Source organism: Pristis pectinata, chromosome 30, assembly GCF_009764475.1.
Source record: "Pristis pectinata isolate sPriPec2 chromosome 30, sPriPec2.1.pri, whole genome shotgun sequence".
Taxonomy (NCBI): Eukaryota; Metazoa; Chordata; class Chondrichthyes; order Rhinopristiformes; family Pristidae; genus Pristis; species Pristis pectinata.
The window spans coordinates 8,872,091-9,140,651 of record NC_067434.1 but is presented as its reverse complement, the minus strand read 5'-3'; the positions used below and the strand labels follow the sequence as shown (position 1 = coordinate 9,140,651).

At 40.2% G+C, this 268,561-nt stretch overlaps 5 protein-coding genes across 8 annotated transcripts; all 5 read left to right on the top strand.

Annotated features, from left to right (window-relative positions):
* The first annotated feature begins 6,243 nt into the window (after positions 1–6,243).
* LOC127584738 (annexin A5-like) lies at positions 6,244–28,876 on the top strand. 3 transcript variants are annotated; one of them, XM_052041654.1, is made up of 13 exons: positions 6,244–6,345; positions 6,467–6,501; positions 12,074–12,161; positions 13,120–13,214; positions 15,819–15,932; positions 17,346–17,436; positions 19,234–19,313; positions 20,940–20,993; positions 23,382–23,475; positions 23,762–23,857; positions 25,602–25,660; positions 26,479–26,601; positions 27,433–28,876. In XM_052041654.1, exons 2-13 carry the CDS (start codon positions 6,484–6,486, stop codon positions 27,490–27,492), a joined length of 972 nt encoding a protein of 323 aa, XP_051897614.1. In that variant the 5' UTR covers positions 6,244–6,345; positions 6,467–6,483; the 3' UTR covers positions 27,493–28,876. The 3 variants fall into 3 exon arrangements, with proteins under 3 accessions (XP_051897614.1, XP_051897613.1, XP_051897612.1); XM_052041653.1 differs by having other exon boundaries at positions 6,244–6,349; XM_052041652.1 differs by lacking the exons at positions 6,244–6,345; positions 6,467–6,501 and adding an exon at positions 9,354–9,397.
* An 11,216-nt stretch (positions 28,877–40,092) lies between these two features.
* On the top strand, positions 40,093–63,517 carry LOC127584568 (pyroglutamylated RF-amide peptide receptor-like). Its single transcript, XM_052041341.1, has 6 exons — positions 40,093–40,447; positions 48,389–48,541; positions 55,429–55,490; positions 59,104–59,336; positions 61,690–61,787; positions 63,207–63,517. The coding sequence occupies exons 1-6, from the start codon at positions 40,093–40,095 to the stop codon at positions 63,515–63,517; spliced, it is 1,212 nt and encodes a 403-aa protein (XP_051897301.1).
* A 22,078-nt stretch (positions 63,518–85,595) lies between these two features.
* On the top strand, positions 85,596–137,481 carry LOC127584666 (protein TBATA-like). Of its 2 annotated transcripts, XR_007958417.1 has the most exons (12): positions 85,596–85,681; positions 91,307–91,451; positions 92,976–93,032; positions 97,936–98,183; positions 101,931–102,110; positions 110,213–110,301; positions 114,129–114,275; positions 115,514–115,595; positions 117,017–117,182; positions 126,197–126,243; positions 130,283–130,365; positions 132,128–132,239. XR_007958417.1 is itself a non-coding variant. In XM_052041524.1 (11 exons), the coding sequence occupies exons 3-11, from the start codon at positions 92,986–92,988 to the stop codon at positions 132,238–132,240; spliced, it is 1,119 nt and encodes a 372-aa protein (XP_051897484.1). In that variant the 5' UTR covers positions 85,596–85,681; positions 91,307–91,451; positions 92,976–92,985; the 3' UTR covers positions 132,241–137,481. The 2 variants fall into 2 exon arrangements, 1 of the variants encoding a protein (XP_051897484.1); XM_052041524.1 differs by lacking the exon at positions 130,283–130,365 and having other exon boundaries at positions 132,128–137,481.
* Positions 137,482–159,922: 22,441 nt separating this feature from the next.
* LOC127584729 (microsomal triglyceride transfer protein-like) lies at positions 159,923–241,899 on the top strand. The gene is made up of 18 exons (XM_052041636.1): positions 159,923–160,420; positions 162,638–162,822; positions 167,443–167,586; positions 168,205–168,312; positions 176,796–176,912; positions 188,956–189,095; positions 194,251–194,398; positions 212,678–212,835; positions 215,120–215,288; positions 220,058–220,165; positions 224,261–224,473; positions 226,193–226,407; positions 227,636–227,733; positions 227,863–227,984; positions 232,730–232,951; positions 234,853–234,977; positions 237,093–237,263; positions 238,825–241,899. Exons 1-18 carry the CDS (start codon positions 160,351–160,353, stop codon positions 238,958–238,960), a joined length of 2,649 nt encoding a protein of 882 aa, XP_051897596.1. The 5' UTR covers positions 159,923–160,350; the 3' UTR covers positions 238,961–241,899.
* Positions 241,900–263,849: 21,950 nt separating this feature from the next.
* LOC127584567 (steroidogenic acute regulatory protein-like) lies at positions 263,850–267,453 on the top strand. Its single transcript, XM_052041340.1, has 7 exons — positions 263,850–263,913; positions 264,104–264,217; positions 264,834–264,979; positions 265,594–265,752; positions 265,859–266,043; positions 266,140–266,233; positions 267,329–267,453. The coding sequence occupies exons 1-7, from the start codon at positions 263,850–263,852 to the stop codon at positions 267,443–267,445; spliced, it is 879 nt and encodes a 292-aa protein (XP_051897300.1). The 3' UTR covers positions 267,446–267,453.
* The last annotated feature ends 1,108 nt before the right edge of the window (positions 267,454–268,561 follow it).

Sequence of the window (268,561 nt, the reverse complement as noted above, 5' to 3'; positions counted from 1 at the left end):
TATTATGACAGACCTGACATTATAAGAACTAGTGAATCTTTGTTACACACCTTCTATGCCAATTATATTTTTTTATAAAGTAAAGAGTAAAGTGCTCCAGATAAAGACTGAGCCAGGCCAGCAATATTGTAGTAAGGCATCTTTACTCCTGTGCTCAAAACCTCGAGTAAGTAAAGCCAATATACCATTTACCTTCCTAATTGCCTGCACATTAGCTTTCAGTGACTTGGGTACAAGGATATCAAGGTCTCTTTGAATATCAACACTTCCCCATCTCATCATTTACAAAATACTCAGCATTTCTGTTTTTTCTACCAAAGTGAATAACCTCACACCTTCACCCCTGCCCCTCCTCGTCACCCCACCCCAGCCAAGCTGTTGCCCACTCACTCAGCTCTTTGCATCCTCATCTCTACTCATGTTCTCACTTCATTTCATGTCAGCAGTAAAAATTAAAACGTTACATTTGGTCTCCTCACTAAACCATTGATGGTGATTATGAAAAGTTGAGGGCCTGAGAACCAGTCTCTGCTGTGCACCACTGGTTGCAAGCTGCTAACCTGAGATCAGCCCATTTATTCCCACAGAATGTCTTCTATCTGTTAACCAACTCTCAATCCACACTCGTATATTACCCATTTCCATATACTCTAACTTTGTTCAGCAGCTTCTTACAAGGACCTTTTTGAAAACCTTCTGAAAATCCACGTACACCACATCCACTAGTTCCCTGTCATCTACTCCGCTAGATGCATCCTCAAAGGGCTCTAATAGATTAGTCAAACATGATTCCCCTTTCATAAATTCACACTGATTCTTCTCAATCACATTATCATTTTAAGTCCTTTATTAGAGATTCCAGCAGTTTCCCAACTACTGATGCCAGGTCACAGGTCAGTACCTCCAGTTCTCTCTCTTTTTCCTTTCCAGAATCTCTAGAATTTTGTAAGATGATAATCAAAGCAACCACTGTCCCCCACCACCTCCTTCAAAATTCTGGAATGTGGGTCCTTGGAATTTATCCGTTTACATATGCATTAACTTCTCTCATAGTATTTCTTTTATACCAATTCTAACCCAGCGCAGCATCTGAGAGCTCATTTCTCCATGCTAAACATTGGGAACTTCGATAAGATTGAATTTTGGTCAGAAATATCGGCATTAACCAGCAAGATTTGGCTGACTGTATTTAGATCTTAATCTTACCCAATACCTCTTGATTAAGAATATAATATTTCTTAATACCCATTGCCAATTTTGTAAGAGCAAAGTAAATGGGAGGCTGGTTTTCCCCTCAGTATTTTTTTCCACCTGCACATTAAAAGCATTTTTGAAAAAGATTTAGGTTGATTTTGATTCTGTTAGTTCTGCTGCAGATATAAAAATCCATCTTTACTCAGAGAAATCATTGCTTTGAGGAGCCATGCCACAAAATTCAAACTTTGGTTTGTTGAATTAAGTTCACACTGATTGATTTAAATATAAAAGGAGTTGTTTTAAAAAGAACACGGACGCAATAGAAAATACTTTGGAAATATTTATTATTCTGAAAGGTTCAAATCAATGTTGCCTTCATGGACCGTCTAAATGAAACATCCAAGAAGTACTGATTGAGGTGGAAAATACATACAGTTCATGAGAAATATAATGGGTTTTAAGGCTGGAGGAAGTTCAGATATGGAGATGGTTTTGGAGGCATTGGGGACCTTTTAAATGAAGATGGGAATTTAAACATTAAAGATGTAGGGAAATAAACATCATTTGTGAAATTCTCATTGTTTTCACATCTTCCGAGGCCTGGAGAACATTACACTGCTACACTTATGGTCTCCTGACTTTCGCTACATCAACAGCTACTATATTCAAACCTATCACTGAGCAGGCTATTTGTCATCGCCTCCTGTGTTTTCCTGAGTGACTTGGTATTACTGTTTATTTGATACTGCTTTTGTGAAGTGTCTTTGGAAAAATTAGAACATTAAAAGCAAAATGTAAATTCAAACTATTATTGTTGTAAATGCCACATTTAACAGAATACATTGAAACTAACTTGACCACAAATAATTCTTCCGTTGTTTACACTTAGTTAAAGATGATGAATTTCCTCAGGAATTCCCCACTTTGGCATTCTAGCTTTGACAGAAAACTTGTGTACTCATGCAAAAGGGGTTTCTTCTGATCTTCTGCTGAAGGAAATGAAGTGGAATGGGAGAAGCCCTGGTGAATTCTGCCTGCTAGTATTCTGGAATTAAGAGGCAGATACTTGCTGCAGTTTGGCACAGAATCAAACATTATGTCAGTCTTCTGTGAAAAGTAAAACCTGGACTGTATTTTCTCTTCAGTCCGCTGGACTTCTTTCCCTGTCCTTGGATCTTCCGAATTATATTACAAGTCATTTCACAAGAATGTTAATTTATCATTCCATAACACACTAAATGCACTACGGTCAGTTTGTAAGCATCACTCTGCCTTTCTTCATTTTGAAATATAAAGTGCATTTAGTTAATGAAGATAACATCATTGTTCCATCTAAGCAATCACTAGAGAATGGATGAAAAATACATTGAGTACGTAGTGAGGCATACAGTTTTGCAGTTTCTGAAAAATGGAATTGTGTTGGTGTAATCAAAAATGTCATGCAAAATTAGGCAGAAAAGTAACTTGCTGTTGTATTAATTTCTCAGTTATTGTCGAGCAAGCTACAAATACTGAAAGAAATCTCATGCTGTAAAGTAACCAAACTACACTTGAGTGGAGCCTCAGGATATTTATCATGCGTGGTTCGAAACTGTAATTATGTTTCTCTTTGAGGTTATTATTAGAGCGGTCTTTTTTGTTACAGGACCTACCTAGTACACTGCTTTAGGGATATTTTGTGATCAAACGCTCTAACACCTGTTTAAAAGGGCTTTTGGTGCTACTGATTTACGTAACTCGAAGAACCAGCTTTGAACAAGATTTATTTACAGTTCTCACACTTTTATTGGATTCGGGATGTTTCATCTATATATAGAACACAAAGATTGTTATTTCTTCAGCCCCTTTCAAGGGTTTATCCCGGAATCAGGATCTTCTCCAATACTTCAACCAAATAAATAGCCTTCCTTTGACAATGAGTGCTAACCCTGAAGGTCATGATGCCAGATCATTGATCCCTTTGATGTCAGATATTTTCTGTACTCTCCATCCCTAGAGATGCACTCTAATTTGCTGTAGCTTGGCTGGCTGGGGTTGGCTATCTCAGCACAGATCAGGGCAAGCTCTGCACAATTTAATGTTGTAGCATGTAATTCACTTGCACTTTACAGAATACTAGTGAGGCTCAGCATACATTTGGCAGTTTCATTAATAGATTTATCCAACTCCTGTGTTTTATACTGGAAGGAGAAAGCTGCCCAGCCATTGTTTCTGATTTGATATGCTCACATCTGCTGGGATAGTATTGACCTGAGCAATCATCTTTTAGAGGGAGCACTTTGTTGAAGAATCCATGTGGGAACTCTGCTTCATGTGTATCAAATAGAAATTCTGTTCACTCAAGCAGTATGCTTCTGCCTTTCATCTTTTTCTTTCATCAGCATCTCGTTATAGAATGACAAACCGCTGGTGTTGCTCCATTCAAACTAATGCAGTTGTAATGGTGTCTGTCCCTTCCTGTTTTGGCTCTTCCTTTGAGCACTTCAGTTTGTTCCACCCCTCTTGTCAAGTACAGTGAACATTTTCTGAATGAGATATTGTCATTTCCTTAGCTTCTACAGTAAGTGGCTTCTCAGCTTCAATTTCAACACCCCCATCTCAATTCACCATGTCCTCACACTTCAGTGTGAATTCTCCCTCAGTGTAAATTCAACAACCAATACTCACCACCAGTCCGCTGACCGTACCAACAGGCAAGAATACAAGCTTCTTTTCCCTCCTTCTTGGTTCTGATGACAGATCTTCAACTGGAAATGTTAACCCTGTTTCTCTTCCCATAGATGTAGCCTGACCTGTTAAGTATTTCCAGGATTTTTTGTTTTTATTTTAGATTTTCAGCACCTGCATTTTTTTTTATTTTCAGTGCTGTCAGGTAGTTGAGGATTAAGTGGATGAGGAGGCAGGGTGGTGTTAATTGCCAGAGATGAGGGAAGCCACGATCTTATTGAAATGCAGAACAGGTGTGAGGGGCTTTTGTGCTTTTATCTCACATGACCTCATTACTTCCATTGTCTCAATCACAGATAGGGCAATCTCCGATCACTTCTTTGTATCATTCCCATCACATTCCCCAATTTCCTTCCCAAAGCAACTTCCTTGAATGTGCATTCCTAGGAAATGTCTTTTTCCGTGACTTTCACCATTGCAGTCTCCTCTACATCGGTGAGACCTGACATAGATTGGTGGATCGCTTCATCTGCCGCAACAGCCGGGATCTCCCGGTGGCCAGCCATTTTAATTCCGCTTCCATTCCCACACTGACATGTCTCCCCATGGCCTCCTCTACTGCCAAATTGAGGCTAGATGCAGATTAGAGGAACAACACTTCATATTCCATTTTGGTAGTCTCTAACCTTTCGTCATCAACATCGATTTCTCTAACTTCCGATAACTACTCCCCTCTGTTCCCCTCCCCCTTTGTGTTCCTTTTCCGTCTACCCCATTACCCCCTCTCTTTCCCCTTCCCCACCCTCATGACCTGCCCATCACCCACACCTTCCTCCTGGTTCCCCACCTCCTTCCCTTTATTCCATGGTCTACTGAACTCTCCTATCAGATTCCATCTTCTTTAGCCCTTTGCCTCTTCCACCAATCACCTCCCAGCTTCTCACATCATTCCCACTTTGCCCCCTCCCCCACCTACCTACCTTCTCACTCTCATCTGGATTCACCTATTACCTGCCAGTTCGTGTCCCCCCCCACCCTTTTATTCTGGCTTCTGCCCTCTTTCTTTCCTGTCTTGATGAAGGGTCTAGGCCCAAAACGTCAACTGTTTATTTCCCTCCATAGATGCTGCCTGACCTGCTGAGTTCCTCCAGCATTTTGTGTGTGTTGCTCACAGATCAGAAGATTTCCAGCATTTGCAGTCTCTCTTGTGTTTACATTGTCTTTGGCTTTCCTTTTATTCTGACACATTGCAGCTGCCAATCTACACAACCACATCCATGCCTCCAGTTGGGATGTCCTAGTCCCCACGGAAGCCATTACTCTCTCTCTCTCTCAGCATAGCTGCTACCACACTGTCAACGTTAACCCTCCTCCTTTAAGTCTCGGAGATGCACATACAATGGAAACCTAGTTGTTGTTTGACTAGTCCATGAGGATCCTCAGGGAACTTTCCTAAAAAAACTGGGCAAGGTTTACACTTGTCATATCCAAATCCATTGCTTTAGTTGATACTGAGTTTATTCCAACCAATGTTATTCTATACTTCATGGGAAGTAATTTGGTATAACTAATTGCTTGCTAGGCCATTTTGGAGGGCAGTTAAGAACTAACCACTCTGTTGTGGGCCTTATGTTCCATATAAACCAGATCGGACACAATGGTAGCATATTTCCTTCCTTTAGGACATTAACAAACAAGATAGGTTTTGGAAAGATCTGGTAATTTCATGATCACCATTACTCATCCATAGCTGCTATTGTGGTATTTGAACTCAGATCGTTAGTACAGGCAGTTTGAATGACTAGGCTTGTAACATCACTGCTCTATTTTTATTCCCAATCTGGGAACTGAACTAAGGGAAGCAAAGTCACATTACGAGGGGGAAAGTAATAGGAAACGATGATGGAGTTTGTGCATATTTAAACACTGGTACGGATCTGTTGAACTGAATGATCTGATTCTGTGCTGTGAATATGGGGTGAGTTTATATATTTCCTTCAAAGAAGAATATATCATGGCTAAATGAAAAACATTAAATAAAAGGTCATATGATGATTTTAGGCTTTAGTTTATCTCAGAGGCTGATAACATATTGTGGGATGTGTGAGGTCAATCAAAGGAAGGATAATATTTCGCTTTTCCTCTCTCTATTGTAGAGCTGCAAACGTTTCAGGTCTGGCACATCGTGTTTTTAGTCTCTGTCTCAGAGATGGTGGTTGCTGGGGAAACTGTTCCACCTTTAGTCCCCTGAATTATTCGATAACTATAGCATAGTTCGGTGCTGGTTTTACCTGCACCCACGAAGTTTTTGGATTAGTAGCTTCTCATAGGCTAACTCTTTTCTATGACTAAATTATTTAAATGTGTTTCCAATCTCTCCACCAATCCATAAGCAGCTTCCAGAGTCTTTCCTCGGAGAAAAGGCCGGCCTTCCCTCTCGAGTTTCTGTGAGCAGAAGACTGTATTGAGAATATTTCTGTAGTAGGTTTGTCTGAGCATTATTTAATGTCTTATTTGGTTATATCATGTTAAAGTGTTATTGAAGTATTTCAAGAAACTTGGCGGAGCTACAGTAAATTATCTTTTTTTTGTTTTAAAACAGATTTCTTTTACTGAACTATGGCAGCCAAAGGCGTGGTAAGTTTAATCAGAATTTAGTCGTCAGAAATAGCAGCCTGGGTAGTGCTGGTCTGTAGTGATTCATCAGCTGTTGGTAGGCGTAGTGTTGCTACACGTTGCTCTTTTACTACGTTCAACTGTTTCACCTAATTCCCAGAAAAAAATTACTATAATATTACAGACAAATGCAGCCGCTATTGACGTTCCTAATTGAAAGCAACCATTACTACTTCCACTTGAGTGGAAGATGCTAATAGAGTGTCATCATTTTTATATTATTAAGTTAAGCTTGCAAAGCAAGGTTCTTTTAAAAATGTTATAGAAAACGACTTGCATGATGTCAAGATGCAGTGATAAGAGTCATCTGGTTATTTCCCTTTCAACGGAATAATTATGCTAACACAATAAAAACGTGTTGAGTATAACCTTAATTGTTTGTTGCGTATGGGCAGGATCTGTATTTGATTTTGTTTTAACTAAATCTTGTAGAAACTAAGTGACACAGGCTCCATAATTAGCCTTTCACCCCACACCACTGTTGCTGCCAAACTAGTTTATTCTCCTTGCACTCTGTCCTAGCAGTATGTTTGCTGACGAATTGGGGGCAAAGTATTAGCAGGGCTTTGTATAAAGAAACCTTTAGCAAATGGCCTGGTATAAAACAGTGGGAAGCCTGTGGTTGGGCCACTGCCCAAAATACTTCAGAATAAAATATCTAAGGATATTTTCCCACTGTTGTCTCCCCCAACATTGGGGGAGGGAAAACTGGTGATTTTATTGAAAATTCAGTTTAGGTGTTAAGGTTTTTTTTGGTCAATGACCTTCCACTCTTTAAGTTTTCAATAATACTGTCAGTGGCAGGATATGCCTAACTGTTTCTGCTTTTGCCTTTCAGTATAAGGGCAGTAAATGGTGCAGTCAGATGAATTAGGATAAGATCAAGAATGTATTCATGCCTCTATCTTTACCCACACCATGGATTTTCTTTGCTTCAGATGTTTACATAGTAACTGAGATCTAGCTTAATCAAAATGCTGAGGTCTGAAATAGAAGTAGGAAATGCTCGATGTGTCATGAAACGCGTGGAATTGCTGCATTTTTAGCAAATGACTTGAAAGCAACAATTAATGTTTCCCCAAATGCTATTTAACTTAATAGCTCCAGCACACTTCCCAGGCAGTTTGCAACTAGAGAGCTGTGGATTTTGTTCATATTGCTTTTAATCAAAGCTGCCTGATAACTGTAAACCCAAATGTGGATTGAATTATTTAATTGCAAGCTGGTAAAAATACATTTTTCTATAAAATGTGGAGAAAGCCTGATTTATGGTGCTAATATTTTTAGACTTTAGAAATGTTTATGGACAATGAGCTACAAATCCACTAATTCCAGCACTCCTAACTGGGAGTAATCATCAAATATCAAGAACAATCTTTTATTTTCCAAAGTGTGAAGCTGAACCTCTAGAATTGTTGCTTGTTGTGTGAATTCTCTGGAGTCTGCCATTTAACTACACAATGTCCAAGGTTCTTGGGTCAGTGAGCTTGCTTGATGATTTCTGCTGCTGGGAGAATAGTAATCAAAAAAACTTTGTTTAATGAATGTACTCAGGCCAGAGTAATGCAGACACTTTAAGAGTAGCAAGTAGTTGTGATCTGGACTGTATGTCAAAACTTCAGGCAGATTCAATAATGACTTTCAAAAAGAAATTGGGAGATTTACTTGTATACATTCAATCTACAGGAGCAAGAAATAGTTGGTTATCTCTGTCATAGGGTAGACTTGGGGATGGTGTACCAAGGTCCTAACATCTGTCAAACTGGAGACGGGCTATGCAGTGTATTGTGTACAAGCTGATTGCCTGAAATATTTTTTATCTTTGAGGGTGGTGACTTTAGAAGCTCAAGTGGTTGGTAAGTAGTCTGTCATATTTGGATTGTTGAGTTATATTGGCACTATTTGTCCTATGGGATCTTGTAGCAATTATCTCTTCAGAATAACAAGAGAAAGCAAGCTGGGGATCTGCTTGATTTGTCCCCAGAGTGTGGATGGCTCCAGGATGACTTGTGTACTGAGGAGAGAAGTGTTCAGTCTTGTTTAGTGATCTGTGTGTGCACAAAGTCTGACTTGAATCATAGTGGGTTTTGCAGCTAATGAAGTACTAGTACATGGGAGCTTGTCATAACCTGCCAGAGGCATGGTCTCCAGGGGCTCTGCTCTGGATACCAGCAGCCCTGGTGTCCACATCTCAACCTGAACCTCTGGCTGCAGCCTCCAATTAGTGTGGAATCCCTGCTCTCACTTTAGAGCCCAAATTGACATGCACAGCAAGGTCCTACAAAAATGGGCAGAAGGGTTGCATAACTGAGTGAGGGTTGGGTCACTTTAGCTGTCTTCCTGGAAAGATGTGACTGCTTGATTTTAAAGAGTAAATGTGCTTCATGAGTGCAAGGTTGAATGGATGAGGTGGTATGAGTTAGTGTAATGGGCAAGTATTAAATGACTAACTTCTGTAAGGTATGGTCTAATCTACAATGGACCAAACCGTGGTTTGATCCAATATAGGAGCATAGTATGGAGACAAATGACTGCAGATGCTGGAATTGGGAGCAAAAGTAACTGCTGGAAGAGCTCTGGCTCCATCCTGCTCATCATTCTTGCACCCACCTATTGCCTACCAACCAATCTCCCTCTTCCCTCTCACTACCTCTGTCTATTGGCTATCTTCCCTCAACATTGTCCTGCTACAGGGTCTTGACCTGAAAGGTAAAACATCCCTTTGCCTCCACAAATGCCACTCAGCTCAGAGTTCTTCCAGCAGTTTTGTTTTTTTTTGCTCTAGGAGCACTGTCTTTGTTGGTGAGCTGCTGTGCTGATGAAGATCATGGAGTCTGAATTCATCTTGATTGAGAAGGTATCAAGTTTGAACAGTTTTGGCCGTATGATCCGGGATGGAGGTGATGGCTAGAAAACAGTTTGTAGCCAAAATGATGGTCTTAGTTTTCACAACATTGGGGATTTTATTTTACTTGAAGCAGTAACATCAATAGATTACTTAGGAAAGGGTTGACTTGATTTTTTTTAAGTGCCTTTTGCAGCTAACGAAGTACTAGTACCTGGGAGCTTGTCATAACCTGCCAGAGGCACAGTCTCCGGGCGTTCTGCTCTGGATACCTTCAGCCCTTGGCGTCCACATCTCAACCCGAACCTCTGGCTGCAGCCTCCAATTAGTGCGGAATCCCTGCTCTCAATTCGGAGCCCAAATTGACAGCCCAAGGTCCCACAAAATGCACAAAACAAAACTTTTAAACGGGTCTGTTCGGTGCAGCAATGGGATTAAAGTGGTAAAAGTACAACTTTTAATCGGTATATTGTTTGACTGTAGTAAATGGGCGCGGGGCTTGAGCTGCTGCCTTGTGACTGGGAGCAGGAACTGCTGCATTGGACTGAATCACATGCACAAGGCAGCGGAGAGTCTGTCCGCTCGCCGCATGGGCGTGGCGGAAGTCGGCAGTGACAGCGTTGATCCTACGGCGACTCTCGCCGGTCTGCAGGGTGGGGAGGGCTTGTGTTATCCCGGCCTCCTGCACCGTGCCCTGCCCGTTCCCCGTGCCCTGCCGTCAGTGGCTTCGGTGCAAGTGTCTACTGAAACTCCAAAACGAACCTCTTTAATGGCCAGGCGCGCCCCCGTTGACTGCGCGCTCACCATCGTCTGTCTCTCCGCCCTGCTGCTCGACTGCAGCGGCATCGGGACCTGCCATGGGTGCTGAAGCTCAGGCAGAACAAGTCGTGAGCGACCCCCACGACGGAGTCTTCACTCCGGCCACGGACCGTCAGTGACCTCCAGCTCCAATATTCGGAGTGGTACAGCACGTTAACGGGCCCTTTGGCCCAACTCATCCATGCTGATTAACGTGCCTGTCTGAGCTAGTTCTGTTTGCTTGCATTTGGCCCGTATCCCTGTAAACATTTCCTAACCACGTACCAGTCTAAACGTTGTATTTGTACCTGGCAGCTCATTCCATAAACCCACCACCCTTGCATTCACATACTGACCTCTGCCTGGATAGCAGCTGCCGACTAGTAAACATGTTTCAATGCAATCAGCTCCCCAGACTGGGACTCGCATGATTTCACTTTGACACTTGGATAATTAATTAGTACCTGAAAGTTGTTGGATGGAATGCTTCATAGACTCTGCTGAACACTCTTGGGTCTGGATGTTGCAGATGGCACACTGCACAAACATTAGAAAACGCTACCCATTCACAATAACAAGTTAATGCACATCACAGTGTCCAAAATGGGGAGATGAAGCACTTGGTACACTTTACCAACCAACATGTGTTTAATATTTGCATGCACCCTTCAATTATAGTACAGGGGCTGTTATCAGAAATAAATGGGTGTGTGTGATTCCTGTTAATGTTTTGGATCAATCACCCTTCCTTGGAATTCTTGAAGGGTCATTGACCCAAAACATTAATTGGTTTCTCTTTCCACAGATGCTGCTTAATCAACTGAGCTCTTGCAGCATCTGCAGTTTTATTTTCCCATTTGTTTTTGTTATTCCTGCTTGGTTAAGCCAGTGACCTCAAATAGGACTTTAGAACTTTTGGCGTCAATTTAAAGATGCTTCTCAGGCAGCACAGCAGTTCTTCCACATAGTGGAAGAGTTTGAATGTGGGTTCTAAGGTGCTGTATCCATAAGCCTGGGATCTTTGATCCTGTGATTTACCCTATGATGCAACCTTCTAACATCTGTGACTGCCTTCATCTATGACAGCTGACAGGTCCATAGGGACACTGTATGTAGTGTAACATTGACTTGATTTTTAATGCCATGTTGAAATATTTTAGACCTGTTTGCTTTATTACCACTATGAAGGCTGTACTCTGGGTGTGGAGTAATTCCAAATACACATTGTGCACATGAACCCCAGAATTATTAATCAGCCCCCTCTTCTTTCCTTTCTCTCCCCCCCCCAAACTTTTGCTGTGATGTCTTTGAGATAGAACTTGTTTTGATTCTCCACTAATGAGTGTCTTTGACTTGAAACATTGACTCTATTTCTCTTCCCACAGATGCAGCCTGACCTGTGTAGTTCCAGCATTTTGTATTTTTGTAAAACCCTTGAGTTAATAAATGTCTTTAGGACTAAGTTTTGAGCTGGAGTAAAATTTAAAACAAAACAAAGGCTTGCCATTTGGAGTCTTGCCCAAATGTCTGTTATTCGGGTAGGTTCACAAGTGTAACAGGCTGTTTTGATGTTGGTTGCTGATTGGAAAGGAGTAGGGCCAGCTTGTGTTCTATCTTCACTAATATCCAAACATAGGGTACTGGATAGAGAAGCTGATTTTGTAACCATCAATGTTATACTTACCCTTGCATCACCTTTTGGGAGCAGTAAATATCTTGCATGTTAAGGATTACATCTGGGAACTTTGTGCGGTATTACGCCTCGGGTTACCGAATAGACAAAGTGCTGAGGTGGTATTGGAGACTTTGTGCTTTGACCTGTGTTGTGGTGTTCTTTTCAGAATCACTTTACTTTAAGATGCAACATTTTAATAGTTGGTCTGTTTTTAGGGAAGGACCAGAGGCACAATCCATGATTTTCCAGATTTTGATGCCAATCAAGATGCTGAGACACTTCACAAGGCCATGAAGGGATTTGGTAAAGAAACAATGTGTTATTTATGATGCTTTATTTGTGTACAGTGAACTAGTGTCATGAGATGTTGTTTGGCTCAGAGCCTGTGTTTAAGCTCCACACGCTGCATCTTGCCCTGTTGATAAGATCTATTCTGTGTTATCCCACTTGTTAATTTGCCCATCAGTGCACCTTCTATATTTATAGAAATATACTGAGCCTTGAACTTGCTAATCTCTGGGTAATAATTCCCCTCCTGAATTCCTTATTTTTATTATGTTGTTCAAAACCATAGATTAAAATGCAAGAACTTTCTAACTGAATAGTTTGGTTTTGAGGGGAAGGTAGAGCAGTTTTTTAAAAAAATTGCCCAAGTTGCATTTAGTATGTAATGAGCCTTCAGCTTTGTTTGAATGGCTAAGACCAATTGGATCTTCTGCTAATCTGTTCAGAGTTAGATATTATACCAATATCTTTCCTGTTTAGCTTGATGTCTCATTAAACAGCTATGGGTAGACACTTTCACAAATGGATTCCAGGTGGAAATTGCCCAATAAATATTACATCCAAGAGTGGAATAGGAAAGCTCTTTTGCATCTTTAGCAATTGCTTCAGGGACACTCATCTAATACTTTCAACGTTAAAGGTGGGTGTTCAAGTGCCTCAAAGGAAACCTGTTGACTTGCATACTATGGAACATTTGCACTCCAAGCGAGAGTTGGTATTGGAAAATGAAACAAGCCAGCATCTATTGACAACAGAGCATAGGTGTAGTCAAGCCAGGTGCTAGTTAAAGCTCCTCTGCTCAAGTCTGAATAACACCTCCACAATAAGGTTACACTTTCTTTATAACAGTAATTCTTGAGTGGCTCAAAAGGCACTCATTGTATGTAAATGCACATAAAGTTTGGGCAATTAATTCTAGAGTGATTGTTCAGTACAAATTGCAAGTGCATCTTAAAACACTTGTACTTGTTGGCAGGAACTGATGAAGATGTCATATTGGACCTACTGACACAGAGAAGTAATGCCCAGCGGCAGCAAATTATTCGTGGCTATAAAACTGTGGTTGGGAAGGTAAACTATAATCAACCACTGTTTCATAACTCTCTGTATGTACTGACACTAACTTGTAATCCTTGGTGCAGAGGAAATTCCATGGAGGTGAACATTACAACAGATACAACTGGTCAGCTGTTTAATGAAATGGTTGCATGCAAACATTTTAATTTTTGGATGGCTGACTATAGATTTTTAATTTGGTACTGTAACTATTTTAAAGCCTGACTAATAAACTCAAGTGCATTGACATTGTCGAATCTTAATTCAGCAGAAGAATTTACCATGGGCAATGCATCAAAGGAATGTAAATTAGAGGTACAGTAGGAATACAAATGGGTAAACGACCTGATTAATCAGCAAATTTTATTTTTAAAAGTGTGTATTTCTTAAAGGAAAGAATTAAGCCTGAGATGACAATGATCAGAAAAATCAAATTGCAGATGCTGAGCGAGTTTGAAATGCAAACATAGCTGGAAATGCTTGGGTAGCATCTGTGGATGGAAATAGTTAACATTTCTGGTCTGAGACTCCTCTTCAGAACTGGGAAATAGCAAAAAAAAATTCAGTGGCAAAGAAAGTAAGGAGGTATGGATGGAATGGTGGGAATGAGGGGTAACTGGAATAGCAGTTGAAAGCATATTATGCTGCTGTCTGTGATTCATTAATGGCAATGCAGTGGGACATGTATAATCTGCTCTGCTGTACACTTTTTAAAAAAAAAAAAGTGAGCACAAAGACAGTTCTGATAGTGCTACCTGAAGTTAGAATCTCATTTTAGTCCTTAAGACTGCAGTGTGCCTAGATAGATGACATGTTTAGCAAGCTTGCATTGGACTTTGTTACAGTACAGGTGGTCAGTGAGATGGAGAATTAAAAGGCAACTCTAAATTTGGGTGTCACTCCAACAAATCTGAACGTGGGTGCTCGACAAAGTAATCGCACAATTTGCATTTGGTTTCTCCATTGTTGATAACCACATTGTGACCACTGAATTCAGTACATTAGATTTGGGAGAAATGCGAATGAATCACTGCTATACCTAGAAGTCATTCCATCCCTGGATAATGGCAAGAGAAGAGCTGTTGCATCTCCTGTGATTTATGTAGGAGAGTGCTATGAGATGGGGTGGTATGTGGGGACAGAGTGGACTGGAGAGTCGTGAAGGGAGCAATTATTCTTTCAAAGTACTGAAGGGGAATGCATGTCTGGTGATGGAATCTTGTTGGAGCTGGCAGAAATTGCAAAAGGGAATCCATTGAAAGTGGAGACTGGTGAGATGGAAGGCAAGGACCTGTGGAACAATGATTAAACCATTGTACCATGTGCATTTTGGATTGTCATTTTCTAAGGATTATGGAGGCACTGGAGTTTATGCATGTTCACAATTGTTGGAAAAGCTGAATGGGATGGGTTTAGAAAGGAGAGGTGACTTTTTTGATGCTTCAATTTAAAATGTCTTTGAATGGCAGAACCAGGCACTGTTGATCTAAAGGGAATTCTGCAGAAACTTCTCAGAAGTGTGAATATAAATGCCATCACAGAATGGTTGAGGTAACGAATTATAGATTTTTTGAGGACGATCAATACATGGCGTTGGAGGCTTGCATTGTGCTTGGGTGAAGGACTGGCCTGTCTCCTTTGTAGACAAGGCAGTTGACATTTCAGTAAATGACAGCTGCAGCCTAGCATGTCACCTGAAAGAATGGAATAAAAGTTTGTGAAGCTGGTTCTGAAATGAGTGAACATGTGCTGCTTTAAAGAATGTTCTCTCTTCCCCATAGTTTTGAAAGAATACAGCTGAATGTAATTGAGTTCTTTACAAGACTTTACAAAGGCATACAAGGCACAATATTTGCAGTTTAAAATTTTCCAAACATTAGTGGAAGTAAAACTTGCAGGGTTGTAAGTAGAATTAGAACTTTATCTTTGTACAGTTGTGTTTTTGTTCTAAAGCATTGGCTTGGATCTTTCAAAGTGCCCTGAATACAAGACTTGAAGTAAGAAGTTTGGTATTTCTAGTAAGCCCCATCCTAACTTCTATCCCCACGTCCATCCTGCCAAACTATCACCACTGCAGCTGAGGCCCAGGATGCAACCAAGTTGGAAATGCACCTTTTTTTTTAAGTTTAAATGCACACCACCTTGGGTGAGGACAATGGAATCCTAGGGGACTAATGCACTGGGTGATGGGATGGTAAGGTGGCCCACTGGAGGTAGGGAAAATTGAGGCTACCAGCACTGTGCTCCAAGTTCCCCTTCAGTTCTCAGATTGAAGTATTGCACCTGGAATGATCTCATCCTCCAACTCTGACATAAACTGCATCATGCACTGATTGCTTGCAGAAGTCCCTTGCAAAATTTTCAGTGACATGAAATCTCGTGGAAATAGTGGTTGTCGTGCTTAGCTGGGGGAGGTGGAAATTCAGTTAATGCTTTTGTAGTTCAGTAGAAGAGAAGGAGCACCAAAAGTACTACATTTTTACAACCTTCTGAAGGTAAAATGGAATATAACTGGATGAGAAAATCTGAATTGGATTGTTTGCAGTGTTTTATGTCATTAGGTCAGAGGTATTACGGTTGTCATTACCACAGTACTAATCTATCCTATTTACTCTATAGGACCTGGTTGATGATCTGAAGTCTGAACTATCAGGGAAGTTTGAGTCACTGATTGTTGCTCTCATGCTCCCTCCCGATCACTATGATGCCAAGGAATTGCATGATGCCTTGAAGGTAATTGGAATTTTACTTCTGTTTTCAATTAGCCAAGTACGTCCTGTTCACACAAACTGGAACCCACCCAATGCAGCTAATCTTCTGACTTCTGTTCTCCATCAACAACAAGTGATGGAAGGTGGTGTTGACTTTGCTGTCAAGTGCCACTTGCCCAGCAAAACCCAGTTTTGGTTTTGCCAGGATCACTCTGCACCACACCTAATCACAGCCTTGGTCTGAACTCTAAAAGCTGAATTGGTGAGGTGAGAATGACTGCCCTCAACATCAGGCCAGTGTCTGACCAAGTGTGGCAGTGAGGAGCACTGGTGAAACTGAAGCTTGTGGGCATCCAGGGGCAAACACTCCCAACAGGTAGTGTTGCCTTGCAGAGGTTGTGTTTGGTGGATTTCTATCATCCCAACCCCAGGACAAGAATTCCTTGGGGCAATACTCTAGGCCCAAACACCTTCATTTGCTTCAACGACCTTTCTTCAGTCCCCAGATCAGAAGAGGATGTTTTATGAAGTCTTGATGGGCTAGATGCAGGGAGTATGCTCCCTTCAGGTTGAGAATTCTAGAAATGGGGACAGTTTTGGAATAAGGGTGGGTCATTGAAGAGGGATTTAATAAGATCTTTTACTGTTCTGAAAGTTTGGTGAGGAAATATGGAGAAGTGCCAATGGTTGCGATAAAGTCATTGCACAGAAATGGGCCCTTCAGCCCACTGTTCCATTCACACTAATCCCATCTACCAGCCCAGTCTGTAGTTTTCCATGCCTTGATAATTCAGGTGCTCATCTAGATACTAAAATGTGGTGGTACCTGTCTTGACTACCTCAGGCATTGTGTTCCAGAATGCAACCATTCTATGTTTTGGGTGGGGGGGGGGGGGGGGGGGGGGGGGGGGGGTGGAATTCCTCTGCCTATTGTAGCCAACCTATCTAGACCCCTCAACTTTGACCAGGATTTTGCCTGGGATGGAACTATACAGTATCCTCTGTAGCCCCTCCAGACTGAGATTAATTGAGCCCTTGTCAAAAGCTGACACATGCATTGACCCACTTTCTCATTTTTAACCCCTACCCCATATGTAAGAGGGTGGCGATGTCTGCAGACTATTGGCATTAACAGGATTTTCAAAATAGGGCAATGCAAGAGCTGAGGTTTCAAACCTCCAAGGCAGATAGTAACCATGGGTAATGGAAACCAAGCAGTACCCCAGTGAGGTTTATGCCTTTAACATCTGGTCTGAAATACAATCCCAATTTGTGTATTGATGCTAACAATGTGGAGAATGGGTATTTGGGAGTGTCCCAATTTGTATTTCCAGTGTAAAACTATGTACATTTGTGTGGGGTGAATGCATGATTTGCTATATTTTGTCTCAGACTAGAGTATAACTTCTTAATTGAATTTTGCTTTCCTCAACAGGGTGCTGGGACATCTGAGGATGTCCTGATTGAAATCTTAGCATCTCGCAGAAATGCACAAATTCGGCAGATTGTGGCAGCTTATAAAGAAGGTATGCTAATACTTATTGTCCAAACACTATGGGTACTGGAAGCTATAAATGAAATCTAATCAACTGTGAAAATGTATCTATCATCTAAAAAGCAACATCTTTCATCAAAGATTCCCACCATCCAGGCCAAGTTATCTTATTGCAGCTGCCGTCAGGCAGGAGGTACAGAAGCCTGAAGTCCCACACCACCAGGTTCAAGAACGGCTACTTCCCTTCAACCATTCAGTTCTTGAACCAACTGGCAAAACCCTAACTACTACAGTTTAGCAACACTATGATCACTTTGCACTAAAATAGACTTTTGTTCTAATTGTGTTCTTTCTTGCTAAAATTGTGTATAATTTTTTTCTTGTGAATGCTGCTATATGATGCTTTGTGCCTGTGATGCTGCTGGCAGTAAGCTTTTTTCATTGCACCTGTGTATATGTGTATTTTTTTATTCCACCTGTGCATATGACAATATTTTGACTTTAATCTTCTGGTACTCTTTTGGTTAAGAGAAGATGTGAGTACAGGAGAAGTGACTAAATGTCTGAAGTAATACTGAGATGCGTGTTTTTTTTTTTGCATTCAGAATGAATGCCAATATTTTGCATCATAAATCTTGTAGCAAAATCCCAGGTTTGATTCCTGCTTCTGCCATAAGCTGGTTGATCATGGCCTTTGATATACCAGTCTCAGCACTCCTACCTGAAAACTCCTACTTTGAATCCTGGATGACTGACTGCTACAGTCTTGTCATGAATCATGATGTAACATGACAAGGTACAGAAGTTTGTTTTTGTTTTTGGCACTAGAATAACTACTATTCTCTTGGGTTCTGCAAAATAATTACCTTGTGTCTGTTGCCCCTCAAGGTGACTGACTGACTTGCCCTTGAGTATTTGAGCTGTAGTGACTTTGTACCCAGAAGTTGTACTGGAATAAGGACTGCAAATTTCCTTGACAGTAGTTATTGGCTTGAGCTGTCTCTTGTTATAGCTTTTTACTCCCACCTTCCTTCTCCCAGCCCATTCCAAGCAGAAATGCTTGCTGGTTGATGTTAAACTTGCCCATTTAATTAGTTTCAATTTCTCTCTTCCTATTTAATTTTAATTCGTTTGAATATTTACTCCACAACTTTCATGTTCCTATCTTCCCATCGGAGCAAGAGGCCAGTTTCTGATAGTCTATCTCATTGTTTACTTTGAGATTTTTATTAGTTACATGTACATCAAAACACAGTGAAATGCATCTTTTGCATAATGTTCTGGGGGGCAGCCTGCAAGTGTTGCCACACTTCTGGCGCCAACATAGCGTGCCCACAATGTCCTAACATGTATGTCTTTGGAATGTGGGAGGAAACCGGACCACCCATAGGAAACCCATGCAGACACGGGGAGAACGTACAAACTCCTTACAGACAGTGGCCAGAATTGAACCCAGGTTGCTGGTGCTGTAATAGCATTGCACTAACCACTACACCAGGCTGCCTTCCACCTGATTTCACTTTACTACATCCATGCACTACTCTTTCCCCTTGTGAATTTCCATCCAATGATAACTTTAACTTTTAACACTCAGAATCTGCTTCTAGTAAATTCCAGCCTCTGTCATTTTTTGGACAAATACCTAATTTGCTTTCATTTAAGCCAACAGCCTACCTAGAATACATGTCAGTAATCGCCTTGCATGCAAAACAAAAAACCTGGGTGCTGTGCTTAATAAAACAGCAGTAAAAACCCACATTTGAGATAATTACTTGTCAGTTTGGTAACTTTTGAGGATTTTCATAACTTTATCTTTTTTTTCCTCTAGACTTTGAATCAGATTTGGAGGAGGATATCACCTCTGACACATCAGGCTACTTTCAACGAGTTCTGGTTTCCCTAGTTCAGGTATTAACTTTTTTTAGTTCATGTTGAATCCCTGAGTAGTTAATCTTCCTACAGTTTTTGTAAGGAGTTGCTATATCTTCTGCACAGTTAACAGCATCAAGTTTAACTATTAAGAAAATGTGTTTAATTTAATCCAAGTGGCAAATTTGACCTTGACATCACAAAGGTCCATTCACTTTGTATATGAAAAGCTGTAAATGCTCAAGAGATCAGTAAAGAAGCAGTTAACATTTTGGGTCAGAGACAAAGGCTTCCAACAAGGGCCTTCAACATGAAAGATTAACATCTGTGGAAGGAGTTACTGACCTGGGTATAAACAGCATCTGCAGAACCTTTGATTTGGCATTAATTTTATGTTTCTAGGAGGTGCCTTGGAGCACCTTGAACTTCAAAACCTTCAAGTATTTGCAAGGTATCATTTCACGAGTTGTATATTCTTTAGCTGGAATGGTTTTGATGTGAGTAAAGCTTTAATTTTCCCTTTACTCATTTATGACAGTGGAAAGATGCTGCTTTAAGACCTCTGCTTTGCCTTGGATTGAGGGTTCTACAGAAAGCCAGTTTATGCTGAGATTCTAGCATCTGTAGTCTCCAGTTTGTGCTGATCCTGTCAAGTCTGAGTCAGGGGCACTATAGTTGTGCTGGTGTAGTGAACTACAGTTGTGGTGCAGAACCATTGCAAAGGTAGATGGTTTGGTCTGCCTTGTGCTCATCATTCCCTAGTCCTTGGCCCTCCTGGATCTGCAAGCCCATCTGTTTGTACTTTGCTGGGCCCAAATACAGATCCAGGTCCATATCCTAGCTCTGTACTGATGGAGCATGGGCCTGATTAGGTGGGGTGGGGGCAGTGGTCAGTGAATGAAGGAGCAAGAAATGAGTCTAACTACATGGATTTACCACTTAAACGTTGCTCATGATCCTGCAGAATTGATCTGGATTGTGAGTCTGGCTATCGCTGCAAAAATTGTGTACCACAGAAGTAAAGATCAACTTGTGTTAGTCTAGGAAATTCTTGTTAAGTGCTCTTTGGGTTCTCTACCTATAGGATCATCTGCATAGTTTGGATCTTTTGTGCAAAAGTGAGCTTGGTAATGTCTGTCTGAGCTATTCTTCTCTCCCACCACTATACTGTCCATCTCTCCCAGCCCCCACTCCTGCCAGTAGTTGAGGTCCAGTTTGGAAGTTAGTATTGTTTGGGTGCTCTATCCTTGCAGAGATTATACAGCCTAAGAGTTGACAGTGACTGCATCCTGATTATCTTCTTCCACCCCCATTGCAATAATCATGTCCTTTCACTCACCTAGTGTGGAAGGTTACCAAAACATTATTTTTGCATCGTAAAGATATGCAAGTCTTATTAAATATCTCCCTCAGTTTAGAGGTCTTTACCATGAAGCATCAGTGCTGCCTATGGAATGGGAGCTGTTATGTGTAACACTGGACCCTAAGAGAAAGTTACTTACCTGTATCTTGGTCGTCTTGCCCAGTAATCCTAGAATCAATGGGTCATCGGCTAAATCCATTTTCTGCCCTTTTAGTTTCTAGTTGTCATTAATGCCACTAATTCCTATTTTAAATAAGCAAAGCAAGAGGGTTAAATATATGCTTTTTGTTTTAAAACTTTAGGGTAACAGAGATGACGCTGAAGCTGATCGATCTCAAGCAGAAGAGGATGCAAAGGTGAGGAGTGACAATTGCAGAGACCCAGCTTGCTTCCTATTGCAGTCTCCTGTCTTTAACAGTACAACACGAGCTTTTGCCTAAAAATCCTAGCAGGTCTGGGCAGGAACATGTAGACAGTGTGGTCCTTGAAGAGACAACAGTAACTGTTTTTTGTGTGGGTATGTGGTGCATTGAAAAGGGCAGTTCTCATGGGGATTTGTTAAATTGTAGTCAGTTAGATAATACTTTAAAATACCAGTTAGTCTTTAATTTGTGTTGAGCAGGATTTCTTAGTGATAAAGCAACTTAACTATTCTGTAAAATTGAAGAAATAATTTTCATAAAAATTGAATTATTCTACTTGCTCAAACCTGCTAGATTTGTGGAGTTTAATTATTTTGGGCCCTGGGCATCACATGAGAAGGCTAGAATTTATTGCTCATCCTTGATTACCCTTAAAATCTTCTAGAATGGCTGCTGTTTTTTTTTGCTATTCAGTAGTGAGTTCCAGGATTTGCATTAGTGATGATGGAATGGCAGTATATTTTCAAGCTATGCTGTTGCATGTCTTGAGAGAAAAACCTGCAGGTGGTGTTATCCCTAAGCATCTGCTGCCCCTTTTTCTCTTGGTGATGGAGGCCATTGGTTTGGGAGGTACTGTCAGAGTAGTTTGAGTAACTGCAGTACATTTTGTAGATACATGTACTGCAGTTGCTGTGTTCCAGTGGTGTGGATGATAAATGTGTTAGGAACTGAGTCATAGAAAGCATCTTTTTTTGGATGCATCATGGCTTGGTATGGCAACTGCTCTGCCTGAGACTGCAAGAAACTCAGCGCATGGAAACCAGCCTCCCCAACATGGACTCTTATGCTGGCCGCTTTACTGAGGCAGCATGAAGTGTAGACAAGGACCCCACCCACCATGGACGTTCTCTTCCTCTCCCATTGGGCAGAAGATACAAAAGCCTGAAAGCACATACCACCAGGCTCAAGAACAGCTTCTATCCCACTGTCACAAGACTCTTGAATGGTTCCCAAATATGATAAGATGAACTCTTGACCTCACGATCTACCTTGTTATGACCTTGCACCTCATTGTCTACCTGCACTGCACTTTCTCTGTAGCCGTGACACTTTATTCTGCATTGTTATTGTTTTATCTTGTACTACCTTAATGCACTGTGTAATAAATTGATCTGTATGAACAGTATGCAAGACAAGCTTTTCATTGTACCTCGGTATATGTGACAATATTCCAATTTGCTGTAGGATACCAATCCTTTGACCTGCTCTTGTAGCTGTTTGTAGCTGGTCCAGTTGTTTTTGGTCATGGTGACACACCATCCAGAAGGTTACTGATGGTGGGGTCTTGGCATTGGAAATGTCATTGCATGTCAAGAAAAGGGGTGGGAAGTCATTGGTTGGCACTTGAGGCACAAATTTCTGGCCACTTGTCAGCATTCGGGCATGGGTTGATTGGGTCTTGCTTTATGCAAGCATGGGCTGCTTTATTTACTGAGGAGCTGTAAATAGAATTGGATATCACACTGTCATCAATGAACATTCCTGCTTCTGACCTTGTGGTGGAAGATTATTGATCAAGTGGAAGGTGCTTGTAGGACTTGCTCCTGATGAACATCTGCAGTGATGTTCTGGGAATGGGATGATTAATCTCTGCCCATCTTCCTTTGAAGTGAAAGTTCAACCATTGAACTTTCTTCTTGTTGCCCATTGACTTCATTTGTTCAGCTACTGCCTTCATGTCAAGGGATTAATGGTCTGGATCTGAACATTAGATAAATGGAACAGCAGGAAGAGTTTTCCAGAGATGGCCTCCCCATCCAGACTAAATGGCAGCTTGGATGTTAACACTTAATCACCCAAACTAAACCTGCAAGCCATATTTCTAGACACCCCCTGGCTGTGAAAATGCCCCAGATAAAGTGCATTTGGTGTGTTTTTTAAAGAACCTCTGTGGGCTTGGATGGTACATCCCTTTGTCCCCCAAATCCCTAGCATGTAGGGCAATAAGTCACCCCAAACTAAGCTACTGAGAGCACAACCTTTTCTTTCAAAAGGATGTGCTCTTGGCTAATGTTTAGAGAACTTGGGCACAGATTTTAATGTACCATATCAATGTATCTGCCCATCCCTAATGTTTTACATGTATATTTCACCATATTTGAAATGGTTAACTCAATGACATATTGGTGACATTTTAGTCCTTTCAATTGTATTGACCTGAAGCTGGGAGGGATGCTACATTCATGGGAAAATGTTAAAACTAAAATTGTCACAGACACCTGAAATGTAAGAGCTTTGAGCGGTTTCTCACTTGTATGAGAGCAGTAATTGTCTTGCTGGGTGATTCATTACTTGAGATGAAACTGTTCTTTTCTTTTTAAGGCTCTTTATGAAGCTGGCGAAAATGCCTGGGGTACAGATGAAGAAAAGTTCATTGCCATTCTCTGTTCCAGGAGCATCCCTCATTTGTTAGCAGGTAACATTAACCAATATTTCTTGCAAAGATTGAATCTGTTCCCTATTGTAAATCGGATATTTCGGAGGGCAGATGCTTGTTGTTCTGTCATTTTTGCATCCTATCTGCAAATGCAGTTGCAACTTGAGTAACACTAACTTTAAAATGAATAATTTGGATGAAATTCACTACTTACAGTTAAAGTGATTTTACAACTTATTGAACTTTTGAAGAATGCTAATCTCTAGTTTTAAAATCTAGCCTACATTTAAACTTTCTGCTCTTTTATTTAATTCCTTCCATATAGTATTTGATGAGTACCGGAAGATAAATGACATTGATCTTGAAGACAGCATTGCAAGTGAATGTTCAGGAAATCTCCAAAGTGTTATGTTGGCCATTGGTAAGGCTTCCACTGTTTCTGTCTGAAGGATGTAGAGAGAGACAAGGAAGGTGAATAGTCTACTAGTTGCAGTTTTGGTGGTCTATTTGCAATCAGCAGTGAAGCAATTGTTCTTACCACCAAACTAGTTTTCCACTACTGACCTTGAGAGCTCTCATGGGAATCTAGTGATCTGCAGCAGGGCTGTGATTTTACCAGTGCCTTTTGTCAGTATCGGTTCTAGGGATCCATGGAATCTACTAATTCTCACTAAGGTGACCTGAGTAGCAATTGGACTTCTTGGCAAAAGCACAATTTGTAATTATTGGTGACAGGCTCATGATTAATATAGAAGCTAAAATATTACATTGTTTTTAAAACAAATTATCGTTTGTATGTGTCTGGAAAGTGGATTGTCATGGCAGTTGTAAGCTACACAATTGCCAGGAAAAATAAAATAACAAATTATGTTGTGCTGTTCATATTTTCCACTGAATGTTCCTGCAAGTGTGCTTTCACTGCACAAGTAGTATCTGTTTCTAAGACTTGGAGGAACCTTCCTGAGCAAGACACAGGCCAGGATGGAGTTCCTGATTTGAGCAAGGTATTTTTACTTGTTCTTCAACCCCAAAGCACCCACTTTTAAGAGTTTAATTCCCCTCGCCACAGCCAGTGATTTGCCTTTGGCAAGCACATTAAGGAATGTCCTAGCAATTGTTCCACATGCCAGCTGTGGATGCTGAGGAAATACTTGGTTACAGGCTTTCTAAAATCTGAAATTGCTAAGCAATTAATGACTTGGCACTTAAACTTTTTGCAGCATAGGTTCTTCATGATATTGATGGCTTTATTCATTTGGAGAAACACATTATGTATCAATTTGAGATTCAATTGACATTATTTCAGACCAGGGAATTCCCTACCCCCTTTGCCAAGCCCCAGTGTTTGTCATTTAAAGGCTCTGTAGCTCCTGATCATTATGCTGGTTGATGCTTTAAACCACAACCAGGCAAGAGCTAGTGTGGGTAGCTGTGGGATGAGCTGTTCTGCAGGCCTGCAATACTCAACCCTTCCACAAGGCTGAGCAGGCCGAGTGGCAACTAGGCATGGCACTGCCTTGCCCTGGCAATCTGCTGTTAAAGTTACTTCCATTGTCTCTCTGACTATCAAACATAAAATATTCTGTATCTTAGTGGCATTGAATCTGTTTAATGCATTTTTAAAACAACATATAAATTAACCTGAACTTTAAAATGAACATTGGCAAGCCCATGGCTGGTGAAAAGCTAGGGCAACTGGCCACATTGCTCAGTACACTTTTGAAATGGCTGTGTTCAGTGAGATTGACTGTGACGGCATCTGACCTAGAGCGGTTTTTTCTTCCACTATTGCTGTGCAGATGTGGGTCAAGAACTTACTGAGCATTGAGCACCAGTTCCATAGGGAACTATTGCCTACATTGGAGCTTGATTTGCCCCAATACTTTATTGTAATTTGCAGAAACCTTGTGTAATAATTGAATGTAGTTGCTTCCCCCACCCCACTACAACAGTGACTAACAAATTGATTGCATGAGATCTTGGCCTGGGGTTGTGAACATGTGGATGTACTTTCAATCCAGTTTTATTTTCTCTACTTTTATTCCACACTAAATTCTGCAAATACCTGCATTGTTAGCAATAATCTCAATGTTTTGACACCAATTACTTTGTTTTGCTGTCACTTTGCAATAGAGGTTTTATTTCATAAATCACTTTTTCCTTAGTCAAATGCGTGAAGAACATACCAGCCTATTTTGCAGAGAAACTTTACAATGCTATGAAGGTATGGTATATTTGTTATATCCACCCCTTTGCTAAGTGGCATCCTGCTCTGAAGCTTGCCTTCCTGTTAGGCATCCTTTCAACTCCTTTTCACACTGCAAATGTTTCTCTGGGCTTTCTGTCATGACTCGCTCCTAGCTGCTTAAACAGTGCTCAAAGCATTCTAGAAGTATGGGTCTGCAACTGCCTAAGGAGTGCAACGCCACCAAATTTCAACACGCTTGGTGGCTGAGGTCCCACTGTGTAAAATATCCCAACTTGCATCTTTCACCAGCTCTGAACTATATTAGCTTTTGCTTCAATAACACTTGTCCCTTGCCATGCTTCAGCACCCATTACCCTCTGAATTTTGATACTCCAATTTTCCTTCTGTGTAAACTCTGGAATTTATAATGTTTTACTGTTTTACAAGATCTGTATAAATGCTGATGTAGTCACTATTTGCAAGATAAATCTGTTTTTGTATTTTCCTTTTGTTTTCCTCATTGTACTTATCACTTGAGCTGTCTTCAGAAGTTTAAATAAAGTCATCTTTGGAGTTAAGGTTCTGGTCAGAACAGTGCCAGAAATCCCAACCTATTGACAGCAGTGTAAAGGTGTGGAGGCTTTGATCTTACTTATCAGGTATCAATAATGTAGGCATTCTTAATTGAGCATGTACCTGGTCAGATGCTTTATAGGTGGGATCACATTTGGCAGGATGGCTCCTTTTGACTACATGATGTCCCTTGGTGTAGGTTTTGGGGTGGGGTGGTGGAGTGATTAAGTGAGTTATTCCAAATATTAGCCTCCGAGGATGTGATTTTTGTCTTTCAACAGGGGGCTGGCACAGATGACAATACCTTGATGAGAATTATGGTGTCTCGCTCTGAAATTGATCTGGTGGATATCAAAGCTGCTTACAAAGCCAACTATAATGAGTCTCTCCACTCTACAATTGTGGTATGTTACTGATATTTCCTTTTGAGGCTTGACAGGAAAATTTAATGAAATTTCACTTCCTGTCCAATTTTGGATGGATATGCTCTTCAGCACTCTTGCACTTGAAATCAAATGTAATTCCATTGATCTGGTGTAACTTGTGCAGTACACTAGCTTAACCTCCTTGGACAGCATCATTTTTAAAAAAAAATGTATCAGTGTGAACTTGCATAAAGGCATTACAATTAATTGAATAAGTGTAACTAAATTGGTTGTCTGCGATGTCAATGTAAAGGTTGTTTAATACCTCAGACAATTTCATGGCTAAGTGTGCAGATGTTCATTTGGGATGTGTGTGAAGGGGAGGGAATGCAGAAAGATAGATTTCATATGGTTTTTACACAAAGCACAAACCTTGAAGGTAGAAGTAACTTAAAAGATTGAACAACTTTTACTTAAGATTCCAGGTTAAGTTGGGAAATAAAGATTAGCTTCATTATTTGAACTTACTAGGGTAGGTATGAGGCATCACTGAGAGATCTTCATACCTGCCAGAAACCTGTCTGCACTATGCCAGCACACTGGAATTATTTTGCATTTCAAATTGTGCATGACTACCAGCTTTTGTACAGGAACTTATTTAATGATATATGTGCACACTTTAAAGACCTGGCTTCTGGAAATGTGAAGACTGTTGGATTAAACAATGATGTATCTCATGACTTGCTAGTGAATGTGAAGACTAACAAAAGCACAGATGTGAAGTAATCCATTGTGTGCACCATACTCAGCAGAAGCAAGGTAATGGAGCAGGAAATTAATAAACTACAATTATTATTTTTACCTCCACAGGGAGATACAAGTGGAGACTATAAAGATGCTCTTGTGAAGATCTGTGCTGGAGATGACTGAAGATTTCCTTGCAGCTAGAGAATGGACCACACATTTTGACTATCGAATGTTTGGTGGTCATATCTTTCTATATAGCTTAAGCAACAATCTTGCTTTGCATAACTACAATATTAGATATTTCCAGTAAACAAGACCAGGCTCTCAATTACAATACTGAGGATGGTTTTGCATGCATTTGTAAAATCTTAAAGCACATATTTAAATTGTTCACAAAGATTCAGATAATGTTTCCACCCCCACTAATTCATTTTGATAGAATTGTTTTGTGTAACTTGTATTTTCCACAACCAGTACCAGCTTTACAAAACATACCTTGAAACCATGCTTGTTCAGATAATAAATTTAAATTATGAATTGATGCATCTCCAAATGAAATTTGATTTTATTACAAATGCTACTGACCATATTAAGTGGATTATGTTCATAGATGCCATTTGGTTTGGCAATGATTCATGAGGCAACCTTGGCTTCATATATTCTCTTCTACACTACCCTTGTCCTACATCGGTGATTTACAGAATATAATCAATAACACTACAATGCATCTAACATGAAATGGCTTCAATCCTCACTGCATTTTGCTCAACATAGACTTCAGCAGAAGACATTGTCAATACAGAATTGATAGCAATGTGGGCCTCTGCTTGCTAAACCTCAAGCCACTCATGGAGATGTAATGACAATTGAGTCTGCCAATTTTCTAAAATCCAAACTGGTGGTAAAATGATTCCAGTGTAGATTTCTTGCTCTGCCAAAGGAGACTGCACATGGGGAGCAATTTTTATTACCAAGAATATCAAGGAATTCCATATAGCTGAGCTGTCCCCCAGCTTTTTGGGGCTGGAAGCCAGTTTGAACCCAACAATTGGAACCCATCTGGTTTAATTCTCCACTGAAGTAATGAGCAAGATTTTAATTTAAAACATTCCACCTTTTCTTGCAGAGTGAGTTTAAAATTACTCTTTCCATTCCTTGAACATTTCTAGGGCAAAATATTAAAAGTAGATTGGTATTTAAAACATAGTATTTATTATATAAGAGGCTTGTACATTTTCATGTCCACTGAGCCCTAGTCACTGCTACAATGCAGAACATCCTGATGGAATAATTTGACTCCTGGTTATGGGTTTAATTAATGGTAATGGAGAAACTGGAAGTAACATACTAAAGATTAAGGTAACAATTTTGAGAATACTTCTGTGGCAATTGGTGGTTTCATTTTTGTATGTTGCTTTTAATTTCTCCCAGATGGTTAAGTGTGATTTGGTTGTATTGCACATTGTCAGAAAGTAGTTATTCTGTGACTCTAAAATATGCTAATCAATCCCTTTTTAATGTTACTATCAAAGAAAAATAAAGAATTCCACCCTGGAGTTAACACTCATTCTCTGCTTCATGTTATTTTTCTGTCCTGTGGGTTTCACCCAGTTATTTTAGCATGTTGTGATCAAATCCTTTCAATTTTTAAACCAAGAGATGTCAAGGTTGTGTGTACAGCATTCCATTGGTAGGTTTTGTCTTCAGTCTGCTGTGCATCTTGAATGTAGACGAAGTGTAATAGGTTGGTTACCCCAAGCTTCTGTCTGGGAAAGGTGTGGCTGAGGAATGTGGGGAACCAAGGTCTGAAGCTGAAATGCAGTGAGGGACATTGGGGAGGTGTCAAACTTGCCTCTTGTCTAAAAGAAAGATAATGGAGCACCAAAATACCAAGAAGCCTGAGTAGCAGAAAATTGGGTCTATTTATTCTGACAATATTTGGGAAAGGAATGGACTGAGATTTATGAACATAAGCAATGGGATCAAAAGTGAGCTATTTGGTCCTTGGATCCAGCTCTGCAGTTTATCAGATCACCTCTGAGCTACCTCAACATTTTCCTGTATGCTTTCCCTACATCTGTTCCTATCCAGAAATTTTTAACAAATAAAGATCAGCTTATGAATGAGCTTCTACAGCCATACAGGGTTGAGATTTAGCACCTTGCATAAAGAAAAGTTGCTATCGCAGTCATAAATGGTCTATATCCTATTCTGAGATGGTGATCCCTGTTTCTAGACTCAACTAGGGCAAATATCCTTTCTGCTTTGGTTTGTTTAGCCCTGTTTTATTAAATTGGAAGTTTCAGTAAGACCTCTTATTCATTCTTCTAAACTACAGAGAATTCAGGCCTTCCTATTCACTCTTCAGGCAAACCTGGTATGCCCGGAAATAAGTCTAGTGCGTCTTCACTGCACTCCCTATATGGCAAGGGCACACAAACTATACTTGGAATGGTACATAATGCGTTCTCAACAAGGCCCTGTATACTGTACTATGCCTTCCTTAATTCTGTGTTTGTGTCCTCTTTAACACAGCAATTTTTTCCTATGTTATTCTGCATCTGCCATATTGCCCACTCTACTTGCTATATTCCCTTGAAACCCCTTCATCCTTTGCTCTTAATTCCACCTGGATTTGCATCATCAGCAAACTTGGAATCTTGACATAAACAGAAACTGCTATACTAACTCAGCCAGTCTAGGAATCATGATGTCGATCTTCTCATCCGGGTAGTTTTGCCTTCCTAGGTCTAGGGAATGAGGGTTTCTTTAGTGATTTGTATTTAATTAAATGAAATGGTTTAATTTGCTAACCAATGGTTAGGATGCCCTCTGGCTGCAGTGTTTTTATTACCAAGAATCCAGACAAGTGCAGAAACACAGCAATAATTAGGTCCACAAGTACCAATGAGTGTTCTCAACAATCTCATAATTCAGCACCCAATTGTTAAGAGTTAATTAACAACTATTCAACTATGGGTACCTATAAATTTGCCATATGTTGGGATATGGAGTGAGTTAGCTTGAAGGCCCAGAGAGCGATGAGTGTTCAGTTGCTAAGTACATTCAAAGCCGAGACTCAGAGTTTTGGAGACCAGTGAAAGATGGGAACAAGCAGGAAAGAAATCTTATCAAATCGCAGAGAAGGTTTCATTTTTCCCAGTATTTGGTTAAATAGCTGTCCTTGACTTTGGAAAATTAAACTAAAATGCTGGGTACTTTTTTAGGCCATTTCTGTTTTGGGCAGTTTGTGATGCAGTTCCTATAAGGATGGAAATATTGACATAATTGATACAATGATTGGAATATTCACCGTACTTGACTGACTCGAGCTTTGGTGCATTTTCACTTCCTGAAAGCATAGCTATATCCTTGTAGGCTAACTACATGGTTGCCCTTTATCCTAATGAGTGGTACTTGTAAAAGCTATTTTCTCCTGCTGGGTTACAGAGTAAAGAATCCCAAGGAGCCTGGGGGTGGGGTGGTGGTGGTGGTGGAGAACAAGTGCAAAGCTTAACACTTTTTCCAGTGTTCTGAGGGGGTGAAATTTCCCCTGTTTGTTTCTTACCTGCTATTGATTGCCAGTTTGATCTGCAGACCTTAGATTGATCATTCCTGACCAAAGTGCTTTGGTATCTTAATTCTAAGAAGTAAAAGCAAAGGCCCCTTTGCTGCCCCTCAAGCCTGCTTCACCCTTCATTAAGGTTGTGACTGGTCCTATGCCTCCTTTTTCTGTTGTGGTTTTCCCATATCCTGACTCTTTGCATCCCAAAACCTATCGGTGTCAGCCAGAAATCTAGTCAAAGCATTCACTACTCTCTGAAGTGGAGAATTCCAAAAACTTACCTCTCCTGGATGAATATTTTTTTCTCATTTCCATTTAAAATGGACAACTCTCTTATCCTGAGACCATTATATCCAGTTCCAGACTCTGTAGCCAGAAGAAATAGCAGGTACGTTGCCCATTAGAATCCTGTATGTTGCAATAAGGTTATTTCATTCCAAATTCTATGAGTATAGGCCATTCTTACTTAACCTCTCTTCACAGGACAACCCCTCATTCTAGTAATTATTCTACTGAATCTGCCAAGAGGCAACAAGATGAATTGTGTATAGTATCAACCACGAACTGGAAACAGGAATTTTTGCCTCATTTCTTTCACCAGCCTGGAAATGGGCCAGAAGTGCAAAATTGATAGTTTCTGTGACCATAACAGGCCCTGATATCCTGGCTTTGGCCCTTTTCTGCAGCTGCAGTAGTGGCTGTAATACATGAAATATTCATTCTTGGACTTCTTTATTGAGGGATAATCACCTCATGCATTGTTCCCCGTTGGGATACATAGGACAATTACTCCCTCTCTGGATTTGATCTCTTGCCAAGGGACTTTCTCCTATTTTTTCGCCTATTTAGCAGATCTTCTTACTGGGCACCCACTCTCCGTTCACTCATAATGCACTCCCAGGTGAATGATAACCAAAGCAGGGTGTCTCAGTGCAATAGGTTTTTGAGGAAGGATTGAAATGAAGATATGCAATGCTTCCATCTGTCAAATCACTTCCTGTAGATTTAAAAGAACTACAATAAGGTCTGGAAACAGTGGACGGCACATTGGCCCATCGGTTGGATGCCAAGAGAAAGGATGGTTTCTTCTCTGCTGTTTGAACACGAGTACTGAAAAAGTGCAATGACTTCACAAGTGAGGTCAAGGAATGTGAATGTACCTTGCAATGCCATTTTCCACCAACTGTACCAATGGTGTCAGGCATTGGCCATCACTCACCTGTCAATCTCTGTCAATCACTATACCAAAGCTCATAGCTACGTCTCACAGGTCGCACATACTTAAAACATAAGAAATAGTAGATTTGGCCCTTGAAGCCTGCTCCACTATTCAATAATATGCTGGAGGGAGTGCAGAGGAGATTCATCCGGATGCTTCCTGGATTGGAGGACTTTAGTTATGGGGAGAGATTGGATAGATTGTTTTCATTTTCCCTGGAGCAAAGGAGGCTGAGGGGTGAACTGATGGAAGTACATAAGATTATGAGAAGCATAGATAAGGTAGATAATCAAAATCTTTTTCTTATGGTAGGAGAATCAAAAACAAGAGGGCATAATTTCAAGGTGAGAGATAGGAGTTTTGAAGGGGATCTGAGGGGTAGGTTTATTACACAGAGAATGGTTGATATCTGGAATACGCTGCCAGAGGAGGCAGTGGAATCTGATACAATCACTATATTTCAGAGGCATTTAGACAGACACATAATTAGACAAGGCATAGATGTACACTGTCCTAATCTGGGCAAATGGACCTAGTGTAGATGGGCAAAAAAGGTCAGCATAGACATGGTGGGCCAAAGGGCCTGTTTCTATGCTGTACAACTGTATGTCTATGAATATCATGCCTGATCTACCTAAACACTGTTTTCCTGCCATTTTCCAATATTCCTTGAATCCGCTGATATCTCAAAATCTATTGATGTCAGTTTTGAATGAAATTAATAACTGAGCCTCCACAGCTCCTTGTAGTAGAAAATCCCAAAGATTCACTTCATCCCTTATTCTCCAAACTCTAGAGAATATAGGCCTAACTTTTTTGATGGCTATTCATATAACAGACCAGCTGTCCTGTGTGGTGAAACTTCACTGCACTCCCTCCAGTGTACATATATTCTTATTTAGGTGAGGGGACCAAAATTGCACACACTATTCCAGGTGTGGTTTCCCCAAGTCCCTATATAACTATAGTAAGCTAATTGGTCAGTCATAATAAAGGCAACGTCCAAACACATTGCACAACACTCTGACAGCTTTGTCTTTCTCTTGCAGAAGTAGGTGGTGCAGCATCAGAAGAAGCAGCAATAAACCAGTGGGAGAAATGAGGCTACACCAACCCATGGTGCAGAGAGTGCTCGCCACAATTAATATTGCCATGAGAGTCTGCAACCAGAGGTGGATACCAAACCATCAAAGCTGTTGCCATGCTTGTAATACTTCTTCCCACATCCCAGTTCTCTCTCTCTCCCTACAAACTCTCTAATTTACAAGCTGCAGATGGTGTGAGCTTGCAGTTCCCTTCCTTCCATCACCAAAATCCTAGCTTGTTCCTTTCTTCTTTCAGATTGCCAAGAAATCGAACCTGGCCAGGATATGAGTGAAGATGAAGACACATCATCACTTGATCTATAGTCACAGTCCCAAAGACAGACACTTTTCATGCTACGTGGGATTGGCTCACAGTGAGTCATTGGGTAAGAGAAGCACAGCTAACAGCTTTCCAGAGGATAATGTTACACACAGGCTCTGCTTCAGAGGACTGACCTGAGGACTTGAAAAGAGAAAGCTTGATAGCTATTCATGTTAAAATGCTAGCTGCTCAGGCTGGTCTGCCAGAAAGCTTCAAAGCAGTGTCAAAGAGAATGGAAAAGTTGAGAAACAACCTTGCTCAAGACTTCGTGGACTGCTTGAAGCTCAGCCTTGCTGATGATAATGCAGGACCCAGTGGTTAATGGGTCAGCTTCCAATGAAGCACACGCAGAAATGGAAGCCCAAATTCTACCATCAGTGTTTAAAGAAGCTTGCAGCCATCCAATAATGTCCCATCTAACATACTACAAATATACCAAGATGCTGCCTGTGGTGTTTCACTCCCTGGAACACAAATCTGATATCCTCAGTGTGGCAACATTTATGGTCGCACCACTGCTGCTCCACCAAATATTATACACAGAAAGAGGCAATTTAGTCTTCCTGCTCCACATGTGCTCCAAGGGGATCAGTCTCATTAGTCTCACCCCCTTATTTTTCTGTGTCATTGCATCTTCTTCTCTTCCGCACCCACTGAATATCTCCTCTTTGATTCCTTTCTGCTACACCTATAGGTAGCTTTCAGCTGCCTAAAGGCCTGCCAACAATTCTTTGGGATGTGGGAGGATCCAGGCAAATCCTCGTGGCCACGGGGAGAATGTGCAAACTTCAGACAGGCAGTAGCTAAGTTTGGGATTGAATCCAGGTTGCTGGAGCTGCAAGGCAGCGGGACTAACTTCATTGATGCAATCATGAAGAAGGCACATCAGTGGCTCTACTTCATTAGGAGTTTGAGGAGATTTGGTATGTCACCAAGGACTCTTGCAAATTTCTACATATGTACAGTGGAGTGCATTCTGACTGGTTGCATCACTGCCTGGTATGGAGGCTCCAATGCAGAGGATCGAAAGAGGCTGCAGAGGGTTGTAGACTCAGCCAGCTCCATCACGGGTACAACCCTCTCTGCCATTGAGGACATCTTCAAGAGGCAGTGCCTCAAGATGGCGGCATCTATCATTAAGGACCCTCACAATCCGGGACATGTCCTCTTCACGTTACTACCATGAGGGAGGAGGTATAGGAGCCTGAAGACCCACACTCCACATTTCAGGAACAGCTTCTTCCCCTCCACCATCAGATTTCTGAATGGTCCATGAACCCATGCACACTACCTGGTTATTCCTCTTTTGCACTATTTATTTATTTTTGTAACTTACAGTAATTTTTATGTCTTGCACTGTACAGCTGCCGCAAAGCAACAAATTTTACGACATATGTCAGGAATAATAAACCTGATTCTGATTCTAACTGCTGCATCACTGTGCCGACCCAGTACCCTTGCTGGTGTTTGGGTGCAACATGAACCACCTTCAATCCTAGTTTATCTAAACCCATCAGTTTAACTTCCAGTTGTTTTCTCGCTCACCCACTTTGCCAGTTTCCCCTTAAATATGTTTAGGCTAAATTAAATATTCTCAAATCACAAAAGCAGATTTTATTATCGCCAAGGATACATTTCCCCTCCATGCAAGTTGCTGTCTGCCTCAGAACAGCGAACAGGTAGGCACAATAAACATCCAAAATTAAAGCTGGGTTTCAATACGCCGAATACTACAATATATCAATGTTCCATCTTGGCAGCAGAAATCTCACTGACTAATGGAGATAATATGTTTTGAGGCACAGGAAAGAAAAACACTTTTCTTCAGCGCTTTCATAACCTCAGGGAATTCCAAAGGATTTTACACAGAGAGATGTTTGGTCCCTGTGTGACAGTGTAGGAAAAAAATCAATAGGCAAGGACTTCACCTCTTGTTCAAGCAGTGCCCGGAGAAGGATAGGTGGAAATTGAATCAAGGAGTCAGCTGTGACTCTGGGCGACAATACAAAATTGGTGTTAGTCAATCAGATGCCCGTAATCTTAATAGAAATGAAACTTAGGATCAATGAGTTACCAGCAGCTGATCTCATCGCCCGGTTTCAACAGTCACCCAGTTAGCCAGGGTTTCACGGAAGGGGCCATCCACTGGAAAGTGGATGGGGATGGCAAAGACAGGTTTGTTTTGCAAGTGGAAATAAGGAAAGATAAAGAGGTGAATACGGAGGGCTGGTGAAACAGAAAGTGAGAATCAGAGAGTCATGTTAAAGATGTATTTAGGAATGGAAGGGTACCAGAGCGTACATAAATTTAACTAAACAGAGTGGTCTTTGTTCTATGAGCTTGCTAGAAGTGAACAAATTAGGTAAATGTATGTCTTTGGAATATCAAGAACTTTGGAACTAATGAGCACTTTCAGAATCTTCAGTATACAGACTTATAGAAGCAAGATTGCCATTATTCTGCGTGTTTTATTTATTTATTAAACTAAAATAGCTTTGTAGCTCAATGCATTAAGTTATATTGATAACACTGGTTGTAAAATTGAAGTAATTCAGAAAAAATACTCAAATTATTTTACTTCCCAGAGAAAAACTAATGATTTTACATTGTTTTGTTTTGTGGAATTACCTTATTAATTGTACAGCTTAATTTTCTTTGAAGAGATTTTGCTGCTTCTCTGGCAATTATCAGTGAAAAATTAACCTTGTGAGTGCTGCTGAGAACATTGAAGCAAAATGTATACTTCAGGCAATATGGAGACAAATTTGAGACGGGAGTGGTGAATGCAGGACTGAAGGTGTTAGATCTGAGTGCACATACTATACGAAAGTTAGATGAGCTTATAGCGCAGTTAGAAATTGGCAGGTACAGAGTCGTGGCTGAAAGAAGATCACAGCTAGGAGCTAAACATCCAAGGATACACGTTCTATCGGAAAGGCAGGCAGGTGGGCAGAGGGGGTGGGGTGCCTCTGTTGGTAGAAAATGAAATCAAATCCTTTGCAACAAGTGACATAGGAACAGAAGATGTAGAATCCTTGTAGGTAGAGTTAAGAAACTGTAAGGGTTAAACGATCTTGATGGGAGTTATATACAGGACTCTGAATAGGATGTGGGGTACAAATTACAACAGGAGATAGAAAAGGCATGTAAGAAAGGCAAAGTTACGCTGGTCATGGGGAACTTCAATATGCAGATAAACTGGGAAAATCAGGTTGGCACTGGATCCCAGGAGAAGGAATTTGTAGAATGCCTATGTGATGGCTTTTTAAAGCAGCTTGTGGTCGAGCTCACTAGGGAAAAGGCAATTCTGGAGTTGGTGTTGTGCTTTGAACCAGATTTGATTAGGGAGCTTAAGTTAAAGGAACCCTTAGGAGGCAGCGATCATAATATGATAGAATTCACGCTGCAGTTTGAGAGAGAGAAGCTAAATTCTGATTGTTGAGGAAAGGTAACTACAGAGGCATGAGAGAGGAACTGGCCGAAGTTGATTGGAAGGGGATCCTAGCAGGAATGGTGGTAGCACAGCAATGGCCGGAATTTCTGGGAGTAATTCGGAAGATGCAGGATCAGTTCATCCCAATGACGAAGAAGCATTCTAAAGGGGGGATGAGGCAACCGTGACTGACAAGGGAAGTCAAAGACAGCATAAAAGCAAAAGGGAAGGCATATAATGTTGCAAACATTAGCAGGAATCTAGAGGATTGGGAAGCTTTTAAAAAATAACAGACGGGAACTAAAAAAGCAACAAGGGGAGAAAAGATGAAATATGAAGGTAAGCTAGCCAATAATACAAAAGAGAATACCAAAAGTTTTTCCAGATATATAAAGAGTAAAAGAGAGGCAAGAGTGGACATCGGACCGCTGGAAAATTACTCTGGAGAGATAGTAATGGGGAACAAAGAAATGGTGGACAAACTGAACAAGTATTTTGCATCAGTCTTCACTGTGGAAGACACCAGCAACAGGCCAGAAACTTGAGAGAATCAGGGGTAGAAGTGAGTGTAGTCGCTATTGCTAAGGAGAAGGTGCTTGGGAAGCTGAAAGGTCAGAAGGTGGATAAGTCACCTGGACTGGATGGACTACACCCCAGGATTCTGAAAGAGGTAGCTGAAGAGATTGTGGAGATATTAGTAGTGATCTTTCAAGAATCACTAGAGTCAGGAATGGTTCCAGAGGACTGGAAAATTGCAAATGTCGCTCCACTCTTTAAGAAGAGAGGGAGGCAAAAGACAGGAACTTATGGGCCAGTTAGACTGACTTCAGAGGTTGGTAAGATGTTAGAGTCTATTATTAAGGATGAAGTTTTGGGGTACTCGGAAGCACATGATAAAATAGACTGTAGTCAGCATGGTTTCCTTAAGGGGAGATCTTGCCTGACAATCTGCTGGAATTGTTTGAGGAAGTAACAGGAAGGGTAGACAAAGGAGATTCAGTGGATGTTGTTTACTTGGATTTTCAGAAGCCCTCTGACAAGGTGCTGCACATGAGCCTGCTGAACAAGATAGGAGGCCATGGTATGACAGGAAAGGTACCAGCATGGATAGAAGATCGGCTGAGCGGCAGAAGGCAAAGAGTGGGAATAAAGGGGGCCTTTTCTGGTTGGCTGCCGCTGACTAGTGTTGAGTCCACCACTTTTCACGTTCTATGTTAATGATCTGGATGATGGAATTGATGGCTTTGTGGCCATGTTTGCAGATGATACAAAGATAAGTGGAGGGGCAGGTAGTGTTAAGGAAGCAGGAAGTCTGCAGAAGGACTTGTAAAGGTTGGGAGAATGGGCAAAGAAGTGGCAGATGGAATACAGCGCAGGGAAGTGTATGGTCATGCACTTTGGTAGAAGGAATAAAGGCATAGACTATGTTCTAAACGGGGAGAGAATTCAGAAATCAGAGGTGCAAAGGGACTTGGGAGTCCTAGAGCAGGATTCCCTAAAGGTTAACTTGCAGGTTAAGTTAGTGGTAAGGAAGCAAATGCAATGTTAGCATTCATTTCGAGAGGACTATAATATAAAAGTAAGGACGTAATGCTGAGGCTTTATAAGGCATTGGTCAGACCAGATTTGGAGTATTGTGAGCAGTTTTGGGCCCCATATCCAAGGAAGGATGTGCTGGCATTGGAAAGGGTCCAGAGAGTTTACAAGAATGATCCCGGCAATGGAAGGGTTAACATATGTGGACCGTTTGGTGTCTCTAGGCCTGTACTCACTGGAGTTTAGAAGGATGAAGAGGGATCTCATTGAAACCTACCGAATACTGAAAGGCCTGGACAGAGTGGACATGGAGAGGATGTTTCCAGTAGTGGGAGAGTCTAGGATCTGAGGGCACAGCCTCAGAATAAAAGGACGTTCCTTTAGAACAGAGATGAGGAGGAATTTCTTTAGCCAGGGGGTGGTGAATCTGTGGAATTCATTGCCACAGAGGGCTGTGGAGGCCAAGTCATTGAATAAATTTAAAGCAGAGGTTGATAGGTTCTTGATTAATAAGGGCATCAAAGGTTATGGGGAGAAGGCAGGGGAGTGGGATTGAGAGGGAAAAATAAATCAGCCATGATTGAATGGCAGAGCAGACTCCATGGGCTGAATAGCCCAATTCTGCTCCTATGTCTTAGGGTCTCTAAATGGGAGGCTCCTCTGAATCACTGTATAGAATGTGGACCTTTCCCAGAATCTAAAATATTGATAAACTAGGGTAGACACCAAACTTTAGAAATGAGAAGGTTCCTGTCAGAAGAGTGTGAACAGGTGCTGGCGAATTATAGCAGCACATAGAACATCGTGGAGGATGCCCACATTCAAATATTGTAGACCCAGAAAATTAAAATGGAAAATATCCGTTGGTTTTATCTCTTCTGCACAAAAGAGTCTCAACTGTTCATCCTTTCCTATGGATGTAATCTTTCAGTTCCAGTATAATTTGAATTTGAAAAGGCATTAGCTGCTGCAGCTCCTCTCGTTAGTACCAGCGTGTGGGAGATAGGTTTATATTTACATCGGAACTTTCAACTCTGGAGAATATCGCAAAACACTTCACGTTTTAACAGCTTGAGGATACACGTTGCTTTAATAATTAGTAACTGATTTTATTTACTTTTTTTGAGACCAGATATTTGTTTCTGGTTGATTCAAGCTGTGAAGTTGAACAATAGGTCAACATTTTTCAGCTCGGTAACGCACTGGTAAACTATTTATACTTTTCCAGACAGCACGGAGGCATCGGCTGGAAATTTAGTCTGAGCAAAATTTGTGAGCAAACCCGTCTTTAATTTCCTCAAAACAATTGCGATCAATCTTCGCGCTATTCAGAGCACAAGAAACGACGGCCACCCATGTAGATAACATCTGAATTACAGGTTTATTCGGTGAAACCCATGCGTGGATTGAAGCATCGGGAAGCACAGGTGACTGCAGATTTACGTCTAGATCCACTGGCTGAAGACACTGGATGGTATAAAAGCGTGCATCCATTTCCTTCCAAGTCGAACTTGTCTGGTTACTGACGAGAACCTGGGCTGTCTTCACTTCTAAAGGAAGCAATCTGTAACAAGAGACCTTCATTACTGACATCGACCAATTGTAGTAAGGAGAGAAAAAAACATGAAAGTCTTGAAAAATTTTCGCTCCTTTAATGTTACCCCCCAAATCCTGAACCAGATCTTGGATTTTTATAACATCTCTCGCGAAAAATTCATTCAGACATACAACCTGCAGCCGCTGATCCGTGTCCCCGAGTTACCGTTCTCCAGTAAGGTAGCTTTCGCTGTGACCTATAGTGTGATCTTCCTACTTGCGCTCTTTGGAAACAGCCTGGTGCTGTGCACAGTGAGACGGGAAAGGTCTCGAACGGTTTACACCATCCTTATCCGTTCACTGGCAGTCAGCGACCTCTTCATCACCTTCTTCTGCATTCCATTCACCCTGCTGCAAAACATCTTCATCAATTGGATTGGGGGTGAGTTTCTCTTTCTCGGTAATCTTTGTACAATACGGATCTAAACAGCGAACATTTACCTACAAAGCAGAGCAGCTAATTATTTCAAATTAAGTATATTGCACCACTTGGTGACTCTTTTACGCATCTTTTGCAATTAAAATGCCATAAAATTCTCAGATACTTAACGAAACCCTAAGGGTTTTTTTTAAAAAACTGCACCTGTGTAGGCCAGGTAATCTCTAAATCTAGATTCTCATACCTTGAAGCGGATTGGCAGGTTATAACGGCAGATGAATAAACCTTGATGATTTCTTTCAACGTACCCATTATTGCGGGGCAGTTTACTTCTTTCGCCTATTGTATTTAGAGTTCATTGGCCCATCCGATTTGTCAAAGAGCAATTCCGTTGGACCCACTCACCCGCTTCTTCCCCTTGTACAGTACCTAAAATCGTAGCAAATTCTAAATTTACTCTTGTATCTATATCTACCACACAATCAGGCAATGCGTGCATAGAATCAGTTGTCCTCAGACCCTCCAGCCCAGCATGTCTGTGCCGACCATGAGGCAACACTGGTTCTTTTGCCTATTAATATCAACTCAGCTATTAGAAATGTTATATCTCAACATTTCATGAAGTTGAACACATCTATCAAATCTCCACTTAGCCTTCACTGCTTTAAGGACAGGAATTGTGTTGTTTTTCCCATTCTATCCTGCTTCTATTCTCACTGGCATGCATGACAGAGTAATCCAGAGATTTCTAATTTTGACATCCTGTGCCTCAATATCTTTACATTCAGCCTGCAGAACTTCATTTCTTTCTCTTAGTCACTGTTGTCAATATGAACCATGACTTCTGGCTGTCCACCCTCTCCCTTCAGAATTTATTGCAGGCCCTTGGTGATTACCCGCTGTTAACTTCTTAATAATAAATTCCAGCATTTTTCCAATGTCAGATGTTAGGCCAATTAGCCTGTAGTTTCCAGATTTCTAACATGCCTCTTTCTCAAAGAGTGGTGTTACATTTGTAGCTTTCCAATTCTCTGGGACTGCTCCAGAATCCAGGAAATTTGGTAGATTACCACAAAGTTTCTTCTTCCTAGGCAGTCGCTGGAAGTTGAGGATGCCTTGCTCCCACTCCAATTTTCGTGTGTTCTAAGGTGCGTAACAATGATTCTGGGATAATTTTAGTGTCTTCCACGATGAAAACTGATCTCAAATAATCATTCAGAACCTTTGTCATTTCTCTATTTTCCATTGTTAATTTCACAGCCTCATCCTCTAAGGTACTTCAGCCAACCTCTTCCCGTTTATACACTCTATAGAAGCTCTGACGCAGTCCTGTTGCTGGGTCTCAGTCCAAAGCATCAACCATCTCTTCACCTCCACAGATGCTGCTTGACCTGCTGAGTTCTTCCAGGAGTTTGTTTTTTGCTCCAGATTCCAGCATCTGCAGTGTCTCCTCTGCAGAAGCACTACTTAATTTTATATTTTCGTTGGTTCATTCTCATTCTCTATTTTCTTACTCTTTATAATTATTTAAATCATCTTTTGCTAGTTTTCAAAAATTTCCCAAACCTGCAGTAGGTCACTAATCTTTGCAACACTGTGCCTGTTTTTTTTTCAGTTTGATGCCATCCTTAACTCCTTGGATAGCCACAGATGGTGCATCCTTTTCATGAGACTTGCTTCTGCTTTTCTTAAATTGCTGACCTAATCTATTCTCCCTGTCCATTTTAGGCAACTCTGCCATCATAACATTATAATTGCCATTAATTAAGCTAATGGTCAATGTTCTGACTCAGGTTTCCTACTCTTAAACTGAATGTGAAATGTGAAAGCTATGACCAATTTCCTAGGTGATCTTTTTCTATGAAATCATTAATTAATCCCATCTCATTACACGATGACAGGTCTCAAAAAGTCTGTTCCCTGGTTGGTTGGTCAATGTGTTGCTCTAAGAAATCATCCCAAATACAACCTATGAATTCAAGATTACACTTGAGAATTTGATGTCCAAACAATATACCGATTAAAATTGCACGATTATTGCAGTGTCTTTTGTAAAAGACCCCTTTATTTGTTGACTTATATCCTGTCCTACTGGTAGGGGGATTATGTACTACTGCCAACAGAAACCTTTTATCCTTATTATTTATCTCTTCCCAAACTGATTCTACATCTTGAGCTTCTGAGTCAATATCATTCTTCACCACTGCAGTGTTCTTCTTTTATTGACAAAGCTATTCTAGCTTTCCTTTCTGCCTATCTTTCTGTAATGTCAAATACCTCTGAATATTCAGTTCCCACCTTAGTTCACTTTGCAATCATGTCTCTATTTGCTATCAGATAATATCCATTTATTTCTATTTGTGCTGTCAACTCACCTATCTTATGCAGGCTGGAAGGGCTGAATGACCGACTCCTGCTGTTAATTCCTGTTTCTGTGTTTCTCCACTCTCCTATTACACCATCCATTGCCAGTGCTTGTATTAAGCTCACTCCCTGCCTCTTTTAATCCAGAAAGAATGCCTTTAAATTTATCTTATCATTTTCCTTCAATCTTGTACTTGCATGCTCTGCTCCTTTATATTCTGAATGTCATTACTCCAGCACTATTTCTTATCCTTGCTCTTTGGCTTCCTAAATACTTGTTCACAAATCTGAGTGGAGCTTTTCTCCATTCTGATTCTTCAATCGCAGAGACATCTGTCTGGTCCCCTAACTCTATTCTTTTCTTAATCTTTACCTCCTTCAAAAGAGCCTCCTGTAGTGTAAGTTCCCATCACCCCTCTCTAGGAGTCTCCATTTAAATTGCCCCTGGTTTGCCACCCTTTCACCAGTCCACTACCTGTTGTGCTCCTTTTAAATTCACCAGTACCGTTAGGCTCTTCTTAAGCTTATGGGGAAATGGTTCCCAGTGCTCCTTTTGGACTCATAGGCTCCTGTCTCCCACGATTTTTTTGAATTCTTCAGACCTCTACAGATGCTGCCTGACCTGCTGAGATCCTCCAGCAGTTTGTTTTTTGCTCCACTTTTCCATGCTCTTCTTACAGTCACTGGGCCTGTGTTTACCACCTGCCCTATAAATATACATGCTGCTTTTTCTTAAGGTTCTATTATACTCATTGGACACATGTCTCCTTTTGAACTCACCTACCTCTGTTTGCCAACGGCCTTTTAAATAAATTTGGCTGCTTTTTCCCTGATTCCTGGGATGACATTGAAACGAATTGAGATGATTTGGCTTAAGTTTGCTTAGAGTCTACAAGAATGAGCGGGAACCTCAATGAAACAAAATCCTGAAGGACTGTTCGGACAAGATGTTGGAAGGATGTTCCCAAAGGTGGGGAAATCCAGAACCAGGGGTCACAATCTAAGGATACAGGTTAAGACAATTGGAACTGAGCCAAAGAGAAATTTGTTCACCAGAAGAGTGATGAAACTGTGGACTTCTTTACAGCAGAAAACACTTATAGCCAAAGCATTAAATGTATTCAAGAATGAATTAGATGTGGTTCTTAGAGTCAATGAGATCGAGGGACATGGGAAGAAGGCAGGGACAGGGCACTGAATCTGGATTGTCAGACATAATCATATTGAAGGAGATGCAGGCTGGAAGTGCTGAACGACCGACTCCTGCTGTTAATTCCTGTTTCTGTGTTTCTCCACTCTCCTATTACACCATCCATTGCCAGTGCTTGTATTACGCTCACTCCCTGCCTCTTTTAAACTCATTGGGCAATGATTTTTGAGTTCCTTTTAGCTATTGCCATGGCAAATTCAATGGTGATGTTCAATACATGTGCAAGACTATAGGGAGAGGTTAGGGAAAATAAGACTAGCTCTTATACAGAACCCACACAGGCTGGTTGAATGGTTGGTCTCCTTCTGTACTGTAATCTTTTGTAATTCCCTGATATGGACATCCTTAACTTGCTCAAAGCTTCTCATAGATCACAAGACTGATGCTGAACTTTTAACTTAGTCAAGCAATGGAATGTGAACATCCATGCTTTCCCAACAGTTATGCAGGGAAATTAGTCTCAGCACTAAATCTGTGACTGGTTAGTCCTGGCACACATACATTGAAACCATTCATTTGACTGCAAATCGTGGGGTGGCACAATAGTGCCGCTGGTAGAGCTGCTACCTCATAGCTCCAGTGACGTGCGTAAGTGGAGCAGTAAATTGCCTCTCATACATGAGTGAGTGGTGGAATCTGGGGTAGTTAATGAGAATATTGGGAGAATAAAATGGGATATGCGAAAATGGGTGACTGATGGTCAGAGTGGACTCATTGGGATAAAGGGCCAGTTTCTGTGCCGTACCACTCAATAAGACAGCTGGTTAAGCTGGGAGGTGTGGATTAATCAGCTGTAAAACTGGGATTTACCATCAGAAGGGCCAGCATTGGGCATAGTCTCACCAATCAGAGTCTGCTCTGGTGAACTCAGTCAAAGTGAAAATGGGACTAGTGAACCTGCAACTGGCAAGCATGAGGTGGCATATTAAGAGGTAGTGCTCCTTAATTAAGAGGTAGCGCTCTTAGTTAAGTATGAGATCAGGGCGATAGAGACATTATAAGGAGCAGAATGTTGAGTCCATCTGGGTCGAGATTAGGAATAGTAAAGGGAACGGATCACTGGTGGGAGTTGTCTATAGGCCACCAAGTAATAACATTACAGTGGCACAGGCAATAAACCAAGAACTATTTGATGCATGTAAGAATGGAACGGCAATTGTCATTGGGGACTTTAACTTCGACATAGATTGGGCGAATCAAGTTTCTTGAGAAGGACTTCATAGAATGCATCGGTGATAGCTTTCTTGAACAGCATTTAGTGAACCTACAAGGGAAAATGCTATCTTAGATCTGGTCCTGTGCAATGAGACAGGTAAAATTAACGATCTTGTAGTTAGGGATCCTCTTGGAAAGAGTGATCATAGTATGATTGAATTTTTCATACAAATGGAGGGTGCAATACAAGGGAGACTACGCAGGATGAGGGAGGAGTTGGCTAGTGTAGACTAGAAACACAGGCTATGTGGTGGGACAGTTGAGGAACAGTGGAAGACGTTCAAAGAGATTTTTCACGGTGCTCAACAGATGTATATTCCAGTTAAGGGTTAAGCACAGTAAGGGTGGGGAGAGCCAGCATTGGATAACTAAGGAAATAAAAGAAGGCATCAATCTAAAAGCTCATGCATAGAACGTCACCAAAAGTAGTGCGAAACTGGAAGATTGGGAAAACTTTAAAAAGCAACTAAGAACCACTAGGCAAGCAATAAGGAAAGGGAAGATACATTATGAAGTAAGCTGGCGCAAAATATAAAAACAGATCATAAAAGATTTTATAATTATATAAAGCAGAAAAGGGTGGCTAAAGTGAACATAGGTCCCTTGGAAGATGAGAAGGGGGAATTAATGTTGAGTAATGCGGAAACTGCCGAAGCTTTGAACAACTATTTTGTGTCGGTCTTCACTGTGGAGGACACGTCCTACATGCCACAGGGAAATGTTATGAATGCAATGGGAGGTGAGGACCTTGATACAATTGCTATCATGAAAGAGGTAGTGCTGAGCAAACTAGTCCGCCTAAAGGTAGACAAGTGCTCTGGTCCTGATGGAATGCATCCCAGGATACTGAAAGAAATGGCGGAAGTTATAGTACAGGCATTATTGATAATTTATTAAAATTCTCTGGACTCTGGACAGGCCCCAGCAGATTGGAAGACAGTGAATTTCACACCACTGTTTAAAAAAGGATGTAGGCAGAAGGCAGGTAACTATAGGCCAGTTAGCTTAACGTCTGCAGTCGGGAAAATGCTTGAAGCTATCATTAAGGAAGAAATAGCGAGACATCTGGATAGAAGTGGTTCCATCAGGCAGATGCGGCATGGATTCAGGAAGGGCAGGCCTTGTTTGACAAACTTATTGGAGTTCTTTGAGGATATAATGAGCGCAATGGATAGAGGGGAACAGGTGGCTGTTGTATACTTGGATTTCCTGAAGATGCTCAATAAGATGCCGCATAAAAGACTTAGCCATAAGATAAGGATGCATGGAGTTGGAGGCAACGTTTTGGCATGGATAGAGGATTGGTTAACTGATAGAAGGCAGGGAGTTGGGATAAATGGGTGTTTCTCTTGTTGGCAATCAGTGATGAGCGGATTTCCACAGGGGTCGGCGCTGGGCCCACAACTGTTCACGATATACATTAACGATTTGGAAGAGGGGACTGAGTGTAGTGTATCTAAGTTTGCTGATGACACTAAACTGAGTGGAAAAGCAAACTGTGCAGAGGATGCGGAGAGTCTGCAGAGAGATATAGATAGGTTAAGTGAGTGGGCAAGGGTCTGGCAGTTGGAGCACAATGTTGGTAAATGCGAGGTCATCCACTTTGGAAGGAAAAATAGAAGATCAGATTATTATTTAAATGGTGAAAGATTGCAGCGTGCTGTTGTGCAGAGGGACTTGGGAGTGCTTGTGCATGAATCGCAAAAGGTTGGTTTGCAGGTGCAACAGGTTATCAAGGCGGCAAATGGAATGTTGCCCTTCATTGCTGGAGGGATTGAATTTAAGAACAGGGAGGTCATGCTGCAACTGTAGGGGGTACTGGTGAGGCTGCACATGGAGTACTGCGTGCAGTTCTGGTCTTCTTACTTGAGGAAAGATATTCTGGCTTTGGAGGCGGTTCAGAGGAGGTTCACCAGGTTGATCCTGGAGATGAGGGGGTTAGCCTATGAGGAGAGATTGAGTCGCCTGCGACTATATTCACTGGAATTTAGAAGAATGAGAGGGGATCTTATAGAACCATATAAAATTATGAAAGAGATAAATAAGATAGAGGTAGGAAGGTTGTTTCCACTTGTCGTTGAGACTAGGACTAGGGAACATGGCCTCAAGATTTGGGGGAGTAGATTTAGGACAGAGATGAGGAGAAACTGCTTTTCCCCAGAGAGGAGTGAATCTGTAGAATTCTCTGCCCAGGGAAACTGTAGAGGCTACAGTTTGAGATACACTTTGAGATACATTTGAGATACACTTAGATAGATTTGTGCACAGTAGTGGAATTAAGAGTTATGGGGAAAAGGCAGGGAGTCTGAGTCCACGGCCAGATCAGCCATGATCTTATTGAATGGCGGAGCAGGCTCGACAGGACAGATGGCCGACTCCTGCTCCTGTTTCTTATGTTCTTATGTGTGTTGTGAGAGATAAGTTATGTTTTGTAGTGACTTTGGTCATGCTGGAGGTTATGGAAATGCAGAACGTGACCAAATGACTGCAGAGATTGTTGGAGCAGAAGGTGATGACAAAGCGAACTTTCTAGTGGAAAAGGGACAGTTGAGGAAAATGGAATACATGTTGCAAGTATTCTTATGGAGGGTAGAATTGTAAAAGCAGAAGTAACAAGCGTGGGACCATGGAATGGAACTATTCGTCATGCTAACTGTATGTCTTAGTGGATTCAGTGACTATTGTGGTTAGTGAGTATCACCAGAAACAGAGGCGGAAGAGTTGTGGAAGGGAAGAGTTGGAATTGACCTGGTGGCACTGAGGCAATAGTGGAAGTTGATAAAATTTCACATTTCAGGGCAAGATCAGGAATTAGTTGGGAAGCAGTCACCAATGTACTGTGAATGTGCCTATGATTTACACTAGCACTTTGCAGAAAATCTGTGTCTGCAGCCATCTGACATTCATTGTCACATAACTTCCATTATGACTTTCTCTTTAGGGGAATACTGTAAATGTGAAGTCTTTGAAGGTGTGGGAATGGGTGGTGGGATGAGTGGAGTACCTATTTTTGCTGGGTGTTGTACATCTTTGCAGGCATTTCAAGTCTCTTCCCTTCACAAAAGAATGGTAATTTTATTTTGCAAAACTAAACCGAATAACCCAAACGGACAATCATTCTGTATATATTTTCCAATCTTATAACTGATTTCCAGGGACTTTTGTCTGCAAGATGGTTCCTTTTGTTCAGACTACAGCTGTTACAAGCTGCATTCTAGCAATGACGTGTATTGCTGTGGAGAGATATGAAGGGATTGTGCATCCACTGAAGAAGCACTATCTGATGACAAGGGGACACATCATGCTTGGTAGGTCTTTAAAGTAATTATTGTTATGCAGACAAAATAAGAACCAACAAAATCCAACAAAAAGACAATATGGTATTAAGTTTTTTTGTTGGAATTGCTGAATATGGAAAGAATGTTGATAAACAATTGTCTGATGTTCTTTGTGGACAATGAGATCCTTATGTTCAAATAGACCATGAGAATAAAGCTAGAGCCTCATTGATTCACCCAAAGGATTGCATCACCAAAGTACTGCTGTGCTACTCCATCTGTGCTGTACTGGAATGCTCATCCAGATTTGGACTTGAATGTTCTGTCACAGAAGCAGTTCAGAGATTCCAACTCAGTCTAGTTGAAACATGGCAGAATCATGCAAATAAATTAGCAGGAATTAATGCATTATGAGGCACTGGATTACCCTGATTAGTTGCTGGCAATTCATTAAAGAAATGGAATGCCTTGGTAGTGCAAATTACATCCCAGTCTGCCGATGGACAGCACTGAGCCCAAAAACAGCTTATGATTGTGCTAAACTGAGGAGCCAAGTGCACTTTGTATCTGGATCTTCAGTTTTACACCAGTTTACTAATACACAATGCGACCCCATTCACTTGATCTCCCTTAAAAAAGTTAAATGAAACTGAGTGTTTTTTTTTAATGTTGGGATAAATATTGTTTTCAATTAATTTATGAGGTAAATGTTTAAAAATAAACTTTATTCATGGAGTGATTGCAAATTATTTAATTATTTGAATGGTGTCTATATACTTCTAATCATTTAATATTTTTAGAAACAATGGAAGAGGCCTTTAATAGTTTGAGCTGTTGGAAGGCCATCAGGTGTTCTAGGGCATGGCCCAAGCCAGTCTGTTATTTGCAGATCACTCGGCTAAAACATGGTAGCCACAGTGGCTGTGCCTCCAGGTCAATGGAGACTGCACAGTCATCGAGTAATGGAGTGGCTACATGGGTCCTTTGGGAGGCAATGTGAAGTGCAGGTAATGTGACGTGCAGGCCAGTTCAAACACAATCCAGCCCAATGAAAATTAAAATGTAAGGGCAAATCTCACACTTGCTCGGTAAACTCCATCAGCCATTTCTCTGCCCATATCTGTAACTGATCTATATCCTGCTGTATCCTCTGACAGCTCCCTATACTGTCCACAGCTCCACCAATCTCTGTGTCATCTGCAAACTTATTAACCCATCCATCTACATTTTTATCCAATCATTTATACATATCACAAACAACAGAGGTCTCAGCACTAGTCCCTGCGGAACACCACTGGTCAAGAAACTCCAGCCAGAATAACACCCTTCCACCACTACCCTCTGTCTCTAATGGGCGTGCCAATTCTGAATCCAAATATATTGAAAATTCAAGGATAATAAATAAGCAGCATAAGAACATAACATGAGGAATAGGAGTAGGAGTAGGCCATCAGGGCCTTCATGTCTGCTCTGTAATTCATCAAGATCATGGTTGATCTTCTGCCTCAGCACCATTTTCCAGCACCGTTCCCATATCCATTAATGCCCAGAAGTCTATTGATTTCTGTTTTAAGTGAACACAACACCTCAGCTTGCAGAGCCCTCTGAATGTCGAAATTTCTCTTCAGCTGAGTCCTAAATGGCCAATCCATTATTCTCAAATTGTGCTCCCAGATCCTAGACTTCTGAGCTCAAACTTTGCCAACCTCCAGTGCAGGACTTATCAAAAAACATTTGGAAATTCAACTACATCACATACATTGCTTCCACCTTATCTGTTCTATTGGTTACATCCGCGAAGAACTCTGGCAGAATAGTCAAATGTGATTTTCCCTTCATAAATCCATGCTAATTCTGTTCAAGCCTGTGACTGAATTTATTAATTCAAGGGATGTGGCCTTCACAGGCTGAGCCAGCATTTATTTACCCATCCCTAGTTGCCCTTGAGAAGTGGTTGTGAACTACCCTCTTAAACTGCTGCAGTCCTTGAGATGTGGGTATACCACAATGTTGTTAGACAGAGTGTTTCTGCTTTTAAGCCTTCATTAGAGGTGGCATAAGAGTTATTAGAACTTAATGCAGATTGCTCCTTCAGACAATATTGGCATCATAGGCCCATATCCCTGGAACAAGTGAATGGTTGCCTTAGTGTGCAAGTCAGGCCAGTAGTACAAACCTGATGCAAAATTCAGGTATAGATGGCTGTAGCTTGCCTCTTTCAGGCTCTATCTAGTTTAAAATAGATCCTGAGAAATCTAATGAGAGTCTATTAGAAGGTCTGCTTAAAAAGATAAAATATTTTATTGTTATATTTCCATGCAAGAAGAAAACTCCAGAATTATGTTGCAATTGAATCCTGTGTATAATATCCCAAATACTGAATAATTAAGGACATGGCAGCAAAATCATAATATTAGCCTAAAATAGCTGACATTACCTTCAATGCAACATTAAATTTAAATGATTGATCAAAAGTAGAAACAGAGCACAAGAAAGGCCTGCCTTTCAATAATATTATGGTTGATTTGCTGTCTGAGGTTCACTTTTCGATTTCCATGACCCTGATTCCACAATTGTTTTTCAATTGCAGTTTTCAATGCACTGAATGACTGAGCAATCACAGACATCTGAGGTAGAAAATTCTAAAGATTCACAATTCCCTAGGCAAAGGTATTTCTCCTCCTCCTAAACATCTGACCCTTAAGCTATGCATCCTAATTCTGGACTTTCCAGACCAAGGAAAAAGCCTCAGCATTTATCCTGTTAATTCCTCTTATAATCATTACACATTCTACTAAACTCCAATAAGTATAAGAAAATCTTCCTCCAATGACACCACCTCCCTCCCTCCTCATCACCTGTTCCTTCATTCCAGGAAGCAATCCAGTGAATCTGCATTGCACTGACTCCAAGTAAGTATTCCTTTCCTTAGAAGAAGTGAAAGCCCTATACAATTGACAAAGCTTCCCTACATTTGTATCCCAACCACCTTTTAAAAGGATGAATATACCATATGAATGAAAAACACTGTGATGCAGGGGGAACTCAGTAGACCAGGCAGCATCCATGGGGAAAAGCAGGCGGTCAACATTTCGGGTCAGAACCCTTCCTCAGGACTGAAGATAGGAAAAGGGGAAGCCCAATGTATAGGAGGGAAAAGCAGAGCAGTGATAGGTGGACAGAAGAGGGGAGGCGGGGTGGGCACAGGGTGGTGATAGGTAGATGCAGGTAAGAGACGGTGTTAGGTAGGTGTGGGGGAGGAGGGGAGATCAGATCCACCAGAGGATGGGTCAAAGGTAAGGAGAGAAAGGAAAGAAAGGTAGAAAAAAGAGACAGGCCAGGAAAGGGAAGAAGAGAAGAAGCATGTTGTGGGGGGGGGGGGGGGTGTTGTGGGGAAGGGGGTGGGGATTACTTAAAGTGGGAGAATTCAATGTTTACACTGTCAGGCTGCAAGGTTCCAAGATGGAAAATGAGGTGCTGTTCCTCCAGTTTGTGCTTGGAATTCTCCTGGCAGTGGAGGAGGCCGAGGACTGACATATCTGTGATGAGTGGGAGGGGGAGTTGAAGTGACCGGCAACGGGGAGATGCAGATCGTGGTTACAGACAAAGCATAGGTGTTCTGCGAAATGGTCACCTCGTCTGCGTTTGGTCTCACCAATGTAGAGGAGGCCATACTTGGAGCACTGAATGCAGTAGATGATATTAAGGGAGGTGCAGGTGAATCTCTGTCTCACCTGAAAGGACTGTTTAGGTCCCTGGGTGGAGGTAATGGAGGTGGTGTAGGGGCAGGTGTTGCACCTATGGCAGGGGCAGTGGAAAGTTCCTGGGGTGGGAGCTGGATGGGTGGGAGGGGGAAGAGTGAACTAGGGTGAACCTCCCTTAATATCATCTACTGCATTATGTGCTGTCTGACATTTAACTCCATCACTGGAGGTTAGTTGTACTGGGCATGTCCAGTATTGTGCAAATCTATAACAGGCAACCAGGCGCTGGATCAGAATGAACATAGAACATAGTACAGCACAGCAACAGAACCTTCGGCCCCTGATGTTGTGCCAAACTAATTAAACTAGTAATTAAAAGCCTAACTAAACTAGTCCCTTCTACCTTCACAAGTCCATACCCCTCCATTCTCTGCATATTCATGTGCCTATCCAAGAGCCTCTTAAACACCTCTATCGTACCTGCCTCTACTGCCACCCCCTGGCAGCACATTCCAGGCACCCACCACTCTCTGCATAAAAAACTTGGCCTGCAACATCTCCTTTGAATTTTCCCCCTCTCACCTTAAATGCATGCCCTCTAGTATTAGACATTTTGATCCCGGGAAAAACATACCGGCTGTCTATCTATGCCTCTCATAATCATATATTAGGTCTCCCCTCAGCCTCTGCTGCTCCAAAGAAAACAACCCAAGTTTGTTCAACCTTTCCTCATAGCACATGCCCTCTAATCCAGGCAGCATCCTGGTAAACCTCTCTGTACCTTCTCCTAAACCTCCACATCCTTCCTATAATGAGGCGACCAGAATTGAATACAGTACTCCAGATGTGACCTAACCAGAGTTTTATAAAGCTGCAACATAAGGTACTGACTTTTGAACTGCATTTTCATTTAACTGGAAATATGGAGGACAATTTTTTAAAGTTGTTTACATTACATATGTTTTAGTTATTTATTAGTGATTTTAATAAATGTTTTTAATTTTTGAAATAATTATTTTTTCATTATTTAAAGCAATTTTAACAATGTCCCTGATTATTGGAAAGCCCCATAGGCTTTGATAAGAGCCAAAGCTCCCATCTCAGCTTTACTTCCCATCAAAGATTATCAGAATACTCTGGGGGACGAGACTTCAGCAGAATGCCATTTGAGGCATAGTTGCTGCTCAAGTTGGAGAGTCAGCTCACTTGGTTCACCATATCTGGTCCAAGTAGCTGTGTACTGATGAGAGCTACTTGCAACAAGTTCAGGCAGGAGGCTGGGGTGCAGGCTGATATAGCTCAATTCAACTAAGTATGGTCTCCCTTTCCCCATTTCTGGGAGTTTATCCAGTGCCTTTTGAAAATACAGGAAATTACATTCACTGATTCCTGAATTCTTTTTCTTTTCAAAAACCATGTGGATTTTCCAAGTTACCTTGTCCTTAACATAAGAATTCCCCCAAAAATTAGCAGTAGTATTCTGCCCTTCGTACCTTGTCTGTCATTCAAAAAGATCATGGCTGATCTCTTACCTCAGCATCTCTTTCCTGGGCCAACCCCATATCCCTTGATTCTCATGATATCAAAACATGTATTGGTCTCTGTCTTGCAAAACGGTCAGTGGCTGAGCCTCCTTAGGCTCACTGGCTAGAGGAATCCAAAAGACTTACCAACTGCTTGGTGAAGAAATTTTTCTCATCTCTGTCCTGATTGGCTGACCCCTTAATTTTGAGATTCTGACTTCTCGCTCTCGACACCCCCTCCCCAACCCCCCACCACCCCCCCGGCAGAGGAAATATCATCCCAGCATCTGCCCTGTCAAGTCCTTGAAAATTTTGTATGTTGCAATGAGATCATCTCTTATTCTTTTAAATTCTGTAAAGTGCAAACCAATCTGCTTAATCTCTCCTCAGTAGATAATCCCCCCATCCCAGGAATCAACCTTGTGAATCTTTGATGCAGTCCCTCTATCACAGCAGTCCCTTATCTAAGGCAGGGGCCACTAGACTTATATACAACATTCCTAGTCTAGTCTCATCAGCACTCTACATCCTTCCATTAAGATGCTTTAATTTTTATATCCAAATTGTCTTGCAATAAATGCCTACATGTTACTTGCCTTCATAATACCTTGCTGTACTTGCATGTTAACTTCAGTGTTTCAAGGACATCTTTTCAGTGTACAAGAATACCCGGGTCCCTCTGAAGACCAATACTTGTCAATTGTCACTGTTTAAAAAATATCCTGCTTTTCTATTTTTTTATATCAAAGTGCATGACTTCACATTTTTCCACATGGTATTCCATTTGCCAAACCCTTGCCTTTTCATTTAACCCAGCTTTATCCACTGAAGCCTTGCTGCTCTTTTACCTGGTATTGTATCATCAGCAAACTTGGATAAATTAAATTTGCCTTCATTATTAATATAGATTGTGAAAAGCTGGGACTCTAAAACAGCCAGGTAACCCAAAATAACCCTTTTATTCTTGTACTCTGTTTTCTGTTCATTGACTAATCATTAATCTATGACAGTATATTACTCCTAATCCCTTTTACTCTAATCTTCTTCAATAACCTCTTGTGTGGCACCTAATCTAGGACCTTCTGAATGTCCAAATACACCAAGTGCTCTGATTTCCTCCTTATCAATCTTGCTAGTTACAATCTACTACTGCTAGTATTAAACATTTCTTACTACCTTAAATCTATCTGATATAAAATATATTTCTCAGAAAAATTCTGTTTGTACCTGTGCAGCTTTGAAAACAAATATAATTTGAAAATAATTTTGAAACCAACAGAATTGATAGAATTTATTAAGATTGACCTGTGTATTGCTAGTTTTGTGAACATGGCCTGACTGAGCCTAATGGAATCTGGAACGTGTCAAAAGATTGTGGGATTTCTGAAAAAAGTGGTTTGTGTTTTTAAAATCACATATTAAAAATTCACTATATTTTTGTCAATTCCCCTGATAGTATAGGGAGAACTCACCCAGTTTCTACATCATTCAGATTCTTTACCTGCTGTTATCTGTGAGCAAACTACCTAGTTGGAATTCTGTTATCGCATTTAACCATGTATCATGCAGACAACAGCACAATTAATTTCCCTATCTGCAGCATCTCCTAGTGTTGCAATATTTCATTGGCCTTACAAGTTGATTGAAATCCACCTAGTACATTATATTAATATGTATTTTTCACTGCCAGGGTTCATATGGACAGTGGCTATAATCGTGGGATCTCCTATGTTGTACGTTCAACAGTTTGAGGCAAGTAATCCCACTTTCTTTATATTGACACTTCACTCAAAATAAAAATTTTTTGATTCGTTAACAACATTTCTTGCAGGCATAATAATTTTCTGGCAATATCACAGTCTTTGCATCAATAGAGCACCTTTACGTAATATTACAGGAGTTCCAACAAACAATTTCTGATACCAGAAGAAGAAAATGATTTGAGATCAAAAGCCAAGTCAAAGAGGCAGATCTTGAGAAGCACTGGATGAGCAAGAGGTAGAAATGTGGGTGTGGGGAGTGGGGCTGGGAGGCTCAGGAAGGAAATACCAGAGTCTAAGATCTAAACAGCTAAAAGCATGGCAGCCAAGGTGCAGCAAGCTTCAAGTTTGAGCAAGATGCCAGAGTGGAGGACTTGGCGGGTTATACAGGAATAGGCCATTTGGCACTTTGTGCCTGATTTGCCATTTAATGTTCATGGCTGATCTTTCACCTCAGTATAATTAATGACTTTATCTTCCCCAGCTATGGGTTTTTTAATGTTAATTACACTTACAGATTGATAGGGACCCACCCATGTATATCACATTAATATGTACTGTTCACTACAGGCTGCATATGGCTTGTGGATGTAATCATTGGATCTCCTATGCTGCATGTTCTTACACTAATCCCATATTTCCTGATTCCCTTAATTTCTAAAAATCTATCACTCTCTTTCCTGAATATACACAGTGGCTAAGCCTCCACAAACCTATTGGGTAGAGAATTCCAAAGATTCACTGCCATCATGGTGAAGAAATTTCTCCTCATCTCTGCCCACTTTTGAGATTCTGACCCCTAGTTCTGGACAAGCCACCCAGAGAAACACAAACTCTGCACCTACCCTCTCAAGGCCATTAGGAATATTTTATGCTTCAATGAAATTACCACGCAGACTGAGTATGGGCTCAATTTGTGCAATCTCTCTCTATAGGACAAAACCACAATCCCAGGAATCAATCTGACGAATCATCACTGCACTAACCTCAGAGAGTTATACAGTATGGTCCTTCAGCCCACCATATTCATGCTGGCCATCAAGTATTTATCTACACTAATCCCATTGATGAGCAGTTAGCCAGTAACTTTTTATGTCTTAGTGATTCGAGCTCTCGTCCAGAAACTTCGTAAATTTTGAGAGAGTCTCTGCCTCCACCACCCACTCAGGTACTGTGTTTCAGATTCTAACCGTATTCTGGGTGAAAAAAATTATTCCTCAGATCCCTTCTAAACCTCTTATACCTTACACTAAATCCATCCCCTCTGGTCACCTCCACTACGCTGAAAGGTTTCCTACTACTTATCGCACTTAGGCCACTCATAATTTAGTATAGCTTCATCAGCACCTCCTCAGTTTGCTCTGCTCCAAGGAAAATCAATCATGGTGTCTTAGCCTTATCAGACCCCCCAAAATGCATACCTTCTCATTTATCAGGATTAAATTCCCTGCCACTGCTCTGCTCAACTTACCAGCTGATCAATATTGTTGTGTAGACTGACAACCTTCCTCACTGTCAACAACACCACTAATTTTTGTTTCATCTGCAAACTTGCTAATCATACATCCTACATTTACACCTAAGTTATTAATGTATATAAGGAACAGTAAGTGCATCAGCACCAATACCTGTAGTACAGCACTGGTCACATGCTTCAAATCACAAAAACAGCCCTGCACTATAACCCTCGGTCTTCTACTATCAAGCCAACTTTGAATCCAATTTGCCAACTTGCCTTGGATCTCATGGGCTGCAATCTTTTGGACCATGCAGGACATCATCAAAGGCCTTAGTAGACCCTCACTACCTCTTGACAACCATGTTTCCTTGAGCTTGTCTTCCGAACCTTTCATCCTTACAGGAACACGTCAGCCCTGAACTCTCACTATTTCACTTTTAAGGCACCCATTTGTTGGATGTAGATTTACCACAAGTAACTGTTCCCATCTACATTTGTCAGGTCCTGGCTTATTACGTTGAAATCAGTCTTTCCCCAGTTCAAGATCTTAATTTCTGAATAACTCTTATCCCTTTCTAGAATTTACCTTGAAACTTAAGAGTTCTGGTCACTATCCCTAAAGTGCTCACTCACAGATACTTCATTCCCTAAGATTAGGACCAGTACTGCCCTTCCTCTGGTAGGACTGTCAATGTACTGGCTCACGAAGGTTTCCTGGATGTGCTTTCAAAATCTCACCCCCTCTCAGCTTTACACACTAAGGTGATCCTAGTTAATATTGGGGAAGTTGAAATTCCCTACTACTATAACCATATTGTTCTTACAGAATTCCTCATTACCTCCTCATTCTGTAGTGATGGTCTCTTTAATCAGTATTGCAATGTCCTTCCTCTTTTACGTCTACCACTAACATGCAAGAAGCTTTTATACCCTGGAACATTGAATTGCTAGTTCTGTCCTTACTTCAACCATTCTTTTTGCAACAATGTATGAACATCCTTCCTTTGGTACAGAGACGAGACCTATACACCATATTTCAGATGAAGTTTCACCAGGGCTCTGAATAATGAAAGCAAGATTCCTCTACATATTTACTCAGATACTCTTTCAATAAAAGCCAACACACTATTTGCCTTCCTTAATGCTTGCTAAACTTGCATATAAGTTTCAATGATTCAAGTACAAGGATACCCAGGTCCCTCTGAACACAAACATCTTTTGGTCTCTCACCATTTCAAAATAAAAATTCTGCTACTGCTATAGAACATTACAGATTTGGGGAGAGATATTCTTTGGAAAAATCAGAACACAAAGGTGAAAATTTTAAATTTGAAGTTTTCCTGGATCAAGAATCAATACAGATCAGCAAGGAGAGGATGAATGAACAAGACCTGGTGCTGGATGCTAAAATTCCTGTTGTATTTGCAAGTCTCACTAGTGCTGAAAAACCTTATCAGAAGTAAAACGTATTGCTAAAATTTTGAAGTATCATTCAAAAGAAGCAACTATTTTAAAAGCAGCAAAAAAAAGAGCTGATGGAGGAACTCAGCAAGTCAGGCAACATCTGTGGAGGGAAATGAACAGTCGTTTTGGGTCAGGACCCTTTATCTGGACTGAAAGAATAGAGGGGAGACGGTCAATATAATGAAGTGAGGGGTAAAGATGAGGCAAGAGCTGGTGAGGGATAGGTGAATCCGGGTTAAGAGGAGGTGTTGATTGGCAGATGGAGTCAGGTGGAGGAGGGAAGGGACAGAGACAGAAACTGGGAAGCGATAAGCAGAGACAACAAAGGGTTGGGGATTATAGAATCTGATAAGAAAGGTGAAGAGTGGAACCAAATAAAGGCGGGATAGTGGGCAGATGGGAACAGTGGGAGAGGGGATTTCACTCTTCACCTTTCTCTCTACTCACCTGGATCCACCTATCGTTTGCCAGTTCTTACCCTGTCCCTCTCCCTCACCGTCTCCTCTCTATTCCTTCAGTCCAGATGCAGGGTCTTGATTTGAAACGTTGACTCTCCATTTCCCTCCACAGATGCTGCCCGACCTGTTGAGTTCCTCCAGCAGCTCATTTTATGCTCCAGATTCCAGCACTTGCAGTCTCTGTGTATCTATTTTAAAAGTAGGATGTATTTTTTCTTTCATAGGTCAAATATGATTTTCTCTATGATATTCACTACTTTTGCTGTCTTGAAAACTGGAACTCGCTTTCACTCCAACATGCCTACACTGTTTTCTACATGGTGGCACTTTTTGTGTTGCCACTCATGATAATGTTGCTGCTTTATACCAGAATTGTCTTTGAGTTGTGGATGAAGAAACATGTTGAAGATTATTCAGTTTTAAATCTGAACCAAAGCAAAGTTTCCAAGACTGCAAGGTGAGTTTTCCCCAAATACTACATGAAATTACAGCATAGAAACAGGCCGTTCACTTAAAATTGTCTATCTCAGAGTTTATCTGCATGTAAACTTCCCCCATATTATCATCATACCTTATCATCTCACCTTTCCTTCTCTTATGTAACAACCTTATGATATTTGACTTAAATGATATTCTCCATGTAGATCTTTGTCTTTCCATCTTGTCCAATTTCCCCTGCTCCACTCTTTTCAGGAGCAATTGAATTCACACTGCAGCACAGTGCCATTGAAATCAAGCAAGTAGCAGTTGGTTATGCGCCTGACTATCCTATCTGATTTTACAGGGAAGAGGAGCTGATTCCTGTCTTCCAGTGGAAGTTGATTGATGGTGATCATGTGATCCTTCCTTAACCTAATAAAACCAAGGGATACTTCTGATCAGGTTCATATCAGCTGAGGTCAAGTTTGCGCCCATTCTGAAAACATCTAAATTAATAGAACATATTTGTCTGGAAATTCAGTTGTGGCACTATTTACTTCAGACTATGAAACAGCAAATGGACTCCTGCCAGAGTGAAATTTCCAGCTCATATCATGCCAAAAATTTGACTAGATACTTCCTAGCATGTGTTGCATTTGCACACCTGAAACATCTGAAAGGTACCAAAACACATCATTCCCTGTGAAATGTTACTTTCGTAGCATTACAAGGGAAATTAGACCACATAGTTCCAAAGAGTGCCTGTCATTGAGTATTCCTAGGGTACCAGCTGTAACCCCACTAACATAATTCTTATTGCATACCCTCCTATTCATCTTCCACTCATGGTACTTCCTTCGCCATCCATTGATTCCCTCCCCCACAACCCCAGCTGATGCCCTCTGTCCTAACCCTCCAATTCTCTCAGCCCCATTCTTCAGGCCCTGACCTCAAGCAGGCCTTCTTCAATGATGAGTGCCCCCAGGTACCAATGCTCCTCCAATGAATGGCCAATCTCCAATTTGAGGTCCTCCAGTCACCTCTGTCCTGGACAGCATATTACAAAGAAAAACATGTTAAGCTCAGAGACAGACCAACTGAAACAAAAAATGACCATATACTGTGCTCCTAATGGCACAGCACAATGTTTAGTTGTCTTGCTTAATAAAGGGGTATGAATTAACTTTTGAGATATCTTTATTCCATGTTTAATATTTGGCATATTTAAAAATAAATTGTTATATCTTTTAGTGCAATGCATTCACAAGATCTGTTGAAAATATTTCAGTTAATAAAATTAAGTCAAAACCTGGTACATTTTGGCAATTATTATAAGGCCATGTTAATTAAACTTTAGGTTTAATTAGACAAGAACAACTAGAATTAGTACAATGCATAACATAGTGGTAAAATACATTGTCTTTTGAATCTGGGATCAGACTAAATGGAGGAGATCAAAGAGCTCTCTTATTCATGGAAGTGCTTGAACCTTTTCAACACTATTGGTAATGAATGCTGCTCATTACCTCAAAATTCCCTAAATATGATATTCTTGATTAAATGGCCTAATGAAGAAGTAAGGTTAAGCCACATAATAGAGCAAATTCAACTTTACCCTGCAGTTTTCTGTGCTATATTTACTTCAGAACAATTTTATGTGCCCAAAATTGAATGCTGTCTTTCTCAACAATTACATCCAATACATGTAGAAAAGCTCTTCAAAGGTTTTTTTTTTAGAGATCATAATTCATTTATAATATTTTCTGGCTTAAAGTTTTTATCATTCTGGTAATAGAGTTATACAGTACAGAAATGAACCTTATGACCCACCATGTCCATGCCAACCATTTAGCCCACCCACACTAATCCCATTGTCTGTACTAGGTCCGTCTTCTTCTATACCTTGACTTTCAAGTGCCGGTCTAAATGTCACTTAAATATAGTGACTGTATCTGATTCCACCACCTCCTTTGGCAATGAGTTCCAGCCATCAACCATTCCCTGTGTAAAATACTTTCCCTACAGGTCCACTTTAAAAGTCGTTCCTCCCACCTTAAGCCTATGCGCTTTTGCTTTTGACATCCCTACCATGGGAAAAAGATTCAGAATATCTACCCTTTTATAATTTTATATATCTCTATCAGGTCACTCCTCCTTCGCTCCAGGGAAAACATGATCGGCCTGTCCAATCTCTACCCATAGCTAAAGTCCTCCAATCCAGGCAACATCCTGGTCAATCTCCTCTGCATTCTTTCCAGTGCAACCACATCCTTCCTATAGTATGGCAATCAGAACAGCAATATATGGTGCACGTACAGGATCACTTATATAAAATAATAGTTTGTTTGATAGCAAATTCTAACCTTAAATATATTTACATCCTTTCTAAGAAAGAAGAAACGAGCTATTGTTATGATGATAACTGTTGTTGTGCTCTTCACCATATGTTGGGCTCCATTCCATGTGGTACATATGCTGATTGAATACAGTAAGTCAAAATTTGATTTTTACCTTTTCAATTAGTTCTATTCATTATTTTCCATTAAATTTTAACATTGGCCATTTCGTAATCTCTAGATTAGCTACTGTTTACTTGATTTAGGAAGATCAGCAATTAAAACAATAATGATCCAGACCGGAGGGGGAGGGGCCTGAGGGAACTGGCCTTGATCAATTCTGATTAAAATGGTAATTAATGCTTATTTACATTATCAGATCCCAACTGTAGCAGATTCAACACGTGTCAGTTGGTCCCTTTCAAAACAGTGGTTGGTGGTATGGTCAGTGTCTTTAGAATGTTAAAACCAATTTTAATGCTAATACTGTCCCAAACGCTGTCAGCTTTTATAAAAACCGATATATCTGGCCAGCAAACTACCAATTCCTTCAGTAAAGCAGAAAGCCAAGTGAGAAAAAATCTAGACTTGTTGAACAACAACTACCATTTGTACAACCTGAGCCTCTGTGCCAACAATCATTCTGGGGTCTGGATCATCTTAGAGTGGTTTAAGCACTGTGATTGGCTCAGGGGTCTCAAGGAATTGACTCAGAAACTCTGGGCTTGGCTGAAGTTGCCCGGGCATTGGATCGGGGAGGTTGGGGTGTAGGTTCAGAGACTGGCTCAGTTCAGGGGGTTGACAGATAGGCTATGAATTGGCCTATGGGCTCAGGGATTAGTTGAGGAGCTTGGGTCTGATTCAAGGCCTTGAGAATAACTTCAATTCTTGGGATTGACCTCAGATTCAGGGTCTGGTTCAGTTTCATGGCCCAAAACGTGTCATAACACCTAACTCAGGACTAATTGAAAGCATAAGGTGCTCTATGAGACTTTACATCAACATACAGGTGGATGCTGAAGGTGTAGTTCAAAAGCAGTAATAAATTTCTGGTTTTCAAGCAGAGTGACCTGGATCTTCCTTCCAACAAACAGGTCATGACCAGCCAGACCTTCCCCATCCCCTGATCCCACTCTGTCTACAGCCCTTTCTCCTAAATCAGGCACATACAAGGCAATGTGCTGGACTTGCACTATGTTGGAGCCTCTGCCTCTGGGTCACAGAGGATAAGAGTCTGTGTTGCGGTTGGAGACCTTAAAGAGCAGATGAGCCATGAAAATGACTGTGGCAAAAGCCAACTAAATATGTTGCCTGGGGCAAGATAGGGCTTAAACTTTCATGATGTTCCTCTTTCCACAGACGCTGGCTGAATATCTGAGCACTTCCATATGTTTTTTTTTTGTTATATTAGAGGTCTCCATTACATGTGGATGTTTATTTATTACTGAGTTCCACAGCAATTGTTATTACTAAATTGCTCCATAATGCTGAATATCAACCATTTGGCTAAGAACGTAGCCACAGATCAATCTCTTCTGCTCTGGATTGTTGACTGAATTCTGTTTTCACAGATAATTTGCAGGATGAAAATGATCATGTCATCAACATCATGATCAGTGCTGTGCAAGCAATCGGATTCTTCAACTCTTTCAACAATCCTGTTGTATACACACTTTTGAATGAAACCTTCAGGAAAGCTTGTTTCTCTTTCGTAGCACGTTATGTTCACAGGGCCCGTCATAATTCCATTGCATGTGCACCAAAGCCAACCATTGCTGCAAGACAAGTTGGTTGGTTGCAAGATCTACACCCAAAGAAAAAAATGAAGTCAGAAAATAATAATCAGCTTGACAATGTTGAGCTTAACTGGTGTGAAAATTAGAAAACAGTGATGGGTGAGCTGGAAGGTTTGTCCTTTCCTGTACGCCAAATTAACTGGGAATTATCATGCACCTCTGGTCACGGTTGAAAATTTCTACTTTTTATCGAGTCTGGTGCTGTTTTACTTCAGTCAGCAACGTTTAAATAGATAATTATGTGCATAGGACTAAAATTTCAATGGAATTGTTTTAAAAGTAAAGTCCATTTTAAAAAAGGACGTGTTTATTTAGCATCTTTCGTGATTTCAGAGTAACCCAATGTGCTTTACAGTCATAATTGAAGTGTAATTGCTGTTGTAATGTTAGAACTAAGGCAGCCAAATTTTTTATAGCAAAATTTTACTTATGGCAGTGATAATGACCAGATAATCTGTAGTTAGGTAGATTTAAGGATAAATATTGTCCAGGACACTAGGAAGAACTCTCTTCCTCTTCTTCAAAATAGGCCATGGGAATTTTTTACATCCTAAGTGCAGACAGCATCCTGGTTTAAAAATCTCTTCCAAAATATGGCTTCTCACTAGACTGTCAGCCTAATCTCTGGAGTGAGATTTTAACCTATAACCTTCAGATTGAAGTGAAAATATCATCAACTTGGCATGCCATCAACTGAGCCACCACTGATATTGACTGTTCCTTTCTCCCTTAAAAGCTTATCCATCCCCTCCTTAGATGCATTTACACAATTAAAAATAACTGATCCATGAAGTATTTTATCTATTTAGTAGCAGATGAATTGAGGTAAAGTGAATGGAAGTAGTTGATCATTGTGTGAGCATATGAGGCTTGAAGCTTATCTTGTGGTTGAATATATAAAATTATCAAGCAATCTGAACCAGGCTAAAATATTGGAGGAAATTAAGTTAATTTCAATGGTAAACATTTTGCAAAAAGGACACTATGTTTAGAATCATGGAATTGTTGAGGCGCAGAAGACCATTCCCCCATCAAGTCTATGTTAACTCTTTACAGAGCAATCCTACCAGTCCTATTCCCCTATTGTGTCTGTAGACATCTGATTATTATTCTGTCTCATGCCAATCCAGTTGCCTTTTAAAGGCTCTGATTCCGTCACCCTTCAGGCAATAAATTTCAAATCATAACTCCTCTCATTATTTTTTTCTTACATCCCTTGTATCTTTTGCCCCAAATTTTTAAGCTATGCCACTGGACCTTGACCTTGACCTATTTGCTACTGGGCATAGTTTCTCTCTTTTCACTCTGTTTAAACCCCTTATTATGTTACTCAACTCAATCAAATCTCCCCTCAACCTTCATTGTTTCAAGAAGATCAGTCTCAGCTTTTCTAATGTAACCTAAGACCAAGACCTGAAATTCCACAGCTGTGAACCAGTCTAGTGAACCTTTTCTGCAATTTCTCTCCAACTTTCACATCCTCCTTACAGGGACCAGAATTGGATGTAGTTCTCCAGATATGGCCTAACTATTATTTTACACAGGCTCCACATTACTTCCTGGCTTCTTCCAGTCTATTATTATCCTTCTCACTACTTACACCACTTTTCAACTTCATGTCATCCTTAAATTTGGAAATTTTGCTTTGCAATCCCATGTCTGAATCATTAAGATACATAGAAAACAATCATATTTAGCTCAGGAAATTGCACCTTATCTGACACTGTAAAAATCTGACAACACAGGTAATGGAAGTGTAAAGAGAGCTAATACTGATGAAAAGCCATCTGTCTTCATTTTACATGTGAACACTGACCCCATGCTGAAAATGATATTCTCCAGTATTGAGATAAAGAAGAGACAAAAGCTATAACTTTAGGACTCTGTGGATATTTGGCATGGGAGGTGGAAGGGGACGCTTTACAGTGATGCTCTGATTAGATATCTCAAGGAGAATCAATTGAGTTAAACAATGGTACATTAAGAGGATGATATTTGAGCTATTACTGTGTTAGATCAAGGATGATTGGAAAGAATTGAACACAGTTATGAGGAAGCTAAGCTTAGATTTGGGAAGCAATCAACACAGTCATCAGTTTTTGAACGAAAAGATGGCTGGGGGCTAGATGATATTTTGCAACAATAGAGGATCCAGGACTTTTTTTTAGAATAGGGTGAAAGAAGAGGGAATGGTTTCTTAGAAAATAGAATCATTTACAACGTCAAGAAGTATGGAAATCTGGAAAGAAAAGCTGAATGGTTGAGAACAGAATCATAAGATTTGAGAGTGATTATCATGGACTGAGTGAGCTTGAGGAAGACATGGAAGACAATTAGGAAGCTGAAGAGTAGATGTCATTTTGGGAACAGGATTTGGGATTGTTAATAGAATACCAAGCAAATATATGAATATATTTAAAGCACACAGGGAAGCCTTCCAACTCACTATGCCTTGCTATCCCAATACTCCTATACACTTTTTTTATGTACTTGCACAAATTCCTTTGAATGTTCATTTTAACTCTGCTCCCACCAGCTTTTTGGGTAGTGGATTCCTGAAAGTAACAACTTGCTGATTTAAAAAAATCTTTCATTTTCCTTCCTGTTTTGGGGGACTGTGTAACTTTACAATGGTTACATATTATTGACAGAGGAAAACAGATCTGTTCTGGGATTACATAGAGAAATAGCTTGGATTTGTGTGGAATTAGAGTTAAAGGTCCTATTGCAATTTCGCACTGAGGTCTTACCAAGGCATTGTCGAAAAGGCGGGAGAGGGGGAGCAATTATTAATGAAAACTTAAAAATGTTAATTTCCCATTTTTTTTTCTGTTAGAAGAGAAGGTATGGTCTCCCTCATACAGGAGTTCTTGTATGTTTTGTGTTGTATTGCGACTATTAGATAGCTTATGATTTTGTTTTGATCAACATATTGCAAGGTAGTTGCTCTCTGATATGTTAGCCTGTATCTTCTAAAGTTTCAATAAGCAATTAAAGCAAAATTAAGATCTCATAGTGATGGATTTTCATTGCATTTTTATGTTTTAATTCACTGAATATAACAATTGCTATTTTCTGCTTCACAGTATCTTTAGAGATGCTATTTGATTATTAAGATGTTGATCTCTATAAGTCTTTATTTGAATTACATAAAAATCTTTTTAAGGATAATAATTAATGACTTTGGTGAAATACAATAGTTGTAATGTCTGTAGATGTGGCAAAATTCTTTTAACAAGTGTCTCACCCACTGAAACACCCAAGTATAAAGAGAGAATGGCATACAAAAAAGTGAGCTAAAAATTAGGGTGAATAGAAGACCTTAATGTGGGATGCGATGGGGGAGACTGATCAGAGGCTGGGATTCTGTGGAAGAGCATGAATTGAAGACCATAAAGTTATGAGCAGTGGAGTGGGTGGTGGGGGTGAAGGTGACCAGAAGGTTGGACTGCTGCCTGGAGATTGGGGAATTTTGGTGGATAGTTTTAATAAGGGAGTGGTAAGGCCAAGCATATACTACCTTGCAGACCTCTCAGGTTATGCTACAGTTTTGAGAACGTGCTGTCCTGGAAATGCAGAAAGATAGGTCTCCCAAGTTCATGTTGGCCTGCATTCGCCTGCTATGTTCCTGAAGGATTTCAAAAGTGAATTTTGGCAGATTGCACTCAGAGGAATTTTCAAAATAATGTGAAATAACCCATAAATGTTAGTAATGAATCAAAGAACTACAGATGCTGAAAATCTGAAATAAAATGTCTGGGCACCTTGTAGCTTCCTAAACTCAATACTGAATTCTGCAACTTCAGGTCATCCATCTGTAAAAGTGGCTCAGTACTTTTCTCTCTTCCTTAGCATCACCTAACCAGCCATAGAGTCAAAGAGTCATACAGCACAGAAACAGGGCCTTCAGCTCAGCCTGTTCATGCTGACTGTCATTTAACAGCACTTGGTATGCAGCCTTCCATGCCTTGGTGATTCAGGAGCTCATCCAGAGAGTACTAACTTCTACCATCTTCCAAGGCAGTGCATTCCAGATTCCAATCACCTGGGTGAAAAAAAATTCTTCAGATGCCTTTGAATCCCCTTACTTCTCACCCCAAACTCATGTCCCCTGGTTTTAGATGTCTCTGTTATGGAGAAGAGTTTATCACTATCCATCCTATCTATGCCTATCATAATTTTGTATTCCTCTATCACATGTATGTGGAAGGCCTTCAAAGGCAAAATTTTGAGGGTGCAGAATTTGCATGTTCCTGCCTGGATTAAAGGCAAAGTTAACAGGCAGGTGAAAGGGGAAAGATTTCGGGGGAACATTGGGGGAACTTCTTCACTCAGAGAGTGATGGGAGTGTGGAACGAGCTGCCATCTGACATGGTAAATGCAAGCTCACTCTTAAGTTTTAAGAATAAATTGGATAGATACATGGATGGGAGAGGTCTGGAGGGTTATGGACTGGGTGCAGGTCAATGGGACTAGTGGAATAAAGTTTCGGCACAGACTAGAAGGGCCAAATGGCCTGTTTTCTGTGCTGTAGTGTTCTATGGTTCTACCCCACAGCATCTTCTGCACCAAGGTAAATAAATCCAGCCTATTCAGTCTCTCCTCATAACTGAAAGATTCCATCTTTCAACATTCTGTTACATCTCCTCTGCACCGTCCAGTGCATTCACGTTCTTTAGCTGCTCTCATTTCAGAGCACTGCTCCTTTGTCTATATTCTCCCTTTCTAACTACACATATTAAACCATGACTTCACCTATAACTTATCCCCACAGCAACATTGATCACAAGAACAGAGGAGCAGGAGTAGGTTGCCTGTCTGCCATTCAATATGGGTCATGGCTGATCAAGTCCAGGCCTCAATTCTTCCTCTGTGCCAGATCCCTAGTGCCCTTAATCCCCTGATCTTTACAAAATATATCTAGCCCCACTTTAAACATTTCTAATGATCTAGCCTTCACAACTCTCTGGGGTAGAAAATTCCAAAGATTCACTACACCTCTGAGATGAAATTTCACATGTACTCCCGTTTTAAGTAACAGGCTCCTTATCTTGAAAGTACATCCCCTCATTTGAAACTCTCCTACTAGTGGAAGTATCTTAAAATTTACCCTGTCATGGCCCCTTAGGATCTTCTGTTCCAACAAGATCACTCCCCATTCTTCTAAACTCCAAAGGATGCAGACCCAGTCTGTTTAGCCTCTTTGATAGGACAATCCTGTCATCCAGGAAATAGCTTAGTTAATCTCCCCTTTCTTAGGTACAGGGACCAAAACTGTGTGTAGTACTCCAGATGTGACCTCACCAACACCATGTTTACTTGTAACAAAACGTCCCTATTTCTAAACTCAACTCCTTTGCAATGAAGGCCAATATGCCATTTGTCTTCTTAGCTAATTGTTGCAGCTGCCTGCTAACTTTTTGTGATATACACACACAAGAAGACTTAGATCCCACATACTTCACTCATTTTTCAATCTCCGTCTAAATAATAATCTGCCTTCTGATTCCTCTTACCAAAGTGCATGGCCTCACACTTTCCCACATTAAACTTCATTTGTCAGCTTTTCTTCCACTCATTCAATCTATCCATATCCTGCCGCAGAGGCACAATCTCCTCATTGCAACTTGTCCTTCTATATAGTTTAATGTCACCAACAAACTTAGATATCTTATATTTGATACACTCCTCCAGGTCATTAATATGCTGTAAATAATTGAGGCCAAAGGACTGATCCCTGGGGTACTCCACTCATTTCATCCTTCCAAACTGATGGACGCATTCATTCCAAATCCATTTCCTATGTGACAACCAGTTTTCAGTTCATGCTAACATTTCCTCCAATACCATGAACTCTTAACTTGGGCACAGCAGTTTATGTGGCACCTTATCAAATGCCATTTGGAAGTACAATTACTCAACATTTACAAGTTCCCCTCTGTCCACTGGTCTCATCCTATTAGAGATATTCCCTTTGTCCTATCCACCCCTCCCCTACTCTCTCTCCAACTTAAAACCAACTTGTTTTTTTACCTTTCCCAGTTCTGGCAAAAGTTTTTGACCCGAAATATGAGCTCTGTTTCTCTTTCACAGATGGTGTCTGACTTGTTGAGTGTTTCCAGCATTTTTTGCTTTTATTTCAAAAGTGTTGATTATTGTGGATATATTAATATATTCAGTAGCAAAATGCTGAAAAATAGTTTTACTCAATTGAATTTTGAGGCAGTTAGATTCAATGTATATAACAGGTTCAAAAATATAGGCAAAAAGAGAATCATACATCCATCTCTAAATCTTGTCCCGCTCTAAGTTCCTCTGTGGCTGGAGGTTATCAATTCTGGGGATGGTGAGGGGAGCACAAAGATGAGGGTGAATAAAAGGCCTTAAAAATATGAAGTTTGTTTGTTTAATGAATTACCAAAATCATTGCACAAATAGGCAGTGTTTAAATGTAAGACCCTCTTCAGCCATTTCCATCTTATACAGACTACTAATCAGCAACAACTAGCAATGTGCGTGCATAATGAGGAAATCTGCCATCATCTGGACTAGCCTATATATGACTCCACACCCACTCCATGTTAAAAACCCTCTGAAGTGGTCTGGCAACCCATTTGTCACACCATTACTGCTGTGTTCAAACAGAGAAGGAATATCACCAGATGGATCACCTAGCATCAACCTAGGCACTGAATTCAAAAATGGCAAACTCGCTTCCAGCCAGTCAATCTTGTAAACTCCTCACAAATATCTGGGCCCTGGAGTTTAAACTGGAAGAGCTTTCTCACAAACTAGTCAAGCAATTGTATTCACAAAATCACACTTTACTGATAATGTGCCAGACTCCTCCATCATAATCCCTGTTACATCTTGTCCCTCTGGCAGGACAGACCCAACCAAGGTGGTGGCACACTGATGCACAGGAAGGAAGGGGTAGCAGAGGCATAGAGCTTACTCTGAAGTCCATTACAAAGAGTACCTCGGTAACACCACCACAGGTTAAATTGGTCATTTCCTGTAGGACATAGTTGCCAGGCTGAACCAGCATGGGATAAATCTACCTGATCTCATCCTCAAGGTGGTAGATGCTTCGGTAGAAGTGACCACTGCACAGTCAAAGTACTGTCCTCCACAATGTTGTGTGGCACCACAAACACTAGGATAAAGAGATCTGGCAGCTCAAAAGTGTACATGCATGAGGCACTCTTTACCATCAGCAGCAACAGAAACAGCACCACAATCTTAACCTCACGGCCACCATAACTGAATGCAATTGAATGAGAAGTGCAGGGGCATGCTGAGAACAACACCAGGCTTAACTAAAAATGAGGCGCTTGCCTAGTGAAACTGCACACAGGACTTGAAGAAACAACATATACTTGACCTTATCCTTACCAATCTACCTGCTGCAGACATGTCTGTTCCTGACACCAGTGGTAGAAGTGACCACCACACACACGGTCTTTGTGTAGACAAAGTCCCATTTTTACATCAACAGCGCCATCCATCATGTTGTCAAGTATGAAAATTGTGCTGTGAGGGAGGGACAGACTCAGAACAGATCTGGCAGCTCAAAATTGGGCATCCGTGAGGCGTTGTGATCATCATCAGCAACAGGTAAGTGAACTACCAAAATTAGATCAATGTTTTTCCATCCTGCCATTTTAAATTTTAATGAACAATTGAACTGCAAATGGGAGGCTCCAAGAACATCCCTATTCTCAATGAAGGTGGTGTAAAGGCAAGAATGAAGCATTCACAACCATGTTCAGCCATGGTTGCTGAGTGTATGATCCATCTTACTTTCCCTCCTGAGATTCCCACCATCACAGAGCCAGTCTTTAGCCAATTTGATCCACTCTATGTGTTATCATGAAATGGCTAAGTGTAGTGGAAACAGCAAAGGACCAGACAAGATCCTGTTCACTACCATTTATGATTTGATGTGGCAGACTGCAGGACAAATTCAATCTAGCAAATTCCTAGCCAATGTGTCTATTCTCAATGATCAACAAAGTAATGGAAGCTGTTAGCTTCAGTCTGTCAGGCAACAGTTATTCACCATTGCCCAGTTTGGGTTTTGCCATGATCACTTAGCTCCAAACTTGAGATGCCCTTGACATCAAGGTTGCACTTAACCAAATGTAACATCAAGGAGAACTGACAAACTTGAAATCAATGGACATCAAGGGGAAACCACTCAAATAGTTGGAATCATAACTCACACAAGGGAAGAAAGTTGTAGCCATTAGAGATCAATTATTTCAGGCCCATGATATCACTGCAGGAGATCCACTGGGCAATGCTCTAAGCCTGTCCATCTTCAACTGCTTTATCAATTACCTTCCTTCAAGTATAGGTTCATAGATGGGGATGTTTGCTAATAATTCCACAACGTTCAATTCCAGTTGCAACTTGCAAGTGAAGCAGTCTGCACCTGCAAGACCTAGACATTATTCAGGCAGAGATTGATAAGCAGCAAGTAACATTTGTGCCACTTCACTGGTGATTAGGTGCTTTATGAAACCCTTAGGAAATGAAGAATGCCACAAAAGTGTGAGTGCTCTTCTGCATTATGTTCATGCTGTTCCTCACCAATATTCATTCAAATTTACCTTGGTTATTGTAAGCTCATCCCTCCCTCTGTCTCCTGCCCCTCTTTCTGAACTTTTGCTTTCTCCAACTGATGTAATTTTGCATTGGATTAACTGAAGAAAACCTCCACTCAGTATCAAATCCTCCACTGCTTGAAAATAATTTTCAGGATGGCTCATTATAAAACATTATCATCAGGAACCTGTTTTTTGGTTAGCTAAGTAGTTGTGGAGGCATCAGGGTAAACAGTTAGAAATTATTTGAGGCCATTTTGTTAACTCAGCTACTGTTATAATTCTTCATTCTTTATGATTAACTGTAAATGGTAAATAAAATGCAAGGGATATTATATACAGCAATCTGATGACCAGTTCTGTTTAATCATGCCCTCTTCAGAACTGAAATGGAGTTGTGTATTTGTAGTTCTCAGTGGACCATAACTTATTTCCATACACCTGTTGTCATGTTGCTGTGGTTTTTCTCAAGCTGTTTTCATTTGTCCTCTTTTAAGTTCCAATTAATTTGAAATTAACTAAAGGTATTCCCTTTTAATGGGATGCAAACAATACATGAGCTAAAAAAAAGAAAATACATTGCTATTCCTATTGAAATATGTTTCTTAACTGAAAATTATGATCAATCAGTTATCAAATTAACAAACAACAGGATAATAAATTCTAATTTTCAGATTAATAAACAATACAAATCTTATCTGATTAAATCTAATTAAGTTCACAGTGTCTACAATGCACCTCATGCAAGACCACAAGTGCATCATTGGAGGCTACATGCTCACTCTCCAGGGTTATCTGAACATATCTACGCTCATGGCAGGCAGTAGGACTTAATTGATGACCAGCTGCCTGGATATAATAATGGCCACCTTGCTCAATCCTGTGGAGCACTCATATGACATCCTCTGACTTGTTCCCTCTCCAGTGGATGCCCAAAATCATAATATAAGGACTAAACTGCTGTCAGACATTGAGGGACCCTTTAGTGGTGGAAGTGGGGCTGCAATCTTGCACATTCTATGTAAGTGTGGAACACAGATTCCTCCAGGACTCAAAACAACTTGGAGTCAGTGAGTCCATTTCAAAATTATTGTATATGAGTGATCTGTGCACCATTGAGACAGTGTCAGACAGCAAATACACTGAAGAGGCCTGTTGAGGCAGGTGCAAGGACGTACAGGAGCATTCCATGCAGAAAATGCTGCAGGGCAGTGCTGCAGGAGTTCTCAGGACAATGTCCTTGTCCTTACACTCTTTAGCTGCTTCATCAATGACCCTCCTTCAATCATAAGACTAGAATTAAGGATATTTATAAACATACAGTTCCATTTGCAATTCCTGCTTTAGTGAAGCAGTCCATGTCCACATCCAGCACAGCTTGGACAACAGCTAGGTTTAGGCTGATAAGTGGCACATGTCTGATCAATCACCATTTTCAACATGAGAGTCTAATCACTTACCCTACATGCAAAAACAGTACCATCTTCAAATCCCAAAATCAACATCCTGGGCATCATTACTGAACAGAAACAACAAGTACATGTATATACTGTTGCTAGAAGAACAGATAAGAACCTAACAATAATCTAGTGGTTGTAGTTTCCATGAACATTCTTTGTACGGACGAGGATTGATGTATTGGCCTACATTGTTTTGCTTAAGTCCAGAATTGCCCACAGTCTCATATGAAGAGAGGAATATTGACGATTGGTGACAAATTATACTTTAATTGTATAAACTTTACTTATTGATCTGAAATGTGTAATTTATTATCCTTTAGTTAATATATATTGCATTACTCTCAAATCAGGAATTAGATTACTACGGCAGCTTCTGCATTGAAAAAGCCAGTGATTAAGAGTTCATGCTGCACACAATACAGAGAGGCAATATAATACTCCATTTGAAGATGTTGAAACTTTAAATAATTGCTCCAACGTCCAAAGATCTATAATAAAGCTAATTGATTGCATCTAATAATTCTTCTGGGTGTGCAGAAGACCTCATGAGGCAGATATTGCTGATAAATTTGTCTCCTTTTTGTGTTTTTCAACTAATGTCCATCTGGACTGCTTACTGGAGAGAATCCTTTCTCAAGTTAGAAAAATAACATGTTCATTTGTGCTTTCTCACTCTTCCACAGTCCCTTGAGGAATGGTTATTCTTTTACTGAAACACGTTCACTTGTCATCTCGGCTTCTTGCAAGCTACTCACAGCTTTTACTGTGGAAATTAGTCATGATTCAAAAAATGGCTATAGCTGAGTTATATTACCATTGAAGCATACAGTTCAACCACACACAAAAACTTTGGCCATAAGACCTTGGGCATTTGTAAAATAGGTAGCACCATTGTCCCAACTTTTATTTCTCTGTCTAGGCAGGGAGCCAGTGGAGTGCAGCCCTCAGGGGAGTGCCTCTCTTTGTTGTTTGCTGCATTCTCTCTCTTTGCACTTCCCATGCCTGCTCCTGCCACACCATCTTCTCTTCATAGATGAGTGCTTTAACCAAACCCCTTCCTGGTTGCAAGGTTGTAAAAGGCATAGCAAATGACTTCAAAGTACCCAGTATTCAAGGGAACACAACAGATTGCTCCCAGAATGGTGCAAGCAGCCATTTATTATGTTGGATTGTGTTGGAGTGGGCCCATTGACTGGAATCGCTGTCCACAGTTCCCCCACACCTTGCATCATAAATAGATGGTGCAAAGGAACCATAAGCTGCAAGTATTCTTGGGATGTTTCATTACGTCAATATGGGACTAAAACTGTTGCACATATTTTTGAAGAGTTTGAATTGTCATAAATGCTCCAAAACTGCACACAGTGCAGCTTAAAATGCATTTTGGAATACAACTTCTTAAATCTTTAGAGCTTTACCAATGTTGATGGTAAATATTGCAATTTTTTCCACAGTAACTATGTCCATGGAGGCAAAATATGATATGTCTCCCAATGATTGCATCAAGTACTTCCATGACTGGAATAGAACACAGGTACTGAATACTTAGCCTCAGAATTCCACATGCCAAAGGAATTTTCCCAATAATAAACTTTGTGGGCTTCTGCTTATAACTTTCCATTAGTAGAAGGGCTTAATTCCATCCCTCTCAACTGCTTAGATCTGTCTTTGAAGGACCAGAAGTGTTTATACTTTCCATTGCCAGGGACCCATCTAATTATCATATTTTCATTAATAAACTAAACTAGTCAAACATTAGTAGATATAATACAGTTGTTTATAAAAACTGGTATGCTGATGCACTTAAACTGGAGTTGTTAAGCTTACTTGTCTAATCTGAGTATTTTCTTACAAAACAAACTATGCTCCAGTTCCTATTCTTGGGTCCAAATATAATTGTACTGATGTTGTGAGGATAATACTATTTGTTAAAACCTAATTCATAATGCAGCTTCTTTGCACTAATAAATGAACACCCCTCTGTCTATAATTTTCAAAATCCACAAACATTCTGTGTAAAGTTGCTGAAAATGGTAAAAAAGAAACTTATGGCAGATGATGGTCAATTTATTTTGCTGCCTGTCCAAACAATCTTTATTTCTACTTTTTCTAAAGAAACCGTAATAATAAGTAGACAGGAAATGATCGCATAGTGCACAAATCCTGAAGCTGGTTTTTGCCTTTGTGGAACAAACAGCCATCAAATATCTATGGCATTGTATTATGCATGTGAGTAGAAGTATGGTAATTCATTTTGAACAAGTGAGTACTTTGTTTCTCAAAAGTACAGAATATAATTCATCCAGTGCTAAATAATCTAGATAGAAAAGCCTCCCTGCAGAGGGATCTTTGAATGTCATTGCAAGTAACATAAATCTAACTAACCTGTAACTATCTAACAGTTAGATAGTTGTAAGTTAATGAGATATGCTTTCAGAATAACAGCTCATAAATAGCTTTCCTTATCCCCTGAACTTGACGTGTAATTAGAATATACTTTTACTTGGTAGCAACGGTGACTAAATTCTCCCGAATGCATTAATCTGATACCAAAAGACCCCAAGTAGAACTTCTGCCAATCTGCGAATTTCAGGTAATCATGTTGGAATTTTGGTCAGAGTCATAGTAGAAATGGCAGTGTGAATTTCATATGAAGTTCCTTTTATCCAGTAAGCACTTGCCTAATCTATGGATTCTGGAAAGACAGAATTAGTCATTGTACTTTCTAGCTAATTACTTGTTTGGTAAGTTTCACACTTAGCCAGCCAAGGAAACAGTGTTTAAAACAAAACTGATGGATTGGGAATTGTCGGAAATAAACCTTTGGTACAACTCTTCTTTTTAATTCCAGGTGATCAAATGGATTTATTGGAAATATATGTCAGTGCTTTGATAGTCGAGCTTTGTTGTCTGAAGGTACAAGTAAACAAGAAATTGGTCTCCTAGCAATGATCTCTGGTTTGATTACAAGTGCATTTGTTGCAATCTGTCTCTGAAGGTGGCAAGTGGCTTATGGACTACTCAATGTGTACAGCTCTTTTAAAATACAGGCGTAAATAAAAATGACACACCAGTTTGTAAGATTAGGGGACATAGAGGTATTATATAAATTTAAGAGATTTAATTTTTAATTAATTGGTTTTGACAAAATGCATGGACTTCATTTTCGGATTAAAACACCTAACTAACTTCCTCTGCCACATACCTTTAAACTTCCTAAGTTTCCCCACTGTCCTACCCCCAAACTTACATCTTTCTCTAGGTTCTATCATTCCTTGATCTTATTTCCACCAAATTGTTAGTCAGCCATCTTCCGTCCCAGGCTCTTATGTTAGCTAACACTGTTGCGGATAATTCCATGTGTGAGTTCCTCCATTCAATTTCCTGCCTGAGCACTGATCTGTTATCTGCAGCCTTTTGTAAAAGACTGACTTCATCCTCCAATGTCTAGCTGCCTAGACTGCACCTTATTCTTGCTTATCCAGCGATGGCCAACAAATCACACTACTGAATCATTACCTCTAAAGTCGCTCACTCTTGATCATCTCCTATTTTTCATCTACATCATGCCGCTTGGCAACGTCATCCAAAAGTGCATCATGTTCCAGGTGTACCCAGCTCTTCCTCACCATCACCACTCTCAGCTGTCTCTAAATTGTTTGATTTCTTGTCTGACATGCAGTACTGCACGAGCAGAAATGTTCTCCAACTAATTATTGGGAAGACTGAAGCCGTTTTCGTTGGTCTCCACCACAAGCTCATTCCTTAGGTACTGACTCCCATCCTTTTTCCTGATGATTATCTGGATTTGAACTTTGATTGTTCACAACCTTGAATTCATATTTGACCTTAAAGTGAACTTCTGATCATATCTGCACCACTCGTAATTCTGTTGTTGATGAAACCTTTTATCTATCCCTTCATTTCCTCTGAACTTGCCTATGCCAACAGTCTTGCCAGGCTTCCTATTTTCCTCCCTCCATACGGTTGTATCCCAAAAACTCTGCGGCTCACAGCCTAATTAGCACCATACCGTCTACCCAACGTTCCTGTACTGTGTTGGCCTTTAGCTGACTGTCATTTTTTTCAAATACAAATCTTTCCATTTTCATGTCCTTACCATCCCAAATATTTTTGCTCATGCTCATGTAAAGGTGCAAAATAACTGCATTGTTCTTGTGTGTAAATTGCTCTTTCCTGCTACTGGTTAATTTTTTCCAATTGGTTGCCTTGCTCCATCACTAGGGGGTGTAGAGTTAATCTAGTGACTACATAGGCAATTCAGAAGACTGCCACTGCTTGATTGAGCAATGTATTAGTGCGGGAGTTGCACCCCATTGTTAAACTTGAGCTTGGTTCCTGTTCAAGTGGGATTCTATCTGAGAATATACAGTAGGCTCACTGCCTTAGCAAATAGATGACCAACCAGCAGTCTGAACTGATCTCCCGATATTAATCTTAGTCATATTTCATCTGCTACAAAAAATCTATAATGAAAACATGCCACCTGATAGGACTTGAAAGAATTATTTGTTGCTCTTTCTTAACTCTAGATTTCATTAAATTGATGGGAAAAAAAACCCAAAAATATTCTGGAATTTCAGTTGATCTTTTCTGCAAATAATATCTACATCTGCTTGATGCTGTATTTTTTTCTTATACTTTAAAACAAAGTATTCCATGCAGTAGTCGTGACAAATTCTTTTTCCATCTCTTGGGATCAAAAATGACTTGATTACATCCAGTTCTTTTGGTTCTGAGGTGGCAGATTAAGCTAATTCTGATGAGGCCGGCTCTGCCATTGATGGTGCAGCAGATGTTGACAGGCTGGACAGTAACTTGAGAGGTGGTGACCTCTTGCCTTTTTTGGTGGGCCTGTGTGTGCGCACAACGGATGGACTTGAGGTTCTAACTGCCTTCCATCTTCCTTAAGGCTTCCAGCACAACTCTACACTTATGGTAATGAAGGTGATTTCAGCCAGTAGAAAATCACCATTCTTTTTCCATTGTGTTATCTTAATTGTTTTAGATAGGACACCTGTTTATGTTGACTAATATCATAGACTAGTAGGCTCAAGTGCCTTATCAATTTCAAATTCTTATTTCTAGGTTCTGCTCCCATTTCAACCCCAAAGACGTTATATATTTTAACATACAATGTCTTTGAGCAACCTTTTAGTTTATATAAAATGCTAATGCATCCTATCACCTGCCGAAGTTTACTTGCATCTGCAGTAAGTTGACACATCAGCACCTCGTTTAGGGCTCGGGGTGCTTTCCCGATGGAGAGCAAGAATGGAATCAGCAGTAAAAGAGATCACTATTACATTGTATTATTATATTCTATTACATTCTATTACAAGAGGGCTGGCTTTAAAGTAATGGGTGGGAAGTTCAAGGGAGATATCAGAGGAAGGTTTTTTACCCAGAGAGTGGCTGGGGCATGGAATGTGCTGCCTGGGGCTGTGGTGGAGGCAGGTACATTGGTCAAATTCAAGAGATTGCTCGGTAAGCATATGGAGGAATTTAAAATAGAGGATTATGTGGGAGGAAGGGGTTAGATAATCTTAGGCGAGGTTTAAAGGTCGGCACAACATGGTGGGCCGAAGGGCCTGTATTGTGCTGTACTGTTCTATGTTCAATATGGAGAAATACGTTACTGATCTTGCTGCTGTGCCAGAAGCTTGGTACAGATCCTACCCCCCTCACTGCTGTGCCAGGAACATGTTTGTGAACTCAGCCCTCCACTGGCGCTCCCATAGAACTGGAAAAGTTAAAGTGATCACATTGCTGCGTGGTTCTATGTGGAGTTAACAACCGAGGTAATTTGTAGTGGCTGTCTGCAAGGACTGGTGTGGGGTGGGGTGGGCTGGGACAAGCAGTGTGGTCACTCACTGCTATGAAGTGGGGATCAGGGCTGCACATTGGGAGCATGCTGAGTGCTGGGGACTGGCAGCACCTGCTCCTTGAATTTGGAGTTCGTTGAATCCTACGGTCTCTCTCATGTCCTCCTCTTGTGTATGATGGAAGCTGCCGTCTCCCCCTCTCTTTACAGCTGCACAAGTGTAGAGCTTGTTACCATAGATGAATCTCTGGGCTGGGGAAAGCCTTGCAACCAACCAAAGAGAAGGGAGAAAGCAGCTTCCATTACACCCATCAGGAGACTATGAGAGAGACCATAGGATCTGGGAGATCTGTCAACACACGGAGCAGCTGCTGCTAGTGCCCAGCAAAGGCCTGCACTCATTATGCCAGCTACGGTGCAGCACCGAGCACTTCATCTCAGCACTGAGCAGCAGCTGCCTGCAGCAGTACACCCAACATCAGCTCTCAAAGGTAGACTCTGCATATTGCTTTGATTGTTCACTATACACCAAGCTCTGTGGTGATGAGAAAACCATTTTATTGCTCTGCGAGTGCCAGTGGAATGCCAGGGAAAACAGTGGGTTCGCCGAGTTCCCGGTCTGACTGGATGTCTTTTTAAAAGTCCGGTGGATAAAAACTAGTGCATGTACAGACTCCAGGACTGAGAGTGTTCCAAGCACCCTGCAGGCTAGCGATAAGCAGAGTAGAGTGCAGCAGAGAAAATCCTGTGTCAGTTTTGTTCTGAAATCTACATCCAATCAGTAGTTTGAAGGGTGTTGCTCCATTGACTGACTCTAATCAACAACTTAATAATAAGCTTCTGATATTTTTGGATTATCAAATTAAGTGGATTTTAAATTGATTTAATTTCCACCGCAAATTCAGCAAATTTGTCTGCTTGTCGTGTTTACAGATTAATACTGATTTGGAAGTCTATTAATCTTGCAAGATAGAAATCTGCAAAATTTTACATTTCAGATACTGAAGACTCTCATTATGATTTTACAGTTATGAAAGATGGTTTCTCCAGTTAACTGCTTATTCTTTGGTCTATTAGAAAATAATACAATGAGAATGAAGTTCGATGTTGCAGTTGCTTATTTGTGGCTTGTATGCGTACCTCATTATCACCATATTTGACACCCTGGGCATTGCTTGTACAACAGATATATTAACAGTCAACTGTGAACTGTATCAGATTTTTTACCTAGATATATGAGCAGTTTGTCCCCTGGAAAAAAGTTCTGAAAGGTGACCATGCATTCAGTAGTACCTTTTTACTATTACTGATCCAATTGCAACTGACATCTAAACTGGACTGAAAAGTAAAGTTCAAGATGAATACTCGCTCATTCTTCTGTTTTCAGTAAATCTTGAAAAATTCCCCCTACCTTTCTAGAAACCCATTTGTAGACATACTCACTCTGAGCATGGAAGGAGTGTTTAGGATATTGGATGGTAGGAAGTGACCTATTGTCTCCTGTGGCTGAAATTCCTGCTATACTCACAAGGAAGATTTTGGAGCCACAATACCAGCTGTCTCCAGGAGTTGGTCCCTGAAGATGCAATGCTAAAGTATCTCCACTGGAGGTGTCCTTTGGACTGCAGTGGGCAGATTGCCTCCACTAGGTCAACTCTGGAGTAATAGCACTCCAAGACTTATGGGTTGTAGTTACAATAACTATTACTACCCTCGGAATCTCTGGACTTGCACCCCAAGATCTGTTCACTCCTCCATATTACTTGGTCTCCTACCATCTTCTAGCACTCAAGGACTTTCCTTGTCAGGAGGTAGACAAACAGTTGTAAGCATCATTTCCCTATCTTCCAGTTTGCCGTGCATCAATCCAGTGGAGAAATGATTGCAATATTGAGCTCTCCTTAAAGCTCAGCCCCGCAATGAACTGGATCCAACCAGTCCAGATGAAAGGTCTCGACCTAAAATGCTGACTGCCCATTTCCCTCCATAGATGCTGCCTGACCCTGACTGGCTGTAGTTCTCTAGCACTTTGTGTGTTGCAATATTTAGCTCTACTTAAAGTTCAGCCACCCCACCCCTGACCACCCCAATGGAATCTCTCATGCATACTAGGTTTACTACAAATGCTTTTTGAAGTGATGGGAAATTCAATTTCTAGGTAATCAATGACTATTTGTAATGCAAAAGAAAACTTTATTCAATTATGCCGAGTAATTTGAGTTGGTTCATGGAAGATTTGCACGTGATTATGCAAATAAGTTTTAGCAGAAACATGATCTAACCTAACCAGTAAAAAAAACTGTGCCTTATTTCCAACTTGTGCCCCAAAGCAGAAAGTTATCCCTGATAGAGGGATACAAAACCAATTTGGTGTCAATAGCTGTTTTCCAGACTATATGAAAGTAGAGTGGGATTCAGTAATGATCAGTGCCAATTTTAATAAATCTCTTGACTGCAACATTCCTCATTGTGCCAAGTTTAGTTGTATTTACACAGTAAAATGTTGTAGATGAGCTGACATTTTCTTGAGGGCATGGGTAGAGTGGCACTGATCATCCAGCAATTTCAAAATTAATGATCACTTCCACTGGTGGACAATTTACATTTTAATTTACTTGACCTCATTATTATTTGCTAGCAAATCCTAGACACTGAATTCTGAAAACATTTGATATTGGTATTGGTATTCGTTTATTATTGTCACTTGTACCCAGGTAAAGTGAAAAGCTTGTCTTACAAACAGATCGTACAGGTTAATTCATTACACAGTGCAGTTACATTGAGTTAGTACAGAGTGCATTGATGTAGTACAGGTAAAAACAATAACAGTACAGAGTAAAGTGTCACAGCTACAGAGAAAGTGCAGTGCAATAAGGTGCATGGTCACAACAAGGTAGATCGTGAGGTCATAGTCCATCTCATTTTATAAGGGGACTGTTCGATAGTCTTATCACAGTGGGGTAAAAGCTGTCTTAAGTCTGGTGGTATGTGCTCTCAGTCTCCTGTATCTTCTACCCGAAGGAAGAGGAGAGAAGAGAGAATGTCCTGGGTGGGTGGGGTCTTTGATTATGCTGGCTGCTTCACCAAAACAATGAGAGGTAAAGACAGAGTCCAAGGAGGGGAGACTGGAGTCCGTGATGCACTGGGCTGCGTCCACAACTCTCTGCAATTTCTTGTGGTCCTGGGCAGACCAGTTGCCGTACCAAGCCGTGATGCATCCAGATAGGATGCTTTCTATGGTGCATCAGTAAAAGTTGGTGAGAGTCAAAGGGGACAAACCAAATTTCTTTAGCCTCCTGATGAAGTAGAGGCGCTGGTGAGCTTTCTTGGCTGTGGCATCTACGTGATTTGACCAGGACAGGCTGTTGGTAATGTTCACTCCTAGGAGCTTGAAGCTCTCAACCCTCTCGACCTCAGCACCATTGATGTAGACAGGTGCATGTACACCACCCCCTTTCCCGAAGTCAATGACCAGCTCTTTTGTATTGTTGACATCGAGGGAAAGGTTGTTGTCATGACACCATTCCACTAAGCTCTCTATCTCCTTTCTGTACTCCGACTCATCGCTGTTTGAGATATGGCCTACAACGGTGGTATCATCTGCAAACTTGTAAATGGAGTTAGAGTAGAATCTGGCCACACAGTCATGAGTTATAGGGAGTAGAGTAGAGGGCTGAGGATGCAGCCTTGTGGGGCACCAGTGTTGAGAATAATCGTGCCGGAGGTATTGCTGCCTATCCTCACTGATTGCAGTTTGTTGGTTAGAAAGTCAAGGATCCAGTTACAGAGGGAGGTGTTAAGTCCTAAGTCTCGGAGTTTGGTGACAAGCTTGCTTGGGATTATTGTATTGAAGGCAGAACTGTAGTCAATAAACAATAGTCTCACGTAGGTGTCTTTACTGTCCAGATACTCCAGAGCTGAGTGTAGGGCCAGGGAGATGACATCTGCTGCAGACCTGTTTCGGCAATAGGCGAATTGCAATGGGTCCAGGTTGTCTGGTAGGCAAGAGTTGATGCGTGCCATGACCAACCTCTCAAAGCACTTCATGATGGTGGATGTCAGAGCCACTGGTCGGTAGTCATTGAGGCATTTTCAGTAGTGAGAATTGATTTAAATTGCAACAGAAATCCATTGAAATATAAATGACTGTTCATTTTAAAATCTGACAAGGACTTGAAGCAGAATTTGACAGGAGACTGTGAAAATACAGCAGGAGAATACACATACAGAATGGGTAGAATATCTGCCTGCTAGATAGCCCAGGAAGTCCAGTGTCAAACAAGGCTGCATGATCGCCCTGATGCCTTTTCCAATCATTCTTGCCACAATGCTGCACCTCACCTTCAACAAATTTCCCACAGGAATGGGTTCAATTTTCAGAACTAATGGGAAACTATTCAACCTATGTCAGTTAAACTTCAAAACCAAGGTCACTTTCCCTCATTAGTTAAGCTTGCATCAACTGCATATAAGCTCATGTGCGCATTTGAAGTCCAAGCTCCAAGGTCTCAGCAAATAATTCACTGAAGCATCCGAGAGAATGGGTCTCACATTCAACATCCACAAGACAAAAGTCCTCTACCAACCTGCCACTACTGTTCAACACTGGACTTTGACAATAAAGACTCATAATGAGATCCCTGAAACTATGGACCAGAACTAAGGTCATCTGAACCTCAGTAGTTGAACTGCAGTATGAAGACAATGCTTATGTTTGTATGCACTATGAGCCTGAGCTCCAAGCCATTGCTGACTTGTTTTACTGAAGCATACAAAAGCAGGGGACTTGCATTCAACATTCACAAGACAAAGGTCCTCTGCCGACCTACCCTGGTGCACCACACTACCCTCCAACAATAAGTATTTATGCTGAGATTCTAGAAAATGTGGTCCACTTTTCCATTTTGAGAGCCACCTCTCAATGAAAGCAAATATAATGATGAAATTCACCATCTCATTCAATGTATCTGCACAGCTTTGAACATTTGAGGAAAAGGGCACTTGAAGATCCAAGACTCCAGACCTGGCATGGAGTTCATGGTCTACTGGCCAGTAGTGATCCCTGCCCTCCGATATGCTTCTGAGATCTGGACTGCTTACAACAGGTGTCTCAAGGCACTGGAAAGTTATCATGAATTTATTCTCTGTATAATCCTCCAAATTTACTTGAAGTATGAGTAAACCAGCATCAGTATCCTCTCCCTGGCCATCACTGAGGCCCTAGTTACATCCAGTCAGCTACGTTGGGTGGGCTACATTGTTCACATGCCCAACATTAGATTCAGAAACAGGCACTCTTACTCTGAGCTCTATCGTGGGAAGTGATTAGCAGGCGGACAGAGGGAAAGGATCTGCTTAAAATCTCATTGAAGAAGTGCAACACACCCATTTGGAATTCCCAGTGGGAATCACTGGCCCACTCAAAGTGGAAGAGAAGCATTTGAGATGGTATTGGGAACTTCAAGTTCATGCATCAGGAGTACACAGAGACTCTGCATAAACAGGAGGAGGAGTGCAGCACCTTACAAACTGCCCACCCACTTGTCCCACTAGGCAGCTTCTGCTCCAGCTGTGAAAGTGTCTGTGGTTCCCACATTAGCATTGTCAACCATTTTAGGATTCACATAACCAGAGGGGAAGCAAGTCATCCTTGATTCCAAGGAACTGCCTGAGGTAAAAGGTATGATATAAAATTTATGATCTGAATTGAGTAGGCGTTTAAAAAAAAATACATACACCCTGTAATTTTCACTTTAACTGCTGTTTCTGGTACACTGGATATGCAGATTGTCATCACGGTTTCTGGGTTATGAATAAATTAAGAAAATTGCAAGGAATATCTATGTTCATGGAATATTTTATAATAACATTCTTTCTATTTTGCTTCTTACGTATTATATTTGACATTTATATGTTTCAGTGCAGCTCTCTATTGCAAAATTTAGTTATTCATTCCAGTTTTTGCTTTGGTTTGAATGATAAAAAAAAGGACACATATTACAAATGAATTGTTCTTCATTTTCAGAAGATTTGCACCTTACTGGAACGACAAATTAATTCAAGGGATTTTAAATGGAATGCTGCACATTCCAATGAGAAACTTAATTCAAAAAGAGGAGAAAATAATAATTATACATCCAGTGGCATCTGGCTGTGTGTTTAATCTTTGTGTCCTATAACTTGATTGCACATGATGTTTTCAGATTAGTGTATCCTAGCAACTACAGCCATATTCAGTCACAAGACAAACAAACCAACAAACTGAACTGAACTAACATCAATGTGCCTGAAGTAGCCCAAAGTTACGGGAAAATGTTGAAACTGTAGTTGTATCTGGTGAGTTATTTCTAGTTGGTGCTATATCTTATGTACAGCACCCTAACATTATTTATCTTGCTTATAATAAAACATTTTTCTGAGAACAGCATGGAAAATACTTCTGACCAAATAGAATATTTTTTAGTGTGTAGCAAAAGATCAATAGCATTAGCCAATATCGTCAAATAATGCGATTGACATGGTACATTTTGAAGTGCTATACTTCTGGTATTTTTTGCTAAGCTTGCAGTCATCTACAATGATAATTTTTCACTAAATTTATATTGTATTAAATGGAGGAAATATATGGACATAGAATGAATTGATATGATGGTGTTTTGCATTTGTGTGGAAAATTGTTCTTATTGGTAGATTTTTCTTTAAATCACTGTAGGAATATTGAAGAAAAGGTTGGAAAGACAAAATAATTTAGAGGAACTGCACGTTAAGAGACAGTGGGACATAGCCCAAGTCAATCCCTTCTTAAGCACTTCAGATGTGATCTGAATATAAATTAATTATAATTATTTTGTGGATAATAAACAAAAATTACTATTATTTTGAAATGATTCTTATTATTCAAGAATGAGTGAATTACGTCAAATCTATAGCATAGAAACAGCCCATTCAGCCCACTTGGTCTGTTCTTATGCTTATACTATTAAGAGCCTCCCTCCACTCTTGTGGTCTCCCACACTGATCAAATCCTTCTATTTCTTTCTCCACTATTATGCATTGTTCCTCCTTACGTGCATCATTGTATCTCTATTGTCTACTCTGTCTGTCAGTTAATTCCACATTCTTATTACCACTGCTTAGAATAAAATGCTCAGAATTTTTTGTATTCGATTGTTTAATAGTTTCCTTTCATTTATGCCCCAGTATTCTGGCTTCGAACATATATTTCACTATTGAAACTTTCCATCATTTTAAAGATCTCTGTCATGCCACCTCCTTTCTGGAGAAAGAACATCAACCTTTCTTAATTTTTTTTTTGCAAGTTACACCTTCTCAATTCTGGTAACAATCCTTACTACAACTTTTCAAGAGTTGCAAAATCCCTTCTTTAGTTTGAAGGTCAACATTATACATAATGTACTGATCACGGTTTACCTAGCTTCTATATACAGTACATATCTAATGTCCTTCCTTGTTTATGAATTACATTCCACTGGAAATGAACCCCATTATTTTGTTTTCATGTGTCACAGACATATCCATCTGTGTTGCTAACATTCAGGTGTTATGTATTTGTAGTGCTTTGTCTCTTTTGCCCATTTGTTTCTCCCCATCCTAGAATTATGTGGCATCTATATTCTAATCAAAATGAACAAACTCATACTTCACTATATTGAATTTTATTTGCTATTTATAGGCAAATGTTTTTACATCTTCCTGTATTTTGGTATTTTGCTGTTGATTCCTTCTAATTTGGTATCATTAACAACTTTTTACATCATTTCTTAGTCCAAATCATTTTCTTGTGGGGAATGACTGCTCCACTTTCTGCCACTCGGAAAAATTTCTGCTACTTTACGCTGCAGCACACACTCTAATCTTTTCCATTCATCTCTGATGAAGCACTTCAGCAAAGGGCTTGTGAAATTTTATTTTATTGTTTCTCTTTTCTTCAAAAATGTCAGTATGCTTGGGGAAACAATTTTCCTTTAGATATTCATAGAAAATATTTGCTATTGTAATCTCTACCTCTCAATGGTTTCTTATCTAATCTTTTAATGAAACTCCAAGCATTTCTTTTATCTTCAACTGTAAACTTATTAGTACATAATCTGGATTTATCTATTTTAAGCATGGAACTGCAGTCCTCTGCTCTATTTCTGTTTCTATTTAAGTTTATATACTAGTCTCTTTCAATGTCCCAGAATGCAAAATAGATCGACAAATCAAAATAGATCAAAATCATCAATTTAGCTATGTTTTCCTGGCATCTCCTTTCTTGGTTGTTCAATATCCCTTTTGACTTCTGCCATTGCTGAAATTTTCCCTTTTTTAGTCTTTTCAGTGAATGTGATGCAAAGTACCTGTTCATTATCACTGCTAATTCAAGAACAACAGTAACAATATGCATTTATTTAGTGCCTTAATATTGTAAACTGCTTCAGAGGAGCTTGATAGTAATCTCCGTTCCACTGGCCAGTGCACAAACACTACCTGACCTAAAATGTATTCCAAGTTTCTGTTACTGTTTAGGTTTCCCACACCTACAGCATATTTCTTTTTTTGTTTACTTTGCCACCCATAACTCATTAAAAGGCACTAATTCAAGTGCTGGCAGGAAGAAAAATCAATTCATTGATAAACTGATATAGATTTCCCATGGACAGGAATTTTCTGCAGAAGTTCTTAGTTTTCTTATGGAAGGACCCAGTCTATGATCGAATGGCAGAGCAGACTCGATGGGCCGAATGGCCTAATTCTGCTCCTGTGTCTTATGGTCTTATGATGGGGTCTACTTTCTTTCTTCTCCTTTTATACAGTTAATTATCATCCAGTCAAAATGATCCTGTGTGTAGTGCCTTGCAGTGTATTAGGTATAAAAATCCTTAATTCTGGTACTCTATGTTCTTTAGTGGCTTCTTTTCATGAACATTTACCTGGAAATTGGATCGTATAACAAGTTTGGGCAATCACAAAACTAGACTAGGCACTTTCTGTTGAGACCAATGGTAGTGTATCTATTTTTTTCCCCAGCTTCAGACATGGATCAAGCAGGGATCATTATTTGCACCATGCCTGTTTCTGCCTGCACCAACATAAATTGAAAATGAAAGCTCCACATCATGATCATTGTGGGACAAGACCACAATCTAAGAGCACATAACCCTAGTTATTGCTTATCTCAATACTTAAAGAGATATGATGCTGACTTCAGGACTCCTAACTGGGCAGCTTCAGAACTGATTGCAAATTGTTCAAAAAAATTTCAAAGTCCACATGGTGTGCTACAATACGATACGATACGATATCTTTATTAGTCACATGTACATTGAAACACACAGTGAAATGCATCTTTTGTGTAGAGTGTTCTGGGGGCAGCCTGCAAGTGTCGCCACACTTCCGGCGCCAACACAGCATGCCCACAACTTCCTAACCTGTACGCTTTTGGAATGTGGGAGGAAACCGGAGCACCCGGAGGAAACCCACGCAGAGACGAGGAGAACGTACAAACTCCTTACAGACAGTGGCCAGAATTGAACCTGGGTTGCTGGCGCTGTAATAGCGTTACACTAACTGCTACACTACAAACAGGAAGCATTCTTTCTCCAACTGAGACACTCATTCTATTGTGATACCACTGTCAGCACTCCACTACTGGAGACATAGGTATAGGAATGGCTTACTACTCAGTGGAACTCTAAAGGAAGTCTACTTCTATAGTGTCTTAAAAAAACATTTTTGCTGGAGCTCTCTGATAAGTAATGAATTTGGAAGCTTAGTATTTCCACGGCTGTCATCACTGAGATATGTGGCCTTCCACAGGAAAACCTTTGGCAACACTCTTGTGCCTGGCTTGCTCTCTCAAAGTCCCATTGACTCTGGTCTTCCTCTCCACACGATCATTCCAAAGAGCCACAGCATGCTTTTCAATCTGCTGCTCACTGCGTCATGAGAAAGATCATTGATGCAGTGTACTTGCAGTGGAATGATTTTACCTATTTTGATTTCAGTGAGGAAGAGATGGCATTGAGTCATATGCCACTGAGTGCTTCCTTGAAGCACATCGACCTTTTCATCAACAGGGTTGGTTCTGATTCCTGAAATGTACAGGTAGATTTGGATCATGAGAAAAATTACTTCTTGTGCAGAACATTTTTCTGGGAACCACATGACTTGATCATCCTGAGATAGTCCACAAAGCCCTGAGGGATGGATCCTGGTGTGATGATCATCTCTGTCGATGACTGTTCATGTCAATGTATTCAATAATTACAGCAGCTGAATATAAATATAATGAGTGCCACCAAAGTATCAGAATGACAGTGGAAAAATCCAAAGGTCTCCTGAAGGTAAGATTTAATTGCTTTCATGACAATAAACTCGACTTTGACACACCAAGTAGACGTGAAGACTTCATTATTATGTATATTACGAGGAGGAATTTCTTCAGCCAGAGGTTGGTGAATCTGTGGAATTCGTTGCCACAGAGGGCTGTGGAGCCGAAGGCATTGGGTGTATTTAGGGCAGAGATCGATAGGTTCTCGATGGTAAGGTGGTTACGGGTTACGGGGAGAAGGTGGGAGAATGGGTTTAAAGAAAAAAATCAGCCATGATTGAATGGTGGAGCAGACTTATGGGCCGAATGGCTAATTCTGCTCCTATATCTTATGGTCTTACGTGCTGTATGCTGCACAACCTTGTTAATTGAAGACAACAGCTGGTGCTGGAGGAAAAGCAGTAAGGAGACCCAGAGTCTGGGAGCTATAAGGCAGATCCTGGAGAGCAGCAAGAGGACTAGCAAGAAGGTGGTGGCTTCCAGGGATGTCCTCGCTCAGCATCCACAATCCTTAGTTGAGCCCATGAAGAAGGTATTGTCCACGTGGGCTCCATGATAGACACCTTTTGCAGGGACCCTGCAAAATAACAGTACCACATGCAAACAATAAACATCTGACATGCCAATCATTACCAAGAACGTGGTACATGGCAAGGGAGATCATATGATGCACAATAATTCCTCAAAACCTGCTTGGCTGATTGTAGTACGTGAATAAATGAATCTCTGATCCAGTTACTTACACTGTTTGCTACAACTTTTTTGCATTTCCTAATGTGTTCTACCTTGCTTGAAGAAATTTGACTTCCATATCCAAGAGGACGAAAATCTTTCCAACTAAAAACAACTTGAGAACTTGAACATTTTTGCAGGTCAATAGATTGTAAATGCATGCAAGGAATATCTTGCAGAGAAACTGACAAACAAAAGAAGAACTAAACATAATGACATAGAGAGGCAGAGTGGGTGGGAGATCTGGAATGCAGAAATTAAGCTGATAAAGCTAAAGTAGAGTGACATTTTGAAAGGTGCAGGAAAAAGAGATTCGTTCAGTACACTGGGTTTTCTAACTAATGGCATATAAACATGGAAACGTAATACATTTGAATTTTCTTCAAATTTCCATACGATTGATTACAAGTTTCTTTTCAGATTTTGTTTTGCCAGAAAATCACTGTTATTGGGCACAGACATAGTCATATGTAATAGAAGAGGATTACACAGTAATGCCAAAAATTTCAAGCAAATTAAGGCTGTTACAGATGTGTATCACATGAGTTTCATCTGTCTTTGTAATGGGATTTTTTTTTAATGCATCAATTCAAAAATTGGATTTGAAGGATTGGAACATAAAGGACTCATATCATTGCTGATTTGAGAATAATACCAATTTAATATCAAAGTGTTAAAAGCAAAAGCTGACAATTAATTAGGCAGTAAATCAACAAATATTTTGAAAGTAAATAGCTGTAAAACAGTTGCATTAAAGGGAATTTGGAATTTTTTCTCTAGCTTGTTAAATTCTTTTGCAAAAGGAAAGCAGTTTAAAGATTATTGGACCAAATCCTCCTGGAGAGATAAGCTTCATAACATGTTTTGTTAATTAAATTTTCTTTTGTACCCTTCAGTTTGAATATACCTTATGGCGTAACTTGTTGGAAATCCAAGCTGATAACAGCAAAGTGAAGATAAAGTGAACAGCAGAACCAGCAGTGTATCTCCTTAACCAAAGAGTCTTAAGGATTGAGAAATAAACAGAAGAACGATAGAAAGGTAGGTATATTAGAATCAAGGCGAGTATATTAAAAACATGAATTTAGAGAAGAAAAACAAAAGGAAGGATGGAAAAATATGATTAAAAGTGTACTTTAATTATTAACTTTGAGACCTAGCTCTCTGAAACACACTTAGTGGGTAAATCCAGCAAGTTCTTAAAAAAATTACTTTGTTTCAATCCTCAAATTGTATTCCAGATTTATTAATTACTATTTCTCACCACAAAATAATTGATATCCATGCATTTCATGTTATTAGGAGTTTGTAGATTCACTACTGAGGCAAATATTTTCTAATATATGGAGTATTTTATCTGTGATACTTCACCAACAATCAAGGAATAGTTCATCAGCACTTCATTTTAAGTAGTAAATTGGAAGTTTTACCATGTATTCCTGTCACCAATCTGTCTACACTTCCCAGTGTGTTGACCCATGTCAATGAAACATTATATTTGAAATGTATGTTGAACAAGAATAAACAGCAATTTAAAGGTTTATCAATTTTCATCCTTATTAAATATTCTTAACACATCAGTTGATCTGCTTACCCAATTCCTGTCACGTTCATATTCTTTTTAATGAACTTAAGTAGTAACCTGATTTGCTTTTAGTTTCTATTCAAGTCCTATTTCCTATCCATTCTATCTTGTTACCTTTCACAGGTTTCCTTCCAATTATTAAAGGCAACAAGCAATGTCCTTACCAAGGCTCTGCTTCTCACTAAGGGAACACCACCTTTATAACAAAAACATTGACAACCTTCCCTTTGTTTACAAGCATGCAGTATGATAATAACTGCATTGACCATCCATATTACATTGAGTTGTACTGTTTTCAGTTATAGCTGAGATGGTGTAGGTGCTCTCTAAATGTTTTAGCCATGCATTTTAACATGGAGGAAAATACCCCATTTGAAATAATTAAGCTATTTCCTTTGTCATACTGGAATGCAGTGTTCCCAAGTGTAATGTTAAGATTTGATATGAAAGTATGTAATTCCTAAATTCTGCCATTAATCTTGTTTGCTTTTATTGGAGCTTATTGATCACTTTAGTTAGAACCTGTCTTGAATATCAGGCAAAACCAGAGCATTAATAAAGGCATTAGAACACTTTCAGCCTTGAAAAGTGCCTGGGGCAATAACATAGAACAACTTGATCTGTAGTTTGAAACACAGGTGAAACATTGTGCTGCAATGTTTGTATGTTTACAACATGAGACTTGCTAAACAAAATTGTTGTCTAAGCCGTCTTCAATCTCTTCAGTTCTAAGTTACTGCCCTCTTTCCTCCCCTTCCTTCTCATAAAGCACCGTAGTAGTAATGACAGGACTGAAATGGTTTCTATTTTCAAAGTCATTGCATTATGAGATCATCAGACATCATTTCATTTTGCAAGAGTGTGTACATGCACAAAAGCCTATTGTCAAATATTTACTGAGTTTAAATTGGTTTGATTAGGGCATACTGTTTTTACTTATTATTATTGTTCTTTCTTTGTACATCTCTTTATGTGTGAAGAATTTACATAATGGCAGCAGCAATGAGTGAAGTACCATCATTGAAATCTGAACAGGAGTAAGTATGGCGTAATATGATTAAGCAACTCAATTTTCTTCTACTTCTGCTGTGCTTTCAATGGAATGTAACTTGGTAAATTGGTATTTCAAACAACTCATCAAGGTCTGATGAATTTAGTCAGAATTGTCAGTCGGGTTGTGGCTGTCCTAAATAAGAGAAGTATTCGTTGTCCAAAGATGCTGATCAAAATGGCAGTTATTTGACTGACTCTAAATGTGCACTTCTCATCTGCGATGTCATACTTTTCATGCCTTTCCTGGTCCAATAAAAGTAAATTATTTATTTCAAATACTTAGATTTAGTTTTGATTGACCCTCACATAAAAACAAAGATCTCTTGTGTATCCCCACTTCAGTTGTTCCACCACTGATACCTGCCCCTCTGGTGGCCTGGGCCAAAAGCTCTTAAATTCACACCAATATATAATTCCATTCCTCCTAATATAAGTTCCTCCTTTGAACCCAACCTCCGATCAAGCTTTTCATCACACTGCCCTACCCTTTCTTTAGTGAGGAGTCAATTTTTGACAGATCAAATTCAACAATGCTCAAGGAAGCTGGACCACAGATAGCTACTTGAAAATGAAATTAATTAATTCACTGTGACTTACATAATCACATCAGCACAAACTTTGCCTGGTTCCATCTCTGTAATGTTGCTTGACTCTGCCCCTATGTAAGCTCATCCTTATTTATACCATTATTACCTGATTATTTTTGCCTGGCCTCTCTCAATCAACTTTATAAAACAGAGGTCATCAAAATTTTGTTGCCTTTGCCCTAACTCACACTGCTGGCTGGCCCGATTTGCTCTTGGTTAAGCTATGACTCTGTTTTAAAAATAACATTCTTGATTGTAAGTCCTTTAACAATTATGCCTGTTCTTTCTCTGTCATATCCAATAGTGCATCCCCGGCTATTTTGTTATGTACCAGCAACAAAAGAAACACACCGAGTCATGTATAGGTGTTAGAAACTATTTTATTAATAACTACTTATGATAATAAGAAAAGTAAAAATGTTAGATATTAAACATTAAACCCAAAACTAAACTCAAAGTGTGTGTGTGTGTGGCAAATTCCCAAACTCCAAGTCCAGGAATCATTCTCAAAGTTCAGTTCAGCAAGTCATAAGGTGAAACGTGAGCAAAGGCTTTTGCAAAACCACCGTTGACTGAAGAGAAAATGTAGAGAGAATAGAGAGAAATTACAAAATCCAAATGTTCCACGATGGAACCCATACGACACCTCAGTCACTGATGATCTCCACTGCTTTGTTCCGAAGTATCTGTTACACCGAAGGCATTCAAGACGTGGCCATCCACAGAAATACCTGTTTCCCTCTACAGGTTAACAACAAAGTGGACTCCACTGGATTACTCCAAAAATCCATATGTGGATTGTAGTGACAGTCACAGTTATTGTTTTTCATCCATCGATACAGAGACCAGCAGGCAGTGTCTCTCTCTTCCTCTCTCTCTTTTCTGACTGAACAATAAACGTCAGCACATTGTTATCTTCTGCTGTTGTAATGATGCCACACACACACACACACACACACACACACACACACACACACACACACACACACACACACACACACACACACACACACACACACACACACTACTGTACTATGTCTTGAAGGGACATTCACCAAATAGCAACCTAATCCGTAACAGTATAGCATTCCAGGATATTTACATTCCTCCAGTAATGATCACTTCATCCTCCTGAGTTTATTCATGCCATCATGCCTTTAGCTCCATTCCTTCCCAGATCTTCCCCTTTCTCTACCTGTCTTTTCTCCTTTAAGAATCTCCTTAAAATCTGCCTGTCCAAACAAGCTTTTGGTTTAGTGCATGAGCTTGTAAAGCTGGCCTAGTGAACATTAGGGAACAAATGTCTAAATTGGAAGAGCTGATATACAGACGAGTAAAGCAAGATTCTGGCATAATGACGTACACAGAATCAAACCTTTCAGCCAACATCACAGACTCTCCATCACAATCTCTCAGCACACCTTGTCTTCACCAGAGGTTGGAACACTATGGTATACATTTAGGATGGAGTAATCCAAAGAGTCTTTCATAGCATCATGTCCAACATGAGCAAGAAAACCTCCTCCTGATTACTACCCACCATCTTCCCTCAGCTGATGAATCAGTACTCCTTCATGCTCAACATTTCTAAAAAACAAGGGCATAGATGGCTGAGGTTCTTCATTGTCCTCCATCAAGAGTGACAATGTAGCAACACCACCTACTGAGCTACTCAAGTCCTGAAAGACATAATTTACAGATTAGGAATATAGCAGGTGATAATTTTAAAAAAGTAAGATTATTTGACATTATTTTCATCAGTCTACCAAACCAGTATTGCAGATTCATCTGTTCATGACAGTATCGGTTGAAGCAATTGCAGCAAAGTCCTTGTGGACACTATGTTCTGTTTTACACAAGATCACATTCCATTGCATTCTGTGAAAGTATGGTGGCTCATACTTGGGCATCCATGCAATGTTGTGGGGTATCAACAGCAGTAGAATTGTATTCCCATACATCCTGCAATCATATGGCCCTCGCTCTACCATTACTATCAACACAGGGCAACTTCTTCATTGAAGATTGCAGAATAACATGCTTGGAGCAGCACAAAGCTGCAACACAGGTACACATGTGTATTAAACAGTATAATCAGCAGGAGAGCAATTCAACAACCAACAGATCAGCTCAAAGCTCTAACCCCATTACTTCTAGTTGTGAATACTGGTGGACAATTAAACAATGTGACGAGGAGATTTCAAGAATATCCCTGATTTCAACATCCTGGGGCCCAGGCAAAGAAAAGAATGAAGTATTTGCAATCATATTCAGTCAGTTGTGGTGAGTGGATGATCCACCTCAGTGTCCTCCTGTGATCCCCTACCATTACAAAGTCAGTCATCAGCCAATTTGATTCATGCCCCATGATATCAGGAAATTACTGAAAGCACTGGGTACAACAGAAGTTATAGGCAACATCCAGGCTCTAGTACTATTCCAGTGAAATTACAATACCTTCAACCAAAACATTGTGGCGAATTATTACCAACTCAGTCAATCTCAATCGTAAGTAAAATGATGGAAGGTGATGCTAGTGCTATCAAGTGTCACATACACCACTGCTCACTATTGCTCAGGTTGAGTTTCTCCAGGGACACACAGCTCCTAATCTCATCATAGCTTCAGCGTATACATGGACAAAAAAGCTGGATTCTGGAGGTCACAGAGACATACAGCACAGAAATAGGCTCTTGGGCCAGAGTCTGTGGTGACCATCAGTCATTCATTTACACTAATCCTATGTTAATCCCCTTTGGAATTCTCCCCATATTCTCATCAATTCCCCCAGATTCTATCATTCACCTACACACCATGGGCAATGTACAACAGCCAATTAACCAATCAACCTGTCAGTTTGGTCACAGGGAAAAAGTGCAAATCCCACACAGACAGCACCCAAGGTCAGGATTGAACCAGGATCTCTGGCACTGTGAGGCAACCACTCCATTAGCCGGGCTACTGTATTGCACTGGTGGCATGGTGAGGTGATAGTAACTACCAATAACATTATTCCCACATTTGGCTGCATGGCAATGAGGATGCTTGGTAAAACTGAAATTAATGGGTGATCCTCATTGAAGTTTTCCCTTTAAAACTCTTCAGTGGCTGGAGTCATACATTACACAAAGGAAGATGCTTATGGTTACCGGATGTCAATCATCCAAGCCCCAAGATATCACTGCAGGAGATCCTCAGTGCAGTGTCCTAGTCACAGATATCTTCAACTGCTTCATCAATAACATGTCTTCGATCATAATGCCAGAAATCAAGATATTTGCTGGTGGTTGCACATTGCTAATTTCCATTCAGAATTCCTCATAAACGAAGTAGCCCAAACCTGCATATGTCAAGACCTGGACCACATTCAGGCATCTGCTAGTAGGTGTAAAGTGACATTTGCACCACACAAGTTCAAGAGAGTCTAACCATCTACCCTTAATGTTCAATGCTTTTGCATCACTGACCTCCCCATCATCAACAACCTAGAGGTCAACATTGACTGGAAAATTAACTGGACTAGCCACATGAATACTGTGGCTATAAGAGTATGTTAGAAGCTAGGTATCCAACAACATTCTGATGACAGGTCATGATTGTTTGAGTGTTACAAGATTCACAACCTTAAATACTTATCACTCACTGTCCTGACATAGAAATATATTACTGTTCCTTATTTTTTCAATATTAATTGTAACATCAACAACACTTTGGGAGTGTGTTTATCAGAAGACTTCTGCAGTTTAAGAATGTGGCTCTCCACTATCTTCTGAAGAGCAGAAAATGCTGCCATTGTCAGCTCATGCATACCCATATTTCATAAATAAATTAAGAAAAATCATCTTTCCGTGTAGCTCAGTGTAAAATTTTCTTTTATATATGTAAAATCTTGTGATGTTTTACTGTTTTAAAGACATTACATAAATATAACTTTTTACTGTTATTGTTATAGGTAATCACAGACATAGGCATTGAGAGGAAATATTAAGGCAGGGAAGTTTAGAGCTTAGGTCCTAGGCAGCTGAAAAAATAGCCACCAATGACTCTCAGTGAAAACTGGGATAATGCAAAGATCACAGAAAGTTGTGGGACTGGAGGAAGATTCGGGGAATGGGATTAACAAAACCATGAAGTGAGTTATAAACAGGAATGAGATTAGTTAAATGCCAAATGATTTTCTTAAAGCAGATTACATATGATTTATTCTTTTCTATAAAACCATTTAAAATATGCCAGTGATTTGATTCTTCTTCAGACATTTCTAAAATAGTATCTTAATGTCTTTATATTCTTCTGAAAGCTTTAGGAAGACATCAGTGAAGGAAACAATGGAAAAATTAGGTCAACCAGTGCTTGATCCATTCAAAAACAAGCAAGAGCTGACATTGACGAAGAAATCAGGCTCAATGCCTCTTAATTCACTACTACGCTTCAGTCTTGGTACCGAAAGGCCACAGTCAAATAGCAGTACACGCTTTGGAATGCTGAGCCATCACTCCTTTTTCTCAAGGCATAATCCTCACCCTCATCGAGTAACACATATCAATGGTAAGACCTTCCAGTAAACATTTATATGCTTTCTTTCACCAGGCAGACATGGTTGAAGAAAGTACTTCATCCCTTGTATTGCATTTATCCAGAAATAATTATCTAGCCATAAACATGTTCTAGATGATTTCAGAATTTTCCTCTACTGACACAGAACTTCATTTCTTGCCACACCGCTTGCCTGAAGAAAAACTTCTTAGCTTTGACTTTCAATTTGTTCATGTGCCCCTTATCCTACTTCGTTTTCAATTCTCATGTAGTATTGAAGACCTTTTCATATTTTTATTACCTGGTTCACACAAATGCTTGTGTAAATCAGGTAATATTACACAATATCTTTGTTAGTGATATAACTTATACCTACCATACATCAAAGAACATAAACTGACAAAAGCTTATTTCTGTCACTCAAGAATCTCAGGATAGATATTCTATTCTGATCTAGTATCATTGTCCATATCTGTAATATCTTTATGATCTGTATTAAATGAAGCATGCCATATCTGCCTAGTATCTGGAGCCAACAGTGAAACCCAGCGATCAAACAGAGAACTTCTACTAATGACCTGTTTATCCAGGAATCTCTACTGGGTCAAAATGTTTCTAGTCCAACAAGAAAAACTATTACATTATTGAGTTTTGGGAAGTTAAATGGAGCAAACCAGTAATATGATTGCAGTATAACAATTGGGAAATGGAAACCATACCAGAATTAGGTTCCAGATATGAAAGGAGGATTGTGGGGCCAAGGATGAGTGTGGTAGTTTGGAGAAGGCAAATTTCAATAAGATAAAAAAGGGGTTGGGTCCAAATGACAGGGCATGAAAATCAACAGCCAGAACAACAGTGGAAAATTTTCATTGTATAATGTACAAAAAAAATGCAGTTCTTAAAAGTCAAAACTGTGTGCATCAAAATAAATTATGTGGGAAACAGGGAGATATTGTGTGGAAAAATTAAGCAGAAACAAAATTAAATAAAGCCAAATGAATAAAGCTAGGGCTAACTGCTGTAGATAAACTGAATATCGAAATGGCAAAAATAAGATCAGAAGAGCGAAATAGATTTATATGACTGACTAGCAAAATTTTCTCAAAATATGAAAAATAAAAGGAGAGTTGAGATAGGGAGTGTCATTTAAAAGGGGAAATCTAATTAAAGAGAATGAAAGTTAGATGCATTAAATTTTACAAAAGTTAGCAGTTAATCTGTATACAGTAATAAAGTGACCAGTTGCTAATTAATATTCTACATGCAAAGGCCAATCTGTTGACAGCAAGCTCCCATCATCAACAATGTGACTATAACCAGATTATCTGATTTGGTGATGTTTGAAGAATAACCATTGGTCATGACACATGGGATTAGTCCCATTGTCTTCTTTAAAACATCCTTCGTAATTACTTACATCCAACCAAGAGAGCAATTAGGCCCTGAAAAACCATAGCTCTGACAATCAACCATTCATGGAGTGTCAGCCCAGGAATTAGTGATCAAGTATATGGAGTGGTACCTGCTATATAGCATTTTGATTGAGAGGCAGGAGTGCTACCAGTTGAGCCACAATGGACTCCAAATGACTGGATAAAGGGAATACAACAAATATAAGATATATCAATTTCCAGATTGTATTTGATAACACACCTCCCAAGGCAAAAGGGGCAGCACAGTGGCACAACTAGTAGAGACATTGCCTCACAGTGCCAGAGTCCTGGATTCATTCCACATCCTAGGTGTTCACTGTATGGAGTTTGCACGTTCTCCCCATGACTGCATGGGTTTCATCCCAGTGTTGCAGTTCCCGCCCACATCCTAAAGACATGTGGGTTGGTAGGTTAATTGGCCACAATAAATTGCCCTTAGAGTATAGGTGAATGGTGGAGCCTTGGGAGAGTTCATGAGAATGTGAGGAGAATAAAAAGTGGATTAACGTAAGATTGGTGTAAATGGGAACTTGATAGTCAATGCAGATTCAGTGGGCAGAAGGGCCCGTTTCAGTGCTGTATCTCTCTATAACAATGGCAATTGTGAGAAAAAAATCAATACAATGGCATTAGAGAAGTATAACAACAAATAGTAAATTAGTGGATTAATAGAAAATAAATGAAAATCAAAACAACTGCAGATTCTGGAGATCTAAAATAAAAAAAAAGAAAATGCTGGGAATACTTGGCAGTCAGGCTGCATCTGTGGGAAGAGAAACAGAGTTAAAGCTTCAGGTCGAAGCCCCTTCATCAGAACTGGGAAAGAGAGAAAAGAAGCTTGTAAAGCCGTAGGGAAGGTGGGGGGGCGGTGAGGAGGGGAGAGGGGAGGGGGGATGTTCGAGATAACAATGGGGATAATCTGTAAACAAGGTTATCTGGTGAGAGCAGTAAAAGAGAGAATATAGACAAAAGAATGTAGGAGCTATGAAATGAAGAGAAGATGTGCCCAGCAGGGGAGAAAAAGAAAAGGAAGCAAGCAAGCCGAGCCAATATCACCCATGGATAACTGATACAGATAGAGAAATCAAGTTAACTGAATTTGTAGAATTCAATATTAAGCCCAGAAGGCTGCAATGTCCTCAGATGGAAGATGAGATGCTTTTCCTCAAGCTTGCATTGGGCATCATTGTAACAATGCAGGAGGCCACAGACTGATAGGTCAGGGTGGGAGTCGGATGGAGAATTACACTGGCAGGCCACAGGAATCACAGGGTCACTCCTGCAGACTGAATGCAGGTGCTCTGCAAAGCAGCCACTCAACTTGTGTTTAGTTTCTCCATTGTAAAGGAGACCATACTGTTACCACTGACTGTAGTACATGAGATTGGAAGAAGTGCAAGTGAATCTCTGCTTCACCTGGAAAGACTGTTTTAGTTCCTGGATGTTGGGAAGGGAAGATGTGAAAAGACAAGTGCTATATTGTCTGTGGCTTCAAGGGAAAGTGCTGTCAGAAGCTGAGTGGTTGGTGGGAGGAGAGGGGAGATGCCCAATGGTGAAATTGCAGAAAATGATCTGTTGGACGAGAAGGCTGATGGTGTAAAAGCTGAGGAACAGAGGTTCTCCTTAGAAAGCGAAATTACATCCAAATAATTTTAAAAAGTAAAAAAAATGAATTCTTTTAAAATCACATTCAATTTATGCAAATGAATTTAAAAAATAACAGTAATTGGAATTTGAAGAAAACAAGTCGTATACCTGTTCCCACCTCTCTGGTGAAGGTAGGCATCCCCATTCTGTGGCTGGGGTAAAGCTGAGAAGCCAGATAAAATACGTATCTGCTTCCCCAGCTCAGCACATTACAGAATCCTCCAGATTCAGTGAAGAGCGAGCACTACTCTACCGAACTGCTGACTGGCAATCAGCATGATCTTGCCCAGTATCTTTAAGGTAGTGAATGAGAGAAGATCAGGTTTGATTCCATTTCTGATGATTACTGAAATTGTCCTTTAGAAGGTATAGTCACTTAGACCTCTGGGACGGAGAGAGACCTTACTAATTATTTCTACTGAAACAGTAAATACATTCTAACTTACTGTATGTTTAAATTCCTAGTCAGTTGCTTGATCCAATTTATCTCTATTAAAAGGGTAGAAAAAAATTTGATCTGGAATTTTAAAATATTGATGTCATAGTTTAGGTACAAAACATTATTGGTCATCATTGTCTCAGGAATTGCATCCCATATCTATGAAACCAACAACAGAAGAAAAATTACTCTTGTGCTCTTTTCATGTGTTCTTTTCCTATCTTTTCTTTTTAATAGGACTCAATGGGATGCCTGTTTGCACAGTAAATGATGATTGGCATGTCAACACTCCGCTTTCACCACATCCATTGATAAAGAGCCAATTTCCAACCACAGTCCTGGGAAGGCTTGGATTGCCTATCAGTATTTTCCAATGTAATGCCTTCGGTGATGGAAGCATCCCAAAGCCTACCATAGGTTTGTATTGTTACTGACATATCAATGCACACTGGGAGACAATAAAGATCCTGCAACGAAAGCTTGACAGCATTGCATATTTGAAATAAAAATAGAAAGCATTTGTATGCCCTTTGTGGAATGGAACTTGCCACAAATGGAAAGAGATCTATGAGAGTTAATGGATTTAGAACACAGAACGTAGAAAAGTACAGCATAGGAACAGGCCCTTAGGTCCTCCATGTCTGCACGGACCATGATGCCACATTAAACTAATCCCAGGAGACACAAGAGACTGCAGATGCTGAAATCTGGAGCAATAAACAATGTGCTGGAGGAACTCATCGGGTCGAGCAACATCTGTGGGAGAAAAGGAATTGTTGACATTTTGGATCGAAACTCTGCATCAGGTCCAGATGCAGGGTTTCAACCAGAAACATTGACAATTCCTTTCCTCCTACAGATGCTGCTCAAACCGCTGAGAGTTCCTCCAGCAGATTGTTTGTTAAACTAATCCCATTTACCTGCACATGGTATGTATTCCCTGTTCATGTGTCTATCTAAATATCTCATAAATGTTGGTATCATATTTGCTTCTACTGCCTTCCCTGCCAGCCCGTTCCAGGTACCTACCACTCTCTTTGCAAAACAAAACATGCCTCACAAATCTCCATGAAATTTCCCCTTCTCACTTAAACCTATGCCCTCTAGTATTTGGCATTTCCACCCTGGGGAAAAAGACTCTGATTATCTACCCCATCTAGGCCTATCATAATCTTATGTACTTTATCAGGTCACCCCTCAGCCTCTGCTCCGGAGAAAATAAACAATTTTCCAAATGCAGCCTAACCAACGTTTTATATAGCTGCAACGTGATTTGCTACCTTTTATATTCAATGCCTCGACCGATGAAGGCAAGCATGGTGTACACAATCTTTACCACCCTATCCACCTGTGTTGCCACTTTAGGGAACCATGGATTTGACCCCAACTAAGACTATGGACTTATTACATATATATCCAAATAGTTTATAGAAAAACATGAGAATATGGATGCTTTGTTAAAAACAAAACACCAAATTGTTAAAAATCAAATTCCAAACATTATGTTGTAAAACTGCGGTATCCTGCCTAGAGTACAGTACTGTAAAAGGTTTTGTTGCTGCAGTATGAAGAGTCATTGAATTCTCAGAGCAGCAGCAAGGAAATTAATGGATTTGAACAGTTTTAGTAAGCTGACTCTTAGCTTAAATAAAGATATTTAAGGTATGATCCACTGAGGCTTTGAAGATTTGTACCCTGTTTAATAGGGTCCAGATAATAAGCCTGAAACAATATTGTGTGAGGGACTCTGAATAGAAGGGCAAGTGTGAGAGTTGTGAAGGACAGAAACAAGAAATTCTTTGTTCATAGGAAAGGTGTTTCAAAAGCTTTAGTGAGTTGCCAGCAAGGTTAATTTCATACTAGGACAATGGACTCATTGAAAAAAGAATAGCTAAATACTACAACAAGGTACCAACAGAGCTGACATTATGGAAGATTAAATTAAATGAGATGGAGGACTCCTCATTCAAAATAAACCAGCTGTCTTGCAATTATGACAAAAGGTAATTTAGTACAATCCCTAAAGCTAAATGCATTTATCAGAGTACGGTTTAACATTGGGCATATTAATCAACATTCAGTCTGCTAGGGTGACCCCGAGTTTCCTGTTACTTGCCATTTAATTCTCATATCTGTCTATAGCCTCTTGCCTTTTTTTATAAAGAAGCCAAATGTAAGCTTGAGGAACAGCACCCCATCTCCTGTTGGGGCACATTGAAACTTTGCAGATACATTATCAAATTCTACAACTGCAGCTAACTTGCCTCCTCTGTTTGTATTAGACCTGGCTATTTCTGCCGTAGGTCATTCAATTGTAATATTGGCTCATTTTCTCTCCATTAGCATTGCTGGGCATTTCCTACAGTTATGCACTTTGCTGCCATTACATTCCATTGTGTTGTCTTCTCTAACTGTCTTCATTATTTCTTGTGTTTCTTTGTTCATGTTCTCTTTCTCTGAGTACCTTTGTTACCTATGAGCTAGATGACTTCATCTAAAACTTTTCTCCATGGCAGTCCTGGCCATGACCTTTCAGAGATATCTCTTTGCCCTATCCATCTGTCCTCTACCCTCTCTGCAACTCAAAGCTGACTTGTTTTCTCTCAGTCCCAGTTGACCTGAAATTTTAACTGTGCTTTGCTTTCCACAGATGCTGCCTGACTTACAGTGTGTTTTCAGCATTTTTAAATTTTATTTCAGATTTCTAGCATCTGAAGTTTCTTGATTTTCAAATATTATTGCAGTGTGGTCACTGGTAACAAAGGTAAATACATCAGCCAACTTGAATACATCAATGAGATGAAATTACTGAATAACATTTTTTTTAATAAATCATATTTATTGAGGGATAAATTTTGGCCAGGATACCCGAGTACTTCTTTATTTCATAGAATCATGGAATCATAGAAAGTACAGCACAATACAGGCCCCTCGGCCCACAATGTTGTGCCGACCTTTAAACCTTTCCTAAAAACTATCTAAACCCGTCCCCCCACATATCCCAATCCTTCCCCCCACATATCCCTTCAATGCCTGGAGATCTTTTTTGCATCTAATTTAGTTGAATGTTTCATCCAAAATGTCTCCAACAATGCAACACTGCCTATATTATGCATGTTGAAATTTCAGCCTAGATTACTCACTGTAATCCAGCATGTCCAAACTTGGAAGGCCGTTTTTAGATCAGAGCAGAAGACTAAAACCCATAATTGTTGCATCAATTTCAATGTTCAAGACGCAGCAAATTGTGAAATCCATTCTTTATGTGCAGTGATTTCAAACAATACACATGTTTGTTTGGTGTCACTTGCACAAAATTCTATCTTGCATGTGAGGCTGACAAGAACACTGAAGAGATACTAATCAAGGGATGCTACTTTACCCGGGCCACTGCAAGAAAGTCCAAGGTCATTATCTTCCTTCTAGTAGGTGCTTACCATCAATACTGCTCACATCCAACAAAACTTCGTTGCTGCTTTCCGTGTCAACGGCATCATTTGCCTGATTCAACCAAATACCATACCCTGTGCACCCTCATAATGTGTGCCTGACTCACCATCATCAATCAGCCTGATCTGGAAAACCAATCCACCTATCCAACCCCATACCCTTCCACTAGAACACGGAACAGTACAGCTTAGGAACAGGCCCTTCAGCCCATGATGTTGTGCCGAACTAATTAAATGCCAAACTAATCCCTTCTGTCTACACAATGTCCATGTTCCTCCATTCTCTGCACATTCATTTGCCTATCTAGGAGCCTCCTAAATGCCTCTATCACATTTGCCTCCACTACCACCCCTTGCAGCACATTCCAGGCGCTTTCTGTGTAAAAAACTTGCGCCACACATCTCCTTTGAACTTATCCCCTCTCACCTTAACTTCATGCCCTCTAGTATTAGACATTTCGACCCTGAGAAAAAGATACTGGCTGTCTACTCTATCTATGCCTCTCATAATCTTATAAACTTCTATCAGGTCTCCCCTAAGCCTCCGCCGCTCCAGAGTAAACAACCAAAGTTTGCCCAATCTCTCCTTATAGCACATGCCCTCTAATCCAGGTAGCATCCTGGTAAACCTCTTCTGAACTGTCTCCAAAGCCTCCATGTCCTTACTACAATGGAGCACCAGAATTGAATGTAATACTCCAGATGTGGCCTAACCAGAGTTTTATAAAGCTGCAACTAACTTCCTGACTCTTGAACTCAGTGCCTCAACTAATAAAGGCAAGCATGCCATATGCCTTCTTTACCACCCTATCAACCTGTGCAGCCACTTTCAGGGAGCTCTATAGACTTGGACCCAAAGATCCCTCTGTACATCAACATTGTTAGGGGTCTTGCCATTAGCAATGTACTATCCCTTTACATTTGATCTCCCTAAGTACAACACCTTGCACCTAGCCAGATTAAACTCTGTCTGCCATTTCTCCACCCATATCTGCAACTAATCTATATCTTGTGTATCCTTTGGCAATCTTCTTCACCATCCACAATGCCACCAATCTCTGTATCGTCTGCGAACTTACTAACCCACCCACCCATATTTTCATCCAAGTCATTCAAATATATCACAAACAGCAAAGGTACCAGTACAGATCCCTACAGAACACCACTAGTCATGAACCTCCAGCCAGAATATGTCCCATCGACCATTGCCTACTGCCTTCTATGGGCAAGTCAACTCTGAATCCAAATAATCAAGTCACCGTGGGTCCCATGCATCTTAATCTTCTGGATGAGCTTACCATGAAGGACCTTGTCAAACACCTTACTAAAATCCAAGTAGACAACATCCACAACTCTACCTTCATCAATTACCTTTGTCACATCCTAAAAAAACTCAATCAAGTTAGTAAGACATGACTTGCCCTGCACAAAGCCATGTTGACTGTCATTAATTAGGCCATAGCTTTCCAAATACTGATAAAAAGGAAAAGGCAACAGTGTAGGACAATAGAAGGGGTAATAATAACCAGAGGGTATTGGAAAGGGGCAGAGTGTACAAGCATAAGGGTACACCATCAGATAGAATCAGAGTAAAGAAAAATGATAAAATGAAAGTAAAGGCAGATTACAAAAAGAAAGCGAATTCAGTTGGTACTAGTTTAGGTCAATGTAAGGATTTTACTGGGGTTAGCAAAAATGGAAATGAAATAACTACCAAATTTGGTTACTATGAATGAATATGGTAAATAAGGTTGGTGAAACACAGGCACAGATAGCCATGTAGGAATATGATGTGCTGATGATAATTGGAATTTGATTTAAAAAATGGTAGGACAGGGTGGGAATTCAAGCTGTGAGGAGGATGCAAAGAGGCTCCAATGTGAATTAGGCAAGTTGGGAGAGTAGGTAGTTGCATACAGATGCAGTTTAATAGGGATAAATATGAGGTATTCAACTTTGGTTCTCAGAACAGAAAATAGATTATTATCTAAATGTTGATGGATTGAGAAATGGGAAGGTGCAATGAGACCTGATTGTCCTTATACAATGGTTATTGAAAGCAAGTCAAGTGTTCAGGTACAGCAAGTTAGAAGAGCAAATGGTATGCTGGCCTTCGTTGCAAAGGATTTTGAGTCTAGGAGTAAGGATGTCTTGCTGCATTTGAACAGGGCCCCAGTGAGACCTTGTTTCGTAAATAGTTTTTGTCTTCTTATCTGAGGAAGGATGTTCTGCCAAGGAGCGAGTACAACAAAGTTTTACAGACTGATTCTTGGGAGAGCAGGACTAACAATATGAGGAGAGGTTGGGTTTGTTGGGCCTGTTTTCACTGAAGTATAGAAGAATGAGAGGGGATGCCACAGAAAGCTATAAAATTCTAACGGGACAAGAAATACTAGATACAAGTAGGGCATTCCCAAAGGCTGGAGAATTCAGAATCAGGGGTCAGAGCCTCATGATTCAGGGTATGTCATTTAGGAAAAAAAGTTGGGAGAAATTTCTTCACTGAGAAGGTGGTGAATCCGTGGAATTCTCCACCCATCGAATCCAGTGAAGAACAAGTCACTGAGTATGTTCAAGATATTCAAGAAAGATATATTTCTAAATGCCAAAGGGATCAAGGGACAGGGGAAGAAGAGAGGAAGTGGATGATCATCTATGATCATGTTGCATGGTGGAGCAGCACTGAAAGGCCAAATATCCCATTTCTACTCCCATTTTCGATGTTGCTCTGTTTCTATGACTGGATACTAAATATTCCAGGATACAATGTGGTCAGGAAGGAAATGGATTGAAAAGGAGTGTATTGATTAAAGAGAATAATACCATATCTAAAAGAGAGGATATTGTAGAGACATCAAAGACAAAGCCTGCTCAGAGCTAAGAAATGGTAGATGAAACATTACACTTCTGGGCATAATCCATAGGTCACCAGTTAGCAGGAGAGAAAAAGAGGAGCAAATAGGCAAGGAAATTACAAGATGTGCAAAAACTACAGGGTAGTTAGAATGGGAGACTTTAAATATCTCAATGTAAACTGGGCTAGTAATAATGTTAGAGGATTAAGAGTTTCTAAAATGTGTCCAGGATATTTTTTTAAGAGCGGTATGATTCTGGTCCAATGAGGAAGGGAGCATTTCTGGATTTGGTTCTGGGGAATTAGGTAGGTCAACTGCATCAAGTTTCGATATAGGAGCATTTAGGAGATATTGATCATAAAATCATGAAACTTTGGTGAGCTACAGCCAAAGTAAAAATAATTAACTAGAGGAAGGCCAGCATTAATGGGATTAGTGTGGATCTGGCAGAGGTAAATTAGAACCAAAGGTTGCTAAGCAAAACTTAACAGAAAATGGGCTGCCTTTAAGGAAGTGTTGGTTCAGCTACACACATTCCCAGTTGGGTGGGGAGGTGTAAAGGAAGAATAACTAAATTCAGAGCACACGGATGACAAAGATATATGAAACAAAAAATAAAGCAAAAAAAGTGCTATACAGTATATGACAAGAGTCAAGTTTGTAAATACCAGCAAAAACAGGTTGATTACAGAAGAATCTGAGTGGGAAGTGAAAATTAAAACACGAGAGACAAAGATAGCGTATGAGAAGTGATTAGTTGCCAAAATAAATGAGAATCTAAAAAAGTATTCTGTCAGCATAGAAATAGCGAATAGGGAATTTGTGGAGGAATGGGGCCCATTAACAACAAAAATGGAAACTTACATGTGGATACCAAGGGCAGTGTTAAAGTACTAACTGAGTACTTTGTATCTGTCTTCATCAGGGAAGTGGGAGCTTCCAAATTAATAGTGGAAGAGGATATAGTTGAGGCAATGAATATATCAACAATAAATGGGATGGAGGTGTTTGAAAAATTAACTGAACTTATAGTAGGTAAGTCACCAGGACAGGATAAGACTCACTTTTTGAGGAAAATACATAAGGAAATCACACAGGGGCACTAACCATAATCAGTTAATAAGGCTTACACAATTCTGGGGTTTATCAATAGAGGCATGGGATATAAAAGCAGTGAGGTTATGCTGAACCTTTAGCAAACACCCGTCCATCCCCAAATGAAGTATTTGGTTCAATTCTGGTTGTCGCACTATATGACGAAGAATGTGAAGGCATTAAGAAAGAGTCTAGAAAAACTTATAGGAATAGTTCCCTGGACAATGAATTATAGTTAGAAGCTTAGAGTAGAGAAGCAGGGGCAGTTTTCTTCAAAGAGAAGCTAACAGGAAATTTGATCGTAGTATATAAAATGATGCGGCTCTGGACAGAGTGGATAGCATAATATTGGTTCCTTTGGTGGAAGGGTCGAGGACAAGACGAGAGAATTAAAAGTGACAGGACATATCACATGGTGTGAAACAGAAATACACTGTCTGCAGATGTGGTAGAAGCAGATATCATTGTAACTTTTGAAAGGGAATTGAACAGGTATCTGGTGAAGAAAAATTTGAAAGACCAGGGAGGAAAGGCCAGTGGGTGGAACTAGAGAGTTGCTTTGGTAGAAAGCTTGTGCAAATGCGATGGGCCTAATGGTCTCCTTCTGTGCTGAAATCATTCTATGATAAGCATCCCTACCCCTCATTATTTGAAAAAGTCCTTAACCTTACCTCTTCTACCAAACTTTTGATCGCTGGGTAAAATTTATCTTTTGAAGCGTTGTGTCAAATTTTGTTTGGTGACATTCTTGAAAAACATTTTGGCATGTGAATGATGCTCTAAATTCAAATTGTCACTGTAGGCCCAAATATCTGCGGGGAAGCTTGTTCTGATTTTGCTTTTCTACACCTGTTTATTATTGGTTTTGATGCTAGACAACTTTCAGACAAGTGTTAAAAAGTATTTGTTGCAATAGTTCACGATTATTCCACAATGTCTGTGATCAGATATTTGGAAGTACTTTGAATACATACTTTGATGACAAAAGTATTCCTTCACTTCATCAGCTTGTACAGATATTTTTGAATGAATCTCAGTTTTGGAAATACCTCAATATTCAGACATGCTGAACAGTACTTATTTGATTGTTTGTTGATCTAATAAGGATGACTTTTTTCAGTACCGTTGTCTGAAGCTTGGCGGGAAGAACTGAGAGAATTTACCTCTAAGGCCTGCTTCCTTACGCCTGAACAGTCTGAACAAAAGAAGGTCAGCACACCTTTCATTAGCAATAGAGCTTTGCAAAATGGTTACATTTTATTGTTCTGCGTTCTTGTGGAGATTACATTAGCATCATATGCTCAAATAAAAAAGGAAGAAAAGTTCCAAGGTGGTAATTTCAACAAAGCTCTTGTATTGCCTTCTTGTCTTCCTCACAGTTAATGAGAAGCACACATGGGTGGTAACCAGATAGTGAATCTTGCTCCTCATCACTTTATTCCCCATCAACTAATTATAAGATATACAGATACTTAGAAAGACAATGAGGAAAAGATTTTGGGCTTTAAGCTGCAATTTTTTTCACCTCATCAAAGGTATTAATTTGACCTGGCAACCATTGGCGCAAACCACTTTATGAAAGAAATCTCTTTGTAATGACAAGTCAAGTCAATACTTAGCAGTCATCTGAATGCATGTACATGATGTTTTGAAAGCCTTTTAAATGTGCTGCACTCAATATCTGTTCAAAGCTTTCAAGCATTGCCTTGCATATTTTAATGTTGTTGCATTCTGAATGAAATGAAGAGATTCAGTTTGACAAACTGACTAAATAGATGGAAATAATTATATTAGATGATGGTCAAATGCAAAGGAAGAAAAACGTTCTAAGATCAGTTCAGACTTGCTACACATGTGTCAATGTGAAAATAGGATAATTTAATTTTCACAGTAATGCTCAGGCATCTATCAATAGTGTGAAGTGATACACTTCAGGAGATCGAATTTGAAGGCAGAATACAAGGTTAATGACAGGACTCTTAGCAGTGTAGAGGAACAGAGGGATCTTGGGGTCCACGTCCATAGATCCCTTAAGGTTGCCACACAGGTTGATAGGGTTGTTAAGAAGGTGTATGGAGCGTTGGCGTTCATTCGTCGGGGTACTGAGTTCAAGAGCCACGAGTTGATGTTGCAGCTCTATAGAACTCTGGTCAGACCACACATGGAGTATTGTGTTCAGTTCTGGTCCCTCATTATAGAAAGGATGTGGAAGCTTTAGAGAGGGTGCAGAGGAGATTTACCAGGATGTTGACTGGATTGCAGAACATGTCTTATGAGGATAGGTTGAGTGAGCTAGGGCTTTTCTCTTTGGAGAGACGGAGGATGAGAGGTGACTTGATAGAGGAGTACAAGATGATAAGAGGCATAGATCGAGTGGACAGTCAGAGACCTTTTCCCAGGGCGACAATGGCTAACATGTGGGGACATAATTTTAAGGTGATTGGAGGAAGGTATAAGGGGGATGTCAGGGATAAGTTTTTTACACAGAGAGTGGTGGGTGCGTGGAATGCACTGCTGGCAGAGGTTGTGGGGGCAGATACATTAGGGACATTTAAGAGACTCTTATATAGACACATGAATGATAGAAAAATAAGGGGCTATGTGGGAGGGAAGGATTAGATAGATCTTAGAGCAGGATAAAATGTTGGCTCAACATTGTGGGCCGAAGGGCCTGTACTGTGCTGTAGTGTTCTATGTTCTATTTTTCTCATCGATTATATATGTTACTAGGCACTCAATATTATCTATTAATCTCCTGAAATCAAGATTAAACTATGTCTTTCTACAAAAAAAAATCCATTGCTTTTTCTTATTTTGCCACAATTACAGAGAAGGGATGGTACTTGTAGCTGGCCTAGAAGGAACCTTCTCACAAAGTCTCAACATGTCCAATATCACAAATTTCTCCTGAACATTAATTGATTTTGGGCGCTAGCTCTACAGGCTGCCCCAGTTACGAGTGACCAATTAATGGATGCCCCTACGAACAAGCTCCCATAATATTATTCAATTCAAAAGTCTGATGTACATATGTTCATTCCTATGGACATCAGAACTACATTCCTCTCTCTCTCCACTTTTACTAATTAGAGTCATAGAGTCGTACAGCACGGAAAAAGGCCCTTTGGCACATATGTATCCATGCCGACCAAGATGTATATTCAAGCTAATCCCATTTCCCAGCATTTGGCCCAGATCCCTCTAAACTCTTGTCATCCATATACCTGTCCACATACTTCTCTAATGTACCTGGCTCAACCACTTCCTCTGGCAGCTGGTTCCATATATCTACCACCCACTGCATAAAAAAGTTGTCCCTCAGGTTCTTATTAAACCTTTCATCTCTAACCTTAAAATTATGTGCTCTAGTTTTCAATTCTCCAACACTGGAAAAAAGACCGACATCCCATTTATGCCCCTCATGATCTTATATACCTTTATGAGATCACCCCTCAGTCTCTTACACTCCAAGGAGTAAAGGCCCAGCCTATCTAACTTCCCCTTATAACTCAGTCCCCCAAGTCCTGGCAACATCTTTGTAAATGTTTTTTTGAATTCCTTCCAATTTAATCACATCCTTCCTACAACAGGATGACTAAAACCAAACACAATACTCAAAGTGTGGCCTCACCAACGTCTTGTACAATCACAACGTAACCTCCCAGCTCCTATATTCAATGCCCTGACTGATGAAGGCCAGCGTGCCAAAAGACTTCTTCATTGCCTTGTCCACGTGTGACTCCACTTTAAGGGAACTATGCACCTGTACTCCAAAGTCCATCTGTTCTACAACAGTACCCAGGGCCCTACCGTTCAATGTAAAAGTCCTACCTTGATTTGTCCTTCCAAAATGTAACACTTCACACTGATCTGAATTAAATTCCATTTGACATTCCTCAGCCCACCTACCCAGCCAATCAAAATCCCGCAGCAGTTCTTGATAAGCCTCTTCACGGTCTACAACACCACCTATTTTCATGTCATCTGCAAACTATTCCTTGTATATTCTCATGCAAGTCATTAATATAGATGACAAATAACAATGGGCCCAACACCAACCCCTGGGGCACACCACTAGTCACAGACCTCCAGTCTGACGAACATCCTTCCACCATTACTCTTTGTTTCCTACCATCCAGCCAATTTTGTATCCAGTTTGCTAGTTCTCCTTGGATGCCATGTGGTCTAACCTTCCAGAGCAGCCTACCATATGGAACCTTATCAAATTCCTTACTGAAATCCATATATACTACATCATCACACCAATCCCCATCCTCTTCCTCGCCCCCTCTCAGCAGATCAGAATTTCTCTTCCAACCCTCAGCCTGCAGGCACCAAGTTGTCATGTTGTCTGTGAGGTTCTGTCTGAGAAAAGCTATCTTCCACATTGATTATGTTGTGGCAGTGCTTCTGTTATTGCTATTGATTCACGGACAAATAGACTTAGATATAGACCAGGTTAGGCAGTGTTCAGTCCAACACTTGATTGGTACCAGTCAAGGCAAAGGTGATCCTTACAGTATCTCACATGGTCAATAATATAATCTAACAGGTGCCAATGTCTGGATTAGGAACCTTGCAGGAGTCTTGCTTGATTCTGTGGAACATAGTGTGTTGTTTATGACAAGAATGTGCTGCAAGCATTTTATGAGGAGAGGACTCCATTGGTGTCAGCATTGTCTACTCCCTCCTGGCCAATATGTCTTTCTATAAGATAATGTCTTTACAAAGTTGGTTCTGAAGTTACCCACTAGAATCAGTTTGTCTGCCTGGAATGCAGACCCAGGGTTAGAGTAGAAATCCTCCTTGGCTCCTTCATAGCTTGCAGGATTGGGGCATATGCTCTGATAACTGCAGTATGCTGGTTCTGTGTCGAAGGGATGCAATTTTACCATAAAATAGAATGGAGGCAAAAGCTGGCAATAACACTTTGATCTTTAAGCATGTTTTAGTTGTGCCTTAGTTTTTGGAAGGTGCAGAGCAAGGTATTCCTTGCAGAAAGAACAATAATGTGATGGTTCCTTTTATTTTGTCAGACAGAAGAAAGGAGAATGACTCAATACTCTGCACAGACTGGTCGGATAATCCCAAACTGTACTCCTGCTCTGAGTCACCGATCCTCCAGAACTGGAGTCCAGGAGAGAAATAAACACAATGGACCCTTCCAGGACCAAGAGTTACTGGTGAGTCCAAACTTTTTAAAGGAACAATATCTAACTATTAATTTATATTTCTTTCAGACAGAGGAAGATCGAACATAATAATTCCAAGAATAAAACAAAATACTGCACAATCAGTATATATGAAATACAAGCATAAAATACTGGAAATACTCAAAGTCAGGCACTGTCTGTGGTGAGAAAATTGGTGTTAATGTAGATCCATGACCTCTTGTTACAATGATTTTGTTTATTTCTAATAGTTCCAGCATTTTGCTTTTTTTTCTCTCATCTGATCTCATTTACCTGCCTCTATTTATTCCTCCTCCAATTAGATCAGCTGCAATTAACAAAGCTTTACCACCATAACTATCTCTGAAATTCAGCCTCTCTTGGTCTCCACACTGTCACGTATATTCTTTTTGTTTTCTTCAGTTCTTCCCCCACCCCAACAACTCAAAACATACTTGTTTTCTAACTTGACTTAGTTCTGATGAAAGTTCGTGAACCTAAAATGTTAGCTTTGTTTCTCTTTGTACAGATGCTGCCTGACCAGCTCAGTATTTTCACAGTTTTTTTTCCTTTGTTATGATTAGGATCACTTTCAGTGGCAATATATCCATTACAGGTAACCAGATATAAACTTATAATGGTAAATTCCTCACACTGTAATTTCAGTCACCAATAGTGGTATTGTAGCACATCACTAATGCACCTGTTACCTCATTATCCCTATTGTTAAACAATACTTTATTCAAGATCTTGTATACATATACTTAAGCCTAGTTTTGGCTCTCATCAGCCATGCTTCACCCAAAGATTATATTTTGGTTTTGACTCATCATTGGCATGTGACAGGAGATGGGCTAGAATGTTGTTGCCTGCTGTTACAAACATATGTGTTGTCACCATGCATGTCTTTGCATCCATGTGTATTTGTGCATGCATACATTGGCATTCCTGTTCCTGTGCCACATGTCGCTATATCTGCATGCATGCATGTACACGCTCATCCTCTTCTATCTGCTTGCCTGTGCTACTTTCACAGCAGAGGGTCTTGGATAAAAAAAGGACAATAAGATCTTCCAGCCTTTCCCCACCTCTTAAGCATTGGTTGCCCATTTATAAAACACAATACATGAGGCTGTGAGTTCACTTTCTAGTTGTGTTTGATCTTGCCAAGGATCGATTCCCAGCATCATCTTTATTTACCATGGTGATATCACTGTCATCCTGACCTGCATATTTGTTTTCCTTCCCAGGTACTGGAATTACTTTGCCAACTTCTACAAACAGACTCATTCTCTGCCATCCAGCAATGGTTGCTTTGTGCAGGGCAAAGAGGTGAGGAAAACTTGGCCTTTGTGAATCATTAACTGGCAGCACAACATTCAAGTGTGTGTGTCACTGGAACACAAGTTTCAATTAACCCTTACTCAATTAACCTTTATACTGTTTTCATTATGTTGCTGACTTCCATTGATCTACGTACAAATTTGTTAAAAGTATTATTTTACTATTGTATCATTGATGCTATTTATTGATGGTTTGGGACACTTGTTATGTAATTTGCTTTTATGATAGAAATTATAAGAAGGATGTGGAAGCTTTAGAGAGGGTGCAGAGGAGATTTACCAGGATGTTGACTGGATTGGAGAGCATGTCCTACGAGGATAGGTTGAGCAAGCTAGGGCTTTTCTCTTTGGAGAGAAGAAGGCTGAGAGGCAACTTGATAGAGGTGTACAAGATGACAAGAGGCATAGATCGAGTGGACAGTCAGAGACTTCTTCCCAGAGCGACAATGGCTAACACAAGGGGACATAATTTTAAGGTGATTGGAGGAAAGTATAAGGGGGATGTCAGGGGTAAGTTTTTTACACAGAGAGTGGTGGGTGTGTGGAATGCACTGCTGGCAGAGGTTGTGGGGGCAGATACATTAGGGACATTTAAGAGACTCTTATATAAACACATGAATGATAGAAAAATAGGGGGCTATGTGGGAGGGAAGGATTAGATAGATCTTAGAGCAGGATAAAATGTTGGCACAACATTGTGGGCTGAAGGGCCTGTACTGTGCTGTAGTGTTCTATGTTCTATGTTCTATGATGTGGACAATACTAACAATGGAGTAATACAATGCCAATCTCATTTTGTTCAGAGGCGTTAAGATTCAATCACATAGCACTGGAGTTATAAATATGCCGTACCAGGTAGAGGTGTTAGATTCCTTTCCTTTAAGTATGTTAGTAAACCCACTGGAAGCATTTTGGTCATTTTCTGGCCAGACTATTCAGTTCAATTTAATTGTTCACTTATCTGTCAAAACTGTGGCAGGATGTAAATTATGTCACAACAGATAATAAATATATAATAAAATAATCCAAGATGGATTACCCTGAGCACATTAAACCTATTAAATTCAGGAGTCTGTGACCGCTCTCAGCTGGTGTATGGCTTGAATGAGTCCATCAAAAAATTCACAAGGAAGCTCAGGAGCTTGCAAACCATGTAAAGGAGTAAGTGGAATATCTGCCCATGGCCCCAAACATTGGAATTTAAAAGGTTTCATCTAAAAGGTCAGAGGTACTTAGAGAAATGGCTCTCACACTATAATCCTGTCTTACTTTCTCTTCCCACTGGACTAAATCAGCTTTACAGCAGCATGACTTTTGGGACCTTAATGCTATGTTTGAGAGAGCAATTATTTTCATTGATATGAGCTTATACATAAAACCAAAGATCCTATGAGGAGTATTTATTTACAGAGAAAGATTTTGTACTGGGAATGGTGCAGTCGGTCATAGGAAGTAGCTACCCTGATTACCAGCAATATGCTGAAAGTACAGAGGATCGACTGAAACCCCAAATGGATCACATTCCTTCAGCCTCGGTTTCAAGAAGGTCAACCTCTACTAGGAAAAGACACAAGAGGTATGAATGAGAAATTATTACATTAATATAAGAACTATAACTAATTTAAAAACTGTTCAACCGCATTCTGTAATATTCAAGAAATATATTTTTTCATTATGAATGTAAATTGCATGTACTAATACTCATCCTGCATTATGCTTGTTTGTTCACTCTCAATATATTTCAGGTTGGTGCTGCATTATGTGACATTTTAAAATGGTAACATGAATTACTTTAACTGAAACACCTTAAAATTGTTCTCTCGGGTAATGAGAAAATTCCATTACAGAGAACAATCTTGCCCGTTGTGAATTGCATTTTCTAGAAATGTATCATTGTCAGTAGCGCTAAAATCATTACATAGTCAACAGAATGAATTTCAGAGGCAGAGTACAACATATTTTCTTACCATATGGCGTGATTGGCTCTACCAACTGGCAATGAATTTCTAGTCGCTTGTGCTTATTTTCTCTTATACTTTTAATTCATTTTTTGGAATACGTTTTCAATTTATCCTCATGTTTTAAGCATTTAGTAGCTGTGAGTTACGAATGGATCAAAATCCTTGAGTGAATTTCCTTACTCAGAGAGTGGAGAAACTCTGGAACAATGTCAGAGTTCTTGAAGTGATTAACATTAATGTATGTAAGAGACAAATGCAAGGGAAGGAGAAGAACAGGTTGCATTGATTGTGTAGAATATAAATCTGATGACTTAATGAGTTTGTCAGTGCCGTAAAAATGATACATAATTCTAAGTTAGAATAATACTTCAAATAAACTCATGTAGTACCACTGGACTCACAGTCAGCTTCTATCCCACTGTTATCAGGTTCTTGAATGCTCTCATATGCTAAGGATGATTTCTTGATCTCCCAATCTACCTCATATTAGTCCTTGCACTTCATTTGTTTTCCTGCACTACATTTTCACTGTAGCTGCAACACCATATTCTGCACTTTGTTTTCTTTGTACTTTTCTTTGTACTACCTCAATGCACTTATGTATGGAATAATCTGCCTGGGTGGCTTGTGACAATAAACCAAAGAAAAAATTAAAAACAGCAATTTCCAAATCCACTCTGTAACTTTGTCTTTTTTGGCTTACCTTTGACATTTTCACTTCCAGTACTAGACATTCTGAATGTGGACTGTGGCCTATTCTTTGCCCAACCAATATTTCATCCTTATCTTCTGGAAGTCTCATCCCAAGCTATATTACTACACTCACTGCTTTTAGCAGCTTCCAAATCTTTTCCCTTGGACGTGCTATTGCTTTTCCAAACTCCCATTATTTCGTTCTGGCATCCATATCTTTACAAACTCCTTTGAGATACCTTCTTTTCTGAAAGAAAAGGAGCACCAAGTAAACTCCAAACCTCCCCAGGGAATTTTAATACATCTGTTAAATATAATTTCATTTCCATAAAAACAGACACATCTTCGCCTAATCATGTTATGATTTTCTAAGTGCTCAGTTATCATTTCCTTATTAACAGATTCCAACAATTTCTCAAAACTGATACTGAGGTTAATTGTCCTGTTTTCCTAGTCTTCCTTTTTCAGATAGTAGTGTTACATTTAGTTTTCTGCTGGGACCATTTGAGAATTTAAGGAGAATTTTTAAAGATGATAACTAATGAATCCACTGTGTCTGCAACTATTTCTTTAGGAAACAAACAATTACGTCCACATGATTTACTAGCCCTTCATTTCATTATTTTTCTTTAATGTTTTTATTTGTTTTAACTTCATTTTCCTTTTCCTCTTTTTAAGGTTTTCTGTTGTGAAGACAAATACAAGATATTTGTTTAACTTCTTTGCCATTTATGAAGTCCCAATTATGAATCCCACCTTACTCAGGATTGAAGGGACCAACACTTATATTTACTACACTCTTCATTTCAGCTAGAACCTCTGACAATCTGTTTTTATATTCCTTCTTAGTTTTATCTCAAATTCTATTTTATCCCACTTCACCATTTTTTGTCATCCTGTTTTGCTTTCTAAAGTTCTCCAAAATTTATAAACTTTCATATCTTCAGATGCCTTTCTGCAATTTATTACCATCCTTAATTTATTTTCTTGTGGAATCTTTCTTTCTCGATGGAACGTATATTTGCTGAGAACTTTGAAATATTTCTTTTAAGTATCCTCTACCACTTTTCTACCTTTTAATCTAATTTCCCAATCATCCCACATCTTTGCAATTGCCTCTTATAAAGTTTAAGAGTTTTGTTTCTTGGGCCAGATCTGCAGATGACCAGCAAGCCACCTAACTTTGCTGGTCATACACCATTGGGAGTAAGTAGTTTCTTCGATTGAAGCCTGGGTATGACCTCCAACAAAAGGGTTGTCCAACAGCTGACTGGCAAGAACCTTCACAGAGCAAAGCCTTTTTGACCATGTCGCAAGTCCCACCCTGAAAAGCCTTGATAGCCAGTGGGCTCTCACTGCTAACCTCACCTGCCATGGTTGAATGATGAATGAAAACACAAGCTCATCCGTGGTGGTGATACTAGCTTAGGGATGGTGATTTTGAATTCATTACAGAGAGATGAGAAAATATTGAGTTTCTTGTGATGATCACATAGAGTTGATATGTCACATAACATAAACAGAATATTCACTTCCCAGCAATGGCACTGATTCCCTCGGCTTTCTTACTTTGTCCCCATAAATGTCAGGAAACTAATTGCAATTAACTTCAGCTCTTCTATCGGTGCCTGTAAGACGTGTCGTATACAAACATTGAATGCTGGCAATGATTAGGACAGGCAGTTCTGTAATTATTCCATGCCATAACTACAAAACTATTTTGCTTAGGTACATTATCTTTGTCAAAAAGCATTTAGGGTTCCAGTGTTTTATCAAACTAGTTACATGTGTATTTTAGGGTGCAGATAACAATCTGAAGAATTTGGAAACAAACAGTTGAAGTCAAATATTTGGAGCCCACTCCAGTTAGAAAGTCAAATATTTAAACCCTCCTGTAACAATTCAGGTGAAAAATAGGACTTTCAATAGTGGTGCAATATTCCCTGACCAAACTTCAGAAGTAAAACTATTTCTAGATGTCCTAAGATCGTGAAAGGTGCCATATAAAAACAACCTTTTTCATTCCATTTATGTTGCATTTAAAAATGTGTTAAATCCTTAAAAATGTGGCATAATGCCCATTATCCTTGAAAAGGTGGAGGTAAGCCACCTTCCAGATGGTTTCTAGATTTAGACCCAGCAACAATGAAGGAAGGTATTCTGCAAGATCACAAGACCACAAGACAAGGGAGCAGAAGGCCATTCGGCCCATCGAGTCTGCTCCAAAGAAAAGAAAGGGAAAAAGAAAAAAGAAATGAGAAATGGGGGAATGTCCATGAGAAGAAGAAAAAAGAAACTATTCCTTTCTAGCCCCAATTTCCAGCCTTATCCCCATATCCCTTGATACCTTGACTAATTAGATATCTATCTATCTCCTCCTTAAACGCCTCCAATGATCGGACCTCCACTGATGTATGTGGCAAAGAATTCCCTAAATTCACTACCCTCTGGCTAAAGAAATTTCTCCTCAACTCTGTCTTAGACCTCTACCCTCTAATTCTAAGATTGTGCCTTCTGGTCCTGGACTCACCCGCCAAGGGAAACAGCTTGGACACATCTACTCTGTCCAGTCCTTTCAACATTCTAAATGTTTCTATGAGGTCCCCTCTCATTCTTCTGTACTCCAGTGAGTACAGTCCAAGAGCTGACAAACGCTCATCATACGTAAGCCCTTTCATTCTGGGAATCATCCTCGTAAATCTCCTCTGAACCCTCTCCAACATCAGCACATCCTTCCTAAGTTATGGGGCCCAAAACTGCACACAGTATTCCAAATGAGGCCTCACTAGTGCCCCGTAGAGCCACATCAACACTTCCTTACTTTTATACACTATACCTCTCGAAATGAATGCCAACATAGCATTTGCTTTCCTTACCACCGATCCAACCTGGTGGTTAACCTTTAGGGTATCCTGCACGAGTACCCCCAAGTCCCTTTGTACTTCTGTACTTTGAATTTTCTCCCCTTCTAGATAATAATCTGCCCATTTATTTCTGTTTCCAAAGTGTACAACTGCACATTTCTCAACATTGAATCTCATCTGCCATTTCCTTGCCCATTCTCCGAAACTATATAGGTCTCTCTGCAACCTTCCTGTATCCTCAATGCTCCCTACTCCTCCACGTACCTTGGTATGGTCTGAAAACTTAGCCACAAAACCATTTACTCCATCATCCAAATCGTTAATGTACAAGATAAAAAGAAGCAGCCCCAACATCAACCCTTGCGGAACACCACTAGTAACTGGTAGCCAACCAGAACAGGATCCTTTTATTCCCACCCTTTGCTTTCTGCCAACCAGTCAATGCTCCACCCATTCTATGTAATTCCATGACCTCCCATCTTATTAATCAGCCTCTTGTGCGGCACCTTGTCAAAGGCCTTTTGAAAGTCTAAATACACAACATCTACAACTTCTCCCTTACCCACCCTACCTGAGATTTCCTCAAAAAACTCCAATAGGTTGGTCAGGCAGGATCATTCCTTCACGAAACCATGCTGGCTTGGACCTACCTTGCCTTGCACCTCCAGGTATTCCATAACCTCATCCTTGAGGATCAATTCTAATAACTTTCCCACCACCGATGTCAGACTAATAGGTCTGTAATTTCCTTTATGCTGCCTCCCACCTTTCTTATACAGTAGAACTACATTTGCGACCCTCCAATCCTCCAGAACCATGCCGGAGTCTATCGATTCCTGGAAAATTGTCACCAGTGCTTCCGCAATCTCTAAAGCCATCTCCTTCAGAACCCGGGGATGCACCTCATCCGGTCCTGGAGACTTATCAGTCTTTAGTCCATTTAGCTTTCCTAGCACTTTCTCTCTAGTAATCTTAACTGAACTCAGTTCCATTCCTTGAGACCCCTGACTCTCCGGTACATTGCTGATGTCCTCCACGGTGAAGACTGATGCAAAATACTCATTTAGTTCCTCTGCCATCTCTTTATCATCCATTGTAATCCCTCCCGCACCGTTATCGATTGGTCCTATATCAACCCGTGTCTCTCTTTTACTTTTCATATATTTAAAAAAACTCTTAGTATCCTTTCGAATGTTATCTGTCAACTTCCTTTCATAGTTCATCTTTTCTTTCCTAATGACCTTCTTAGTTTCTTTCTGCAGGTTTTTAAAAGCTTCCCAGTCTTCTGTTTTCCCACTAATTCTTGCTTCCTTGTATGCCCCCCCCCCCTTTTGCTCTTATTTTAGCCTTAACCTTGCTCGTTATCCACATTTGTGCCTTTTTTCCATTCAAAACCTTTTTTCTTGGAATATATCTATCCTGTATTTTCCTTATTTCTTGTAGAAATTCTATCCATTTCTGCTCTACCGTCCCTCCAGCTAGCTTACTCTTCCAGTCAATTTGGGTCAGCTCCTCTCTCATGCCACTGTAATTTCCTTTGTTCCACTGAAATATCGATACACCAGTTATCAGCTTCTCCTCCTCAAATTTGAAACTGAACTCAATCATATTGTGATCACTAGTTCCTAATGGTTCCTTTACCTTTAGTTCCCTAATCACCTCTAGATCGTTACACAGCACCCAATCCAAAACAGCCGATCCCCTGGTGGGCTCATCAACAAGTTGCTCCAAAAAGCCGTCCCGTAGACATTCTACAAACTCACTCTCCTGAGATCCACTGCCTTGCTGGGTTTTCCAATCCACCTTCATGTTAAAATCCCCCATAATTATCTTAACGTTGTCACTCTGACATGCTTTTTCTATTTCTAACTGCAATTTATAATCCACATCCTGACTGCTATTAGGGGGCCTATATATAACTGCTATTATTGTCCTTTTACCCTTGCTATTTCTTAGCTCCACCCATAAGGATTCCACTTCTTCTGACCCAATGTCCTTCCTTTCTATTGATTTTATATCATTACTAAACATCATAGAATATATAGAAAGTAGAGGCTATACTTTTTTTATTCATAGTCTGCTCTGTGTTTAAGATGGCTGCTGATCTCCTTAAGATGGCCGCTGGGCCTCCTTCTTCTTCAGCTCCAGCGCGGGAAACTCTTAGCGCAGGAAACACATAGCTAATTAAAGAAATAGCTCATTCCTAGGGAGACACTTTTGATTTAGTGTAGCTCATTAAACAGATGGTTATCCCATTCCTAGGAAGATACTGTTGATCTATTGTGTAGCTAATGGTTGTTGTGGCTAGTGCGACTAATGACTTTGTAGCAGTTCTGTAGCTGATAGTTTTCATAACTGATAAGCCAGGTGCAAACGAGTTTTAGAACTCATAAGTAATAGAGACACATTGTAATGTTTTATAACTGTTAGCCTTGTAGTCAATAAGCCTAGTATTGTTTTATAACTGATAGTTCTGTAGACTAGTACCAGTACTCCCAATGCCCATACATAACTGGGGCACTCTGTGATTGAGTCAGGAAATGACTGTGGTGAAAAACAAATGGTTGTGAGCCAGGAGACAACTGTGAAAGGAGGCAAATGGTGAAGGATGAAACTGTGAAGTAAGAGAGAACATGATGGATTGTAACAATGTAATTGAGCTATGAAAAAGGTATAAAAAAAGGCCTGCAAGCTTTGCTCGGGGGGCAGTCAGAGAGAGCAGTAGTCAGAGGGTGACTGGTAACTGACTGTCTGGCTGTCACAACTTTCCTTTGCAAATAAAAGTTTAATTCTTGAGTAATCTTCTGCTTCTCCTGGTCATCTATTTATTGTGGGTAACCACGACACTATCAGGGCCACACCACTCCTTCTGCCTACCTGCTTATCCTTCCTATACACTGTGTACCCATGGACATTTAGTTCCCAATCACATCCGTCATAAAGCCATGGCTCAGTGATTGCCACAATGTTGTATTTATTAATCTGTAGTTGTGCCACCAGGTCATCCACTTTATTCCTAATGCTACGTGCATTTAAATATAGTACATTTAGTGGTGTTGTTCCTATGTATCTTCTGGTCTTATCCTTCTTGGTGGTAGAGGTTGTGAGGTACGGTCAGAGAAGCCTAGATGAGTAACCGCAGTGTATTTTTCAGATGGTTCAGTATGCTGGTGATGGAAGAAATAAATGTTTAATGTGGTGGATGGGATGCTAATCAAACAGACTACTTTGTCTGGATAGGTTGAGGTTTATGAGTTGTTGAAGCATCACTCATTCAGACAGCTAAAGAGTTTCCTATTCTGCACGTGAGTTGTGCCTTGTAGTTGCTCAAAGGACTTTGGAATTTCAGGAGGCAAGTCATTCATTGCAGATACTCAATCTGTGACCGCTTTTGTAGCCACAGTGTTTCGGTTTATGGTCCAATTGGCTTTCTGATCAATGGCTACTCCCAGAATATTGATAGTGAGGGGCTTAGTAATGAAAGGAAATGGTAATTGCTTAGTATTGTTGTTACTCAAAGGTCATTTGGCACCAAAAAGTGTTCAGGTTAGACAATTTATGACTGAAAAGATGAGAAATTACAGAGGGTGGTGATTTTTTGGAATTCTCTGCTCAGTAGGATTGTGGAGGCTTAGTTATTGACCGCATTCTAAACAGAAATTGATTTCTGGATGTTAAAGGAATCCAATAGTATGTGGATAGGACATGAAAATGATGTTGTAGGCCAAATGCCCTAACCCTACTCCTATTTCTTATATTCTTATGGATGTTATTTGCCATCTATAAGCCCATGCCCAAATGTTATCCAAGTCCTGCTGAATGCCAAAATGGACTGCTTCAGTACTAGAGTAGGTAGAATGGAATTGAACATCGTGAAATCATCAGCATCCATCTGCACTCAAGACCTCATGAAGGAAGGAAGGTCACTGCTGAAGCAGTTGAAGAGAGTTGTGCCTATGAAACTGCCCTGGGGAATATTTGCAGTAATGTTTTGAGGCTTGGATGATTACTTTTGATAACCATACCTTCTTCATTTGTGCAACGTACATCTCCAATTACTGTACTCTTTTTCCCCTGATGCCAATTGATTTCAGTTTTACTAGGACTCCTCGATGCCACACTTAGTCAAATGCTGAGCGTCAAGGTCAGTCACTCTCACCCCACCTCTGGAATTCAGCTCCTTGATCCATGTTGGACCAATGTTTTAATGAGGTCTGGAATTGGGTGATCCTGTCGAAACCGAGAGTGGGCAGAGGTGACTGAGTGCCACTTCACAGCACTGGGAACATCACTTTGCTGATAGTCTAGGCTAGGCTGATTGAACAGTAATTTGCCAGACTGGATGTGTCGTAGTATTTGTGAGCAGTAAATACCTGGGCAATTTTGTACATTGCTAGATAATTCAATTGTAGATAGAGACATGCTAGTTCTTGAGCACAATTCTTCAGTCCTACATTCAGAACGTTGACTCTTAAATGCCCTCTGAATGACCGAGCAAGCCACTCAGTTCAAAGGCAATTAGGGATGAGCAATAGAAGGTTTAGTAATTTACAGTCATATCATTCTGTTGAAGTATCTCTTCATTTGATGCTTGGTTTGCTTTAATTTGCTGGTTTCTATTAAAAGTTGATTGGTATATATTACTTATCCTTTGGTTTGCTGCAAGCATTAAATTAAACACACTAGCTTGTACTAACCTCTGAACAGAAATTAAATTCTTACTTCTCCAGGACTAGTATAAGACAGAAAGTATTGGAGGCACTAAGCATTCTCAGTGCCAAATTCCTATACTTGCAAGTTCCTGACTTTGCACTTTACCCAAGTTTCATTGTGTTTAAAATGAATTCTGTGAACCCACTCTGTTGTCAGAGTATCCTGGGAATTCCATCCATGTTTCCCCCCAACTCTAAGCTCCAGTCCCCAGGGGATTAAATTTGATGATGTAAGGAAAATAAACAAGTGACAAGATTTTCAGAGGATTGGATTTCTCCTGCAACAAATACTGAACAACAATGTTATCAAAATGTATACTTTTTTGCTACTTCTAATTGCATCGTTTGTGTTTTGTTCAGGTATTATCTCAAAAAGAAGCCTGAAAATATTGAAGAAGACCAACCAGGTGAGTGAAGCTTCTCCAATTTAACATGGGGGTTTAACAATTTAACAATTAAAAATGCTGAATCTCTTTATGTGTGCACTGAACTATCAACTCCCTGATCTTACAGTAGTGTGGTATATGGTCTGACTGCAGATCATCATGTGCCCTGCATTTAACTGGAAGTTTTAATACTTGGCATTATTTGAGCTTTTACCTCTTTTTGTGTTTGGTCCTAGTAGGCCTTTGTAAAACCTGATTAGTATTCAATTCCACTGTAAAGATTGAGCATTGAGAGCATTCCGAAGGAGCAAGTAGCTCTCCTTTGTACTGACCCATATTTTCAAATCACCATGAGGTACTGAACAACATAAAGGATGCAATCAGCCATAAAATAGGCAGATTTCTTTTCAACGCCGAATTTGGATGAGGAAGAGAAAATACAAAGTACTGCAAGAGTGTGAGAAAAAAATTGATAGTTTGTTCAGTTGATTTGGCATTTTGCCGTGCAGTAAGAGATGTAAGAAGTTACACACCAACGCCAGGTAAGTTTGATGAACAAAAAGCAAAACAATACAAATGCTAGAAATCTGAAATAAAAACAGAGTGCTGGGAAGTGCAGTCCAGGCAGCATCTGTGGTGAAACAGTGTTAATGGTTAAAGTTAATGACCTCTCATCAGAACTAGGAAAAGATAGAAATCAAACATGTTGCAGAATAAGGGAAGGGGTGGAGAGAACAAACTATGAAAGGGCAGAATAGGTAGTTGGAAGAACTAAAGATTCTGAAAGTCCACACCAACAAGCACTCAAGCTACCTACTTCCAGTTTTAATAAATGCAGATGGTAGCGGGGGGTGGTGGGGGGTGTGGAGGAATTCATCACAGTCATCTAAAGAGGCACTGTGCTCCAATTAATCTTTGTTTGAACCTTTTCAATGACCATTTCTAATTCTTGCCTCAATATCTGACCCCAATCTTTCACAATCTTGTCACTTATATCCAAATCTATGATTCCTGCTATTTGCCATTTCTGTTCCCTCCCCAGACTCTACCAAGGTCTCTAATCTAATCCACCCCAATCTCCTAGCCCTCACCTCACTTCCAGTATTTAGGATGTCTGACTCCCCCTCCTATCTTACCACCCCCTCTGCCAACCAATTAAGATAATCTCTAATCTAAAGGGTAGGAAACTATACATAGTTAAAAGATCTTCAAGTAAAAAATATAGAATAATCATTCCGGTTATAAACCACTGCAAGATACTATGCCCAGAAGTAGTAGTAACTTGGAAAATGGGATGAATTCCTATAATGTGTACAAAATTTTATTCTAATCCAGTATGCAAGTAATCATAGATAGGGATTTGATTTTAAAAGGGAGGGTCCACATTAGGCTAAATTTGTATGTTTGATAAGAAAACGTAAAATTGAGGAAAAGATTAGAAATTAAGTAAAATTTGTCAAACAAGAGTAAAGGATTTTTCAAGCCTAATAGATCATCAATTGAGATTACATGGGATACTATATCTGATGTACAAGGCTTTTGTAAAAAGTTAGCAAAATTACTGAAGAAACCAGATAAATAGATTTGATCTAAAAGCCGTTATTAAGGTGTAGTTATATGATATATAAGAATGTCAGAAATAGAACAGGAGTAGGCCATTTTGACCTTCATTAAGATCATGAGTGTTATTTTACATCAACACCACTTTCCTGTACTAAACCTATATTCCTCAAATCCCTTAACAACTAAACCTAGCAATATCTACCTTGAATATACTCAACAATTAGGTATCCGCAGCCCTGTTGGGTAGAGAATTCCAAAGATTCACCACTCTCTGAATGATGAAATTCCTTCCTATCACCATCCTGAATGGCCAACGCTTATGATGAGATAGTGACTCCTGGTTCCAGACAATCAAGCCAAGGGAAATATCATTCCTGTGTCTACTCTGTCAAGTCCCTTAAGAATTCTATACATCTCAATGACTTCACCGTTCATTCTCCTAAACTCAAGGGAGTGCAGATACTCGTCTGCTCAATCTCTCCTCATATGACAAACCCACTATCTCAAGAATCAATCTGGTTCACTCACCCTATCACCAGTATATCATTCCTCAGGTACGGAGACCACACCTGTACACATCAGATCCCAGATTAGTTGGAGCAAGACATCTACATTCTTATACTCAAATCTTCTTTCAATAAAAGCCAACATACTGTTTGCTTTCTTAATTCTTACCGGACCTGAATGTTAACTTTCAATAATTTGTGTACAAGGACTCCAGATCCCATTGCACAATATCTTTGTCTCTAACCATGTAATTCTTTTTTGCTTTGAAAGTGGATGGATTCACATTTTCCACATTTTATTCAATCTTCCATGTCCTTATCCATTCACTGAACAGTTTATAGCCCTCAAAACCTCTCTGCAGCTTTCATGGCCCACACTGTCACAGCTTTGTTTAAGTCATCAAGCTTAAACATTATACTTGGTCCTCTCATCCAATCATTGATGTGGATTGTGAACAGATGAGCCTCAGCACAGAACACTACAACACCCAACTAGTCGCACCCTCTCAATCCAAAAATTACCCATTTACTTCCACTCTGTTTTCTGTCCATTAACCAGTCTTCATTCCACACCATTACAGAATATTTTGCCTTAAAGTATATATTAACCTTGCAAACTAGGTACTGAATTCCTTACATTTTAGTCAATGCTTGTTTATTGTTATACCTTTCAATGTAGTTTTGCAACCCACCAGAGTCAACTCATATCTGTCTTCACTGTTAACTTTATTCAAATTAAACTACATCAGATCAGTTTCTGATAGAACTAAATCATTTCCAGTATGTATATTGTGATCACTGTTCCCTTAATATTCCTTAACTACCAAATGGTCAATTAACCCTTTTTCATGACAAAATACTAGATCTGAAATAGTCTATTCTCTTGTTGGTTTCTCAACATACTGATCTGGAAAATCATTTCTTATGCACTCCATGAATTCACTGTCCACACTCTTCACCTTCATTTGGTTTGCTCAGTCTATCCATAGCTTATAATCACTTATGATTATTGTATGACCTTTGGTACAAGCTCCTCAAATTTCCTGATGTTCTATGCCTGCAATATCACTACTCGTTGGGGCTTACATACAACTCCCATCAATGTTTTCTGTGCAGCCTTCTACACAAACTGATTCTACTTCTTGATTTTCTAAGTTAAGATTCTTTCTCTCTATTGAGTTTATATCATTCTTTATTTTCCTTTTCTATTTTACCTATATTTTCTAAAAGTTAAGTACCCTGGAATATTTAATTCCCAACCTTATGCACTTTTCAACCACAATGTTTATTAGTTCATAATCATTTAATTCCATGTTCCATTAATTCACTTATTTTGTTACAAATGCTATGCACAATAGATAGAGCTTTCAATGTTGTTTCTTTGCCATTTTTCCCTGCTTTGATTCTAATTAGAGGTATACAGGTCCTTCCCAGCTTATGAATGCGCAACTATGTACAGCCCGTACATACAAACAAGCATTTGGGGTTCTAATGGGATGGATTTCCAGTTACTGCAGGCATCTGCTGTTGGGCGGGAACATGGCTTGTGGCTGAATTTCTGACTTGCGGTCTGTTCAGGTTACAAACAGTTCACAGGGATGGAACCCTGCCATAACCTGGGGAAGACCTATACCCTTATGTTGGTCCATATTGTCTCTATCTGAGACTCTAATTACCATGACTCATTTTGTCACATTGTACTAATGTTTATCCTTTCTCTTCAATTTTCTGAATTTCCACTCATCAGGACTCTCCCTCCAACTATTTAGTTTTTAAGCCTCACTTCTTCCCCCATATGCAGGATATTTCTTTTACAGTTCCTCACGTTGCCTTTAATAAAATTTGTAACATTTACGCTAGCTTGATGGTAATTTCCCTGTTTTGCCTTCTGTCTGACAGTTCACCACATTTACTTCCTACTGTTTGTCATTTCAATTTCTAGCTAGATTTGGTTAACTCTGTAATTCTCCATTCTGTATGCACTTCCCTAGAATTAACTCTGTCTTGAGCCATTCCCTCAGACTGGACTGGATTCAAGTCACTCCTGAATTACAAATAATCCAATCTCTAATGAGTAAGTGATTCAACTCTGCAAAACTACAGTCACAAGCTAGAATTAACTCAGCAGGTCAGGCAGCATTGGTGGAGAGAGAATTCATTTCTGATGAAAGGTCTTGGACCTAAATATTAACTGTTTTTCTTTCCACAGATGATGCCTCCCCTACTGAATTTTTCCAGCATTTTCTGTTTTTATTGGTTATCTCTCTGTACAGGTCCACGTGTTATCTTGTTTGGGAGGGATCACTCCTGGCATCTGGCATGCTGTGTAATCTTTCATTAACTAGCATTTCTCACAGTACATGTTAATATCTTCCCATTGATTCTGGAGGATAGACAGTAATTTAAATAAACAAATGTATTTTATTCATAAAATAACTTACATTGTACAAAGCAGAATTTCTTACAATAGTTTCTTCTGAACAGCAAGTTTATATAAGCCTCTTAGATTGAAACACTGTAGAGAAATGCAGAAAGCAGTTGAAATTCACCACTGTCATTAATGTCAGAACTGCCTTTGGCTGAATGACGAAAAGGGTATTTGAAGATCAAGACTAACATAAACTCATGGTCTACCAGGCAGCAGTGATCCTTGCCCTTCTATATGCTTCAGAGACCTTGACTACTTATAGTAGACATCTCAAGGCACAGGAAAAATACTACCAACACAGTCTCTGCGAAATCCACAAATTCACTAGATGGTTAAGCAAACCAACGTAAGTGTCCTCTCCCAGGCCAACATCCCAAATAATGAGCAACTAGTTATGCTCAATTGGCTATATTGACAGCCCATGTAATAATCTGCATGCTGGCACCAGAATCCCAAAAATTGACACACTATTCCAGGCACGGGGAGGGATTACCAAGCAGCCAGAGAAAAAGATTCAAGTTTGTGCTCAAAGCTTCCTTGAAAACGAGCAACATTCCTACCAATTCCCAGGAATCTCTGGCCCATGGCCACTCAAAGTAGAGGAGAAACATTCGGGATGGTTTTGGGGCCACAAATCAGAAACACACAGAAGCCCTCTGTAAGTGGCGGAAGGAGCACAATCTCACAAACTACCCACCTGCTCCATAGCTACCTCCTGGTCCATCTGTGCGAGAGTCTGTATTGGCCTCATTATCCACCTCAGAGTTCACAAAACTGGACTGGAAGCAAGTCATCCTCAATCCTGAGGGATTGCCTAGGAAGAACAATTCTTGATACACATCCAATATTACATAAGCCACATGTAGCAAACATAAGGAGGCACAAGAGACTGCAGATGCTGGAATCTGGAGCAAAAAACAAGCTCGTGGAGGAACTCCCCCTCACCCCTTTATACAGGCTGTCTTCCCTCTATCCTTTCAGATCAGATGAAGGGTCTTGACCTGAAACATTTCCCTCCACAGATGCTGCTTGACCTGCTAAATTACTTCAACAGTTCGGTTTTTTGCTTATAAAAACATAAATTTATTAACTCCTAATTATTGACTACATTTATATGTGTTGCTAATTATTTATGATGGTGTCATAATACACCGAGTATTCTAATGCTGAACTTGGGAAATAACCATGAGAAATAGGAGCAGAAGTGGGCTGTACAACCCTACTCTGCCACCCACTAGGATCAATGGTGATCCTCCTTGACATTAATTCTATTTTTCACAAGTGTGGACTAAAAGTGTCGCAACTATGAAAGTATTTGACATGCATAAATTAAATCTGGATCCATATGGTGGCATGTATTTATTCTCTCAATTATATAATTACTGAGTACTGTTTATCCATTACTTAGATCGCATTGGAAGTGCAGAAGTTCTTCTGATTCATAGAAGCAAGTCTCCAGTGACAAAAAGTAACGAAACACTGGAAGTCTCAGAACAATGCAAGGATCCCGAGTCTAAATGAACCTATCCAGGATGAGTAAAGCATTGATTTGTCTTAATGACTGAAGTCTGAATAGAAACACATTGAAAATGTAATAAGATTTTGATTATATTACTAACATTTTCAAAGAGGCAGGTGAAAGTTTTCAGTTAAATTTAGCAGATTTCATTCCATTAAAGGCTTTCAGGCTATTAATGTTAAAGCACAAATAACCAATTGTCTCCAGTGTTTCAATGACAGGTATTGCAAATCAAACTGCAGTTATGCAAAATATACATTTGGTTACCAGACATTCGAGTTAAGATTAATGGTCATAGACCCTATTTGATTTATACAAGTGTCCAGGAAATTGACCTCCATCAGTGTCTGTGAATTTAAGGCAACCAATATATTCCCCAAAATAAAAATAGATAAGTTGAAATATTGACTTTCATTGAACAAAATCCCACAATTCATTCCTTTTCTGAATTAATTGTTTGCGATACAAGTAACATAAGGATTGATTTGTGTTCAATGACAATTTGACTAGAATTGCTATTTGTCAGACATTAAGAAATTTATATTATTGTTCACAAATTGGATATCACTTTTCCCTTTCATGAAAGTGCAAGTGTTTCAGTAAAGGACTTTAGGATATACTGAGGTTGAGAAGAAAAAAGCAAATATAAATGCATATTTTTTCCTTCATGAAGATTGTCCTTTACCTACTGTATTAAAATGTAATTTTTCTATTCCCTAATTAATGCATTTTGATCATGGTTATATTTGTAATTCTGTAATCAATATGTCAATATGTTCCTAGATGTTAATGAATATTTGTAAAACATTGTATGATTGCATTGTGTGTACTTCAAACAAAATGTTTTGAATTTATGGCTTCTAAAATGATGAAAAAATAGCATTCTAGTAGTGCAAAGGGATTGCACACAGCCTATCACAACAGAGGTTGAATTTGGCACTAGTAGATGAAATGAGCACATTGAGAAAAAGTAAATTTCCTTCCTCCTATAGGGTGAAAGCACATCATTCAAAGCTAACCAAAAGTTAGCAAAATTGGCAGTTTTCCTCAGATGTCTATTGTAGACAATGAAAATGAAACCACATCGATGGCATAAGAATTATTCTTCTTAAGTTGAGACAAGGTGCATTGCTAGGACAGAGAGAATACCATACCTTCTTCTTCAGCAGTCATTTGGGATAAAGGCTAATTTGCTTCAACTCCAGTTTAGTGAGTTCTTAAGTGGTTAAAGAGGCCATTGTTGGAACTCCGAACTCTTTCATAGATTGGGCAAGAGGTAGCTGATGGGGCAGGCAGGTGGGTAAATTGAGAGGTGTGGTGCTCCTTCCACCACTTGTGCATGGCTTCTGTGCTCCCAATGCAAGGCATCAAAGCTGCCAATGCCATCCCAATGTTCCTTTTCCAATTTAAGCATCATGGGCCAAGGATTCCCAGGATTCAATAGGATGTTGTACTTCAAGGAAGTTTTGAGCATATCTTCAATTTTTCCCTCTGTCGCTTTGTAACCTCTTCCCATGATAGAGCTCAGATTGGATTATCTGTTTTGGGAGTCTGGTGTCAGCCAGGCAAGTGACGTGGCCACCCAACTTAGATGACTGAGATTAGAAGGGCCTCAGTGCTGGGGACAATGGCCTTTGAGAGATGTTGACATTATTCACTTACTCTTCCAATGAATTTGGAGGATTTGCAAAGGCAGTATTTTTTAGTAGTATTTTTTCCAGTGCAATGAGATGCCTGCTGTAGATAGTCCCGAACTCAGAGACATAAAAGAGTGCAGAGATCACTGCTGTCCATTAGACCATGAGATGTATGCCAGGTATGATATCTTGATCATCAAATACCATTTTCCTCAATTGACTAAGGTTGTCGGTGCATTAAAGGTATGGTGAGTTTCATCATTGGTGTCTGCCTTTATGGAGGGACGGCTCTTGAGATAAGGGATGCGGTTTGCATTCTCTAGTGTCTCATTGTGAACCTTTATTGTCAATGGGCTGTGTGGTGCAGTGGCGGAAGGTTGATAAAGGACCTTAGTCTTGAGCATAAACTTATCCTCTTGCATGCTTTGGTCGATGATGTCTTGGAGTTTGGTGTCTGAGCATGTGCAAGTGGAGTCATTGTCTGCATACTGCACCTCAACCACTGAGGTTTGGGCAACTTTGATTCTGGAGTGTACTTAACTAAAAGTGGATGAGATGATAGAACTTTAAAAATTTCACCCAACCGATCTTCAACTCTCTCACCTTTTGGTATTTAACAGAAATGGGACATGTTGGTCAATTAAATATTTTGATTTAACTCTAGAGAGCCATATACTAAGTGCCTTAGGAGACCTGGCATCTGAAGGACGATGAGCAGTGATTCAGGCTGAATTTAAGTGATGCACCCTGTTCCACCCTCCAAGCTTCTCAATTCCAAACAAACTCTCTTCCATTTATATCTCTTTCACCAATCAGGAATCAGTCTTGAATCAGAGATTGGAACTCTCCTTCATCCTTCTCCAACCAGGGATCAGTCCCAACTCCCAGTCCTCCTGGCGTCAGTGGCTAAATCCCTTGGGTCTCAGACATTTCCAGGTTTTGAGACAGGGTTTGGGACTATACACTCAGTCTTTAACTCATATCTGCATTGGCACTAACAGCTGCAGGACATTTCCTCTGGCCATGGCTACCTCTATAATTCTTCTTACCTAACTAAAAAACAAGCATATCAAGCCTATGTAGACAGGAGCCCTGGAAAGTAAAACTTCCAATACTGGAAAGTTAAAGCTCGCACTGTACGAGGAAATCCAAGTTTCTAGGTTTGCTGATGGAAACTCTGCCTCCCTTCTTTACCCCAACTCCATCTAGGAAAAGGGGAATTACTTTACAGCTAGGCCATTCAGTGTGGAATTAGATAGCAGGACAATCTTAGGGAGGCAAATAGCCAATTTCATTTACTATGTGCATTACATTTTCAGATCTCAGAATTAACTCTAGGAAGACTACCGTGATGTAAGAGGAAATAATTAATCGTTTACCAGTTTTGCCTCATAGTTCAGCAGGAATAACTATGAATTTGTAGATACTTTATCAGTTGCCCACGTGACACCTGAGCGATGATGGTTATTAAACTATCCTTAGCATTATTAAAATGAATCAGTTATTACTCCAAATAATTTTGTGCGTGGGTGGGTTTTGTTTTATACCTGATGAACCAAATGAGTGAAATTATTAAGCTTGCACATCATGTTCACTCTTTATTTTAACCAAGCTATATGAGGTACGTTTTAAGCAGAATGAACTTCCACAAACTTTTCAAACCTCTCTTAATTTGAGTACTTTTTGAAAGCAACTTATTAATGTCACTAGATTAACAGCACTATAGGTAGCAATTCCCATTGCATTATGGATGTTCTGCATATGTAGTTATTCGTTTATAAATTTTTAACTTGCAAATTTTACTTTTCTTTAAGGTATTGTGATGACTGTATTAAGAAATAGCAGGGGTAATTTTAATCCAACCAATCCTTTGAAAATTAGTGAGATTGAGCGCAATCCCAGTTTTACATTTGGTTGACTTTACACTCCATTAAAGTCAGTGGAGAGTAATATTGTGTGAGGTTTCTAAATACTGTTTCTCCTAGGGTTGCCAACAGTCCTGTGTGTTATAGGATTTCCCATATCTGTAAGGAAAATAGGCCGTCACTTGAATCAGGATGCCAACTTTCCCATTAAACCAACGGAGAACATGGAGGTGAGCTTAGGAATTCTCATGAAAGCCACAATTTCTTGAAAGGAGGAAACGTTGATATCCCAACATGGTTTACCCTGAAGCCCTGGTTAAGGGTAACCAGAAGGAGTGTTATGGAGGCTGTGATTGAAGAATCAAGGTAACTGAGTTTTCCTTGATTGTCTGCTGAGTCTTTTGGGCTGAGGTGCTCAGGGTTCAGCCAAAATTAGGCCCAGGTGTTTGGAACCCAACCAATGTTAAGCCAAGGTCCTTGGGGCTCAGCTGATGGTGGGCCCTGATGACAGCTGATTAGGCCGGTCCACAGGGTCCAGTTGATGTCAGGCCAGAGTCCTTAAGGTTGAGTCAATGTCGGGTTTGGGTCCTCAAGGTCCAGCCTACGTCAGGCCTATATCCTTGGAGTCTACCCGATGCTGAGCCTAGATCTTTGGAGTTTATCCAATGCCAAGCATGGATCCTCAGACCAGCCCAGCTGCCTTTGATCCTAGCTGCTCACTTGGAAGACAGCACTGATGAGCATAGGTCTTTCACTGTATAACACATGTACAGTATGGATGGGCACAGAAATGTGACTGTATAATATGGGACATTACTGCTGTGTACAGGTCTATTGGTGTTTCACAGGTGTACAGTACTGGTGGGTGCAGATTTGTCATTTAGCAACACCAACACGCAGTGCTGGTGGCTATAGGATTGTCACTGTAATACTGGGGAACATCACTAATGGATAGTGGTCCGTGACCCTACAACATTGGGGTACGTGTGGGAGGGTATCGGCCTCTTACTAGTTCTAACTGCAATTTCAAAGTGCTCTTTTTAGAGAACTGGTACAGGCACAACTCACATCCCTGCCCTGATCTCCCTCCCAGATTTCAACCTTGTGCTTATGAACTGCAGGGGATTCCAGAAAGGTCTGATGTTGCATGCACAGTACTGAATCTTTGAGGCAGGTAATATGTTCAGTTACCTGACTGAAGAGAAAAAGGAAATGTTTGCCTTCTGAGAGAAAGGTTGGATGAGCTGACACTTCCTTTAAAAAAAACTTGGCTTTTATATATTTTTACTGAATCGCCTGAAATATTGTATTTACAGCCTCCCTCCAAATGTAATAGCCTGCAGTGTGGGGACTGAAATTATTCCCAGAAATGATCAGTTTTCAGGAATGGGTAACTGACAAATTCTGTTTTAATTTTTCTTTTTCTTTTTTCACTAATTTAACATCATGTCACATAATGTCCAGTTATAGGAGTCAGTGTTACCCAGCAGACTCTGTGCTGATCCAAGACCTCTGTTAGACAGTGGAGCTTATTGTGATCTCATTCACAAGCTCCACATACAATCTGTCCCTTAATGTTGGCAACCCTAGTACCAACTCATCCCCTGTGCTTCTCACCCAATAAGTTAGGTTAAAAATACCCCCAAAAATTGTTTAACATATGTTGTGTATTTGTAGTCTATATATGTTATGTACTTGTAGTGGTTTGTTGTAATTAAGAAATTGTTTTTAACTTGTTAAATTTTATAATGTGACTTGTGACTGTTAATAACATGTCACTTCAAAAATATGAAATTGATAATGATTCTTTTCTAATTAGAATTTCATTTTTAAGCATTTGATGGCAATTATTAATGATAGTCATACATGCAAACAGTATAGACATGACACCTGTGCAGGGGACTTGAAAGAACCATCCAGTTTAGTCCCTTCCCTCTGGTCTTTTCCTTTATGCCCGCCAATTTCTCCTTTTCTGTGTATCCTATTCCCTTCTGAAAGTTATTAGTAAGTCTAATTCTATTACCTTACCAGATACTTCATTTCAGATTCATAATATTTGCTTCGCTAAATTCTCCACATTTCTTCTGAAAATCTTTTGCCTGTTTTATCTTAAATCTGTCCTCCAGCTATCAAACCTTCTGACAATGGAAGTGGTTTCATCACATCTACAAAATATCCAGTTAACTTTCTCTGACGTAAGAAGAACAAAAGCAGGTTCTCGAGTATCTTTCCATGACAGAAGTTGCTCATCACGAGTATCAATTTTGTAAACCAGATCTGCCCCTATTCCAAGTTTTGTCCTATTACGCACTAGATCTGTTATCATGCATCCATGGGGTAGAACCTGCTGGGAAATACCACTTTTTTCATGTAGAATTGCCAGCATTTATCCTTATTTGTTCCAACATTCAGGATTCGCACATGAATTTGGAAGCACTGACCATAATAGCCAATGCCGCCAGTGATTACTTGGTGAGGCTCCACTGCTGGACTCAGCATGGAGAGCAGAAGTGGAGCACAAACTTGGTGAATTCTCCAGCACCTGTGGTGGTGAATCTGCCCACCAAGCTGGTATCAGGTTAGATCTGACACAGGATCTATAAAGGCATTCGTTCAAATAGAGATAGCTACCAGGAAGCAAGTATGAGATAAGTTACATTTTGTAACTTAATTGTTTGTTTTAATATTTCCAGTTAAGTGTTTTAGAAATTTTTAACTTACTTAATTTTTTAAAAAGTATTTAATTTGTTTTTAATTGTTCTTTAATGCTTCTGAATGGAAAAGCATGCAGAAACATTCTTAAAACTTGAGAACTTTCACTGTCAGCCTAGCTGAAGGCAATAATTTTTCACTTGTCACAAGTTTTTTTCGGATATTTCATAGACCTTGCTATCTCTGGCCTATCCATGTGACAACATTCCATCATGCAAAACTCTACCATTGCATAGAGCCTCAAAAGATAAGTCCAACCTTGTCTTTTAGCAAGTTCAGTCTTCCAGATAAAGATCAAGTGAATATGCAACTAGTGCAAGCAATAGCAACAAATATAGCCTGTGATCCACATTGAGCATGTTTCATGCCATTGATTTAAATTAGGATATTCTGATTTGTTAATTTTCTTTTATTGAGAAGCTGGATTCTTCACGACCTACATAGAAAGACTCTGTACACCTTTGAAACAGCAGTGATAGATATGAGCTACAGGAGTATGTGGTCTGGAAAGCAGTTATCAAATAAATTTAAACCAAAATGTGCTGGATTTCTTCAGCAGGTTAAACGGGATCTGTGGTGAGATAAATAGTTAACATTCCAGGTTGATAATCTTTTATAGGACACGATTCTCTGATGGAAGGTCATTGGTATAAAAATTCACTGTTTCTCCACACCTGAAGAGTTGAGCTCTACTGCATTTTGATTTTTATTTCAGATTTTCACCACCCACAGTATTTTATTTTTGGATTATTTGTTATGCAACACCATAAAAAACATACTGAATAGAATACTTATGCCCTTCATTCAGTGATGATGAAATAAATTACAAATGAAAACTTCAGCAACCCATTGAATATTTTCAGCAAATGGAACAAACTAATCATTCTAAGTACATTCTTGTGGTGTGTTTAGATGACATTTTCAAAGCAAACATAATTCCCTCATGACTGGATGATATTTTTTCCTTAATCTTAACTTCCAAGCTACCAAAACAGGTTTAACTAGAGTGCATTATCAAAGGCTTCTTCAGTTATTAATAAGTAGAGAATACCTTGCCAAAATCATGGAGTACAATACCTGGATTAATATACTTGTATTTCACTAACAGTAATTAGTTTCCGTAGTCACGGTTCACTGAATATCTACACAAGTAGATTATATATCCAATCAAAAGGCCACCGGGAAGTCCATCTCATTTTGAAGCACAGTCATTTTCCTACTCTTACATGAAAGGGCAAGGCAGCAATTAATCATTTCTTTCAATCTTTAGAGTTACTAATATATGGTCAAATAAAAGTTTTATTTAAGAGTGAGGAACTGGGCTTTTATTGACCAGTTACTTTGTCAGATATAGAGGAACACAATTTTCACTTCAAGCTAAAGTAAGGGAACATTTAGAAATCCAGGTTACTCAGCAAAGGCCACCACAGACATGTTTGACTGATTATTTTTCAAAGTGATAGCTAACTGAATACTTGAAGGGAATATAATAGATGGTTCACAAGAATTTTTAGTATGTCATCAAAGCTCGCTTAAGAAAAATTCAAGAACATGGTTGAGTCAGTGACAGGAGTCCATTTAAAATTATAGCTAAGAAAGTGAGTCTAGAGCATAGAAGAAATTGCTCGGTGCACAGAAAGCTTTCCACAGGAAGCACTGACTTGCATAAAATAGCATGGACAAAGAAATGGACAAATTAATAAAAACAGAGGCAATCAAAGAATCGGCAGAAAGGATCTGTTGGGAGAGAAGTAGGATGAGATTGGTGTGTAAACACAAGAACGCAAGAAAATAGGAGCAGGAGTAAGTCACCTGGTCCCTCAAACCTGCCCTCATGGCTGATATACCCTAGGCCTCAATTCCTTCTCTGTACTAGATTCCCATAGCCCTCAATTCCCCGATCTTTCAAAAAATTATCTACCTCCACTCTAATAGTTTAATATTGTACTATATTTATACAGCACAGTCACAGGCCTCTCCAGCCCAACGAGCCTACGCCTCCCAATTACACCCACGTTAACCTACTAACCTGTACATCTTTGGAATGTGGGAGGAAACTGGAGCACCTGGAGGAAGCTCACGGGGAGAATGTACAAACTTTTGACAGCAGCGGGAATTGAACCCCGATCGCTGGCGCTATAATAGCGTTACACTAACCATTACATTACCATGCCGCCTACTTATAATAACCTAGCATCCACAACTCTCTGGGTAGAGAATTCCAAAGATTCACTATCCTTTGCAAAAAGAAATTTCCACATAACTTGGTTTTAAATGACTGGTCCCTTATTTTGCAAGTGTGCTCCCTTGTTCGACACTCTCCCATTAGCAAAATGATCTCAACATCTAACCTGTCATGCCCCCTTATGATCTTATATATTTCAATAAGATTACCCATCATTCTTATGAACTCCAAAGAAAACAGACCCAACCCTGTTTAACCTCTGTTGATAGGACAACCCCTTCATTCCCAGAAATCTCCTTTGGACTATCTCCTGACTTCAGGAAAGGAGGCAGTGTACATGCACCTGTCTACATCAATGATGCTGAGGTCGAGAGGGTTGAGAGCTTCAAGTTCCTGGGAGTGAACATCACCAACAGCCTGTCCTGGTCAAATCATGTAGATGCCACAGCCAAGAAAGCTCACCAGCGCCTCTACTTCCTCAGGAGGCTAAAGAAATTTGGTTTGTCCCCTTTGACTCTCACCAACTTTTGCCGATGCACCATAGAAAGCATCCTATCTGGATGTATCACGGCTTGGTACAGCAATTGCTCTGCCCAAGACTGCAAGAAGCTGCAGAGAGTTGTGGACACAGCCCAGGGCATCACGGACACCAGCCTCCCCTCCTTGGACTCTGTCTTTACCTCTTGTTGTCTTGGTGAAGCAACCGGCATAATCAAAGACCCCACCCACCCGAGACATTCTCTCTTCTCTCCTCTTCCATCGGGTAGAAGATACAGGAGCCTGAGGGCACGTACCACCAGACTTAAGGACAGCTTCTACCCCACTGTGATAAGACTATTGAACGGTTCACTTATACAATGAGATGGACTATGACATCACAATCTACCTTGTTGTGACTTTGCACCTTATTGCACTGCACTTTCTCTGTAGCTGTGACACTTTACTCTGTACTGTTATTGTTTTTGCCTGTACTACTTCAATGCACTCTGTACTAACTCAATGTAACTGCACTGTGTAATGAATTGACCTGTATGATCTGTTTGTAAGACAAGCTTTTCACTGTACCTCGGTACAAGTGACAATAATAAACCAATACCAGTACCAATACCAGTGCTGTTCTGGGAGTGATCAACAATTAGCACTCCTTGGACTAACATAGATCAACTTTTCCTGGCAAAAAAGAACATTTCCTGGCAAATGACATGACTTGATGAACTTTTGACAAAGAGATTGTTTCATTCTTGGGAAGTACTCAAGCAAATTTCTGGAAAGATGCAAAATGGCCCAGAAACAAGTGTGATTAAGTTTCACTCTGGAAAATGTCTACTTTCAGTCATGTAGGGCTGAAGTAAATAACACTGGGGTCAAATTTCTAAATGTATGTAAATTCAAGATTTAATACAATTTTTCTCCTTTTTGCCAGAACAGCAAATATCACTGTTTATTAGAATATTCTGAATCAGGTTAATTGGCTACTTCTAATTCCCCCTAGTGTGTGTGGATGGTAGAGATATTGGGTGGGGAGGGTAGAATGATGGGCATTTGGGAGATAATAGGTTATGGGGATACACAAGGGGACATGGGATTGATGGAAATGCTTTGCGAGTTGGCATAGAGTCAATGAACCAATGGCTACTTTCTGCCATAAGAGACCTGAATCCTTCCACTATCAATATCCAGGGTGTTACCAGTGACCAGAACTGGAGTAGCAGGTCAGAATCTAGGAGTCCTGCAGCAAATAACTCATCTCCAAATTTTCCAAAGCCTGTACACCATCTACAAGGCTCTTCAGGAGTGTGATAGAATACTTTCCTGGATGAGTACAGCTTCAACAACACTGAAGGAGCTTGAAACTATACAGGATATAGCAGCCTGCTTGATAGATACTCCATTCCCAACTATTCATTCACTGCACTTCAAACACACAGTAGCAGCAGTTTGTACCATCTACAGGATACATTGCAGCAACTCACCAAGACTCCTTAGACAGCACCTTCTAAACTTAAAACCTCTACCAGCTTAGAAGTTCATGGGAACACCACCATCTGAAAGTCATCCTCTAAACCACACACCATCCTGGCTTGGAAATATATCACCATTCCTTCACCGTTGCTGCGTCAAAATCTCTGCCTAACAGCATTGTGGGTATATCCACACCTCAAGGTCTGCAGTGGTTCAAGAAGGCAGCTGACCACCACCCTCTCATGAGCAATTAGTGATGGGCAATTAAATGTTGACTCAGCCTGTGACGCCCCATATTACTTAAATGAATGAAATAAAAAGGATTATATGGTCTAGAGATGGATGCCTTTACAAAGCCTGTCTTTAATGATAGAAAATAAACTTAAAATCCCCTACATGTTCCTAAGAAAACAACTGACCAGGCTTACAGAAGCAAACCAATGGTCCCTTTTCATTCCTCTCACCTAACAATCAGCATGTTACTAAATCCCAAAGAGCACACTTCCTTAGAAAATATCAGTTAAAACATCAACATTAAACAGATAGCTCTGCGAACTCCTGCGACAATTTCTGAGTTGAAAATAAAGTACTTGAGCAATCTCTGGTCCTACAAAGATATCAGCAGCTAACAATGTCTGTGAAATGTTAAGTTTGATTCAGGAATTGGATAGATATGATGATCTATTTAAGATTCAAGTGTTCCCAACAGTTTTGAAATAAGTGAATGTGATTAGAAATCTCAAATTACAAAATAGCTTTGGTGATTACCTAACTGTCAGATTTCTTTGCTAGTTAACGTACCTCTCAGGCCGTTGGCCTTTAGTATTATATACAATCAATACACTATATCTATGCGATTCTTCTGTAAGAACATAAACCATATTATTGCATTTTAATGTAACTTGGTTTGTATATGTGAAAACAATCCCTTTTGGAACAGTTATGTTATTTTTGATGCATGTAACCCTGGCATTTTGCTACCCAAAAGTAAATTTTCAAGTAACTAACAATTTCCATTAAAAATGAGTGTAGCAGAGGTTATAAACCATTAGTTAGCTGCTGCAGTTAGCAAACATGCTGCCTAATCCTTCAATGCTTTGGAAAACTAGTCCTTGTGAAGTTGAATGCACTGTAGGATTGCTCACATGCTTTATTTGGCTTTTGAGCACTGGGTCGGAATACTCTTGGCAGCTGATAACAAATGGCACATCTTTGTTTTGTACGTTCCAAAACAAGTATTGTGTGTAATCGTTACATTCTTCAAAATTGCATGATAAGCAGTAAGGGTGCTTTCATTCTGTGGCCTAGAGACCATCAATGTTGTTTATAATTAACCAATGAACATAAATGACACTGAAATTTGAATCTTTCAATTCCAGTGCTATAATGTAATACCTGGTTGACAGAAAATATTTTCTTAGTTAATTCTAACCTGCAGCTAAATCATGGATTTTATACCATGATCCAGATACCTTTTCCTCTTGAATAAGATATAAGCTATTACTCATTGACTTCAGGAAGGAGGGTATAAAGCTCCTGTTTATATCAATGGTGCTGAGATCAGGAGGGTTGAAGGCTTCAAGTTCCTAGGAGTGAACGTCACCAAAAGCCAATCCTGGTCCAACCACGTAGACACCACTGCCAAGAAAGTGTACCAGCACCTCTGCTTCCTCAGGAGGCTGAAGAAATTTGGCATGGCCCCTTTGAAACTCACCAATTTTTAATCAATGTACCATAGAAAGCACCTTATCGGGATGCATCACGGCCTAGTATGGCAACTGCTCTGCCCAAGACTGCAAGAAACTGCAGAGAGTTGTGGACACAGCCCAGCACATCATGGAAACCAGCCTCCCTTCCATGGACCTTGTCTACACTTCTCACTGTCTTAGTAAAGCAGCCAACATATTCAAAGACCCCATCCACCCCAGAATTCCCTCATCTCACCCCTCCCATCAAGCAGATGATACAAAAGCCTGAAAGCACGTACCACCAGGCTCAACAACAGCTTCTATACCACTGTTATAAAAATATTGAATGGTCCCTTAACCTCACAATCTACCTCGTTATGGCCTTGCACCTTACTGTCTGTCTGCATCACACTTTCTCTGTAACTGTAACACTTTATTCTATTATTGGTTTCCCTTGTACTACCTCAATGCATTGTTGTAATGAAATGATCTGTATGGATGGCATACAAAACAAAGTTTTTCACTGTACCTCAGTACTTGTCACAATAATAAACCAATTTACCAATTTACAGTGAGTAAGCCACATTTTTCCACTACCGCAGTCCTTATGGTGAAGGTGCTTCTACAGATCTGCTTCCATAAATTGGTTGGGAGGGAGTTTCACAATTTCGACTCAGTGACAATGAATAGTGATATATTTCCATGTCAGGATTGGAGGGGAAAAGGCAGACTTTATGAAAAGGAACATGCTGGTTTTATGAAAGGGAAATTGACAATTTTTTAAGAGTTCTTTGAAGATGTAATGAATAGGGTGGATAAAGGGAGATGAGTAGATGCAGAGCATTTCCTTTTTAAAGTATTTCTAAGAGGCCTTTGATAAAGTGACAAAAAAGATGACTACATAAGGCAAAGGCTTATGACGTTGGAAGTAATATATTAGAACAAACAGATGATCGGCTAACTAATAGAAAACAATCAGGGTAATGGTCATTTCAGCTTAGTAAGCTATACCTGATGGAGCTCCACAGGGATCAGTTCCGCAGTCATAGAATTAGAGAGATACAGCCTAGGAATAGGCCCTCTAAGTCTGCACCAAGTATCATAAACCCAGTTTTGCGCTAATTCTTCCCTAACTCATGTTATTCTCCCAACATTCCCATCAACTCCCTCTTAGATTCTACCACTCACTACCACTTACACAAAGGGGGAATTTACAATGACCAATTAACCTACTAATTCGCATGTCTTTGGCATGTGGGAGGAAATTGGAGTATCTGGAGGAAACCCATGTGTTGGAGGAAAGATGTGCAAACCCCACACAGAACAGTACCAGAGGTCAGGATTCAACCCGGATCACTGGAGCTGGGAAGCAGCAGCTCTGCTAGCTGTGCCACTATGCCACCCAACAACTCAACTACTGATCATCTATATTAATAACTTAGGTGAAGGAACTGAAAAGACAGGTGGACAGTTAATGGAAAGAACACAAAGAGTCTCTAAAGAGATATAGATTAAACAAGTAGGCAAAAACATTTAAATGGTGGTGATGTTGAGAGGTTGAGGAGGGTGAGGTGGGAGGGTCATCATACAACTTGGGTCTGAGCCAGGGGAGGTTTGGCAGTAGGAAGGGTCATGGAGTGAGGAAGGGGGAAAGAAAGGGAGGTGCTGAAGTTCATCCATTGGAAGATCATGGTTGGTAGGAGAAGTTTTGACTTCAGTGACAATGAATAGCGATATATTTCCATGTCAAGATTGGAGAGGAAAAGTCAGACTTTATGAAACAGAACATGCTGGTTTTATGAAAGGGAAATTGTTTGACAAATTTCCGGTCAGAGTGTGATTCTGGTCAGAACCTCAGTTGCAGCCGGGGCCAGGACCAGGACCAGGGATTTAGCTGGCCTGTGATGGCGCATCACTTTGGGGGGGGGGGTGGTTGGTGGGGTGGGAGGTAGGGCACGTGAGGTTCATTACCTTCACTCAAGATATATTGATTGGGGAATCAAGAAATTGGGTTCAATGACGCTTGGCAGGTGGGAGTCATGACGGAGGGGTTCTTTTGGAGGTGGGAGTGGCGTGAGATCAGCGTGAGGGGAAATTTGCACTTTTTTGGGATGGCAGGGTGGGGGACGTGCGCTGAAGAATGTAAGGTAAGTAACAGAACTTACTATATTAGAACGACAGACTGAAATTAAAAATCTAAAATGTTGGGAAGACAAAGCAGGTCAGGCAACATCTGTTTAAAGGGACACAGAGTTCACATTTCTGGTTGAATATTGTTCATCAGAACTGGGAAAGTGAGAAAACAAGTTTATTTTGTTGCAGAGGGTGAGGGATAGATCGATAAGACAAAGGGAATATCGCTGATAGGGTGAGGCCAGATTTGCCCGGGTGATCCTGATGTTTTTACAAAGCCATCTGGTCCCCTCCCAGACCCTCTCTGCAATTATTGGGTTCACCTGAGCAAGACTGGCCACATCCCTGAGCTCTCTGTAGCTTGAAGCTAACTTTCATCTCACTTTCCCATTTCTGATCTTCCATCTTAAATGTTAATTCTATTTCTCTTTTCACAGATGCTGCCTGAGTGTTTATCATGTTTTTTTTTAAATTTCAAATTTCTAGCTTCTGTGGTTGGATTATCAATATTATAACCTAGTTGTTCTGTGGGTGACAACAATCACCATACCTTGGAACAAAAACTAATTTTTCCTGCAAAGTTTCAAAAAGAATGTTGCTTGGCAATAATGTTGCTTGGTGTGCATCTCTCATAGAGATCATTTCACATATTTAAGAGTGAATCATGCTGTGAATTTCTCAGTCAAATTTCTGGAATGAAGCCAAACAACATAGAAATAATTATTATCCTGTTTTCCTCTGGAAAATGCCCATCTTCAGACATATAAGTACTAATGCTAATGGCCTTGTGATTAAGTTTCTAGACATATGTAACTTCAAGATATAGTGTTTTTTTCCCCTCCTTTATTTAATCTGGATTTGGTCTAGCAACAGAATATGTAAAAGCATTGGTCCAATCATTATTTCTGGGAGTTATGCAAGTTATTTGAACAAATTTGTGTAATTTCTGCTCCTTTAAAGGTAATGACAGCTAACATGTTTCTCTCATAAATATATAGGCTAAGATGTTAAATAACTGCCACTTTTATTCAGGGATTAACTAGATACAATAATCCATTCAAGATCCAAGTAACTCCATCAATATTGAGTGAATATGATCATCAGTCTCAAATTACAAATAAAAATAGCTTCAAAGTGTTGAAAATCACTTAATTTCCAGATTCCCTTATTGGTTAACATATCTGTTAATACAGTTTGCCAAGCTTTTGGCTTTTGTATTATGCACATACAATATTCTTTATCTCTGGGACTCCTGTAAGATCGCAAGTTTATCGTTGTCATTGAACCATACAGCACAGAAACAGTCCCTTCAGCCCACTGTGTCCATGATGATCATATTCTATTTTAGAGTAATATGTTTTGTAGAAATGACAATGAACTGCAATTTATTTCTGATCAATGTGACCTTGGCTTCACTCACTCAAGAGAGAGTAAACCTTCTTCACTCAGGAGTTGATTTTCAAGAAACAAACAATTTCTATTAAAAATGAGTGTAGCAGAGATTATAAACTACTAATTAACCACAAATTTAACAAACACGCTGCCTAATCCTTAAATAATTACTATGCTTTAGAAAAGTAATCCTTGCAAAGTTGAATGTAGTGTAGAATTGTTCACAAGCTTTATTTGGCTTTGTGGCATTGGGTCAGAATACTCTTGGCAACTGCTAGTAAACTGCATATCTTTGTTTTATATGTTCCAAATCCAAGTATTGTGCGTTATCGTTACATTCTTCAAAAGTGCATTATAAGCAGAAAAGCTCCGTGGCCTAGAAACCATCAATGTTGTTTATAATTAACCTGTGAAAATAAATGGGACTGAACTTTGAGTCTTTCAACTCCAGACAATAAAAACAAATCAACAATGCTGGCTGCATATTATCTTATTTACAGAAAATATTTTCTTAGTTAATTCTATCCTGCAGCTAAATTATGGATTTTATATCCTTATTTAGATACCTTGGATAACTTCACTGTCTATTTTGTCTATGCAAAACCAACTCTGCAGAATGCACTTCTTAACTCATAATTTTTTTATTGACAGACAAACAGAATGATAGAATTTGATATTCAGTTTGACTGCGATAAATATATGTATGAAATGTGTGTCTTGGACCTAAGTAAAGACCATTTCAAATTTGACTGGGAAAATAGATTAAAAAGATAATGTGGTAGAGAGGCAGTAGCAGACACCTAAGGGGATATTTCCTGGTTCTGTAGAAAGATATATTCTATTGAGAAATAGTATATGAGAAGGATGATTCATCCATGTCTAAGGAAATCAGGTAAGGTATCAAATTGAAAGGACTTAAAATTTGGGAAATATTAATGTAGACCAGAATATTTTGGCAATTTTAGAAAGCAATAAACAATGACTCACAAAAAACAAAATAGGGAAAGATTATGAAGAGGCAGCTTACATAACATATAATAGATGGAAAGAAAGAATATTACATTAAAAGGAAGAGAGAAGCTAAGCCAAAAGATCCTCTAGAGGATGAGACTGGAGAGTTAATGGAAAATATGGAAATATGAAAAACACAGCAAAAGACCTAGAAACACCCCAACGTTAGTTAGAAATCTGTGGGAAAAGGGGGAAACTTAAAACAACCATCACAAGAGAAAACTTAAAAGCCAAACAAATGGGGCAAGAGGCAGATAAATACCCTGGAGCTGATAAGTCATTGGCCTTGATTTTCCAAAGTTCCCTAGATTTTGGAAAGGTCCCAGCTGATTGGGAAACTGAAAATGTAATGCCTCCATATAAAAATTAAGGGAAACAGAAAGCAGGAACATACAGGCTCGTTTAAGAGCTGCCTTTGAGAAAATACTCAAATCTATAACTAAGGAAGTAGCAGGACGTTTAGAAAATTATAATCCAATCAAGAAGAGCTTTTTCATTCATTCATTTTTCAAGATCTGGGCGTTACTGGCAAGACCAACATTTATTGTCTATTCCATTTTTTTCCTTGGTGAGCTACCTTCCTGAATTGCTATAGTCTTCTGTTGAAGGCAATTCCAAAGTGCTGTTGGGAGGGAGTTTCAGAATTTAGATCCAGCAACAATGAAGGAACAGCAGTGTAGTCCCAAGTTAGGCAGTTGTGCAACTTGGAGGGGAACATACAGATGATGTTCAACATGGTTTTACGAAAGGAAAATATGTTTTGATATTTTTAAGAGTTCTCTGAAGATGTAACAAGCAGTGTACTTAGATTTCCAAAAGGTATTTGATAAAGTATCATGTAAAGGGTTACTGCATAAGGAAAGAATGTAATGTATTAGGGTAAGGTACAAGGATGGACCGAGGATTCGTTAATAAAAAGAAATCAGAATTAGGATAAATTGATCATTTTTGGTTGGCTATTCTGTAACTGTTGGAGGGTCACAGGGATCAGTCTGGGGCTGCAATTATTTACATCCAAAAGTAATGACTTAAATGAAGGGTATGAGTGTATCTTGAATAAAGCAGAACATTGCTTAAATGGAGAGAGACTACAGAATGCTGATGTACAAAGAGATTTGGATACATGAAACACAGAAAGTTAGTGAGAAGATACAACAAGTAATTTGGAAGACAAGTAGAATTTTGGCCTTTATTACAAAGGAGGTTCTGTACAAAAGTTGCAACACAGTACAGGGTTTCTGAGACCATACCTGGAATGTTGCATACATTTTTGGTCTTCTCATTTAAGGAAGGATTTATCTGCATTGGGGGCAGTACAGAGAACGATTGCTAGGTTTATTCCTGGAAATGAGGAAGGATCGAGCATTTTGAGACTATATTTATTGCAATGTTTAGTAGAATGAGAAGTGATCTCATTAAAACATAGATGCTAAAAGGCTGTTTCCCTTGTGGGGATAGCTAGAATTAACAAAGTTGATTGTCCATTAAAGGTAATGCTTGTAGAGACTATCTTCTCTCTTGCAGGGGGAGGGGAACCGGAGTGTTAGAGCAGATAGTGAGGTGGAGGAAGATAATGGGCATGCGAGGACTGCAGGTATAGACAGAAACAAAAGGTTTGTACATGATGGAAATGTTCTAAGGTGCATCTATTTCAATGCAAGGAGTATTGTAGGTAAGGCAGATGAGCTTAGGGCGTGGATTGGCACGTGGGATTACGACACTATTGCTATTAGTGAAACCTGGTTGCAGGAGGGGCAGGACTGGCAGCTTAATGTCCCAGGATTCCATTGTTTCAGACATGATAGAGGGGGAGGGATGAAAGGGGGAGGCGTGGGATTACTAGTCAGGGAAAATATCACAGCTGTGCGCAGACAGGACAGCCCGGAGGGCTCGTCTACAGAGGCCATATGGGTGGAGCTGAGGAACAGAAAAGGTGTGGCCACATTAATAGGGTTGTATTATAGACCACCCAATAGTCAGAGAGAATTGGAGGAACAAATCTGTCATGAGATAGCAGACCGATGCAAGAAACAGAAAGTTGTATTAGTAGGGGATTTTAACTTTCCACATATTGACTGGGACTCCCACACTGTGAAAGGGCTGGATGTTTTAGAATTTGTCAAATGTGTTCAGGAAAGTTTTCTAAATCAATATATAGAGGTACCAACGAGAGAGAATGCAATACTTGATCTCTTATTAGGGAACCAGACAGGTCAGGTGACAAGTATGCGTAGGTGAGCATTTTGGGTCCAGTGACCATAATGTCATTAGTTTCAAGTTAATTATGGATAAGGGCAGGTCTGGTCCTCGGGTTGAGGTTCTAAATTGGAGAAAGGCCAATTTTGTGGAAATGAGAAAGTACCCAGGAAAAGTGGATTGGGATAAGTTGTTTTCTGGCAAGGATGTGTTCTTAAGTGGAAGGCCTTCAAAGGCAAAATTTTGAGAGTGCAGAGTTTGCATGTTCCTGCCAGGATTAAAGGCAAAGTTAACAAGCATAGGGAACCTTGGTTTTCAAAAGATATTGGTGCTCTGGTTAAGAAAAAGAATGAGGTGTATAGCAGGTATAGGCAACTAGGAACAAATGAGGTACTTGAAGAGTATAGAAAATGTAAGAAGATACTAAAAAAGGAAATGAGGAAGGCAAAAAGAGACATGAGGCTGCTTTGGCAGATAGTGTAAAGGTAAACCCAAAGGGTAAGTATATGAAGAGTAAAAGGATAGTAAGGGACAAAATTGGTCCCCTAGAAGATCAGAGTGGATGTCTATGTGTGGAGCCTCAGGAGATGGGGGAGATCTTAAACAGTTTTTTTGCATCAGTACTTACTCAGGAAACGGGCATAGAGGATATGGTAGGAAGGGAAACAAGCAGTAGGGTTATGGAACATAAAGAGATTAAAGAGGAGGAGGTGCTTGCCGCTTTACAGCGAACAAAGGTACATAAATCCCCTGGGCCTGACAAGATATTTCCTCAGACCTTGAGAGAGACTGGTGTAGAAATTGCAGAGGCCCTGGCAGATATATTTAAAATGTCCTTAGACACGGGTGTGGTACCGGAGGACTGGAGGGTAGCTCATGTTGTTCCGTTGTTTAAAAAAGGTTCTAAAAGTAAACCAGGTAATTACAGGCCGGTGAGCCTGACATCAGTAGTAGGTAAATTATTGGAAGGTGTTCTGAGAGATCAGATATACAAGTATTTGGACATCCAAGGGCTGATTAAGGATAGTCAGCATGGCTTTGTGCATGGTAGATCGTGTTTAACAAATCTTGTGGAGTTTTTTGAGGAGGTTACCAAGAAAGTAGATGAAGGAAGGGCAGTGGATGTTGTCTACATGGACTTTAGTAAGGCCTTTGACAAGGTACCACATGGGAGGTTAGTTCATAAGGTTCAGTCACTAGGTATCCATGGAAAGGTTGTAAACTGGATTTGAAATTGGCTGTGTGGGAGAAGACAGAGAGTGGTAGTGGATGATTGTTTCTCAGACTGGAGGCCTGTGACTAGTGGTGTGCCTCTGTGCTGGGGCCATTGTAGTTTGTTGTCTATATAACCATAGAACCATACAGAACAAAACAGGCCCTTCGGCCCACCGTGTCGTGCCGTCCATCAGACCACCCTCACACTACCTAACCCCTTCCTCCCGCATATCCCCCCATCCCACGTTCCTCCATATGCCTATCCAACAAGCTCTTGAACCTGTTCAATGTATCTGCCTCCACCACCACCCCAGGCAGTGCATTCCATGCACCAACCACTCTCTGGGTGAAAAACCTCCCTCTGACATCTCCCCTGAACCTCCCACCCATAACCTTAAAGCCATGACCTCTCGTCTTGATCAATGATCTAGGTGATAATGTGGTAAATTGGATCAGCAAGTTTGCTGATGACACTAAGATTGGAGGCGTAGTGGACAGCGAGAAAGGATTTCAAAGCTTGCAGAGGGAGCTGAACCAACTGGAAGAATGGGCCAGAAAATGGCAGATGGAATTTAATGCAGACAAGTGTGAGGTGTTGCATTTTGGAAGGACAAATCAAGGTAGGACATACACAGTAAATGGTAGGGCACTGAGGATTGTGGAGGAACAAAGGGATCTGGGAGTTCAGATACATAATTCCCTGAAAGTGGCGTCGCAGGTAGACAGGGTTGTAAAGGAAGCTTTTGGCATCCTGGCATTCATAAATCAAAGTACTGAGTATAGGAGTTGGGATGTTATGGTAAGGTTGTAAAAGTCACTGGTGAGGCCAAATTTGGAGTACTGTGTACAGTTCTGGTCACCTAACTATAGGAAGGATATCAGTAAGATTGAAAGAGTGCAGAAGAGATTTACTAGAATGTTGCCGGGCCTTCAGGAGTTGAGTTACAGGGAAAGATTGAACAGGTTAGGACTTTATTCCTTGGAGCGTAGAAGAATGAGGGGAGATTTGATAGAGGTTTACAAAATTCTGAGAGGCATAGACAGAGTTAATGCGAGTAGGCTCTTTCCACCTAGATTAGGAGAGATAAGTACGAGAGGACATGGCTTTAGGGTGAAAGGGGAAAGGCTTAGGGGGAACATTAGGGGGAACTTCTTCACTCAGAGAGTGGTGGGAGTGTGGAACGGGCTGCCATCTGATGTAGTAAATGCGGGCTCACTCTTAAGCTTTAAGAATAAATTGGATAGGTATATGGACGGGAGAGGTCTGGAGGGTTATGGACTGGGTGCAGGGAAGTGGGACTAGCGGAATAACGTTTCAGCACAGACTAGAAGGGTTGAATGGCCTGTTTTCTGTGCTGTATTGTTTTATGGTTCTATGGTTCTATAAAGGATCATGCCTCTTTGGAACTTTCTACATTAAAGAGCTGAATCACTGAATGTATTCAAGGCATATTTTTTTGAATAAAAAGTCAAAAGTTATTGTGAACAGGCATTAAAGTGCAGCTGAAGCCAAGACAGAGCAACCACAAAGTTATGGAATGGCAGAACAAGCTCAAGGGGCCATATAGTCTGCTCTTGTATATTATGTGCTTAGATTCCAATGATAATTGAAGTACAATAAAACATTTCCCTCATGCACATTGGCATGGAATATTTACATAGGGATGAAGTTTCACTTTTCCCAATAGTTCAAGCCAGAAAAATTGGACTGCATATGTTAGGTAGAGGGGAGGAGCATCATTCAGAAACACCACAGTGGTGAAAGCAATGGTACAGGGAGATTTTTAATTAGCAGGATGGTGACCACAGCAAAGAGATTCAACTGAAAAAAAAAACAGTATGTTTTACTCTCAGACAAATTTGCCACTAAAAATAAATTTCTTTCCCAGTAATGTCAAACAGCTGAGATTTAGTGGAGACACAAGAGACTGCAAATGCTGGAATCTGGAGCAACACACAAAGAGCTGGAGGAACTTAGTGGATCAGGCAGCATCTATGGAGGGAAATGGACAGTTGACATTTCAGGTCGAGACCTGCACCTGGACTGAAAGAGGGGAGATAACCAGTACAAAAAGATGGAGGGAAGCGATGGAGCAAGAGCTGGCAGGTAGAACCAGGTGAGGGGAGTGATAGGCAGGTGAGGGAGGGGGGAAGAGTGGGGATGATGTCAGAAGTTGGGAGGTGAGAGGTGGAAGTGACAAAGGGCTGAAGATGATGGAATCTGATGGAGTGAGGAGCATGGAATAAAAGGAGAGAGGTGGGGAGGGGAACCAGTGGGGGAAGTGTGGGTGAAAAACACGCTGATGCTGGTGGAGCTCAGCAGGCCAGGCAGCATCCGTCGAGAAAAGCAGGCGGTCAACGTCTCAGGTCAGGACCCTTCTTCAGGACTGAAGATAGGAAAAGGGGAAGCCCAATATATAGGAGGGAAAAGCAGAGCAGTGATAGGTGGACAAAAGAGGGGAGGCGGGGTGGGCACAAGGTGGGGATAGGTAGATGCAGGTAAGAGATAGTGTTAGGTAGGTGTGGGGGGAGGTGGGGAGAGCAGATCCACCAGGGGATGGGTCAAAGGTAAAGAGAGAAAGGAAAAAAAAGGTAGAGAAAAAGAGAGACAGGCCAGGAAAGGGAAGAAGAGAAGAAGCTTGGTGGGGCGGTGGGGGGGGAGGTGGGTTTGTGGGGATTACTTAAAGTAGGAAAATTCAATGTTCATGCCATTAGGCTGCAAAATTCCAAGAAGGAAAGTGAGGTGCTGTTCCTCCAGTTTGCGCTTAGAATTCTCCTGGCAGTGGAGGAGGCCGAAGACTGACATATCAGTGATCGTGTGGGAGGGGGAGTTGAAGTGACTGGCAATGGGGAGATGCAGATCTACCTGTCACCACCTTGTGCCCACCCCGCCTCCCCTCTTCTGTCCACCTATCACTGCTCTGCTTTCCCCCCCATATATTGGGCTTCCCCTTTTCCTATCTTCAGTCCTGAAGAAGGGTCCTGACCCAAAACGTTGACCGCCTGCTTTTCCCCACGGATGCTGCCTGGCCTGCTGAGTCCCTCCAGCATCAGCGTGTTTTTCATCCAGCTTCCAGCATCTGCAGTCCTTTGTTTCTCAGAGGAGTGTGTGTGATGGGCGGATGGGGAAGGTGGGGGAGAGGAAAGAGGTAGGGTGATAGGATCCGGTGGGATCAGGAGGAGCAGGAAAAGAAAAAAGGGGAAAAGGGGCAGAAGGGGAGCAGTTACGGGAAGTTCAAGAATTCAGTGTTCATGCCGCTATGTTGGAGATTGCCCAGGTGGAGTAGGAGGTGCTGTTCCTCCAATTTGCATTTAGCCTTGACCTGGCAGTGGAGGAGGCTGTGGACAGACGTGCTGGTATGGGAATGAGAAATGGAATTAAAATAGCTGACCACTGGGAGATCCCAGCTGACACGGCATCGGAGCGAGGGTGCTCAGTGAAGCGGTCACCCAGTCTACATCTGGTCTCATGTACAGGAGGCCATCTGATGTCAAGGAGGCCATAACAGCAACACCGGATGCAATAGATTCAACTGTGGGATTCACATGTTAAAGACTGTCTGACCTGGAAGGGCTGTTTAGGGCCCGGGATGGTGGTGAGAGAGGAACTGCAAGAGCAGATGTAACACTTCATGTGGTTAATGGGGTGAGTGCCTGTGGAGGGAGGGAGATAGGTGGGATGAAGGAGTCACGGAGAGACTGATCACTGCGGAAAGTGGAGAGGGGAGGGGAGGGGAGGGGGAGGATGTGCCTGGTGGTGGAATTCCGTTGTAGGTGGTGGAAGTTGCGAGGAATGATATGTTGGATGCATAGGCTGGTGGGGTGGTAGTAGGATGAGGGGAACTCTATTCCTATTATGCCTGGTGGGGGTGGGGGAAATGGGGTGAGGGCAGAAGTGCAGGAAACAGAGGAGATGTGGTTAAGGTCTCCATCAATAGCAATGGGGGCTGGGGGTGGGAAACCTGTTTTCTCAGATGTCCTGGACTGGAAGGCCTCATCACGAGAATAGAACTGGTAAGGCAGTCTTTCACGTGTGATTAGGTGGTGTTACTTATTGCATCTAGTGCTCCCGTTTCAGCCTCCTCTACATCGGTGAGACTGGACGGAGTCTGGGTAATCGCTTCACCTTCGCTCTGTCCGCTGCGCCAGCTGGGATCTCCCGGTGGCCAGCCACTTTAAATCCACTTCCCATTTCCACAGCGACATGTCTGTCCACAGCCTCCTTCTCTGCCAGGTGGAGGCTAAACACATATTAGAGCACCTCATATTCCACCTGGGCAGTCTCCAACTGGCAGTATGAACATCAAATTCTCAGACGTCTGTTAACCGCTCCCCCTCTGTCCCTTTTCCCCCTTTTTTATTTTCTCTCTCCTCCTTATCCTACTGGTCCCCATTCTTCCCCTCCCTGACCCTCTCCATCTGCGCCCATCACCGGTGCACTCCTCCACTGGTCCCCCTCCCCACCACCCTTCCTTTATTCCATGCTCCACCTTCCTCCCCTATCATATTCCATCCTTTGTCACTTCCACCTTTCACCTCCCAGCTTTTATTCCCTATCATTCCCATTCTCCCTCCTTCCTGATCTGCCCATCACCCCTCTCACCTGGACCCACCTGCCAGCTCTTTCTCCACCCTCCATTTTATACTGGCTATCTCTCTCTCTCCCTTTTCAGCCCAGATGAAGGGTCTCGACCTAAAACATTGACTATCCATTTCCCTCCATAGATGCTGCCTGACCTGCTGAGCTGAGATTTAGTGTTCCCTTCATCAGATTTTTTTTGTGATAGTAGATCAAGGTCCACAGTATTCAACCATCAAATTGAAAACAGAACTAGATAAATTATCTGGTGTTCCAACAAATCAAGAAGCTTGATTATTAGAAGTTGCTAATCGCCTGAGCATATAATCTAGGCTTTAGAATTTGCTGAAATCCTGTATTTCTAAGTACTGACTTTATGATGAGACATTAAACTGTGACACCATCTGCCTGTTCAAGTAGCTGATAAACATCCAGTGGCACAACTGAAGAAGGGCATGAAGTTCTTCCAATGTCCATGAAAATAGCCACGTTATAATAATGCTCTGAGAATGCCTTTCCATTGTTTACAAATGTTTTTGATGATCAGAGGTATTTAAAAAGAATTGAAATAAGTATTTAACATTTTAATAAAGTTTAAAGATAAATTTATTTAAAAACACTCCTGTTAATTAATTTAAAACATAAATATACATTCAAATTAACTAAACTCAAACATTTTAAATAAAAGTTGGTGACATCATTCAAATGAATGGGGCATGCTAGATGTGTCATCATATGGCTGGCATGAAAGGGAGGGGTCAGATTGGGATGATATCCAGCCATTCACTTCAACTGCTTCTGGATAATCTATGGGTCCAATGGAGAGACTTGGGGCAGAGTAAGAGGTCAGACATGGCACGCGCATGACCTCCAGTTCAGCAAAACTTCTGCACTGTACTGCCTAAATGTGGATTATCCTGCTGCACATTCTGCAGCCAGCTAATGGTTCTCTATGAGCCACTGGCTTGCTGTCAAGCATGTTCATACAATCACATCCAACCACTTTGGAGACAATACAGAAATTGGAGATAGAGTGGTAAGTTTTCATAACAGAGGAGTCAGAAATAAGTTTTTGAGGTGTGGAAGTGATGATGAAAGACCTGAGAGGACAAGAGAATGCGCTTTCTGTGGTTACCCCATCCCCTCCCCTGTGTTTTTCCCATGGCCTCACTTACTTCTTGTGTCCATGCTGATCTGATAAAGCTCAGGTGATGAATCCCAAAGCCCTGTCCCCTGAACACCATGATGGCCCTCTGCTATCAAAAGCCACAGTATAATTTTTAAATATCTCAACAGAGGCATCTAAAAACTGTTCAAGGAGACTTAAATGATTAAAAAATACAATATGAGATTAAAAAAAAGAAAAATAAACTTTAAATTAAAAACTCTGTAAGAACCTTGGTGTGAAGCTAGAAGCAAATTACATCAGGCCCTTCAGCTCTGTATGTTTGTTTTCTGCTCTTGGTAAGTCCAGCAGTGGCATGAGAGTTCAGGTGTCTTAACATCTGAACACCAGCTCTTTCCTGACTGCCACATTGCAATGCAATGCACAGGTCAGGAACAAGCTGAACCATGTCCTGCAACTTTCTACAGAACTGCGCAGTAGTGTAGCGGTTAACATAACGCTATTACAGCGCCAGTGACCCGGGTTCAATTCTGGCCACTGTCTGTGAGGAGTTTGTACGTTCTCCCTGTGTCTGCGTGGGTTTCCTCCAGATGCTCTGTTTCCTCCCACGTTCCAAAGACGTACGGGTTAGGAAGTTGTGGGCATGCTATGTTGGCGCCGGAAGCATGGCGATACTTGCAGGCTGCCCCCAGAACACTCTAGGTAAAGATGCCTTTCACTATGTGTTTCAATGTACATGTGACTAATAAAGATATCTTATCTATCTGGGCTGGTGTTGACTGGACTAGAGAACAAGAAACAAAGTTATGGTACGTTATCAGTTTAGAAGGAACGGGGTCAAGGAAGAGGAACTGGTTCCATGGATAAGATGGCATGAAAAAGATAAAAGAAAAAAATAGAGGCAATGCAAGTTCAGAAGCTGGAAACTTAAAGGCAGGAGGCCAGCAAATGGTCAAAATCCTAGCGAGAAAAAGTCCATGAACACCATATTCTTGCTGTAGCTGGGATCAAATCACTTGTATAAAATGTACAGACTAGTTTTAAACATCTTTTTTTGATTCCAGTTTTTTCTCTTTCTATTGGATGTGATAACTCATGCAAAGACCCATTGGAATTTCACCCAAGCAGCCATCCTTTATTTGAGAGACTGGATTACACAAACTATCCATGTGTGAAACCTTGGCCACCAACACAGCGTAGCCAGAGATTCCGACATGTCATTGACAGAAGAAAACATACATTACCTTTACATCTAAGCCACTCATACAATTGATTTTTAAATGAGTTTTGATCACTTGGCTCCATCATTAAATATAATCTACAGTAAAACTCAAACAATCCATTCTCCAACTATTCGAAATCCCGATGGTTCAGCAACTGGTTCATCAGGTACTGATTTCAGCATTCCCTCCCCACTCACTGGGGCCCCAGACCCACACTCCTTTGAAACTTACAGGGTTTATTGGAAAATTTATGATTCTACTATGTAACATGTTAAAACAAAGTTAAGGGTATTAATGTCTGATAGTTCAGAAAAATTGCCCGTCCAGCACCACCAACGTCCTGAGCATGCCGGATTAACGGAGTTTTACTGGACGGTTACAATTGATCTTTAAAATTAGTTTTAATCACAAGACTTGCTCATTAAAAATAAATTGCATTTTGTTATTGTTTTTGTCCCCTTTAAACATGATGTTATTCAGTATCATTTTATTAAGATAATATTTAAATATATCTGTTTTTTTGTTATGCTTTTGTCATTAGATTTTTCCTTTTTCATTTACTCCCTATTCAAAACCAAATATCAGTCCGTAGTTCTGTAAGTTATCTTGTTTCCTCGGGACTTTGAAAGTGTTACACCAGTTTTTTTTTGCCCTTGCTTGCAGAACGCGGATGTTCCAATATTTGTTGATCTGGAATCCAACAGATTTACACACAGATAGATAAATGGTTAAAAATCAATTACACAGAGGAAGACTCGATCGCACTAAGATACTTTCTCAGATACGCAGCTACTGGCAGATTCCTAAACGCTAGGAGACGCACACATAGAAACATTGACACACTCCCAAGACAGACACAAAACCCAGACAGGGGCACGGGCGTGCACATACACACACAGACAGAGGCTCCCGGATTCACATTCACTGACGCCCGTCTCTTTCTGGAGTCATTGGCCGCATCGGGCCACCTCTCGCTCAGTTACAAAACATCCAGCACATTTTGCAAGTTCCGGCAAGTTTCGCAAGCTCTTTTTGTTTAAATTCTTTGGCCAGGTCTACCGGTACTGTTCGCTTTCCCTATTTTGCCTTGCCAGGCTGGTGTTTCTTTGTGTCCCCTAAGCAGCCCATAAGAGACTCGACTGGGACGGTTGTTATTTCTTTGGTTAAAGTGAGACGTGTGAGTGGATTATGGGGAATCCAGATATCTCAAGAAAGTGCATGCTGATGTTAGTGATCCTCATGCTGCGATGTGCTGAAGGTGAGGTTCTCTGGAAAAGCGAGCAGGCCAAAAGTAATAACATTTCATTGACTTTTCCGGGTTTTGCAATTTCACACTATCTGCCCTGGAAACATACTAATCTTCAGATGTAAGCCAAGAAAGTGGATTTCATCCATTTTTATGTGACCCTAACGCCAGGTCAGAAGGTACCAGAAAATTGCAAAATTGGTGCTTCCTTCTTTCAAGGAAGTAACATGATGTGTTACTTCTTTTAAGAATGACATGCAGATTTTTTCTGACTTCCACATTGCAATAAAACAGCACGTTGAAGAGGGAAGAAGGGGGGGCTTGTCGCAAAAAATGGGGTGAAGATCAGAAAAAAAGGAGGGGAAATCATAAAAAAAAGGGTTGGGAGGAAAATACATGGGTTTAACAGTGGCCTAACAGTGAGTTGGTTTCCTGGAGGTTACCCTCCACTACCAACTGCTACAAGCTTGGAACATCATGCCCGACGGTCTTCGGTGGTCCTGAGCCTTCACAATCAGTGGCAACTATCGGGTCAATTCACTGAAGCTTTAATCAGTTCCCAGTGTAGTCAGCAGAATAATGTTATGGAAATAAAAAGCACAGAGGATGATTATTGATGTTTAATATTGCAGGGTGAGGGAGAGAGAGCACTTTAAATTACACATTATGACTACTACCTCCTTATGTACTCCTTGTTGAACTGTGTGTTAGGAAATGCCTGGTGCAATTTTCGAAAGGGCAGGACTAACTAGGAAATGTCTGCAAATGTTGCAAAATATGCTGAAAACCTCATATTATATAGTCTGGACATGTATTAAAATTGAGCACAATTTGATTTTCTCCAATCCAATCACTAGACTTTAAAATCTGAAGGAAAGGAGTTTGAAAACCAATGAATATGATGAAAGGTGAAGAGGCACTGGTCACATTAGCACAGGAAGCCAACTGCCAAAACAGTTGCAGGGACGCTGTTGTTGCCACCATCTAGTGCAGCCATTTGGATTCGTCTGAATTTTTAGGCCATATTTTTACCAGTTTACAGTAAATATGTACAAAACGCCTAGTCAATGCAGAGGAATAAAACAGATAAATTATGCATAAATAAATGATTCAACAATGAATGAATAGGGCAAATTAAGATGACTTCAAGCTTTGTCAAAATTATGCCGTAATACAATACAGGGAACAATCCACACTTGCTTCAAAGTATAACCAGTCAATTCAACCCATAAAGGTTCAGGAAGGCTCACCATATTGTTAAGGATGTTTTGTTTCTTACAAATTTTATTTTCCCCCTTCTCTCAGGTATTTACTATTGTCAAGTGGCATTACCATCAACATGCTGGGGTTGGGGAGGGGGATCCTGTGGCAAGTTACTCCTGAAAACCCAAAACTTTTCCATCATCTATAAGGCCCAAGCCAGGAATGTGATGGTATACTCTCTTCTTCCCTGGAGTGAAGCTCCAAATACACTAAAGAAGCATCCAGAACAGAGGCACGTACTTGATTGGCACCCCATCCACCACCCTAAATATTCATTCTCTCCACTGCCAGCACATCATAGTGCATGCCACCTGCAATATAAACTACAGCTACTTGCCTAGGCTATTGCGACGTCACCTCCGATCCCCATGATCTCTACCACCAGAAAGGAAAAGAGCAGTAGGGTGGATGGGTGTATAACCACTCACATATTCCTCTCCAAGTCACACACTATCCTGATTATGAAAGCTCTTTCCTTATTGCTGCTGGGTCTAATTCCTAGAACTCCCTACCCAACAGCATTATGGGAGTACCTTCACCATAAGAACTGCAATGGTTGATGAAGGTGGTCAAATAAATGATAGTTTTGCCAGTGCCAGTGCCCATGGAATGAATAAATTTAAAAAATACACAATATTCTCTGGATAACATTTTATTGTCTTCATTCAGCTTGGAGCCCTTTATTGAGGCTGGTAAGAAAGTCTATAGAATTAATGATTTTAGTATAGTCATATACATTAAAGTAATCTAATGCTGTATTTTAGGATTATACAGAGAGTTCCATTGAAGTCGAAGCCAGCCCAAGTGAAATGACAATGCCTTAAAAGTATAATCCCCTGATATTTAAACAGGTTACACACTTTGTTGGGAAAAAAATCACAAATATCTTCTAAACATAAAAGAATGATTTTTAGCAAATTCTTGTTTGGATAAGCCTTAATAACTTTTTACTTATTTTGCCAATAGGAAAAACTGTAGATCTTGAATCTAATGCATTGTTCAAGTACAAATACATTGTCGATTTGTCACTGGAGACTTTGTTCCGCCCAGCAACATTGCCAGGATCAGGATTCAGGATTGAAGCTGTCACTCAACTTCATGTAGTTTGGGAAAATAGCAGCAGCCAGCATGACAAGCTAATTCAATTGCAAGTAAGTAAACTACTTTATTCTGTGCTATCAGTTTAAATTCTAGGAAATTGCATGCCAAGTTTGATAAGTAAGATACAAGGTTATTTGAATGGTTGACAACTTGGAGTGGAGTTTGTGTCTTGAGTACATCCTAATCCTCCTGTCTTTGTAACTTTCCATCATTACGAGCTTCCAGGATCCCTGTGCTCTAACAATTATTGGTCTCTTGCGTATTTCAATTTTCAGTGAAGCCCTTGCTGACTGTGCCCTCAGATGTTAAGATCCCAAATTTTGGATTCATTCTATAAATATCTCCCCCTTCATTAATGTGCTCCTTAAATTTCATCAAATTTTTGATTATTCTCTCAATAGTTTGATGTAAATTTTTCTCTGATAATGTTTTTGTAGTGTGCTTTTGAATGTTTTAACCACATGAAAGGAGCTACATAAATGCATGTTTTGTTGTTTAATGAGATAGATTCCTGAGAATATAGAAGATGATGGAATCTATGATTATAGAAAGGCTTTGCATGAGGTTCATAGATAATTGAAGAAATGCAGAAGCATCTGGGAAAGAAGTTTGGTATTTGGGACCCAGTGAAATAATGGCATTGAGAGCCCGTGTGGGAGAGAATGCTCTCTGTGCCATTATTTCACTGGGCTCCCAAATCAGATTAGATCAAGTGGAGTGTGCAAACTACAGTTAAGGAGATAGTAGGAAGGTCATGTGAAAAGTAGAGAGAACATGACCATAATTATGTTGGGTGCAGAGGCCACAATTATGCTGAGAGATCAGATAGCAGTTACACCAAGGAGTTGCAATCTGATAGCAAGCTGCATGATAGAGGCCTGAATAACTGTGTACGTTGTAAGGAAGAGTAGTTACGTTTACACAGAGAACAGAGAGAGCCACCGTGATCATTTGGAGGGAGAGCATGTCAGCCCGTAGGTTCTCAGACCTGAACTGATGCATGGAGAATGATAATTAAATGCGCAGTCACTCTATAACGATACTGTGTGAACCATATTAAATAACTATAGTATGAATATTAGCCCAAATCCAGAGGCATGGCATTACTGGAGAGGACATACAGATGGGTGTCGTCTGAAACCTCCCAAATTTCACTTTGCTTCACTTCTGAGTTTACTCAGATTTTGACAGCAAGTTTACAGTCAAGATTAGGATTGACGAACAGCTGAAATGTGCCATAAGGTGCATTATCAAGGTCAGTGTGGTTGCATAGATTCAAGGGTCTGAAAAAAGTATCAAGACTCGAGAGCCAAGATCCAGTAATGAAGCAAAGGGAAACCCAACAAAGAGAAAGTATTTCTTCCAGCTTCTAAAAGACAGGAACAATAAGTTCATGAACAAACATTGATTTTTTTTTAATTTAAAAGTTTGTGATCTTTATTTTTAGAATTGCATTTGATTATGAAATGGAATAGTTTCAATAGGTACTTTTAACCCAGAAAGGCAATTTTTAAAAGACTGTTTACCAGTGAAATAAATGCTTGAAGACTTGAAATTATGCCATATTAAAGCAATGTATGAGGGCTTCATATTCTCACTTTTTTCTAGAGGAAGCTTTTGAATTAAAGTTAACTTATTTTGAGTGTTTTTTAAACAAATTGTGTTTATATTTTAGCTAATGCAGTATTTGAGCCAGCTCACAGGATATTTGCTGGCAGATTCAAGATATACACGATGTATTGGATCTTGACTTATGTTATGCTGCGAGGCAGGTGTGAAAGACAATTGGCAGCCAGTTTTACATCTATCTTGATTCTAATTCACATATACGTAATTTGCTATCACTTTTTTAAAACATTGTTCAAAAAGATCTATTCCACCACTTACAAAAACCACAGGGGACATCACAAATGATCTTTAACATTAATTGACCTTCAAAATAAACTTCACAGCTAAGGATTACTGCATAGAAACATTCAGGCTGGACTCATGTAGCAGGTCAGAGGAACTGCCTTTTGGATCAGGATGTTAAAGGAAGGCTTTCAAGTGGGCATAGAAAATCACATGACACGAGTATTTTGAAGATTAGTTGAAGTCAGTGATTAAGATCAAGCTCAATTTTAAATCTTTCAAAGAACTATAATGAGCTACCTTTGACATCCTAACAATATTTACCCAACAGATGTTAAATAAAATCAGATTGTCTGGTCATTATTGCATAGGTGTTTGTAGAATCTTGCTCAATGGAAATGAGACATGGTGTACCTATACTAGGCACACCAAAGCACTGAAGTGCCACTAAAGCTGTTTTCCAAATCCATCGATAGAATAAGTGAATCAACATCAGCACTCTTTCCCAAACCAGCATCCTCAGTCGGCTCGAGAGGGCAAACCATGTCACTCACATGCCTGACACCAGACTCCTGAAACTGATACACTATTTCAAGTTCCATCGCAGCAAGATTACCAGGAGGATAGAGGAAATGATTCAAAGATGTTCTCAAAACCTCCTTTAAGAACTGTAAATCTCCACTAATTTGCAGCAATCGTTGGTCCTGGCCTATGACTTCTCACAACAGGGAAAATGCATTTAGTAATGCACCAAGAACTGTTGTGACACATTTAAAGTTGCAAAAGGAACACAACAGAATTGTTCTTTGTTGCCATGTTGGGTGAATAGGCTTCAAGTTTTCAAAGCAAAGTCCTTCTATGAACCTTGACATTGTGCACAGGTATTCTGGTGGGCTTGCCAATGCAGCAAACAATTTATTGGCACACCCATTATCTTTCACTGCTCTGAAAATCCTCCGCTCTTATCCAAGCTGCAGGTCACTCAAGGCCAGTTACTCAACACAAGATCCTATCTCCAAATTAAGCTGTATAGAACGTCAGTACCTGTGGTGTTGCTTGGGAAAGTTAAATCACAGACTTCTAATTTAGCATGGCTAGGCTACAGTTCTTGGCTGTTCAAAAGGAGAAGGGTAGGGAAGTGGAAATTAGAAAAGTTAGGGGTGGTGTCAGCATCTGCAACTTATAAATCAGAAGAGGTTGCAGGACAAAGAGTAAGTAGAAGTGAGAAGGAGAATCAGATATGAAGGCACTGCCACCTTCAACAGTTTCCACTCCTGTACTCTTCGTGGACCCTGGAATAGTCATTTGAATTATGCTTCCCCCCCCACCACCCCACCCACCCCAAGGGTGTGGTGAACCTCCAAAACAGGGGATGTCAAATTAGGATAAGTGAGAATGTGTATAAGGTATAAGGGAAGGTTAGGGGAGTAAAAGATTGTGAGCTCTGGGACGTGGAGTAAAGGGTACATCGGTATGGCTGTATTAGAATGCTCAAAGTAGCTACACTTTGCTTTGCACGGCTTTGCCCCAGATATTCTGCTTGTTTCAGCTGGTTTTCTGCAACCTTGAGGGCTGATAAACAGTTCCTCTCTCAGCAAGTTTGCACAATTGTTTCTTGCTTCTCCAAACTGACCCTAGGGTCACAATGGGAAACCTTATGTATGCAAAGATAACCGATGGAACCAGATGATCTGAAAAGATTAAGGAACCATTGTCTCAACCTGAGTATTAACTACTTTAAGCAAATTCCTTTTTCTGTAACCAATCATGATGCAAAGAGTAAGCGAACTGTTGTCTGGCTAATGCATGATCATTCCTTGTATGGTAATTGTTTGCACCTCTAAAAAAGTATAAGAATGTTTGTAAGCTGATGTATCTTAGAGACCACCCAGTCCGGGACATTGGTGCCTGGCTTGGTGCTCTCTCCTCGGATCGAGTAATAAAGAGATTGAACGAGAACAGTGGTCTTCTGAGTCTTCTCTTTGACCAGTCATTTAGGACTGAAGAAAGGAGAAATTCTGTCACTTGCTGGAATATACCCAATGGTCTTTATTGGTCCTGTGACTATTTGGGACATGTGAAAACCACTATATAAATACAAGTATTTTTTTCTTAAACAAATATGGTTTGTGCTGTGTTCACTTTGATAAGGACTAAATGTAGTAATTGATGTATTATTTTCATTTCTTTGGAGGAATTAACTCTATGTACCAACACAGTGGAATACATTTGAAGAGTTAACGTACTCATTTTGGAACTCGCTCAATGGGAAATCACATTTGCCTGATTCAGAGTCACCTAAAATCTCAGTATTAATTGTTGTTACTGCTCCCATTGAGAAGTCTGGTTCGATGGTAATTTACTTCCATACTGGACACTTGATGCTCTTCTTTTTGACTACAACTTATTTTAATCCATGCAAACTCAGTTGTTCAAAGTACCAGTTAATTTTGTCACCTTACAAGAAACAGATTATTAAGGAAATGCCATATTGTAGCCAAATGGTAATTAGAGAAGGATGGTGAAAGGATAATAAGTAGAAATATTAAGTGAATATTAGTAATACTAATGTTATTGCATATCTGAAAGTTCCCTAGGTCTGTTTATATTCTTGCTCAGCAATACTAAAACAATTGTTAATGGAAGGAACTGATGATTAGAGCCTTTGGTGGATGTAATGGGATCTGCAATTTTAGTCTGAAAAAATTCTGAAAACTATTAGGAATCTGCAGTGATTCAGTAAATTACACCAAGAGTGGATGTTTATAAGGCTTCTGTCAAAGTTTTAATTTTATACTGTGTCTCCTTCTCCTATACAGATACAAGAAGTAAAACTGCTGAACGTGTCTAAACAAAATGAGAATCAAAACAACTTCAAAAACATGCACGTTGAGAATTTGCTGGGACCTACAATAATGGTAGCTTTGAAAAAGCCCGTGGTTTTTCATTGGAGATCTGGGAAGGTAATTCATTGCAGCAACATTCTTGATTGGTGTCAGCTAAACTCAGCGAACTTGGTTCAGAAGAATGCAAGTTCAAGGACTTTTCCAGTACTTAAACCCATCATGTAGGACAGTCCATCAATGTGATGTCGAGGAAGTGATAATGAAGAAGAAATTTGCCAGTACCCTGGCCAACATTTGTACATCAGCCAATATCAACAAAATAGAATTAAGGTGAAAATCTCTTGATGACGGCAACTTAGGTAAAAAAGGAGTACATTTTACTCTCTGCCTGATCACCTTTCCACTGAAGGAAATTTAAGTGGAAGGCCATTTTGCCATTACATGTTTTGTACAATGGCCCCAAGGCAAATTAACTGTTTCTTTATGAAATTTAAATGTAATTTTGTTAGAGAAAGGTTTATATATAAGGATTCACTAGTCAGTTTGAAGTTGTGATATATTTAGGTAGGTTCATATATTTTTTTGTAAGTAGTTATATTTTTTGGCAGATGATGACACTGTGTCAATTTGTGAACCATTTTTGTTTTAATTATATATTTAGAGTGATGCCAAACAAAAGCTGCCAAAGTAAAGCTTGGATGCTTTCAGGAGTAATTTACTTCATGTTCCTTTCAGATAGAGGCTCTGTACGGCTCTGCAGAAGAAAGGGGATTTCTTCTAAACCTAAAACGAGGTCTGGTTAGCCTTTTCCAATTACAACAAAACTCTGGGACAATTACTGAGGTAATCTATTCATTCAGTTAAAGATTTTGGTTTTCTTTCCATAGTGGTCTTCTAATGCCCTTTTCTTACAGAACCATACGTTGTACAAAATAGCAGCTGCAGCTGCCAATATAGCAGCAGTGGCTGTGATTCAAAAGTGCCTGAAATACTTTGAGATAGCTTATGAGAAGGGATAAACACTATATAAATGAGGCTCATACTTTCCATTTTTTGGTCTTTATTTCTTTCATGTCGTTCTTTGCTGCGAGATGACTTTCATACTTTGCCATTCCTCCTAACACATTTAGTAACAGGCAGGGCAAAAGAAAAAAAATCGAATGCCCGAACTGTCAACATCAGCTGGGTTCAGGAACAGGAAACCCTGAGCTTGGACCTATATGGTATATTCAAAATGTGCTTGAGATGTTTAAAACACAAAATTGTTTGAGTGTGTTTATATTAGTTGCTTCCATAAAACTTGCTCATACATTTCTGCTTCTTTCTTTAACAGAGGATTTGATCTGAATTATGTTATCTGAAGTATGGGATATATGAATACGTTATTTTGAAAAACTTAAATTGTTCTTCATCAAAATACTGGACAAATACACCTGCTTTGGATGCTTCATTTTTTTCAGCTGATTCGATCCATTTTATTTCATAACATCCTATTATTTAAAAGGTATCAGAGATCTACATTGGACTAGCTTGAGCTGGATTAATTCTGTTGCTTAGACTAGTCACCTGCTGACCCTAGTTGCCTTCACTTACTAGATATGGGTGCAGCCTAAAATGGAGAGGGGAATTCTGCAGCATATCAGCCTCTACCATTGAATTCCACATGAAGTCTATTGATAGAGCAGAGCTGCAGATGCACTGACATTTATCATCCAGCACATCCTGGACTTAGAGCAGGTGACACAAGTCAGGTACTTACTTACTTGGGAAATGCCAGCTGCAGCCAGCATCAACTAGGCCATAAAATTTTGTCTAAAATGTTCTGATAAGGTCTTATTTTGGGACAACAAGTGGAATATGTGAATAATAACAAATAACTGCCTATGGTTAACACATTATTCGGAGCACAAGGGTGGGTACAGATTAAAGTTCCAATCTCCACTCTAAGAAAATGAGAAAAAAACAATTCCTTGCGATTTACTCAGAACTGCCTCACTGGTAACCTGAAAACATGCCAGCCACTTGCCCTGTTCTCTCCAACATAGTTTCTTTAATTTGTCTACAATTCAGTCTCTGCAATATTTGTACTAAACTCATTGCTGCGCTCAAGAATCTCAACTAAATACCATTTAACACATTTGTTATCAAGTTTAAGGGTTTACAAAAGAATTTAATATTAATGCATTCCATCGTTTTTTTAAGGAAGTTAATGGCTAGAGACAGTGCAAAAGGTTTATTATTATGATATTAAGGAAAAAGGATTGCAGTTATCTGGAGAGACTAAAGAAGTTGAGATTATATTCTTTAAGAGAGAGATTGCTGACGAGGGATTTAATGGAAAAGTTCTGATACAATCAATAAAGAGATTAGATTAAATAGGGGAAAAAATTCAACAGTAAAAGTGTTGGTTACTGGATTCAAAGATATACTAATTGAAAAAAATACTGTACTGAATTCATATATATGATAATTAACAAAAAGGCCAAGGAGAAGATCAGATTCTTTTTTATTCACTTAACTATTATGATCCGGAATGCACTGCATGAAACTGCACAGGAAGCTAATTCTTTAGAAACCAATTAAAGGGACTTACTGTAGATCTCTGCTTTTAAAAGGAATATCTTGGAGTGATCAAGGACGAAATGTTAATTAAGAAACAATGGATGTGCCATTATAGTATTGGGGATATTCTACAGACTAGTGTGAAGGAAATGGAAAAGCAAATTTGGAGGGAAGTTACAGCCATAGTTGTAATAATGGGAGACCTCAAAAGTCCTGGGAGAGGGAGATTTTTTTGCAAAGCAAAACTTTCTTCATCAGTACATTTCTGGCCCAAAGAAGAAAGAACTATTGCTGCCTTGGTTCAGGAGAGTGAGGCGGATCAAATAAAGCAAATATTATTAGGGGATCATTTAACAAATAGTGATAGTATTTTAAGATATAGGATAGCTACGGGAAAGGTTATTGACCACTATGGTAAAAATAGTCAATTTCAATAGAATTTAAGCAGATAGATTGGAATCAAAGACTGAATAATGGACAGCCTTTAAGATGATTTGGGTACAGTTGAGTACAATCATACAAGATAGAAATTCATAGCAATTAAAAGCAGAACCTCCGGATGACCAAAATAATGGAGGGCAAAATAAAGCAGAAAAAGAGGGCATGTGACAAGCAGATAATATAAATGAGTAACAGGTTTATAGAAGGAAGTTCAGACTGAAAGTTAAAAACAGGAAATAAGAAGAGCAAAGAGAGAACATCAGAAAAGATCGCCGGAATCCAAAAATCTTCTATAAAATGTAAACAATAACCAGGTAGTAAAAGAGGTGTGGCTGAACAGGAAGACTTACTCGCAGAGGCCAAATGAGTAGATTACATCGATATTTACCTGGTAAGGAAAGACTGCTGGAGTCTCAGCAGAGGAAAATGAGATATTGAATAGGCTAAAAATTAATAAGGAGTAGCAGTAGAAAGGCTAACCGTACTCAATGATGAACTCAGCAATGACAAACTGGTCGGTTTAACATCAGTAGTGAGGAAACTTTCATAAACAATAACTAGCAATAGAATTAATAGTCACTTGGTCAGAGAAATACAGCATAGATTTATTAAAAGCAAATAAGGGTTGACGAGGGAAATGCAGTTGATGGCATATGTATACTTTAAAAAGACATTTGATAACATGTCACTTAATAGTCTTATCATCAAGATTGAAGCCCATGGAATAAAGGTGCAGTTGTAGCATGGATGGGATAAGTAATGGGAAACAATGATGTGGGGACAGTTGTCTTTTGGATTGGAGGGAAGTGTACAATGTGTTCCTTGGGATAAGTACTAGGAGGGCAAGGGGACATACTTACAAGATAAGGGGCTGGTCATTTAAAACTGAGGTGCAGAGAAATTTGTCCTCTCAGAGGGTATTGAATCTGAAATTCTCTTCCCCAGAGAGTGGTGGAGACAAGATCATTAAAAATATTTAATGTTGGGGTAGATAAATATTTGAAAGATTGAGGCCTATGAGGGAATGGGCACACAAGAGGCCAGTATAGACTAGCCATCATCATATTAAATAGCAGGCCAGGGTTGAGGGGCCTGGTAGCCTCCTCCTCTCCTGTATTCTTGGATCTTAGGATCACTGCTTTTTGTAAATACACATTAATGAATTGAGTGTACAAGGCACAATTTCCAAATCTGAAAATGGCATAAAACTTGGAAGCATTGTAAACTGATGCTGATAGTATTAGACTTCAATAGAATACAGAAAAGTTAGTGGAATGAATAGATGTGACAGCTGAAATATAACAGAAAAATTAGATTTTGCTAGGAAGAATGAATATGTATAAAATCATAGAGGTACAGCACAGAAACAGGCCCTTTAGCCCACTGAGTCCATGCTGACCATCAATCATCCATTTACACTCATCCTAAATGAATCTAATTTTTCATTCTTCCTATATTCTCATCAGCATCAGATTCTACCATTCACCTGCATACTAGTGGCAACTTATGATGACCAAGTAACTTACCAATCCGCACATCTTTGGAATGTGTAAGGAAACTGGAGCACCTGGAAGAAACCCACCCAGTCACAGAGAGAATGTGTGACTCCACACTGACAGCACCCAAAGTCATGATTGAATTAAGGTTTCTGCGCTGTGATTCAGCGGCTTTACTAGCTGTGCTACCCACATTAAAGGGCCCAATTTTATAAAGAGTATAGGAGCAGAAGTCTAGGCATATAAATCATTGAGAAAACAGTTGAGAAAATGATAAAAGAGGACCTTGGGCTTTATAAACAAAGGGACAGAGTACAAGAGCAAGGAAGTCATGTCAAAACTTTGTAAAACACTGGTTCAGCCACCAGAACTATATTGTGGCAACACTGGACAACTACACTTTAGGAAAAATTGAATGCCTTAGAGAGAGCGCAGAAGAGATTTACTAGAATTATTCCAGGATGAGGGACTTTAGTTATGTAAATACACTAGAAAAGCTAGTGTAGTTATCCTTGGATTAAGTGGTATTGATAGAGCTACAAATAGAAGTATTTAAAATCATTAGGTCCTGATGGAGATAACTTGTCCCTTTTGGAGGAAAGATCAGAAACCAACAAAATAAAGGAGACAGGCAAAAAAAAACAATACCAATATGAGGATAAAAATTTACATAGTGAGTTATTAGAATCTGGTATGTATTACTAAAGTTAGAGGTGTAGATTTAATTGAGGGGCTGTAAAAGGATCTTGATAAGTACTTGTTCAGTCTCCTTAGACAGGGATTATGTTAAAGTGGTTTCAGCCTTTTCAAAATGATGGCTGCAGCACAGTGCCAAAATCAAGATCCCACTTTCTAGTTTATCCCCCAAAGTCAGTAAAGTTTACCGTACAGCAGGCTATTTGGTCCATTGAGACTGTGCTAGCTAGAGTGATGTAATACTAATCCCACTGTTCAGTGCTCTCCACACCACTCTGTGTGTTCTGCTGCTTCATGTATTCATACAATTTTTTTTTCAAAAATCTTGTAATTCTGTGTCAACAATTTCCCATGACAAGCATTCCAACAACCTCCCTCTGAAGACTGAGTATTTCCAGATTTATCAGTTTTCATGAAAGAAAACAGTTTTTGATACAAAGTGTTAAATTGCAGAAGAGAATCATGCAAAATAAATCTAAAAATGGCAATAAGTATGAGAATAAATGATTGGTTAACAATAAGCAGTAATATAAATGCATAAACTAAAGGGTACTTAAAGAGTGGGATTATGTTCAGATATTAAACTACGTTTTAAAATTATGGTTTAATTTGCTGGAATGTAGCTTGAAAGCTAATCAGAAAAATAATCAAAATGTATTCAGAAAAACTGTTAAATCTGGAAATACTCAGTACCTGAGGAGGATCAGAGTTAACCAAATTGGGCTTGGTAGCAGAAGCCAAAGCTTATATATATTTTCTTCAAAACCCTTCTCAATTTGTCCTAGCATCTTCAAAGGTTGATGCCCTTTAGAGTTCCAAAATGTGTCCATGGCTTGCATGTATACTGATAACAGACATAATGATTAGAACACGTGCACAGATAATACCTGTTGCAATTATGTAGAGCAGGCAGTTCCAGTAAGTATGTACTCCTGATTTGATTTAGTATGGTGATCCATCTAAACTAACTTTGCACAGCTATATACAGTTGCTGTATATAGTTGTGTATATACAGAACCAGCATGATTTTGAGGAGATTACTAACCTCTCACGGGTTATTTGCTGGTTGCTTTCTTCTGGCCGTTACAATTCATACATTTTTGGGGCTTTCCATAGATGTTACAAAAGTCAAAGGGAGTGGTGTAGCAGTTGCTGAATAACTTTTTTTTGCTGTTCTCAAGGCTTCTACATGAATTAGTTGCTTCCATACATGCTGCACCAGGGGAGGAGGTGGATGGCACTCATCAGAGTATATCAATGCAGAAAGTTCAGGGACCAATTCTACCTTAAAATTTATAAAGAACCAAGTGTGAAATGAGGAGGATCTCACTGAAGTCTGACAACTTCTGCAGCCATAATCACAATCTCGGAGCAGGATGAGAACATAATTTCCTGTAATAAACACAGAAAATGTTGGAACCAATCAGCAGGTCATGCAGTGGCTGTGGACAGAGAAACATTTCTGTTTCAGGTCAAAGGCTCTTCATCAGTTCCGATGAAGGGTCTTTAATCTGAAATATTAATCACACTTATTTTTCCACAAATGCTGCCTGACCTGCTGAGTGTTTACTACAACATTTTCTGTTTTTAGTTCAGGTTTCAATCATATGTGGTTTTTATTTTAATTTACACATAATTTCCTATGGCTTCCAAAGTAACTGGTGATGAACTTTTAGACATGGGAATCCTCCTAACTTGGTGCCTAAGGTAGTGGTCATTGTTGTTTCTAATTCAAAGGAAGCTAATTCTTTCCTGAGATGAGCAGAGCATGCACAGGGGTTTTTATTTGATTGCAGCTTTAACATGTTACAGGTTGCCTTTGAGCACATGGGCATTGGTTAGCTAGCATTGGACACCAACTCAGCTATGCACTAACCAGAAAGAATTTGACACCCTCAACATTCATTTGTGACTATAGGATGCACATTGTGAAGGTCAGTGCCCAGAATTCTAGCATAAGTTTACTGTGTCTTCCACCAAACAGCAGTTTCCATATGGCAAGAGCTTTTTGCTGGCACATGGTCATGATTCTAATCTGCTCACATATGTAGAGCATGCAAACAATGATAGCAAGACTGTCACATGAAAAAGTGATAAGACAGATTTTTGAGCTGCTTAGGAAGTGTTTTGTTACCTGCACCACTCTGAAGGATCCTGCATTACTTGGCTGAATGTATCTCATGACTCGTAGGGAAATGCTTAATGCTATACAGCCAGACCATCATGAAGAGATAGCCTAACCCTCTGAACATCAGGAAAGAAGCCTGAAGAGAAATGAGGAAGATGGAAGAAGAGGAGAGGGAACATACTAGGAAGCCCATTTCTGCAAGGATAACTCAAATGCAACTCTAATTTCCTATTCATAAATAGTTTTACACTCCTTGAGAATAGTGGAAATTGGGCAAGTTACAACCAAATGGAGGAGCAGGCTCAAAGGGGCCTGATGGTTTATTCCTGCTCATGTTTCTAATACAAAATCTGACAAAGACAAGGTTTCAGATACCTAGGAATGTGGTAGATGAAAGAGCGGTGGATCATTCCACAGGCCATGCAACGTTAGGAGATGCACAGCTGCACTTGCAGTGGCTCTAATTCAGCCCTGCTCCATAAGAAGCAATTGTATTCCAAAAGAAAATTGGAACAGTGGCAAAGAGCTAAAGTCATCAAAGGTATATGTAATTTTTTTAAAGGGAGGATCTGACCTATACGTTTTTCAAATATCCTTCATGTTTAAGCTTAGTCAGTGTTGCTGGGTTATTTCACTGTGGTAGTTAGCACAATAGAACAAACAAAGGTACTGGGAATAAATTCAGGAGTGCCTATGCAGTGTGATAAAATACCAACTAAAAAACTACAGATGTCTGAAATACAAAATAAAAACTGTAAATGTTGGAAATTCTCAGCAAATTGCATAACTGCTGTGGAGAGATAAAGGGAGTTAACTTTTGATCAGAACAGGCAATTTACCTGATATAATTTAATACAGAGAAATATAATTGGTAGTTATAAGGAAGAGGCAGGAACAGAGAGCTTTGGGCGTATACTGTATGTGCTTAAAATAGTAGAAGGGTAGAAAGCAAAGTTTCAGTAGGTAGATAATTATATAATAATTTTACTGGGCATGAAAAAGTATACAGCAATCCTTAGCTTTTTAAATAAAAGAGTACAAAAATATAGTAGTTATGTTAAATCTTTAAAAAAATGTTGCCAAGTGTGTTGTGGCCAATTCTGAGCACCATACCATAACATGTATAGTAAATTATTTGCAGCACATAAGTGAGTCATCTAGATCCATTGGGTTCATGCCAATGTTTATGCTACACAGGATTCTTCTGTCCACCTATCTAACCCCTATTGAAATCCCTCATTTAGTTTTCCAGTTTCCTGTGGCAGAAAGTTTCACTTCCTAACCACTTGATTAGAAGAGATATTTCTCCTGAATTCCTTCTTTGATTTAGAAACTTTTTTTTTGGTTTCTAGTTCAGGTCTTTAGGAAAAATTTCTAAGGATGAAGAGTAGTACCAGGCACAGTAGTGTAGTGGTTAGCGTAACGCTATTACAGCGCCAGCGACCAGATTCAATTCTAACCATTGTCTGTATGGAGTTTATACGTTCTCTCCGTGTCTGCGTGGGTTTCCTCTGGGTGCTCTGGTTTCCTCCCGCATTCCAAAGGCGTACGGGTTAGGAAGTTGTGGGCATGCTATGTTGGCACTGGAAGCGTGGCGACACTTGCGGGCTGCCCCCAGAACACTCTACACAAAAAGATGCCTTTCACTGTGTTTCGATGTACATGTGACTAATAAAGATATCTTACCTGAAAGCCTTCAGTTGCATGGAGAATGAGGAGAAACTGAGGTCGTTCTCCTTACAGTGAAGAAGGTTGAGTGGACGTTTAACAGTGGTGTTCAAAATCTTAAAACTTTTTAATAGTGAATAATGAGAAACTGTTTCCAGTGTCAGAGGATTGGTAACCAGAAGGTACAGATTTAAGGTGATTGCGAAAAGAACTAGGGGCAACACGAGGAAAATCATTTTTATGCAATGCATTGTGATCCAGCATACACTGCATCAGACGGTAGTGGAAACATTTCAGTGATAACTTTAAGAAGTGAAATTTATTCTACTTTTCAGGTTGATGTGTCTGGCAACTGCAGAGTCACATATTTAACGGAGAATAACCAGGTGACCAAGATCAAAGACCTCCTTAGTTGTGAGAGACCAGAATTTGGCTTTAATGCATCCAATCAGGTATGTTACATTTGTTTCATTAGGTAATGTAACAGCAAATCAGGCAAGATTTGTTCTGATGTTTTGCTTTTAATAATACCAATTTGTATCCCAGTTTACCTTAGTCACAGCCCCAGTTACATAAGTCATAAAGGCAAGGATTAACTAAAATTAACCTGATGGAAAGTTAATTAGCGAGGAGGAATCAGAGATAATGGGTATATACTCAATTCAATGTGAACATTTGGCCATATCATCTACAAATTTACTAATCTGACCACCTACATTTTTTTCCAAATCATTAACATCATTACAAAAAATACAGAGGTCCCAGCACTGATCCTTGCAGAACGCCATTGGTCACAGACCTCCAGTCAGAAAAATGCCCCTCTACCACAACTCTCTGTCTTCTATGACCAAGCCAGTTTTAGATCCAATTTACCACCTCATGATGTGACTTAATCTTCTGGACCAGCCTGCTATGAGGGACCTTGTAAAATGTTTTACTAAAGTCCATGTAGACAACATCCACTGCCCTATGCTCATCAATCAACTTCACCGTCTCAAAAAACTTAAATTTGTGAAACAGGACCTCCTCCCCCACACAAAGTCATGCTGACTATCCCTAATAAGTCCATGCTTTTCCAAATACAAAAATCTTTCTGTAATGGACCTACGTTTTCCCTCACTTGTCTTTTCCTATTTAACTGTTTTTGTGTTTCTTGCTAGTTTGCTCTCATATTCCATTTCTCCTTTCTTTATAAATTTCTTTCTCACTCTGTGTTGAATTCTTAGCACTCTCAATCCTAGGGCTTACTGGTTTTTAAGCATTTGCGTTAGACTTAATGCTACCTTTGATTTTCTCCTATATTCTGTGGCTGGGCCACATTTCCTGTTGTGTCTTAAAGAAATAGTTAAAATCCTCCAAACATGGACCAACAGAAATACGTCCAGCTCACTAATAACATCTTGACATTTGCAGCCTGCTTTACATAAAGTAATAGTAGTTTTTGTTGTAAACAGCAGGTGGAGTACTGCATATGGAAATATAATTTGACAATCTCATTCTCAAGGATGCAGCAAATAACTAGCTAGCGTCATTTGACCATGGTGCAACAAGGTCTTTCATGCAGGATACAATTTGCTCCTAACTATTCAGTTTCAATGATGGAAAGTAAAATGAAATTCAATTACTATTATAATTAGTGCAGTACAAAATATTTAGGATAGTTGAATACCACTATTTGTCAATTGTTTTTCACATGGAGCTGTGATATTTTTGGTATTGGAATTGGTTTATTATTGTCACTTGTACTGAGGTACAGTGAAAAACTTGTCTTGCATATCATTCGTACAGATCAATTTATTACACAGTGCATTGAGGTAGTACAGTGTAAAAGCAATAACAGAATACAGAGTAAAGTGTCACAGCTACAGGGAAGTGCATTGCAGGTAGATAATTAGGTGCAAGGTCAAAACAAGGTAGATTGAGGTCAAGAGTCCATCTCGTCGTATAAGGGAACCGTTCAATAGCCTTATCACAGTGGGATAGAAGCTGTCCTTGAGCCTGGTGGTATGTGCCCTCAGGCTCCTATATCTTCTGCCTGATGGGAGAGAAGAGAGAATGACCCAGGTGGGTGGAGTCTTTGATTATGCTGGCTGCTTCGCCAAGGCAGCAAGAGGTATAGACAGAGTCCATGGAGGAGAGGCTGGTTTCCATGATGCGCTGGGCTGTGTCCACAACTCTCTGCAGTTTCTTGTGGTCCCGGGCAGAGCAGTTGCCATACCAAGCCGTGATGCATCCAGATAGGATGCTTTCTATGGTGCATTGGTAAAAGTTGGTGAGTGTCAAAGAGGACATGCCAAATTTCTTTAGCCTCCTGAGGAAGTAGAGGTGCTGGTGAGCTTTCTTGGCCGCGGCATCTACATGATTTGACCAGGACAGGCTATTGGTGATGTCCAGGCAGAAAATTAAGAAGTTCAATAGCAGCTAAGCCACTGTGAGATTTAGGGAGAAGCAATCAGAGAGAGCTCTTGCTCGTGGTCACTTTCTGGTAAACCCTTCAGGAAGACCATATGTATGGATGCTGAGAAGAGCATGTTCAAGTTCAAATGTAATTTATATCCACTCCAAACATCAAATAGTCAGTTACTGTAACTTTGTTAATGGATTAATTAATGAGACACCAGATAGCGCAGAACAGCTGTAATAATGAACACAAGGAATCAAGAGAAGGAATTTGACCTCTCTTTCCACCTGAATCAAATCAAAATGAAACAGAAGCCTGATCTGAGAGGTGGCACAAAACATTGAGGTTTGTCGAAGGCAAGACATGTAACAAGTGACTAATGCAATTAAACCTTTCCTTACCCCGTCCACCCCTATCATCTAATGTTGATCCACCCAGGTGGTTTTCTACTATTTCACAGATCTGTAATGCTGTGGTGTTTAGAATTTCTGACGAACAGCTGCCTACTTTTGTTTTTGCAAAGCTGAGAATTAATCGCTCCTTTCAGCAAAGAAATGAGAAGAACGATTGCCACCTTAAAATGTCATGATAGTCTCAGGAGATAAGAACTTTGTATCACGAGTTCATTTCTCACTTCCAGCAGAATATTGGAGTCGTAGAGCTCTATAAAAGCACTTTGTAAAATTAGGCAGAACTACAAACCTCTCAATGTATTCTATACCACAGATGAGAGAATTAGAGTAATGTTGGTAGGCTATTGATGTCGTCAGCAATGTGTAGTTACATAGACAGCAGTGGTACTTGCAATCATGTGACTCTGGAGCCACATTCTCAGTTGCCATTAACCAGAAGTGCTGCATGACTACTGCATGCACTACACACCACCCCACCAAACACACACATATAATCACATTGAATATGTAACCGTGGACATCACCAAATCTTTTAATTTTTTTTACCAAATAACAATGCCCCATGGTCATGTGATATTTGCTCTGTCCCAATATTGAATAAATATATCTAGGCATCTGCATGTTGTGGAACCAATGGTTGCTGGTATAAATACCATGATCAATTTCCAGATCATTTCAAATAGAGAGCTTATATATTCCTATATTGAAAATCCTGTTTGCACTATCAAAAAATAATTATTTCCATCTCATTCTTCAGAGAAGAAGGTCATGGCTATCTAAATTCCATGGACATCCAAATGCTCTGCAGTTATCACTCCGGTTTAGGAAATCCTACTTAATCTCTGTTGTGCAGAACTACCTCTCTATAATCCTAACTTAATGGTTCTAGCATTTATACACTTATCACAAAGGACTAGAAGCAACAAGGTAGTCTGCACAACTGTGAGTTAGGACGAGGTACCCGAAGATTATTTTTAACTGGTCTAATCCATCTTGAACTACTTGCAAGGTAATGAGCCAGTAAAACGAGTGACTAGAATGAAATGACATTCCTGTTTCCCTGACATGATTTCCTTTCATCATTTGTGCATAGATTACAATTGGAAAATGTCATATAGTTCCAATTAGCACATGTATTATATTCCTGTTGATATTAACTCTGCATGAAGTGAACCCATTCAGTGCTGCAAACAAAAAAACAATCAAGAGATTTTGTGTGAGCCTTTCAAGTTTCTCAGTAAACCTAGATGAGTATGTCACCTCCGTCATGGAGTTTATCAGCAAGTGTGTAGAGGACAGCGTACCAAAGAGTTCAATCCGTGTGTTCCAAAACCAGAAGCCATGGATGAACCAGGAGCTTCACTCCCTACTGAAGTCCAGGACTGTGGTGTTCAAATCAGGTAACCCTGACCTATACAAGAAATCAAGATATGACCTTCATAAAGCTATCAGGGATGCCAAGAGACTGTACCAGTCCAAAATCGAGTCCCAGACCAGCCGTAAGTTGTGGCAGGGCTTAGATGCTATAATGGGCTACAGAACGAAGTTGGGCTCATTGACAACAACAGCGCATCCCTTCCTGATGAGCTTAATTCATTCTATGAACGTTTTGAACAGAAGGGGAATGGAATGTTACCACCCACCCCAACAGCCTTCAGTGCACCGGTATCCACAGTCACCATTGCAGACATCAGATCAGTCTTCCAGAGAGTGAACCCGCAGAAAGCATCTTGCCCGACTGTGTCCTCAGATCCTGCACAGATCAGCTGGCGGGGGCGTTAGCAGACATTTTTAACCTCTCCCGACTTCAGTCCAAGGTTCCCACCAGAAGACCACTATCATTCCTGTACCCAAGAAAAATAAGGTAACATGCCTTAATGACTACCGTGGAGTGGCTCTGAAATCTACCATCATGAAGTACTTCAAGAGGTTGGTCATGGCATACATCCAGACCAGCCTCCCAGGCAACCTCAACCCATTGCAATTCGCCTACCGCCAAAACAGGACCATGGCGGACTCCATTTCCCTGGCCCTACATTCCTCCCTGGAGTATCTGGATAGTAAGGACACCTAGGTAAGACTATTTATTGACAACAGCTCTGCCTTCAATACTATAATTCCAAGCAAACTCATCTCCAAACTCCTATCCCTGGGACTCAACACCTCCCTTTGCAATGGGATCCTTGACTTCCTGACCAACAGACCGCAATCAGTACGGATAGACAGCAACACCTCCGCCACGATTATCCTCAAAACTGATGACAAGGCTGTGTCCTCAGCCCTCTACTCCCTATATACTCACAACTGTGTGGCCATATTCTGCTCTAATTCCAACTAGTTTGCAGATGACACCAATGTAGTGGGCTGAAGCTCAAATAACAATGAGTAGGAGTACAAAAAGAAGATAGAGAGCCTAGTGGCATGGTGTCATGACAACAACCTTTCTCTCAATGTCAGCAAAACAAAAGAACTAGTCATTGATTTCAGGAAGGGGAACAATGCACACGTTCCTGTTAACAACAACAGTAATGAGGTCACGAAGGTTGAGAGCTTCAAGTTCCTAGGAGCAAACATCACCAATAGCCTGTCCTAGTCCAACCACGCTGATGCCATGGCCAAGAAAGTGCACCAGTACTTCTACTTCCTCAAGAGGCTAAAGAAATTTGGCATGTCCCCTTTGACCCTCACCAATTTTTATAGATGCACCATAGAAAGCATCCTATCTGGGTGCATCACGGCTTGGTATGGCATCTACTCCGCACGAGACCAGAAGAAACTGCAGAGAACTGTGGACAAAGTTCAGCACATGATGGAAACTAGCCTCCCTTCCATGCACTTTGTCTACATTTCTGCAACATAATGAAAGATCCCACCCACCCCGGACATTCTCCACCCACCCACCTCTCCCACTGGGCAGAAGATACAAAAGCCTGGAAGCACGTACCACCAGGCTCAAGGACAGCTTCTGTCCCGCTGTTATAATTCTATTGAACAATAAGGTGGACTCTTGACTTTACAATCTACCTCATCATGGCCTTCCACCTTACTGTTTGCCTGCATTGCACTTTCGCTGTAACTGTAACACCTTATTCTGCATTCCATTATTGCTTTTCCCTTGTACTACCTCAATGCATTAATGTGATCAATGATCTGTATGGATGGCATGCAAAACCAAAGTTCTTCACTGTACCTCGGTATATGTGACAATAATAAATCAATTTACCAAGTTTGGTAGACTGAATTTGATGTTCAGAATATCTGCTGCTTTGCGTCAGTTTGGTTAATTATTACATACTCTGTTAATGTGTGTTTTTAATAGCTCGAAGCCAAATCGTTTTTAAATCAAACCCAACAGACCTACTGTTGGTCATTAAGTTCATTTTAGAATGGAGCAGTTCCCACTCCACTGGTATTATTTTGCTATGTACGTCATTGTCTATTTACACATTGCACTGTCAGTGTAGGATCAGCTCCAGAAAAATTTTCTGTTAAGGATGTATTAGAAAGGAGATCATAGAAAAGTGCTCAGGAATTCTCCATAATAAAAATGGAAAATGCACATTTAGCATTTCAGGCAGCATCTGTTGAAAGAGAAACCAAGGTGACATATCGTGTTAATGACTTGCATGTTTCCTGAGTGTCTCCAATAATTTCAACCTTTCCACAGATGATGCCTGAGTATTTCCAGAGGTTTCTGTTTTATTTCAGATTTCCAGCATCTACAGTTCTTTGATTTTTCAGGAAATCTCCAGGCCTTGGAAAGACAGGTTTGACACAGCAATACCCAAACTTTGCTTTTTGGGAGTCATTTTCAGGTTGGAGAAGAAGAATCCAGGCTGAAGTTATTGTTGGTACTTCTATGCAGGTTAGCATACAGAGGCCACTGGATGTACACAGCAATGTCAAAAGACATAGAGATTTATTTGATATCACTTGCAAAATGCTACCATGAATATGAAGCCCACAAGGACATTGGTCTTAACCAGAGGGCTGAGGTCAGCAAAAAACATTATTATGTTGTTAGTCTCAATGTTATTCATGCTTCAACACTTCTTCTGGATTTGGCAAGCAATGAACATCATCTCAATTGTTGGCTGCCTGTTGTTCTGAAACCATACTGGGACTCCAGCAGGATTACCTTGGAAATGTAAAGTAATACATTTAAAATGATTAGAGTGAGAATATTTTCTGCTTCGGAGAGCAAGGCAATGTCTTAACAAATGTCACATTCATCTTTTTTTTAACCATTGTAATAATGTTGGTATTTCTCAAGTCCTCTGGAATCTTCTCATTGTACCATATAAAGGGCACCAACATCTCTTTTAGAGCATTTAGGGAATGATTTGATGTGGCATCTGCCACAGTTGATTCACAGTTCAATCATCATCATTCGTGCTAAAGATCTCATGCATTCACTTTGCTGAACCAGACATTATGTGTGGATGCCAGATTCTCCTCTCCTGAAACAAATGTTCTACTCCCAGCTCCCTGTGGTCAGAGATCTCATGGCTGTCGGAAGAAATGCTACAAAAACATATTGAATGTAATGTGAATAGCACATAGCTCTGCCTCTGCCTCATGGCTCTAGGAACTTGAGTTCAATTCTGATTTCAGGTGCTATCTGTTCTCCCAGGACTGCATGAGATTCTCCCAAGAGAATCTGGTTGTCTTCTATGTCCCAAAGACATGATGGTATTTTAATTGGCTGTGTTGCCCTTTAATATAGATGGATAGCAAAATGATCAAAAATGGAAGTTAATGGGCATGTGAGAGAGAATAAGTAGCAGGGCGAGAGGGAAAGGGATTGGTGGGTTTGTTCCACCAGGAACTGGCACAGACTAGATGGGGCTTCTAAGTTGAATTTAAGTAAGCATATGTGAAAACAGATGTAAGTAATGCAGGATTAGAGGAGCAAGCCATCAATCATCTTCAATGATGGCACATCACTTATTAGGCAGTGGCCCACGTCAAGGGGGAAAGCCCTTGAGGGGAGTGGGGAGAGACCGGCTCCACTAGCTAAAGTACACAATCACCACTATGTTGCATCCCTTCATTAGACAATCTGTACCTCATTTAGTGATTCCAGATGGTTGCCCACTATCGAGCAATAGAAATAGGCAATGGCCTCGTCCTGAGGCTGTCATCTGCGTGGCTGAGAAGTGGGTGCAGGAGGGAAGGTTTTAGATTTTTGGATCATTGGGATCTCTTCTGGGGAAGGTGGGACCCGTACAGAGAGGACAGGTTACACCCAAACCCGAGAGGGGCCAATATCCTTGCAGCCAGGTTTGTTAGGGTGTTTCGGGAGGGTTTAAACCAATTTGCGAAGGGGATGGGAACCAGAGGGGTAGGTCAGAGGAAGAAGGGGATGGGGAAAAGTCAGATCTAACAGGTAGAGAGGCTTTGAGGAAGGAGAAGCAGAGTACAGGGTATAAAAGTAGAAAGGTGGATGGGCTAAAGTGCATTTATTAAATGCAAGAACTATCAGGAATAAGGGTGATGAACTGAGAGCTTGGATAAGTACATGGGACTACGATATTGTGGCTATTACGGAGACATGGCTGATGCCAGGGCAGGAATGGATATTGAATATTCCTGGTTTCCAGTGTTTTAAAAGGGATAGGGAGGGGGGAGAGAAGAGGAGGAGGGGTGGCGATACTGGTCAGGGACTGCTGCAGAAGGGTTGGATAATGTAGAAGGATCCTCTCTATAGAGTCAATATGGGTGGAAGTTAGGAACAAGAAAAGAGTAGTTACTCTACTGGGAGTACTCTATAGGCCCCCCGGTAGCAGCAGGGATGCTGAGGAGCAGATTTGGAGGCAGATTTTGGAAAGATGCAAAAATAACAGGGTTATTATCATGGGAGACTTCAACTTCCCAAATATTGATTAGCACCTGCTTAGTGCCAAAGGTTTAGACGGGGCAGAGTTTGTTAAGTGTGTCCTGGATGGATTCCTGTCACAGTATGTTGACAAGCCGACTAGAGGGAATGCCATATTAGATCTAGTTTTAGGTAATGAACCGGGTCAGGTGACAGATCTCTTGGTGGGTGAGCATTTGGGGGACAGTGACCACTGCTCCATAACCTTTAGCATTGTCATGGAGAGGGATAGGAGCAAAGAGGATGGGAAGATATTTAATTGGGGAAAGGCGAATTATGAGGCTATAAGGCGAGAACTTGAGAGAGTAAATTGGGATCACATTTTTGAAGGGAAATGTACTATGGAGATGAGGTCGATGTTCAGGGATCTCTTGCAGGATGTTAGGGATAAATTTGTCCCAATGAGGCAGAGAAGGAATGGCAGGGTGAAGGAACCATGGGTGACGAGAGAGGTGGAACAACTAGTTAGGAAGAAGAAGGCAGCATACATAAGGTGTAAGCAGCAAGCATCAGACAGGGCTCGTGAGGAATATAGAGTAGCAAGGAAGGAACTTAAGAAGGGGCTGAGGAGAGCAAGAAGGGGACATGAAAAGGCTTTGGCAAGTAGGGTTAAGGAGAATCCCAAGGCTTTTTTCTCGTACGTGAAGAGCAGAAGGATGACGAGAGTAAAGGTAGGGCCGACTAAAGACAAAGTTGGGAAGATGTGCCTGGAAGCTGGGGAAGTGGGTGAGGTTCTCAATGAATACTTCTCTTCAGTATTCACCAAGGAGAGGGGTCTTGATGACGCTGAGGACAGTGTTGGTAAGGGTAATGTTCTAGAGCATATAGATATCAAGAGAGGGGATGTGTTGGAGCTGTTAGAAAATATTAGGACAGATAAGTCCCCGGGGCCTGATGGAATATTCCCCAGGCTGCTGCGTGAGGTGCGGGAGGAGATTGCTGAACCATTGGCTAGGATCTTTAAGTCCTCGTTGTCCACGGGAATGGTACCGGAGGATTGGAGGGTGGTACATGTTGTCCCCTTATTCAAAAAAGGTAGTAGGGATAGTCCAGGGAATTACAGACCAGTGAGCCTTACGTCTGTGGTGGGTAAGCTGTTAGAAAGGATTCTAAGAGATAGGATCTATGAGCATTTAGAGAAACATGGACTAATTAGGGACAGCCAGCATGGCTTTGTGAAGGGAGGATCTTGCCTCACAAGCTTGATAGGGTTCTTTGAGGAGGTGACCAGGAAGATTGATGAGGGTAGTGCAGTAGATGTGGTCTACATGGATTTTGGTAAGGCGTTTGACAGGGTTCCACATGGTAGGCTTCTTCAGAAGGGCAGAGGCCAAGGGATCCAGGGGGGCCTGGCCGTGTGGATTCAGAATTGGCCAGCCTGTAGAAAGCAGAGGGTTGTGGTGGAGGGCATTCGGATTGGAGGGCAGTGACTAGTGGTGTCCCACTGTGATCGGTTCTGGGACCTCTACTTTTTGTGATATTTATTAACGACTTAGATGAGGGTGTGGAAGGGTGGGTTAGCAAGTTTGCAGATGACACAAAGATTGGTGGTGTTGTGGATAGTGTGGAGGGCTGTCGAAGCTTACAGAGGGATATTGATAGGATGCAGAGCTGGGCTGAGAAGTGGCAGATGGAGTTCAATCCAGAGAAGTGTGAGGTGGTACACTTTGGAAGGACAAACTCCAAGGCGGAGTACAAGGTTAATGGTAGGATTTTGGGCAGTGTGGAGGAGCAGAGGGATCTGGGCGTCCATATCCACAGATCACTGAAAGTTGCCTCACAGGTGGATAGGGTAGTTAAGAAAGCTTATGGGATGTTAGCTTTCATAAGTCATGGGATCGAGTTTAAGAGCCGCGAAGTAATGATGCAGCTTTACAAAATTCTGGTTAGACTACACTTAGAGTACTGTGTCCAATTCTGGTCACCTCATTATAGGAATGATGTGGAAGCATTGGAAAGGGTGCAGAGGAGATTTACCAGGATGCTGCCTGGATTAGAAGGTATGGATTATGAGGAGAGACTAAAGGAGCTAGGGCTTTACTCATTGGAGAGAAGGAGGATGAGAGGAGACATGATAGAGGTATACAAAATATTAAGAGGAATAGATAGAGTGAACAGCCAGCGCCTCTTCCCCAGGGCACCAATGCTCAATACAAGAGGGCATGGCTTTAAGGTAATGGTGGGAAGTTCAAAGGAGACATCAGAGGGAGGTTTTTCACCCAGAGAGTGGTTGGTGCATGGAATGCGCTGCCTGGGATGGTGGTGGAGGCAAGTTCAAGAGATTGTTAGATAAACATATGGAGGAATTTAAAATAGAGGGATATGTGGGGTTAGATAGTCTTAGGTGTGGTTAGAAGGACGGCACAACATGGTGGGCCGAAGGGCCTGTATTGTGCTGTATTGTTCTATGCATCTTCACTGATGCTTTCAACCTCTTCTGTTTTCTTGTATTGGGTATAATTTCAGTAACTGAGCTGTTTTTTGTTTGGAACCTCAGATCTCTCTTTCATTCTGGTGTATGATTGTAAATAGTGATACGTTGTGAAATTCAATAACAAATAATGTCTACATATTTGTCTACATACCTACATAATATCTACATAACCACATCCTCAGAAGAATTTGAGCAAATTTGTCAAACATGACTTACCTTTCATTAAACCATGTTGACTGGGTTTGATTATATTCATCTTTCCAAAATGAATCATTTTTTTCTCTGATTATTGACTTCAGCATCTTGCCAACAATAGATGTTAGACTAACTGGCCTATATTCTCCGCCTTTTGTGTTCCCATTTTGAACAAAGGAGTCACATTGGCTGTTTTCCATTCTTTTGGTACCTTCCTGGAATTTAGAGTTTTGAAAAATCTCACCCAGTGGGTCCACAATCTTTGCAGCCACTTTCTTTAAAACTCTTGGGTACAAGCTGTTGAGTTCTGGTAATCTGTGCATCTTTAACCCCATGAGTTTCTCTGATACATTTTGAAATTATCCCATCTGTTATCTCAGCAATATTTGCTGAGTCCTCCATGCTGAAGAATGTTAGAAAAAAGTTAATTTAACATATCTGCCATTTCTTTGTTTCCTATTATTAATTTACTATCCTGGTTCTCTGCAATTCCACACATACCTTAGCCACCTTCTTCCTCATACTGTTTGTTTTGAAATTACATGCAAATTTTCTTTCCAAATTAAATTTCTCTCTTTTATATGAGCTTTTAAGTCTTTCACTGCTGTGTCGGGCCTCTGGCCAATCACCAGCTCTTGCTCCTTTCTATGCTCTATTTTTTTTTAATTTAACATTATCTTTGACCTCCTTTGTTAACCACGGATTGTCCCACTTTCTCGTGGAACCTAGCACACCTATGGAGCATACCCACAGTTGGCACAGGATAACCAGATGCTGAAAAAAGCATCTTGCATATCTGACCTATATTGTAGCTGGATACAGCACGTCTGCTATACCTGTTAAATCTTATCAATTTCCCACAGCAGCTATTGTGAAGCCTTTCTGAGTAAGAGTGCCATGATAATGGAGTTGGGTCTCATTCTTGCGGTAAGCCCACAGCCAAAGTTAATTAGTTTGAGAGTGCAAACATTCCACTGATCTTGGCCCCGTTTGAACCCAGGTACTAGAGGTGAAACCCCTTTATTTAGTTGATTGTACCAGGAGGTTCCCCAGTTCATTTGTTTCAAAGCCAAAAGCAGTTGGATATTGCAATACCATGTGCGTTTCAGAAATTTAAATATCCTTCATTAGTTAAAACAGATGTTTGATTAAAAACATTGACCTTTCATTCAAGGTTTTCGGAGTTCAGTGGCAACCCACATGTAAAGGTCTTTATTCTGTGGAGAATGGTGTTATCAAAACAGCTGTCATCGAGGAGGGTCATGTATTCAAGCTCAATCTTCAAACAAAAATTGGAGCTAAAATCAGCTCAAGGTTTGCCAAATTTTACTTTTTATTATACATTGATATAGAATGGGTATAATTACTCTCTTTTATTGTCAAGGGTTTTATTTCTTTGGATAGATATAAAAGATTTGAGAGCACTGTTCAAAGATTAAGAAAGTTCTAGATCCTGGCCAATCTTTATACCTCAGCCAAAGTCTATAAAAATGGATTTCTGCTCCTTTGTCTTTGCAATGTGCTGACAGAAGTACACATGCGGTATATACCCACAGCACATAGACAAGTGTCTATTCACAAACATGTATACATGTAACGTAAGCTCAAGGAAATGCACCTCACCTTCTCCTCTCCCCAGGTCTATTAGTGAATTTAATAAATTTAGATAACCATCCCTTTTAGACTCACAAGCAGAATTGTTGTGTCTTAACACACAAATATATGCATACACATACCTGTCTACATATACTTTCCGGCAGAATATATTATCGACCAACCAGCAGGGGATGCTGACTGATTTTACTTTTATTACATTGTTCATCCACCAACAACATTACAGCTTAATTTCGAAATCCAATAGAAAATGTCAAACCCAGCACATATCTGGCCATCATATTGGTTTTAGCACCAATGTTGAAGTAAAGCAATTTATACTACTCCACTTTCTGAAGGTTCGATTCCATAACATGTTATAGATTAAGTTTGTGTAGAATTTCACCAGAGTAGAGTTATGAGTAAGGTATTGGCCACATTTCTGCTGTGATTTGTAGCTGGAGAAACGTAGTTGGAAAGTTTGGAGCAAAAATCTGTAAATGCTGGAAATCTGAAACAAAAACAGAAAATGCTGGAAGCAGTCAGTGGGTCAAATAGCATCAGTGGGGAGAGAAACACAATTGACATTTCGAGTCAAGGACCATTCATCAAACCTGGAGAAGTGAGAAAACAAGCACATTTGCAGAGAGGGGGTGTGTAGAAAGAACAGAGGGAATGCCTGCAATAAGCCGCAGCTCAAAGTTGTAAAGGTAACAAGGACTTTAAAAGTGAGCAATTAGAGACAAAAGAAATCGAAGCAGATTCACAGCCACATGTGGAAAGCGGAGCAAAGGGGTGGGATATCTAAATTTGTCAAATTCATTATTAAATCTGGGGGTGGGGGTGAGGGTGAGGATGGGACGAAGATGAGGTGCATCTCCTGAGCTTACGTTGGGCATCATAGGAGCAATGTAAGAAGTCAAAGGGAGAGTGGGAATGGGAGAGCTTTAATGTGACAGGCAACTGGAAGCTCAGGGCCAACTTTGCAGATTGAACAGAAGTGTTGTGCAGAGGTATCACTCAGTCTGCATTTGGTTTCTCTAATGCAGCGGAGACTACATTGTAAGTACTGAATGCCACACTCTAAACTGGAAGGAGTGCAAGTGAACTGTTTGTATCCCTAGCTGGTCAGTAGAGGTAAAAAAGTAGACATTGTATCTCCCTCAATTGCATGGTGAAGTGCTGTAAGAAAATAATTGGTTTATGGAGATAGAAGAGTTGTGAAGAGAACAGGCCCCCAAGAGTGCTAAAACAGAACAGTAGGCAAAGATGGCGTATGGCGATGGAATACCATTCGCGTTGGCGGAAATTATCGTGGTTGTTACATTAAATATTGAGGCTTGTGGAGTGGAAGGTGAGGACAGTAGAATGCTATCAGTGTCCTGATTGGGAGGAGAGGGGGTGAGAACGGAAGTGTACAAGATAAAGGGGATGTTGTTGAGAGCCTTTTTCCTTAACTATGGTAGCGGGGCAACTGTAGTTAAGGTGTGATGATATTGAGTGTATCATCTGAAAGCTCTAAACTTAAGTCAAGACTTTACGTTCCATCTGGCATAAGTATCTACGAGTACCCTCACTATAGGGAGATTATACTGTATCGACCTACACTTCAAGGACTAGTTTACTTCACTACTTTAGTCTTTACGGAAAGGTTTGTCAATAATCAGTGTTTCGAGTGATGGGTCCCTCCTCCCAACCAAGAAGATACTTTCAGCTAAAGGAAGAGTTTAAACACAGTTTATTTTAAGTGAGGCACGTTTAATTCTAGTAAGTAATTCTAACAACAACTTGTAACTTACAAAGGATTTCTAAACACAAGCACAATTCTTGCAAACTAAAAAGTCAGACCAACAAGCTACAGACGAACAAGTCGTCTGTCACAAAAACCAAAGGCTGAGGAATGAATTCTAGGTCTTCTTTCTGTAGGGAAACACTTCTCCTTGTCATTCCCCCCGACCCTGACTGCTTTCTAACATTTATGCTGTTTTTCAGTTAGTTGACATCATTGGCATGTGATTTTTTTCAACCACATTTTCAGGCCAGGTGACTGGAGTGTTTAATTAAGTAAATATGGATCCCATTGTTCTCTTGTTTATGTTAAGAGGCTGAGCAGGGAATATTGGTTAGAAGTTTAACTTTGCAAACGACAGACATCTTGAGCCTTGGACAATTTCTGCTGTTTTTGCAAAAGGGATTTTAGCTCAATGAGCAACCACTTTTTGACCTTTTTAGACAGGTCATGCTGCTGTGCCAAGAAGCTGAGGTTAGCAACAAACCCTCTTGGGGCCTGGAAAGTGAATATCCATCACAGAAGAAAAAGGAAGACAAGTAAAAGACAATGTTGTGGAAAATTAGGTCATTCAGAGCATTTACAACAGATGGAGAAACTGAGAATGGAATGGAGTTCCAACAAGAAGCATGGCAGGAGCAAATATGATTGAGATAGCTATGAGAGTCAATGGCCTTGCAGTGGAAATGGATGTCAAGAAAAGGAAGTGGAGTCAGATATAGATCATATGAAAATGACGGTGGGGTGGAAACTGGCTGCAAAGGGAATGACATTTTTGAGTTCTGTACCTATGGAGTGAGCAGCACTATTGCAGTTATCAATGTAATGGAAAAAAGAGTTGAAAGGGGGATCCCAAATAGATCTGAAACAAAGATTGTCCCATGTACAGGCCCTCCCTGGGTTATAGACGCTCGACTTATGGACACCCATACATATGAACGAGCTCCCATATATATGAAATTCAAAGAAGCACTAGTCTTGGGGAAAAATACCCTGTTTACATGCAACCTCCCTGCAGTAACCAGACACCATCGTCTCTTAAGAACATGGGCTGCCAGTTTCACTGTGGGAGGCTACTTAGGAGAGTTGCTTTGGAAATTGACAACCGATTGCTTCTATAAATTGGTAAATTGGATTAGTATTGTCACACGTACTGAGGTACAGTGAAAAACTTTGTTTTGCATGCCATCCATACAGGTCATCTCATTACAACAGTGCATTGACGTAGTACAAGGGAAAACAATAACAGAATGCAGAATAAAGTGTTACAGTTACAGAGAAAGTGCAGTACAGGCAGAGAATAAGGTGCAAGGCCACAATAAGGTAGATTGTGAGGTCAAGAGTCCATCTTATCGTTCTAGGGGACTGTTCAAATGTCTTGTAACAATGGGATAGAAGCTGTCCTTTAGCCTGGTGGTACATTCTTTCAGGTTTATATCTTCTGCACATTGGGAGGGGCAAGAAGAGAGAATGTCCAGGGTGGGTGGGGTCTTTGATTATGTTGGCTGCTTTACCGAGGCAGCAATAAGTGTAGACAGAGTCAACGGAGAGGAAGCTGGTTTCTGCAATGTGCTGAGCTGTGTCCCCAACTCTCTGCAGCTTCTTGTGGTCTTGGGCAGAGTAGTTGCCGTACCAAGCCATGAGGCACCTGTCCTTCCTGATGTCAATGACCAGTTCTTCTGCTGATGTTGGGGGAAAGGTTGTTGTCATGACGCCATGCCATTAGGTTCTCTATCTCCTTCCCGTACTCCTACACGTCGTTATTTGAGATTCAGTGTGCTATAGTGGTGTCATCTGCAGACTTGTAGGTAGAGCAGAACCTGGCCATGCAGTCATGAGTGTATAAGGAGTAAAGTAGGGGGCTGAGGACACAGTCTTGTGGGGCACCTGTGTTGAGGATAATTGTGGCAGAGGTGTTGCTGCCTTTCCTTACTGATTGTGGTCTGTTGGTCTGGAAGTCAAGGATCCAGTTGCAAAGGGAGGTGTTGAGTCTCAGGTCTCGGAGTTTGGAAATGAGTTTGCTTTGAATTCTAGTATTGAAGGTGGAGCTGTAGTCAAAAACAATAGTCTAACTTATTTACTGTCCAGATATTCCAGGGATGAGCGTAGGGCCAGAGAGATGGCATCTGGTGTGGACCTGTTTCAGCAGTAGGCAAATTGCAGTGTGTTGAGGTTGTCTGGGAGGCTGGAGTTGATGTGTGCCATGACTAGCTTCTCAAAGCACATGATGGTGGATGTCAGAGCCACTGGGAGATAGTCATTAAGGCATGTTACCTTATTTTTCTTAGGCATTGGGATGTTAGTGGTCTTCTTAAAGCAGGTGAGAACCTCAGATGGAAGTAGGAAGAAGTTAAAAATGTCTGCAAATTACCCGCCAGCTGCTCTGCTCAGGATCTGAGGACATGGCTGGGGACACTGTGCGGGCCAGATGCTTTCTGTGGGTTCACTCTACTTCTGCGGGTGCATTGATGGCTGTCGGGTTGGGTGGTGACATTCCATTCTCCTTCTGTTCAAAGCATGCATCGAATGCATTGACACTAATGCAACAATACTCTATTAAACACTGCAACATCCACTGATGCTTCAAGCCCATCGAAATCAGCCATTGAGCTTAGGACATCCTGATTCTGTACCGTTGTAACTAGGCAGGGGAAGAAATAAATAAATGTTCATGTTAATTGACCCTCATCAACTCCATATATTCAATACCTGTGGAGGTTTGCATACTGTATCAAGTTTTTGTGTACTTCTGATTTATGGACAAAATCAACTTTTGGACTTCTGTAAAAATGGAACCCTTTCGTAACCCAGGGTTGGCCTGTGTCCAGCAAAGACGGGCATAACTTGGGCCAGTGTGAGTTTTGTTTGGAAAGCTTGTTTGGTTAAAACTTCGAGAATTGCAGGGTGCCTGGCTAATTTTGCATTTTCTAAATTTAATAAATACATTTTTCTGTTTAATGGTAATAGTATCTTGTTCACTTTTTTCTTATTCTGTATTTCTTAAAAATTGTTTTAATCATTCATGTTGGAAGTGGGTAGAGCTTGTTATATGACTCAACTGAGTGTAGCAATTATTTCTCACAACAGACAGCAGCTTCACTATTTGACTTCAGAGTTAAGGCCCAAAGCACTTTATGGGAAAAGTCTCCAGGAAACACTGCAAAATCTTGGGATCTTCACACCCTTTTCTTTGACTGGTGTTCTGGAGAAGATACCCTGCAAGAATTGTACATTTGTGAGTATCACACGATATATTAACATTATCCATTTGGTGAGCAGATCTGCTGTACTGTTTGTTAATTTTTTTAAAAGTCTGGCTCAGTTAAGTCTCAAAACATGTTCAATATGTGTTCCTCTGCTATATGAGATGTCTTTGTTTGCTGGATCATACAACAATAACAGTTTATATCTACATTAAAACATCCTGAGCTGCTTTATAGGAATGTTATCAACTAAAATTTGGCATGGAATCGTATAAGGATACATAACCAAAAGCTTGATCGGTGTGGTAGGTTTTAAGGAATATCTTAGAAGAGGAAGGAGAAATGGAGAGATTAGGGCTGGAACAGTTTAATAGCTGCCAGTTCCGGAGTCATTAAAATTGGAACAGTAAACTAATTAAAATTGGGGATGAGCAGTTTACTTGAATTGGAAGAAGTCAGATATCAAAGAGGATTTTAGGGCTGAAGAGAGTAGCAAGTCACAAAGGAATTTGAAGCCAAGGATGAGAATACTTGAGGTTACACAGCTGGTGTGATCAAGTCAAGAAGGTCACAGGATAGATACCTCGGTTATTCCTTCAGCTGATCTTAGCTTGAGCACTGTGGCTTTTGCTGTTGTTCTCAGAATCCTTTGACTTGGGGGAGGGATGAAAATCAGTTTGATTTCTTGTTCCTTATACGAGCCATTCACCTTTGTAGAGAAGAATGTGAACATACGGTGATGTTACAATGAGGTTCAGTGATGAAAGTCACAATTCAAAACCTGCTGTTATGCAGGAACTGATTGTCAACTCCTGGCCACTTCTACCAGCTGCTGGTTTAGAATACAGGAGATGTGGGTGAACTGTTGGTAGTCCACGGGATTTGCTGCCCCACCTATGGGCACAACTTCACCATTAGAAATCGAATGTGGGCTAAGCAAGAATGTTATTTGGACCTTGCACTGTTTCAACTGGATCAGGAGAGCATGGGGTTTGGTATACCCAAAATAAATGCTGAGATATAAATGGACAACGCATTGTCGAGATTGATTGGGAGAGAAAATGTGCTGTATTTGTTGCACTAGCACAGAACCTCTCCATTCATAGCCAATTACAGGTATTGGGTAATTACTTCCCCTTTTTGATACATCCTGCTTTTAATATTTTATTGCCTCTCACTCCAGAGAATTGAGCATAATATCTCGACTCTCACCAAGTGTGCTACTGAGGAAACATCATACTTTATTAGTTGCTATATTTTAGATGAAATGTTATACTAAGACTCCGTTTGTCCTCTTGGGTATTGTTTGAAATAGCAGGAGATTTTCTCCTTGTGTCTTGGCAGATATTTATTCCTAAACATCATTACAAAAGGTTGAAGCCAAATTGTAAAATCCCTGATGGCAGCAGAGATCAAACTGAGACAGGTGCATGCATTGATTACAATGTTAGCATACCAAATGTGTCATGCCTGTCTACTGCATGCAGCCAGCAATAACCCCACTGCATATTGGGTGCATTCATCAGTGGGGATCCATTCTGCAACTTGTCAGCATTGGATAAAAATAGGCAATTTCTCTTAAAGAGACTGGAGTGTATGCTGGCAATCTTTCAGGAAGTGAATTTGACCTAAAAAATAATGGATTATCATGGAAAAGAAACAAAGAAAAGCAGGAGACCAGGAAGTCTTCCAGGTCCGTGCTCAAGAGGTAGTGGGAATAGATGACCTAGAGGCTAACGCCAGGAGTGAACCTTGATAATCTGGTTGCAGTGCCGCAAAAGTTCTGTGAAGTCACATGTATGGCCAAGGTCAGTGAATGTATCCTGGAATCATACTCAACCAGATGCATCACTACCCTTGGGTATTGCATGAAGCACCACACCCCAGTCACTCACATAGCCACAACCTGCATCTAACATGTATATGCTTCAATTAACTCACACAAACTTTGCACTTCTGTGAAGCTCACACCCAAATCTCACAGCTTTTGCAATGCCAGCTATTCAAATCCAGTAACCATATCACCCAAACGCTCAGTGTTAAACTTCCATCACTCTTGAAGAAGAAGGTGCCCACAACTGAAGGCTGCCAGGACTGTTTCTTTCAGGGAAAGGCCTGCCTGCAAGACCTGAAGGAGACAGTGTTGGCTGGAAGTGGAAAATCCTTACTGATTCCCTGACCTACAGCAGAGCTGGAGTTATCAAAGTTGATTATAATTTCATATCTAATGAAACAAATATCCGATCTTCTTTCTCAAATCTCTGCTTCTGCTCCTCTCACATCTCCTTATCAACCACAAGTGGCAGATTACAGGTGGTATAAGTACACAACTCTTACTTTCTCTTCCATTCATTACTGCAATCATACCACTCTGGGTTTCTCCCTTCAGGTAGCAGCGAAATCCCAACTGGAAGAGTAAGAGATTGACAATGAAGAAACACTGATCAATTTTACATTCCTATTTACCAACTCAGATCTTGATACAGCACACAATTTAGAAGATAGTGTGAGGCATGATTTGCATATTGCGAAATGCCACAAATGTTCTATAGCTAATGTAGGAAGCGAGGACAGAGCACTTACTTTCACTCACTGATGGGCAAGGTTGCACAGAGGTTCAATAACCCTTTATCCACATAAGCACTTCAATGGGGCAGCCTGTAAAAGACTGCTTGATGCATTGGAAAACATGATGGAAACCCTGTGATCGGTGTCAAGGAATCGGAATCACCAACAAGAATTTTAGAGCTCATCCTTTCCAACGTGGAGGTGGCATCCATCTTCAAACTGAAGCACAATGCAGGATCAGAACGCTGATGTCGTAATTTCTATTACAATATAAGCAACAATTACAAAATGTCTGAGTGCTGCAGAGCGGCGCAATTAGAGTCATGGAATCCTAGAGTAATACAGCATGGAAACAGTCCCTGCGGCCTGATTTGTCCATGCTGATTAAGTTGCCCAGCTAAGCTAGTCCCATTTGCCCACATTTGGCTCATTGAGGGCAAAAAGGGGACATGAGAAATCCTTTGCAGATAAGGTAAAGGAGAATCCTAAGAGATTCTATAAGTACATTAAGAGCAGATGAGTAAATGGAGAAAGCATAGGTCCCATTAAGGATCATTGTGGCTTTCTATGTGTGGAGCCATGGGAGATGGATGAGGTCTTAAATGACTACTTCTGGTCTGTATTTAAAGTGGAGAAGGTCATTGAAGCTGGGGAATTCAGGTAAGAGGGCAGAGATATCCTAAAACATCGATATATGAAAGAGGAGGTTTTGGCAGTCTTGAGGCGCATAAAGGTGGATCATTCCCTGGAGCATGACCAAGTGTATCCTTAGTTGTTATGGGAAGCAAGGGAAGAAACTGCTGGGGCCCCGGCAGAGATTTTTGTATTTTCCTTAACCACGGGTGAGGTATCGGAAGACTGGAAGGTGGCTAATGTTGTGCCTTTATTTAAGAAGGGTTACAAGGAAACCCAGGGAACTATAGGCCAGTGAGCCTAGTATCAGTGGTGGGTAAGTTGCTGGAGGGGATTCTGAGAGATTGCATCTATCTGCAATTGGAAAGGCAAGGACTGATTAAGGATAATGAGGTCTCATGAATTTAATTGAATTTTTTGAAGAGGTGACTAAAAGAATTGATGAGGGCGGGGTGGTAGACATTGTCTAGAGGGACTTCAGTGAGGCTTTTGACAAGGTTCCGCATGGTAGACTGGTCCAGAAGGTTAGATCGCGTGGGATCCAGGGTGATCCAGTCAATTGGATACAAAATTGGTTTGGCCAGTTTATAAAATCATAAGGCGCATAGATAAGGTGGATGATTGGTCTTTTTCCCAGGGTAGGGAAGTCTAAAACTAGGGGGCGTAGGTTTAAGGTGAGAGGGAGGGGATCTGAGGGGCAGGTTTTTCCACACAGGGTGGTGTATTTTTGGAATGAGCTCCCAGAGGGTGTGGTAGAGGCAGGTACAACATTTAACAGGTACATGGATAGAAAAGGTTCAGAGACATATGGGCCAAAAGCAGGCAAATGGGACTAGCTTAGATAGGCACCTTGGTCGACATGGACAAGTTGGGCTGAAAGGCCTGTTTCTGTGCTCTTTAACTCTATGACTCTATGATTAGGTGAAAATGTAATCAGTTGAAAATGTAATCTTCTTTTGCGAAGTACACTAGTTTGTGGTCAGCTGTGCATCGTTTCTTTGCCAAGAATGATATATTCAAAGGTAAGGCAAAACTAAATCGTAATAACCTTGGTCTCTCCACGCTGCCCTTGGATTCCTGTCAATGGTTTTGCCTTTGAGGTGGAGCTGTGGTTAGAGGTTTACATCATGATTGAGAAGTGTTACATTCGTGTTTATGCTCCTTCCCATCTTAGCTAATGTTGTTGTTCAAGCAGCATGGATGTATATGCAGTTAAATACCTCAATCTCAACCAGAATTTCATGACACAATCTTCTATTCTATTGTTTATTTTCTTCCCTAGCCAGCTCTCAATAAAACATTGATCAACGTGTTGAATTGCTTCTAGTGCCACATGAGAATGATTGTGCATATTTTTAAGCTGCCTTTCAACCACACTCCACCCTACTTCATCATGCTCAGGATCATCAGTTGGCTTTGGAGCTGATTGCTCATTGAGTTTAAAATTGTCACTTTTGTTCTCAAATCCTTCAATGGATTGTGCTTCCTATTCTCTTCAATGTTTATAACTTCCTCCTGTATTGACCCTCCAATAACACCGCAAGGCACCATTTCTGCATCTTGTACACCCTTTGTCAATACCAATCCAACCATTGCCAGCTGTGTCTTCAGCTGGTTCGTCCTTAAAGTCCAGAATTGTCTCCCTAAACCTCTTGTAGGTCACTTCTTACAATCTACCTCTTTAACTAGCCTTTTATTCACCTGTCCTAATATCTTTCTTGAGTGTCTCAGTATGAAACTTTGATTAATAATGTTGCTGTCAAATACTTAGGGACATTTTGCAACTTACAGATGCAATAAAAGTGCATTTTTGGTTGACATCCAGGCGTAAGAAAAATATTTGCAGCTTAATGCTCAATTTGGAAAGTATGTGCCTTGTGAAAATGAACCACAAGCATAATTAGTAATATGGGTTTAATCCAAACTCCGCTTCTGCGTTGAGCTTTCTTCTGGGAAAGAACAAATGAGCAGAAATCACATTTTAAGCTGCACTCCACTTAAAATTGCTGATTGTCCCAGATATGTATTAGTTTGTACCTTTGTAAAGGGTTCAGAGAACATGTTTCATCTTCACCAGCTTCAATCTGTTAAATTTATAATTTTAATGAGAATGCTCTGGGATGTTTAAGTCTACGTTATATTCAGAATTGATTTATTACTCAGTCATATGATATGATGAGTCATGATACTTAGACCAAGAGTCCGAATATAGGCAGAGAAATAACTTGTGGTTAATTGGAAGCAGAAGAATGAGCTTGCATTTACTTTGCATCTTATATCCTTGGGAAAATGGAACTCCATTATCTCTCCTTTGGCTGTAGCCCATAATTTTTTTTTGCTAAGTATCTAATATTGGGAGAGATCTCAAGACAGCTGATGTTCCAAGAATGTTATAAGACATGAAATACAAAAACAGAATTTAATTTTTTAAAGTTTTCTTCTAAATCATTAGATTGTTCTTTTGAAGTTAATACCTGGTACCTAGAATTTTTTTTAGTTTAGGTCATGGTAAATGACAGTTCGATTACTGAATAGTAGTTATTCAATTTCTACAGCTGCAGCAACAGACCTTATCTACTTTGAATGCAAAGAAATATTTTTCCCATTGTATAGTGAAATACATTTATAGCTAAGTGATAGCAATGTACTTTTACTTTCTCAAGTGTATATACAAAATACAGAATTTCAAAAACATTATGAAATGCCATAAACAAAGAATCTTTATACTAGTTTCTCTTGATCTGGGGCTGGAAATTTACATACATCTAGCAATCTATACATATTTCTCCCAAAAGCCAAAAGAACTTGTAATTGACCTGGGTAAAGCAGTGAAGGTCAAATCCTTGCAATCGTTTAAGAAATAATGGCATTAGATGGAAGCGAGCTCTCACATTCTTTTGGATAGGTGAATTATGATGGCCCACAGTCAACGCTAATCATCTTGTACCTATTAAGAGCCCCTGGTCAGAAAGTGGAGGGATTGAGGGGAAGGTAGGTGTCATGACCGGTAAGTCTGTAAGGAAAGGCAGGCAGGAGCAAGGTAATATACATGATGGGATGGAAGGGTTGAAATGTGTTTATTTTAATGCAAGGAGTATTAAGTGTAAGGGAGATGACCTTAGAGCATGGAACTATGATGTTGTGGACATTATAGAGACTTGTTTGAGAGAGAGTCCAGGGATTTGACATTTAGAAGAGATCAGGAGGGAGGTAAAAAAAGAAGGGGAGGAGTTGCGCTATTAATCAAGGACAATATCACAGCTGCACTCAGAGGAGACATAATTGAGGGCTCATCTGCTGAGTCTGTATGGGTGGAACTCAAAAATAAAGTGCAATCACTCTGATGGGATTATACTTTTGACACCGCCCCCCCCCCCCCCCCCACAATAGTCACCGGGACATGGAGGAACAGATATGCAGGCAGATCAGGGAAAGTGCCAAAACAACAGGGTTATCATAGTGAGTGACTTCAACTTCCCCAGTATAGACCTCCTTAGCGCAAGAGGGTTAGGCAGGGTAGAATTTGTTCAGTGTATCCAAGAGAGTTTCTAAAAATTGCATGTGGATAGTCCAACTGGAGGAGGGGCCATATTGGACCATGTATTGGGAAATGAGCCTAGCCAGGTGACTGATCTTTCAGTAGGGGAACATTTAGAAAACAGTGATCACAACTCCATAAGTTCTAAGACAGCTATGAATCAGGATAAATACAGACCTTGCAGGAAAGTATTAAATTGGGGGAGGGCAAATTACGAGAGTATTAGGCAGGAGCTAGACAGAGTTAATTGGGAACAGCTGTTTTTGAGAAAGTTCACGTCTAACATGTGGAGGCTACTTAAAGACCAACTGCACAGAATACAGGACAGGTATGTTCCAGTAAGAAGGAAGGACAAAGATGGCAAGGTAAGGGAACTTCGGATGATGAAAGAGGATGTGAATTCGGTCAAGAAGGTAAAGGAAGCATGTGTAAGGTTTAGGAAGCTAAAATTGAACAGGGACCTTGAGAAATATAAAGAAGCCAGAAAAGAACTCAAGAAGGGAATTTGGTGAAGCAAGAGGGCCATGAAAAGTCCTTAAAGTAGGATCAAATAGAATCCCAAGGCGTTCTATACATACATCAAGAGCATGAGGATAACTAGGGAGAGGGTAGGACCACTCAAAGGTAAAGGAGGAAACGTGTTTGAGGGCAGATGACGTGGGCGAGCTCCAAAATCAATACTTTGCGTTGGTATTCACCAAGAAGAAGGACATGGAGGATAGTGAGATCAGTGTGGAGCATGCTGATATGCTGGGGCTTTTTGAGATGGTGAAGAGTCTCTTGAAAAATGTCAAGGTGGATGTCCCCAGGGCCTGATGGGATATACCCCTGGCTATTGAAAGAGGCAAGAGATGAGATTACTGGGGCCTTGACCAAGATCTTTGTGTCCTGTGGGTGTGGTCTTTGTCTACACTTCTCGCTGCCTTGGTGAAACAGCCAACATAATCAGAGTGCATGGAGGGGAGGCTGGTTTCCGTGATATGCTGAGCTGTGTCCACAACTCTGCAGTTTCTTGCAGTCATGGGGAGAGCAGTTGCCATACCAAGCCATGATGTATCCAGATAGGATGCTTTCTATGGTGTATTGATTAAAAATTGGTGAGCATCAAAGGAGACATGCCAAATTGAAACTCTTATCCCTCTTGACCTCAGCACCGTTGATGCAAACAGGAGAATGCACACCACCCTCCTTCCTGATGTCGATGACCAGCTCTTTTGCTGACATTGAGGGAAAGGGTTATTGTCATGACACTATGTCACTAGGCTCTCTATCTCCTTTCTATACGCCGACATTGTTTTTTGAGATACGGCCCACTACGGTGGTATAATCTGCAAACTTGTAGATGAAGTTAGAGCAGAATCTGGCCACACAGTCATGAGTGTATATGGAGTAGAGTAGAGGGCTGAGAATACAGCCTTGTGGGGCACCAGTGTTGAGAATAATCGTGACAGAGGTGTCACTGCCTATCCTTATTGATCGTGGTCTGTTGGTCAGGAAGTCAAGGATCCAGTTGCAAAGGGAGGTGTTGAGTACCAGGTCTAGGAGTTTGGAGATGAGTTTGCTTGGAATTATAGTACTGAAGGTGGAGCTGTAGTCAATAAACAATAGTCTGATGTCCAGATGCTGCAGAGATGAGTGTTGGGCCAGGGAGATGGTGTCCACCTTAGACCTGTTTCAACCACAGGTGAATTGCAGTGGGTCCGGGTTGTCCTGGAGACTGTAGTTAATGCATGCCATGACCAACCTCTCAAAGCACTTCATGATCGTGGATGTCAGCCATTGGGTGTTAGTCATTAAGGCACGTTACCTTGTTTTTCTTAGGTACGGGATGATAGTGGTCTTCTTTAAAGCAGGTGGGACCCTCAGATTGAAGCAGGGAGAGGTTTAAGTATGTCTGCAAATACCCCCGCCAGCTGATCTGCACAGGATCTAAGGACGTGGCCAGGGACACCAGCCGTGCTAGATGCTTTCTGTGGGCTCACTCTCCAAAAGACTGATCTTACATCCACATCTTTGTCTGAGGACGCTGCAAGGTCCATCTGGCGAATTGAGGAGCCCTTGGGTTGTATGGTGCAGTCAAGTGCCACTTGAAGCAAATGTAAGCCACGTTTCTTGAGACATAGCACACAGCAGTCCCTCAGTTCTGTTTGGTAGATCAATCTCTGTCTTGGTCATCAATTTTGCTCTCAATGTCCTGGTCGTTAGCTAGTAGTGTGCCGGGGAGGGGGGACTTGAATGCTGTTTCAGTTTCACTTCCAGGGTAGGTGGCTGCATCTCATCCATCCAGGGAGCCCTGTAGTGGAGCCACCTGGACTGGGAGGTAAGTGATTTCTTCTGGGCAGACTTGGAAGAACTGAAGTGGATTCAGCTGGCCTTCACACCAAGGTAAGTTGTTATTCCCAAACAGGGTGAGTGGATTAGTAAATTTGCAGATGACACAAAGATTGATGGCATTGTGGATAGTGTAGAGGATTGCCAAAGGATACAATGGGATATAGATCCGTTGCAGATATGGGCAGAGAAATGGCAAATGGGGTTTAATCTGGGCAAGTGTGAGGTGTCGCACTTTGGGAGATCAAATATAAAGGAACAGTACACAGTTTATGGAAGGACTCTTAATAGCATTGATGAACAGAGGGATCTTGGGTTCCAAGTCTATAGCTCCCTGAAAGTGGCTGCACAAGTTGATAAGGTGGTAAAGAAGGCTTATGGCATGCTTGCCTTTATTAGTTGAGACATTGAGTTCAAGAGTCAGGAAGTTATGTTGCAGCTTTATAAAACCCTGGTTAGGCTGCATCTGGAGTATTGCATTCAATTCTGGTCTCCCAATTATAGAAAGGATGTGAAGGCTTTGGAGAGGGTGCAAAAGAGGTTTACCAGGATGTTGCCTAGATTAGAGGGCATGTGCTATAAGGAGAGGTTGGACAAATTAGGGTTGTTTTCTCTGGAGCAGTGGAGGCTAAGGAGAGAAGTGATAGAAGTTTATAAAATGATGAGGGGCATAGATAGAATAGATAGCCAGTATCTTTTTCCCAGGGTTCAAATATCTAATACCAGAGGGCATGGATTTAGGGTGAAGGGGGAAAGTTCAAAGGAGATGTACAGCGCAGGTTTTTTTTGCACAGAGTGGTGGGTGCCTAGAATGCACTGCCAGGGATGGTGGTAGAGGGAGATACGATAGCACTTAAGAAGCTCTTAGAGTGGTACACGAATGTGTAGAAAATGGAGGGACAAGGATCATGTGAAGGTAGAAGGGATTAGTTTAATTAGCCATCATTAGTTTAATTAGTTCGGCACAACATTGTGGGCCGAAGGGCCTGTTCCTCTGCTGTACTGTTCTATGTTTGAAATGGCACTAATAGAATATTACAATTTAAAGCAATTATAGTTTATTTCAAGAATATATTTTACAATTCAGATCTGTTATAATATCTGTTGAATCGTGTAATTAACACCACAAGTGGAGGCCATTTGTCATGTTGGCTCTTTAAGAAAAGCTTGACGAGAGCAGAATTAGCAAATTCAGCAATGGCTTTACTGAAAGTACAATCAAGGCTCATGAGCTGCCTGTGGCTGTTGCTGCCCGGTTCCTTTTCCCTAAATATTGTTCTTATATTGCCCACATTTTAAATCTGATTACTTAACTGTTTAGGCTCTTGCTGTGTTATGGAGATTACGCACCAGACCTGCACATTTGAACACTTTAGTTGATTCATTGAATTACTTTTGGCAAGTCTGGGATATGATGTGCCAGTGAAAATAATCCTTTTAATTATTAGCTTTAAATTAAAAGAATCATTTCCTGGAAGAGGGAGGAATACTATCATTTCTAAACACTTGAGTGTGAAGGATTACTGTCTGGAAGTTCTTGTGGATGTGAATGGTAGTGTTGAAGAGCATGATAGTGGGATACCAACCACTTACTTGCCACTTATACCCTCCCCACCTCATCCTAACCCCAATTTACACAGGAAACTTTAGGTGCAACTAAGGCCACTGACCAGGCATTGCTCACTAGAGCCATAGATAACAGAAACAGCCCCTAGGTCCAGCAAGTCCATCCAACCATCGAGCAAGCAATCATCTAGACTAATCCTATGCTAATCTCATATTTGTTCTTCCCACATTCCCATCAACTCTCCCACCCACACAACCACCCAAATTCAACCACATGTCTACAAACCTGAAGGAACTTACAATGGGCAATTAATTTATCAATCTGCATGTCAAATTGGTAAATTAGTAAATTGGTTTATTATTGTCACATGTACTGATGTAAAGTGAAAAACTTTGTTTTGCATGCCAGCCATACAGATCATTTCATCACATTATCATGCATTCTGTTATTGTTTTCACTAAAGTGTTACAGTTACAGAGAAAGTGCAGTGCAGGCAGACAATAAGGCACAAGGCCATAACAAGGTAGATTGTGTGGTCAAGAGCCCATCGTTATCGTACTAGGGGATTATTCAATAGTCTTATAACAACAGGATAGAAGCTGTCCTTGAGTCTCGTGGTACATGCTTTCAGGCTTTTGTATCTTCTGCCTGATGGGAGGAGGAGAAGAGAGAGTGTCTGGGGTGGGTGGTGTCTTTGATTATGTTGGCTGCTTTACCGGAGCAGCGAGAAGTATAGACAGAGTCCATGGAGGGGAGGCTGGTTTCCATGATGTGCTGAGCTGCGTCCACAACATTCTGCAGTTTCTTGCGGTCTTTGGGAAGTGGGAGGAAACGAGAGCACCCAGAGAAATATCATGGGAGAATGTACATACTCCATACAGACATTACTGGAGGTAAGGATTGAACTTGGGCCACTGGAGCTGTGAGGCAACAGCTCTATTAGCTGCACACTGTGCTATCCTTTAAGGTCAGAAATCTGCCGACAGATAATCTATTCCATAGCTAGGTTAGGATGGCTGATGGGCCTGTGCTGTTGGCAGAACTGAGGGAATGGGAAATTGGTAAGCAGACAACTTTTGATAGGTAGTGAGAAGTAGGAAAGGGTGAAATCGAGAAACTGGCAATGCTTGGATGGTTGGGTTATGGGGAGGAGGAGTGATGAGAAATTGAGAAAGTGGCTGCATTTGTATAGTGATGATGGAAGTGAAAAGCCTGGAGACTGACTTGTGTCTAAATGTTCATGGCACAGCAGAATTAAGAAAACTATTTGGAGGTAGTAGGGGAGAGGGATTGTACGGCAGTAGAATGGGATTTGGGGACTTGGGAATCCAGCAATTGTGGATCATAGATGCCAAATCAGAGGGCAGACACAAGGTCAGGAAGAACAATCTGAAGGTCATCCTAAAATGGAGAGCAGTCCAAGAGGGGAATGGCATCATCATATGTCACCTTATCAGGTGTGGAAGGTTAACTCAAGATGAGAAATACTCAGTTGATCACAAACACATAAGAAATAGGAACCAGGAGATACCAGTACAATGCTTGAGCCTGCTCCACAATTCAGTAAAATCATGTCACATTCAACTGTTACAATCAACTCTACTTTCGTGCCTAATCCACATTACCCAGCATTCTCTTGCTGACCTGGAAATGGTTATGGGTTAAAATAAAATCACTTTTCATTTCTGGGGTAAAAAAGGTATTGTGCATTTAATTTTGAGTCATTTGATTGGAGGTTGTATGTGTATTAACATGGATTGATGATTGGCTGATGGGAAATAAAGAATAGGAAAAAGAAAGCATTTTAAAAGTAAGTGAGCAATGTACAAAGTGCTGGAGGAACTCAGCGGATCAGGCAGCATCTGTGCACGGAAATGGACAGTCGACGTTGCGGGTCGAGACCCTTCATCTGCACTGAATATAAATGTTGAGTTTCAGATGGATTTGGATGTCCTTTTACACACAAAAGGTGGCATGGAAGTACAGCAAACAAGGACGGAGTAAAATGAAGGAGGAATATAGCATTTTTGTAATTTCTTAACACATACAAACTTATACTCAATTTATGTATCAAAAGAAGATTTATTTACAAGGCTGAACTTGTAGCTTTGGTTTTTCTGAGCAAGCAAATTAGGTTTTACTGTGTTGTAACAAAGCAGGCACACTACTTGACTCTCAAATCAGGATCACAGACCACACATATACTAAAATAGCATGTCTATGCGCTTAATAATTTTATACATTATTCTGCAAGAAGGCTGGATATAAAATTAATAACATTTTCTTGCAATTTTTTTAGTGCTTAGTTACATTTCTTTTGCTGGAGTGCTTGGCAATAGATCATAGACATCAGAGGTATCAAGGCAACTGCAGGGACCAAGTGGGAGGTGCTTTAAGAAGTGCTCATCACACAAGACCTTATCTACTCAGACTTGTACTCATAGCTAATATTCTCTGAGGCTGCACTTCACCGAGATAACATTCATTGAGATCTGTAACTTCTGGAAAGCTCAAATGCAGCCTTGTACATTTAACTGAACAGCTGTCAGGTGAAGTCAAGGTCATTGTCAGTCCCATCTTCCAAGCCTGAGATCATTCCAGTCCACTGCCATTGATCTGTGCCACATCTCGCAAGTCTTCTGCTCATTCCTGCATCAGGAAGGTCATCCAAACTCTAAATTAAAGGAGAGAAGATATCATCTAATTTTCTTTGAGTCCACAGAAGGTGGCAAAGTGAGCACAAGGATTTACTATCACTGCAGATGTCCACAAAGAGCAGGCATTCATAGTTTGGGCATTATTAGTCCTTACAGAGACCTCCCTAGCACCAACGTGGCAGGAGCACTCTGGAGGGTCTTCTTGGCCTCCTGCACAGAGAACATCCCTCCAGTGGAGAACATTCTCTTACAGCCTGTTCAGCTATCTCTCTGAGACTCAGTTACATGTCTATCTCCCCTCTCCCATCAATATAGCCAATGTTTTATAAAAGCAAAGCTGCTTGTGTTCTGTCTGTATTGTATGTGGATCCATTTAAAACTGACTCCTGTAGGCGTGAAATAAAATGTTTACAACTACGTGATTTCCCAATGGATCCATATAGTAGCTCACCCTGAGAAACAAAGGACTACAGATGCTGGAATCTAGATGAAAACTCTGTGGTGCTGGAGGAACTCAGCAGGGCAGGCAACTTCTGTGGAGAAAAGCAGGCGGTCAACGTTTATGGTCAGGACCCTTCAGGGCTGATAGGAAAAGGGGAAGCCCAATATATAGGAGGGAAAAGCAGAGCAGTGATAGATGGACAAAAGAGGGGAGGTGGGCTGGGTACAAGGTGGTGATAGGTTTAAGCAAACTGGAACAGCACAGGAAAATTCCAAGTGTAAGCTGGAGGAACAGCACCTTATTTTCTATCTTGGAACCTTGCAGCCTAATGGCATGAACATTGAATTCTCCCCCTTTAAGTAACCCCACGCCCTCCACACCCACCATACTTCCCTTCTTCCCTTTCCTAGCCTATCTCTTTTTTCTACCCCCACCCCTCCATCCCATGGTGGATCTACTCTTCTCTCCTCCCCCGCACCTGCCTATCACTGTCTCTTACCTGCACCTACCTATCACCACCTTGTGCCCACCCCACCTCCCCTCTTTTGTCCACCTATCACTGCTCTGCTTTTCCCTCCTATATATTGGGCTTCCCCTTTTCCTATCTTCAGTCCTGAAGGAGGGTCCTGATTGGAAACGTTGACCACCTGCTTTTCTCCACGGATGCTGCCTGGCCTGCTGAGCTCCTCCAGTATCATAGTGTTTTTCATCTAGATTCCAGCATCTGCAGTCCTTTGTTTCTCTATTACAACTAACTACTTGATTACTTTCTGGAGTTTGGTAATAATAAATAAGAAAAGAATAATGGTCAGGACACTACTCTGCATACAGGGCAAGATGATGGTTTGAACTACTAGGACAGGTAAACATAATCCTGGTGTTAACCCACATCTGAAAGACAATTTCCCTCATCAGATTTAAACTCCAGAACTTTCTACTGAATTATAGCCATTTGGCTTGGGTTGGGGTCTTAAATTCTATATCATCTGAACCAGACAGTCTTAACAATTGAAGCAGGTAGGTATCGTAGCTTACAAAAATAAACTAAATCAGTACAAAGTTCCAATTATGACATGCTGGAAAGGATTTGTTTTGTTCTTTTGTGCCTGAGCAATCAAGTGCAATTATAGGCTCACAAAGCTCACACTGTGCCTTCAAATTCCATTTAAAACAAATTAAAATTCTGCATGTATCTCTGATAAACTTTGTTCATTTTTAGTGTTATTAAGTTGGTCACTCATACTGATCCTGACGTGGATGGATAATTCTTGCAAAGGCAGATGGTGAGGATACAGGCTGTTCCTGGTTAACAAATACACAAAAATCACTCAATACAGCAACCATACCTCCACTGTATTGTAACGAATGGCATCTAAAGCACATAAGACTGATATGAAAGAACAATTACTGAAAGTGGAGAGAGAAGAAATTAGTTCTGCTGTTTGTAGGAACGAATGTATGTACATACATGGACTTTTGAATTTAATAATAATATGGGAGCTCGTTCATAAATATGAGTGTCTATAAGTTGGGCATTTGTAACCCAGGGATGGTCTGTATGGTTAAGTAGATTTTTCCCTTGTAGTGTTTTCACACCAGCTGCTAAAGATCAAATCTGGCATTTATGTCCTGTAATTTGACCATGTTATCTATGATAGGGGACTGAAGAGATATTCTATACTAAAATTTTCATTACCTGCTTCTGATGAATGGTTGTCAACTGTGTTTGGGTGAAGTTGCTTATCAAGTTTTGATATGATTAGACCTTAAGTACCAAGGCTTTTAAAAAATATATATATTTCTGGGTATGGGTGCTGCTGACAATTTCAATGTTTAAACTATCACTGAGTACCCTTGAAAATTGAATAAATAGGATTTGCTTTGGATGCAGCAAAGGAGCCTGAGGAAGGAATCTGACTGAGGTATACAAAATTATGAGTAGCATAGACAGGGTAGATGGTAAGAAACTTTTCCCCATGGCAGAGGTGTTCAGGACGAGAGAGCCTGGGTTTAGGATGCGGAGTAAGAAGTCTAGAAAGGATCTGAGGAAGATTTTTTTCACCCAGAGGGTGGTTGAAATCGGGAACAGCTTATCCCTTAGCACCCTAGCTGAACTTGTCACCCTAAAAAGAGTCCTTTTCTGACACCCTAGATATGTTTCTGAGATTCATGGATAGTGGGAGAATGATTTCAGATCAGAAAGTGAGCATTGTAATGCTGGTACATGGAATCAGTATAGATGGTTGGCATATACATGATGGGCCAAAGGGCCTGTTTCTGTGCAGTACATCTCTATGAATCTATTTTGTGACAAGCAATCAAAATCCATGTCCAAAATGAGCTGGTGAAGAGCTGGAGGAACCTGTCAATGATAGTGTTCCTTTGTAATAGCTGTTCTTGTTTTTTAATGATTGAATACACAATATTGAAGTTAAGAGAAATCCTACCCAAAACGTTCATAAAGCAGTCAAAACTCCTGACAGGCAGTGAAAGGTTAAAGAAACTCTCTCTGCAAAATATTAGACAAGCCGGGCTTTAGTTATACCCCAATGCAAATATATAATAAAAAAACAAAGCAAAAGTTGAAATGAAAATCATCCCAGAACTTCAAAAATGTGAAAAAGCGAACAAAAGTAATACTCCCACGTGTCAAATGAAGATATTCACAGCATTGGTTTTTCAAGATGCAGAAAGGAAATAAAAGCCTGGAAATTCATCTGTGCGGTTAAAACTACATCAAAGAGTCATTGTGCCCCACAGCAAAATTGAGCAGTGCCCAAGGCTCAAGGTACTGTTTGCTCATGAGTTACAGCAAAACAGTTGGAATAAATGGGTCCTTTTCAGATTGGAAGAAGATACCTAGTGGGATACTGCAGGAATCAGTTCTTGTCCTATAATTGTTCTCTACTTACATCAATGGCCTGGAGGAAGGAACAGTATGTAAGGTTTCCAGATTTGCTGATGATATGAAAATGGGTGGAAGAGCATGTTGTGATAGCGATACTGTAATTCTGCAATAGGATAAAGATAGATTGAGTGAGTGGGCCAAAGACTGGCAAATGAGGTTTAATGTGTAGAAGAGTGAAATGATGCATTTTGGTAAGAGAAATCAAAAGGCAGATTATTATCTAAATGGATAGAGACTGAGAATAAAGTACAGAGGGATCTGGATGTTCTGGTGTATGGATCAGAAAAAGCCATCAGGCAAGTCCGACAAGCAGTTAAGGCAGCAAATGACACTTTGGCCTTCATTGCAAAGGGGTTGGACTTTAAAAATAGGGAGGTTTTGTTGCAATTGAACAGGGTGTTGGTGAGGCCTCATCTGGAATTCTGAATACAGTTTTTGTCCCCTTACCTAAGAAAAATGTAGTAACATCAGAGACAGTACAAAAGTGATTCACCAGGCTAATTCCTGGGATGACAGGGTTGTCCTATCAAGGGAGACTAAATAGTTTTGGCCTGTATTCGTTGGTCTAGAAGAATGGGGATGACCTTATTCAACCATATAAAATCCTAATGGGGTTTGATAAAGTAGGTGTTGGGATGTTTTCACTAGTGGGAGAGTCTCAAGATAAGGGGCCAGTCATTTAAAACTGAGGTACATAGAAATTTGTTTTTGCCGAGGGTGGTTAATCTCTGGGATTCTCTGACCTGGCGAGTGGTGGAAGCTGGATCATCAGTAATATTTAAAGTGGAAGTGGATAAATATTTGATAGATGAATAGAGGCGTAGGCAGAAATGGCACATAAGAGAAGTTGAGACCAACATAGATCAGCCAATAATCATAATAAATGGCAGGACAGGCTTGAAGGGTATGGTGTCCTATTCTTGCTTCTATATTCTAGTGTTCTGAGCAATTATTTCTGGCAACTTGTTGGTACAGAATGTCTATTGTGATTATCTCCTTAACCCAGTCACTGGACATCGAAAGTAATTAACTGTGCAAACATGCTAGGCCACAAATCTGGAAAAACTGATGATCAGTTCAGAAAAAACTGACAAGTTAATTGAAAAATAACTAACAAATACATAGCTATGATAATAAATCCTTCTTTATTTCATCAGTTTTCAGGTTTTAATGTTTTGAGATCACTTTTCAGAATTCAGCTTTAAAAACTCCAACCCCAAAATCATGTAAAATAAGACATGCATGGGAAATAAAATGTAAAATATATACCAGGCAACAAGGAGCTAGTTAAAAACAGAGGGGTTAATACATTGTGGATCTGTGCAGCACCCCAGTGAATGCCCCTGAAGAACTATACCTCCATTTTCACTAAATGTTGATTGATCTCAATATTTCTCAACTGACCTCAGTATTACTAGGATTTTCTTGTCTTATTTTCAGCAAGTGTAGTTTTATCTTTTATCTAACTTACTCACAACATTTCACTTTATCACCTTTTCATCAGATCATTCTGTAGATCAGTTAACAGGACTATCACATTGCAAAAATTATACATACATGCAGCAGTTTCCTTTTCCTTTGGTGAATATTTCTAGACTCCTTAAATTGAACTGATATGAAACATTGGACAGAATTCACAATGAGATGTTGCTTTGCTTTTCTTTTAGGCAAATGGCTATTTGAAAAGTCTCAATGAAAAAGACAGCCTGCAAGATGTTTCTAAAGTATCTGCAGCAAAAGTTTTTCTGGCTTTTGTTCATCTACTGAGAGAAGCAAAGAAGATAGAAATCCTGAATTTTCTGAAGAAGGCAGCTGACAATGAGATGTGAGTCAATGGCACTTGTTCCTTTTACTAATATGAAGATACATTTGCTTAAGATTCTAGAAAATCCTTTTATAAAAACCCACTTTCTGATCTGAAATCACTCTCCTGTTCTCTCATCAGCCTCGGTGTAGGTCAGGGCTCTATTTTGTGTGTCAGAAAAGAACTCTCCAGAGTTACAAGTTAAGCTAGGATGCTAAGGGATAAAATGTTTCCCTTAGCATCCCAGCTAAGTGTTAGTGAAAAAACAAATCTTGGATACCCTGCTAGAACATACTTCTGCACCTAGTCAACTATTCTACCAATTAAACAAAAACAAAATAGGAAAGCTGGTGGAAATCTGAAATTTAAACAAAATTCTGAAATACAGCATCTGGAGAGAGAGAGAAATGCTAGAGATTATAGGGATGCAGGAAAAACAGTGAAAGCTATTGGTTTGTGATAGAATGGAGACCTTGCTTGATTGACTGACAAACGTGGTGGCATAATGAGTTTATAATAAATAGGAGAAAACATAGGGCCAATAGGAGGTTACAACAGAATAGCAGAGGAAGAGGAAAGTGGAAGGAATGAGTTAAATACGCCAGATTATCAATACCGATAATTTGTTTTCTTCCATGGCCCCTTGTTCTGATAAATAAGAACTAGAATTGCTGCATGTAAAGCTGGTGTCAAATTAGAATGATGTAATCTGATGCTTCAACCTGTAATCATAGTTTAGCTTACATGTACAGTTTCTACAAGTAAGCCTGTTAATAAAAAGCAACCGTTGAGTAAGCTAGACTCACCTTTAACTTTTGCATAGAATGGGAGGGAAAGAAGGCTTTACCAACCAGGGTGATGTTTGTAGCAACATCATAATCATTAGTCACCAAGACTTTTTCTCTGCTTTTCCAATTGAAAGGGCATTGGCTTAAAAATCATGACCCAAAAACTGTGCTTTAAAATTGTGCCATGCAGAAGGGAGGGGGAACGGAGCAAGTGGAGGTTGAGAGGAGATGCAGGATTGATAATGGGGAAATGGGATAGAGAGCAGGGGAAGGCTGGGAGAAGATTCCACCAGGCTGTGATATACTTGCAAGCAAGTACCAAGGTGTTGTGCGTCGTAGAATGGATTTTAAACAAAAAAAAACTCACACAAAGGCCTTCCTCCATGATCTCATGCCCGTGCTTAGAGTAGAGACTATGGAGAAATTGTGAAGGGGTGCTGTTGGTGGGCAACATAATAGTTGAGGAAGGATTGTGGGGTGACAAAGGTCTCAGTTAGGCAGATGTTGAGAAAAGGCAGGAAGAAAAAAGATGATTGCCAAGAAGGTCTGAGGCAGAAGTCAGTGGTGAGGTGGAGAGCAATGAGGAATGATGAAAACTTAGTGGAGGATCTACCTGGAGAAAGACTGATGGTTGTTCTCAGTAGCAGCATCCCAAGTAATATATGGTCCATTAACTAACACCAAAGCAGTCCTCATTCTTCTGGCTCATACCTGCTTCAGAATTAAGGACTCCGTCATTGTGTGCCTATTACAATTCTGTGTCAGTAATATTTAGTGATTGATTTTTTTTCCCCAGAATCAATCCTGTGGCACATAAACTATTGTGCTACATGGTAGAACTTCAAAGCCTTTCATTTCCTTTCTGAGGATCTTCATGACTTCACCAAATGTGACACTGTTTTCATGGACATCTTCACATACCTCTGCACTCACATTGGGTCAGATCCCCTTGCTGCCTGCTAGTTTGTGAGTCATGTATTTTTGGGTAAAGCCATTTGTTGGAAAATGCAAGCAACAAATGTTCATTTTTACAATCATCAAAACTGGACCGCAGCAAGCAAGAAGCTTGGGTGTTTTTGTGCAACAAACAATATGCTGGAGGAACTCGGGTTTCAGGTCAAAACCTTGCATCAGGACTGAGAGTGGAAAGCCTCTCCTTTTCCTCTTTATACTGGCCACTTTGCCTCTCCACTCTCAGTCCTGATGCAGGGTTTCAACCCAGAACATCAACAATTCCTCTCCTCCTGCAGATGCTACTCAACCCACTGAGTTCCTCCAATGGATTGTTTATTGCTCAGATTCCAGCATCTGCAGTCTCTTGTGTCTCCATGGGTATTTTCATTTCTACTCAAGTCAGTTGGATTCCCTTAATCTTCATAAAATTGCAGCTTTTTGCGATAACTTCCTGCTTGCGAATGAAACAGAATTGAAGGTTTTCAAGACAGTTTCAATCCTTTTGAGCCCAGTGATGACATTTCTACAATTGAAGGCTTCTTACGATCTTTGATTTTTTCTAGCTCCTTTCTGATAGACTCAGCGACAGCAGCACAGACAGAATCATCCCTAAGTGCACTCTCGGAATATCTGGATTTCACCACAGAAAAACACATTTCTCAAGTGCAGACATTCTTATACGCTGCCGCCTTGTCTTCCCGCCCATCTAAAGAGCTCTTAAACACATTGCTGGTATGTATGTATGTGTTACAGGATCAGATCCTCAGGGGGTTCATGTACCTGAGTATGTGAATTGAGTGAGCCCAGTAATAAGAGATAAATATGTTTAAATAATTTTCCACTACTATGCTACAGGGGTGAAATCTTATGTGCCAGTAACCAATGAAAGCTTTCTGTTTTGCTAGTGAAGTACCAGTAAGTTTTCCTGAGAAGTGAGCAATATATAAAGGCCAGAATGTGGACTACTTGTCATATCTCAGGATCCATCTCTTAACAAAGACAGGCATCACCTTCAATGCACCAGCACAGCTTTTAGTTGATTGAGAAAAATGGTGTTTGAAAATAAAAAAAAATGTTTATAAAAAAAAAACTCATGGTCGGCCAGGTCTTGGTGATCCCTGCCTTTCTGTATGCTTCTGAGACATGGACGATCTGCAGTAGGGCACTGGAAAGATACTACCGAAACTGTTTTGGCAAAATCTTCTGAATCCACTGAAAGGATGAACAAGCCAATGTCAGTATCCTCTCCCAGGCTAACTTCCCAGCACGAGGCCCTTATTACCCTCAGACAGCTGCATTGTACCAGTCATGGCATTCACAGGCCCATGTCCAGACTCCTGGCACAAACATTCTTCTGTGCTCCATCAAGGGAAGAGGTTGCAAACCAGGTGGAGGAAAAGCTACAAGATGTGTTCAAATTGTCCTTAACAAAATACAGATTACCCCAACTCCCTGAAATCACTGCTCAAAATGGAGGAAGAGCGTTTGGGAAAGTATTGAAAATCTCGAGGTCAAACAACAGGAGTGCACCACCTCACAAATTATACACCCATCTATCTTGTTAGGCACCTCCAGTCCTTTCTGTTGACGAGTTTGCTCCTCCCACATTGGTCTCATCAATCATCTTGCATGGCATCACTTGCTACTTATCATCCCATATAAATATTCTATATTTGAAGAGTTCAAAAATAGAAATGAGCATTATGAATTCATAAGCAAGCTTATGATGATATGAAAGTTATAAAGACTGCAGATGCTTGGGCTGAGAACACTGCTCCAAGAAACTCCTGTAGTGAGGTCCCGAGGCTGAGATGATTGGACTCCAATAATCACACCATCACCTCTGTGTTAAGTATGATCATTGCTGAATTCTGAATTTATCCAGATCTTCAGGCCTCACAGCAACTTTTGCCATCTTACATGTTATCTTTTTCAACTTGGTGCTCCTTATTTTCTTGGTTAGCCATGATTGGTTTATTTCTCCTCCCCAACCTCCCCCCCCCCCCCCCCCCCCAGTTTGCTGGTCATGAATTATCTCCTTAAATGTCTGCCCCTACTTGTCTATTATCTTATTTGCTAATCTATTTGTCCAGTCCATTTTAACCAACTCTCTCCTCAAAACTTAGTAACTTTTCTTATTTAAGTTTAACAGTTGTTTGATAACTACGTTTTTCTCTCTCGAGTTGAATGTTAAGTTCAATCATGCTGTGATCACTGCTTTGTAGGGAATCTTATACTCTGACTTCATTTATTAAACTTGTTTCTTCATACCTTACCAGATCCATACTAGTCAATTCCCTGGTTGGCTCCATAAGTATTCTGGAAAACTATCCTGGATGTGCTCTATTAATTACATTGTTGTGTCTACCATTTCCAATTTGTTAACCCAATCTATACGAAGATTAAAGTTACCCATGATTAATGCACTACTCTTTTTACATACACCTTTTATTTCTTGACTTACACTTTTTAATTTACACTATTGCTACAACCAACCTCTTTCCCTTACTATTTTTACCCCCAGCCAAATGGACCCTACATTATCTGAGCATAGATCATCTCTCACAACTGTATTTATTTCACATCTTCTTAGCAGAACTAGTCCACCATCTTTTTCTTTGCGTCCATTCTTTCTGAAAGTCAAGTATCCCTGAATATTGAGTTCCTGGCTTTCACCTTGTAACCATGTCTCCATAATGCCTAATATATCATACCCATTTATCTTTATTTGTGTTGTTAGTTCTTTGATTTTATTTTCAATACTACATTCTTTTAGATATAGAACTCTTATTTTTATCTTTTTAACCACTTTTTCTTACATTAACCACCTCTTGGATTTATTCAGAGACACACAAAATTCTGCAGATGCTGAAATCTGGAGCAATACACAAAAAGTGCTGGAGGAACTCAGCAGGTCAGGCAGCATCCATGGAGGGAAATAAACAGTCGATGTTTCGGCCTGAGACTCTTCATCAGGACTGGAAGGGAAGAGGGCAGAAGCCAGAATAAGAAGGTGGGGGGAGGGGGAGGAGCACACGCAGGCAGGGGATAGGTGAGGGGGGAAGGTAGGTGGGTGGGGGAGGGGGAGAAGATGTAATAAGCTGAGAGGTGATACGTAGAAGAGGCGAAGGGCTGAAGAAGAAGGAATCCAGTAGGAGAGGGCAGTGGACCATGAAATAAAGGATGGAGGAGGAGAGGAGAAGAGATGGGCAGGTCATCAAGGTGGGTGAAGGGAGCCACAGGAATAAGGGAAGACAAAGGAGTTGGGCGGTGGGAAATTAAAAAGGGTGGGTCTATTCTGGCTCTATTTGCTTCTCACCCTCTTCTGCTGCCTTGTTCTTTCTATTTATTATGTTCTTCTTTTCTCCTTTGTTTATCCTGCTTGTTACTTCCTATAAAAACTCTAATCGATGTGTCAAATATGGTTTCCATTTTGTAAACTCATGTTGATTCTGCTTATAATGCTTTGCTTTTTTAAGTGCCCTGTGATCATTTCTTAGTAATAAACTCTACTATTGTCATGACAAATGCTGTTATGCATGTAGTTTCCTGTTTCTTTCTCTCTCTATTCTTTCTCTATTCTCTCTATCTCTACCTCTCTATCAGGTGCAGGGAATATATCAGCTTTTAATCCCATTCATTCCTCTTAACTATTTTTAACATCACTTTTATTTGACAATTCCTGAAATGCTCTTTACTCAAATTTTCATTTTTTCCCCTTTCAATCAATTTTTGGCCATCCTTTGCTATTCTTTTATAACCCTTGAAATCTGTGGCCTCACTTCCAATCTTTGAACATTATAAATTACTTTTTAAGATGAAACTGTGTTAAAATTTTTAGTTGGCAATAGATGGAGGTGTTCTTGTGTGAAGTTTTTATTTCAAAAGAAATTGACTTAATTGAAAATGTGTTTTTTTAATGTACACTATTACTTACCTACTGTTACACACTTACCCTAATTTCCCCCAATATATCTTAACCAGCTTACCCTTTAATACCCTAGTAATTAATCTAGTTGTATTAAGAGCATATTTTCAGACAAGAATATTACTATCAAGCTCAAAGCAAAATTCTACTATATGATGATCACTTTTCCCCAAGAATCTTTCAGTATGAGTTTACTAGTTAATCCCTGCCTCATTACAAATAATAAGATCTAAAATAGTCTTTTTCTTATGTGGTTCCTTTACATACTTTGGTGGGAAATTAGCACAAATGCAGCATAAACCCACCCCCCACCGCCCTTTTTTCTTCATTTTTAAAGCACTGACAACAGCCCTAGTAATTTGACTCACCAGGTACTGTTTCCAGCTCAGTTTAAGTGGAGACCATCCCAACAGAAGAGCTCTCTCTTTCCCCAGTCAATGCTAATGTCCCATAAATCATGATAATGACTCATTGTATTTACCTTCTGATCTGCTTACATATGACTTGGGTAACAGGGTCCAGACTCTGTGTCAGGTTAATCATCCCTCTGCCTCCACAGATGCTGCTTGACCTGCTGAGTTCCTCCAGCAATTTGTTTTTTACTCCATACTCTTGTTACCATTGCCTGATACAAATGTTTCTTTTGTCACTTATCAACCCATGCCTTATTGTGCTAATAGATTACCATATTAGCAATGGGATCAGGTCTGATGAAACAGTCTGATTATAACATATTTTTATCCATTAGCATTGAAGGCATTCCATAATTGCCTTTAAAAGAGTAACTTATTCAGGGTAATCCATTTTGCTAATGGTCACATAAAAAGCAAACAGGGAAAGATGACAACTTTCCTTTGTGAAAGAATATTTGTAGAACAGTTTTTGCCATAATCCTGTAGTTTCATAATCACGTTACGGATATTGGCCTTTAATTTTGTTCTAAATTCTCTAGCTTCCTTTGTAAGGTTTGAACTTGTGTCTCTGTATTACATGTACTACCAGTATCATACCCCTCTAAGTAAGGTGATATTTCTTTTGGGCAAAACAGGAGTTGATAGATGGGCTTTGACACATTGTTTGCTGAGCCAGAGATTAAGAAGCAAATGGGAATTCCCAAAATTAATGTTTAGATAACTGGAGAGATGGTACTAATTGTGGGTGATGAAAAACAGGAATGTGTTAGAGGCCAAAATTGGAGGAACGCAGAGATACCAGAGGGTCTAATGAATGTGGCCCAATTACTGCTATATCCGCATTCCCGAAATACTTCTGTATCAAAACTTTGGAGTCTTGAACTTCACCAATAAACCAAAGATTTGCAAATAAGTAGTTTTAAGTTTAAATGAACACTGAAGTGCTTGAATCCAAGAGCACAACATCAGTTTACTCACTGAGATTGCAGACAGCAGTAAAGAAGAGTGAATGACCAGAGTCTCTTTTGGAAATCTAAGGGTTGTTCTCAGTTGAAGTTGAAATTAGTGAACCAAGACATGCTCTATATAGACCTGGGCCCCACCTGCTTTATTTAAGTATTGCTGTAATCACTTATCTAACTGATATGTTTCCTTTAAAGGCTAAGCTTAGGGGTAAAATTGCGAGCAGAGAAGTCCAGGAAACCACCATTTTAGTGATTGGAGCAGTGATTGGCAAAATGTGTCTAAGGAATCTCTGTAAGCTCCAGGTTAGTATCTTTGGTATGTTTACCCAGTTGTTAATATACAGATTAATAATTCACAGTTATACTTTTTACATTGAGTGAGAAAATGATGATTTCTTTCTTGTCAAATAAAAGCAGGACAGGTTGATGAACATCTTTTATAGTGCAATAGAAGTTGATTTGCAATTTTGTTCTGAATCATGACCCTACATTTATAGCATAACACACAGTAATTGGCAAATTACATTGTGACTCTGCATGTACATGAACACTGGAAAAAAGCAATACAGGCAATTGGTTACACTAATCCTTGTGGAATATTAATCTGACAGCACTCCTGCAAAACTGAGTTGCAAGAAAATCTGACATTTAGCTCCAGGATGAGCCCCATTTCTATTCCATTCCCACCTGCACTTTTTAAAAGGGATCCTTAATGACCTGTAGGTTTATTGAACTAGGCTGAAGTGGGCAACACACACAAGAAGTGCTGGAGGAACTCAGCAGGTCAGGCAGCATCTATGGAGAGAAATAAACAGTCGACATTTCGGGTCGAGACCCTTCATCAGGACTGGGAAGGAAGGGGAAAGAAGCCAGAATAAGAAGTTCGGGGGTGGGGGAGGAGCGCACGCAGGCAGGTGATAGGTGAGTCCAGGTGGGTGGAGGAGGAGGGAGATGAGTAGAAGGGGCAAAGGGCTGAAGAAGAAGGAATCTGGTAGAAGAGGGCAGTGGACCATGGAATAAAGGGAGGGCGGTGGCGAATAGATGGGCAGGTCATGGGGGGGGGGGAGGCGGGGAAGAGAAGGTGGAGGGTGCCACAGGAATGAGGAAAGTCAAAGGAGGGGGGGAAGGAGGGAGGAAGAAGGGTGGGAAAAGAGGGGAGGGGTTACCGGAAGTTAGAGAAATCGATGTTGAGGCCATCAGATTGGAGACTACCGAGGGGGAACATGAGGTGTTGTTTCTCCAACCTGCGTCTGGCCTGAATGTGGCAGTAGAGCAGGCCACGCATAGAGATGTCAGTTTGGGAGTGGGATGTGGAATTGAAGTGGCTGGCCACTGGGAGATCCTTGCTCTTGCAGCGGACAGAACAAAGCTGCTCAACGAAGTGGTCACCCGGTCTGCTTCGAGTCTCACTGACGTAGAGGGAGCACCAGATGCAATAAATAACACCCTCAGATTCACAGGTGTCAGTGATCCCTGCCTGGAAGTGTAGGGCCCTAAATGGTGGTGAGGGAGGAGGTGTAGGGATAGGTGTAGCACTTAGTGCAGTTGCAGAGAGGGTCATCAGTGGGGAGGGATGAGTGGACAAGGGAGTTGAGGAGAGAGCAATTCCTGCGGAAAGCGGAGAGAGGGGGGAAGGGAAGATGTGCCTGGTGGTCTGATCCCGTTGGAGGTGGTGGAAGTTGGGGAGAAGGATGTGATGGATGTGGAGGCTCATGGGGTGGTAGGTGAGGACAAGGGGAACCCTGTCTCTATTCTATCGGTGGGGGGGGGATGGTGTGAGGGCAGACATGCAGGAAATAGAGGAGATGCGGGTGAGGGCAACATTGATGGTGGTGGAAGGGAAACCCTGTTTACTGAAAAAGGAGAACATCTTAGATGTCCTGGAGTGGAAAGCCTCATCATGGGAACAGCTGCGGCGGAGGCAGAGGAACTGGGAGAAGGGGATAGCATCCTTGCAAGTGACTGGGTGGGAAGAGGTGTAGTCAAGGTAACTGTGGGAGTTAAAGAGGTCTGTGGGTTTGTAAAAGAAGTCTGTGGTTAATCTGTCTCTGGAGATGGAGACACAGAGATCCAGAAAGGGGAGAGAGGTGTCGGAGATGGACCAAGTAAATTTGAGGACAGGGTGGAAGTTAGAGGCAAAATTGATGAAGTTGATGAGCTCAGCACAGGTGCAGGAAGTAGCTCCAATGCAGTCATCAATGTAGCGGAGAAAGAGTTGGGGAGCGTTATCGGTGGTGGCTTGGAACATGGACTGTTCCATGTAGCCGACGAAAAGGCAGGCATAGCTGGGGCCCATGCGAGTGCCCATGGCCACATCTTTAGTTTGGAGAAAGCCAAAAGAGAAGTTGTTGAGCGTGAGTACCAGCTCAGCCAGATGGAGGAGGGTGGCAGTGGAGGGGAACTGGTTGGGTCTGTTGTCGAGAAAGAAGCGGAGAGCCTTAGGGCCTTCCTGATGGGGGATGGAAGTGTACAGGGACTCAATGTCCATAGTGAAAATAAGGCAGTCAGGGCCAGAGAACTGAAAGTTATCAAAATGATGGAGGGCATGTGAAGTGTCACGGACCTAGGTGGGAAGGGCCTGGACCAAGGGAGTTAAAATAGAGTCAAGTCACATGTGGGCAATGTTATTTTGTGTTCCTGTATACCACTAATTGTTGCATAAGAAAGGAGACAGAGGCTGTCAATTCAAAAGGATGTGATATCATCTCCTTCTCCTTGATTAGAGAGTAACACATGGTGCATGGAAGAATGTTTGCAAATACCAGAGCTTTTCAGTGGTGCAAGTGCTTATTACCTGCATCCATTTCACCTTAAGAGCTGCACCTCAGGTTGGCAAGTGTTTTCATCTGATTAAAAGTTCAAATAGTTTGCACGTACCCAGAATATTCTAACGGATGATGCCAAACACCTGAGGAGCTCAGCGATCTTACATTAGACAACACTGCCAGCTTTATACTGTCCATCATGCATGAGGACAGGTACTCATCAGAGTTAATTCCTCTTTTATTCCAAGGTACGTAGCCACTCTTAATATATCAGGTACACCATCAATATCCCATTAGCAATGATTTGTTGCCAACATAGCACTACATATGCATTTCGGTACAGTCCAGAGGAAACCTCTCAGTTTTTAGTTGGCTTACAATGTCCTCCACAGTTTTAGCCGACAATGGAGTAAAAGAAGGCGGAGTAGCAAAGCGACAGCTGATGATTGCAAGCAGTTTCTGCTTGTGCTGGACATTGTGGTAGACATGGAGAAGTAAGTTGACTGTTATAATTTTCCCATTCACCAAAGGTTATTACAGGGAAAGATCCTGATTTTGGATACCATAGAGTGATTATTGCAAGAAAGTACAAGAATGAAGTCTTCACACCTTGGCTTGATGCGCAATCAATGTTGCCCCATCTCAGTCAATTGTCAGAAAGAATAGACATTAAGTATAATAATATGAGTGGCACCTTCATGGTGTTGAAATAAGGCTGTTGAACAGCATTTTTATAAAGACCCAAGTCATTTTGGAAGATCAAATGTAAAGGGAAAGTGCACAGTTAATGGACCCTTAACATCGTTGATGTACAGAGGGATCTTGGGGTCCAAGCCCATAGCTCCATGAAAGTGGCCAGATATTTTGATAGAAGAGTAAAGAAAGCATATGGCATGCTTGCCTTTATAGGTGGAGGCATTGAGTTCAAGAATCAGCAAGTTATGTTGTATCTTTTCAAACTCTGGTTAGGCTGCATCTGGAGTATTGCATTCAATCCTGGTCTCCCCGTTATAGGAAGGATGTGGGAGCTTTGGAGAGGATGCAGAAGTGGTTTACCAGGATACTCCCTGGATTGGGGTGCATGTGCTGTAAAGGCAGGTTGGACAAACTAAGGTTGTTTTCTCTGGAGCAGCAGAGGGTGAGGAAGGACCTGATAGAAGTTTATAAAATTATGAGAGGCATAGCTAGAGTGAACAGCCATTATCTTTTTCCCAGAGTCAAAATGTCTAATACTAGAGGGCATGCATTTAAAGTGAGAGGGGGAAAGTTCAAAGGAGATGTGCTGGGCAAGTTTTTTTTACACAGAGAGTTGTGGGTGCCTGGAATGCACCGCCGGAGGTGGTGGTGGAGGCAGATACAATAGAGGCATTTAAGAGGCTCTTAGATAGGCACATGAATGTGCAGAGAGTATGGGGATATAGACCATGTGCAGGCAGAAGGGATTAGTTTAACTAGACGTCATTGGATTAATAGTTCGACACAACATTGTGGGCCGAAGGCCTTTTCCTATGCTGTCCTGTTCTATGTTCCAAGGCAGGGGAGGAAATTAAATAATAAGATTATAAAGTTAGGAATAAACTGCATTAGTCCCAGAACATACTTTAACTCTTCCTTATATTTATTGCTGTTCCAGGAAGTTGAAGTTGCAAAGAAAGTGATTTTGGATGGGCTGACTGCAGCTAAAGAAGAGTCCGATGTAAAAATGTACCTCCTAGCACTTAAGAACGCACTTCTTCCAGAAACTATCCCACTCTTGTTACAGTACACCAAGAGGCAAACGAACTCTGTGACATCTATTGTTGTGGCTGCACTACAGAGATTTCCAAGTGTCTATATCACTCATGAGGTAAAAATCTTACACAAAGTTTCGAGGTCAAGGTCAAGTTTATTGTCATATGCACAGGTTGAAATTTGTGTTGCACGTACCCCTAGAATATCTGGTAAGCTCTCCTGAGGATAGTGCACCTTTTGGAGTATGGAGTCTAATAATTACATCTGTAAAATTTATATCTGAACTCAGTGCCATATTTTATGACTTGTCCTTTTTTTTTCGCCTGTTTTACCTTAACAGTCTGGGTAAGGATGGTAGATTTCCTTCCCTGGAATGAACCAGATTTTTTTAAAATATAACAACCTAAGAGTGTGTGGTCATCTTTATCAAGATTAGTTATGTTTTATCAAGATTCCAAACTGCCATGGTAGGAGTTGAACTTGCATCTGGAGATTTTTGTTCCAGGCCTCATGGTTGCAAGTCCAACAACTTAACATTTGTTCCACCACAGTATTGGGTGGTTAATAATATCTAAAGAGGTTTATATTTAAAAAGCAGCCAGTGAGTGGTATCAAACCACATGTCCCAGTGTGTCGTACCTGGAGGTTAAAATATTCACTGAAATTTTTCATTTGGTGTTATTTCAATGCAATTTTCAACCAACTTAAATCTAATCTGGTCATAAAATTTAAATTGTAACATTGCAGATTGTATCATCATAAACAGATTGTAACATATTTAACACAGAATTAAAGATGTAAATATTCAAAAGACTCTTACTTCTACCAACCTGCATACCAAGGACTACCATTTATAACCCTTCCTTTTGGCTATCTTATCACCTAGCACAGGAATAACCTCCCTAAATATCTCTGCTTCTCAACCTCTTACTCACAAAAAGCTTTGCTTACTAGGACTTTCAGCCACAGGGACCACCAGCTAAAAGTGCGTTGCTCATCCACATGGAGTAGGTCATTCAAGCAGCTCTATCCACATTGCGTGAAACAAACCTCTCCACAGGGTGCATAATAGTAGAGAACACCAGACATAAAGCTGAAGGGACCCAACTGTGTTGGGTTCAGGTTTCAGTCGGCTGTATGTGCTTGTGAATAGTTACGGTTGGGTCCATCTGTGCCATGCAGACAGAGAATAAGAGAGAGAGAAAGAGGCTGACAGGTATAGAAAGGCAGAGAATATGAACTGGAAAAATAAAGAAAAGGGATGGCATTAGGGGGCAGGCATGCAGAGAGAAGGTGGCTAGGTCAGGGTGGGAAAAATACTCCTGCTTCGGTCAGAACTGGAATAGCTGTGGTTGGGTTAGGCTTAGGCTGTGTCCCAGTGTTATACTGGAATAGCTGTGGTTGGGTTAGGCTTAGGCTGTGTCCCAGTGTTATACCGGAATTTCTGATAAGTATTTCCATTTTGAAGTATGAATTCCAATAATTACATCAGTAAAAATTATTCACTACCTGTTAATATGGATCTCAGATTGATTATTGGTATTCTGATTTCAAATCTCATGACAACTGAGTCAGCAGTGCTAAAAACAGCCCTTTTAAAACTTTTATTTTAAGAAGTAAACAATGGAGCAAGCCACTAAGTAAGAGATGTGAATATAGCTGAGGCATAGCATCCTGATTTTGTGTGTCTTTTTAAGGAGGAAGTGTATGTGTGAGTGGAGATTTGAAAATGACAGACTTGATGAGCACTCTGAGTTGAGTTGTATAAACTGGTAACAATGCATTATTGGTGACCTGTCTCTATTTAAAAATAAATGTAATTTTTCACAATTAGGTGAAGAAGCAGATGATCAGAATTTTTCACCAAAGCAGGAGTCAGTATGGGACTGCTGTGCGAATGGCTGCACTAGATGTAATCCTCAATAACCAACTTTCATCCATGGAATTGAAAAATATCGTGCTGTCTGTGGGAGAAATGGAACCAGAACTATCTAAGTATACGGTGGCAAAACTGCAGAATATCCTACACTCAAGCCACCATCCAGCAAGGTGAGAGCAGAATTGCAGTGCATAGAGTCATAAAAAACTTACAAAACAGAAGGAGGCCATTTAGCCCAACTGGTTTGTGTCAGATTTTATGATGAGTTTGAATCTCACACTACTTCATACTTATCTGCCTTGAGCTTAAGTGCATCTTTACCTTCAACTCTCATGCTACTTGCGAAAACGATCTTTTATCTTTAGGCAGAAGCCTTTTTTAGATAAAGTGATAGTCTATAACAAACAGCAGGTTGTACCAAAGGTCTGTTGAAATGATAAAGATTCATGGAAACATGTTCTGTATGTAGCTTCTGAGAACTACATGGTTCTGTGTAACCACTGAAAAATGGAGCCAATATAAAGGTGGTCTGCATTTCCCAGCTACCTGCCACCATAGGTACATCATAAAATGAAATTCCCCATCTTAATAGAACTTTATCTTAATATTGACAGATTCCTCCTCTGCTGTAAGAATTCTATTTGACCTGTCAAATCTGTGCTGGCTCCTAGTAGAGCAACCCCATCAGTCCCATTCCTCTGCACTTTTACCATATTCCCTACAAATTATTCTGCCACACATGCCCCACCCACCCTGATTTTGTTTAACTATGGATGCAGGCAGTGAATTGTAATTGTGAGCAGTGGGGTGGGGAAGTAAACAAAATGTGGTTTCTGTTCACATGACTCTGAGCCAATCCTAAATTCTGGCATCTTGTACCATGGTTTGAGTTTCTCTCAAGACTTGAAGTGGATTAATTTGCAGAACTACATTCAAATGGGGCTTCTGAAGCATGTCTTCCTTGCTTTTGCAGAGGCCAGAAAGTTTTTTGTTTACCAGTATAGTTTACATTTTGTGAGGTCTGTCCATCAGGATTCAGTGGGTAAAATGTTTCCACATATTTTCCACAGTGTCACAAGTTCAAATTTGAAGTAAACATTTCTAATGTGTTCATTTTCATTCACATTAATAGTGTAACATCCCTGTACGAACATGAAATCTTTATGCCAAAGATTTTTGTATACTATTGTCCTTGGGAATTTTGCTTAGAGTGACACTTGCGTAGAACTCTTAAAGTCACTGAAGGATTTACTTTGTGCCTTAGGTAAAATAATAAATGATTTTTTTCTATGTTCAGGTTGTTTGCCTGTATTTATGTTTGTACTTCTGATACTGATGGTGAACTGCAAAGCAAACTTTTTCTCCTTACAAAATCTTTTTTGCTCCCAATTTTTGTAGCAAAGTAATCCGTGAGGTCCTGAAAGATCCAATGATAAATAATTATAATTGCTTGTCCAGAATTGGGAGTTCATCTTCCTCTTCAGGATATTTAGCAGGTAAAGGGAGCTGAATTACATTACCTTCCATTATGCATTTTGGACGATTAAAATATATGAATATTACACCACTTTGATTTAAATTTTATTTAAGAAAGTATGTTCCAATTTAATTTCTTCCTTTATAAGTTACCACAGATACAATATCCACTTACAATATGGATTTACTTTTTGGAGACACTGGAATATTACAGAAGAGTCATACAGATTTCTTCATATTTACTCAGGGAGGTCAGCTTCATGCAACACAGGTATGTTCATATGATCTCAGTTCTCTTAGCTTCATATCCAGCTGTGGCCAGCCATTTATTAAATATGCAATCTAAATGCTAATACTCAGTTCAAGAAAATTATAAACATTTTACTGACTCCTGTAACAAGAAGAAAATATTTTTCTTTTGGGGAACATAAGTGTTTCATACAATTTCAGATCCAGACACGCTGATAAATCACTAGGGGGAAAAGAAGTTTATAGATAGACATCAAACTATTAATGGCAGATCTATCTGCTTAAAGCAAAGGGAATTAATGGTAGATCTATCTGCTCAAAGAAAAGGGAATTAAAATTTGATCCAATAAACTATGTCTTTGTCAGTATGGTAAGAGAAACTAAAGAAGAGAGGACTTCTTGGTAAGATTTATTCCATTGAATATATGTGTATTTTCACTCCAGGTCTATAGAGTACTTACTGTACAGAAAAATAACATCTAGGAATCTGTTACAAATATATGCCTAGAAATTAGATCTAATCTTACTGACTTTCTCTGCTCCATGCATTGAAAAAACAATTGTATCTGGAGTGGATAGCAACTGTGAACATTTCCAGGGAGCCATTTTCTAGCATTGCCTGCGTAAATTGGAGCTCCCAGGTGCATGAAATGATTATTGTTTAGCAGACTGATTTCTGTACTACTGCATACTTCATTAGAATGGCAATTAATCCATTTATAACAGGAAACTCCAGCAGACCCTTAAGGAAGCTATGTTAACAACTTCTAATATTCAGACCCTTTCCTCACTTTACATCAATTTTTAAAAATTAACATGATAAGTATGTTCCATAGATGCCGTTGTGGTCATACCATTGGCAGTATTTAAGTGGGAGCTTTAAACTAGGTTCTAAGGCATGGTCTGAGACCAATCAGAAGGACGAACAGAAGGACATATATCAAGATCCTACCTTAAGCAATATTGATTTTCAAAGGCTCTCCTAACCGTGACACAAGGTATTCTGCATTACATTCTACAGCCAAACACTCTTACCTGAACTGTTTTGATCAAGGACAAAGTCACTCTCAACTTACTAGCCTCGAGATCATTCCAGGTGATCAAGCTGATCTATGTTTTGTATCACAGTTTCTGTATGCCATTGCATTAGAGATGTCACAGATACTCAACATTCAAGGAGAAGTAACTTACTTGGCTTCAGTGAGGAAGAATTAACATTGCATAGATATAAATTTGCCAGGGCTGCTAGTACCCCTAAACTTCAGGCTTCCATTCACTGCACTTATTTACTGCACCCTGAAGCACCCAGAAATCTTCATTAGTTCTACTTGCTTAACTAAATGATCACTAGGAATTTGGGGATTTTTCTCATTATCAATCCCATGTAATCGAGAGGCTCACATGGTAATCATGGGGATGGTTGGGAGGGGAATATGGCCACAGAGATTCAAGGCACCTTCCACCTCCATGTCCCCTGTTTTCCCTTACCTCTGTGGATGTCATGGAGGGTATACTTTAAGAGAATGAATTACTTCCCGGTGGTCAGTGCAGGAATAAGACTTCCCTCAACCTCATAGCACAACCTCCTGCTCCCTTCCCTCTTCAGATTTCTCCAAGTTATCAGCATTCTATTCCTTTTGAACAATACTCTGCTCTTAATGAAGAAGTGTTTGATTTCTGCCATGTTAGGGGATCCTTGATCAAGAGATAAGATGCGGTTATGGGGGGGCTTATATCTGTTTCCGGCAAACAGCTGTCTGCCCACAAATAGCATTTCTCTCTTCCTGAAGAACTAAACTGTCCTCTGATGGCATCTCTCCAATCCTGGGAAAGAGTAATTTGCTCAAGAATGGCATCTGTCTTTCAATAAAGGCAACGATCTGCTGAAGAGTAATATCGCACTGTCCTTATGGAGCAACAGGCTGGTCCCAGGTGGCAGAAATCAAAGCTTGACTTAGATGTACATGAGACCAACACAGTGTGGCCTCTGGAGAAACCCTGATGCAGAGTTTTGACCTGAAACGTCAGCAATTCCTTTCCACCCACAGCTGCTGTTTGACCTGCTGAGTTCATCCAGCAGATTGTTTGTTGCTACAGTGTAGCCTCTGCCTCTATTGCTGCTGGACACTTGAATTCCAGAATGGAAGTGGTGGTCTACTCATCTCCAACAACCTCTTGTGAGAGAAGGGAAATGGAATGTCCACTCACTTCACCATCTCCTGCAGCTGGCCAGGAGAGTCTGCCAATGAAATAAAGAAAAATGCTGGAAATGCTCAGCAGGTCAGGCAGCATCTGTGGAAAGAGGAACAGTTTATGTTTCATCAACTAAAAAGTGCTACACAATCCTCATAAATGCCTCCCTCTTTCGAGCCCTCTGGGGCAGGACTGATACGTGGACTCCGATTGTAATGGAACACCATACTCCTCCTATGCAGCCCACCAGTGTTAGGTGTGTTTTCCTGTGACATGCATCTCTAGCCTATTTTTTTGTCTTCCCTCACAATGCCGGTATCTGGGGTGGTGTTATCCAGTCAGACATATGGATGCACTCTTCTTCTGCAATCTGAAACCCCAGTGCTGTCGTTCTTTCTGGCTCCTTCCCCATTGTTCAGCTTGTTTGTGGGGAGGAAGAAAGCTACAGGAGAGGTTCATTCTCACCTTTAGGGGAATGATCCACTAAACATGCAGAGACATCATTCATGAGATGTTAGTTGTGCATACTGAACAGATTTTCCATTACCTCTGTTCGGGAATCCATCTGGGCCTTGTGTGGTTATGCTGCCACAGAGGCAGAGGATCCTTTCAGTCCTAGATACTAGTGTCTAAATTGGGAGTGCTGTCTCACAGACTGTTGATTCAAGCCACAGTTTGACAGTAATTATTTGGACAGAATTGTACCTTACAGACAATATGTCAGAATCTTCCTTCTCAGTCCCTGGGTATGGCCTGTCCCACTAGCAACAGAGATCCACCAGAGGTGGTGGCACATTAACTCCAGATATCACACAGTCTTATACCCTTCAAATCAAACATGTGCAAGGAAACCTCCTGATTACCACCTACTGTCCTCCCTCTGATGAATCAGGGCTCCTTCATGTTGAAGGACACTTAGAAAAAGCATTGCAAGTAACAAGTGGAACTAACAAACTCTGTTGGAGTTTTCAGCATTCATCACTAAGTGACTCAGTAGCATCATCTGTGACCAAGCTGAGTGAGTCCTCAAGAACATACCTGCCACAGTTCTGGTCTGTTAGCTAGTGAGTGAACCAAAATGAGCATAAACCTACTTCCTCACCAGTCCATCTTTGCTGATGAATCTGTCCATGAAAGCACTGGTAGAAGTAACCACCTCACATTCCTCATGGAGACAGCATCCTTTATTCCCCACTGAGGTCATCCACGCTTGTGCTGTGTAATATTACAATCATGCTTAATGGGATGGACTCTGAAGACAATTGGTAACTCAAAAGTGTGTATCTATGAAGTGCTGTGGACCATTGGTAGCAGTGGAAATGTATACCGTCTTAATTGATAACCACTCTACCATTACATCAGGAGATCTACACTTGTCTAATAAGGAGTGTAGAAAACCATGCCAAGCAGATCTAGGCATACCTGTAAATGATGAGCTACTAGCCAAGTGAAACTGAAACATAGAACTACATGATGCCCAACAGAACTTCTAGGCTAATGTCTTTGGTTATGTCCTTAATTTTGCCACCAAATATGGATTCATTTTCTAAGGATTCTGCATCAGCATCCACCCCTCTTTTCACTTCTTACTATATTTAATGACAGTGTTGTGGTTTATTAAGTCAATTTTCAGAGCTTTTTCTTTAAAGTCAAAGACTTACCATTAATGATGTTGAGTTTGTTCAAAGAGCATGAGACAACTATTCTACTGTTTGTTTTAGTGATAATTTTCTGATGATAAGATTCTCTATCGCTTAGAGGAGCCATGGAGTCTGACAATCCAATTTCAGATGGGATACTAAGATTTATTGGAGAATTCAAAATAACTTTTGTTGTGTCTGATCAACAATAGGCAACAGAAATTCTTGTATACTATGGGACAAAACCAAACTAGGTAGATACCAGATATCTGAGATAAAAACAGAAAATGGTAATCAGGAAAGGCACAAGAGTTAACCTTCCATCATCTACACGGTACAAATTTACATGGAACAGGAACACCAGACTCCAAAGGAGGGTGAGATGATTATAATAAGGGAATGCCACAAGTGTCTGTCCATAGCATTTTGTGGCAAAAGAAATGTAATGTTTGCAATATTTGTAAATTTTTGACATATTTCTGAAAAAAATCTGTCCTCACTTAGACTTGTTACACTGCCACCACCCCATCTCACCCTCCTCCAAACACCCTACTTTAGACTTCCCTGCACTTCTGCAATTCCAGTGCACTTGACACAAAATGTAATGATTGAGTCACTAACCATACATTTGTACTGTCTCAATACCTCCCAAGTCTAGCCAATCAGTAGAAGGGTAATTTAAACCAGGAATGTCCAAATTTTGAGCTAAACTACTATCAGGCGGCATGTGTGATGCTAAAATTAACCCCAGTGCTTCTGGAAGAGGATAGAAAAAATTTATACAGAGCCCCCACTCTTAATTCCAATAGAATAATACATGGGATTGGCAATGTGATCTTGGGAGGTTCCAGTTTTGACTTGACCTCGTACACCTATCAACGTTATCATATTGGCATGGTTACTTATTGCACCTACTTCTTCACATCTGGAATAGGTATCAATTGAAGCAAAAGGTCTGGACTCATTCTTCAAAGAAAGCTCTACTCAGGATGATGATGAAATCATGGCCGGTATGTCAGTGATTCTCTTCGATGTCCAGTTCCCTCCAGCTGTATTTTTCCAAGGATACAGTGATCTAATGGAGAAGCTCTGGTCAGTCACTGAAGAACCTACAAGTATAATAAAAGGATCCATTTTACTTATTGACTATCAACAGGTAATGAACTTAAACACAACCTTGATATTACAAAATATCTTATTAACTCACGTAATAAACATTTTCATTAATCTGGTGTAGTCAATAGCAACAGTGAAATAGGATAATTGCCTTGCCACTTCCATTATGATTTTATGGATTTCAAGTGAATTAATTGAGAAACAAAACAAAATAAGAGAATACTGGAAAGTGATGAGGTTAGTAAATAAGCATAAGAGCACTGATAAGTTATTGTTTTGGGTGTGGGCATATTTCAAAAACAGAAGCAGTAGTTTGGAATGTTAATGTAATGTGAATCAGGAGATGGGAACACACATATGGAGAGAGGAATCGTAAACATAATGATGTTACAGATTATCCGTCAAGTAACCCAATCAGCTTTACTGCTTCATTCATGATTTTCCTTCCCTCATAAGGTCAGAAGTGAATGTTCTCTGATGATTGCATGGTGTTCAGTTCTGTTTGGAACATCAATAGATGAAGCAGTCTATTCCTGCATTCATCTAGATCTGGACATCATACAAATTATGAGCAGGAGTAGGCCATTCAGTGTCTCAAGCTTTCTGTTCCATTTAATGAACTCATGGCTGATATGAAATTCATATTCATGTTTATCCAGGGTAACCTTTCATCCTCTTACTTTTCAAGTGTTTGTCTATTTCTCCCTTAAAAATATTCAAAGACTGCTTCCACCATCCTTTGAGAAAGGGAGTTCTAAACACTCATGCCTCTCCAAGAGAAAATAAATCTCCCTATCTCTGTCTTAAGTAGTTGATACCTTTTTAAGCAGTGAACCCCCAGTTTTAGATTCTTCCAAAAGAGCACATATCCTCTCCACATCCACGCCTTCAGAATCTTGTACCTTTCTAATTCTAAATTCCAGCAGATATAACCAGAAATGGTGTGATAAGTAACAAAAGTGCAAGGCAAATACAATCTCAAGCAAAGGAGAGTCTAAGCACCAAACATTGATGCTTAGTAGGAAATCCCCCACTATCAATGTTCTGAAGGTGAACTTAGATCAGAAGTTCAACTGGACCAGCCATATTAATAATGTGGTTACAAGAGCAGGTCAGTGGTTGTGTATCCTGTGCTCAGTGTCTCATCTCCTGATGTTCCAAGGTCTTTCCAGCTTCTCGAAAGCAGGAGTGTACTGGAATTCTCTCCACTTGCCTGGATGAATGCAGCTCCAATGTCTTAAGAAGCTCAACACCATCTAAGTCAAAGCATCCCACTTGATTGACATCCTGTCCGCCACCCCAAACATTCAATCCTTCCACCACCAGTGCCCTGTGGCTGCAGTGCGTACCATCTACAAAGTTTATTGCAGCTACTCATCCAGGCTACTCCAACAGCCTCTGCCAAACCCATGATCTTTACCACCAAGCAGGACAAGGGCAGGTGACATGTGCAACACCACCACTTGCAGGTTCCCCTCATCTGCACACCATCCTGCCTTAAAAATTCAACCATTCCTTCATTGTTACTAGGTCTAAAACCTGGAATACTCCATCAAACAGCACTGTGGGAATAACTTTACCAAAAGAACTGCAGACATTCAGGAAGCTGGCTTATCACTACCTGTTCAACGGCAATTATGAATGGTTAATAACTGCTGTTCCTCCCAGTGATTTACATATCCCAAGAAATTTAAAAAAAAGCTGAGAAGTGCGAGACTTTATTAAAATATGAGAGATTGAAAATATATCTGCAAGATGTGAAATTAAACACAGTTTGAAAATAAGAACAATCAGTGTTCGCCATGTACCCTTTACATTTAGATTTGGGATGTTTAAAACTACATGTACATAATGGGCATAACACGTATTTCTACTGCACCTAGTGCAGATCGAACACATTTTTTCACAGTTTCAAAGCATTCAATTTCCTCTTTCCTGCAGGCATTCCTATTGCAGTCTGGCCTTCTAGCAAATGCTGAATTCGAAGGGGGACTTGGAATTGATGTTTCAGGCAATATTGAGCTCAGTTTATGGAGTCAAAAATGTAAAACCAACATCAGAAGCAGGTATGGAAGTAAACATAATGAAATCAGATCATTGAGTTTCTTTCCTTATTAATATGGCATTGACATAGCTTACTAAATAATCCTTCAATGATAGGGTACCTATCTTGATTCCCAACATATAATCAATCTGTGGTACCTCTAGCTCAATGATTTTCACTATTTTTCAAGTGGGGGTCACTTTGGCAAAAAATTCCTGAGAGCCACATCAAGTACTAAATTAACACATTGTTTGCCACCCCATAATAGCTCTCTCTCCCTCTCTCTCTCATACTTGCTCTTTTTACTTCACACTCTATCTCACTTCACCTGATTCTGTGCCTGCCCTTCTAATATATTTTGCCATTGTCTGTCTGTCTCTCTCCCTCCATGTTCTCATCCTTGTTTATTTCCTCACTGCTTCCCCTCTCTCTTTCTCTGCTTCTCTGTTTTTCCACTCACCCACTCTTCACTGCCTCTGTGTCTTGCCCAGTCACACTAATTTTATCTTCCAAACCTCTCTACCCCGGTTAATTCTGCGCCTCTATTGCTCTCCCTACATCCCTCTATATTTATCAATTTTACTGGCTTTCTGTTTATCTCTCCCATCCCAATTTCAACCTGAAAATCTCTCCCTCTTTCTCAATGTCTTTCTCCTTTTCCATCATTCTCTCTCTCTCCATCTCTTTCCTGGCTTTGATTTTCTCCCTCTCCTACATTTTGTCATTCTCTCACTTTCTCTGTGGTTCTATGTCCCTTCTATGCCACTGTCTATCTTTTCTTCTTTGAATCTTTTGTTTCTGATTTCACTTACTATGTATCTATCCCTCTCTCATGCACGCTTTTTCTTCATATCTCTTTCTCACATTAAACTTCATTTGCCAAGTTTTTGCCCAATCATTCAGTCTATTGATATCCCATTTAAGGTTCACAATATCCTCATCACAACGTGTCATCGGCAAACAATTAGCAAACTTGAAATCTTTCCTTTCATTGTCCTGTAAGGTGCAAGAGATGGTAAGATTTCAACCTCATTCCATGGTCCAAGGAATCACAATCAAGGCTCATACATGATGAGTAACCACCAGGTGGAGACTGCAGATGATTACTATTTTACTATCCTAGCTTGAGCCAGCTCCTCCTAGGAAGAAAGTGTAAGGAAAGGTCAATTTGTAACAAAATTAGACTTTGCCATGTAGCTTAACAAGATGAGAGCACTTGTATTAATTCTTTGAAATACTGGTAAATATGTTTTCTTTGATTTCAGCATAAAATTCCTCCACTGAAGCAAAAGGAATTCTATTTTCAGTGAGAGTTGCACTTCCAGTCTATAGACTGCTGTCAATATATCAGCAGAGAGACCTTGTATTTTTGTCTACACTTACTCTTGTAAATTGATAGGTCAACAATTCCGATTCCATTTTTTTCTGGTGTCATCTCTCAGAATAGGCATGTATATTTTGTCCTCTACGCATCTCAATGGTATTCTTAAGTTTCCTTCCCAAGCCCATTGTCATATATATATATATATATATATAAAACGTTATATTAAATATCATATTTAATTGCCCCAGAGGATTCAAAGCTATTTCCAGCCAATGAAGTACTTTAGGAAGTGGATTGGGATCAGATATATAATTTACCAAAGTACTTCCCAGAAATTCTATCAGACAAAATTTGATCTTGAGCCACAATACAAAAAAAGTTAACAGAGATAACTAAAGCATATTTAAAACAGTAGGTTTTATGGAGTTCGTTAAAGGAAGAGAAAGAGTGTCAGTGTGATTTAGCAACAGAAGCTAAGACCGGAATTGGCTGAAACACAAGTGTCGGTAGTGTAATGAACAAAATGAGGGATGCTACAAGTCTTGTTCCACATTCAGTGTCTCTCTGCTATCCACTATCTTAATAGTCTTTGTTCTTAACTGGTCAGTTGATATATAGTGGATATCTACAGTGCTAAGGAAATTAGGCTGTAAACTGCTGGGAATTTAATAGTTTAAGATTTGTAAAATTTGCCTGACCAAAATGGAAAGGTGAACAATTGACTTGGAAGCATTGTACCTGCTTATCTATTGCTTGATTAGACCCTTAAATAATGTCTTGTTTAACTCGAATATTTTTCCATTTGGTCTGCAGAGGGGCACTGGTGATTAATTCTATAATCAGAGTGGACACCACTTTTGTTCAAGTAGGAGTGGAAAGCAATTCTGAGGCTACAGTTTCTTTGGATTTTGTCAGCTCTGTTAAATTTATAGATTCCCCAATTCTTATTTGTCTACAACTACTGAATGGGCCATTCAAATACAGGTAACTCTTCTTTCAGTACCTTCTCCTGTATTCCCTTTACCCATTAGTTTCAAGCATGAAGCTTGTTCCACTACCAGCTTTGACCAGGGCCCTAATACTCTTTAACCAAGGTATTCCTCTGCTGTTAATTTTTTTTCCCAGTATTGCACAAATTGAAAGTTTTTTTTTCCAAATAAAACATGATTGAAACCATTACCAGATCATTTCAGCCCACTCTGGAAGCTTGATTAGGCATTTATAGGTGCATGTCATTGCTATTTTCACATCAGGCACATTTTTTTGGAACATTGCATAGGAAATTGGACCACCATATCTTGGGGATGCCCATCATGGGTACACACGGTACAATATGGTCTTACTTCTACAGGGCCAGTATGTGTTGCTGACAGGCAAGGAGATTACTCAATTAGGGGTGGGGAAGTCCAATCCAGTACTGCACCCTCACCCAACTAGCCTGATCTCAAGCCTGAACCATGCCAGCTCATGAGCCACCAGACTTGATCCCGATCCACCTCTACACTATAGTTTCTACACCATACCCTCCACAGTAAATCCCAGCCTCATAATCCCCCAGTAAACTCCTCCTCACCAATGGCTCCCCTCAAATACTGATCTACAATGAATTTCTGCCCCCCTCCTTGCCAGGGCACACCATAGGCCTATTTATGCATGTGGTCACCAAGCTTACCAGCCTTGCCTCAGCATTTTCAACACTGGCCTGCTGCTGCACCCATCCAGCAACTTCATTAGGGTACACTGAAATTTTGAGGCAATAACATGTAATGAATAAATCGGAGAATTTGGAGTGGAACTAAGAAATATTGCCTGCACAAAACACCTGCATGAATTTTGGGTACCGATCTATTATTTTTTGTGGTGGGATATGCTGCATAGTTTCTGCACAGAGTAAAATGTAGATAATTCCATATGTCTGGCTAATAATAGCTAGTTATTGTTTGGATCTTTTTAACATTTATTTTCATTCGTGCCACCTTCCCTATTCTCAGGATTTTTCATAGCACATACCAGGCAATTAATTATTTTTGAAGTAGTGAGTACTGTTATAAATTGGAGGAACACAGAAACTAATTTGCTCTTACTAAGCTCCCACAAGCAGTGAATGAGATGAATTACTGTTCAAGTTCTAAGTGGTATTGTTGGTTGATGTATAAATGTTGGCCATGATATACAGAGAATTCATATGCTGTGCAATCTTTTTCTATCAGCTGAGCAAACAGATAGGTACCTGAGGTGAAAGACAATAATTCTGTGAGTGAGGTTTTCACTCTGTACAATATAGAAATGTCATCCTGGATTACAGGTTTAAGAATGGAATGGGGCTTGAATTTACAACCTTTTGACTCAATGTGTGAACTCTCAGCTAAGAATAATTGCTCTCTGAGGAGCTAAAGATTGTTTATCATCAAACTTATTTTTTCCTTTTATAAGGCTGGCTCATTTGGAATTAATATGTTGAAATATCTCTATTATTTTGAAAATTGTTCCTAACTACAGTTCAAACAAACTTTTGAAGTTGAGTCTTAAATTGTCTTGTTTTCAGAGAGAAGGTTGTGATCTACAAATCATTTCAAGAGCATGTAGTGTTTATCAAGAGGAAGAAGCGAACATGGACTGTTCAGGGAGCAGAGTTGCCTCTTCATCGAGCCAATTCAGAAATGTGTAAAAAGCTGTTCTAGGTTTCATCTGGGTGCTGAACTGGTTTGGCATGAAGTGCTCAATGAAAGAGTAAAATTAGCTGGATGGAGAATTTCCCGTGAACTGCTCCCTCCTCTTTGCCAAAACTTTGCCATTCCATAAACCCCACTTAGCAATGGCTGTAACATTAACAATATAACTGTTCTTTGGCAGGTTGTTAACCAATCCTCTGGGTATGATCATTATTATTATTACATTTGTGTTTGATTTAAAAGAAAAATGCAAATATGAAAATCAGTAAATGCTTTAGGACTTCAATCACAAATATCCTCCAGATCAAAGTACACTTTTCTGTGATGTTAAAAGTCACTTGTCAAAACTACCTTATTTAATTACCTTACCAGTGTTGGTTAATCTTTCAAATCAAGAATACAGCATTTCATATAATTCGGTCTCCCAATTCCTGACCTATGCTTCGAATTTTTTTTTTGCCTTTTACCTAGTTTTTCCTTCTTATTTTAATCATCTTATCTGTTGAATTCACTCCCATGTGTTCGTCAATTGCAAGGTCAGAGCAATGGGGTTTGACTTAGCTGCCTATTTATGTTGAGCAATTAAGAGGTTGTTGAAGTTGCAGTGCATGTTTCAAAGCATATAAGGTGTCAGTTAGCTGAAAACGGAAATTGAATTATCCAAATGCCCACAATCACACACCTCCCAAAAATTGATTAATTTGGTTCCTATTGCAACTTCAAATTCGATTTACTTAAAATAATTAAAACCTATTGTTTCATTGGCTTTCATCCATTGCTAATTGCTTATTTTTGATTTGGATAAAGGCTACTACATTTGGAATACTGAACTCACAGCAAAATAATAAATCTTCCTTGCTCTTAGCGGTCAATATAACTCTCCAATCTGAAAGGAAAGAGAAAGAAAGTTCTGGTAATACTCAGGGACTGCAGATAGAGCACAGAGTTAGAAAACAAGCACATTTTAAGTTTCTGATAAATGGGATGGAGTTGGAGTGGTGGGGTGGGTGGGGTGGGCGGGGGGGGGGGGGTTGGTGGTTGTTGAGTGGATGGAGAGATGTGGGGAGTATGGAGACCAAAGAATAACAGAATGCAATAGGAACCAAATTAATCAATTTTTGGGAGGTGTGAGATGCAGGTTTAAAAGGGGTTGTGAGCGCTTGTTAACCTCAGCTGATATGGAGGGGGTATAAATGGAAGATGAATGAGAAAAGGGGAACAAATTAGATCAGTGAGGTACAAAACACAGCATCTGCTAGAAGTCTGAAATAAAAAAAGAATGTTGAGAATGCTCAGATGGTAAGGCAACAATTGCAGACAGAGGAAAACTGAGCTAACAATTGAAGTTGATGACCTTACATCAGAACTGGGCAGTTCTGATACCCATTCCTTCTAGATTGTATCTCTAATTGTTGATTTCTATACTGCTAGCAGAAAATGCTGGGAATACTCTGCTAGTAAGGTAGCATCTATGGAGGAAGAAACAAAGTTAATGTTTTAGCTCAATGATCTTTCATCAGAAATGGGCAACATTAGAAATAATGTTTGTAATACCATGTCTCTCTTCATCTGCACCCTATTTCAGACATTTCCTTTGTCTCTCCTTCCTTTCCCCTTTCTCTGCAACTTTTAACTTTTCCCAGTTCTGATGAAACATAATGGTCTGAAATGTTAACTTTGTACGCCCAAACTGCTGAGAATTTCCAGTATTTTCTGCTTTTATGTAAGAAGGATAACTGATTTATTATAACCTGATTCATTTCATTCCCCATGTTCTTGACAAAATTTAAAACAACAAACATTTACTGAAGACTATTAATCACCATTGAATATGTTAATTTGCAACAATATGCAATGGAGTACTCAGCATATAAATTAGAAGCTGCTTCTTAGGCAGTCCCTTGGGATTGAGGATGACTTGCTTCTTCTCTGGTTTTGTGGGTTCTAAGGTGGCCTGTGAAGATTTTCACAGATAGGGTAGGAAGTGGATGACAGGGTGGGTGGGTAGTTTATTAGGTAATGCGCTTCTTCTGCCACCTACAGTGAGCTTCTGTATGCTCACAATGCACAGGCTGGAGGTACTCAATACCATCCCAAGTGCTTCTTCTCCATGTTGACGTACCTAGGAATCAGTGAGGATGTTGCACTGCTTCAACGAAGATTCCAGCACATCCTTGAATCCTTTTCTTTGTCTGTCTGGTAATCCCCTCTCATGACGGAATAGAATTTCTGTTTTGGGAGTCTGGTGTCAGGCCTGCAAATGACACGGCAAGCTCAACATAGCTGACTGTGACCAAGCTTCAAGACATCGCAAGGAGCATTAGCGTTACACTTAACATCCACAAGACCAAGGTTCTCCACCACCCTGCCTCCCACTGCACTCCTCTGATAATAAAGATTCATATGGTGACTCTAGAAATCTCATATTTCAGAAGCTCTCTCTCTGTGAAGGCAGACATTGATGATTAAATTCACCACTGCCTTCTATTTGCCAGCACAGACTTTGGTCAATTGAGGAAAGGGTATTTGAGGATAGATCCAGCACCAAACTCATGGTGTACCAGGCAGAAGGGATCCCTGTGCCCCTGAGACATGGACTACCTAGAGAAAATGGTACCTCTGAAAAATTCTCCAAAATTACTGGAAGGATGAGCAAACTAATGTTAACATCCTCTCCCAGGCCAATATCCCCAGCATTGAGTAAGCAGAATACAGTACCATTGACCTTCAAACTCTGAGGGGCCAAAGACTTGAAGGATTTTTCATTTGCAAACTTAATTTTTTAAGACTATAATCAATCTGATGGCAGTCAAAACTATGTATAGTTATTCTGATTGTGATGTGCTTCATTGAATTATGCCTGTCTTCAAGAATTGAACTTCTTATTCACAATTTGAATTTTTTAACCTGTTATAAAGATATCAACACTTGTTGTATCATTTCCTAGAGATTTCACGACTTGATCTTTTCCTTCTTCCACCATTGTTCTATCCTCCAAAGTACTGCCTTCCTTTTGGAGAGAACAGACTCCTTGTTATCCAATTGGATCAATATTAACTGGTAGTCAAAAAGCAATTTTTTGCATCTCTGATATATATGGACTACTGATTGTCAATGTGTAAAAAATATGCTTTATTGCCCTTCTGATTAATGTTCGGTGCATGACAACATGGGTTCAGTCCTAGAGGATTGACAGCCCTAAACAGACAGGAGGAAAATGACCTTTCCTCACTCTAGCAACAACATGTATATCGATTGCAAGGGGACTGCGCTGTGGCTCATTTTCTTGCAGAGGACCAACTTTCCATTATCCATCTCTTGTCCCTGATAAAAATGAATGATTTAATTAATTTGCTTAAGTTCTATTTAAAGGCAAAGGCAACCCAATGGTTTTATCAAGAAGAGAATGTATAGGATGAAGAGCTGCCTCCTGACGTTCAGGCATCCAGAGTGTTGGGGTCTTACTCTGGTTCATAATCCATAATAATTTGCAGCACAGAACTGCCTCTAATTTTGCACTGAAGTTTACTGCTTCACCCAGGAGATGAAGCAGCCAGATGTAGGAAATGGAAATATAACACATTTAAGGTACTATTCTTGAGTATGAATTAATGAACATTGTTAAGGTGGAAGTAGAAGGGTATTTTTAAAAAGACCTTCACTTTATATGGCACTTTTACAAGACAAGATCTCTTTATTAGTCACATGTACATTGAAACACACAGTGAAATACATCTTTTGCATAGAATGTTCAGGGGGCATTTTATTGGAAAGCTGTGTGATAGGAGGATAAACTGGATGGGTTTTCCCCCATTTTAATGTGCAGTCTTTTTCCCCCAGAGTTGAGGAATCAAGAACTAGGGGGCATAGGTTTAAGGTGAGAGGGGATAGGTTTAATAGGAACCTGAGGGGCAACATTTTCACCCAGAGAGAAGTCAGTATATGGAATGAGTTGCCAGAGGAAGTGGTTGAGGCAGGTACATTAACAACATTTAAAAGACACTTGGACAAGTGCATGGATAGGAAAGGTTTATGGGCCAAACATGGGCAAATGGGACTAGCTTAGATGGGAATCTTGGTTGGCATGGACCAGTTGGGCCAAAGGGCCTGCTTCCATATCCTATGACTATGATTTAAAGAAAATCAGAAAGAAGCTGCACGTACCTACATGGATCAGCTTGGTGATGATTGTGGAATTACTGATGATTATTGACGTTGTGAATTGCAATAAGTCTAAATTACATCTTTCAGAAAATTACATTTTAGGATGTAGTGTAATTTGAAACATGGCAATTGAAGCATCTTTGGGAAGAATAAGTGTCTTTGAACTTGCATGTCTTTGACGTTTCCCAATATTCCCTCAGCTCATGTTTAGGTCTATTGTAGACTAACTGGTAGAGGTCATTTGCTATGATTAATCAATAGCTCCATCATCATTGTCTGACGTGACTACCAGGGTGGTAGAAGATGAAGTATATGATCTTGGTCTTTCTCCATTGAGCATTTTCTATGTGTCGTAAACATCGTGGAGAAACTGCAAACAAATCTTCTTAATAAAGTAATACTCATCGTTGGTTGTAGAAAACAGGATAATTATGTACAATCTTGGAGAAGGTTGGTCAGCATTTAAACAATCACATGCAAAATAAAACAGAAATGGACCATTTCTTTTATTCTGTGTGGGGATGGTGCAACAACCCTAACCATTCCAGAACCTGCGAGAGGAAAAAGTAAATTCATTAAAAATCCAAAGTCCCAAGAAACTCTAGCAAATTTCTGGGAGACACTAAGCATTTTAATGATATGCAATATACTGTGGGTCAACTAAGTCTTTGGAGCTCACTGAACCTGTGTGATTTCGTTCACGTGTAATGCTCTGTGTAACAGAAATATTGAGACTTGGACTTCTATGCATTATGCCAAATTTCTCATCATAACCTTGGCCAACTTTAGCAACTTACTTTGTATCTCTAAGGAAATCACTAACCTCCATTGCAAAAGCTCAATGGAAATTCCAGGTGATAATATCATTAACATGGCTTTGGAAAAAAATTTGGAGAAAACCCACACTTTCCTGATGGCATTAAAGTTTCATCCCTTTGCTGACAAATAAAATTACCTTTATCTCTACCAAATCTTGAGTCCTAATCTCCTAAATGTTTTTTAGAAGCATCCAAAACTTGGTACCATACTTCAGGGAGGATTGTAGAGAATGCAAAAGGGCCCAAGGATGGCACTTGGAGAAACCAGAAAAGCTGCAATTATTTTCTTTAGAATAGACCAAGTTAAGGGAAAATTTGATAGAAGTGTTCAAAATGGTGGGGAAAATTTGTTTCTTGGCAGGAAAGTCTGGAACTAGAGGGATAAAACAGCAACCTTAACATAGAAAAATATTGCATAGTGCTTCACAGGAATATTATCAAACATGAGGTAGTACAAACAGCTTAAAGAAATAATAGCACAAGTAAAACCTTAGTCAAAGAAATAGGTTTTAAGGAGCATCTTGGAGCAGAGTGGGAGTGAGGTGGAGGATTTTGGAGTGATGGCTTCTAGTGCATAGGTTCGAGTTAACTGAAAACATGGCCACTAGCGGTGGGTCAATTAAAATCATGAATGCACAGAGACCAGGGGTAGAACAGTGTATGGTTGTGAGTGTGGAGGATGTTACAGAGAGAGAGAGGATTAGAAAACATGATTGAAGCCTTTCTTAGCTGTAAGGCAGTGATTTCTGTGAACATTGATAATTTATGAAGCTTGGTGTGAGTCAGAGCACAAAGATTTAAAATGATTGGCAATATGTCCAGGAGAGTAAATGCAAATATTTTTTTTATTATGCTGTGAGTTGCTTTGATCTGGAATTTGCTCTCAAAGAGTCATGGAAGCAGATTTAACATTTAACTTTCAAAAACAAATTACATCTTTCATTAAAAAGGAGGAATTAATAAGGTTATAAGGCAGAGAAGCAGAACTAACTGGATTATTTTTCACTAACAAATAAACTGAACAGAAACTGTACACTCTCCAAATTAATTGTTGTTCAGTGCTGTCTGAGTCAAAATCACGAAGTTAAAGCTGAAGACAGATTCAGATCTCAATAAGTTGTAAACAAAGATCATCTCACAATGGTCCAATATTTATATAGTCCCTAAAATATTTAAAAAGCTGATTTAAAATCATTCTGCTTGGTAGATTTGGTGCAATAACAGTCCAGAATTTGCAGTATTTACTGCTTCATTCTCACCTGCCATGACTTTCTCCACTTGAGTGGTCAGGCATTTTTAGAAGAGGCCCTCTTTCCAGTAAGAGAACCAAGTTTTATAATCAGTTTGCTGATGTCAAAGGACAAAATTTATGTTGGACACCCCATCAGTAGTGGAAAAGCTGCTGGAAAAATGATGTGTCTTTATTTACCTTTTCATTTTTATTTTCTGCATCTCCCCACTCCCTCCTGTCTTGGACATTGGTATCCACCTCAACAAATGGGAAAGTTTTCAATAACATAGGATCAACCCTGCCAATATTAGTCCCATTCCCAAGTGTGGCTCAGGTACTGCAGTCAATAGCAGAGGGAGATTGTACCGCCCTTCACCCACTCAATATCCATCCAGGATTCAAACCAAGCCATTAAGATACCTGCTTGATAGAAGTCACATGAACGACCTTACAACACTGTGGTTTTGAAATGCTCTCAGCCTCGTCCTTGAATTAATCATTATTTGTTTAAGCTGTCTAGTCATTACGCTGGTTTTGAATTATCAATGTCTCTGGTAGGCTGCTCAATGTACTGGTCTGAATCTGCAGCACTTTGATAAAGAATTAGGCTCTCCATTTAAATCTTGAGGACCCACTGCTCTTCCTTGTTGATGACTCATTTCCTTATGTTCTTAAACCTTGTTATCAGGTGAGTTAATGATTCCACGTAGTAACCGTGTCTATAGCAGAGTCGTAATTCTCTGGTATGGGAAGGGAAGAACAGGCCGAAGAAAATGCAGATGAAATTTCAAATCCTTGTGTCAGGAAGCAAAGGGGCCACTAGGAACTCAGATGAACAAAGTGACGGATTGAAGAAATCCATTCCCCTGTGGGTGTTAATTCCATTCTTGAGTCTCAGAAAATAAGACCGTAAAACAAAGGAGCAGAATTAGGCCATTCGGCCCATCGAGCCTGCTCCGCCATTCAATCATGGCTGATTTATTTTTCCCTCTCAACCCCATTCGCTTGCCTTCTCCCCATAACCTTTGACACCCTTACTAATCAAGAACCTATCAACTTCCGCTTTAAATATACCCAATCACTTGGCCTCCATAGCCACCTGTGGCAATGAATTCCACAGATTCACCACACTCTGGCTAAAGAAATTCCTCCTCATCTCTGTTTTAAAGGGACGCCTTCAATTCTGTCATACAGATCATTAACATACAACGTGAAAAGTAGTGGATCCAACACCGACCCCTGCAGAACACCACTAGTCACCAGCAGCCAACAGAAAAAGCCCCCTTTATTCCCATTCTTTGCCTTCTGCCAGTCAGCCAATCTTCCATTCAGGTTAGTACCATTCCTGTAATCCCATGGGCTCCTATCTTGTTTAGCAGCCTCAAGTGCGGCACCTTGTCAAAGGCCTTCTGAAAATCCAAGTAAACAACATCCACTGACTCTCCTTTGTGTACCCTGCCTGTTACTTCCAAGAGATTTGTCAAAATGATCCATTCCTGGTTAATAAGATGAAGGAGAGGGATGCAGCTCATTATTAAAGACGTATAAAACTACACTTCGGGGGAGGAATGGCAGCCTCCTCTATACTCCCAACCCCACTCTCCACCCTATTCACACAAACACATATGTGCTTCACCACTCACAACTCACACTTTCCAATCCCCCACTATGTCAAGATGGAAAATTGAATGTATTGCATCTGTGATTTATGGGCATGTACAAGCTAACCCAATCATAAACTTCATGAAATCACAATCATACACTTTACTCCAATCTCATACTATGTGACTGATAACTGCTGGAAATTGGGATTCATTCAATTTTACCATACCTGGTCCAGGAGCAAACCATCATTGCAGAGATAAGTTCCAAGTTCATATATATTATCCAATCCAAATTAGTCGATTGATGTAAAATTGGAAATGGAAAATTGGCTGTACTGTACAAGTTCAGTATGGGACATTTTATTTCCCTTAACTTTCCAAACCTGGCTAACTGACCTTCAGCAATTAAAATATTGTCCATTAAAGATCCATGGTAAGGACTTGGCTGATTCTAAAATAATTGGAAACTTGCATTGAATCCAAACGATTCAGATGGAACTTCCGGGAACCACTGGGACTCCTTCGCAGTGAGGCAGGCATGGCAACTTTTCCACAGCAGCTTGAAATTAAACATCCACTGTGGATAGGCAGCTAGGTCAGGGGCATTACTAAAGCCATCTGTCAAAGACTGAGATTTAACTACAGGGTACTGGTGGAGGAAGGGAGGGAAAGAGAAATATAGGGGAAGGGAGGGAAGGGAAGAGGGGATTGGACTAGTGTTTGCCTTTTTAAATAGGAATTCAGCTGCCATGTATAATATCTAAATGAGATTCACTTTAACCTATAAAATTTCCTGACCTACAAAGATCTAATCCTGGCTGGTACAGAATTAAGGATTTCTTTGTTTCAAAACCACTAAATAGAAACAATGGCCCAGACTTTTAAAGTGGCTTGTCACAGATCTCTCAGTTAACTTAGCTGACAGAAAATTGGAAAAAACCTCCCAGTGGGTGTATATGGTACCACAGGAGTCATTTCCAGTGAACAATACAGGCCCCATTCTTTTGGAGTACAATGTTAGCCGTCTTAAGACAAGCATGAGCATGATTTGAACCCTTCTGGTTTGGAATGTTTTTGATTAGTGATGGGCAAGATGGCTTTGAACACATAGAACAGTTAAGCAGGGTTAGATGCTGAGCAATGGGATAGTAAATGCAAGAAAATAAAAGACACTGCAGATGTTGGAAATCTAAAATAAAGACAGAAAATGCTGATACTGCTCAGCTGGTCAGGTAGCCTCTGTATAAAGTGTTTCAGGTCCAGAACCCATCATTAGAGGATAAATGCATGCGTGGCTGTTTGCAAGACTGGTTTGTGTATGGTAGGGGTCAGGAGGAATTTGCCATTTTGGCATATGGGTGTATTTCTGGAGGCCAACCGAACCTCAGTGATGGAAATTTCCTTGCAACCACATGAATCACTTCTCTCCCACTGCTGGCACATCCTTCCATCAGCTTTCTCTTATATTCTGCTTTGCGTGTTCAACTTCCACTGCTGCCAGTGCTGTGGAGTGCACAATAGACCTTCACCATCCTGAGACTGGATGGTGCACAAGAACTTGAGAAATAGGAGCAGGAGTAGGCCATGTGGCCCCTTCAGCCTACCCACCATTTAATAAGATCATGGCTGATCTGTTGTTCAGCTCCATGTTTCTGATAATTCCCTATAACTCTTAACTGTCCAATACACCAAACGTTTGTCTATCTTGGCCTTGAATGCATTCAAGATATAAATTATTAGGAGTAGGCCATTCAGCCCTCAACTCTGCTTTCCCATTTAATAAGGTCATGACTGATCTAACTATAATTTTAACTTTTCATTCCCATCTCCCCATGATAACTTTTCAAACCTTTACTTATCAATTATCTATATACCCCATCTTAAAAATATTCACTCTGGTTCCATCACCATTTGAGGAGAAGAGTTCCAATGATTCACAAGCCTCTGAGAAAAACAAAAAATGCTTATTTTATTTTTGTTTAGATAGTAACCCCCAGTTTTGGATTCTACCAAAAGAGGAAACATCCTGTCCACGTCCACTAATGTCAATTCCCTTCAGGACCTTACATGGTCCTCTCACTCTTCTGAACATTGATGAATACAAGCCTAACCTGTCCAACATTTTCATAGAGGATAACCTGCACATTTCAGGAATTAGTCAAGAAAAGCTTCTTTGAAATGCTTTGTCTGATTCCAAAGTAAAAGAAAACTTAATTCAAGTCCAAACAATTCAGATAGGACTTCTGGGAACCACTGGGAGGACTCCTTCACATTGAGGCAGGCATGGCAACTTTTCCACAGCAGCTTGTAATTAAACATCTGTCGTCGATAGTCAGCTAGATCAGGGGTATAACCAAAGCCACCTGTAAAAAGTAAGATTTAACTATGGGGTGCTGGTGGAGGAAGGGAGGGAGAGAGAAATATAGGGGAAGGGAAGGAAGAAGAGAGAGGGAACTTAGGTAATGAGATAAATAATGCATGCAGTTTTCCAAATGAGATCTCATCAATCCCCTGTATAACTGAAGAATTAACTTCCTACTTTAGTATTTAATTCTGCCTAGAAATAAATGGTAACATTATCAGATCTCCTAATTACTTGCTCAATCTGTATAACAGCCTTTTGTGAATCTTGCACTAGGACACACAGATCCCACTGCATCTCAGAGCTCTGAAATCACTCAGCATTTAAATAATAAACTTATTTTGTTACTTTGCATGCCAAAATAGACAGTTTCAAGTTTCCCACATGATACTCTGCCATACCTTTGTCCATTCATTTAGCCTATCTGCATTCATTTATAGGTTGCTCTTCACAACTTGATTTTCTATATATCTTCATGTTACCAGCAAATTTAGCAACTATACCTCCAAGTCATTTATATAAATAGTAAAATGTTGAAGCTCCAGCACTGATCCTTCTGGCACACCACCAATTTCATCTTAGTAACAAGAAAAAGACTCATTATGCCTACTCACTATTTCTTGTTAGTTAATCTCCTTCCACATGGAAACCTTAACTGCTACTCCATGAGCTTTGATTTTCTGCAATAGCCTTTGATGTGGCACCTTATTTTTTTTTTATTTTTTTTATTTACAGCATGGTAACAGGCCCTTCCGGCCCAACGAGTCCACGCCAGCCTTTTTTTTTTAAAACCCAAATTAACCTACCCGTATGTCTTTGGAATGTGGGAGGAAACCGGAGCACCCGGAGGAAACCCACGCAGACATGGGAGAACGTACAAACTCCTTACAGACAGCGACGGGAATCGAACCCTGATCGCTGGCAATCAAATATCTTCTGGAAATCTAGGTGTAGTACATTCATCAATCCATAGTACATGTCACTTCTTCAAAGAAACATGATTTCCCTTTCACAAAACTATGTTTACTTTGTTTGGTTCCATAGGATTTTTCTGAGTGGCCTGCTATAATGTCTTTGATAATGTCTTTGAAAAGTTGAGCGAGCTAGGGCTTTTGTCTTTGGAGCGACCCAGGATGAGAGATGACTTGATAGAGGTGTGTAAGGTTTAGAGGGGCATTGATAGAGTGGACAGCCAGCATCTTTTCCCCAGGGTGGCAATGGCCAATACCTGAGAACATCAACTTAAGGTCAGAGGAGGAAAGTTTCGGGGAGATGTCAGATGTAGGTTTTTTTTTACACAGAGAGTGGTGGGTGCCTGAAACGCACTGCCAGGGGTGATGATAGAGGCTGTCACAATAGGGACATTTAAAAGACTCTTAGATAGGCACATGGATGTAAGAAAATGGAGGGTTATGGGAAGTGTAGGAGGGAAGGGTTAGGTTGATTGTAGAGTAGGTTTATATAGGTCGGCACAACATTGTAGGCCAAAGGGCCCATACTGTGCTCTACTGTTCTGTGTTCTATAAAAGTTTCAAACATTTTCTCTATAAAAGATGTTAAGCTAATTGGCCTGTAGTTTCCAGCTTTATTTCTCCCTTTTTGAATAAAAGAGTTGTATTTCAAGGAGGGTTTCGATCTAATGGAACCATCTCCAAATGTGAATTTTGGAAAATTAAAGCCAGTGCATCAAACTATTGCTTTAGCCACTTCAGTTTAGACTTTAGGATGAAGTCCATCAGCATTAGGAGACTTGTCGGTCAGTAGCTTCAACAATTTGCTCAGTGCACTTCCCCAGATTGTAATTTTCCTGAGATTCTCCATTCCAATTCCTGAATTATCGCTATTCAAGGATGTTACATATTCTCAATAGTGAAGACTGATGCAGAGTACCTGTAAAATTCATCTGTCACCTCATTGTTTTCCATTATTATTTCCTCGTGCTCATTTTGTGTAGGACCAGCACTCTGCTAACTCTGTTAAAACCTATCATATCTTTTACTATTTGTTCTTATATTTCTGAATATTTTGTACTCCAATTTTTCCATTCCTATTAATCTTTTTTGTTCTTTGCTGTTTTTATATTTTGCATTTTGTATTTGACCTACCAACAGCATTTGCAGAGTTATACGTTTTCTCTTTTAAGTTTGATACAATCTTTAACTTTCTAAGCATGGATGAAGGGTCCACTCCTTGCAATTATTCTTCCTCATTGGAACGTATCTATTTTGCGTATTGTAAAAGATCCCCTTAACTATCCGCCACAGCTTGTAGGTTCTTCCTAATTGTTATGTAATCTTTAATATTCAGGGCCCAATTTATTTCCTCCTGTAGCCATTTCTCGGCAGTGCCTACAGATGATTAAGTCTCCACAGCTCTCTGCAGTAGAGGATTCTAAAAATTCACTGAAAGTTAAAATTTGTCCTCGTCTGTCCCCCTGTTCTGAAACAATGCTTCTTAGTTCTCGATTCCATCAGAATCTTGTATCTTACAATAAGATCGTCTCTTGTTCTTCCAAACTCAAATAACTATGGGCCCAGCTTTTCCTCAAATAACTATGGGCCCAGCTTTTCCTCATCACTCAGCCACTTCATTTCCAGGAATAAACCTAGTGAGCTTTCTCTGAATTGTCTCCAATGCAAATTTATCCTTGCTTAATTAAGGAGACTAAAACTGTATAGAATATTCCAGGTATGGTCTCACCAATGCCCTTTATATTTGAAGTGTATTTTTATACTCCATCTGCTTTGTATTGAAGGCCAGCACCCCATTTCTTTCTTGTTTCAAGAATCTACATGTTAACTTTGTGTTTCATGTTTGAAACCACCCAGATGTCTCACTTCTGTAATCCCTCTCTCTTTATACAATATTCTGATTTTCTATTCTTCCAACCAAAGTAGGTACTTATATTTCCTCACGTGATGCATCATCTCCATTCCTCCTTCCCCTTTCTCCCTCCAGCAACACTTAATAGATAAATCTCAATCTTTGATGGATGCTCCTCAGCTAACTTCCTGTTAAAGTAGCTAAAAACCCATCCATCTCCTGCTGAAAAATTATTCCTCTGCCAACTCATTTCACCTGCATCCCTTTGGAGACACTTTGCGCCCTCATCACAATTTGCTTTCCCATCAACCTTTGCATTATCAGCAAATTTAATGACAATAGAACAGCATGGGAATGGGCCCTTCAGCCCACGATATTGAGCCAAATTAATTAAACGTTTAACTAAACTAATCCCTATGCCTACACAATGTCCAAATCCCTCCATTCTCTGCAATTTCTTGTGCCTATCGTAGAGCCTTTTAAATTCCTCTATTGTATCTGCCAGCACCACCCCTGGCAGCGCATTCCAGGCACCCACCACTCTCTGTGTAAAGAACTTACCCCTCTCATCTTAAATGCATGTCCTCTAGTATTAAACATTTTGACCCTGGGAAAAAGATACTGGCTGTTTACCCTATCTATGCCTCTCATCTTCCCTCAGCCTTGCTGCTCCAATTCAAGTATGTCCAAGCACTCCTTAAAGAACATGCCCTTCAATCCAGGCATAGTCCTGGTAAACCTTTTCTGAACCCTCTCCAAAGCCTCCATGTTCTTCCTATAATGGAGCGACCAGAATTGAATGATGTGGCCTAACCAGAGTTTCATGAAGCTGCAACATAACTTCCTGACTCTTGAACTCAATGCCTCGACCTATAAAGGCAAGCATACCATATGCCTTCCTTATAGCTGTGCAGCCACTTTCAGAGTACTATGGACTTGGATCCCAAGAACCCTCTGTATGTCAGCACTGTTCAGGGTCCTGACATTAACTGTGTATTTTCCTTTTACATTTGAACTCCCAAAGTGCAACACCTTATGCTTGACCAGATTAAACTCCACGAGCTGTTTCTGTGCCCATATCTGCTACTGATCTATATCCCACTGTATCCTTTGGCAATCCTCTACACTATCCACAATGCCACCAATCTTTGTAGCATCTGTGAACTTACTAACCCACCCATCCCCATTTTCATCCATGTTGTTTATATACATCAAACAGCAGAGGTCCCAGAATGGATACTTGTGGAACACCACTAGTCACAGACCTCTAGCCAAAATAAGTCCCATCAACCACTACCCTCTGTCTTCTATGGACAAATCAATTCTGAATCCAAATGGACAAGTTACCATGGATCCCATGCATCTTAAGCTTCTGGATGAGCCACCCATGAGGGATCTTGTCAATGCCTTACTAATATCCATGTAGTTAACATCCACAGTTCTACCTTCATCAATCACCTTTTGTCACTTCCTTGAAAAGCTCAATCAAGTTAGTAAGACGTGAGTTCCCCCACACTAAGCCATTCTGACAGTCCCTATTAGGCCACAGCTTGCCAAATGCTCATAAATCCTATCCCTAAGAATCCTCTCCAATAGCTTCGCTACCACTGATGTGAGACTCACCGTCTACAGATTCCAGGATTATCCCTATTTCCCTTCTCGAACAAAGGAACAACATTAACTACTCATCAGACCTCCAGGACCTCACCTGTGGCCAGGGAGGACACAAAGATCTTGGTTAAGGTCCCAGCAATCTCATCTCTTGTCTCTCTCAATAACCTAAAATATATCCCATCAGGCCCTGTGGACTTAACTACCTTAATGTTCTTCAAGAGATCCAACACTATTTCTTTCTTTATCTCAAAATACCCTAAGCATATTAGCACGCTCCACACTGATCTCACTATCCTCCGCATTCCTCTCCTTGGTAAATACTGACGCAAAGTACTCATTTAAGACCTCGCCCATGTCCTCTGCCTCCAAACACTTGTTCCCTCCTTTATTCTTTAGTCCTACCAGTTATCCTCTTGCTCTTGATGCATGTATAGAATGCCTTGGGTTCTCTTTACTCTTACATGCCAAGGACTTTTCATGGCCCCTCCTAGCTCTCCTAATTCCCTTCTTCTTTTCTAGCTTCATTATAGTCCTCAGGGCTCTGTTTGATTTTAGCTTCCTAAACCTTGCACATGCTTCCTTTTTTTTCTTGACTAAATTCACCAACCCTCATAATCCAAGGTTCCCTTACCTAGCTATCCTTGTCCTTCCTTCTTACTGGAATATACTTGTCCTGTACTCTGTGCAGTTGGTTGTTAAACACCCTCCACATATTTAATGTGGACTTGCTCAAAAACAGCTGTTATTAATTAACTCTCCTTAGCTCCTGCCTAATACTCTTGTAATTTGCCCTGCCCCAATTTAATAGTCTCCCGCAAGGTCTATACTTATCCTTAGTCATAACTATCTTAAAACTGATGGAGATGTGATCACTGTTTCTTAAATGTTCTCCCACTGAAAGGTCAGTCACCTGGCCAGGCTCATTTCCCAATACCAGGTCTGGGAAGACCCCTCTTCTAGTTGGACTATCTACCCAGTGATTTAAGAAACCCTCTTGGATGCATCTAACAAATTCTGCCCCGTCTAAACCTCTTGCACTAAGAAGCTCCCAGTCTATATTGGAGAAGTTGTAATGACCCACAAGAAAACAGAGCACCCTGGACAAACCCCTGCAGTCACAGAGAGAATGTGTAAACTCTGCTCTACAGCACCTGAGGTCAGAGTTGGACCTGAGTCTCTGGTGCTGTGAGACAGCAGCATCAACTGCTATACTGCCATTCTTTTCAATATTAAAAGATGATAGAAACCATTTATGAAATACTCTGGAAATTTGATTGGATATTTCCAACATGAGGAGCAGTTTCAGCACCAATCACACATAGAAAGAAGTCATTCTCTATGCTGAGCTCTATGCAGAAGGTGGACCATGTACAAGAAGTATTCCAGATCCTATTGGTTTATTCTTGTAAAATGTACCAAAACACAGTGAAAAGGTTTTTGTTTGTGTGCCATCCAGACAGATCACTCCATACATAAATACATTGAGGTAGTAAAAAAGGAAACAGAATGCAGAATAAAGTGTTACAGTTACAGAGAAAGTGCAGTGCAGGTAGACAAATAAAGTGCAAGGGCCACGACGAGGTAGAATGGAAGATCAAGAGTTCATCTTTTAGTGTATGAGAGGTCTGTTCAGGACTCTGAAAGCAGTGGGATAGAAGCAGTACTTGAGTCTGGTGGTACATTCTCAAGCTTTTGTATCTTCTGCCAGATGGAGAGGGAGAAGAGAGAACGACTGGGGTGGGAGGCACCCTTGATTACGTTGGCTGCTTTCCAGAGGCAGAAGGAAATGTAGATGGAATCAACGGTGGAGAGGCTGGTTTGCATGATGGACTGGGCTGCATTCACAACGCTCTGCAATTTCTTGCGGTCTTGGTCAGAGCAGTTGCCACACCAAGCTGTAATTCATCTGGTTAGGATGCTTTCTATGGTGTATCTATAAAAATTGGTAAGAGTCATCAGGGACATGCCAAATTTCATGAGCCTTCTGAGGAAGTAGAGACATTGATGTCCTTTCTTGGCCATAGCATCTACATGGCTGGACCAGGACAAATTGTTGGTGATATTTACATCTCGGAACTTGAAACAATCTCCACCTCAGCACCATTGATACAGACAGGGGCAGTACATCACTGCTTCTTGAAGTCAGTGACCAGCTCCATCATTTTGGTGACATTGAGGGAAGGGTTGTTGTCTTGACACCATGTCACTAGGCTCTCTGTCTCCTTTCTGTACTCCATCAGATTACACAAGATCAGGATGTCTGAATATTTACATCACAGTCTTTAACTGCACCAATCATCTTTTCCCACCTACTTCCACCACCCCCATTCCCGATTGATCAGGACCCGATCTTCAATTTTCCTGAATGTTCTGAGGAGCCAAAGCTCTACAGGTTCTGTCAAGCACCCAATTTGACCCTGTGATCCCTAGAGATCATACCCACACCATCTGTCTGGGCTCCTAAGCCAGCAATTAGCCTAAAGCTCCCAATGGAAGACAAACTCCCATTCCAGCCAAAGTTTGTGCCCTCATTCCTGAAGATTCCCTCTCCAACCCCAGGGCTGATCCATCCAAGCAGCAGGTCCCAGTCTTCACTCTCAGAATTCTGATGCCAAGCCCTGAACCTTCCAGGTGAACTCCCCACTCCTCAATAACTAATCTTCCTTGGCGGGCTAGGACCTCTTCATTACCTGCCTGCTGGTACTCCCTCCCAACATCCCCAACTGAACCCAGCCGCAATAACAAGCAGCAGAGTTTTGATTGTGAATGTGTGCAATATCTATTCAGTTCTACCCAAGCTTTGAGCCTGGGTACCTAGAACATTTTCAGTGGAAGGCTCTTGGTTGTTAGTGACCCAATGTGCTGTCTAGCAAACCCATATGGGTGCCTAGGATATGCTGGGTGGTATTCTTAAGCATCCACTATCCCTGTCCGATGATGCAAGAACAGGATTAGAAGAATCCTGCCCTGTTGCAGTTCATTTTACAGAAAGTACCCATTGCTTTCAAAGTGTGCTGGTGTTGGAGGGAATGAATATTAAAGATGGTGGATGCTAATCAAGAGTGGTCTGCTTTATTATGGATGGTGCTGAGTTTTGGAAATTGAAAATCCAGGAAGACGGAGAGCATTCCATGACAATCCTGCCTTAAGGCATGATATTGGGATCCAGAAACCAAGAATCCTGCAATAGAATACGGAACCTGATCCTTTACTAACCACAAACACCTCAAAAATCATCCCCAGTCAGTAGTACTAAACATGCTGTAGCAGTTGCATGCTCCAGAAAAATTGCTAGTTGAATTATGTTTCTTGAAAAGATGACCACACAAGTATTTGATAGTAATATCATTAAATGGCAATGTGGCTTTAACTTTATAATATTGTACATAGTCATTGCTTTGTGTTGTTCAAATGTTACTAGGCACTTACCAACCCAAAACTGGACACTGTCCAAGTCTGTGACATGTATACCAATCCTGCCTCATCTGGTATAATTTTCAGGTACATACCAGAGATTTTATGACATTGGAAGTTTCAGGGACACACATGACAAGAACTGAACAGGGAATGAGACTAATGGGATTTCCCTTACAGAAGGTTGGTTTGGGCTCTATTGGAGGAATGATATTCTTCCGTGTTGCCATCTTTATTATGATTCTATGGCTGGTACTATTCGAGGGACACAGTTCTATGCTTCTCTGTTAATGAGTTATTCACTTGGCAACGATGGAGGACTGGTGTATACATTGATCTACGGAGTTACAGATTGTGGAGGGTCACAACTTGGTTACTTCTGATGGCCAAGTTGCTTCATAGATGACCAGTTTGTAGCTGCTCTGTTCTTATTTGGTTTGGTAGCTGTGTCTCAGTGCTCATCCTCTGTGAAGAGTGGGTTTTCGCAGTGACCATGAAGTGGTTAGTCCTGCTATCTTGCACTCTGGTGTGGGATCAAAGCCATAAATAGATGAATTTCCAACAATCTGATTGCTTCAGTTACTTTGACTGATTTCTAGATTTATTTATTTTACATGGAATTTAAGTTTTAAAGTTGCTATGGTAGGATTTAAACTCAGGTTTCTACTGGATCATCAGCCTAGATTTCTAAATTAGTAACATAACCACCAATGACAATGTACAAATGTCAAAATTATTAGTATTAACAATGCCACTAATTAGCTATTATCTTAACTAGTTGTCTGTTTTTTCAAGAGGATATTTTCATTTCCGGCTATATACATACTATTTGCTCTGAACTAACTGTATGCTTAATAGCTGTAAGATTGTATCTCATTCTGCCTCTACAGTTCCTTCAGCTTGAAGGCTATTTGCTCATTCACTACCTCTCTTCCGTTTCACATGAGAACAATCTAGTTATTGTTTTTCAAACTTCAAAGTAGAAAACATGGAAACCATCTGGAGTTTACAAAACTATGGCAAAGCACACAAGGCTCAAGTGCACTTGGTGCTTTCAGGCTTTTGCATCGATGACGTTGGAGTCAGTTTCTTAAATACTATAAAGAATCACAGAAATCTTGGCAAGCACTGTTCTCGAATGTGAGTTCAAACCTCTAAACTTAATCAAATCTTCACTGATTGCAAAAGTATATTTCCCAAACAGTCTATTGTTGAGACTACACAACATTTTAACTATTAATTTTGACTGCAAACTTTTACTTTATGATGCAATTATATTTTAAAACAAACTATTAAAATATAAAACATATAAAGTTAGCAAAAACAAGTCTAGGGTATTGTTTAGTTAAGTAGTGTATAAATATTAAGGCTAAACAAAGCTCAGTGATGATTTTAAGGTTGGGAAAGGCCTGGAAGGCATTACTTGATAAAGGTGTTGCTTGATATGGGAGAAAAATTACAGAAGGTTCTAGATTTGATTCTGGCATTGATACCTACGCTCTGATGTAATTCAGAGTGGCAGTTCCAATATCATAAATTGGCCTCAATGACCCCAGAAACATCCCTTAGCCCAAGGAGAAAATAAGCAAAGACCATGAATTGCAACCCAGTGACCTTTGCCAGAAACTTCCTGTGTACAACTGTCCTTGGCTGGATTAGAGGCTGTTGGCTTCGAGATCCAGAGTTTGCGACTCTCACCCTGACACTGGACAAATCCATGAGAGTGTTCTGCTTATGCAACCCTTGGTTCCCCATCTCTTCCACAGAGTCTTTTCATGAGTTCCCTGCTTTTCATTTCCATCCTTCCATCACCCCAGTGCTTTCTTTTCCATTTTAAATGGAATATTTAGTTGCCTTCTTATCTCCCACACTCTGTAAAACTCAGTTTGTCCAAAACTCTGCAGCACACTCTCTGCCTTGCACTAATTCTTCCTTGCCCGAACCCCACATCGTCATTGACTCAGTTCATTAAATCTATAATCTTTGTATTTACCTAAAATTCTTCATTTGCTTGTCCCACTCCTGTGTTTGCAACTTCTTCAAGCCTTACATACCCTCCCAGATGCTCACTTCCCGCAGCTCTGAGCTTGGGTACATCCCATCCTTCCAGTATTGTTGGTACAATTTTCCGATAGTTGATCCCTAATCCTTGTAATTCTTCCCCAAACCCAGAAAAAAATCTTTCTACCATTAGAACATTCCTCAAAATTCACCTCTTTAACCAAGTTTTCAATTATCCCTCCTGAGTTAGAGTCATAGAGCAATACAGCATGGATACAGGCCCTTCAGCCCAACCAGTCCATGCCGACCACTGTGCCCACCCAGCTAGTCCTTATTTCCTGTGTTCAGCCCATATCCCTCCAAGCCCTGCCCCTCCATGTACCTATCCAAGTGCTTCTTAAATGATAATATTGTACCTGCCTCACCCACTTCCTCTGGCAGCTTGTTCCATATACTCACCACCCACTGTGTGAAAAAGTTGCCCCTCAGGTCCCTTTTGAGTCTTTCCCCTCTCACTCTAAATCTATGTCCCCTACTCTTGGACTCCTCTACCCTGGGGAAAAGACTGTTACCATCCACATTATCTGCCTCTCATGATTTTAAACACTTCTATAAGGTCGCCCCTCTTTCTCCAAGGAATAAAGACCTAGCCTGGCCAACCTCTCCCTATAACTCAGGCCCTCTAGTCCTGGTAACATCCTCGTAAATCTTTTCTGCACTCTTTCTAGTTTAACCAACTTTCCTATAACACAGTGACCAAAACTATACACAGTACTCCAAGTGCGGACTCACCAATGACATACAACTGCAACAAGGTTCTTCTCACCTTCTCCATATGTAGGACACACTTTGGGATATGTACATATAAAAACACACTATCATGCTAAAAGATGCTGAAGATGCCCTGGCCAACATTTCCTACAACCAATACAACTAAAAATGTTATTTCATCATCATCATACTGTAGGGAGCTTGCTCTGTGCAATCTGTCCTCTATGGTGTCCTACATTGGAAAAGTGACTACATAAGTACTTCAATGGCAATGAAGGACCATTGATGGCCTGGACCATAAAAAGCATTTATAAATCAAAGACGATCTTCCTTCCATTGACCTGGCCCTTAACGGAATGTTTTATGCTACGACTAACATATCATAATTCAGAAAGAAATTAAGTGAAATTTCTCAAAGCACTCTGATAATCTTTGCAGCTCACAGTTTTTTCCTCAGCATCCCAAATACATTCAGTCAGATTACATTTTGCATGTTAAAACCATTGATCATACACATCTACAGCATAGAGATTAAACTTTGAAATCTTTCCTTGAACATTACAAAACTAATTCCACTGCCCCACACTCTCTTTATGGCTCTGTATCTAAAACTGCTTGAAGTATGAATGGAGGCATTAGCCATTTCCTAGAATAAAACAGTGACCACACTTCTTCATTTGCTGAAAAACGCTAGATTCTGAGATTGCAATATTTCAAGGATTTCAAATAAATGAAGAATTAAATACAAGTACGTACTAATAACATGAACTACATGTATTTTAGTTATTTAAATGTGGTGGAGAGCCCATCATTCATCATTTTCTTATGAAAGCTATCTTACATCTTTCTGAAGAGATAATCAACCATTACCTAAGATTAGGGTCAATAGATTTAATACCAGCATTGTAAATGTGTTAGTCCAATTTATTGTGGAGATCCTTCAACTGTTCCATAACTTTTTCTGAACACTTAGAAACAAACATTTAATACAAACATGCAACAAGTTATTCTGAAAATGGTAATTAAATGTTAGTTAATAATTTATTATTTATTTGAGCATATGATGTATAATAAAGCCAGTATTTACTGTACTCTGAACAGGGGGCATGTGAGCGATTTCAAAGGGTAGTTAAGAATCAATCATGTTGTTGGGGGTCTAGTGTCAGAGGCTAGACTAGAGAAGGGCAGTAGATTTCCCTCCCCAAAGGGGATTACTGAACCAGATCATTTTTAAAAAAAGTTCAGTGATTTCATGGTCATAATTTCTGAAACCAGCTTTTTAATGCCAGATTTATTTAATTATTTGAATTTACACCTCCCAGCTGCTGTGAGGGGATTTTTATTCAGGTCAATTGTCCAAATCTTTAGATATTGCTCCAATAACTTCACCACTAAAATGATGATGACGGCTCCAAACACCAGAGATAGAAACACCAGTGGATCATTCTGTCCTGCAAGCCTGGAGCTTCATGTTTTGTTACACTTCTGCTGTCTATTTCTAGCACTGTTTAATATTCATTCAACCTTTATAACATTTCTATTTTTAGCAAATCTGAAATATGTTTTTGAATTTGTGGCCAGCAGCCTTTACTGAGTGAAGTGTCACTGTGTAATGATCTGATGGACTAGCAGTTACTGAGCAGACGGTCCAGACTGATTCAGCTACTGGTACAAGCAGCTACTTGCTCAAAGTATGGATCAGGAGTTTCTTGTAATTTATTGGTTTAGGCACAAGAAATCTGTGAGTACTCATTAACTTTATCACTCTTCCTAGCAGCTGTTTGACTCTGGAGTTCTATTTGGTATTGAGATGAGCTTCCAACCACGTATACATGTCAATGTCAAGACCACCTTCATACTATCCAGTGCCACTCTGTGCGACACACCTGCTGCTGCTGAAATATACATCACTCTTTTGTTACCTTTGAACTTGACCAATGTAATGCATTCTTGAAATAAATGAGAAAATATTCGAAATACCAGAACCCTGGAGTTCTGACGAAGGGTCCCAGACCTGTAATGCTGACTGTTTTCTTTCCACAGATCCTGCCTGATCGGCTGACGGTTTCCAGCATTTTGTGCTTTTATTTCAGAACTACAAGTTCCCCGTGAACTTGTGCATCAAAAATCCTGTTTCATAAATTCTGTTTGCCAGGACTAGAGGGTCCTAATTATGGGGAGAGGTTGGTCAGGCTAGGTCTTTATTCCTTGGAACATAGGAGAATGAGGGGCAACCTTACAGAAATGTTTAAAATTATGAGAGGCATAGATAAGGTGGATGGTAACAGCCTTTTCCCCAGGGTAGAGGAGTCCAAAACTAGGGGCCATAGGTTTAGGGTGAGAAGGGAAAGATTTAAGAGGGACCTGAGGGGCAATATTTTCACACAGAAGGTGGTGAGTATATGGAATGAGTTGCCAGAGAAAATGGTTGAGAAAAGTACAATATTATCATTTAAGAAGCACTTTGATAGGTGAATGGAGGGTGGGGCCTAGTGGGATATGGGCTAAACACAGCAAATTGGGACCAGCTGGGTGGGCACTGTGGTCACATGGACTGGTTGGGCCAAAGGGCCTGTATCCATGCTGTATTGCTTTATGACTCTAAATTGCACTGGTTCACCTATCACTCTTGTGCTGGTTAACCTGCAGTCCCTCCCAATTAATGAACAGCTGGAAAAACTTAAAATTCTCATCCTCATCATCAAATCCCTTTAAGGACCCCCCCCCCCCTCCATTCCTATCTATGTTAAACTGCCCCTGCCCCCACAATCCAGGATATCTCCACTCTTCCAGTTTTAAGCTTTTGTGGACCCTCAATTTTAATTGCTCTGCCATTAGAAGATATGATTTTAGCTGCTGAGTCCAGAATCATTGGAGCTTCCTGCATAGACTGCTACATCTTGACACCTCCTACCACTCTTAAGATGCTCTAAAGCACTTTGGTTCTAAAGCACTTTGGGATAACTTAAGATCCTGAAAAGTGATTAGATTTTGGTTAACTGAATGAATGTTTTCTTGTTTTGTATATTTAAAAATTTAGTTCCATAAGGCTCCTGTAAAGTCCCTTGAGAAGATTACAAGTACTTTATAAAAGTAAGCTACTATTGATTTAAGCATGTGCTGGAAAAGATCAGATCAGAATAAACACTGACAGGAAAAGCAGTAACTGTACCACCCCCCAGTGGTTAGCTCAAGATATTACAAGTGATTGACATCAAAAATTTGTAAATAGAGTAAGATATGCAGATGCTATTCAGCCAGATATAGTGACATAAAGTATTTTAAACATATAAATAAATTTCAAAAAGACCAGATCTTATTGCTTTATTAAAATCTTTCCTTTGGGAAGCCCTCTTGGATTGACCTACAATTTGTGAATTAAAAAATAATCTACAGGTTACGTCTGTGAATAACCTAGATTAACAACTAAAATTTCAGTTTCTTTGAACTTTTGTTCTAAATATATTTCAGATTTGAAGAAAAAGGCACAAAAAAGGCAACTCAAATTTTGAGCTTTATGAAACACAATTTTAAAATGAATCACACAAGAAAATATTAATTCTGTTATCCACCCAATTAGGTATCAAACTGTGAAATGGTACTTCCGGCAATCCCTGATGGAAATGTGAAGGTGGGATGTTTGAAAGCATAATGACATCTATTGAAAACTCCAGGGAACCATTCACCCATAGTTGGTAATCCTAAATCAGACCAACAGCAGGCTTCCGTCACATCTTATTTCTATTGCCAGGCAGGAACTGCCCATAAACACAAACACTTGAATAGGCTGGTGAACAGTTTAGCGTCAGCCTCCTCCAATAATGATGAAACAATCTGAATAAATGTCTTATGTGCACCAGTGAGTAATTCTTGGTTACACAACACTTTATATTGCTCAAGATCTATCACAAAATGACCTATGATAATGCTGCACTCATCACTCCCTCTGTCGTCCTTGAAGGCTGTATTCAGCTGGTGAGTATCTATCCACACATTCTTATCAGAAACGCTGGCCTTCATACAATAAGTATAAAAGCAGAGCAACTGTACAAATGAAGCACAAGCTCAGGACAGAGCAGGAAATCGCTCAAGAACCATGTTACCAGCAACATTCAAATTATGCTGTGGCATCTCACATCAGCATTTCAAGACCATGATAGGTAGAGTCTTGCAATATGTTTGCAATCAGCTTCTTACACTAAAAACATCAATCATCAAATAATTTTAATCCAGCAATGCAAGTAATGTAGTAAAGCTGTAATTTTAAAGTTAAAAGTGCTGAATGGAATATAAAAGTGGAGGAGACTTTAGTAACTAATCTGCCCATTTCTGATTTCCTTTCTCTTTCAGGATTGAAGAAAACTGCAGTGGTTGCAATTGCACGTGAACTGAGAAGAATGAAAAAAGAAAAATGTCTGCCAAGCATCATTAATCCGCTATCTCAGAAAGGAAAAATTAGTGAAGGTTTGCATCTATTTTGTACACTGTTTATAGTGCTATTAACACAAGACTATATTTTCCATTAAGTGTAACCACACTTTGGTGTTCCTGCCTTTTTAGTGGTTCTGGCAGCAAGGATAGGTATACATCTGAATGCAACCAAAACAGCTCATCGTGGTTTGAAAAATATAGACCAGCTTTCAGCATTACTTGACCAGGGAAGGGATACATTTGATCTGATAGCTAGTGAAAAACTCCTATTTACTGGGTTGATGTATTTGTGTTGGGCAAGGGTATTAAAGGAAATGGAACCAAAGCAATTAGATAGTGTAAACATTTGACAGTAGTTAACTGAATAGCTGACAAAAGCCCAAGGAACCGAATGACCTATTCCTCTCCCTTTGAAAATGCACAAGCTCAGATGAAGGCAAGATCAGATTCTTATCTCTCTGTAGTTCAATTGCCAGAGGCAACCATATTTAGATTTATAGAATCTGTACAGCTTCAGCTGCTCAAGAAATGTTTCTCCTCAAATAAGTCACTACTTAATAAAGGAGAAAGGCATTGGGAAGGAAAAGGGCAGTGAGTTAATAGAAGCATGCAGATTCACTTCTTCATACAATATTTTGTTTTATCACAGCTTTCAGGGTAGAAGATGATAAGCTGAAAAGAAATAGCACTTTGAACACAGAAGAATTGTACTACATTAAGCAAGGGGAAGAAGCTTTACTAAAAGCTCGAGAGATTTTAATACAGGATGCAGGATGGACAACAGAAATCAAAATGGTAATTTTGATGGATTCTTGGAAATGAGTATTAAGTGGAATCTGATAGTTATTGACACCACTGGAGTGATTGAATCAGTTGTACATTAAAGTAAGTTGCTGAGTTCCCTACACCTCCAAGGAGGGTCATGTAGATACTCACACTTGGTGTTCACACTTTTATGATGTAATAGCACTAATTTTAATTTAACTCCTTGGAAAATGGGCTGTAAAGACTATTCTAAGGTTAAAGTATCTTTTGGTATTAAGCACCATGGATTTAAAAGAAGAAAGGCATTGGGAAGGGAAAGGACAGTGAATTAATAGAAACTAAGTTATTATGGTGGCAGTTGGAACTGTTTACAAAATTGGTCCTGTGATGGATAAAAGCCATTTGAGGTCACTTTGTCTACTTGCTATGTTCATTCATGTGTGAAAATGTCAAGTGAGATCAAGACCCCCTTTGATGCTTCCTTGGTTGATTCATTTGCTAACATTTGACACAGGCTCAATGATGAAGAATGGCAGATTGGGTAGAATGTTGGAGAAACAACTAACGCAGAGTTGTTGAGAGGTTAAAGGGGAGGAAACTGTGAATGGGAACCATTAAGCAACAGTTACCTTTTGTTTTTGCAGAAGAATGGTGATAATGTTGTAAGCAAAGTTCTACCTGGAACTGGAAAGGTCTTCAAGTTGGAAGCTGTACTGGATGCAACTGTGGAACATGTGTGTTCTGAGCTGCATGAAAAACTGGAGCAAATGAGCTCATGGAATCCAAGTGTTAAACACATACAAGTAAGTTAATTGGCAATCATTCTGCTTATGCATTGAAATCATACAGGATTGCTTGCCTTGAAAAAAATAATTTTGTCAGATGTTTAACATCAATGTTTGTTTTAAGATCCTCCAAAAAATTGGTGATAAAACCATAGTAACTCATGAAATCATGGGAGAGACAGCTGGAAACATCATTGGACAAAGAGACTTTGTGAGTGTGAGATATTTCTGGAAAGAAGGACCATGTTGTTACTTGGCTGGAATAGCTACAAAATCCAAGTTGATGCCACCACAGAAAGGCTTTGTAAGGTATCAATCAATAGCAGAAAGCTGTTATTACAAGATCTATTGCAAATTGTTGAGAACATGAAACGTGGATTTATAACATATGCTTTCTTACAACAGAGCTGAAATTGGACCATCTTGTATAATATTATGTCCTGCAAGCAACAACAATAAAAAGACTCAATTTATTTGGCTTCTCAGCATGGACCTTAAGGTTAGTTTGTGGCTCTACCTGTATTTCTTCCTCTAGGTTTGTCTCTAACTGCTTTTCTTGTCAGTATTAATAGCATTGCTATGGTTTCTCACCCAAGTGTTTAATCACACTGGCTGGACTATACAAGTCACTTGTTAGAAGGTTGTAGGAACTGTATTCATAATTTTTGAATCAGCAACACAAGTATGAACTGCTGCACAATTTGGTTTAAGCATCTTAAAAGATTTCACCCAGTGTTAATACACCATGGCAGTCTCAGATCTTACCTAATCATGACATCCAAGTTCAAGGAGCAGCCAGCATAGCTGCTACCTCACAGCTCCAGTACCAGGTTTGATCCTGACCTCTAGTGCAGTCTGTGTGGAGTTTGCATGTTCTCCCTCTGATCACGTGGGTTTCCCCAAAGTGCTCCAGTTTCCTCCCACATCCCTAAGATGTGTGGGTTGGTAAGTTAATTGGCCACTGTATGTTACCCCTAGTGTGCAGGTGAGTGATAGAATCCAGGAGGAGTTGATGAGAATGTGGGGAGAATAAAATGGGATTAATGTAAAATAGGTGGTTGAACAATGGTACATGTAACTTCCTAGTGGTTGTGGTCACTGAGTCAGAGCAGAACTTTACATTTAATTTACACTGCCCAGGGCAGAGAACAGATACCAGTTACAGTTCTGGGATCAACTAGCAACCTGGTCTAATGAAAGACTCTGGAACCATCCTGATCTATTTGGCTTGTTATCACATTGACAATCAATTTGACTACACTGCATAGTGCTTGATGTGGAACTCATTACCACAGGGAGTCGTTGAGGCAAATAGTACAGATGAATTTAAGAGGAAGCTAGCCAAGCACACATGGAAGAAAGGAATAGCTGGGTGGAATTAGATTAGAGTCAAGAGGATCCTATAGAACATAAATGCTTGCATAGAATGCTTGAGCTGATTGTGGCATATATCCTATGCAAGGCTACGTAATTTATTTTACAACTGTTATAAATTGAAATACTCTTATTACTATTATTAAATCAATATTTTTTTTCACATACTTGATGTAATGCCAGAACTCTTTCCTTAAAACTATCTGTTGTCTTTTTACAGGGTTGGCTGCCAAAGTCCCTCATCAATCAAGCTCTGTCACAGGCACAGGTGGATTTGCTAAACACTTGCGCTCACAGCTCTCAGCCATTCGTTCTCCACATCCAGTTGAACTTGTAGGGAGGAACAAGAGCAGTACAAATATAAATGGAATCACAAGAAAGCACCTTATAGCTGATTGTTGCAATTCATCAATCAACCAAAGAAATTGCAGAACATTGAATCACAGCTTTGACATTGAATTCTAAAAACACCATTTATATATTCTGCAAAATTTTTCAAATGCAGGCTTGTAAAGCGAGGAAGATAATACTCTGTGAAACTCATTCGAGCATACGTACCACACATCCATTCCATAGCATATCCAAAATATCATATTGCTTCAGTAACTGTGTTAAGATGTCAGAATCTGCGAGTAGCACTTAAAATTCAAGTGAAGCGGCTTCTGACAACTGATGGTAAATGACGGAGAACAAATACAAATCTCGAATGGTAATGTGATTTGCTGCTGTTTTTATGATAATGTTAACTTATTTCCTATTACTTGAAAGGTATATCAGCAAACTGTATGAATTCATAATTTCGTATTTTTAATTTTATTTGTTCAACTATATTAAAAGTTTTATGGATGTTTCTTTTACCACTATTGGCTGAGGTTGAAAATAGTGAAAAACTGAAAAAGTATGTTGATAGCAACATTCCCTAGAATGTAGAATTACTTTTGGCTTTCAACCCCATGAAAATTGACTTAGTAAGCACTAATACTTGATTGTCCACATCCAATTAAGTGTTTTGTTGAGTATCAGTCAACTTTTTTTGTTTCTCAGCATTCTTTTATTCATTCAGGACAAAGATTCCCTAGCTAATGATTCTTCTTTGCAAATCTTTGGTTGCTGTTGAAATGATGTTGACTAGTGAGCCACCTTGGACTGCTAGTTTGCATTATGGTGGTAGTCCTACAGCCCTGTTTTGTAGGGAGAGATTTGTATGGAAACTTGGAGAACTTCCAATGCACATGCTGCCCTTATCCTTCTAAGTGGTAGAGGTCATGTTTGGGAGATGCTGACTTAGGAGCCTTGGTGACTTTCTGAACTGCATTTTAGAAATAAGACAGTAGCTACAGTATGCCAGTGATAGAACAGTGAGTGAAATACCAATCACACATCTTTTTTTACCCCCAGATGATAGCTTATGCTGTTGAGATAGGCTTCCAACTACTACCTGTGCTGTCAACTA

What these genes read in the sequence shown, in the direction of transcription:
- LOC127584568 (XM_052041341.1), top strand. Translation starts at nt 40,093, where the DNA reads ATGAAAGTCTTGAAAAATTTTCGCTCCTTTAATGTTACCCCCCAAATC. An exon ending in CTTCATCAATTGGATTGGGG is followed by an intron (nt 40,448 to 48,388) that starts GTGAGTTTCTCT and finishes ACTGATTTCCAG; the next exon opens with GGACTTTTGTCTGCAAGATG. An exon ending in TGTACGTTCAACAGTTTGAG is followed by an intron (nt 55,491 to 59,103) that starts GCAAGTAATCCC and finishes TTTCTTTCATAG; the next exon opens with GTCAAATATGATTTTCTCTA.
- LOC127584666 (XM_052041524.1), top strand. Translation starts at nt 92,986, where the DNA reads ATGGCAGCAGCAATGAGTGAAGTACCATCATTGAAATCTGAACAGGA. An exon ending in AACAGTCTGAACAAAAGAAG is followed by an intron (nt 110,302 to 114,128) that starts GTCAGCACACCT and finishes TTATTTTGTCAG; the next exon opens with ACAGAAGAAAGGAGAATGAC. An exon ending in ACTAGGAAAAGACACAAGAG is followed by an intron (nt 117,183 to 126,196) that starts GTATGAATGAGA and finishes TGTTTTGTTCAG; the next exon opens with GTATTATCTCAAAAAGAAGC.
- LOC127584738 (XM_052041652.1), top strand. Translation starts at nt 9,359, where the DNA reads ATGAAGATCATGGAGTCTGAATTCATCTTGATTGAGAAG. An exon ending in TGTGGCAGCTTATAAAGAAG is followed by an intron (nt 17,437 to 19,233) that starts GTATGCTAATAC and finishes TTTTTCCTCTAG; the next exon opens with ACTTTGAATCAGATTTGGAG. An exon ending in AACTTTACAATGCTATGAAG is followed by an intron (nt 25,661 to 26,478) that starts GTATGGTATATT and finishes GTCTTTCAACAG; the next exon opens with GGGGCTGGCACAGATGACAA.
- LOC127584729 (XM_052041636.1), top strand. Translation starts at nt 160,351, where the DNA reads ATGGGGAATCCAGATATCTCAAGAAAGTGCATGCTGATGTTAGTGATC. An exon ending in AGCTCTTAAACACATTGCTG is followed by an intron (nt 215,289 to 220,057) that starts GTATGTATGTAT and finishes TTTCCTTTAAAG; the next exon opens with GCTAAGCTTAGGGGTAAAAT. An exon ending in TACTTATTGACTATCAACAG is followed by an intron (nt 232,952 to 234,852) that starts GTAATGAACTTA and finishes TCTTTCCTGCAG; the next exon opens with GCATTCCTATTGCAGTCTGG.
- LOC127584567 (XM_052041340.1), top strand. Translation starts at nt 263,850, where the DNA reads ATGTTACCAGCAACATTCAAATTATGCTGTGGCATCTCACATCAGCAT. An exon ending in GAAAGGAAAAATTAGTGAAG is followed by an intron (nt 264,218 to 264,833) that starts GTTTGCATCTAT and finishes GTTTTATCACAG; the next exon opens with CTTTCAGGGTAGAAGATGAT. An exon ending in TTCTCAGCATGGACCTTAAG is followed by an intron (nt 266,234 to 267,328) that starts GTTAGTTTGTGG and finishes GTCTTTTTACAG; the next exon opens with GGTTGGCTGCCAAAGTCCCT.